Genomic DNA, 288,358 nt, shown 5'->3' with positions numbered 1-288,358 from the left:
ACTTTTTCGAAAATAAAGCTGGAGCAACAGTTACGGTGAATGGATTGCGCTATCAAGAGATGATTAATAATTTTTCATGGCCGAAATTGGATGGTATTGATTTGGACAACGTTTACTTTCAACAAGACGGCGCTACGTGCCACACAACTAACGAAACCATTGATCTTTTACGATTGAATATTAAAATAACACCGCTTATTGGAAAACCCTGTATTATCTTCAATAATTTATTATTTTAAACGATGAACTGATTAATGAATCAAGATAGTTAAAACCAATTAATCTTAACTTAAATATATAAAAAACCAAATGTATGATAATTGGACATAAGAAGCTTGTCTTCTGAAAGTGAAAGAAAAATTGAAATTGATTGGGAAATTATTGAAAATGTTACTGATATGAAATACCTTTTCATTAGATTCAAAACTAACCTTTAACAAGTATGTGGAGAGTACCCATAGACAAATTAATTTTTTTTGTGATGAATTAGTAAAAAAACCTGAATTAATATTTACAATTCCATTACTGCACCACGTTTTAACAACTGCTCAATGATTATTTTCTTATGTGATGACAGAGAACACAATAAGTTACAAATTCTCCAAAATAGAGCAATGAGAGTAATAAATAAGACTAATAGATGCCCACCTTGAACGCGATGATATTTATACATGAAATAATAAACAACCTATTGGCAAAAAAAAAATTCAAAGAAAATTATATACAACAAGGACGTTTACAAACTCAACACAAGAACGTGCAATGAAGTTAGGCTACTAAAAAAGACAAAGCCAATGCATAAAATGGTTTACTATAAACAAAATAGTTTACTATACACAAAATAGTTTACTATACAAAGGAATACAATATCATAATGCACTGCCGGAAAATATGCACCAATTGATAGATAGATTCAAGCTGGATTGTAGAAGCTATATTAATCAAAAGAAAATGCAATGAACAATAATATTTTAATGAGGCATGCATGTAGTTAATAATAAATTAGACTTTGTAAAATTCTATGTAATGGCTGAAAAAAAAGGAATAAAAAAAACATGGTCCTCAAAGTGTAATCAGTATTTTCAAAAAAGCAAATCATTTCTTAGCAATATCTTTCGAACGTGTATTTATAATTGATGTAACTTTAGATGGCTAGCAATCACAGTTCTTTATTTCACAGTTAAATTATATCATCGATGACACGCAAATTAATGAGTAGGCGGGTTTGGTGACCAGATCTGAACGGGCAGTGACTTAACCACCTTCCTCTTACCAATCTCCATCCCATCTCTCTTCCTTCAGCCTAACAATATATCCATACCCCGATAATTTGGGATGCCGTAGTCTCAATGGCTTCGAACGATAGGAAGGACTCACATAAAAATAAAGTAAAACACAAAATATCTTTTTAGATAGCATTTCCTCGGTGACCGGATAAATCATCAAAATGATAATTCATCACATCCTTAAAAAGTTCTAAAAGTCATGGAAAGTGATGAAACAAAACTTTATTAACTGGGTTAAGTAGGTTAGGTTAGATTAGGTTAGATTAAAAAAAAATTTTTCATCGTTTTTAACGACTTTATATCACTTTTTAAAGGTGTGTTGTCACTGTAATATAGTCACTGTGTTCAGTTAGCATGGAACCCATTTCCTCAAGTGCATTCACTTCTAATACAATAAAATCTGTAAGAATTGTAAGTGAGGAGATCTGTCTAGATTATTTTAAGAAAGAATTCAAAATTTTATAAAAAATGCTTAAATACTTTTAAAAGATTATTCGCCAATAGATTGAAATCAACCAATGTTGGGGAAGTGGGGAAACATGATAAAGCTTTCTTGCATGCAGCAGGTTTTAAATTAACTCTCGACATCTACCCTCTACCGTCTACTGTGCCCTTCCCAACCAACCACTGACCAGCTACCCCTAACTGAAACCTCTCTGTAGATTCTCTTTTCAAATCACACATTTATTTTATAAAAGTAATCACAATAAACATCTTGACAGCTTGACTAGCAGTACACGATAGCGTGTTGGTACCTACAAACATATAGGAAAAATCCAGGTATCATAAAATACATCTAAATACATCTATTAAATTTCAGTATCGTAAATACATCTATTTAAATTTCTTTAAACTTTTGTTTTCCTGAATAAATGAATAGGAAGCGGAAATTAACCTACTTCCAATATACGCATTTCTCTGAAATTCGATGACATTACAGCTGTAAATATGCGAAATAAATTTCGGTCCTACCCAATCAGGATTTGGCTTAGTTCTTAGCGCGGTTGCTTCAATACCTGGGGAGGAAGGTTATTCAGTATTAATAAAAATTGATATTTAAAAAATCTTTGTTTTTTACGGGTTTATTTTTTGTGGAGTGTTCTTACGATGAGGAACTAGTTATTTACCCATCGATTAATGGAGGTATGTATATTGAAGTTTATAAACGAAAGCCATTTGTTTCACAAAATTTGAACATATTCTAAGTAAATTTTCAAGTTCTATATTGCTATAAAATCTTTCAACAGTCTAACACTTGAAAATAAAATTGATTAAAACGAAAATAAATTCAGACACAACATTACAAAATGGATTAAAGAACAAAAAAGACAATATTACCAAAATTTCAAAACATAAAATAATAAAACCTACACGTTACACACAAAACCAATATAAAACACACATCACTCACAAACACACAGCATATAATAAATATATATATATATATATATATAACGATTTTTTACTTTATATCATTTAAATTTTATTTTACTTTAATTTTAAATCTATATTTTTAGTTTAAACTTATCTTATGTTTCTTCACCAACATTTTATATATTTTCCTTAAATGTATTATGAATATTTTTTTGTATTTTAAAATGGAGGTCTCAGCACGGGTTAACCACCCAGTGAGGCCAATATTACTAAATTGTACTAAGAAATATAAGATATTATACCAAAATAAAAAAATAAACTCATGTACCTACATTCGTGTGAAAAATGAGGAGTCTCGCAAAGAATAAATCCATAATGGCCATAAGAATCAGAATAAATAGAACAGTATGTGAAATACGATGTATTAATGTAGATGAAGCATGGAGTGTGTGCCAAGACCGAATTGTTTGGCGGTCCATCCTTTCTACCTACCCTTCCGGGGAAACTGCGTGATGGTTAGTTTGTTATATTTAATTTATTTAATAACGAAAATAAATTTTATTTATCTATATATGATACATTAAATCACCACACTAGGCGACTGCCTGTTTCATGGTGACCAATGGAATATTGTTATGTGAGGTGTAGTGTGAACATATGAACTAAATATATAAATGTGTTGAAAATAGGAAGGATTACAGTAGACAATTTATAACTGAAATAGAAAATAAAATAGAAAACAGAAAAACCAAAATAAAAGAAGAATATTTAAGCCAACTGGCTTTTAAAATGGACTGTAATGTAAAAAAATGAAAATTCATTTTATCGGGTTTAAATCACCGCGAAGTACGAGGATATGAACGAGGTATGAAAGATATGGAAGTACGAGGTGTGAGTTCTGTTGATTTTTAGAAAAATCCATCCCATGGTTAACTTACGGTTTATTGGTGTACACCTCATACAATCACAAATAATGTTTAATTTTTCGAAGAAAACTTTTTCTAACTGCTTTTCACTTTGTGATGGCATTATTTATTTTTTATTAAAACACAAATAACATTGTTTACATCACTTTATTTCGATACAAAATCTCAACATGTTTCATGAACCAAGTTCACTTCATCATACTTGTGCTCCTGATGAAGTGAACTTGGTTCATGAAACATGTTGAGATTTTGTATCGAAATAAAGTGATGTAAACAATGTTATTTGTGTTTTAATAAAAAACAAATAATGTTATACAGGGTTTTCCAATAAGAGGTGTTATTTTGAATAGCCCGCCATTTCGGTAGATGTTACTTTTGAAGCTGTCATTTTTTAACTTTTGACAAGTAGAAACTACGCCATTAATACAAATTGAACGACACACACTTCTACAACGCATTGAAATTATTAAAATTCACTTGAGTGAATCAAATGCAAATCACCTAAAGTGATGAGGCCCATTTCCACCTCGGTGGCCTCGTCAACAAGCAAAATTGTCGCATCTGGGGCTCAAGAAACTCAAAAATTATTGTTGAAAAGCCTCTCTATTCTCAACGTTAGACTGTTTGGTACGGTTTATGGTCCGGCGGAGTCATTGGACCTTACTTTTTCAAAAATGAGGCTCGAAAGTTAAAAGTTACGGTAAATGGATTGCGCTATTGAGAGATGATTAATGATTTTTTATAGCAGGAATTCGATGGTATTGATTTGGACAACGTTTACTTTCAACAAAACGGCGCTAAGTGTCACACAAGCAACGAAACCATTGATATTTTACGATTGAATATCAAAATAACACCTCTTATTGGAAAATCCTGTATTTCCACAACACGGATATGTTTAATTTCATCACACGACAATATTGAAGCAGCGAGATAAGATGCACTATCAACCTCGACGATATTCCCAATGAAAACAAATGAATATCACTGGCGTATGTTTTTTTTCTTCCATTCATTTTTATTCCTAGACTTTAAGGAAGGAGAGAAACAAAGGAAATGACAACATTATGACGTGGAATAATCACAAAACTGTTTCTATAATAAATATAGATACTGGTTTGAAATAGTTCATAGAACCTGCTTGCAATCCCCTCTTACCCCGCAGTAGTCATACAATACTGCACACCATCATAAAAATAAAAATCTCTTTAAAACCAATCTACCGTAAGCATTTCTAATAAAATCAACGCAAACCCAAGTTTGATACACAAACTGATTTCTGGCAGACTTAGCGCAAGTACGGCAAACCCGAAATAACGTGAATACATTGCAATATCCATTTCCTCAAGCGTTCTCTCATTCGGGCTACATAAAACATTAAGTAATAATCATAATGGAAGTTGAGTGCACTGCATTTATCCCCACCCCTCTCCCTCCGAACCCCCACTCCTAGGGGACAGGGAGGTTCAGGAAGCCAAGAAGCCTCACTGGAACTTCGGGTAACTTCGGAGGTGTTCGGATATCTTAGGAAATGATGAATTGATCTAGCCTTATAATTTTTGTAATTTAGTGTTATTGGTATGCGCAAGTAAGTTTTATTTAATTAATTTGTGTTGCTTCAAGCGGAATGAATTCAAAAAAAATATAAACCTACCTAGCATATATTAGATGACATAGGCCCTGAGGGAAATTATTTTCTTCAGGGCCTCCTGTGTGGAGTAAATTATAAAAAAATAAAAAATAAATATTGTGGCACGGTCCAAAGTGGAAGATTCTCTCAGTATCGCCCTGGTGAAAAACGACCATTCAGAATTGAAAGTTTGCTTGAAATGGCTTCAGCCATGTTTGGTGATCTGATTTGAGTGGCCAATTACACTCCACACCTTTCTCTTATCATGTTCTTCCCCTCCCACTACCTTAAGCCTCACAAAATACCACAATTGTGGATGCCATAGTCTCGCTGTCTCCAGAAGGTTGGTATCAGTTGGGATTTTTGTGCGGAATTCACATAAAGATAATCGTATTTCTTCTGTCCTTTTTTTATCATAAAAAAGAAATTTAAAATATGAAAAATGCTCCCCGTTAAATAAATTTTGACTTGAATATAACATAATAGAAGATATTGAAACTGACTGCTCTTAGGTATGTCTTAATGTGCATGCTTTCAAATGAATCAATAACTGATTTTGGTTGTCGGTGCGTGAAATGTGGAATTATTCACGTTCAATGAACTCAATTTTTATTTTAAAAAGTTTCATTTTTGAAATTCGAAATATGTTGTATGAGATTTCAAACAGGCGATAAAGTATGTGCCTACCCATAATGTAATATTTATTATTTTAATACAGCGTTTTCGAAATTGGAAATATCCCGTAATTTTTCACTGGTCTGCGCTACTAAAAATAACCACTCTAAATAAAATATTGATTAGAGATGTTTTATAATGCAATGGAAGGAATTATTCCAATATTTTTCAAAGCGATAATTTTTTGTTTTGACAACAAGAAATATTATTTGCTGTCAGCCCTGTAACTTCCGTTTCCGTTGCTTTATGTCGTTTCCGGTTGGATATTACGTAGAGTGCCCTCTGATGGATGTTTTTTGGCACTTTCTTTCTATAAAGCCTTACCGGACACGAGTTCGAAGGAGAATCTGACGGACAATCTAAATCACTTGTTTATTATTGGATGGAATTGGGAAATTGTTTATTGACATTGTAATCTTCGTTTGAAACATATTATGAAAAGAATTATTGGACTGTAGCATTGAATAACTAACAGATTCTAAGAATTAATATGCTTATATAGTTCAGGATTACCATAAAACTAAAATGATATGTTTGTCATTCATTCATCGAATTTCTTGCACTTTCAGAACTGTAGTTAATACATGAAGCGTTATATCAATTGCTAATATTTGTACACATTCTTGATCTTTTAACCATGTTTATTGATTACTAGTAATAAAAACAATATAAGTGTTTTATTATCTTTTTTGTTGTTGTTGTAACAAATATAATATATTCGGCGTTGCTTGAGGACTTATAAATGGTTTGTGGTGAAGTTTTGAGGTAGTGAATTCTAGAGTACCTGACAACTGGGTGCATTTTTATATATTTAAAAAAAACTGTTGTTGTCTCATAAAATATAGGTATAATATGCTCGACCACCTGATCTGCGATTCTCTTTGTTAACATGCGAAACAATATAATATGAAATACTATGTTGACGTATAAAGAACACGGCAAACTATGTGGAAATGTTTTCAATACAAGCGCAATCTGATAAGGAATTTATTGTTGAACATTGAACAGGTAAAGTAGTGAGATCACATCCAGTACAATGGACCACACAGGCTGCAGATATCAGATATCCGTGGAAATATCGATATAATTGCACGGTGGTTACTTATGGGTTATTGCCATATTAAAATCAATTTGATGACCATGGAACAATGGTCATCAAAAATGCAGACAATACTGCACTCAACTCTGAGGATCGGAAGTAAGGCTTGCACACCCAATGGAGTTGAGACCACCCTAATGTATATGGCAGTGGGTATAGAACAAGTATAGAGCAAGGATAAAAATACCAAATACTAAATGCTGCAGATATGAAATGCCTGAAGAGTCAATTCATGTTTGAATTTCAATTAGGGAGGCAGGTATGGATACTGCCGCTCCGTGAACCATTAGTTGAATAATAAGTAATAAGTACTGCTACTGGACACATTGATCCCCAGATTCCTATCAACCCCTCATTTCTTTTTCCTTCCCAGAACTTTCTCTCATTTGTTTCCCCAAAAACACCTTAAACACAACATCCACAAAGATGACATAGGCCTTGAGGGAAGTTTTTTCCTAGGGCCTCCTGTGTGGAGCTAATGTAAAACGAATCACAAAAATGGAGATCTGAAAATAATGACGACTCACGTGAGAGTGATCAAAATCGAGGAAGGAACAATGAAAAAATCATTAAATTGTAAAATCTATAAAAAATCGTCACATAATTAACATCTGTTTAAAAATCATAAAATTGTAAAATCTATGAAAAAATCATCTATAACATCTGTGAAAGAATCATCAAATTGTAAGATCTATGAAAAAATCATGTATAACATCTGTGAACAAAATCATAAAATAATAACATCTGTGTAAAAATCATCAAATCGAAACATCTGTGAAAAATTCAACAAATTTTAAAATCAATGAAAAAATCATCAATAGCGTATGGGAAAGAATCATCAAATAATAATCATCTGTGTAAAAATCATCGAATTGAAATATCGGTGAAAAAATCATCTAATTGTAGAATCTATGAAAAAATCATCTATAACATATGCGAACAAAATCATCATATAAAAATAACATCTGTGAAAAAATCATCAAATCGATACATCTGTGTAAAATTCATCAACTGATAAAAAAACTTCGAAAAAATCATTAATAACTTATGTGAAAGAATCATCAAATAATTACTGTGTAAAATCATAAAATTGAAACATCTGTGAAAAAATCATCAAATTGTAACATCCGCGAAAAAAATCATCGAATGATAAATAGCATCTGTAAAAAATCGTCAAATAGTATCTGTGTAAAAATCATCAAATGGTAACTCTGAAAAAAATCACCAATTTTACAGTCAAAATGAGAGGTTTGGGTCGAACTTTGAAATCCATTTTCCCTAATGCTGCACCAACAATACTTATGAAATCTTGGATTTGCTCAATTACATAGGTCTGAAGAGTGAAAAAGTCACGTTTTTTTAAAAACAAATTCAATTTATGTGTAAGATGGGGTCGAATTTTGAAGGCATTTACTCTAAATCTATAACACCGATTAAATCTAAATCTTGAATTCCTACTAAGAATGATGAACTGAAAATGATTCAATGAAAAAATTCTAAAAAAGCAATATTTGTGAAAACATTCTCATTTTTTTTCTTAAAATTCAGGACTTGGTGAAAGTTTTTATCTATGGCTTTATTGAACTGATCGGACTTAAACCTAGATTTTGGCGAAGATTGCTGATCTGAAGACGATTGGATGAATGAAAAATACTTATAATCTAAAAACATTTATTCGTAAAAAGTCTGGGAGCCGGAAAATTTACGTAGTTTCTGGCTTCTCTCCACGACTAACCGATATCTTTGATATGGTGTAAGATTGTGATGGTCCGAACAGGATTCAATGATAATTTTACAAAGGAATATTTTCGATGAGATAAACGTCAAATTTACGTGAAAAATCAAGGTTCTGGCTCTATTCTACGTATTCTTATTACTATTAAGGCTGATTGTATTATGAAGTCCTCGCTATTTCATTTCGTCGTTATCTTTTGGCCGATGTCTTTAATCTCTGGCAACATTGAAATCAAGTCATTTACTGAGTATTCGCAGTGCCCATTAGGGCAGCAGCCCGTCATATTGCACGCCGGAGCAGAGATAGCGACTAGCAGCTTAACGATATTTCTTCAATACTCGCATTGTCCGAACACTCCCCTGTTGTGCTGATATCCTGGTACTGCTAATGGTCCCGCAATCTTGACTCAAACAGACTAATTATTATTTATGTCTCTCCGCACGTATTAGGTGCTTCTATTTGTAGATCTCAGATGTGAGATATTCTTGGTTCTAGGTTGAAAATTTAATATTTTTTGAAAATCTAAAAAAAAATCATCGCATCGTTATCTGTTTGTGATACAACATCTAAATCTCTGGAATGATTTTTAAGATGCATGGATTCGTGGAAATGAAAACCAAACAAAACTATTCGAATTTCGAAGGTCCTGCAATTTGCCTAAATAAAACTAAAAAACCATAGACAGAGCTATTCGAGAACAATTTGAAGCCGCAGTGTGAGGGGGAAGATGTATGAAAAATGCCAAAACTATATATTTTTTAATGACATCCCATTCCTTGTCTCATAAAATACCCAAAAAAATTCAAAATTGCATTAACAACAAAAAAATCAAGTAGTTCATGCACCACTTCGCTTATAAATTATTTCAAAAGTTTGTCATACAAGACGGCTGCCACAAAATCGCACATTATGGAGTTCCAAAAATAAGCGCCAAAATAATAAATCATAATATGACAAAATCAGATTTTTTAAATGTGTACATACTCATATGTAGTTACAACGTTTTCTTATGTATTGTTGGTAAGGTGACGTAATATTTTATTTTTCGCTTTGCTTGAATGGCGTGTTTACTGACCATTTCACAAAGCTTATACTCTACCCATCTCCTTTATTTCCACACTCATAACATATCCCGATTGGGGATGCCATAGGTCCATTAATTCCGCACAGTCGGGTCGGGAGCACTTAAAACGCTATTTGGATGCATTACAGTACCTAATTAAACGAATATTCTATTAATAGAATTGTGGCCAATTAGTCGGATTAGTATTTTGGTCGTCGTTTATAAATAGGAGCCTTTGAGCTTAGAGTAAATTTAGTTATCTGATTGCCGTGAAGTGTGTCTTGTTAGCGGCTTCTGGGAAAAGTCTAGAAATCACTAATGACCGGAGCTTGCGCTAATTGCGATGTCTTGTCGCCAGCTCAGCTTCCGAATCTTAAGCTGGTGAACACTAACGCAATAACGTTAAAATACGTAATATCGTTGCAAGTGCATGCAGAGGAAATGTACTTATTCAATGAGAATATTGTAAAAGTTTCCAAACAGCTTTAACCTGTCCGAAGCAAGTGGGACTATGGCATACGCATTTGGGGTTGTCGTGAGGCTGAAAGGTTTGAGGGCTTAATATGGGGAAGAGGAAGGTTGCACAATACTTGGCTATTCAAAAATATTAACAAAAAAAGGTTAAAGCCGTCCCACTATCATAAATAACATTTAATCTCAAATAAAGCTGGATACAAAACACAGTAAGATCAGAAATAGAAAACAAGCTGACAACAAATACAGACTGAAACCGAAAACACCCAACTGCACTAAAAACAGCTATGTAATATGTTTATAATTATTTAAATTCTGTGAAAGATTTTTTCAAGTTCTGCTATTATTTCAGTTCTGTCAAACAACTAACCTATAATGATATAATAACAGAACTTGAATAGGACTTTCAAAGAACCCGAAAATGAACGTTGAAATTCTATGAATTGTTCAAATTCTCCGAAACCACCCGTCCTTAATTTTCTTCTTCCCTTACTTGATATATACCTCCTTCAGTACGGATACATCAGCCACGCGTTACTATGTAATATCTCCACATTCATATATGGCTATACTACACATGTGACGTTTTTTGTACTGGAATCAGTTTAATTTTATCCTTTCACAAGTCCATTGCACTCTTTCAATCAAAGTTCTCCATTTTACTTCAACTAAATAGCGTTCTTCGTCAAAAGCGTAATCTGTACATTCTCATAATCAAATCTGCGGGGTTTGTGGGAGTAGTCATTAGTGAACTCGCAAAAGCCGCTATGAAGGACATTACGGCTGTACCGTTACATTCATGATGTCACGCTTTTGTCACGCTTCTATGTAGAAGCGTGACAAAAAAGACAAAGTATCTGTGTGATCTAGTTTCAACAGAGTTCACAGAATTCGCGCTTGTTAGAAGATGCGCTTGTAAATTTGAATTAGTTAGTGGTTGTATATAATTTAAATTGAACGACTTGTTATTTCATTTGAAGTGAAAACGTCATTAAAATCAATGCCGGGTATGGGGAGACAATCTCGTCCAAATTTATGTCGAATTTCGTGTCTAAAAATAGACACGAAACAAAAAGGATGAAAGTTTGTGACAGTACTGATCCGACCTTCGAGGCGGCCTGATGCGTGACGTCGTGAATTGAACCCACGATTTTTGACTTTCCGGATTCGACACGTGTCCATAAACAGGATCATATATCAGATTGACTCGTTGCGACGTATTGTTACCACTTTTTTTTTAATCTACAGTCATGTCTTTTCCATAGATATTAGCCCTTGCCTAAAGCACGTAAATTTTAATCGGGTGTTTGCGAATTAGTTTCCCATGACAAGTGCAAAAAAATATACGATTGCACAATAAGGATTAAAGTAAAATAAGGATCCTAAAGGATTTTAAAATTTGAGCTTTGAATAATATATTTTTACTTGTTAGGTTAGGTTAGGTTCCTACATAGTATTATGGGCACCATCGATTTCACATAGTGGTTGACTTTATTTTTTTTAAATGTGAATAGCACAAGAGTTCCATCTTCTCCCAACCATCTGGAGCAAGTGAGATTAAGGCTTCCTCTGTTGGGGTATGTTGTGATGCTTAACGTAGTGAGAAGGATATGGAGAAGAGGAAGTTGGGAAGCAACTAGCTTTTCAGATCTGTTCACTGAACACGGCTGTACCGGACAGCAGATGGATGTACCTATTAATTAAGAAAATGAATATTCTGACACACATTTTACGATGCCGACTCCTTTAAGGCTTATCTCGCACGATGATAAGATTTTTAATCACCGCACATGTGTCATATCGCCAGTTCAAGGATGAATTACTCGCACGACGAAACTGTGGGACCTTAGTAATGAATTCTCGGCGTTAAGACGCCTTATAATATTTCTGTTTAGATATAAGAATAATTGCTCCAAATTAACACGTATAGAAATTGTTGAATTCGAACCCAATAAATATGCAAACAACTGGCCCAACCAGTCAGTTGTCCGACGACATTCGCGAAGTTGTGTTTCATTGCAAATCCTTACCCAAGGTACCCCCGAGAGGAAACCGGCATTTTACAGTCGATGTCACTGGCGTAGGTGTCCAGTACAACGGCTAAAGCCATTTCAAGCAACCTTTTAATCCTAAATGGTGGTCTTACATTCAGGGCGATACTGAGAGTATCTTCCAGTCTGGAACGCGCGGCAAATATACTAAATTTAATTTTTATTATTTAAAAAAAAAACTTAAATAAAATAAATTAAAATTTAGCTGCGCACGTCGATTTTGAACCCAAGATCTCCAGCTTGCTAGTCGAGAACCTTACCCCTAAATCACGGAGGCCGATTTCTATGGTTCACGGAGGTCTATTTTTATATGTAACATATGTATATTAATACTATTAAAAATATATTATTTTATCGATTCAAGTCATTAAACTCTCCTCTTGTTCACTGGCCCTCGTAACCATTAAAAATAATAAGCAATTAACATATCATTACTGAACACATTTGCTCGGTAATAAACGTAGATAACATCTGATATCCTATCTGGTTACAGCTTCATCCATCATTCATTAGCGAGTAGCGGAGACTACGGACTGAACCTACCTACTACCTACCTACCTAGTGGTTGGGTAAAAAAAAACTGTCCCTTTTTTTCAATTTTTTTTATTTTATTTATTTTTTTAATTTTTTTATTTCATATATATCCCGTTAAACTACAGTTAAGTAGTTTGTCAAACAGGATTTTTATTACAAATTTTACAGATTACAACTTAGACCTTAATTTATACAATAACAATAAATTTACACATTAAATCGCCTAATACAAATTATTTCTACCTAGTAGCCATGTTTTCAGCAAATATCAGACTCTATTTGGAAATTCGCATTTCTTAATATTACCAGGTAGCATATTATATATTTTAGGCACATTATACTCAAGGGTTCGCTGTCCGTATTTATTATTATGTTTAGGTACAAGCATGCCTTCATTCTTTGTGAACCTAGTATTGATTATTAACTATTATTATTGATTATTAATTATTAACCTATTAATCAATATTTTTTTAAAACCAGAAACAAGTCTCTGTTCAAATGTATTGTATTAATTAACTGTACTGTAATTTATATTATTTTTAAAGAAAATGTGTTAAACAAACGACTCCAGAATCCAAATCAATATCTTTTTATGCATGGAGAAAAATAAGTATTGCTAATATATTAAGAATCTCTACGAATTATAGGTAATCTAATTAAAAACGAGATTGAAGGCTTTTAATGACGGATATACTATCGGGATCTCGAAACACGTGTTCCGAATTTGTCTTATTTGAATCAACCTGCAATCTCGTTCTTAACCGAATTACCAATAATCTGAAGAGATTTTTAATAAATTAGCGATTCTCGTTTTTCTCCGTGTGTTGTCCGGAAATTAGTGTACAAGCGGTAAAGGTTTCGTTTTAAATTGAATCGAATCTAAAGTTTGAATTTTTTGGTTAAATTTAAAAAAAGGTCACTACGCGGTTATTATCAGATGATTATTTTTTTAATGCGTAGAAGCGTTTACCCGACTAAAATAGTTTCTTAACCCTCAATTTTGGAAAAAAAAATAGTGTTCAAAAATTATAAAAAAGTTTTTTATATTCTCTATATGATGTAGATTTCCCAGTTTTCAACTTATGCCACTAGTTTTGACGTAACATATACCCGTGGTCGAGTGTTAAGGCTCTCGACTAGAAATCTGGTGGTCATAGGTTCAAATCTGGGCGTGTGCAAGCAAACTTTATGTGACTAAGTTGTGTTATATCATAATTTATTCACTTAAAATTATATATAGTATGTTTGCGGTACGTTCCAGAGTGGAATATCTTCTCAGTATCGCCCTGGTCTAAGAACACTTTTCAGAATTTGCTGTAAATAGCTTTGGCCTTGTTAAGTGACCATATCTAAATAGCCAGGTACATCCCCATCTCCTTCCTCTTCTTACTACCTACAGCCTCACAACAGAATCCAATTGGGTTGCCATAGTCTCACTGGCTCCAAAAGGTTCAGAGCAGTTGGGACTCTTGTGGCGGTACTCACATTAAAAATAAAACTGTAAATGGATTAGATGTATTATGCAATGAATTTCATGAATTTCCTGGAGAGACCATATTAAAAATGAGGAGGTCCTCCAAAGAATCGAAGGAGGAAGGCACCTGCTCAGGACCTTGTCCGAAAGGCGTGCAAGATGGATCGGCCATGTTATACGACAAGAAGGCCTCTTGCATGTCATAATGGAAGGTTTGACCGAGGGGACCAACTCTAGGGGACGCCCACGCCGAGAGTACCTGGAGAACCTGCTGGTGGACGTGCGCTGCTCATCATATGCAGAAGTCAAAAGAGCCGCACAAGACAGGGAAGAATGGAAGAGGAGATTAGATGAAATTGCTGCAAACCAATCCCAGGATTGAAACCAGAGAGAGAGAGTATTATGCATTCACATCAATTATTTTTTTGTTGTCATTTTCATAGATATTTTTTTGTTTGTTTTATCGTAATAATGTTTTATGAAGATACAATAATGATAACGATGCATGCACTGCTGGGAAGAGACTAATATATGCGATGGTTTGCCTCCTGGTTATTGTTACTAAATACTCATCTAGTTAAGGAGAAGATGAAGGGTTTGAGATTTACGAAATGTTGTATGAATATGGTGAAGTGTGAATAATAATACCTAAAACCTGATTTTGTTGCTAAACAAAAAAAAAACGGTGCTATACAAATTAAAAACAAGGCCCCAATCACTTACATTGTTTGGTTGTTAAATTATAAAATTCGTCACCTATGCGAGAGATAAGTTACTAGAGGCTGTGTTTTGTAAATTTTCAAAACCTAACAACACAAATTAATAAATCCCCAACTTTTGCTCCACCCGTTAAACAATTTGCAATACATACTCACACGCACCTACACACACACTTCCTCCACACGGCATACAATATGCATGAGGAGGGGAGAGGGGGCAGAACGGGGTCTCGCTAATTAACTCCGCGGTCGGCGCGGGGACTAAACTAAATAGAGACGGCCCTTAATTGGCCCACCTTCCCCGCAAAGCACCACTACGTGTACTGGCAACCGGCAACTTACTAGGTACCCTTGCCACTGAAGATATAATCCGGTAGAAGTGGGTTGAAATCAGTATGTCCAAAGTAAGCTCATTTTTTCCTCACTTATGGTGATATTAGTCTAAATGTATAAAATTGTATGTACGCAAAGAAGTACATTAAAATAATGTATTATTATGTAAAAACTTACATGATATATTTTAAGAAAACCACAGACAAAAATTAATAAATAAATTATATGCTTAATATTCTGCATCAATACAGGTTCGACTATTATAAATTGTATTAGTATATATTATACTTATACTGTATTAGTATATATTATTTTCTGGCAAGCCTAGGACTAACAAAAAAAAAATAATGTTCTATTTATTTAATTGACATGTATTTAAATATATTAGCCCCGAGCAGCGCCGCATTCTCACTGAGCCCCTGTATTTTGTTTGACGGTTCCTTTAAATTGTATCAACGGAACGGTAGATCGATAAAACCCTATGTTGGCGATATTTGCGAGCACGGTCAGAATATGATTCCGTCAGTCGGTAGGCAAAAGACGCTGCTTTTAGCGTGACCTCCAATGTGTCAGATAAACTGTCAATATGCATAACTTTTTGGATAATTTCGTTCGTTATTCAAAATAACTGCCTGATTAATGAACTATCTATGCTCTTGGAATCACGATCCATAGACTTAAATAATTCACCTACGACGAGATCAATTGATTCCGTTCAGCATCGAGAAACAAAAGTTGTCAGTGATTACCATTACTAAACAGTACACGCAGACTGCCATTGTATATTAAAGTTTATATTTCAATTCGTCATTGTCAATTTATTAGTATTTTTAACTTTTACGTAGCTGTCTTAATTCATAGATAGTAGTTGTACCAGTATCACCAGCGTACGTCTATTTCTTATTTATCGCATTACTGGCTATCAACAGCGCGACCGTGCTTGGGAAATCGGTATAAAATCATGGGTAGTTACGCCTATCGATCCGATATTGTAAAGTAACCATTTTCACAGTGCTCTACCCCCTGGTGACATGATCTCTTTCAAATCGGTATGTTATAAATAATGATATATTATATTAACACTTCTAGGGATTACAAGTGCAGTGGTGTCCGGGCTCCAGTAGGTATACCCGGGTTTCCGCCAGGTGTTGATTACTGCTACTTGACAATTAACATTCACTTTCGGGCCGTGTTTAGTTTAGTGTTTACCTGCTCGTGATTATTTTAATCAAGGAGTAACTTGTCCAACATTTAACATGTTATTATGTGAAACGAAAGGTTTTAATGCAGTTATTTAGAATTAAGATTATATTTGTCGTTTTTTATTTACCTTCTATTAATATGATAAAAAGAGACAGTAGCTGGCGGCGTGGGTATATTTAGACATTGATGAAATTTGATGAGAAAGGTCACTGTCTACGTGATATTTCAGAAAACCACCCCATGACCCTTTCCCACCCCTCAAAGCAGAATTTTGATACTGCTTGATAAAATACACACTAGACGTTTAAAGTAAGAGGAAATTTACTGTCTATCTACAAAATATAAGAAAAAACATTCTTTCATAGATGGCGCTAATTTAACTTTAACATTAGGAAAAAAAAACGCTTTGTGAGTGTTATGATTAATTTTCTTTTCAATTCTTTTATGGAAAGAATACGTAGACTTGGTAATGAATTAAAATCACTTTCGTCTAAAACTTTGACACATACGAAGCCTAATTAGTAAAGGCAGCACTTTTTAGTAAATTTAAATAACGAGTTTTAATAATTTATGCATATAGTCGCAGTATCTTAAACATACTGCTACTATATGCATAAATAACGAGTTATCAAAATTTATGCATATAGTCGCAGATCTTAAACATACTGCGACTATATGAATAAATAACGAGTTATCATAATTTATGCATATAGTCGCAGTATCTTAAACATTTTGAGGGTTAATGTGACGGTAACATAACAAGTATATTGTATTTTATATCTTTTTTATTTATTTGTGTTATACTGTTGTTTTAAATTTAATATATAATCGATAGTAAAAAAAATATTATTTCATTCATTTGGGAGGCGGGTGATATTGATACTGCCGCGCGAAAACCATTTATTGGATAATCAACACCTCTGCCATAGGTTTGGTGACTTAGCAGGGGTGCCCGAGTTCATAAGGTGATGTTTATCTGTATCTTGGCGGCGGATGTCTCTGTCCACCAACTAGATGGCAGGCCGGATCGGGAGAGACTGGTTAAGGGAGACCTTTTGACCTCTCCAACAGGACTCTCTAGGAACATCATCTTGCATCGCAGTGGGAGGAATGGATTCTTACGTCCGTCACTCCTGGACTCACTAACCCCCAGACTCCTACTCTCGTATTTTTTTCCTTCCCAGAACTTCCCATCCTTCCTTTCCTAAAAAGACCCTCCACACAGCATCCCCAAAGATGACATAGGCCCTGAGGGAATTATTTTTCTCAGGACTTCCTGCGGGAAGCCAATGTATAAAAATATATATCAAGATGAATTACAAATCCGATATTGTATTTTTAAAATATTCTTGAAAGAATTTTTGACATTTTATATACATGCGCAGTCAAATCATTCATCTCAATATTTTAAAGCATAATTTAAAAAATATATTTTTTACTAAAATAATAAAATTAGTGCCATCTATGAACGAGCAAAAACATTTGCAAAAAATCTATAGGAAATAAGAAAATTGCCTGATTAAATCTCTACTGCAGCAGCAACCCTGTTTTTCACTCTTATAAATTCAATTCAGATCTTCGGATCTATGTCTTTTCATCATTGTCCCTCTGCCGCCTCTCACACTAAATTGTTTGGAGAGTTGGCCTTTAATGAATTAATTTCTTTTTATTATTATTCAGTCCCGGCGTCATTAGAAACGCTAATGAATTTATTTGCTGTTCCGTAGCCGAGCCGCCATCAACAATGGGCTGGCATTTTCCAAAGCCATTACAATACCGCGCATTCATGTTTTTCCGCACCAAGAAGTTACTCAATAAAGTAATTAATGGTATTAGAAAAATCGCGAGGAAAATAGCACAGAATATAAACACGCTAGCCGAGACGCAAACCTATTCAGGGGCGTGCCGAGGAAGTCAAATAATAAATATCTTGATTATCATTTTCTTCCCACTTCTATAGTCCCGCTTTGACGGCCTCAATGGTCGAAGGATAAGGCTCTCGGCAATTCGTAGGTCGCGGGTTCAAATACTCTAGTATGTTGTCTCTTTCTTTCTTGATTATATGTGTACTTCTGTTTTTGATAGCATTATGTTAAGAACAGTCCTGATGATGGTACGGAGGTACTGAAACCGGTAGACAGTGTAAATATATCAAAAAAGTGACTTAAAACTAAGTATTTTCGTTTAATTTATTGACTAATATTTTATTAGGAAATGGTAATGCACATTGTCACATGTTTAACAGGTTGATGATAAAAAAACGTGCTGATTTTTCTCCCTGTACAACAATGCTTTTCAGAAATCTACAATAAAAATGTGCCATGAAATACTTCTGTAACTTTCCAATATTGAAGACATGGCGAAACCTCCAAAATGGGAGTAATATTTTCGATCTACAATAAAGTAATATTATACCCAGAATATGCGTACACTTAATATATACTTATGTATGCAAGATCCATCTTGGTCAACTTACACCAGAACAATAAATCACTATACAAACCAACACAAACTATTCACAATCGGGTATTGCCAAAAACAAAGAACTTCTTCAAACTCCTTTTGCTAAAACCTCATTCGGACAAAGACATTTTAAAAACATAGCTTGCAAACTATACAATACACTACCAACTATGACAAAATTTAAACACGAAATAAAGAAATGGATTGCAATCACAGGGCGTCCCACTATTGCAAGCATATGTAAACCAAATTGCACATAGACAACAAGTACTATTTACACACGACCAAATTCAAACTTAATTAAAATGATCTATTTATATTTTCCCACATTTGTAATGAACACAATCTTAACAGGATTAACCCAACCGTTCTTTTGATTGTATTGAAATTATTTTGTATTATTTTTATACTTTGTATTTATCCTTATTGATATTCACTTAACTATATTATATACATCGATGTACTCTATGTCTGTCTCGACACAGGTTTATCCTAGTGAGACAGGCGTCGAAAAACCACTTGTAAAAAACTTTATATAGATAAATAAATAAATAAAAAATAAATACTATCTGGCATTAAACAAAAAAAACATTTTTTTTGTTGTAATTGTTCTTCAAAGTACAATCCCAATAAACCGCAATTAAGCAGTTTTTCAACAGAACGTTCACGTTCAATTACAATAAAACATATGTACATAATATCACTACGAATTATTATACAACATATACATAATATTTATCACTAACTACTGCCATAATCCCACTCTGTATTACTAATACACAGTATCTCTGCTTAGTAGCCATGTTTTCAGTTCTATATATTTGGCTCTTGTTATAATACTAATTATCTAAAATTGCATATATATCAGTTATATATTCATAACTGAGTTATGTCTTAGTTAATTTGAAGATTGAATTATATATATTGAATTACATATGTAGTTTATTTGAAGAAAAAATTATGTTTGAAATTTATTTGAAGATTGTATTTTGTTTGTAGTTGATTTGAAGATTGAATAATTTACCTATATTGAATTATGTTTGTAATTAATCTGAAGATCGTATAATGTTTGTAGTTAATTTGAAGATTGAATTATATTAATTTATATGTTGAATTACGTTTGTAATTATTTAATAAAACTTTATATATTATTTACACATCGTTAGTTAGGCATTGTTTTATTTTTGTATATTTATAATATTTATACTTACTCCTCCCCACATAAACACGAGTTCCTGGAGCGCACCTTATAGACTAGTAGAATAGTTAGGAAAAAATTCTACTTATTTTGCATACTGTTTTAATTTGAAATCTTGTATTATTTTGTAATAAATAAAATATAAAGGAAAGTTTTTAAGTCAGTGCATTAAGTGCGCAGGGAAGCCACTGCCTAGCAAGTGGCAGATCAACGCATATGTGTACCAAATGAATTGTAATTTTTTTAATATTCTATGTTTGTAAGCAATTTAATGAGCTTTTCCACGAATGGCTAATTGAGCCGAACGTTCATTATAATGGCGTGCAATATTTTTTCCAATCGTAAATATAATAATTTTGCCAGAGTTAGTTTACTAGCGAATCAGGTTATTATTTTCCATATACGTAAAGCCATTGTTCGGAGTAACAATTAACTCTGCTTCTTGTATTTTACCAATGCATCCAGCTACCAAAGAAGTAACAAAGCTTCAGTTAGTATTAAGCAAATTGTTTGCGAATTTTGGAATCTATTTGAATGATTATGTCTGTAGTTAATTCGAAGATTGAATTATGTATATTGAACTATGTTTGTGGTTAATTTGAAGATTGAATTATGTATACTGAAATATGTTTGTAGTTAAATTGAAGATTGAATTATATAAACTGAACTATGTTTGTAGTTAATTTGAAGATTGAATTATGTGGTTCCATGATAACTCAACACAGTGACAATTCAGCACACTTTTAAAAAGTGATATAAAGTCATTAGAAACGTTGAAAAAAAAATTAACCTAACCTAACCTACTTAACCCAGTTAATAAAGTTTTTGTTTCATCACTTTCCATGACTTTATATAACTTTTTAAAGATGTGATGAATTATCATTGTGATGGTTTTTCCGGTCACCGAATTATGTATACAAAACTACGTTTGTAGTTAATTTGAAGATTAAATTATGTATACTAAACTATGTTTGTAGTTAATTTGTAGATTGAATCATGTATATTGAATTATGTTTAGAAACGTAAAGTAAGAAATTAAGGAAAAATTATGAAATTTAAGTAATTTGGCAGCCACCTCTGGTCTGGAGCCCAAAATACATAGATTCGCCTATTAACAAGCAATTGTAATCTTAAGAACTAGCGTCATTGATCCTTCGGCACCGGTGAATACAGGAAACACGCCTAACGCGCGGCTAACATGTGACACTGTTAACATTTGTCACATGAGAACGGGTTGCTTTTACGACTTCTTCTTGAGTTCAACAGCGGATATGAAATGATTTACCTGCCTCTCTGTTTCCTCCCTCCTACAACACAAAGACCCATGTTCAATATTTCTTTCTTCAAAAACACCCTCCACACAGCATCCCCAGAGATGACATTGACCTGTATTCGTTGGGGGAGAAATTTTTTTAATACATTTTTGTGGTATTTTTTTTCAATTGTGATTCCCTCATCACAGATTTCAAAAGAATTTTTAACTAAATTAATATTCTTCAATCAAAAATGACGAATTTCTAATTAAATTAATTTAATTATTTCAAAGTCGTATTTAGGATATTCAATTTATATTACAATTTAGAAACATTGAAAACATTATTAATTACGTTGGTAAAATTATTCTCGCCTAATTACACATATTTAATGAAGAACTAAATGTATCAACTAATTGGTCATAATAATTCCATGCATCAATGATCTTGGCAAGGAAGAGTACATAACATATTGAATGAAGTTTCATTTAGAACTATTATTACATTTAAACATTTTGTCATTGAAGATAATAATTAAGAACTATCACACAAAAAGCCTGAAACCGATTAAATCGAAAATGGCCCGGGACCTCAGTGTTGCCGGGCTATTGCTCTCACCACTGAGCTAATTCGGCCCTACCAACTTACAGTGAAATAGTCAATGACTCAATTAAAGAAAACTGAAACAACACCTCTATCAGCCAATTTCAAAAATAACAATATTATTGTTTTTGTAATAGGTATATTTGGGAATACATGGAAGGAAATCATATTGGAAATTGTGTAAAATAATACATATTAGCGGTATACATACATATTAGACCGGTCAGTGGCCGAGTGGCATCGCGTTCGGGTTCCAGGGTACGTAGTGTGTTCAATTCCGCGGCAGGCTAAGTACTCCATCACAACACAAGCAACATTTTGTGCTTACTGTGGTGGTGGTAGGAGATTTTATTATTGTTATTCGGAACAATCGGGAACCCGGAAAAAAAATATATATATATATATATATATAAATATATAAAATATAATATATAATATATTTAAATTAAAAAGCTTATTGCATTATATTTTTTAACATTAAGTCCTTACTTAAGGCGATGCACTACATAGTAATGCAAAATCACGTGTTTTTGGTTTGAAAATTTGATCGCCTATAAATTTTTCAGATGCTTTAATTAAATACTGCGAGTAAAATACATCTTGACCTTTGAAATAATCGAGTATTTTTTAGATAAGTCTTTTTATAAGCCCAGAAAAAAATAATGTGTAAGGCCTATGAAAACTGTTTAAAGTTCAAAATCTCCTACTTACGAACCCATTTTCGGTTATAATTTTATTGTATAATGTGGCAAATTAAGTTATTCATAAAATGGTCAAAAAACATTTAAATATTTGTGCCTGAACATCCACAAAATAAAATAAAAGGCACTTTTTGGACATGTTTTTTTCTTGCATAAATCAAAAAAGGTGGATGGTGTTAAGCGGGAATTTAAGCCTTATCACTATCTACATAAGGTGTGTTGTTGATAGCGGCTCGATTCAAAATATTACACGACGTAGTGCATCGCCTAAAGGAAAATTTATCTCAGGGTTTATCTCATTTTTTGGGATGCTTTGTGGAGGGGAGGGTATTATATAAAAAAGGAAGGTGAGGAAGCTTTGGGAAGGTAAAAGTGTGATGGTTGGGTAGGATTCTAGGAATAAGTGTGTCCAGAAGTAACGGACATTTGAACATATCCCCCCACTGCGGCGCAAGGCGATGAGTCGAGAGAGCAGTTAGAAGGGTCAAAGGGTCTCCCCAAACCAGCCTCTCCCGATCTGGCACGCCACACAGCTGATGGGCAGACGCATCCTGAACACACCTCACCCGATGAACCCGGGCACCCCTACTGAATCACCAAATGTAGCGAACCACTTGGGATAACCTATGGCAGAGATGTTGATTTTTTTTATTTTTTTTTTTATAGTGAATACCTCACAAGAGTCCCAACTGCTCCCGTCTGGAGCCAGTGAGACTATGGCATCCCCAATTGGGGGATGTTGTGAGGCTGAAGGTAAGTCGGGAAGGGAAAGAGGAAAGTGGGGAAGTACCTGGCTATTCAGATCTAGTCACTAAACACGGCTAAAGCCATTTGGAGCAACGTATAATGAATAATAATTTATCAGACATTTAATTTAACAAATTATCACACATAATTACAATGTATAAATTCAATTAAATTTGTATTCACTGAATTTTTTGATATAATTATAATACAAAACAATTATTTTACATCCGTATAATTTTGCTTATATTTGTGCGCTAAAGTTTTTGTTTTTAACAAGAAGGTAATCAATTACTGAACTTTTGTAGATGACAGGAACATGAGAAATTATTACATTCGTCTGTCTGGCCATATGTTTTTAATTACGCATATTCGAACAAGCACTTCTTTCATTATGGCATCACATCGTGCAACTGTTAGAAGATACGTTTAAATTCATACTGTCGTATTTAAAAAAATAACTTTTACATTAATTATAAAATACAATTTTTAATAGTAATTTGCATGTTGATGTTACCGGTATAAAAATATGCTCAAATTATTATTCAAGAATAAGTTTGACAAAAACTGGGCCGGTGAAATTAAAGCAACGAATAATACATTCGTTGAGTAAGCAAAATATTTGTGTGTAAAGTGTTATTTTAGTTTATCCTTTCTTGTTTTAATGATAACCCTCACACAACCTTTAAAAAATAAGGGGAAAAATGAAAACTTTAACTAAAAAATAAATCGTGTATTAAAAAAAAATAATGTAAAAAAATCTGGAAAAAACCAAATAAAAAAAAAACTTTTAGGAAAAATTAAAACCAAAAAAAAACAACAAGATACACCCTTTTCCCATACACACCACAAGCGGTTGCATGAAAACTCAACACAGTGACAATTCAACACACCTTTAAAAAGTAACAAAAATTAATTAGAAGCGATGAAAAAAACAAACATATAAACCTTACCTAAACTAAATAACCATCACGCAGTTTCTCCGAAGGGGTAGGCAAAGAGGACGGACCGCCATACAACTCCGTCACACCACACACTTCTTGCCTAATTCACATTCATACATCGTCACATACATAATCTTCTATTATTCTGACATGGCCCGGCTCGAGTATCTGATTCACTTGATCGTGCCATATCTTCTTCGGACGTCCCCGACTTCTGCTAACATTCGCATTCGCATCATATATTCTCCTTACACTCCTTTCTTCGCTCCTTTGGTCTCTATGCCCAAACCATACGTAACCTAATTAATCTAGTTTTTGTTTCATCACTTTTCATGACTTTATATCACTTTTTGAAGGTGTGTTGAACTGTCATTTTGATGAGTTATCCGGTCGTAGAGTTTTATGATTTCCTTCCAAGAAAGTGTAAGACATATTTGTTTAATTAAGTTCGATAATATTTTGGCAATTCGGAGTCCCTCTAATAATTTACTTGATTTTGTTAAAAAAATAAATTTGATGTTTTTAATTATTTCAAATTAAATTGAAGAGAGAGGTAGGTAGTCCCGTCGTAAGATTAATTAAAACCTTTGACAGTTTCATTTTCAACCCAAAAACATTCCAGCGGGTACTTGTTTTGGTCGATTTTGAATTAATTTTCCCCCTACTTAATTAATTTAGCGCTCGGTCATTCGGGGGTTAAACAAAAGCCTCCACAGGCTTTATCTTAGTCCAAAATCGCTGCTAATTAAGGCCATTTCAGGAATTTTATTGCATAATACGAAAGCAAACGCTGGAAGGGTGAGTTTATCTCGGGCCACGCCGGGGCATCGTCAGCTATTCCGCCATTCAAAGCTGATTAAAATAGTTCATTATCTGCGTAATATTAAGTCATTTAATGGTCTGATAATAGCTGAAACTTTCCCCCTTTGAATATTTCGCTTTAATTTGCTTTAATTACTGCTAGATACAAGACACTACACTGGCGGGCAGTGAAACGGGGCACTTAATTAATTTCTTTCATTAATTATATATTAAATATTATTTTGCATTATTTTATAGATGAGATATAATTTTTTTTAAAGACAATCAATCCCTTGGAGTATACTTTTAGGTAGGAATATAATATTACTCGAAAATAAGTACCACATGGACATTAATAAATAAACTCATAAAAATTGATAAAATAAAATAATTTTTTGTTTTAAAACCACGATATTTATTAATTTAAGAACCGACCGGTTTCGCTTTACTTAAGCATCATCAGGGTACAAATTAATACTAAACAAGAAGTACATAATGTGTGTATATATATAACAAAATATAGAGGGAGACAACATGATACAAATATAAGCAACACAAAGACGGTCATAAAATACATTAACATAAGTGCACAAGTAATGGAAAAACCGCTAGATAATTATGTAGACTAATGGGTTATATCAATAAATCGGGAGAAACAAAGCATCAACTGGCATGGTGGTAAGGAAGTAAGGAGAACTGGGATTTTTTTATGGGTTTATTGGAAACAGACCTAATATTGGACTACTTGATATGTCTAATTGATTATTAAGTATCTGACTTTTGGTTTTTACAGCTTTTTTAATTTCTAGTGCCTCTAAGTTGTTTAGTCTGTTACCATGCCCGTTTTTATGTAAGATGTTAGCACCGGTGCTATGACAGAATGTATGATCTTTATCGATCAAATGATTTGCGAATTCGGAAAACCCGTTATTATTGAGGCAACGAAGATGCTCCTTTATCCTAATATTAACATTACGTGATGTCTTACCGATATAGAAAGCCGAACAATTATTGCAATTTAATTTATAAATCCCCGAATGACTTAATTTATCGAATTAGTCGAATGGGACTTATTTGACGACAAAGTGAGATACCTAGTGTCAGTTAAATCTTTTAATAAACTTAATACAGTAAATAAAAAACTCAAGAACTTGTGCCGTATAAATAATCCAGATATTAATATTAGTAACCCGAAGTCGGTCCATACATTTTTTGACCGTGTACAGAACCTGTCTTCTGTACATTTTCTTCCTGAGGAGATATCCCTATTGGCAAAGGGATTAAAATATAACCTTAAATACTCGAATAATAATTTTAATGCGGCAATAGAAGAGGTAGCAGTGGATATAGACACAGCTCTATGTGGTAAACCGAAAAAATTCTGTTACAAAAGTGCTGAAACTTTACAAAAAATAATACCTAAATTTAAACCTAACCCAAATCCTGAGTTGACTATAGTGAAGAATATTCGTGCCAAACTAACAGATGAAGATTTGATCCTCACGAAAGCGGACAAGGGGAATACAGTGATCATACTCCCTCGAAATGAATATAATTCTAAAGTGGCGGACTTCATTGACAGTGACAATTTCGCAATACTTGCGAAAGACCCAACCAATAAGTTCCAAGAAAATGTGAAACAAACACTTCAAGCATGTAAAACTAAAATATTCAAAGATGAATCATATCACAAAGTTAAATTTTTAACTAAAAATCCCAAAACTCCTAAATTATACGGGTTCCTTAAAATACACAAGAATAATTGCCCCGTCAGGCCAGTAGTTTCATGTTGTAACGCCCCAAATTTTAAAATATCATCCGTTATTACTAATGTGTTTCAAAATACCAATGTTTTTTCACCTAAACATACCCTTAAAAACTCTTTTTCATTAGTAGAAGAATTGAAAGATATGATTCTCCCTAGTAATTCTACACTAATTTCTTTTGATGTTGTAAATTTGTTCCCCAATGTTCCCATAGAAGAGAGTAAATGTTTAATTTCTGATTTATTAAATAGTTCCGATCTCTCTATAGATTTTATAAAAGATTTAACTTCCTTGTTTAATATATGCCTGAATCAAAATTATTTTCAATTTAATAATGTTATATATCAGCAACGTGACGGCCTAGCTATGGGGAGCCCTACCAGTCCTCTGATTGCTGATATATTCATGGATAACTTGAAGTGTTTGTTTCACATTTTCTTGGAACTTATTGGTTGGGTCTTTCGCAAGTATTGCGAAATTGTCACTGTCAATGAAGTCCGCCACTTTAGAATTATATTCATTTCGAGGGAGTATGATCACTGTATTCCCCTTGTCCGCTTTCGTGAGGATCAAATCTTCATCTGTTAGTTTGGCACGAATATTCTTCACTATAGTCAACTCAGGATTTGGGTTAGGTTTAAATTTAGGTATTATTTTTTGTAAAGTTTCAGCACTTTTGTAACAGAATTTTTTCGGTTTACCACATAGAGCTGTGTCTATATCCACTGCTACCTCTTCTATTGCCGCATTAAAATTATTATTCGAGTATTTAAGGTTATATTTTAATCCCTTTGCCAATAGGGATATCTCCTCAGGAAGAAAATGTACAGAAGACAGGTTCTGTACACGGTCAAAAAATGTATGGACCGACTTCGGGTTACTAATATTAATATCTGGATTATTTATACGGCACAAGTTCTTGAGTTTTTTATTTACTGTATTAAGTTTATTAAAAGATTTAACTGACACTAGGTATCTCACTTTGTCGTCAAATAAGTCCCATTCGACTAATTCGATAAATTAAGTCATTCGGGGATTTATAAATTAAATTGCAATAATTGTTCGGCTTTCTATATCGGTAAGACATCACGTAATGTTAATATTAGGATAAAGGAGCATCTTCGTTGCCTCAATAATAACGGGTTTTCCGAATTCGCAAATCATTTGATCGATAAAGATCATACATTCTGTCATAGCACCGGTGCTAACATCTTACATAAAAACGGGCATGGTAACAGACTAAACAACTTAGAGGCACTAGAAATTAAAAAAGCTGTAAAAACCAAAAGTCAGATACTTAATAATCAATTAGACATATCAAGTAGTCCAATATTAGGTCTGTTTCCAATAAACCCATAAAAAAATCCCAGTTCTCCTTACTTCCTTACCACCATGCCAGTTGATGCTTTGTTTCTCCCGATTTATTGATATAACCCATTAGTCTACATAATTATCTAGCGGTTTTTCCATTACTTGTGCACTTATGTTAATGTATTTTATGACCGTCTTTGTGTTGCTTATATTTGTATCATGTTGTCTCCCTCTATATTTTGTTATATATATACACACATTATGTACTTCTTGTTTAGTATTAATTTGTACCCTGATGATGCTTAAGTAAAGCGAAACCGGTCGGTTCTTAAATTAATAAATATCGTGGTTTTAAAACAAAAAAGTATTTTATTTTATTAAATATGTCAAACAACAAAGTGATTGCTTTCTACAATAATCATAAAAATTGCTTACCATTTTTGACTTTCCTTGATATTTTGTTACTGCGCTTGATTCTGATTACTATTATGTGCAGTGTGTGCATTCTGTATTATTAAAAAATATTATTATGTACTTATCATGCATAGAATTTAATAAAATATAAAAATTGAAATAGGACCAGAATGTATAAATGATTTACTAGCTCAACAAGCTTCGTCAACTTTGGCGAACAGTTTTCTTAAAAACATGTTTTCTTTTTAAATATTGAATAGGCAACATGACGTCTAGTCTTATTTTTTGTCCGTTAAAAGGTCAATAGTCATATTAGAAATGGTGATGTGAGCTCAAAATAGTTGGGTTATCATTGAGATTCCATACAGAAAAACTGTGTAAACGTCAAAAAGTCAGATCTCACTTTTCGAGATTTTTTGAATTATATAGTATCGTGTATTATCTTTAATCAAAAATACAATTTTTCCGCATTGTTGGATATAATTTAGTGCGTTAAGGCCCCGTAGTAAGAGTTCAAAGATGGTTTGAAACGGAGATATGTAAATACGAATGTTAGAGGGGGTGCGCTTACATTAAAAAACGAAAACAATTAAGCGAAGATGGTGAAAATATTTAATAAAACACGACTCGTTTGAGATAGAGCAAAAACTTCTCGACAAATGCTTAAGTTGCATTTAAAGATACACTGTGAATATTGTCATGCCTATAACATATTAAATAACATAAAAAACGTGTTTTTAATAATTTTCGGAGCTTACTTTGCGATTTATTTCTATGGAAAGAAATTTCAATTAATTAACGTTTCGGCAAATGTATAGATATTATCTTAAAAAATAACATATATTTTTTTTATAAATAAAAACTTAAATATTTATAGATAAACTTGCGTGGGCTTAATCTGTTTTAAAATTACATAATTTTATCGTGCGAGTGCTCACTAGCAGCACTCGCCAGTGTATTATGGTTCGTGTTGGTGTAGAGATGATTATACAGTTTTTAATGATGTTTTCACAGCGATGCTATTCTAGATTAATTGGAATGCCACGGTGTAATTATAAATTGAGCAATTGAGCCTGAAACATCCATATCAGATGATCTTATTCTGAACAAAGCCAATCAACTTCTGCCACCATTAAATAAGCTACAAATGCGCAACTCTATTTTGATTTTGATATCGTGAACTTTTAATTACTAGGTAGGCTATGGTAATAAAGGTATAGTTTTACATTTCGTTCTCCCTTTTATTGTTTTGAGTCGAAAATGTTTTTTGTCCTAGAGCAGTGGTGGCAAACTGAAATGGTGGTGAACAAAAATATATCGTTACAACGAGCAGTTGTTGCAGAGGTAAATATACTTTGGTGATATTATCCTGAGAAACAAGTTATGATTAAAGAATCTTTATAACTATGAGTTAATTTAATTTTTTTACATTAGCTTCATATGGGGATGCTGTGTTGAGAGTCTTTTTAGGGAAATTAAGGAGAGGAAGTTCTGGGAAGGAAAAGGTATGAGGGGTGGGTAGGAATATGAGAGTCAATGTATCCAGGAGTATGATTCCATGTTGCCCTCCTTCCCACTGCGGTGCAATATAGTGGGTCGAGAAAAATACTGGATCCGACCCGTCACACAATAGGTGGACAAATGCATCGAACATCAAAACCTAGACAGAACTCACCCTATGAACTAGGGCACACCTGCTAAGTTGCAAACGATGTTGGTTAGTAACTTTCCTCTTATCGTGCAATAAAGATCGGGTCAAACTGACCACTGGGAAAGGACCCGCAATAATTCACACCCAGCATTATAAGCATACATGAATCCTTTAGAATCACCCACAGCGATAGTTTGAAAGTCCCAAAGTTACCAAATACCCAAAGTCTCAAAGTCCCAGTCATTACGGGCGCCATTTCTCCGTTAATTGGCTCCCATGATCATCCGCCCCGCGGCAGATAAATCTTCACGCACTGAAGAATGTGCAAATTGGACCAGCATCAGCAGCGGAGTATACTCCATTAGATATATTATGCCTATTCTATACTCCACTGTACCCGTCGGGAGCTGAACAGCGAACTACCAAAGGCAGCGACAAATCAACGAAATCTATTGCGGGACACTAGACGGTGCCGCTGCAAATCGCATTAGTGGACCGCGGAGGAATGCCGCTAGAGGTTATAATGCTCTTGGAAATATACTGAGGCGATTACATATTAAACTATTAAACCGAGAAACATTGGTTTATTCATTAAACAAGTGCTGGCTGTACTCATTACGCGTGTTTTAAACTCTTTCGCACCCGAATTAATATAAATGAGAAGAATGTCTCTTATTTAATAAATCGAAACCAAGATTTTTTTTAAACAACACGATTTGTAAGTAGGTACTTAAATACCTACCCACTTAATAACAAAAAACATGACCATTTGTCGATCAACCACATTTGAAAAAAAGAATATTGACTGAACCCAGGGTTCGTAGAATATATATATTTTTCCTAAAGTACAAGAACCATTAAAGTGACCACCTTTTTAAAACCTGAGGGGGGTAATACACATCCCCCAAATGAGAGTTTTGTGCAATATCTAAGCCATGTTTTTAAATCTCGTATAATTTAGGAAATACTAGTAAAATTATCCTGTTAATATTTTTGAAGACATTATAACATTTATCCAATACCGATGAAATTATTCTTACCCATTATTGACAACAAGCCGCGAGTGCGGACAAAAACGTGCAATTTACTGGAAAGGGTTATTATAATATTTATTTGAGTTACGTTCGATTTTGGTGTGTTCGATTTCTTTTACCATTTTGCGCGACTTAATGATTGACTGCTTGAAGAACATAGATGATGTCCGGTTAAAATGGTAAACATAAAAAACAGGAACTAATATTTGAGTGTTACTGGAAAGGGCAAGCAGTGAATTAAGAAACAAGGTCTCTCCATGGTACGCGGGAGACCCTAGTGACCCTCATTCAGGTGATATATGATTATTACCTTCAGGTACGTAAAGGTACCGGAACGTAACAAACAAATTTAAAGAAAACCGAAATGCAAAACGCTCGAGTAGTTCGAGTTAAAGGGAACTTTAATATGAGACGAATTCATTAAATCATGAATAACATTAACTATTGACAGGCCAAGATGCCAAAAAAAACGTCTGTAACCAAGTGGGTCTACCGACGACCCCATGCATTTTGTCGTATGGGCTTTTAAACTATATAAATTCCAATTATTCAGTGAATTATTAATGGTAACTTATGTATTTGCGCAGGAATGCGTAAAATACTAAAATGACATGTCAAATATTTAAGCTAATGCAGAGTTTTCCAATAAGAGGTGTTATTTTGATATTCAATCGTACAAGATCAATGGTTTCGTTTCTTGTGTGGCACGTAGTGCCGTCTTGTTGAAACCAAACGTTGTCCAGATCAATACCATTCAATTCCGGCCTTAAAAAATCAATAATCATCTCTCGATAGCGCAATCCATTCACCGTAACTGTTGCTCCAACCTCATTTTCAAAAAAGTAAGGTCCGATGACTCCGCCGGACCATAAACCGCACCAAACAGTAACACGTTGAGGATAGAGGCTTTTCAACAATAACTCTAGATTTTCGAGCCCCAGATGCGACAATTTTGCTTGTTGACGAAGCCACTGAGGTGGAAATGGGCCTCATCACTCAAGATAATTTGCATTTGATTCACTCAAGTGAATTTTAATAATTTCAATGCGTTGTTGAAGCATGTATCTATCGTTCCATTTTTATTAATGGAGTAGTTTCTAATTGTCAAATGTCAAAAAATAATAGCTTTAAAAGTAATATCTACCGAAATAGTTAGCTATTTAAATAAACACTTCTTATTGGAAAACCCTATATAAGGAGGATAGTAATTTTGGGTACTGTCTACTCCCCCACTTGGCTTCGGGATAGCTAAGATATCAGATCATTCTACAATTATTATTGAAGTGAAACTTCTTTAGGCGCGTAATGAATTTTCGGGGACGGAGTAAAACCGAGTCACGATCGAAACGAAAATGCGGGTACCCCCACCACCGATTAAAGTTCATTTGATCTAGTCAAATTTTTGAAGTAACATATAAATGCTTCTTAGCTCATCCCGACAAATGGCGTTGGTGGTGTAATGGTCAGCATAGTTGCCTTCCAAGCAGTTGATCCGAGTTCGATTCTCGGCCATCGCACATTATTTTTTTGTTTTTAACGCCTTTTTCATTCAATATCTTATTTTTTAGTAGGTCAGAACATTTTTTGAAGTGAAACTTCTTTAGGCGCGTAATGAATTTTCGGGGACGGAGTAAAACCGAGTCACGATCGAAACGAAAATGCGGGTACCCCCACCACCGATTAAAGTTCATTTGATCTAGTCAAATTTTTGAAGTAACATATAAATGCTTCTTAGCTCATCCCGACAAATGGCGTTGGTGGTGTAATGGTCAGCATAGTTGCCTTCCAAGCAGTTGATCCGAGTTCGATTCTCGGCCATCGCACATTATTTTTTTGTTTTTAACGCCTTTTTCATTCAATATCTTATTTTTTAGTAGGTCAGAACATTTTTTAAAAGAAAATAATATTGCAAAATAATAAAAACACTTATCTCACTGTGATAAAACATTACTCCGCTAGAGCGCGCTTTGCGTTATTGTGTTGGATTAAAATTATTATCTAATCTGTATATTATGATAATTGTATTACATTTATTTAATTAATTTATTTATTTTGATAATATGTAATAATTTACAGAAAAAAAAATTAAAACTATCTCCCTCTGATAAAATATCCGTTCGCTAGAGCGCACTACGCGATCTTGTGTGGGATTCTATTTCTGTACATTGTACATTATTTTTAAAAATATATTATATTGAAGTGAAACTTCTTTAGGCGCGTAATTCGGGGACGGAGTAAAACCGAGTCAGGATCGACACGAAAATGCGGGTACCCCCACCACCGCTCACCGTTCACTGTCCCTCTCTCACCATATGCGCTTGTTGAGGTGGGGGAGCCGCTCACGAACGTTCTCTCTCTTCTCTTCTTTCCTCTCTCTCAGACACCAGCGAACTGCGCCACGCCAAGCATCAGCTGCTTGGTTAGTATACTGCGTCGTGAGTGTAATACGAGTGAAATACGTAATTGATTGTGGTTCATACGGTTTAACAAAAGAAGTTTCACTTCTGTCTTGCGTAGGCTTGACACACCCACTTTTTTAAAAGAAAATAATATTGCAAAATAATAAAAACACTTATCTCACTGTGATAAAACATTACTCCGCTAGAGCGCGCTTTGCGTTATTGTGTTGGATTAAAATTATTATCTAATCTGTATATTATGATAATTGTATTACATTTATTTAATTAATTTATTTATTTTGATAATATGTAATAATTTACAGAAAAAAAAATTAAAACTATCTCCCTCTGATAAAATATCCGTTCGCTAGAGCGCACTACGCGATCTTGTGTGGGATTCTATTTCTGTACATTGTACATTATTTTTAAAAATATATTATATTGAAGTGAAACTTCTTTAGGCGCGTAATTCGGGGACGGAGTAAAACCGAGTCAGGATCGACACGAAAATGCGGGTACCCCCACCACCGCTCACCGTTCACTGTCCCTCTCTCACCATATGCGCTTGTTGAGGTGGGGGAGCCGCTCACGAACGTTCTCTCTCTTCTCTTCTTTCCTCTCTCTCAGACACCAGCGAACTGCGCCACGCCAAGCATCAGCTGCTTGGTTAGTATACTGCGTCGTGAGTGTAATACGAGTGAAATACGTAATTGATTGTGGTTCATACGGTTTAACAAAAGAAGTTTCACTTCTGTCTTGCGTAGGCTTGACACACCCACTTTTTTTAAAACAAAAGCTTGCGTACTTGACAACATGTTCTCCAACTGCATATTCATTTGTTTACTTACACATTTAAATATTGTTCGATTTGACGTTAATCAATTAAAATTTTGTCTATTTAGACAACTGTCCCTTTTTTTGTCTGCATTTTTGAGACAAACTCTTGCATTTTTTACATTAGCTCCGTCCTTACTTCCCCTATACCAATTTGGGTATGTTTTTCATCTGATGCGCATGGTGATTACACTCATTACGAATAAAATAAAATAATTTTTTTTTTTTTTAAATAATGAAGATTTGTTTAAAATGTTTAAGAGAAACACAAATCAATCAACAAAACACAGTACAAAAAATAGTTTGTGATTGAAATCCTCGCAGGTTGAGAAAGTGTTAATGTGTGAAGGCATCTACAATAGTGTTTTCGTACATACGACATTTTAATTTATCGTCTCTGATAATAATTGTTGTCCATGAGCTCTGTAGCCGCACTATATATGGTATGTCGCTGCACCATAGATGCTACGTCACTGCACTATATTGTTATATTCACTATATTGTGAAATATATTAATGGAAATTATGCGATTTACCGCTATTGGTGGTATTTTACTTAGTTTAGTATCAAAAAGTAGTAAAAAACGTGATTAGTGAATTAAAACTTTGCTAAAAACGAATTGTGCTCTAAATTTTACAGTTGTAATTTATTTTTTATTTTATTTAGGTAAAACAAAGGTTTTATAATATTTTATAATTTATGGTAAAATATGTGTAATTAGTCAACCAATAAAAGGTTTTCAATGATTCGTTTTAATTTAGTGAATATAAAAGAGAAATGAGTTAAGTTAGCAATAAATAATACCTCAAGGGTGATGTATATATAGTGTGAATGTTATTTGTTGATTTTAGATTTGAAAATGTGGGGTTCTGTGTTAAATTAGTCGAATTCACTGTACGAAGTGTTAGGTTAGGTTAGGTTAGGTTGATATAGGTTGTTAGGTTAGATTAGGTTGATTATAGTGTCCACCTGATGGTGGACACTATAACACTGTCCGAAACGTTTTCTAAAGAAGAAGGAAATTTAACATGGCACGATAACACACAAATTAATCACGAAAATAATTTTAGCCGTGAAAATTTCAAATCATCTATCAGAAACTTACCTACTAAAGAACCTATAAATTAGATTAAGGGATAGGAAAGTTTTTCCTGATCATTTGCATTTTTAGAGGTTTGGCACTTTGTCGAACGTATCCCTTTATTTCTTTAAATTGGTTAAAAGAGACTCATTAGCTGTCAGGAACAAGTCTCAAAAAGCGATGAAGTTTTGTTATGAATATTGCACCACAAAAACCAAAGCTGGCCTGCCAATCACGACACAACGATAATCATTGTTGGCTTGACTTGTACCTGACATCCAAACTACATACTCTATCCATATACGCCACACTTCAAACCTTCATATTCATTAGTGCAATAATAATAATATAATTGCACGAACACGAATAAAAAGGAGTCACATTCCCTCACATAAGAAAGTTGCAACTTGTATAATAAGATTATAAAAATATGATATATTTAGTTTATACCTTTTTGCTCTGAGCTTTAAGTTCACAAGCTCAGAAATATATTGCCTTGTCTTGTATTGTTCAACCTCAGTTAACTTTCGTCTTCAATTAATCAAGTAAAGCTTTTTCTGTTAGTCACTCCACAAAAAGTATAATCGAATAATGTACCAAATATATTGATAGTTATCAGATGGTTTGGTTTTTTGACTCAATGGTATGACTTTGCTTGTAAAGTTATCTGACTTGAAGCTCATAGATTAGTTGTCAAACGTGTATCGTATCTCCATTGGCAGACACGAGAATGCAATTACCAGTACGTTCCAAGTTTTGTGTGGTGGTCAGGGGTGTACTGGGCAGAAAATAATAATTAAAATTCGGGATTTGTCCCGCGACCTCCTGCTTGATAGTCGAGAGCTTTACCCCTCGACAACGAAGGCTTTACTGATGTTACCCAATATCCTCTTTACGCATAACATGGTAAGAATACGATTCTGTTCAGTGATTTAATTATTCTTTTTGTTTTCGCATATTTTGTAAAACGCAGTAAAAATACGAATTTCTCAAATTGTTTAAAATTTTAACGTCTCCGAGTAAGTGCTCCTCTGCACTCACCCCTAAACAGCACTTTTTTTATATCAACCCCAGACAGGAGGACCCGAGGAAAATAATTTCCCTCAGGGCCTATGTCATCTTTGAGGATGCTGTTTGGAGGGTTTTTTTAAGGAGAGGATGTTCTGGGAAGGAAAAAGGGATGAGGGGTGGGTCGGAATCTAGGGATCAGTGAGTCCAGGAGTTACGTATAAATATATCCCTACCACTGCGGGGCAAGAAATGGGTCGAGAAACCAGTTGGAGAGGTCAACGGGTTTCTCCAAACCAGCCTCTCCCGATTTGGCCCGGCAAACATACCTCACCCGATGAACTCGGGCACTCCTGCTAAATCACCACCACTTGAGGTAACCTTTTGCCCCGTTCAGACAGAGTGATTTTAGTTGAACGACTTTTATTGAACGACAAAAATTGAACAAGAATTCGTTCAGACGTTTCAATTTAACTAGAACTGATATTGAATTAAAATTGCGTCAAGTGAAGTTATCGCTGTGTGCGTCCCTATGATTTCGGACATTTTACGGAACGAATTTTAGACTATGAAAAAGCGCAAAAACATCGTACGTGTGGTAGAAAATTGATTATAAGAAGAAACGAATTGGGTGCTTCTAACACTATATTGAGAGAGATGGCGTTAGAAGATACCGAAGGTTATCGCAATCAATTGCGAATTTTGGAAGAACGATTTTATGTACTGCTGTCTAAATATCAGGAAAAAATTCAAAAACAAGACACAGTTATGCGAGCGGCTGTCCGGCAAAAACTAAGTTACAAATTATGCTTAGATACATGGCAACGGGGAATTCTTTTTCAAGTCTGGATTATGTGCAAAGAGTTCCAAAAATACGATATCATTGTTTATAAAATAAGTGTTCGTTGCAATAGTTGATTTTATAAAATTTGTTACGATGGTAAAACATTAACAAATAACTACCAAATTACAATTACATTTCAAAAATAATATTATTAATTACAGTGTCACGGGCGTTCTTATTTTTGTAAACTCTTTGCTTCTGATCCAAAAGACAGGGATGGCTTTGGTATAGATCCATAAATCAGAACATCATATCATTAGACCACTTAAAACAATCTTTCATTTAAGTAGATGCCATGATGGTAGGTACTAGGTAAGCATAAATAAATCGCCCACTAGGAACGTCTTACGTCTACTTTAGACCGCAGGGAACTAAAAATCGCAAGCGGCTTGAAACATATGTTCACACTTTTCAATTCGGCAGGAAAATGGAACGATGACTCATTCTTGAACAACAAAAGTAGACGGGATTTCAACTTTCTTCGCTCTATTAAAAACTTGATCAACTTTGTTGAAAGGCTATTAACACTTGTCGATTAGCTTTCAAGTGTCATTCAACACAGACTTGATCAACTAAAATCGCTCTGTGTGAATGGGGTATATGAGGTTTTGGTTTGTTCAATAAATGTGTCCCAGCACAGCGGTATGTAAAAGGTAAATTGCTTTATATACAGATTCTAGATTTTATTTTGCTTAAATTATTACCACATTCACATTTAAACTCAAGTGTACGGCACATAAAACGAAAATTCGTTACACAACCGCACTCTAGCTATCTTCCAGCATCTACTCCCAATCTTTGTCATTTTACCTGAATCCTATATTCCCCCCAACTCTCCCTACACAACTCAACATATTTACAATAAAAAATATCACTTATATTGTCTCACTTACATTTTTTTTAATCTATTAGCAGTGGAAAGTTTATGTGGACAGTAAAGTTCTTCTTATTTTGAACGTCAAGTGTGTAAAATTAATCGAAAAGTATGAACATTCTGCTTGTTGGGGGTGTTTTGTGATCTTCCTCCTGTTTGAAAGTTGAAAAAAACTATAGATTTGTACGAAAACAAAGCTATGCCGCCCGCCTACCACAGATACTCTTCTTTATATAAATACATGTAGATTTCAATTTGGGAGGCGGATATGAGTACCGCTGCCCCGGAAACCATTTAATAAACAAATAAATAATTTAAAATAAAATAAATAAATAAGCGGAACTAGCTTCTTTGTCGCGGTATTGGGAACTATACTTATTTTCGGTTCTCATTTTAAAATTTAATATTTTATTTACATCTTCTCGTAATTAAATACCTAAATACGTAATTAAAGGCCCAAATAATATTAATCTCAAAGGATTAATATGATTTGGATCCGTGTCCCCGCCCAGAGCGCCACATTCGGTCCTGCCAAAGGAAAGGGGATGAAGTGCATTACTAACCTGTTCGTGTTGGTACAGAAATCTATCCGGAGTGACGGGCCATTGATATGGGAAAGATTCACTACATCCTTGCCTGCAGACTGCTGACTGTACAGTGTAGAACCTTCTCCTAATGGCTTGACTGTTATAAAGTCAGGTTCCTCCGCGGGTCGAAGCCTGTCCTTCTAAATCTATGCATTGATGGTTTAGTTATTACAGTTATTTGTGAAATCTTCATCTTCTTGTAAACTTTAATTTATTGAATTAAGTTCATATATATATATATATATATATATATATATATATATATATTTTTTTTTTAAATTTTTTTTTTATTATAAATTTTTAAAGATACAGGTATATGCAGTCCCACAAAGCTGTCACACATGACGGCTTGATTTATCGTTTTATTATTTTTTCTATGTTCTGTAAAACACCCATTCGTACGTAATAAGTTTGTTAATTACAAATGTGCTATACAAAAAACTGTTCATATTTATTTTAACTATTATGTTAACAAACTAACTTTGACTACGTTATTATATTACCATAATACACTTATAAAACTCTATCGTACAATTTTCGATATGTCTTTACTTTTATCGCTGTATATCGGCGTAATAAAGATTTGCTAAATACAAACATGCTTTACAGCAATCCGTTGAAGTTTATTTTTTATAAATATCGACAAAGTTATTTCACTTTGGTCTGTAACTACATTCATAGTAGGTACTTTAAGTAGGGGAGGGCGGGGTTAGTTTTAACGGAGGTAAGAATTAACAAGCGGATTCCCGCCAAACGTGAAGTGTCAAAAATATGATACTCGGTTTAGAAAAAGTATATACACAGCCGAACGTGTCCTGACTTGTCAGGTGCCAACCGGCCGTCGCTTGTAGTGGTTGTGCGCAGTGACCTCAGATTGACAGGTAAGCGAACTTTTTGTTCTTTACAATAAATTGATTTAAGATTTATTCATTCGCTGAATCAAATTATAGTTTTATCATGAATCGAGAATATTTTATTGACAGTAACACTATATTATTTGTTTGTAATTATTTTAACTAGTTTGTTTTCTGTAAATGATGAAGTAAGAAAAGTGACCTTGGGGCTAAAATTAACAAATTGAGTGGGGTAAGTATTAACGTGTTAATACTTGCCCCGTTCATGAAATTATTAGTAACATGCCTGATATTTACATAAGTATTTCGGAGGTTATTGATCAAATATCACGCGTACCATCAAATGAGCTGGAATTTTCAAACGAATCAAGATCATCTACAAATAACAAGCCCGGACCATCATATGAGCCAGGACCTTCCAACGAGCCAGGACCTTCAAATTTGCCAGGACCATCAAATACAAAGCCTACAGAAAAGTTTAATATTGAAAGCATACGACCGCTTCCAAAAGCATCACCACGTCTTGACTCCAAACGCAAACGTTCAAGAAAATCAACAATCCTCACCGATACTCCAGAAAAGGCCTTAGAGGATGATGCCAAATTAAAGTTAACCAAAAAGATAAAAAATAGTCAGACGGAAGCGAAAAACAAAGTCAAAGGCAAAGGAAAGGGAAAAGGTAAAGGCAAAGAAAACCGGAGAGCAGAAGTGGAAAAGGTAAAGAAACATATTCTGCAGGATGACAGTTACGAAGAAGCCTGCTTCTGCTTAGTTTGCGCTGAGTCTTATAACGAAGACACATCTGGACTTGACTGGATACAATGTATTTTATGCAAAAGATGGGCTCATATCACCTGTGTTAGAGGTGACACCAGAAAATACATATCCCTCAATTGTTTCTCGGATGATGAGGGATCGTATTCCGAATAACTATTGCCTATCATAAAAATATACTATCAAAGTTCCTAACATAGTTCCTATCATAAAAATTACTGTTTCATTTCAAATAAATATATCTTTAATATGAATGACTTTTATTTAATTATTTCATAGAATTTTAGCTTCCGTTAATAATCGCCCCTTGCGTTAATACTTACCCCAGCTCCGTTAATATTTACCCCAGATACGGGGTATGTATTAACAAATGATTTTATTGGTTTTGATGACTCTGTTTCTGAAAGGACTTACCTAACTGATGATTTTTGTTACTAATATCATAGCTGAATAACCAAAGCATGCTATGAATAAAAAAAAACAAAAAAGTTAATTATCATTGAAAATATAAACCATATTACAAAATTTGTTAGTACCAGCCCCGCCCTCCCCTACTTATTTTGCACTCTTGTTATTTTATACAAATAATGAACTCCTTTATACATCAGAACTTTCTATAACAACTTGTATTGTACCTGCTTATATCATTCATACTCAGTTTATTATGTTATGTGCAATACACTTATTATTGTACTCCTGAAAAACTTACCTATAATAATGTATACATGTAATATACGCCTTGAGAACGTAAATAAATCAGTTTCATCGGTCTGGGGCTATTTCATAAACTGTTTGATCTGGGTACCTAGTTACGTCTGTAATTTTTTTTCTGAAATTAGCTTCGTGAAGAAGATACGATTTTCTCAATTTCACCATGGTAAAAGTACAACATTTAAAACCGAATTAATTATTATTCAATGGTTCCGTCTACATGACGCCCGTACAACGCTTCATGAGCCACTCCCAACTAGCAAGTAAGTAAATAAATACACACAATACAATAAATAAAGCGTACCTACATTAATGGTTACAATTACAATTAATTTTACACACTTTTTTTTTACAATTGATTTTATATAATTTATTTTTACAATTGATTTTATATACTTTGTTTTTACAATTGATTTTATATAATTTATTTTTACAATTGATTTTATATACTTTGTTTTTACAATTGATTTTATATAATTTATTTTTACAATTGATTTTATACACTTTATTTTGCCCTTTTGATTGTCTGATTATTTATTTGCAAGTAGCTAGACAGAACCATCGCCGTGATTTACGTAGCAAATATAATCATTTATGTTTTTCTGTTGTTCCTAACCGGACGATCTTGAAAAAAATTTTAATCGATCCTAATAATAACGATTGTGAATTTAGAAAACAATTTTTAATTTAAAACTCCAGCCTCTGTGTTTTATCCATCAAGTGTATCTTCAAGATCCAGGTTCACTTCTTCCTTTACACAAAAAGACCCCCCACACAGCATCCCCAAATATGACATAGGGAAATTACTATCGTCAAGGCCTCCTGTATTGAGTTAATGTAAAAAAAATATAAATATAAGAAGAAGAAGACAATACTAATAATTCCATGAAACAGAACAAGACAAAGAAAAATTAAAAATGAAACAGTTTTAACTGGGAATCGAACCGAGGATCTCTGTCTTACCGGAAAACATCTTGAACCACTCGACCACTGGAACCTAATTAGTATACGTCATTTTTGTCGATTTCATATTTAAAATTCGGAATTAACAATAAATATTATCTTGCAACTAATTTTGCCAGCAATTTTTTTGAATGATAACAATCTCTAAAGAATTGGTTTGAAACCCGGATAGTGTCTCGGATAAAAATCCGATTTTTATTTATATTGAATACTAAGATCTGTGAAGCAGTTTGAAGAACTAAAAAAAATAACAGACAAAAATTTTTGTTAGAAGCAGGAGGAAACATTTGATAAAACCCTTGGAATAAATCATGGTTTCCAAATATTCTAACAACTAAGATATATACTTTGGTATATGTGATTATTTTAAGCCCATTATACCCACCCTCACATTAGCAGTTATATTTCAACAATCGCTTTTGATAGACGCGTTGTAAATTAATAAATTAATTCTTATGTCCCGACGTTGAAAAAATGGCAGTAAAACTGTAGTGCTAATGGTAATAATCTATAACGTGTACAGTGGATTACGTTAAACAGAATACGTGTCATGGGGAGATGTCATTCGGAATGAGCTGGTAAATAAATACTGTTCTTAATTTATGATTAGCCATATGATTAATATGCTCAGGTACTCGAGAATGTCCAGATAAAAAAACATGTGAGTAATTTTTAATGAAACGATAATTCATTATTCTGACCACCTTTGAATGTATCAAGGTATTAAATAACCATAGATAGTTAAACATAATACAGGGTTTTCAAATAAGACGTGTTATTTTGAATAGCCCGCTATTTCGGTAGATGTTACTTTTGAAGCTGTTATTTTTTGACATTTGACAAGTAGAAATTATTAAAATTCACTTAAGTGAAATGCAAATCATCTTGAGTGATGAGGATCATTTCCACCTTGGTGGCTTCGTCAACAAGCAAAATTATCGCATCTGGGGCTCGGAAAACCCAAGAGTTATTGTTGAAAAGCCTCTCTATCCTCAACGTGTGACTGTTTGGTGCAGTTTATGGTCCGGCGGAGTCATTGGGCCTTACTTTTTCGAAAATGAGGCTGGAGCAACAGTTACGGTGAATGGATTGCGCTATCGAGAGATGATTAATGATTTTTTATGGCCGGAATTGGATGGTATTGATCTGGACAACGTTTACTTTCAACAAGACGGCGCTACATGCCACATAAGCAACGAAACCATTGATCTTTTACGATTGAATATCAAAATAACACCTCTTAATGGAAAACCTTTTGGATATATTTTCTCTGAAATCGGATGACACTAAAGCAGTTGGCTCCAGTCTCTTTGAGGGAAGATATAATCATCAGTCAAAACAAAAAAGTTTTTTTTAAGTTTTAAAAGACAATTTAAAATAGATGCATTATGCGACTAAATAAAAATACGACTTTGTTTTTACGGGTTTTCCGTTTTTTCCGCAATGAGCTACAAAGTTTTAAAAACAATTTTATATACTTATATGTGATAAATGTACATGCATTTTTCCTTAGGCTTTTCCTTATATGAAATGTAGACAAATAATGTTTATGTTTTTTTTAAGTTTTAAAAGAATATATTAAAAGTAGATAGTAAAAAAAAACTGTTTTTTACGTGGTTGATTTTTCTTGTTTTACTTAAATTGAAAAATAAGGCATCGCGCGACTTATTTTATTACAGTTAATATTACATTCCAAAGCTCCATAGCTCGCACTGAAAACGACCGTGACCTGAAAATAATTGTGTAAATCTTTGTATCCAAAATAATTGTTGCACCAAATCCGTTTTTCCATATCCAAAATTTAATACTTCATTTGCACAAAATTATTATACCTCCCAAGGAAGAACTTTTTCAATCGACTACCGTAAGAAATTAGAAGCATTGATGGCAAAATCTATAAACACTGAACAAAACAAAACTATGAACACTGTGAAAAAATATTTTCAAAAAAATTTCCACAAGAACTGACCTTTAAAATAAACTAAATCTCATTCATTTCCCATAAGTGACAATTTCTTCTCCAAATATATGTATACATAATGTAATGTCTTTCATACTATTTACATTATTTCAAATACGTTGTAGCTACCTACATTTATATCACATTCAAAAAACATGTAATATATTTGTTTTTTACTTACTATATCTCAAAACACATATACCTACTATATTTTTAATTATTCTTAAATAACCACTACAATATACTGTACACTCCTCTTTCAACCGCAAGCCAACGCTTCCATGGAAGAGTAGTATTAAAATCTTACAATATGTACAAAAAAAATGTAAAAAAGAATTTAATATATAAATTACCATTCTAGTATTCTCTATCTCAGTAAAGCAGGTAAGTTATAAAACTCCAAATAATCCAGAAAAGAGCATGAGACAAAATTTTTAAGTGTAGTAATTATAAACTACGATATAATAAACACTTCCACACACACTATACAAGACAAAAAGAAAAGATCACAGTAAAAAATGACCGCTTGTGGATATAGATATTTTAAAAGTAATAAATAATAAAAATTAAAAATATATATACAGGGTGTTAAGGGGCGTACTTGACTTACTTTAACCGGTGCGGTGATTCGTGACATTATTTGGAGTAAAAAATGCTAGTGAATTTTTGTTCAACCGTGACTTTTTTGTTGATGTTTTTTTAAATTTTTTTTTCATAAACTTATCTTCCACAACTCCTCACATCTGTCCAATACCGTTACAACATAAACGTAACAAATGTCACCGGAGACCAACAGTTTTATTATATTTATACTCTAAATAATGTTAGGGATCACTATCAAGTATAAGTAGTCATATATAATATAAGTCAAGTAGTAATGTATAATACATAATAAGCAATTTTTGTTGGAAAGTTTTCAACAAAGTTTTATTTTAAATCCAATATACACCAAAATTAAATAAGTTTATATTCACAAATTTTCAACAAAGGTTTATATAAAATGCAGTAATAAGAAACAATATAAGTACATTCGTAAAATGGGTATATATTTTTGTATAAAATCCAGAACAAAATCACGTCGGCTTGAAGATGCCATGCTGTCCGACTCGTAGATAAACCACTCGAGGTACCACCGGTTCATATTGATCGGATTTTGGCACGGGGATCTCACACACGGCAGAGCCGCCGAGCCATTGGCACGGGGATCTCACACACGGCAGAGCCGCCGAGCCATTGGCTCGCGGATTTGCCACATACGGCGAGCCGGATTTTAGAAAAAAATCATGGCGGTTTTAACATAACACGGATATGTTTTATGAAACTCTATTTTTGTTAAAAAATATATATTGAAATGTATACTTTAGCTAAAATTTAAAAAAAAGTTTAACGTTTTCTTACAAAATATCTTATTGGTAATTTAAAAACATTAAATGTATATCTCCCTTTTCCCACTTTATTGAATCTATATTTATAAAATGAAAATGAAAAATATTTTTGGCGTCGTAAATTGATCAAAGCATTCGGCCCTGTGTGCGGCACGGGGCCATTTGGCTCATTTACTCCCTCGTGTGTGTCCACTTTTAGAAAAACAGAAAGACAAGGTGAAAATGGAGTTTAATTGGTTCAATTTCGGGTGTTTTTTGGAATTTCTTGACAAGTGTACGTGAGCAAATTAACGGGAGTTATCTCAAAAGAAAAGCTTCAAAAAGAGTTATAAGCAATTATTTCACTGTAGCGTCAGATGTCTGAAATGAGCTTTTAATAAAATAAATTGGAAAAGGCGTATCCTTCAAATTTAATTTCGCGATGTTGCTGTGTTAGAGTCCATTTGAGGCGCGGTTTTCAGAAAGTGTGTGTATGCCCTTAGTCACACATTCGTTGATATTGCAAAGTTATGGAAATTATTAGTTTTTTAGTTCAGAATTAAGAAATTGTATATATGTTGTCGATTGAAGCACTAAAATTGAACTAGAGGGCAGTCGGAAATTGGAACATCCCATTGGGATGTTCCTCCTGGGTTGTAACTGATTATGTAACATTTTTTTTCTCTCCAACTATTCTTGGTCATTTTTGGAGATTCTGTATGGAGGGTACGTACGTGGGTCAGGGAATGACGGACGTGTGAATCCGGTCCACTATGCCGTTAGTGGATAGACGCATTCGTCTCCAAGACCTAACAAACCACTTGGAGTGACTTAATGTGGACGTCTTGGTTATCCAATAAGTAGTCCCCTGTGCGGAAAATCTTTTCTCTCTTAGGATTTTGACGGGATTTCCTGAATAGTCATTCATTATGATGTTTCATTTTCGGTTAGATTATTCATTTATTTATTTTTTTGTTACACCAATTTTGATAATTTTTTTTTTAATTTTTAAAAAATTCTATTAAATTCTTGTCTGTAATAAAAGTACTTGTACGTAATAAATAATTCTCTGGGATGCGTGAGATCTTATAGAGAAAGTAAATACATAATCTCCCCAAACTCTGAAATAAATAAATAAAAACAATAATTATTATGTTGTACAGTTCCATGATATTTTATGGTATAAACACACCTTTAAAAAGTGATATAGAGTCATGAAAAGTGATGAAACAAAAACTAGGTCAAAAAAATAATATGCTATGTAAGCTAGTTTTTGATCACTTTTCATAACTTTATATCACTTTTTGTAGGTGTGTTGAACTGTCATTTTGATGCGATACCCGGTCTCCATAAGATACATACAAAATTCTTATATTTTATGACCAGTTCTGAATAGTCAGGCGCTTTACAACAAACACTTAATTTAACCTCGCAAATCGCGGATTCAATTAGAGAATCGGATTGTTGAAACTCTCGTGAATATATAAAATACTATTTCTTAAAACTAGTAATCTCCAACAACGTATAGCTCTCCGAATTGAGTATACATAAAAATGTAATTACGTTACACCCCCATTTAGAAAATTAATTTGGGAAAATACATTCCAGGAATATAATAAAGCAGGTATTTATTTGAAAGTAATAACAGTAATTTCTTAACCCCTTCCCCTCCCCGTCAAGCCCAACCCCACCCCCTCTCCCGGCCGGAACACTCATTAAGGAAGGAAAATTTTAATTAAAAGCTAAAAAAGATCGCAGTTTTATAGTTTCTTCCGGCGTATTAATTTCAGCTAGTTTAATTAAATCCCGTGCCCCTTGTGAATTCTTTAAAGCGAAGAAAGGGGTTCGACATTATTATTATTGATATGGAATTAATTAAAAATGAGTTGTTCTAGAACAAGCAAAGACCAGATTAATTTGTTTGAAACAAAAAAATAGATGAATTTGAATGTAAACTTTGCCTAAGCAGTGTAATATTTTTCAATCGTAAATATACTTTAAGAGGAAGCTACCAGTCAAAAATGTGTATATTCTTGGTATCCCTTATATTGTCACGAACATAGGTAATAGGCATGGCAAAAGTGGTTTTTATTTATTTTAAATATTTTTTATAAGAAAGAAAAAAAGCTAATCAAGGTAAACTGTCGCAGATAATCTCAGTTATAATATTATATTTTTTTTAAGTTATTCCTTTTTATGCTCACATAAATTTTCTATTGAAAAAATTATGTTTTAGTAGTTTACATTTATATTTTTTCTTGAGTAATTAAATTGTTTATTTGTATTTTACCCAAAGAAAACGATAGGAAAACCTTCAATTTATCTAAAGCATAGTTTTTGGTATTCGTAGTGTAAACCAATTCGCTATAAAGTTCAATCGAAAATAGTGATTTAGCATTAAGTTTCGCCTTAATTGGTAACATGTTGCATGTAACAAACAACATGTAACATGTTAACATGTACAGGCAGACGCACAAATGTATCTATTTAGGAAGACCTAGACATTCACATGTACAACAGGCTTGATAGTGTCTATTTATACTTGGACGCGTTTCTCGCCATATTGAGGACTCCAACTCGGAGAAACTTATAATAACTGGCGAAGTTTTTGGCAGGAGAAGCAGAGGAAGATCACCAAGGCGCTGGAGTGACCAAGTATCACTGGCGTCATGTATATCGGTGTCCTTGGCTCTCCACGCAGCGCAGAACCGAACAAGCCAGCTCGACAAAAGTCATACACGGTATTAACAAATTGATTATATTTGAACCAGTCGAGTGCTCGCGTCAGTAACTTGAATATGAGTTGAGTGATTGGCGTTAGAGTTGGAAATTTCTCACCCTCATCTAAAAAATCAAATTTTTGAATTTTAATACGGATACATATAAACTGATTATAGTGCTATATAGCCATTAATTCACATATATTTTACCGTTAATGGTATATTATGGCGTGCGATCACTCGAGACGTTTTGCAAACTCGGGATAATATGCCGAAACTCACTCGAGTGGTTAAAGGACAGTTGGATATAAAAAAAAATAGTACAACCCAGGTTTTTGACCCATTTCCGACTGCCTTCTAGTTCAATTTTAGTGCTTCAATCGACAACATATATTTATGTGTGCAGTGCTATCGATTGAAATTTTTTTAAAGATATTTTTACAGCGGGTACCTACTCTTTAAATATTTAATTTTATAAGAGAAGGTGGTATTAATATTGATAAATAAATTATATTGATATTGACAAAAAAAAATCTGTATAAAAGAGATATTTTCTATACTTATCTACTTAGATTCCAGCCAAATTTTGTGTTTAAATGAAAGAATATCTTGGTTTTAACTATAATTCATATATATACGGCAAATTGCACCCGACTGCACCCCAGTACAAAATTTTTCAGAAACGAGTTTTGTAAATATTATTTTATTTTTTAAGTATTTAAAATTTTTTTCCACATATTTTATGTTTTAAGCACTTCCAAATAATGTGCAAATGTTACTTCTTATATATTCGTTAATTTTAAGGTTAAGGATATTCCTTATCCTTATGTAGAATTGCAATCACCCGAGCAGCGCAAGTTGGCATAATTCCATATTTGAAATTTTGCTTTATAAAACCGTCCATTATAAAATATCTGATTATTCTAAAGATAAATTAATTAATACTGTAAGATTGGAATTTCCAATATTATTAGTGATACTGATGCCGAATTAATTAAGGCCCCGTTTGACATATTTCGTGATGAATAATTAATTGTCCGGCGCCGGATCGCTGGCGTTGGTTGGGTCGCAGCGCGAAACTTCCCAACTTTAATTATTACCGGTGGGAAAATTGCTTTTTCGATCAATTACATTATTTTCTAATAACCAAAGCGGAGCATTCTTGCCGTTTATTTTTCTCACACAATCTAATCTGACACCGCTCTTTTTCTATTAATCGCCATTATTATTATTTATTCCAGAAGGTAGGTAATGTTATGCATTTACTGTATTTCAATCAATTACGTTATATATATGAGTACCTGTCCCAATTGAATAGAGAACAGGATTTGACGGCCTCCTGGGTTGAGTGGCTACGATACTTAGCTACAATTCCAGATGTCGGGGGATCGTATCCCGGCATGTGGATGTAATTTTTTTTTGATTCACATCTTATTTATTTAAAAAAAAAGTATGTCTGTGGCGGGTCCTAGTGTGGTAGATAAGTTCAGCAGAATTGAAATGTTGCTTGAAATGGCTTTCGCCATGTTTGTTGACCAGGTCTGAGTAGCCTGACAATTCCCCGCTTCCTTTTTCCTATCTCATTCCCCTCAGACTCATAACGTACTCCAGATGTCATAATCTCACTGTCTACAGATGCTTGAGAGCAGTTGAGACTCTTGGCGGGGCAACATAAAAAAGGAAAAACATAAAACAAACAGTAAAAATTTAGTCATATCGGTTTATTAGTTACCGTGGTAACTAGCTTTGCCATTCCTTGGTACATTTTGCCACTGTCGGACTTAAAACCAATGTGCAATTGAATAGCGCTGACGCGGTGATTTCTGTGTGTTACGCGTAATAACTTACGCGCCGTACGTTTGTATTCCCCTTGTTTTGAAGTGTTTAATTTGAATATGTCAAAGCTCCGTAACTCTTGTGGAAATTATGTTACGAACTCATAAAGCTTCGTTTACCTAGAGATGTCATACAGGTAGTACATTTTTAACGCCAGAGCTCACAGATTAAATAGATTCTTCTTTATTATTAGGTTTTATCTTCTGTATTTTTTTAAAGTTACTAGTCCCACCTTACCCTTACGGGATGCGCACTCCCCAGGACGTGTGTGTGTTGGTGTATGTACTATGTATGTGTCGGGTGGGAGGGTGGGGGTTCATGACAGGAAATTAAAAGCAATGGAGAATTCAGGAGAAAGAAATTGAAGTTTTAATACGAAAAGCCTTCCTTATTTCCGCCTACAAGAACTAGACACAATGTATCATGACGTCATTATTATTTATAGATTTTGTGTTTGTTTACAAGAACCCAATTTTAAATTCTTCAATGAAAGCATGGCACTGCATATTATTATTTGTTTAATTAATTATTTAGAATTAACGGCAAAAGTGCTATTTACTTACGTGATTGTTATTGACAGTCATAGTACAATATAGAAACAAATTTAAAAAAAAGAAAACCGATATTGTAAGATTATATAAATAAACAAGACAAAAGAAAACATATAAGTACAAAGCAAAAACAAAAGCCTGTTATGCAGTTAAATAGTTAAAATATGCACTGCTCAAATGTTTAACTAACTAACCGTTATTACGCCGTTTCCTTGCAAGAATAGGCAGAGAGGACGGACCGCCAAACAAACTCGGTCTTGACACACACTTCTTGCCTCATTCACATTCATACATCGTCTCATACATACTCTTATATTATTCTGACTCTTGACATGACCCGACTCGAGTATCTGATTCACTTGATCGTTCCATGTCTTCCTCGGGCGTCCCCGACTTCTGCTACCATTCGCATTCGCATCGTATATTTTGTTTAATTATGTTGTAATTTAATCAGGAATGACGGAAGAATGATCTGTTTGTTTAATTATTAGACCACAAACTAAGAAGAGTTGTCATGTTTAATTGCTACATAAATATGACTATATTTGATAATTTATAGAGAAATGTAGAACTGACCATTAATAACCATCCTTTACAAGTAATAATTGCAAGCGCAGAGGTCGATTCTAGTTAAATCTTCTACTCAATCTATTCTCTCTCTCTCCGTCTTGGGTCCGAGTGACCTTCCCACTTCCACAGTCCATCCCAGTAATTAAATACCGCGGCCCACCCACTCCCCCTCTTCGCAGGGGGGTCCAATGGGGGTCGGGGGCTACCCCCGCCAGCTTTCAGGTGATTTATTAAGGGGAAAGCCGAACGCTGTAATGAAATACTGGAACCAACATTGCTCCGTTTGGGATATATTAAATTTTCTCAGCTTTATTGTTAAAGTTCATCAGAGGCGCGGATATTAAAGGCGTAGTTAAGAATACCTGATTCCAACTTAATTATTGCTTCTACAAACTTTTTTCATTTTAGAATCGTTTTGACGTTAATTTCATCGCGTCGTATTTAGCGTTCATACTGGTATTGTGACATTTCTCATGCGGAAAATGCAGCAATCGCAAATGAAAAGCTGTCGTAGGATATGAGGCTAACCACCTAGAAAAAAAGAATAACACAATAAATAATGTGAACGTGTTTCATGATCCAAAAGTCTGACCATTTTTCGCTTAAAATTCATTTTAGAACCATATAGTAAAGAAGAAGACAAGAAATGCCACGTTGACATGTTTCGTGATCAAAATATTTTGTCCATCAGGACTTAAATTTCGAATACATGCAAAACTGTTTTTCATTAAGATTATAAAATTCAAATGAGATGGGATCTACGATATCAGGCGAGTGTAAGTGAGACAGAGCGTGTAATAAAGGATCTATAACCAAAAGGTACTAAGTCAGTGGCGACATTTGTTTGCATTTCGATTTTGTCTGAAAGGAACTTCTAGTTTTCTTCTTTATTCCATGTGTAGAACCTTGTTTCATCATCATAATTAAATTCAAATGGAATGGCGATATACGATGTCAGGCAAGGTCTAAGTTTGACAGAGCACGTGATAAGTGGGCTAGAACCAAAAGGTACTACTTACCTATACTAGTCCTAGAGAGAAGTCGTATTCACGTCGTCGACGAAAAGACGTGTCTTGTATAATAGACGTGTAATAGACGTGTATAATAGATAATAATATAATAAATAATAGTGTAATAATAGTGTCTTGTATAATAGACGAGTCTTGTTCGAAAACGAAAAAGACAAAAGATACGAGAACGATGACGTCTCGTAGGACCTATCTCTTGGACTACTATAAGTCAGTGGGAATATTGGTTTTCATTCGAATCTATAAGGCAGGCGTTTCTAGTGTTTTTCTTTATTTTAAGGCAAGCAGTTGACCAAAGATAGTCTGTGTAATTTTTGTAGGCTCAGGTGTGAATTGTTATGCATTGAATATTTTACTATCATTTTCCAGTTACCTTAACAAATATACGAAAAAAAAATCATTTTGATGAGATATTTGTCTTTTTTAATTTTTTTTCTCAGGATAAGCATAGCTTTTTAGCCTTTATAGACTGCATGCCACTGAATAACCAATAATTAACTTTGTGTATAGCAGAGAGGTAAATAACTGTCAGGAAAATACTAAAATAGGCTGAATGTTGAAGATATCTACATTAATGGCCTAGCCCTTCTAATTTTGAATAGTTAAATAGTGCATCCGTTTGGGCAGCCCTGGTTGTAAGTTTTTGTAGTATCAACATGAATAGTGTGTCTACTTGGCCAGCCCTCGCAAGTTTGAATAGTGCCAACATGAATAGAGCATCCGATTGGGCATACCTGGCTGTAAGTTTTTTATAATACTAACATGAATAGTTTTCCGATGGCCAGGCCTTGCAAGTTTGAATAGTGGGTCCTTTTTTAGTACCAACGTAGATAATCCGCTTTACCAGTCTTGCATGTGTGAATAGTGCCAACATGAATAATGCGTCCTTGGGCTTCCCTTGCCCTATTTTTTTTTTACCAACATGAATAGTGCGCCCGTTTGGCCATCCCTGTCTGTAAGTTTTTATATCACCCATTTCACACGGAGGGCGTATTAGGTTCCTGAAAATATTTTAAATAATGCAGAATTCAATCACAAATTATTGAGGTTTTATGCCGCGGCCGTAAAGTCCTCCGGGCCGCCGCTAGGAGTACCGTACACTCCATACCTCCACTTGGGAGGGTTGTACAATCAATCAGAGGCAAGTGCCGACTTTATGGACCAATATGTGAGATAACTTTTCTACAGGGCCCTACTAGATTTTGGAAGCTGAGAAATATAAGATTTCATGCCGTAATATCAACAATTTTCCTTCCATTTATTACTATTAACTTGTAATTAGAAACGATTATCATTAATATTTTTTCTGAATGTCACACAAGAGTCCTAATTGCTCAAAGCCAGAACGACTATTTCATCCCTAATTGGGGTCTGTTGTAAGAATTAAGTGAGGAGAAGGAGATGGGAAGTTTAATTTGTAGACCTTCATTGTAATTTTTGATTTTTAAATATATATTCAATAACATTATTACTGAATAAAAAATAAAAACTATGTATTTATCAGCAAGTTCTGCTGTGTTATTATTATTACGCGTGTTCAGATCTGGTCATCAAAGCTAGCTAAAGCCATTTCAAGCTTCCGAATGGCAATCATTCACCAGAGCGATACTGACAGTATCTACCAAGACAATTTACTTGCGTATGTTGGAATTCAAAACCGCGACCTCCGTATTCGTAGCTCAGGATCCAAACTGGTCGGACACGCAGGTACTTAATTTTTAAAAAGTAGTTACATCAAAGAATCGGTTCCATGATAACTCAACACAGTGACAATTCAACACACCTTTAAAAAGTGATATAAAGTCATTAGAAACGATGAAATAATTTTTTTTTAACCTAACCTACATAACACAGTAAATAAATTTTTTGTTTAATCACTTTCCATGACTTTATATAACTTTTTAAAGATTTGATGATTTATCCGGTCACCCAAAGAATCAACAGATATTTTTCCGATCAAATTCAAATACGCCGAAAAAATACGGTGACCGGATAAATCATCAAAATGACAATTTATCACATCTTTAAAAAGTTATATAAAGTCATGAAAAGTGATGAAACAAAAACTTTATTTACTAGGTTAAGTAGGTTAGGTTAGGTTAGGTTTGAATTTTTTTTTTTTCATAATTGCTAATGACTTTATATCACTTTTTAAAGATGTGATAAATGTTGATGATTTATCCGGTCACCGTATTTTTTAGGTGTATTTGAATTTGGTCGGAAAAATGTCTGTTGATTCTTTGGGTGACCGGATAAATCATCAAATCTTTAAAAAGTTATATAAAGTCATGGAAAGTGATGAAACAAAAAAAAATTAACTGGGTTATGTAGGTTAGGTTAGGATAGGTTAGGTTGAAAAAAAAATTATCGTTTCTAATTACTTTATATCACTTTTTAAAGGTGTGTTGAATTGTCGATGTGTTGTTTTATCATGGAACCAAAAAATACAAACAATTTTTTTTCTAAGAAAAAGAGCCGTTGAGTCCAACGGGAATATTTTATTCGTTGGTTTTGTATCTAATTTTGTATGGATCATTAAAACTAATTCTACCAATGCTTTCGCAAGGCGAAACAGCTTAACGTTGAAAAACCAATTTACCTACCTTCGACTGAAACGAAATTAATCAAGCAATCTCTTGAAGACAACCGTGCAAAAAAGTAATATCCCAGGAATTTCAAAGACGATTTGGTATAGATTTAGACTGGCAGCCATAAGTTGCGGCTAGGTTTTTCTAAATAGAACATTAAAAAAGTAATTGGCTTCGGATATTATGTTAACTCACTAGCCGGGGTAAATTAATCAATTGCGGACTGACAGCAAATTAATAATAAACTCATAAATGGACAAACGAGTTTTTAAAAAGTCTCAATAAATATGTACACATTAAATTAATATGGCTGTTAGTAGATAATTTGTAGATAAAAAGAGCGAAAGCTATTTTAGAATGTTAATTCAACAATTAAAAATTATATTTTATTGTTGTCCATGTGTTAAAATATATTATGTAAGTATTTTTTTTGAAGAGTCATTAGTTGTTAGAATTTAATTACACTGTTTACAAATTTAGTAATAAGAGTCATTAGTTGCGGAACATAAATACACATAAGAACCAATTCAAACAACGAACGTTTCGAAAACGGAACGAAACGGTCGAAAAACAACCGCCGCAGTTGATCTCATTAATATCCATCGATCGCCTAATTACAGTTTGTTGGGACGTAATTAAAAATCCGAGTGGCGGGAAAAGCGTAATTATTGCTTGACAGCGGCTTCTGTTCTGGCGGGAACGTCGAGAGAGGGACGGAAAATAAACGCAAGCAAAGGTCGGAGGGAGAGAAAAACAAGAGGGGAAAGCAATCGCTAAGCTTTTGCATTCAGTTGCGGGACGTCTGCCGCGCAGTGCACACGTGTTCTTAGTTACTCCCGGATAAAAAAAATAAAAATTATCAACGTATCTTACGAATTCGTTTACGATCTTGTATCCTGTGTGTTTTCGATCTAAATCTCACGGAATTGTGATATACTGTTTGGAAAAGGCGTAATTGACTCGGAGATATAAATTCACGAGCTCACAGTTTTAACGAAGCTGCCGCAAATTGACTAGCAGTGATTTTTATTGCCCAATTAAGTCGGTTTTGCGTGGTCGCAATTATATTTTATGACACTCGGACACTGCGGCTAAGTTCCCGACTTAATTAAAAAGCCGCCAACGAGATAAGACGACTTTAAATTAAATTTGTTGCGCCGCCATCAATCTCACACGCGAGTTAATTGGAAACAGTGAAGTGACACAATCGTTAAATTTTAATTAAGTTTGCATTGTGATCAGAGACAGAGATATCCGCTTAACTGCAGGATAACTCCTGAATGCAATCGTAGCCAACTCTAGAACAACTCCTAGCATTAATAAGTAACAGATAACAGACAGTTCGTTCAGCAATTCTTCGAACTGACTCTAATTAAATTTAATTGGATCTGTTCAATTAAAATTGTTTAGTTTCTGTAAAGACAATTAGTATTTTGTTGTAACGACTCGGGTGCGGCTGTGTGTGTGCACCCAACCTAACCTGTATTTTTAACGAACTGACAGGAGCGCAGAACAGCTGGGCAGGTTAACAAAACAACACTCAGTGGTGCGGGGCCGGTAGTAACCAGTAACCAACCAGTGTATTGTTCATTGTTGTTTACTTGGGACTGAATTGGATGTAAACAAGTTTGTGAAGTGATTTCATAGTGTCACACGAAGGACTTATTTTTATATTGGAAAGCGAATTTGGTAAGTCTACATATCATAAATATTTATTTTTTGATTTATTAAACACATCTTTACGATAGAAGTAACATTAAATGTTGTATCTTTGTTTTATATAAATTGATTCAGTAAATAAATTATAATCGTTATTTGTCTAGCCAAAACTTTGATAGATTCAAAAAAAGATTTATAATACCATTTTTATTCAACGAAAGTTTGAAATTTACTTTACAAAACAATCCCTTTGCCGCCACGTTAGATTTATTTTTGCATGGAGTGAAACTTGCGTAAGTTTCGTTTATAAATCTAAATCTAAATCTAAAACTCATAAATTACTTAAATGATCCATACCAAGAACCTTATAACCTATTTTTTGCATGTAAATAGTTGTTGAAAAGAAATTTAGAAACTTAAAAATATATTTTTTAATGCATCCTTTACCATCTCCCCCGACATGAATAGTTATATTTTGTAGCAATTTAGTTGAATTGAAATATCATTTCTGAAAAAAAATTGTACTAAGCGTGAAAAAACTGGAAAAAATGAGTTATTAGGTTCTAAGTTTAGGTTTTTATTATAAAACATTGATAATACTAGAATTTTTTAAAAGCTTATCTGCGGAATCTACCATTTTTCTTTAATTTAATAAACATAACACAATATAATCAATTTGTTGGCTTACCAAATACTAAATTTATTTAGCTGTAATGTACCTGTCTTTTTTCTGATTGGAACTGATTTCTATTTCATGTTTCCAATATTCCTTCCCTGAATGATATTTATTAAAATAATTTGTGCATATTTAGAGTGTAACGGAATCATCCGGAAAACGTCACATCATACTATCAAGAAAAATATTTAATGCACGTTTTACGATCTCCTATGGCGTAAATACCTGTTACGTAATATTTAGTGTCAATAATTTGTGCTTTTTGAGATTGAAGCGGATTTCGAAAATTTTACTACTGAAAATAGTGAATTTTTTTTTATTTAGTAATTTGATGATATCATTAACACGTGTAGTATTTATATGTATATTTTACTTTTGCCTCGATTAAAAAAGATGCAACGAAAAAAAACAAATATTTTCCATCTGTGATTTTCGACACTAAAAAAATGCCCTTGAGGTGATTTTTCACAAAAACGGCGCTATACAAATTATCCAATTATTATTATTATTATTATTATTATTATTAAAACTATTGTCATCAGAAATTCATTATAATCTAGCAAAACTGTAACCATTTAAAAAAAATCTGTCATCAAGAAACCAAAAAAATGTCACGAGCGAGGCATAAAAAAACTCATTAGACCGGTAAGCAGCAAGCGAGCAGTGTTCAAAATTTGTCGCCAACAAAAGTAACCTTATTTTAAAAACAATAAAAATACTGTATTTTTTTATACGGTAGATTAAGCATCAACTTAAAGTAGAAGATTTCACATTTTAAGATTCTTAACATTTGTGACGATAGGTATACAAAATGTTTTAAGGTCGTTTAAAATGAAATTAAATATATCTACCATTTTAGAAATTTTATTCAAAAGCACCATTACTCTTTTCATGCTATGCTGTGCTATAACATCTGTGCTGCTGTGTGGTATCTTGAAAAAATCGTGTGTGACAATGACGACTACTATGTAATAATATTAATCATTAAAAAGAATATAATATGAAAAATATAAACGAAACATGAAGCAGAACAAGAAACAGAAAATAAAAAGGTAACGGTTACAACTGGGATTGGAACCCGGGATCTGTCCTACCGGAACAACTTCGGCGTAATTTTTTCAATGTCATTTTTGACGATCTCAAATTTCAGAATTCAGAAATCAGAATTAAAAATATTGTAATTATTATTATTTTATTTAATAAAAAAAAGACCAAATTTCTCCTAGTACGAATAGCCTGATAATATTTGAAAAATTCCTACTACCACCACACTAAGCGGAAAATGTTGCTTGTGTTGTGATGGAGGACTTAGCCAGCCGAGAAATTGAACACACTACGCCTGGGTGGGATTATTTTGACAGGAATTATAAGTTTTTTTAAAGATTTTAGTGACATCCACAATGACAATTATTTTTGAATAAATTAGTTTTTAATTATTGCAGACAATATTAGCGATTCTTAAATGAAAATTTGAAACAGAAAAAGATACTTGAACACTTGAATCTAGAACCCACGCCTTGCCGCTCTACCAACTGAGCTAATGAGACCCTATCTCTTTCGATCATAATTCGAATAAGAAGTACCAACATACCTTCATTTTCTCAACGCACATTATTATTGACTGCTATCTTTATGTATGATCCCAATATTTAACTCACACTAAATGGAATCTAGATAGTGTCTTGGATAAATATATAACATATTTTTATTTTTATACCTTTTGACTTTTCTGCAAGTCTAGCAAGAATATTTATTTATCGGGTTTTACTGATTACTTTATTTCAAAAACTAGATGACGTCTACCTGGTGTTACTCGGAATTATGTTTAAGAGATAGATATATACAGAAGTGGAATTTTCTGTATGCCTTTTTAAAATATACAATTCCGCAGTATATTATGTTGATGTACCTCATAAGGTTTAGCCAGCGTTAGAAATTTTTTTTACTACTTGATTACAAAACATCGACTTCTCTACTTTCTATAAATACACTTTGCATAATTTATATACATAAACCTTCCGTAAGAATTTTTCTAAACGATAATGAAAACCCTATCAAAATCCGTGGTGTAGTTTAGAAGAACTAAGCGCACAAACAGACAAAAGCGGATAACGTTTTGTTTTATACTATTTAGATACTAGAGATAAATACTAGTTATTATTAATTCAAGGTAAAGAAATATGTTTGATTAAAAATATTGCGTGTTGTCTATAATGTGTATAGCATTCATTGTTTTGTGTTCACACAATAATCAAGAACTAATGCGAATTATTGTTTTTCAAACGAGAAAACGATCAGCCGAAACTTGTTCCGGCAACTTTATTGCTTTATCACGAAGTAATCAACGTACGAATGGTAGCTCCGTGTTCAATTAAGAATGGGTTTGCGAAGAACTGGTAATCAAATTGTAACGGAGAAATGATTTAGGATTGCCCTGCTATAAACCAATCAAGTGTGTTTAATTTTGAGAATCAAGCTGACCGTTACGCGTTTTCACCGCAGAAGTAGGTATAAAGGATGAAACGCGGCACAAAAAGTCTTGATACAAATTCCTCGCTTTATTCACCGATTCTTATCAAGTATTTTCTCTTATGAAGGCGAAGCTTAGTGCCAAATCAGTATTTTGATTAATCTTCATAACGAATTGGTGAACATTATGAATACAAAAAATGTGCTTTAGATAAATTGAAGGTTTTCCTATCGCTTCGCTTGAGTAGAATACGAATAAAAAAATAAATTTCTAAAATAAAAATATAAATGTTAGCTACTAAAAAAATATATTTTTCAATAGATAATAGATAATAAGATAATAAGGCATAAAGGAAAAACTTTAAAAATTCAAGATTATCTGTGACAGTTTCACTTGATTAATTTTTTTGCTTTCTTATAAAATTATTTAGAAATAAATCGAACTTTTCTAGACTTCGTTTGTCAAGCGATTTTAATGCCTATTACCTACAATTTAAGGTATACCAAGAATATACACATTTTTGGCTTGTAGCTTCCTCTTAAAGTCTTTCTCTGTCGTGTCCAAATTTCATCTATTTTCTCGCAATATATCCATCGCTGTCCATTCGCTCTGCACTTGGCAAAGTTGTCAGTGAAATCTAATTAAACTTCTTCAATAGTAGTATCATTTATATATAATCTAATTAAACTTATTTTAATTAATCTTTAGTATAAATCTTTAACATTCTTTGGATAAATTGAAACGTTTTCCTAAAGTTTCGCTTGTGTAAAATTGAAATAAAATTATTAATTGCGTTGTAAAAAATAGAAAAGTAAATTACACAATAATTGATTTCGTTAATTATAAACACTATTTTATGGCTAAATTATTGGTGACAGTTTCTCTTGATTAACTTTTTTCTTTGTTATAAAAATTATTCAAAAACTAAAAAAAACACCCTTGCGCTTACATCGACAATTTCTAGACTCTTATATTTATACGCATTACCTACAGGATTGCACAATACTCTTCCAGAAATGTAATACTCACACAAATTTCAAAAAGAACATTATAATTTTGTTAAAAAGTAATAATAATAACCGGTGCCCTCACCCAATTTCGAAACTATTGATGTAACAGAGTTATTTTTTAAAATTTTTTTTTTTTATTAAATTTAATATAATTACATTTAGTACAATATAAGATATGGGTAGTCCCACAAAGCTGTGACAATCAGCTTGTCTGTAGGTTCTACCATTTAATGTTATAACATAATACACATTAGCTTAAGTTTAAATATTAATACCAAATATAATGTTTAGGATAGATAAACGTTTTGTTCATTTATTAACCACTTTTTTGTCAGTTTAGGGCAGGGTTCCTCATTATTTTTCAAGTTAAAGTTTTCGTTAAATTTATTATATTTATACGCATTATATTATGATATAAGTGTAGGTATACTCACTAATATTTAAATGACTATTAAAATGACTGCCTCAACACAGGCTATCCGCTAGCCTAGTGAGGCAGGTTATAAGAATCCTCAACTTTATCTGATTGTTATGTATTCTATATATTTACATGTTTATAGTTGCAAATTTATTAAATAAAGATATATTATTATTATTACTATATTCGTGGTGACGTAAGACACACCGAAATAGATAATTACATCTGCCTTGCATCCTTTTCTGATTTCATTCGTAATACGATCGTACATGACTACTCTTACTACACAACTCTCAGGGAACTTATTAAGTTATTATCAGAGATTTATAGAATAAAGTTTGAAACGAAGACAAGTACTTTTTATAAATAATTTTAAATGTTATAAAGCAAATACTTTGTGAATAAACTTAATTATAATAATTAGAATAAAATTACTTTATTTTTAATATAAATGTATTGTATATATTTTCAATATATACAATATATAGCAATTTCAACTGGAATTAATTTTGAAGGTAACAATAAACCTAATACTAATTATTCTATTATAATTTTTTTCTAGATTATACGTAAACATGTTAACAAGTCACTTTTTACTATACATATTAATATTCTATTTAAATAAAATATTTTTTGTTATTGTAACATTCTATACCTTAATAGAATTTATTTTATATTAATTACTATATATTATCAAAGGACCTAATACTTCAATTTAAGTCAGGTCTTATATAAACCTAGTTTTCATTCAATTATTATCACACTAGAAGATATTCCAATGATTATGTATTGTCTCACTTCACTTCTATTAATAACTGTATCACTTGCAATAATATTTTTGTGTACACATTACTTGTTCTGTAATTTATTACTAATATGTTCCTGTGTACCACTGTATGCTTATAATCCTATGTATCATTCTATTGTAAAAGCCATTTCGTGGCGTTTAAATAAATATATAAAACCAACCAGTTTATAAACCAGGGTTATATAAAAACTATTTAATTTTTATTTAATTTCTTTTAATTCTTATAAAGTTTTATTTGGTTTCCACGATCGCAGTTAAGTTTTTTTTACAACATCGGTCTATTTGAAGTGATCATATATAAGACGTAAGTACGAACTACGAGTTCGTTAGCAACTGTTCATCATTAGAGTAAGGCGAACTAATGAGTGAGGAAGGCATAGAAAATTAGAATTAAGCCAATTTATCTTTTTTGATGGTTTGAAAACCGTAGACAGGAAATAATTAGAATCGAGTTGGAATTAAAAATAATTTCTTGAAATTGTAAAATAATTTCTTGAAATTGTAAAATATTTATAGTTTGTATTTGAAGCACAATATATTCCATTTGATAGAAAAACTTTAATATTTCAGCTTGCATTTGATATAAAAAAACTGTCATTTTTAGAAAAATATTCTTTATATAGCTTGATTTATTTTTGGTTCAATATGCCGTGTTACTCTTCCTCCTTCTTTAGTAAACGTTTCGAACAGCTTCACAGTGTCCATTGTCAAGGCAAAATATTTTATATTATTCATGATTTTTATTTATTATTCCTATCCTTGATCAACGTCAATAATGACCCACCTTCCTAGAATGCCATTTAAAACACCAATAACATCTCCAACTAGAAGATTAGTGAAAAACCAAGGCTTAACGGATTAAACATCATCGTTTAAAAATAGGTTAGTCGAGAGATCAAAAACATCGGATTGCGAATGAACCCAAAGATTGCGAGCTTAATACAAATTGGTTATTTTAAAAATTGGAACTGATTTGTCAAGAATTTAGACTATTCCGTGATTTTTCACGGGTCTGCGCTAGTAATCAACCATACTCATTTTGGATGTCTATGCTGTGCGTAAGGCCTGCGTGTAATGTCGTTCAATTAACTCAAATTTACTTTGAATTTAAGTGTCATTTGAAACTGTTTGTGTGAAGAATTCAGACCTTCGATAAAGTATAGGTATACAGGGTGTATCGGCACGCACCCGACAAACTATGTATTCATATTTTCACCACTGTTTTATCCTTTGTCAAAGTTTGAAAACCCATCTGGCAATATTTTATTCGAATTCCGTTGAATAATGCACGTGTGTACCTATATTGGCGCACTTTTACAATCACAACGAAATGGCACGGCACCATTCGTCTCATTTTTAACTATTATTATTTTGTGTGTGCGAAAGAGCGAAGACGCTTTTCGACATACTTGCTTATAACAGCTGTTGAACACGAAAAGCAATGCCAATGACAGTGATGAAGTGTGGAAATTTTTAATTTTTTTGTTTTTAATTGAAAAAAAATGCTACCGGACAGCAAAGTGCCCATAACATTTTTTACTCCGAATGTGCTAAGAAATAGCTGGTTAAAGTTTGTCGGGTTAGTGCCGATACACCCTGTATACACCTTCAAATAACAGAAAATTATTTTAATTGGATTTATAATATCCCGTAATTTTTAGTATGTTTTAGGTTAAAATTTAATATTAAAAAAATAAATTATAATCAAATCTAAGTTTGTGCAACTCCACATAAATTTGTATTTAAAAGTTAAAAGGTTTAGCCATAAAAAAATCGATATAATTATATTTAAAAAAGCTTAGAGCTTCACAAACGCCCCTAAGTTCATTAGTAAACTTCAATTTGTTCCGAGTCACTCGACGGAGATCCAATCAAGAAAAGGAAAGGGGAGGCTGTCGGTTGGGGGATGCGAGGCCAACTTGCAGTCAGTGTTAGTACTACCTATCTCATGTAAGTTTATTTCGCGGCCTGGAATCTGTTTCGTAGTATATCACTCTCCCCTATGATACACGGTATTCCTACTAAATATTACTAATTTACAAATCTCATTATTCATTTTTCTGTTAAAAATGGGATTGTAGGCAATTAACGAATGAATCGATAGATATCCAAACTTTAAATAAAATACCAATGTTTTGTCACGTTTGCATTTGCATTATACGTCGTTTTTGCGTTTCGTCTTGCTATATTATTAAGACAAACGCAGGTGGATGAACACGTGTTCCGATATTATTACGAATTTACCAATACTTTATCAGGAAGCGGCTTAATAAATAGCGCCCTTGAGGTAATTTTGCACCAAAACGGCGTTATACAAATCATCCAAATATCATTATTATTATTATTATTATAGCCTTAAAAATGAAAAACGTTTTGATTCTAGTAGTTGTGTTTTCTTTTGTTTTAAAGAGCCTTAATATTGGGTTAATAATGAGAAATTTAATATTGGGTTGATAATGAAAACTTCAATATTGGGTTAGTAATGAGAACTTTAATAATGGGTTGATAGTGAGAATTTTAATATTGGGTTAGTAATGAAAAGTTAAATGTTGGGTTACTAATCAGAACTTTAATATTGCGTTAGTAATGAGAACTTCTAATATTGGGTTGATAGTGACAATTTTAATATTGGGTTAGTAATGAGAATTTTAATATTGGGTTGGTAGTGAAAAATTTAATATTGGGTTAATAGTGAGATATTAATATTGGATTATAAATGAAAACTTTATGATTGGGTTAACAAAGAGAATTTTAATATGTTTGCAACGATCCTCAATTTTGATCCGTTTTTTGTGTATACTTTTCATGGTTCCATGATAACTCAACAACAATTGACAATTCAACACACCCTTAAAAAGTGGTAAAAAAGTCATTAGAAACTATGAAAAAAAATTAAAAATAACCCTAACCTAACCTAACCTACTTAACTCAGTTAATAAGGTTTTTGTTTCATCACTTTCCATGACTTTATATAAATTTTTAAAGATGTGATGAATTATCATTGTGATGATTTATCCGGTCACCATTTTTCATATATATGAAATATGTGCTTCTGTAATTCTGACTCTAAACATGAACTGATTCTGGTAATTGAAATATATTTTGTATTCGTCACCAATACTTATTCAAGATACCACACGGCAGAACAAAACCAGCACAGCGTAGCCCGATAAGTGTAATGCTGCTATCGAATGAAATGAAATACATATTTTTTTTTTATATGAATACCGCATGAAAGTCCCAACTGCTCACAACCGTCTAAAGCCAGTGAGACTTTGACATCCTTAATTATTGTATGTTGTGAGGCTGAAGGTAGTGGGGAGGGGAAGGAGACGGGGAAGAGGAACATGGGGAATGTAGGTACAGGGCTATTCAGAAATGGTCACCAAACACGGATAAAGCCATTTCGAGCAACGTTTCAATTCTAAATGGTGGTCTTAGACTAGTACCATACTAGTATCTTCCACTCTGGAACTTGCCGCAAATAAAGGTACTATACTATATTATTTTAAATGAATTATATATTAAATTACACAAAAAAAAATACAATCAAAATTGTGCATGAGCACGCCAAGAACCCGCGACATCCGAATTTCTAGTCGAGACCCTAATTAATCCTTCAACCAAAGAGGATATTTTTATTAATTACCTGAATTCTAAATAACCTTAACACTTTTTTATTTACTCAAATGTTAATATTGTTATAAACAAAAATCTTGTACTAAAAATGTAGCATCAATCTGTTGTACAATAATTGAAATCAATAAATATGATTAGGTTGATTCTGCTAATAGACGTACGTAATATGATTCCGTCACATTTCTGGGACGTCACCTAAATCTTCGTCATCCACGTAAGTAATAATTAAATTATGCGTCCGTTTCTTATCTTGTTTATTACGTTCACATCGATCTTCCACGGTACGATTTTCGGTATTTTCATTTGTAATTCAATTATGCATGGTTTTACCACACATAAGTGTTAAGGATCTCATTTGACTTGTACTGTACTGGTCATGTTAATTTTAGGTTATAAATTAATCGTTTATGCGGACACCAAAACCTATTTAGAAATAATTTAAAAAAATAAAAATAAGTCGAAGGCATAGTATGAACCACATTTAAAATTTATTGTCGTAGAGTCATACAACTGCCACGTGTAAATATGACATAAACGAAGCAAAAATAAATCAAATGAAAAAAACATAAAAAATAATCTATCCCTTGTATCTATACAGTTGGAACATGTGAATTTTCCTGTTTTTAACAAGCGTGTTTGCCCCATTGCCCATTGCGTAAAGCTTTGCATGACCAAAGCAAAGTTCCTACCGCTCCCAATATAAAAAGAAATCACCTCATTATTCACGAGTGAGTAATCAACCTGGATAAAAATTCGTTATTCACCGACTGCTTAACAACCCGAGCGGCCAACTTGACTCCGTCGGTATGCCGCCCTTAGCGAATTACCGACCGGGGTGGCATATACCAGGGGGGGTGTCTGCCTACACAAGGCAGACCACGTGGTTCGGTTTTGCGCGCGTAATCAGCGCGCCACCTGTCAACACAGACTGTCAAGTGGAAGGCCGTAATCCCAGTTGACATCTGTGACAGCGAGCGAATTCAAAATAATAATTATTATTATATCTAACCAATTATCCAGTTTAGTTGTTTGCATTAAATTTCTCGATTGAAAATAATTTGTTTTTGTTGCTTGATAATGAAAAAGCCGAAATAATAATGGAAAATTATATAAAAACGAATTTTTTCTTCATAAATTCATTTTATTGCCTTGTGAAGGCAAGATTATATGAAAATATTAATTTAGCTGTTAGAAACGTGTGGTCAACGAATGCCCGCTCCATTCATTCCCTGGCGGGATTGATAAGGTCCACATGGCGACGCCTGAGGCCCCAGACTGGCTCGCAGACCTAGATGTCCCTCTCTGACCCCCCCACCATACGAAAGAAGAAGAAGCTGTTAGAAATAGAAATTGTATCTGATCAAATCGTCGTGTTCTGGCGTAACGAAATTAGAACATTTTTTTCAGTATAAAAAATCTCTTTATCTCTAGTAATTTCAGCTTATTTCGATTATGACCTAAGGAGCTACAAAATATTCAATCACTTGGCGAAGGCACAATGTTTGTGTTAAAAATTCAATTCTTCAATAAACGAATTGAACTTTCAGTACTTTTTTTAAATGTAAATGAAACGAAAATAAATTATAGATACAAATTTTATTTAACGTAGTTTGTAGTAGTTTTGATGTGCTCCATTTTTTCTTTGATGTCACCCACCCGAAATAAATATTTAAAAGTTGCAAAAGCTTCGGCCTTTTGAATTCGCTTCGTTATGCATTGTTATGGATGGTAGACCTTAGCGTGGAAATTTCACTGAACGACGAGGACCGCAGTAAAAAAAGAGGCGATAAATTTACCAATTATTACTTTTTTGTGTACAACCCAACAGTCCCAACTGCTCCCAACCGTCTGAAGATAGTGAGACTATAGAATCCCCAATTGGGGTATGTTGTGAAGTTGTGAAGGTAGTGAGAAGCTCTTTATAAATTAGTAAAGTATTTTTATTCCGTATGCATTATTCAAAGTTTCGGATTTATATAATTGTTAAACTGAAAAGTTTTTTTTAATAATGCCTCATTGAAAAGGCTGAAGTTCAGATTTAGTAAGACTTCATACGTATTAAAAATTTGTTCATTCTAATTGAATTCGCAATGTCTTATAATGTGTAAATTGAATACAGTATATTACTATACACCTACATTTAATTTTATGCAGTAAGAAACAAAAGTTGTTTTATAATAATCATGGTCCATTGTTTAAAGATGTATGGTGATTGAATACCGCAAAGAACTTGTCCATTTTCATCACCATCCAGTCTACCAATTCAGGTAGGTACTTATTGCATAGTTTACCATAACAAAAAAGTGTGTAATTCAGCATCTTTTACTTATATTTATCTCATGCCTGTACCAGAAAGTCTATTTGAATTTCAATTTTGTTTTCGTGAATGCATGAATTCAAATCTTATAAGCGCAAATTAACCCACTTCCCGACATTCGATCGAGCTGAAACTCTGTGTCGATGACAATGCATTCTATCTAATTTTGGTGACATTCAAAAATACTCAATGCTTATAAATATAAGCATTTCTCTGAAATTGGATCATAACGCAGCAGTTAATATATGAAATAAATTTCGATCCTGCTAAATCGGGTTTTGGCTCAGTTGTTAGCGCTGTTGACTCCAGTCCCTGGGGAGGAAGGTTCAATCCTTAGTCAAACCATTTTTTTCTTAATTACATTTGTGTCATGTACCATTATTTACCTTATGAATTATGTGTATATAATTTAATTTAATACTTAACTGTCCACGTTTCAGCACGGTGACAGTTTCCCTTATGTTAAATTTCCGAAGAACTTGTTTTAAATTTAAAAACTTTCTTCCACGACTTGATTATTATTATATGTATCTCACCCTTTTCGTAATTCTTGAGAAATTGACACAAAAGAACATTTCTAAAATATTGTACAATTTAGGAAGTTTGAATACTCTAATCCGAAGAATTTTAATACTTGAATTCTTCGATCAAATCTCACGAAAACTTTTAATTCCATTGAGATAACAATAACGCAATTCTAAGCAATTTTAATGGCCAGTTTAGGTTTTCCTAATGAATCGTTTGAGCGCAGATTCCCCGAATGGATTCAAATGGGGACCAATTAGAATTGAAGCACGTAGTAGAAGAAGAATAATAAAAAGCACCTCCATGCAATTCTTCAGAGCATCCAATTAGAGAATATTCGCATGTCTCTGAGTCGAACCAATTAGTGGAGATTCACGTGTCTTCAAAACTCGCCAATTAGCGCCAGGTTCAGCTAGCCTCGTGTTGTGTGGACTGTCTTGCCAGTAATGTTGCTTGTCAGTATTGCCAGTAATGTCAGTATTGTCAGTAATGTTGCCAGTAACAACAGCCGGTTATTGTCACTTGTTAAAAGCGGGGCGCAAGGGGTTTATCAATTGAGATATTTTCGTCATGTTGTAGCTAGAGTGAAACAATTAACTCAGTGGAAACTTGTGAACCAATTGAAAATAGAACAAATTTAATATTTAAGTTCTGTAAAATTCCTATTCAAGTTCTGTTACTATCATAATACTGTGAAACAACTGGCCTATGATGAAATAATAAATAAACAATAAATAATAACGGAACTTGAATTTTAAGTTTGAAATTTGATGATTTGTTCATATTCCGTGAAACAACCCGTCCTTGTGTTCTTCAAATAAAAATATAATCAACTTAATCAAATAAAAGTTACTTTAGTCTGGTTAACTGAGATTTTTAGTGTTATGTCGGTGTAATGGTTAACCATTGAAAAAATCATTAATTTTTTAAGGCTACGTACAAACTTACCACAAATAACAAAGAAGCTTATTTATATACTTAAATATTACATAAAAAAGCTTATTTTATAAACTCAGCCGTCGATAGTGTATATACCTTTTATTTATTATTAAATAAAACATCAGGACAACATAAAAATATTTCTTCCAATGCAGTGGAAATACTTATGCCATTTTTGGTCATGATATTTGGATCAAGTCTAATTAGTTTAAATAATACCATAAAGTGAATTAAAAATTATTGAAGAACAGTTTTTAAACCCATTCATCCAGTTTCGTCGGGTTTTAAACCCATCAATTCGTCCTAGAGACAGGGATCTTACCGCTCCTTACGTAGTTCACAAAACGTCCCACATCTTAAATTTCACTCACAAAGGAAGCTCGTAAATTCGCCATTTTTAACTTGTCAGTAATAATGTTTGAATATTTTAATGTCTAATGATTGTTAGAACGGTAGGAAAATGAAGTTAAATAATATGTTTTTTTTGTCAAATTTAATGACTTCTCCCCCTGACAATTAGGGGCGGCGCTTCAAAAGGTTTGGTGAAATTGTGCCAAGCCTCCCCTCTCCCCCTTTGACTCCGGGACAATTCGTTGAATTTGTTTGTTTGAAATGTCCTCATTAAGGAACGCGTTGTCGTTCCGCCCCGCACTCCCCCTTTTCGCTTTGTCCTACTAGCTACTAATGGCGCGGGCCCGAATTACTAGACAAATCTCAAGAGAACTGAGAAAAAATAATATTGAATATGAATAAATTATGCGTATATATTATTAGAATAATACACAAATAACATGGATTACATCCCATTAATATATATAACCTCTACATGTTTCATGAACAATGTTCACCTCATCAGGAGCAAGTATATATTATTCTATTTGAAAATGTAGAATGTTTTAACTACAGTTAATACTCGGTTTCGCCTTAGATTTCAACACTCTTTTATCAGAATCTCCTTTCGTTTGTGAATAGTCGATAAATACGATGATGTCTAATGTTCTTTTTCGACAATCTAAAACTAAAAAGATCCATTAAAAATAGTGGGTCGGGAAAAAGTTGTGCATATTTCATAACGCCTGAACTCACGTCACTCTATCAATCAGATTTCTGGATAGATATATTTGTCTTCTGTACGTTTGTTATACGGGGTGTTCAGGGATAAAGTTCACTAACTTCGGGAGCTGATTCTGCGTGATAGAGGTAAATATCACTTATTAATAAATTCAATTTTTTCCGATTCTTTTTATATAAGTGGTAACTGGTTGAGGGGTCTGGCTCTCTTGAATAGCAATCCAATGCCGGCGTGCGCAAGTAAATTTTAACAATTAAATCATATAAATAATACATGGTGTACTTGCAGCACGTTCGAGAGTGTAAGATACTCTCAGTATCACCATGGTGTAAGACCATCATTCAAAATTGCAACGTTGAAATGGCTTTTGCCATGTTTGGTGGCCAGATCTGAATAGTCAGGTACTACCCCACCTTCCTCTTCCTCAACTCATTCTCTTCCTCCCTACTTTCAGCCTCACAACATACCCAAATTGGGGATGCCATGGTTTTACTGGTTCCGACAGTTAAGAGTATCTGGGACTCTAATAATAATAAAAATTTCTGGGGAAAAAATCTAACTTACTAACTAACCATGACGCCGTTTTCCCGCAGGGGTTGACAGAGAGGAAGGACCGACAAACAACTAGGTCTTGGCACACACTTCTTGCCTCATTCACATTCATACATGGTCTCACACATCATTTATTATTCACATTTATTTTACCTTCACTCATCTATTATTCTGACTCTTAACATGGCCCAACTTGAGTATCTGATTCACTTGATCGTGCCAGGTCTTCCTCGGACGTCCCGACTTCTGTTAACATTCGCATTTGCATCATTTATCCTTCTTACACTCCTTTCTTCGCTCATTCGCTCTACATGCCCAAACCATCTGAGCGTCCCTTTCTTAATCTTACTCATTACGCTTACATCAGCCATGAACCTTTTCGGATATCCACATTTCTCACACGATCATACATGGTTTTACCACACGTACGCCTCATGGATCTCATTTCGACAGTATTCAATCTACTCTAAAAAGTACAAAAATGTTTTTCCAGAGAAAAATACTTTTTTTCATCATCAAAATTTTTTTTTTTACTTGAAAATTACTCGTATCTCAAAACATTGGGATAACAATTTTTTTTTTTTACTTGTTCTATCATGTAGAATCACCTCTAGAAGTTGGTCCACTTTAATCCTCGACAACCTGTATGTGTTTGTTATCTAAATACACGTGGTATTCCCATATTAATAAATGTGTATATATGTATGATATTTGATCTTTACATCCAAAAAAAAAACTTCTGGAGAAATTCTTGAAGTTTTAAATAAATGCTCGTTGTATGTTTAAACAAATATAAATATATTGAGAAATTAAAACAAAAAACTTATTATATAGGGTTTTCCAATAAGAGGTGTTATTTTGAATAGCCCGCTATTTCGGTAGGTGTGACATTTTGACATTTGACAAGAAGAAACTACGCCATTAATAAAAATGGAACGATACACGCTTCAACAACTCATTGAAATTCACTTGAGTGAATCAAATGCAAATCATTTTGAGTGATGAGGCCCATTTCCATGGCTTCGCCAACAAGCAAAATTGTCGCATCTGGGGCTTAAAAAACCCAAGATTTATTGTTGAATAGCCTCTCTATCCTCAACGTGTGACTGTTTGGTGCGGTTTATGGTCCGTTGAAGTCATTGGACCTTTTTCGAAAATGAGGCTGGAGCAACAGTTACGGTGAATGGATTGCGCTACCGAGAGATGATTAATGATTTTTTATGGCCGGAATTGGATGGTATTGATCTGGACCACGTTTACTTTCAACAAGACGGCGCTACGTGCCACACAAGCAACGAATATCAAAATAACACCTCTTTGAACATCAAAATAACACCTCTTATTGGAAAACCCTGTATTTTATAAATCGTTTTGAAAACAGTCACCAAAATGAAATGAAAGCAGTCTGGTAATTCGTCCAATGAGACTAGACCATGTAGACGGGTCCAATTATCAGGCCCGTAATTGTAGCCTTTCTTGGTTTAACGAAAACAAATCTATTAAACAAATGTAAATTCTATGTCTAATGAGGAACGAGCAAGGCCGACCAACAGTCCAACTTAGAGGCCAATTATCTCTAGAATTGTACCGAAGCTAATCCATTCAATTCAAAGAGATAAATGGAGCCTTTTTTATCTATTAATTTGTTCATTTATCTCGGGTCATTAAGTATTTATTTATCTGTAGCGAGAGCACGTCAATGAATAGGTATATACCCTGAACACATTCAATAGGAGTATGATTTATATTGATTTGACAGAATATTTGATAATTTGTTACAGTTGCAGTTACAATTTTTGTGGGGGGAAGCCCAAATATTAAAAAAAAAATTATGTATGTACACATGGAGAAAACTTACTGATCTAAAATATTGCTAATTTATTAAAAATCTCTTCAAATTATTCGAATTCCGGTTAAAAACGGGACTGCGGGGCTCTAACGAATGAATTGACAGTTTTCCTAATAAACTATAAGTATAACACGAATGTATTATAGCGGTGTCTGAATAAGTTTTAAATAAATATTCTAATGTTTTCGAATTTCGTCATTGTGTACTATCAGGATACACGCAGGTGCATCAATTAAGATATATTATGAATGTTCTCAAATTTTACAACTATTTAGGATAGCTTGACAGTTCGAATTGGAAAGCGATTCTGACTTACCCTCGGTCTTCTGATACACGACTTGTTGCGAATCGATATTGCGACCCTGAGGGACACCGCAGATGATAATCACTGCACAAGTTTCGTAATAGATTCGATACTGTGCACACTGTGGAAGCACTCAGCACGTTCATGGCACATGCTTTCTTAACCAACTGGTTCTTACAATTGTTGCGTTGTCACTGATGAAGGTATGTACTCCACAATGTCAGACAGGGACATGTAATTGGATGAAGGAATCTAAAAGTTAGAAGTAGATGCATATGGTTGCGTCAAAAGCCACCCTTCCAAACTCTTGCTATTTTGTTGAAATTTAAGATAAATTTACGAATTGCTTCAATAAAACTTTCTCCATTTTCATAATGAGTTATAGCGTTTCATATTTACTTATAGCAAGTTTGACAGGCTCATAATATTTGAAATTTTTAGAGATGCCAACTTTGTAATTAAAAAAGATGGAATTAATTTTAAATCCGGCGATCTTGTTGAACACCTATTACCAACAAAGTAACGTTCGTCGGCCGATCTACGCATAAAGTAATTCATTTAAAAGTGATTTCGTTATTTGACATTCAAATTATGATCTTTTTTATGTACTCGGATCAGTTTTGAGTATCTTCTTTCTTCTCTAATGACGTCATAGAATAAACTTTCAATCCACAACTTTTAATGAACCTCCCTCCACGCGCTCCAAGTTCTTTCTCGGCTCTGTTCGCTTGATCCAGATACAAAAATTTAAAAAATACCGTCTTGTTATTTAACGAATCTCGTCGTTGTATGTCGTTAGTTTAGTTCGGTAACGAGGCGATAGATGGTGGTCATTAAGGCAGAGAGGAGGGGGGACTAACGAGGCCTCCCTTAAATCTCCCACCGAATATTCCTCCCCATGGATAGTCCCCCCCCTGCCACCACTGGGATATAAACCTCCACCCCCCGGCCTTCATTTGTTTCATTCATAAAGTCATACGGAATCAGTGCGGAATTTGGAGTGGGTATTTTGGAAGGTACGGAATTTTGTGTGGGATATGAGATTAATTGAAATGTGTGAATATTCGGCTATTTATGTACGAAATTCGATAGAATTTTGCTTCGATAGCATTTTTCTGGTTGTCTAAAAGCTCAGGTTTAAAGATCGGACTTGTGCTAAACTTATTCTGGTTGAAAACGCTGAATTAAGGTATATTGCATGGGTTGTCTACACTCAAACAACCAATTGAATTAAATCATGAATAATTTTTGTATTAACACACTGTAGATCGTTTGTGTCATTTTTTGTTTGTTTATTGACATGGTGAGTATTTGTAATATCTCAAACAAACGTGTTTCACTAATAATTCCGAGTAAAGCCGAAGGATCGGCTCACCCCACCAAGAAAATTGCAAGACCAACAACCGGCTCATATTCAACCCATTCACCTGTAGCTCTTTTGCAAATTCCCATCTTATATCAGATCGAATTACCTCGAATAGTAGTGACTGAGAGCGTATCCCATAATTTCCCACGTGTGACGTCCAATTTGATCTCGCAGTTCATCAATCATAGGGCCGGGGTCGATCGGGGCCGGCGGGTCCATCGGAAGACGAAATTGGATTTGATTTTTCGGACCGACACGACACACCCGCGGGAAATCAATGAACTAAATTATCACGACATCGCTTCTGTGCACTATGCAGTGTCCTACAAACTCCAATTATAACTACAAATCATTCAATTCCCTGCAATTTCAGTTACAGATTTTATGATAATTTTAGTAATCATTACACTTCTGTAGTCATCTCTGCGGTTGTTGAGTACCATCGGAACAATCTTTACCTTGCAGCTTACCCTCCAACATCTCTGAGAACTACGCTAGTACTAGTTACGTGGATATCGTCTTTTGATGACATGCGGATGAAAATAGACTAAATGCTGTAGAAATGAGATCTCTGAGACATGTATGGTATAACCGTGTATGCACGTGTGAGAAAAGTAGAGATTTGCAAAGAATGCAAGGTTAACGTAAGCGTAGTGAGTAAGATAAATAAATGTACGCTTAGATTGATATAGCGAATAAACGAAGCGGTGGAAGGTCGAGAATAGCGATCGTTAATAGTAGAAGAAGTCAGGGACAACATGACACGATGATGTGAACCCAAAAACACGAGTCTGGTCAGAAAAACACAAATGTATGCATGAAAAAATAAAAATAAACATTTTTCATAATTTTTTTTTTATAAAAAAAAATTAAAAACTCTTTAATAATATTACAGAAAACGTTGCGGTTGTTTAATTTTTGACAAATATTTTACAGATATTTTTCATTTGCATTATTTGAGCGTAATGTCAAATTCGTCCTTTCATGACAATTTTACATTCCTTCTCACCAAAGAAATACAGATTCTTACAATCAAGTGCGCCATCATTTAAAATTCTTGCATACCAACACTGTATATTTATGCTTACAACAGTATACATTATGTTGTGTGGTATACATTGTACACTTAGTTTTCCTTAAATTATCTCACGAAAATTGCACAAGCCACGTACGGAAGCCAAATTGTTTAGCATTCACGTCTCGTTAATAATGTCTTTTGGATCCCGCTAACGACGCTCATCAGACCTCCCCCTTTCCCCTCGCAATCCCCTCTATGCGAGATAACGAGGGCACAGGTCTTGGGAATATTGCCTGATTCGTCAATGCTTAGCCTGGGCCTGATTTGTCAATGCTAAAAGCAAGCTGATTTGCCTGAGCTAAAAGCAAGCGTGATTTGTGAATGTTGTCAGGGATGTATAAACTTTTGTGGATAGAGAATCGTCACTCAAAAACATTGATCGTCAATTTGTAAATCTTAATTCCAACAAGAACAATTGTCGATCCATATCTTGATATCCAGGGTGTCCGGGGAAAAAATGATGATTCTACATGATTTTAGAAGTAAAAAACAATAATTACTTGCAAATTGAAAATGAGCATACGAATTTCTAAAAAAGTTATTTATCTCTTTTACTTCTACCGTCATGTACAATGACCACCCGAAGTTAGAGCACTTTACCTCCAGACACCCTGTATGTCTGAATCAGGAATAATTTGTTAAAATACGTCATTATGTAGGAAGCAAGACCGACTAAAGTACACAGTAGGAACTGTGTAAAGCCTATATACTTTTGGATACAAGTGAACACATGATTTTTAATAATAAGCACAGTTAATATACTTGCACATTTAAGGGAACATGATTGAATATATTTGTGCCCAACGACAGCATCGAAATCTTTAAAAAAAAGTTAAAACTGGTTACTCGCGGTATCTCTTACTCCACAACTGCCCAAAGGTACTGGGTGCGTAGCGACGTTGACAAAATTTACATTACATTGACATTGAAAAGAATATGACAGTTGAATTAAAAATATTTATCATCAGTACCTACTTAAATAGGCACTTTCTTATTAGAAGTACCGTTTAAATTTATGATGTCTTTGTAATATATATTAGACATTATGTATATTAAGTACAGGGTGCATGGGTTCGCTGCTTTGATGCGCCACAGAATAGACGGGACGAGTCAGCGCTACCAGAGATCGGACAACACTCTTGTCCAGGCCGTTGCCCAGTGGCAGGGAGCGCCTCTACACCAGAGATGGAGAATTTCACTCAAGTCACCATAAAGTCCTAATGTGCTCATCAATGTATTCATTTTTTAATTATTATTTATTTCTTTATTCATTTTCTTTTTATGTATTAACTTAAATGTTAACTTTTATGGCAGGCAGATCATTGCACACACCGCTCTGTCCAGCTGAAATAAACATTATTGTTATTATTATTATTATATATAATTATTGTACTCACTTATTTGCACATCTTCGGATCTACCGGATCTGCCCTGATGATGGACACTGCAACGCTGTCCGAAACGTCGGCTAAAGAAGGAGTGGAAGGAGGAGCGCAACACGGTATAACACCCCAAAAACAAACAACAAAAAAGCATTGTGTCAGTACAGTACCTAAAGTGAGTTGGCCACCCCTGTTCGGTGGAGACAGGCCCGCATCACATACGGAATCAGCCGCTTCGTTAGGACCTATTCATCGGAGTACAGACATCCACGTTAGGCTGATCACTGCGCCGATATCCCAAACAAACTCAATTTATTTTCTTATTTTGATCGTAATTAAAATGTAACATAAAAATTGTGTTAATTATAATTATTATAAAATAATTCATTAAAATTATAACCTCAACATATTGAACTCAATATATCTATTAAGAATTCTAAGGATTATATATAGTTGTGATAATATACTCGTACATAACCCTTTGGTAAAATTTTATGCTGGAGATCAATCCAAGAACATTATATTAGATTTATTTTGGGATCTGCGTTCTGCCTTATATTGTAATCTCTGTGTTTTCTTCGTATTACATACTCCATTTGATTTGCGGATTATTTTATTTTTATTACATTTACTATTTTCCAATAATAAGACAGTACAAAGCATACAACACGAAACGAAATATAGTAGCAATAAACGAAGATAGCAAGGACATTACTATTCCACAAATACACCTGAAAAAAGCAATGATAGATCGCACAAAAACATACTATTCAGTAATATTATGATTTCTGAGCAAGGTTTTGATGAAATAAGTGATTCGTGCAATGTTATAAGTTTTTTTTAGTTTTAGGGTAGTCCAGGCTATATACAGAACTAGTTTATAGTATTAATATTTCTAATTCTTTAATCCAAAACAACAATTTTTGAATATCGTGTAATATTCGTTGCATTTTATTTTATTTTAATTAAATGTGTGCAAGTGTGATTATGTCTTGTCAGGTCGATATTATAATAATAATAATAATAATAATGATTTATTGTCTTCTTTTCTTATTAACACATAGATATAATGATATCCTCACTGGGATCTCCCGTGCTGAGGATGTCATTTACATATTATAATTTAATTATAAGAAATTAATATTACAACAAAGTATAATGTAGTATATATATATTTTTTAAGTAATTTTAAAATAAGTAAGGTACTGTTTTTTGGTATAGTTCAGTTGATTCTGTTTTAGTCTGTGTTTGATTTCAGTAAATTTTCTATTTCAGATCTTCCTATGTTAAGTATCCAACTTTTTATTTCAGATTTAAATGTTAAAGTGTTGAGGTTTTTGAGTGTGAGTGGTATTTTGCTGTAGAGTTTAATACTGTGATATAAGAAGCTTTTTTGCCCAAAAGTTGTATTTGTAATTATTTGTTGGATAAGTTTTTGATCATGAGATCTAGTGTTTCTATTGTACGTGTTTGTTGTTATTTCTTGTGTTTTGTGTTTATGAATGTAAATGAGTATAGTTTTAGAATATAGTTGTTTAATAGACATGATGTTAAGATTGGTGAAGATTTCGTTAGTGCTAGTTCTTACAGGAACTTTCAGTATAATTTTCATTATGGCTTTTTGAGATTTGATAAGTGGATTTAGTATGTTTTTATTTGCACTGCCCCATCCGATAATACCGTATTCTAACAGTGATTGGCAGAGAGCCATGTAGATTTTGATTAAGTCTTTTTTAATGAGCACATTCCTGATAGTTTTGAAAAAATAACTAAGTTTTTTAATTTTATTATCTAAATAGCTAATGTGATTGGTCCATTTTAAATTCCCATCTATTTTTAGACCTAGATACGTTATATGGTCAACATTTTCTAATGAGGGACAATTACAATGCTCATTTAAGTGATGCGGGCTATGAATTTTCAAGTTATGGTTTTCTTCAGAGTTTTTTGTATTTTTTATTTTGAAAGTGATGAATTTGGTTTTATTAGCATTTAGTGTAAGTGAATAGTAGTCTAGCCATTTTTTAATCCTGTTTAGTGTGTCTTCTGCTTTCTTAAATGTTTCTGTCCAATTATTCCCATTTATAAGGAGAACAGTATCATCCGCAAAACTTATGATTTCTCCGTCACATTCTATGTGGCATAGATCATTAATGTATATTAGGAACAGAATCGGACCCAGAATACTTCCTTGAGGCACCCCGCATTTGACATCAATACACTCACTGGTTATGTTGTTAAGTTTCACAGTTTGCTTTCTATTTCCCATGTAGCTTTTAAAGAATATCAGTTCATTATCAGTGATCCCTATGTTAACTAGTTTTTCAAAAAGATGTTGATGATTTATTGTGTCGAAGGCTTTAGAAAGGTCGAGAAATACTCCAATGCATTTTTTATGTGAATCTAGAGAATTTTTAATATATTCAATTACTAAAGCTATGGCGTTGGATGTTCCTAGATTTTTTCTGAAACCAAATTGTTTTGGTGATAATAGTTTATTTGATTCTAGGTAATCGATGAGTTGAGTTTTAACTGTTATTTCTAAGATTTTAGATAATGTGTTCAGGATTGTGATTGGTCTGTAGTTATTGATATCTGTACGATTTCCTGATTTAAAGATTGGTGTAATAGTCCCTATTTTGAGTTGTGATGGAAATCTGCTTTCCGTAATAGATTTGTTTATTAGAAAGAGTATCGGTTCGGTAATTTCATCTTGTATAAATTTTAATGTTTTCATTGTGATTTCATCACTACCAGATGAAGATGTTGGTTTGAATTTAGAAAATATTAGTATTAGTTCTTGTTTAGTGATTTGTTTTAGAACAAATTTAAACCTTTGTGGATTTGGGTGTTTGTTTATTTTTGGGTTATAGTGTTGGGGTTTGGTTATTTTATTCGCTAAGTTCGAGCCTATGTTTGCAAAAAAGTTGTTTGTATAGTTAATTAGTTGATGTACGTTTTTGTTGAGCGAGAGTGTGCCGTTCTCTGTGTTGATTTCTTCCAATGGGTTTGCTTTGTTTTGATTTGTGTAGGTGATTTCTTTAATTATTTGCCAGAGAAGTTTTGGATTATTATTGGATTGATGAATTTTAGATCTGTAGTAATTTTGTTTGGCCGATTTAGTAAGATTGGAGCAGATGTTTCTATAATTTTTGTAAAATAGTTTTAAGGAAAGGTCGTATGGATAGTTTTTTACTTGCTGATGGAGCTTGTCTCTTTTTCTTATACATTTTGGTAGGCCAGGTGTGATCCATGCTTTTTTGATAATTTTATTGTGTGAATATGTGTAAGTTTTTATTGAGGTGTGGTTATGTATTTTTAATTGCAATAGTTTAATAAATAATTTCCAAGCATCTTCAAGGTCTTCAGCTTTATATATTAATTCCCAGGTTTCAGTTTTTAGTGAATTTTTTAGTTCGTTGTAGTCTATAACATGTCTATTCCCCGTTAAATTTTGAGTCGATGGTCGATTTTCCTTTGCATGGATGTTAAAAATTAAAGTGTAGTGATCAGTGATAGTGGATTGATGTATGATTGTGGAATATTTTTTATTTGTTTTTGTCATTATGTGGTCAATGCAGGTTTGCGAGGGGATTGATTTATTAATTTTGTGATCCACTCTTGTTGGTTCCCTTACAGCGGCAGTCATCCCGTGGGAGAGGAGTAGTAATTGGTATTCCTGTGTTTGTGGATGTTGCCTTCCGGTATCCAATATGTTCATGTTGATGTCCCCTATGATGAACAAGTTCCTGATGTTTCGTTCTTGAAGTAGAATGGAGTCTAGTGATTCAAGAAATGGTGACAAATTTGTAGATGAAGGGGATCTGTAGATAGCGAAGATGCATGTGTCTTGATCAAGTTTTACTTTCAAACAGTTTGCGTCTTGTAGTTCGATTTCTTCTATTTTGCATTCCATCTTATTTTTACAATATACAATTACTCCATCGTTTTGATGTTTGTGAAGTTTAGTATTGAAGACTTTGTAGTTGTTGATGTTTTTATGCACATATGTTGAGGAATTTATCCAACATTCTGTAAGGATTAATAAGTCAGGTTCTAAATATAATTCATTTATCAGCACAGTGAAATCTTCGAAGTTTTTGTTAATACTTCGAATGTTTTGATGAATTATGTTCAGGATCGGTAACTCGTCCTGGATTATACGGTTTAACATGCAGGTATTTGTGGTGATTATTGGGTTAGGTATCAGTTTTTCAAGTGTTTCCGTTGTGAAAGAGGCCATTATAAAGATATAGAGTAGATGAAGTGTCTATAGGTTTTTTTTTTTGATTTGTTTAAATCATCTTAGTAGGTATATCGTTAAGATGTTTTATTTCGACAACCTTTGAATCTTTAGTTTTTCTTATAAGTATTTTTCCCGATTTCACCCAAACATATTTATATTCTTTTATTAGGGCTCTTTGTTTGGTGTTCCAAAGTAAATTTTTGTAATACTGGGTTAATGCCGGATTTAGATAGACGTATTGGTCTTCTTTCCCGTTGAATTTTTTTATCGGGTCAGTATGTTTCGCTGCTAACATGATGTGAACTTTTTTGCTGTCTGCAAAATTAATTGTAATTTTTTTTTGGTTATTTGGTTTGGTAGTTGTAATTTTAAATGAATCCTCAGGTGATATGGTGACTCCTGCGAGCTCAGCAATCTGGGTTACAGTATTAGTTCCTAGGTAGGCAATTTGCCTCTTTTAGTGATTTAAAAAAAAAAAATTTATATGTGGCATTTTACATTTATATCTTTCAAAGTGCCCTTTCCCTCAATTTTGAGAATGGGTCGAAAATCTGTTGTATTTTGCCTAATTATTATTATTTTAATTTCTACAATCTCAAGTAGACAGCGTGATGCACGATCCATGCGTTTTCTAATACTAACTGCATTAATAATAATAATATTTGGATTATTTTTTATAGCGCCGTTTTTGTGTAAAATCACCTCAAGTGCGCTGTACAAATATATAATATATTTCTACAATGATCTACGTTAGTAATAAATAACTATAAATGGAGATAATATACATTACAATATTTATCTGGAAGGTCACTTCAGATTAACAATAACTAATTGTTAATTAGCGAAATTTAGATACAGGATTTAGGACATAATTGAAAAATTCGATATAACTATATAAAAAGGTAAGTTTTTAGATTAGACCTGAATTCTGTTGGACTTGTTATGGATCTTAGTCCATGAGGAAGTTTTTTCTAAGCTTTCGGCCCAGATACAACGAAAGCGCGATCACTAAACTTAGTATTTAGCTTGCGCTTAGGTTCCATCAGTCTGCCTACAGCTGATTGCATTACCATGCATTCTTACTAAAACAAGCCAAATCTAACTAAACTTCTTGTTAGTGTTTTTCGCATCATTCAACTAATATTAAAGTTGTTTTACATCACTTGTTCCGTATATGACTTCGTATCTTCCGTATCGTATCTCTTGACTTTCTTAGATAATGTTGATTTAGAAAAATCTATTTTTTCATTTACTTTTGTTGTGTAGTGGCGCACTGGTCTCCAGTGAAGAACCAGAGTGTAATCGTTCGACCCAAGTGTCCTTTGGACAAATGATTATGGAAATCAGCGCGGATTCTCGCCATTTCGAGAACGATTGGTTTCATTTCTTCGCCATTGACATAATGACCCTGCTTTCAACATCACGACAACTTTTTTTATACAGAAATCTTACAAAGATTTAATGAGGTCCATTTTAGGTATAAGCTTTTGATGATCGTTATTTTCTACCTTCTTCAATTATATGGTTGGTAAGACGCTTTTAATGAACTAAAGAGTTTTTGAATAGTTTTGTTTACCACGATAAAACTTCACAAGATTTCTTTCCCTCTATAGAGCAATTTTATAGCAGTCACGTCATTAATAAATAAACAACATTACCATTCAATGTTAGGAAAACAGATTTTAATGTACCCCACAACGTAGAGAATATATGGTCACAATTACTTTCTCAGTAAATCGTTTTAGCCAGTAATAAATCATTTTAGACATTAAAAGAAATTAATTAATAGAGCTGGGGTCTCAACGTGGCCTGACCACAGTTTGAAAATTGCCTTGAACGCTGAAACAGCTCTCAAAAAAATATTCACAGAACTTATTAAATTTAATTAAAATTTAATTAAAAAAAAATGTATATATAGATATTTTTTGTAAGATTGTTAGTAGCTGAGTAAGCAAATGCGCTGGGTTTCCACTTGTACGAAAGCACAATTGTACAAGAAGTGGAAAAGTAAGGTAGTAATAGTGCTTTTGATTAGCTTTCAGTGAACTACCGGTACAACATTCACAGTATTTGACCGGTCGGTGGCTGAGTTGACATCGCGTTTGGGTCCCACCCAGGCGTCGTGGGTTCGATTCCTCCGCCAGCTATGTCCTCGATTATTAGGCAAGCAATATTTTCTGCTTATAATGATGGTAGTAGGAGTTATTTGAATATTGTCACTATTGTATTGGAATATTTGTTTTTGAAAATGAAGTTAAATTTGAATTCTTTCTCGTAATAGTTTACATACGGATGATTGCTTCAACAGCTCAGTCTTTCAGATGAATCCCAATCTCAGAAACATCTCTCTTTCTTGTTTTTTTTTTAATGAGAGTTTTTTCTTCTTCTGTGGATCAACCAGTACAAAGTTACCAAACGATGAAATGTTCCATAATTTGAAAAGTTTCCATGGAAACAATTGAATGTCAGGTTCTTAAAGTTCGGTAAGATGGGTGCCTCTTCGTTTTCCTTATCAATGACTGTCCCTTGTTATTGGGGGGCGGTGTGTGGAGGGGGCGGTACTTGTTACGGTCTTGTTATCGTAATGGTATTGCACCTGAGCTGTACTAGCTCTTGGTACTAAGGACCTTTAGCACGGGGTTAAGTCAGCCGGCGGGTAAGTAGGGACTTAGCTCTATATAATACTACATTATGTGGACTTTTTGGGGTTACTTTATTTAAAAACGGATTTTCTACGATCAAAAATTAAAAATAAGTTAATTTAAAAAAAAATCTTAAAAATGCATTCTGTATACTTTTGGTGGCAATCACGACCACATACGCGAATATATACGTATTTCTCTGAAATCGGATGACATTACAGCAGTAAATATACGAAATAAATGTCAGCACTACATGATTGGCATTTGGTGAAATTTTTGGCGCGTTTATTTTATTTTTTATCTGAAACTGCACAAGAGTCCTAACTTCTCTCAACCGTCTATTGCCAGTGAGATTATGGCATCATATGTTGTGAGTCTGAAGGTAGTGGGAAGGGGTAGGAGATGCGGAATCGGAAGGTGAGGAAGTACCTGGCTATTCCGATCTGGTAACCAAACACGGTCAAAGTCATTTCAAGCAACGTTTCAATTATGAATGGTGATCTTACATCAGGGAGATACTAAGAGAATCTTCCACTCTGGAACGTGTCGCAAATTTATTTGATTAATTTTTGAAATAAGACAAATTAATCAAATAAAATTTACTTGCGCACGCCAGGATTTGAAACCGTGACCTCGGAGCACGGAGGCTGTTGACCCAGTCCCTGGGAAGGAAGGAAAAATCCTCAGTCAAACCACTGTTTTTAAATTTTAAAATAGTTTCAGGGATTATAATAAAGGAAAAATTTGATTTTACGGGATGATGCTTAAACAATTATTTTATAATGTTTCGCTTTTACGTAACCCGCGTAACGAAATAGCGTCATTCATTATTATTAAACCTTGAAAAAACATTTTGTATTGGCGATCATGGCGATTTAGTGTGGTCAATAAACAAACTCCAATCGCGGTAGCGGCAATAAACATAATATTTCCAGTAGCAGTGGGCGAAGCGGCTAACCGGATCACCAGTTCCAGCTTTAGTAAAGATCCGGTTCGGTGAACCGGCTCGATTGAACGGCGGTTCGCGAAAGAGCCAGCCCCTCTCCCCCCGCCATCACCCTCAATTTCATCCTTTTTATATATCATTATTTTTAAGTGGCAGATACTCTCAGTATCGCCCTGGTGTAAGACCACCATTCAGAATTGAAGCGTTGCTTGAAATGGCTTAAGACGTGTTTGGTGACCAGATCTGAATAGCCAGGTACCCCTCCACCATACTCTTCTCCATCTCTTTCCCCTCCCCACCACCTTCAGCCCCACAAAATATCCGATAAATAAATAAATAAATTATGGATAAATCGATAAATTCCCTCCTTTTTGTTCTCTTATATAATGAAAATACAATAGTAGCTCCGTGAACAGTAGACCTTGCATCTAAAAACGTACATTATATACAACAGTACAACATTCAATAATAGAAATAATGGTTGGATTATTTGTATGGCGCCATTTTCGTGATAAAATCACTTCAAGGGCGCATTTTAAATCAAAACCTAAATTTTTTATTATTTTTTTTTTCTGAAAAAAAAGATTTGTGAAGGTAGTTAAATACCTACTTTCTGTGTTCATAAACACGGCGCTACGTGTGCACACATACTATCAGGGCCGGTTCTAGGCGGGCGCAATTGGGGCAGTCCGCTCCGGGCGCCAAATTGCCAAGCCACTAATAATACCTAACACCCAACAGTCTTAACACACCACCCTTGAGATTATTTTTCAGAAAAACAGTGATACACAAAAAAAATCATCTAAATATATTTTGATTACCTGGGGCGATAAACAAGGGGCGCTTACATTTTACTCGCGCCTTTTGGCTCAGGGCCGGCCCTGTAAATATTAACAATCTGGATCAGTAGTGACCCGCGAGCCGTGAGAGCAGTTGAACAATCCACGGATCTCCGTTCATCGGATCACCGGGCCGCGGGTCACCGGCTCACCGGTTCACTCGCTCGCAAAGATCCACGATCCGTGAAGATCGGTCTTTGCGAACTGGATCTTAAGGATTTGTATGGAGATTAATTCATCTTTCCAGTGAGTTTATTTAAACTCATACATTAAGGGTACACTCAATGCATTATAAATCTTCGCCTAAGAAAATAACTCTCAGGTGACTTTTACGATTGATTTAAAATGAGTAAATTTTACTTAATTATGCTACAATTATTGATCGTTTTTTGCACATATGTGTGATATTTTTCTCATTAATACTAAAGCTCACGTCTAATTAACTCACCTGCTCAGTAAAAAAGCCTTATATAAGAGGTATGCAGGTATCAGGTATGCATGCCGTCGTAGCCGATAGAATACCGTAAAGCATTTACTGCCTTAATTGAGGAAGTCGCAAGCTTTTACTTGACTAATGAATATCTCTAATGTCTAATGGATTCAATATATCAAAGTTCCCATTAGCGTGTGAAAAGACGTTTTAAGTGGCAGTTATGTCGCGAATTATAATTGAAAAATGCGACGGTGGTTTTGCTTTTCACAAATATAAAAACTATTCGTATAATAATATTGAAGATTTGTTATTTAAAGAAATATTGAATAATTTGGTGGAGAATTGTTAAGGTGTGCCTAAATAATCTATTTAATATATTAATTTATTATAACAATATTTTTAAATTCAAAACGGTTAGTATTGGTAGAATCATTTTAAGGCCACACAAGACTCTAATAAAGATTTGCACTAGGCTCATATTTTAATTAAATACTCATGGATATAAGTAATTTATAATTAAGATTAATAAAACAGTAATTTACCATACGTAAAACGATTTGACAATTTTAGAAAACGTTTTTCAACTAGTAAATTATCAGTAAGCACAAGATTAAGTACAAGGTTAAATATATGGTGAAAAATTGGCTATCGGAAAAAAAATATTTACTTTAATATGTATGAAAAATTGTATGAAAAAATTGTTGATTCTGTAGATATAAGATGTAAATTATAACTTATAAAAATGTATATGTAACTAAACTTTAAGTACCTGTTGACAAGCCAATTCAATTGGCTTAGCAGGACTTGTTTCTTGATATGTATTAACTATTTATTCAATAAAAAACATAAATAAAAAAATCTGTAGACGATGAATCCAGGTAATCAGTTAGAAACATCTGATTTTATAGTCAAAAGTTTATCAGAATTATTTAAAGTCAACCCCGCAGAGTGATCAATTTTCTATTCCTGCTAGGGCAAATTCGACAGTTGGTCCGTTCAAAACGCCGGGCCGCGCGTTGAATATTTGTCTTCTTCACTTACGTCGTTAATATTCTCAGTTGCTTGTGCAGTGGTGTACTGTATTGTAGGGCTTAGGCTGAGTAAGAACTGTGGGTGGTTATTACAAACTATTTCGAACAAATTTGAACCACTATAGGTGTGCACAAATTGCGCTCTTTACAATATAATTTGCCTGTACCAATTGTTTTAATGCTGATTTATTCTTGTTTCGTAATATTTGCTCTCAAACACTTCACTGATCACAAAGGAATATCATTTAAATATTGTGTTTGCTCTTAAAAAAATACTGAATGACTTATTATCTAAAATCTAAACATTCGGGTTTCTTTAAAACTGGCTGACACGTCAATAGTAAATATTGCAAGATTAGGTATTTTTTTTATCAAAACTTGTTGAATTATTCAAAACGGTTGTTGGTTAACCTGTTTTACCCAGGTAAATTGTAACTCGGATTTGCCTTTGAATTTAAGTGTCAATTTCAAAATTTTAACCGATTGTTGAAGAATTAATAAGTGATAAAGTACCTACCTATACATGACTACATTTTCGAATCTTATTTTCTTCACTCTTCATTTTTTAGCTCCATGCAAGAGACCCTAAGTAAAATAATTTTAGGATTTTAGGATGATGCTTGAAGGATTTTTTTAGAAAATCAAGTAGTGGAAGTTCTGGGAAGGAAAGGAGAATGAGGGGTTTCGCAGGAATCTTGGAGGGTCATTGTGTTTAGGAGTGACAGAAGTATGAATCCATCCCCTTATTCTGATCTGTTCTTTACATTAACTTTCGGCATCAAAAATTCTACATAATATAATATCCCATGATTTTTCACGGATCTGCGTTAGTTATAAATAAAAACTCTTCAAAGTTATTCTTCAAAGAATACAACCAGCAAATTGTGATTGTTCAGCCACAGACTTGACAACCACGCTTCTTCTGCTAGATCCGTCATTGTTTTTCAATAAAATTTTTCAGTATTAATTTACTTTCAGTATTAATTACTTCCCCACCTTCATCTTTCCCTTCCCCACTTACCTTCAGCCTCACAACATCCCCCAATTGGGGATGCCATAGTCTCACTGGCTCCAGACGGGAGCAGTTGGGACTCTTGTGAGGTATTACTATAAAAAAAAAAAAAAATTATTTTATTTATTTTATTTTATTTATTTATTTATTTAAACGCCCATAGGGCTTTTACCTATAATAATGTACATCTTTATTTTTTAGTTATACAGATTACATATAAAAAATTTAAAAAAAATAAAAAAATCAGTGTTAGCAAAATACAGGTTACATAAAAAAATATCAGAGTTGACAAAATATGTTACATAAAATATAAGAATTTTAAAAATATAGGTATGGATAGAGTAAGTGAGACGAAAAATATAAAATCTTCCAAAATCCACAAAATCAACCATAATGATAATAAGAAAGTATAACAATAGTTTACAAATTAGGTAAAAATAGTTCGCACATACTCCGTTTAAAGTTGGCCAAGTTCAAATTATTGTCAAATACATTTATATTATTTAAGTATTTGTTACCAAGACTGTGTAAACGTTGTATTGGAGAGTGAAAACTATAGTTGGAATGAGATGTATGTATGTAAAATGTTGATATTTGCCTAGTTGTTCGTGTAGGTATGTGTAGATTTATTAAATGCAGGAGTTCACAACAATCGAATTTAGAGTTCAATAATTTTAATAAAAAGGTTAGGTCGTTTATTTTTCTTCTGTTTTCTAATGTCGGAATATTTAAATGATTCAATAATGACTGGTAATTTATGTGTTCTAAAGGGATGTTAAGTTTAAAATTGACGAAGCGTAGAAATTTTCTGTGAATTCTTTCAACATTATGAATATTTACATTGTAGAAGGGCGACCAAACTATGGAGTTATGTTCTATCAGGCTTCTAACAAGGGATATGTACAATAGTTTTATGATTTGTAAAGATTCAAAGTTTTTAATTGTTCTTAATATAAAACCTAATGCTTTCATACCCTTATTCACAGTTTGTTGAATGTGGGCCGTAAAGTCTAGTTTCTCATCCATTATTATGCCAAGATCTCGCATTTCCTTTACTCTTTCTAAATTTGTTTTATTTATTGAATAGCCAAAAAATTGTGATGTTTTTTTTCTGGAAAAGGTCAAAATTTTGCATTTTTCTACATTTAAATATAAATTGTTTTGTGAACACCAGTTATTTAGCATGTCTATATTAGATTGAAGAACTTGACAGTCGTTTAAGGAAGTTATTTCTTTATATAATTTAATATCGTCGGCGAATAGCAGTACATTGACATTTTTAAAGCAGTTGACTATGTCATTTATAAAAACAATAAATAAAATTGGGCCAAGATGACTACCTTGCGGTACGCCACTAGTGGCCAAAAATGGTTTAGATAAAAAAGATTTTATTTTAACAAGTAAAGTTCTACCAGATATGTAGCTACTTAACCAGCTTAACATATTTGCTCTGATTCCTATAGCATGAAGTTTTTGGATCAGTACTTTGTGAGACACTTTATCAAAGGCTTTCAAAAAATCAGTATATATACAGTCAACTTGTTTATTTTTAGAAAAAAACTCCAATATATAGTTTTGAAACAGTAATAAATTTGTTGTAGTTGATCTACCTCTAATGAAGCCATGCTGTTTGTCATTTATTAACTTTGTTAGTGTGGGATATATTTCTTCCAAAACTAAAGATTCAAAGATTTTGGGTAATACAGATTGTATGCATATTGGTCGATAGTTTGAAATGTCAGTCTCGTCACCTTTTTTAAATATTGGAATAATATAGCTGGATTTCCAGTAGACGGGAAAATATCCAGAGGATAGTAGGTGGTTAAATAAAATGGTTAGTGGTTTAGACAATACGGAGGAGCACTGTTTTAAAAAAATTGGCGGGATGGAGTCCGGGCCTGCAGACTTGTTTATGTCTAAGGAACTTAATTTTTTTTTGCAAGATTCTTCGGTGATGTAGCAGTCTGTTAAATGTGTGGTTTTTTTGAATGTGTATGAAGGAATATTTTCTTCTAGTGTTTCATCATCATAAACATTTTTAAAGAAATCAGAAAAAAGATTTACAATGTCTTGCGTATTGTTGGCGTATTTGTCGTCCATGTGCATTTCTGGAGGATAGTCTGTGCTGTCGTTGTTTATTTTTTTAATAAATTTCCAGAGATTGTTCGAGTTTAAGGCTGTGTTCTCGATAGAATTTATATATGTTTTATAACAGATTTTAGAGAGATCTTTGCATTTTTTCCTACTTTCACTGAAATTTGTATAGTCGATTTTCTTCAGAGTTTTTTTGAATTTTTTATGAAGTATTTTTTTTTGTTGTAGTGAGGCTATTAGTTCTGATGAGAAGTAAGTTGGATATGTATGTTTTTTAGGAGTAAATAGTGGTACATATGATTTGATAGTGGTGGATAATATTGAATATAGATTTTCTAAGGAATCGTCGGTATTAACGTCAGACAAAAAAGACCAGTCAACATGCGAAAGATGAGAATTTATAGATTCAAAATCTGCTTTTTTGTAGTTGAGAGGTTTTTCAACGGGTTTCGGCTCGACGCCACATATATTTAACTTAATATAAAGAGGGGGGTGATGATTATCAACAGGTAACAGAGGATCATTACATTTCTCAATGAACAATTTAGGATAATTTGATATAGCTAGATCTAGTAAACGATCATTTATGTTGTATATAAAGTTATGTTGTAAAAGATTTAAAAAATTTGTCATATCTAATATCTCACGTGCACGATCATTTTGACTTTCATTAACAATGAAACCACTATCACTTGTTTTCCATTTTAGGTTAGGGAGGTTGTAATCCCCGAGAATAATAATTTTAGAGTTAGGGTATTTGTAGAGTAGATTTTTAACGTCTTCGCTGTGGCTTCGATAGTTTCCGGCATCAGATAGTGGCGGTGTGTATAAAGTTGCAATTATTATCTTTTCTATAGTGTTATCAATTTGTACAAATAGTTGTTCGAGTGTATTATTTTTTGTTTTGAGTTTTCTTGACATCAATTTCTTCTTTATTGCAATTAGTACTCCGCCTCCCCTTGTTTTGGAACTGGATTTAGAGTTTCTATCGCAGCGAAAAATTTTGTAGTTGTTAAGTCCGAGTTCTGTTGATTTTATTTCCGAGTTGAGCCAAGTTTCTGTCAGCACATATACGTCGTAATGGTGTAGCGATATTGTAGAACGTAGTTCATTTAATTTGGTGCGTAGTCCCCGCGCGTTCTGGTAGTATATCTTGAGTTTGCATCGTTTTTTGGCGGTGTTTGCACTATTTTAGGGTTTCCGTTTACATATTTTATAGTAATATCATATTCGCCATTTGACTTTCGTTTTTCCAGTTCTTCTCTTAGATTTTTTAGATTTTTTTGTTGAAAAATTGTAGCATCGGGGTATATCCTTGTGTTGTTTTTTAAAAGATGACGTTTACTTAGTAATGTTCTGGATGTTGTGGAGTTATTGAATTCTATTTTAAGGGACCTTGGTTTTTCAACACTTGGTTTTCCAATGCGGTAAACGCGTAGCATATCACGGTTTGCGGTATCATCGAGAGCAGAGATTAAAACCGTTACCTTGTTTTTGTCATCTATTAATTTGTTGGCCGCAGTCGTTTCAGTGCTTTCGGGTATATTACAAAGAATGATGTTTTTAGCTCTTTCGCTACGCTCATTAATTTCAGATGACTTACCTACCTGATAAGAAGTATTATAGTTACTTGAAATACACTGGATACTCTCTCCATTTCCTGGATTACCAATAACACGCCCATCTTAACAAGTTAATCTCTCTTTAAATCGTTAATTTAAATGTCAGTAAATAAACCTGTCACATTATAAACAACCTTACATCGCCGGCTCTATAATTAAAATAATTAATTAATTGTTGCAGAAATCGCTTCAAAATGGCAAAGACAACTGAACCTGTTATGCGAAATTCATCTCTAGACATCCACTCACACGTTTATAATTTATTGCACAATTTCCAGAAGACTTCATATGCGTTATTTAAAGTGACTGAAAACAACTTTTCAAAACATAAACAACTTTGACTTCAAGGTAGTACTTCCCCGACCAGTACAATCCCACACACAATAAAGCTAAAACATCAAGCAATAAATTAATGCAAGTACTTGATACAATATACACCTTGTTGCAAACACGTGAGATTTACGAGTTATTTTGCATGCTGAAAACACTTGTAATATCATTATGTTCGAGATGCAACTTGTAAATATTCATAAACAATGCTAATCTTATATAATCAAAAGGGTGTTCTTGTCGAAACTTTTGTTTCCTTTACTGAACGTTTGGTAATGACGGTGTTGTGAGGTGTCTTATCTGCCTTTATTTTTGGTCTTATTCAAGCCAGGAGGTTTCTTCTCGAACTGTCATGCGCCGTTATTTCGGGCCGTGTATTAAAATGATTTACAGGACTTGCGGAAGAGATTTAATTAAACGGATCGTATAATATTGCTTAATACAAGTCCGGGACCTCGCCTTTACCCCGTACCTGTCTATTAAAGCAGCGCATGTCAATTTTTTAAAACAAAACTCTATATTTCTTTATCATAATATTAAAAATCTTCCATTCTCATTAACACTGACTTCCATCGACATTGTCCCAGAGGTAGTGAGGGTGACGAGGGTGTTTTCACCCACATATTTTGAAAAAAAATTCTATTAATAATATGCTTAAAAAAATAAGTTAAAGATTATGTAATATAATATTAGTGAAACAAAATTTCTGATTTAAATTTTAGTATGGAATAAATAAAGACATCAACGGAACTTATTTTCAAGCCTATCTGTAGCCTTTGGACAGGAGAATTGATATAGTTTTAAGATGATTTTAGATGAGTGAACAAAGAACAACCCTGGAAGTCTCATGTTAAGATTTGGTACTCTGAACGTTATATATATGCACCTCGATCGTGATTGAAGACACATCCATTATTGCCCTGTTAAATCGGCAATGGAAACATTAAATCGAACAACATTTGTGAAAATATCAATAAATTATCAATAAGTATCCCGGATATTTTAATTTTTGAATGGTAACACTTAAGGCAAAGCCCTTCAAAGTAATGCAAATTTTGTGTTATTATTTCGAAAATTTTGTCGTTAATAAATATATCATATGCTCTAATTAAACACTTCGAGTAGAACACATCTTGGCTTTTGAAATAATGTAGCAGTTTATTGATAAGTATTTTGATAAGCCAACAACAACAAAAAAGCATCAAGCCTACAAAAACTGCTTAAGTTAAAAAATCCTTACTTACGAACCGTTTTTCGGTTAGGGTTTTGTTGTATAATGTTGCAAATTAAGTGCTTTAGAAAATAACGGTAAAAAAATTTAAAATTTTTAAAAATTGATATTTTTCTCTTGCATAAATCAAAACTGGTGTTAAGCGGAAATTTAAACTTTATCGACATCTGCATAAGAAGTGAAGTGTGGCCCGATTCCAAATGTTAAACGAAGTTGTGCATCGCTTTGATGAGTTTTATTAACAAATACTGTGTAATGACAAGTGGTTCAATAAAAGATAAAAGTTTTGAATTGGTAAAAACTCATGTATTTTTTTATGTAAAAGTGGATATGTGATGATTTATATCCAAGCTATACCAAAGTACCTTCGTAAAATTGCAGAACTGCGCTAACGGCTTAAGTGCAATTTATTCTCACGCAGGAAATCAAGGAGAGAGTTGGCTGAAATGCATTTATAATGATAAATGATTATCATAAATCATTATTAAGTAATGTTGATAATGTGCAAGATAATTTTCAGACTTTTCGCGGATGTTCACATCTTCGGGAGATTAAAGAGAAGGGAAAATTGTTAAACATTGAAATAAAATACAAAGTATATATGATGGATGGTAATCCCAATAGAATGATGCCACACTAAAGACATTTAGGGATGGAAACAGAGGAACAGATGATGGTTGAAAAGTACCTGGCTTTTCAAATCTGGTGTGATATTATTATCAATTCAGTATTTGTTGTTAAATGTAGAACTTATTTCTAACAACAGATCGATTCTCAATGATGCTCGAGAGGTTAATGCAGGCGGAGAAGGAAAAGCGTAAGATGAAGCATACATATACACGGAAAAAACTTACTGATAATTTATTAAAATCTAGTCAAATTATTCGTTTTCTTGTTAAAAATGTGACTGCAGGTCTATAACGAATGAATTGAAAGAGTTCCTAACAAAGTATCAGTCAAAATTGAATGTTTTACGAGGGCGGTTGAACACGCGGTCATACAAATAGTTAAATTATTGATAGAGACATACTGATATTGTCACAATTCGCCATGATATCAACTAGAAAAATATCACGTGTTCTCGATATATACTGAATGACTAATATTTTATCAGTGTGTTAGCATGCTGACACTTTTTTAATAGGATAATTTTTCTCCGTGCATAAGAAAGGTCGGTAAATGGTTTTCTGTCGTTTGTTGAACTCTTATCAGGTAGATTTATTAAAAAAAGAGAATTCTTGATTTGAAAAAATCAATTTCAATACAACAATTTTACTAGTTTGAGCCCGCGACCTATAGCTAAACTTACCGCTATATTTTGCCAAAAAGATCAACATGATACAGCGAAAATACCTATATTCGATTAGCCGTGTACACTGTACAGCATGGTGTAAAGTTTTGTTTAGAGGAGTATTGAAGGTTTTATGATATTATTATTTCCTTGATTGCCTCATTCGTTCAATATTCAAAGATCATGCGGTGTCAGCCTTAATGATCCTGTTTATATTCTGAATCAACTTACCCATAAGGAATCGTATTTTATTTATGTTACAGTTTGTTTTACGAATTGTAAGCCAAGAAAGGAGCGTCAGTCGAAGTCGTACTAGAACGAGAATCGTGGCATGTTCAAGTCAATCAAATACCTACTTCAGTTGAGCATTTATGTATAATATTATAATATCATAAAAGGATGTCGTAATATCTACCTTCAAATTAAAAAACATACCGGCTGTGTTTTGGCAAAACCCTTCATGCCATATTTTTGAGAATGTCGCTTTTCAGTGGTTATATTAAGAAAATAAGAATAACGCGGTAATATAATTTTTGCTGATCAAGCGATTTTTTTGGTTATTTCGAGAAAATCGTAGATGAAATTACTTAACTATCAACTTTCTCAAAATTATAAATAGAATTGCAATATTTTACGTCCAAATTTTGAAAAAAAATAACCGCTTTCATACATTTGTTTATGTATTTATTGCATCCCACAATACATAAATCACGTTTTTTCTCATTAAAAAATCAACCTCTCTAGGACTAAGCCTATATCGAGGTTAACAATTTACATTTGAGTGAAGCAAACATAGAGTAATCACAAACATAAGGTAATACTACATACCAACACAAAATATTTCAAAAAGAAAAAAAAGTGTTTGATGAGTTACCAGATGGGTAATTTGAAAGCATATTGTAACAATATTTGAACCATAACTACTTATTAATCATTATTCCCAAGAAGAAACAAGTAGATAATATAGACAGCTAGAGTTACATTCAGTTTTCAGCAAATGGGACTTATATAAAATTTTATTATTTAAGAAAGGACAATGATGAAAAAATATTAAGACAATCGTCTGTCAATACAGACATCTTAATTAACTTTTTAAATTTAACTAAGGAATTGGTGGACTTAATATGATTCGGAAGAATATTAAACATAAGTGGTGCCTGATATAAATAGTTTCTTTGACCAAAAGAAGTTTTAGTATGAACCGCCACAATGTTCAATGTAGAGCCAATTCTAGTTGCACGCGTTTGTTGTGTTCTTTCAGCAAATTTAATATTGATAAAAAATCGTCAAGTATTTGAGTGATATACAGCTGTTTTATACACATAAAATTACATATTTATACTTCAAGATTTTAAACTAGTTTCACGAATCCGTAAATATTCGTTTTTATCGCCTCCAGTAAAGTTGTCATTTTGTGGCTTGAAGGGTTTTACCAAACCACAGCCGATATGTATGACTTATCTTGTTGTTTTTCAATTGTACCATGTCAAAATGTCTTCATTAGAAACCATTAGAGCCCACATCAATTTCATCGTTATTTCTTTATGATCTCATCATCCTACACTTATCTGATGATTCTTTGAATACTAACGAACGCCCTTATAAGTGAATCAGCTTAACAAGAGATTCAATAATAATTATGCCCATTAAGTGGCATCTACACAAATTTCTGTTAGTATTTATTACTTGCAATATTTCGTCTTTAAATCTGCTGCAAAATCTTCAATATTTGAGAGGCGGGTTTGTCTACCGCCACCCAGGAACTATTTGTTGGATAACCAACACCTCTGCCATGGGTCATCCAAGTGGATCGCTACGTTTGGTTACTTAGCAGGAGTGCCCGGGTTCATCGGGTGAGGTGTGTTCAGGATGCGCCTACCCACTAGCTATTCTAACAGAATTCAGGTCTTAACTAAAAACTTACCTTTTTAAGCTGTCATACCCTTAAATTAAATATACCATTCCTGAGAGAAAGTCCACTTATATCCTATTTCCAATTATGTCCTAAATCCTGAATCTTAATTTCGCTAATAAACAATCAGATAGTGTTAATTAAGTGTTAATCTCAAATGACCTACCAGGTAAGTATTGTACTATATATTATCTCCATAAATATTTAAATATTTAATATGTAATAACGTAGATCACTGTGGAAATGTATTATAAATTTGTACAGCGCCCTTGATGTGATTTTGCACAACAATGGCACTAAGCAAGTCATCCAATTATTATTATTATATAGCTTGTCGGATCGGGAGAGGTTGGTTTGAGGAGACCCTTTGACCTATCAAACTGATCTCTTGTGACCCATTGCCTTGCGCTGCAGCTAGAAGGATAGATCATACGTCCGTCACTCCTGAACACACTTATCCATAGATTCTTACACATCCCTCATACCTTTTCTATCCCAAAACTTTCGCCCCTCCCTTCACTTAAAAAAAATCTCCACCCAGCATCACCAAAGGTGACATACGCTCTGGAAGGAAATTATTTTCCTCAGGGCGTCCTGTGTAGGGTTTAAGTAAACTAAAAACTAATTTTCACGATAAATTTTACATTGTTGCTTGTTTGTCTGTCACAAAAGGTAACACAAAAAATACTACATAGTGTTGATGTTATTTATTTTTATTGTTTTAACGGGATGGCCCAAGCACAGACTTCGCATTCATGGGAAAATCGCCTTTAATGTCTTGATAGCTTTGAATTACAATACTAACAACAAGCTAAAACTGATTGCCATTCAGAGAGATCAATTTCATTACGGCCATCAGCCGCTCATTGTATACTAATGTTTTCCGCATAACACATTGTAAAGTATAAACTGGCTTACCAGTGGAATGAAAAACACTAGCTTAATCTGTTGGCATCAGAAATTACTTTTGATCGAACAAGTAATCATGCATACATTAGTGGATTAAACAATAAACATGCCTTGTACATGCACATCGCTATATAAATTTATAAATGAATAATTGTGGAAGGAATGTATGATAGATGTGGTATGTGGAAGGATTGAATGGTAGGAGTCGGTAAAGTCTTAAAAAATGAAGTAAGGAGTGTGTTCCAAGACCGAAATGTTTGGCGGTCCGTCCTCTCTGTCTACCTCTGCTTTGGGTTATTTAAATAGTTTTAGAGACTGTTGAAAGAGCATCAGTCGTTGCTTGAGATGTCATTTGCCAATGTATCTAAATAGCTAGGTACTTCCCAACCCTCCTCTTCCATGTCTCCTTACCTCTCCACCCCTACAGCTCCACAACATATCCCAATTGGCGAAGCTATCGTCTTGCTGGGTCCGGACAGTTGGGGAGCAGAAATTTTGTGCGGAATTGACATTAAAAAAGTTCATATACAATAAAGTGATAATACAACAATGCTTGCCAACACGCTGCGGTCCCAAAACACGTGTTATCTGCCTTTACATAATGTAAATCAATTGTAATATAAGTCCATTAGCAACATCGCGTTCGTAGATCAAATGCATTGTAAATATAGTTTTGTATTAGTGATCGACAAACCGGTAGATGCAATCTGTAAGCCATAAGTATTTGATAGTTTGTCTAGTCTATAGTTAGAAATAAGATAGATGATTGCATGAATATATTACGTATTTGTTCAGCGCCCTTTGATTTTTTTCACAATAACAGCGCTATACAAATCATCCAAAAATTATTATTATAATCAGTCACTACCAGCGAGAGACCATTAACAAATCAACACTATTAAAATTTCTAAATATGTTTGGGCTCAATCGAGTTAGTTTGTTCACTGGAAGTGGGCGCATCTGTTAAATTATAAATCAGCGTTTCCGCCTCACACACTGTAAATTTTAAACTAGCCAACGTTAATCAAATAAATTATATGGCGGCAACAATAATTATATTTAAAAGCAATTTACATATTTAAAACGCTTTTTGAAATGATAAATTAATAAAGGTAATTGAGTGTCGGCTCTTAAAATAATTGGTCGAGTCGCAGAGTTGTGTTCCCCGTAGCTAATGCGAACCCGGCATTAAACTTCTTATTTTGTTAAAGATAAAATTGCGCAACATAACATACGATTTTTAAAAATAGTCACAAACGGTCATGGTTTTTATATATTGGCTTTGGTGGTTAATTTTAGTAGATATGGGAAGATTTGAAAATTTAATTTGTTTGAGAGAAGTCGAAGAAAGGTTTTTTTAGGTATTCTAATCAGAGAGCTACAATTAGAGGTGCTAGCCACTGCGTACTAATTAGCGAAGCGCGCAGACCCGATTTGTTAATTTTAGTTAGAGCCTTGGGAGAATTGGAGGTCAATTGGAGGTAAAAAAGCGAAACCTATTTTTTCGCATCATGTCTCATCTACAGTCGTATATTAAAATCGTTAATTAAGCTCTGAAATTTCTGTTTTTTAATATGTTATAGGAATCACAGTGTATCTTTAAATGCAACATAAGCATTTGTCGAGAGATTTTTGCTCAATTATTATCGGTTTTTACTAATAGCGCTCTTCTTTTAACATTCGTATTTACGGTAACCGGATAAATCATCACATCTTTAAAAAGTTATATAAAGTCATGGAAAGTGATGAAACAAAAACTTTATTAACTGGGTTATGTAGATTAGGTTAGGTTAAAAAAAATGTCATCGTTTCTAACGACTTTATATCACTTTTTAAAAGTGTGTTGAATTGTCACTGTGTTGAGTTATCATGGAACCCGTATTTAAATATCTCTCTTTCAAACCATCTTTGAAAGCTTATTATAAAATACGAAGATCACTGTTGTCTTAGATATAATGAGAACGCTCTTTCGTGCACATTTCCTTGAGAAAAAGTAATGTTTAGGTCAAATACTTATATTATAAATCAATTACAATTATTTTTCATGACATGACTTTTAAACTACATTCCTCTCGCGTTGAAGTTATAATTGACATGTAAGTAAAATTAATCACCGGGGTTATGACTTTTCTCGCCACGCTACTGATTTTACAATTATTATTTTTAATTGACGAAACATGTGTTTAAAAAAGACATTTGATATTTATTTTACACAGCCCTTTATTTCTTGTTCTTGGAACGCCAACATGGGCACACATCACAATATTGACGTTAATTGGGATATTTGAGAGTAGAACGATGAAATAAAAGAAACATAACTTTAAGTTAGTTGGTTTTTAATTAAGTCCGCCTTTTTAGGCGCTTTTGAGTCATGTTGCCATCTGCTTATTATTCTTCCACTTAACTAACACAGTGATTATAATATCTTAATATTTCTGTAATTATACCGTACCCAGTTGTCGGCTACATTTCACAGATGTTCAAAAATTGACTAAGTTTACGAAAGAATGACGCCAGATCGCACAAATGTGGGCGTGCTTTATACTTTTTTTTACCTTGCTCACACAGAAGGTCCAGAAGAAAATATTTTCCCTCGAGGCATATGTTATCTTTAGGGATGCTGTGTGGAGGGTCTTTTTAAGGAGAGGAAGGGTAGGAAGTTCTGGGAAGGAAAAGGAATGAGGGGTGGTTAGGATCTAGACCAGTTGGAGAGGTCTCCACAAACCGGCTTCTTCCGATCCGGCCCGCCACGCAGCTGGTGGGCAGGCGCATCCATCTCCAAGATCTGAACACATTATTCTGTTTCAATTTTTTGTTTGATAGTCGTTTATATTGTCTTCAGTAATTAATCATAAATGATATAAAAAAAAAAACAAATGAAAAAAGTTCTTTGTTAAAATCACTTAATTTGATCGTATTTGATCAGGACCAAAGATAATAGACGATCAGAACCATAAACATTCAACTTGCAGTTAAAAACCCCCGGGCGGCACTTGGTAGGACTTCGCCTAGCTTAAGTGATACTAACAACAGTTACATTTAATAGGTAGATATTAGGTTATTCACAGAGAGAGGGTGAGTATATATTGTAAATAGATTATTACAATATAGTGCCCCTGAGGTGATATCTCACAAAAGCGGCGCTATACAAATTGTCCAATAAATAAATAAATATAATGTTTACATTTTACTGCGTATGATATACAACGGGAATACATAAAATAATGTAATCTTACGAAGTTCACCTCATCAAATATTTTCCCACTCAACTGGTCTTTCCCGTCTTACGATATTGTAATTCCTAATTCTTGTAAACTCCACCCACTCTTACCCCTCCCCCCTCCTTCCACTTATTTTTCCAATTGTAATCTATATTTAATTTTAGACTTCAATGTATACCTACTCCTGATGAGGCGAACTTCGTTCATGAAACATGTATAGGTTGTATGTAATTAAGTGATGTCAACAAAGTTATTTATGTTTTAATAAAATAAATAGTGCCATCACAAAGTGATAAGCTTCCAGAAGAAATCTTCTTATTAAACGCTTGTTAATGGTCATGTAATTTTGCGTATTGTTAGCTGCATATTTAAATATTCTCGCCAGTCATTTGCCTCGTTCTTATAGTGAATTTTGCCTGCAGACCCCCTATTTGGGATTTACCCAAAACATTTGAATTCGACCAATGAGAGGGTTTAGATCGTCCAGAGTCCAGATGCTAGCGTAATAATACTATCAGTTACAGAGAAAGATTATTAGATAAACAAAATCGAAAGAGAATGCATATAAGAGAGAGACAGAGAGCATCAGAGACAGACTGGGAAAGGGAGGGGTTACATAGGGAAAAATGTAAGAATTTTAAAATCAGACTCTCGGTTAATTCTAACTGGTTGTTTAAAATTGGGCATATTTTTGAATTTTGATATTTCTACTGCTTCTAAATTATGAAGTCGTTTTCATATTTTATTTTTATGTATTACTTGGTCTTCTGTATTTTTCCTGTATTATTGGTATCAATAATGATCTAATCTCAAATTGACAACAACAAAACAACACTGGTGTTAAAACCTGCAAATGTTGTTTAATTAATTAAAAGTTGACCTTATGCTTATTTTAATACATTTGCATATCTAACATCGTATCATACCAAATCAAAAAGTGGCTCATTGGATTGATAAAAGTTTAGAATCCGCAATAATTATGAAATCCTGATACTTATTTTGTTTTATGCTCGGCCGGACTTTTCATGGATTATAAGAAAAGAATATATTATCTAGTGAGCTATAGAAAATTATACATAACGTTTTTAGAGCAGGAAATAACGTTAAACTGATAAACTGAACATGAAAAAATATTAGTACAACTTGTAACAGTAACATAAAATAATATAGAAACAACATTATTAATAATATTACAAAAAATACTAAAACTACATTACCAATTTAAAAAAAAAAAAAAAAAAAAAAAACTTACCTACATTACCAACGCTTTGTAAGATTCAATTAATAATAATAATATTTGTATAGCGCCGTTTTTGGCTGTGAAAATATATAATACACTTCTACAATGATCTATGTTATCAAGATAATATAAACCTAGTACCATACTTACAGTAACATTAACTAATTGTATATTAGCGAAATTTAGATACAGGATTTAGGACATAATTGGACTTTCTCTCAGGAATGGTATATTTAATTTAAGGGTATGACAGCTTAAAGTGCTAGTACAGATTACGCTTAGTCCTATAAACGGAGACAGTCAATTTATCAATAGTTCCCCCCAAAACTTGTTGCCCAGATCATGCATCCTATTGGTTATTGAGTGTATCTGATAGTTGGTTGTGTATGTATTGTAGAAGAATGAGTCTAAGAAGAAGAAAGTGTTGCTAATTTATGAAGAATTTCTTCAAATCATTTTAATCCGGTTAAAAAAGGGATTGTAGATCGTTTCCTGATAAACTTTTAGTGAATTCTTAATAAATCGGACCCGCGTTTTTATACACTTGCATTTGCCATAATATTAGGATTTTTACAAAACCTTGATCCGACATTGTGATTAAATATAAGTATTTTTCTAAAATTTTATCAGAAAACGTATTAATTCATCCGTAATAATAATAATGCTTTTTTAACCGGATTACCAATAATTTGAAGAGATTATTAATAATTTAAGCAATAATTCCTTCTTATAATTATTCTTCTGCAATACATACACAACCAACTATCAAACACACTCACTAACCAATAGGATGCATGATCTGGGCAAAAAGTTTGGGGACACAATTGTTATATTTGCTGTCTCCATTTATAAAATTAAGAATCCTACAAATTATAGTAGAGTTAGTCTTGTAGTTTTAGTGATTTGTCTTACTTAGTTACCTAGTATTTGTAGTAATGTTCTAGTTTCTATATTATTTTATGTTTACTTACTTAAGTATGATAAATTGTATATGACTTAGAAATCATTGCTTCGCCTAAATAAATTTGCAAAAAAAAACTAGTAGATATATGTAGCTCAACGTATGAAAAGAAAGCATAGTTCCTTCCACATACTCGCCAAGTCATTATTACAAATACAAACCTGCACGAAAACAAGTATTTTTAATTGATAAGCAAAATTCTTAAGTATTGCATATTCATTGCATGGCGTTCCTTCTAATTAATCTTAATAGCACAAGAGCTCATTAAGCACGTTAGTGGCTTTACATGTTTTAATTACATACCCCAATACAAAGTTGATGTGTTGGTTCGTGCTATTAATGGTGCAGGTTTGGTCTCAGTATTGGTATCGAATCAATCGTACGTGTTCTTTGACCGGAATAAGCTCGCTCTAACTAAAGCGTTTTCTACATGGCATTCAAACAATCATAGCCATAGTTATAATTGGTTATTTACTTAGTCACTTTAGTACAGGTTACGTATTTTTAATTGGATAAACATCAACACACAAACGATCGTGGTGCTAGTTTTAATTGAAGGCACATTTAACTTTGTATAGAGCCTCAACATGAAAGAATTGTAGGCTCTTATCGCTTTGTTTAAATACCAAGCTTACGAAAAAACATAATGAACATTTTAAAAATCATATTACAAGTTACTTGTCGGTAACTATTTTGACAATACAATCTTACTGTCAAACACCCTGTTTGCGCTTACAGTACAAACGATGGCAAGTCCTTTATTCGTGAGAATCCTGGCCAAGTATACCTGGTATGGCAATATTTTTCAACTAAATCCAACACCACTTGTGCACCTTGATTCACTTTACGATCAGCATCTGGAAGTTTGTTTTGTTTTTTTTTTTTTTTTTTTGTAGTGAATACCTCACAAGAGTCCCAACTGCTCCCGTCTGGAGTCAGTGAGAATATGGCATCCCCAATTGGGGGATGTTGTGAGGCTGAAGGTAAGTGGGGAAGGGAAAGAGGAAGGTGGGGAAGTACCTGGCTATTCAGATCTAGTCACTAAACACGGCTAAAGCCATTTGGAGCAACGTTTCAATTCTGAATGGTGGTCTTACACCAGGGCGATACTGGCAGTATCTTCCACTCTGGAACGTGCCGCAAATATACTATATATTATTTTAATTAATTAATTGTGAAATAACACAAATTAATCAAATAAAATTTATTTGCGCACGCCGGGTTCGAACCCGCGACCTTCGGAATGGCAGTCCAATGCGTTACCACTGGACTATGCCGGCTGTCAAACGTCGACCGTCGTGTGTTACAGTCCTTGAAGTTTTTATCTTAATATTTTTTTTCTGCCAAATTAACCCAAACTCATTGAAAATAGCACCACTCGACGCAGCTCGCCGAGTTGTATGGTATATTGATACGACTGGCCAGGCCACATTGCCTGTCGGAGAATTAATTTTTTAAACATCAATTTCACGTAGGAAGCCACGAGGAAAATAATTTTTCTTAAGACCTATGTCAACTTTCGGGATGCGTGAAGGGCAAGAAGGGTGTCAGATTTACGGCATACTCACAGAAATAACCGAATGATTACTATTTTTAAAACTTAAAAGAAAATAATGGCCACATTTGTATTATCGCTATCGAAAAAAATCAAATATCTAAGTTACAGAAGTACAGTATGTTTAATATATGCTTGCATCTTTTAGTTACTTTGGTAAATTTAAATTATATTTTATAGTTTTGTGCACGTTTAAGGAAATAATTTAAAAAAATACATTGTTTTGAAAATAGCCAATATTACTTCTTACAGTAGCAGTAAAAATAACGGTGGAAAAACACAAAACAAGAAAAGATACTATGAACAATATTTTGTTTGCTGAAATATTTCCTTGTGTCATTGTGCAGCTGAAAATAAAACTGAAGGTGTTTACCATAGACATGCAAATTGATAGACTTGTTTTAACATTAAATCTCCATATCATTTCGACGAGCTTGAGACAAACCACATGACCATATTTTTGGCACCAGGGGGGGTTCGAGAATGATTTGAATAAACTACGACATCAGTCGTACATTGACCAGCGAAGAGGAAGCACATTGAAATAACCAGACCCTGCCCAGAAAACCAGAGTTCGCTAAAATACCAGCCGAACTATCTCGACCCATCGTCTTGCACCGCAATGGGAGGGATGGTTTCATACGACCGTCACTCCTGGACACATTGAATCCAAGATTCACTCCTTTTATATCTACATATCTCATACCATTTCCTTCTTTTAACTTCCTCTCTTTCCTTTCCCTAAAAAGACCCTCCACACAGCACCCCCAAAGATAGGTTTGTATATTTTTTTCCTCAGGGCCTCCTGTGTGGAGCTAATGTTTAAAAAAGCAAGGCAAATGTTTGCAGCGCAGTAAGCTTTTCTACTTTAGTAATGTTCGTTTTTAAACGAACCGCTTGGCGTAGCAACGCTAATATGAGAGGTGGGAAAATTATAACAAAAAACATCTTACTAAATATTTTAACCAAATATTCAATTTTGGAAACAAGCCCCTACTTTCGTCTACCTGAATTGATATTTAATTACGTTTTTTACACAGCCAGCAATTTCCGCGCCATTGTAAGAAATGCTAGTAAATTCGGGGTGTAAATAGTAGCATTACAATACGAGTTGCCTGTATACTGTCAGATTCATTTATTAAAAAATCACAGAAACCGAGACTGATTGGTTTATCTACCAATTTGAATGTCTACGGTATTTACAAAATTAATTCTTACTCGACTACGACAAAGCTAAAATATGTTGTGTTAAAATATTAGGTACCTCAATCTGTAATTCTTTTTTGTAAAGCTCGTCTAACGGAGATACGTTGCTTCGTAATTCTAAAAACATATTTATTAAGTTTTTTAAATTTCTTTATAAATATCATGTGTGCCAGCCATGAAGTTGAAACCAATAATGTAGTGGAAAATGCAGTCCATAATAAATTGCTGGAACTATGCCACATAGTAATTAAAGGAGAACGCAATCATCAATAACTTTAATACAAGGCACGCAGCAGTGCCGTGTTGCAATACTTAATTGCATTATTATCGTAACCCGGTCGGGCGGCAGCGGGGAGGTGGTACAAGTAGGTATTACCTGAGAGCCTGTACCGACTGTTTACTGCTGAGGGCTGGCTAATGCAAACTACGAAATATTTAATCGTGTATGATTTTTAACATTAGCTCCACATAGGAGGCCGTGAGGATGATGTGTGGAGAATATTTTTAAGGAAAGGAAAGAGTGGAAGATCAGGGAAGGAAAAAGGTATGAGGGGTGGGTAGAAATCTGGAGGATGAGTCGAGAGAGTCCTGCTGAAGAGGAGAAAAGGTCTCCCTCAACCGACCTCTTCCGATCCGGTCGAACACGCACTAGTTGACCGCACTAGAAAGCAGAGATTTTCACCGCCAATAGTACCCAAAACGCATCGAGCACGCCTAATTATTGAGGCAATTAAATCCACTAAAAGTCTATTTTTTTAAATAGAGACTACGCGACGGTGCTATGTTTAATAGTGCTTCGTTTCCGGTACTTGACGGCTTCACCAAAACTAAACGCCGAAAACCACAATAATTAAATTCATTATTATACTGAAATTTATATAAATTATAAGTATTATTTCAACAGGGTACATACTTCAGACACTTCCAGCTAATTTGTAATTAAAATTACACTATTCTCATAATTATTAGTTATGGGAAAATGATTACTTATACGATAAACAAGCTGTTCATTAAATTGCTAGATTTATCAATAACGTATGTACATGTTTTATTCTGAATCGAAGATTAATTAAATTTATTTTTAATCACGATTCCATCATTATAATTAAATGTTTACCGCATAATTGTTTCGTTAAACAATTTTAAAACCAATTAATAATTTCCTACGTTAGTGTGCGAATTTATATGGTAGTGTTTTTTTCACTGCCCTAAGGAATTAAAATCCTCTGATAGATTTATATTTCGATTATTATTTTTCAGATGTAAGATGGATAACTTCTCATATTATCTATTGGATATCAGTTAAATACATACGTAAAAATGAATGTTTCTTTGTTTGTCTTGTACGCGTTACTATACCAGTTTATAATAAATTAAATATGATAACATTGATTTTCCACGTGAATTGAATAACCACAAGTTGTTCTACCGGTATTATAATGGAAGATGCTCCGATGAACTACCGTCATTGATACGTTCAGAACCGGTGCATAATCGGGAAACACGACAAACGCGTGCAAAACATATGTCCACGGTTGATATTTGTCACGTGAGAACGGGTCGTTTTTATGACCTGTTCTTGAATTCAACAGCTCGACTATGGAACGATATTCCGGCCTCTGTGTTTCCTACCTCTTACTTTAGGAAGATAACCTAATAAAGTTCCTCCACACAGCATCCCCAAAGATGACATAATCTTTGAGGGAAAGGGTCTCCTGTGTGGAGTTAATGTAAAATAACTTTTGACCGGTCGGTGGCCGAGTTGACATCGAATTTGGGTCCCACCCGGTCGTAGTGTGTTCAATTCTTCGGCTGGCTAAGTCCTCCATCACAACACAAGCAACATTTTCAGCTTACTGTGGTGGTAGTAGGAGATTTTCAAATATTGTCAGGTTATTCGTAACCCGGGAATGTTTGTCTTTCTTTAAAAAAAAAATAAACAAAGTATGTATAACAACGGAAATTGCGAAAATGGAATGGAATACAATTCAAAATGTGGGTTTGTTTTGTTTTAGTTGTATTATAATAATTTAACACTAGAAAGACCGAAGCGGTCATTTTGACCGTTTCTTGATGTAATTTGACGATATTTTGCTTAAAATTTATGGTAATGATCTGATTTTTTTTTACTTTTCATGATTCATGATTTAACGACCATTGTGAAAAAAACAGGTACGTACCTTATTTATTTATCGAAATATAATGATTTATACCTACAAAGACCGCCGCGGTCAATGTGACCGTTAGGGCCATTTTAAGCTGGGTTTGTTTAGGATCTTCTTTATCCAAGTTACGCTCGCGGGGCTTATAATGCTAGCCACCTGTATATTGACTTATTATGGTTGACATTATGGGGACCCCTCATATTCAAAGAAACTATGAGTAAGAACAGGTTCAAAGAAATTGTGAAATATTTGCGTTTTGATTTGCGAACTACGAGATCTTCACGACTGGCAACTGATAAATTTGCACTAGCATCGGCAATTTGGAACAAGTTCTTAGAAAACTGTAATCTGTGTTACGTTCCTGGTGAAACTTTGATGGTCGATGAACAGCTTTTTCCTAGCAAAACTCGTTTTCCGTTTACTCAGTATATAGCAAATAAGCCTGACAAATTTGGAATAAAGTATTGGCTTCTAGTGGACGTAGATACTAAATACCTATGTAATAGATTTCCATATTTAGGTAAAACTGTTGAACGTTCAAATGAGTCACTACCAGAATATGTAATAATGAAACAACCGTTTCTCAAAAAGGGCCGAAATATCACAACTGACAATTTTTTACTTCGATGAAGCTGGCAGAGAAATTATGAACTGAACAAACAAGTATTGTCGGACGATGAGAAGGGCCTGGAGAGAAATACCAGCAGTTTGCAAAACCGTTTGTACTCCACGTTATGAATAATTTATTTTGAAGGCTAAAAATGGTACTACACTAAGGACGGGTTGTTTCGGAGAAGTTGAACAATTCATCAAATTTCAACGTTCATTTTCAAGTTCTGTGAAAGATTTTTTAAAGTTCTGTTTTAATTTCAGTTTTCTCAAGCACCTAGCCTATGATGATATAATAACAGAACTTGAATAGGACTTTCACAGAACCCGGAAATGAACGTTGAAATTCGATGAATTGTTCAAATTCTCCGAAACAACCCGTCCTAACTGTTTATCTAGGAAAACCGAAGAAAAATGTAATGATATTGAGTACAGTACATCCAAATTTTCAATTTGGCGACAGAACAAAGAAAATTCCCGAAACGATTGAATTTTACAATTCTACAAAATATTGTGTCAATATAAATATTACGTAAGAGCTGGAAGTAGAAGGTGGCCTGTGCACGTTTTCTACAATATACTTGATCTAACCGCTATAAATGCATGGATAATTTATAAAAAAATATATCTCGTCACAATTTTATTCTATAGCTTGTTGGAGAACTAAGTACAGCATATACAAATAGCAGAGCTGGTCCAGTTGTATTTGCTCCTGAAAAATTGACAGAAAGGGAACCGGAAAATAAAACTTCTAAAAGACAACAGTGCCAAATTTATAAAAAATGTAAGCAAAATAAAACAACCGACACATATGATAATTGTAAGAAATCTGTTTGCGGAAAGTGCCTCGGATATTATAAAAAAAAAACAGTTTGTACTAAATGTGCACCTAATTAATTAAAGTTAATCATTTTAATATATAATTATTGTTTAATTTATTTAATATTATGCCAAATATTACAAATATTACACAACTACAATATTAATAAACTCGCATGTTATCAGCGGTCAAAATGACCGCTGTGGTCTTTATAGGTATGGAGCAGTACCCGGTCTTTCTAGTGTTAACTTGTATTATAATAATAACTGATTCACTGCACTTAAAAAATATATAATTTGTTTATTACATTACTTTGGTGATGTTCTATGTTCGTCTCACTAGGAAATCCTGTGTATAGAGCAGGCGCATTTTATAACATAAACAGTTTACAATAAAATAACAACACACTATTACATTCAAATAACAGATAATCAGCATCGTTCCATTGCAAATACATACTTATAAACAGGTTTTAATAAAATGGTTGATTTTTGGTCTGTCTTGGCTGATGATCCAAGACTTGATTGATGGTTTATATATATAATAATATCTGTTCTGTCTAATGGTCCGTGGAAGTTCATTTTTTAGCTTTGTTGCAGAGAATTTCTTTGGCCAAAAGTTATTTTATGGAAAGAGATGTGTAAGAGATTATGGCCTTTAGTTCTGGTATCACAACTATTGGGACATTGAAACAGTTCTGTGCTTGAAGAGATTGCTAGTACACAGAATCTCCTAAAGAACTGCTTATGATCAATAGATTTAGAATAATCTTCATAGTTAGTTTCTGATCTTTAAAGATTCTCTGTATCTATTTATATTCCAAGCTATTAGACAAAATTAGGTACAGTACAAAAGAAGGTACCTTACTTCTAGCTGTGATTTTCAGTGCTAGAAAACATTCGTTTAAAGAACACTTTTATTTTTATTTTGGTACAATATTTTACATTTTTAAGTACAATTTAGTAATGTTGGCCTTACTGGATGTTTTACCCGTGCTGAGGCCTCCATTTTATAATACAAAACATATTCATAATACTTTTAAAAAAATATATATATAATGTTGGTGAAGAAAAAAAAACAATAAGATTAAGATAAGTTTAAACTAAAAATATCGATTTAAAATTAAAGTAAAATAAAATTTAAATAAAATCAAATAAATTAAAAAATCGGTATATTTATATTATATTATCTTATACTTTGACACACGACATTAATTTATTTTATAGTAAATGAAAATTTGATTTAACCATAGAACAATGCAGCAAGATGAGCTATTGCATACTAATAACTTGTCGAAATGTGTTCCGATAATCGATGGACGTAGATCGGATTTGTAGTTTCCGATCGTTAGGCGTTAGAGCTTTGGAAGCCAAATCAGACCAATTGGACGTACTAAAGATGAGCCTGTTTTTTCGCTTCATGTATTATCTAAATAAATATGATACGTCAATGGGTTTATCATTATTTCACGTGAAATCCTTAAATTATCTGTGTGTAAAACCAAAGAATTCTGTCCGTATTTACCATACAAAGGTTGTCCTTAACAATTCATAACAAGGACTTCACCAACAACACAATCAATAATAATTATAGTGACAGCCCACAATACAAAATCATTTATTTATCTGATGCTTATAAGGAGCTAATTATGGAAACAAGAATGGTACAGCATTCCGAGTTGAAAAATAAGTAGTTAATCATTGTATTTTCCTTTATCACGGATTGCTGGCCAGGTACTGGGAAATACTAATGACCAATTAGTCATTATAAGCCACATTATGTGAATGTAATGGTCATACTTTTTATTCCGATATTAAAGTTCGTTAAGGACTTCATGTATTGTTTGTTTGTTTATGTTGTTGCCTTAATTGTTTTAACCTTCAGAAAACGGACTAAATTACAAAAAAATCCGCACATATATTAATAATAATAATAATAATTGTATGACTTGTATAGCGCCGTTTTTGTGCAAAATCACCTCAAGGGCGCTGTACAAACTTATAATACATTTCTACAGTGATCTATGTTATTACTTAACTATTTATGGAGAAAATATACAGTACAATACTTGCCTGGTAGGTCAGTTTAGATTAACACTTAATTAACATTATCTAACTGTTTATTGGCGAAATTTAGATATAGGATGAATAAAACTAAACTTTCTCCTAGGAATGGTATATTTTATCTAAGGGTACGACAGCTTAAAAAGGTAAGTTTTTAGTTTAGACCTGAATTCTGTTGGACTTGTTATGGATCTTAGTTCCGGAGGGAGTTTATTCCAAGCTTTCGGCCCAGAAACACCGAAAGCGCGATCACCAAACTTAGTATTTGGCTTGCGCTTAGGTTCTATCAGTCTGCCTACAGCTGTTATTAGTTTATAACTAAAATCTATTGGTGCGCATGATTTAATTATATTCTTCGCAATAAAGATACAGGCAAAAAACAAAATTTATAAGAGGCGTAATCGATAAGCGGATAGTCCATACTGCTTACCGACTATAAGAAACGCCTAGAGCATTTCAAATTAGAAACATTTAATGAATTTCGTGACAAAATGACATTAAATTTATTTTCAAAATTATAAATAACATCTTCCCTCTTGGCTATAATCAAATCAATATCAGTCACCCTCTACTAATAAATTTGAAAGGAAGGAGAGGAAATTCTGGGAAAGAAGAAGGTACGAAGGATAGGAATCTAGGGATCAGTGTGTCCAGGAGTGACAGTCGTACGAATATATCACAAAGGTCAATGGTTCTCCCCAAAACAGCCTCTCCCGATCTGGCACGCCGCGCAGTTGGTGGACAGGCGCGTCCTGAACACACCTCACCCGATAAACCCAGGCCCCCTGCTAAAACACCTAACGCAGCAAACCACCTTTGGTTGGTTGTGCAATAAATGGTTCCAGGGCGGCGGTATCTAAACCCGCCTCCCAAATTGCATCGAATATATTAAAAAAATAATATAACATCCAATCTAGAGGCAGGTTTCCGGAATTAAAATTAATTTCTCGAATCTTTTATTTCAACTTCATTTGACTCAAATTTCCTGTCTTTTAATTTTTATTATTGTTGTTTCACATTCCTACTTATCTTTTTATTATTTATACCGTTATTGGACGGTTGGTATTCATTCTATATATGTTTTTAATGTTGACCCTCTTTCTGTTATAAATAAATATTATTTAATATAACTGAATAGATTTTTTAATATAAATGAATTTTTTTTTTAATATTGTAAGGTTCTTTATTATTCCATTAATTAAAATTCCAAAACAGGACAAATAGCTTATATGTGTTCAGCCCAGTGTTCTATTATACAGGGTTTTCCAATGAGAGGTGTTATTTTGAATAGCCCGCTATTTCGGTAGATGTTACTTTTGAAGCTGTCATTTTTTGGCATTTGACAAGTAGAAACTACGCCATTAATGAAAATGGAACGATACACGCTTCAACAACGCATTGAAATTATTAAAATTCACTTGAGTGAATCAAATGCAAATCATCTTGAGTGATGAGGCCCATTTCGTCAACAAGCGAAATTGTCGCATCTGGGTCTCGGAAATCCCAAGAGTTATTGTTGAAAAGCCTCTCTATCCTCAACGTGTGACTGTTTGGTGCGGTTTATGGTCCGGCGGAGTCATTGAAACTTACTTTTTCGAAAATGAGGCTGGAGCAACAGTTACGGTGAATGGATTGCGCTATCGAGAGATGATTAATGATTTTTTATGGCTGGAATTGGATGGTATTGATCTGAGCAACGTTTAATTTCAACAAGACGGCGCTACGTGCCACACAAGCAACAAAACCATTGATCTTTTACGATTGAATATTAAAATAACACCTCTTATTGGAAAACCAAATTACAAATTTCCGCTCATAATGGTAGGACAAATTTTAACATTATTAGGCTCAACTAGGGAATTTTTTTCTTTCTTTAAATATAACATTTTCTTATCGACACTTAAAGGTTTGATAACGTTGCTGTATAAACCGTAGATATTTTATACGCAATCGACATACGATGTTTGCAATGGCTTATTAACGAGTTCTTCAACAAAACCAAAATTGATTTCAATGAAGTCATTATAACAACTTCCGACGTTCATCGTGAGAACAAGCAAACCAATTTAGTGGGTTTATTATAAATAATAGCTATCATTAATGTTGCATGAAAATACCATTTGTGGTGAACATTTTTTTCTAAAATTATAAGCATTTAAAAATCTATCAAGAAAAACAACTTTACGTAGCTGGAATGTAAACCAGGATTTTTTCTAATTAAAATAACGGTCCATGGAGTTATATCGTGTTGCATTACGCAAAAATAATAACTAAACGACCAATATTTAGCCATGCACGTACAGCCAAATAATTTTACAGAAAATACGTTTCTTAATATATTTGTACACACCGATAGCATCGAAAGTTTCAATAAAGTTTTTCCGAAAACTTTGTAACACCCTCCCACAGTTTCCTTTTACCCCACACATTGCCAAAGATACTGGGTGTGTTAATAATTCAGTATAAATATAGATTTGCGATTGAAAGCACAATTTTGTTTTCATTTTTAGTTTCATTCTTCAGCTTCCCAACAGCAAAAATAATTATTAAATTAAATTATTTTTCATCCATCCAGTACACTGCCACACCAGGCAAGGGTACTTGTACCTTACCCTGTGATTGGGCAATCAGCGGATACGTAAAGCCTTGAGCACATCACAACTTTCAAACAGAATATTTAATTGCTTGTAAATGTTTATTGAAAATTCTATTATCATATTGTAATACACATGCAATTATTGACATATTCTTAAAATACATCCATTGTTTATTGTGGTATTTTAAGTAGGTACATAGTTATCTATGACCTAATACAATCCTTATATACATATACATATAATTATAGTAACACATTTAAAATGAATCAATCACATATTTACGTAATTTAATTTTAAATGTTTTTATGTTTTCTTCTGATTTTATTTCTTCTGGTAGCTCTCTAAATATCTTCAACGCTCCGTACATCAATGACTTTTGACTCTATGTTTTTTCCTGAAGGGGAGTCTCAATTCATTTCTTTTCCTCGTCTCATGTGTGTGTTTGTTCTGTAGTTTATCAATTTTTCTTAGGAATTCACTAGACGTATGGTCATTGATTATCTTGTAGATTAAAAATATGGTATTAAAGTAAATAATTTGTTTAAATGACAAGATATTTAACTCCTTCAACATGTTCTTAATTTTTGTGTATCTATTTTTCTTCAATATGGTTCTCATTGCTCTATTTTGTAGAATTGACATTTAACAATAATATAATTTCGAACCACTCGCCTAAAAGACTCTGAAACATTCAAGGCCAATGATATTATATATCACTAGCGTTGCTTATAGTTATCCTTATGAGATAAACATATTCCATCGCGTACTTTTATGTAGGCTTTTTTAAGATATACAATTCAGTAGTACAATATTTTGATGCATCTGATAAGGTTTAGCCAGTGTTAGCAATGGAAGCGCTCGAAAATAATTCTATAATTATATAAATCTTCCGGAAGAAATTCTATAAATGATCGTGAAAATTATATCAAAATCCGTTGTTTAATTCGAAGAACTAAGTAGCGAATTTGTTTTATACTATTTAGAGATTTAGCAGTACCAGACATGTCAAGCCATGCTGCACCAGCACGACCGTTCTGCCATGTGGAATAAATACTTAGCAGATCGTGGTGTCGGCCTGGTTGTAGTTGTTCAGCTCGAACAATTTATAGCATTCTAGGAGATATCAGTTGCCCCTGAAATAGTTTATTATTTTAAATGATGTTGCTGAAAGGGCCCCATTCCTCCTGGATTGAAGACTTTCGTAGTGCAACTGAGAGAGCAAATCCATGGGATGCATGATTCACGGGTACTAACCATGCATTCTCAAAGAAACTTATTAGTTCTTTGTTTTGCTGGTGTTGGGCCAAATAAGCAAAAGCGCATTTTATTTATTTATTTATTCACCCCCTAAAACCTAATGAAAAACTTCATAGGGTGTTTTTTTAAATTTTATTTAAATTTAAGTATTTAATCCAGCAAGACTAGGAGGTTAGTACATTCCCAGTCTGCCATATAACATGATGTATATACATGCACAAGAGAAATAAGATCAATGACATATAAAAATAAAAACATAATGGGTAGGTACCTAATGATAACATAAAAAAGCACTATATGAATAGGATAAATTAAAGTTAAATTGAATCTTTATCCATCAGGGAGGTTGGCGAATCGTCTGCATCAATTGCTCATTAAGTGGAGAGCTGAGGCCTCAGAAGCAGCCATGATGATGACGTTTGTTGATGTTCGTGTCCTGTCCCAGAAGTTGGCTAGTCGGTGGCGAAGTAAGGCAGGGAATGAATGCACCGTTCCTTCTGTGAACATCGTGAAGGCACTCCAGAACCTTGGTAGTTGCATAGGTTACCTGTATGCGTTGTTGTAGCACACTCTCAGTCTGTCCCATTGGGATGCATATTGTATACACAGTTTTGATGTGTATAGGGCAGTGCAGTACGTCTTAAAGAGCAATTTTCTAACATCTTCGCTACAGTAGTAGAACCGCCTTGAAAGCATTCCGGCCCTTATAATGATTGCTCTCCTTTTCCGCTCCATATCTTCTATATCCTTCATGTCATCTGTAAGGACATGTCTCAGATATGTAACCTGTGAGGCCCCAAGCCTTTGAATTATTTATATATCCCCTATTTGGGCTTTTACTGTTTATTACATTACAATCGGAGTATAATAACAGCAGTTTTTGTCACAGATTTCTTGAATGTTTCACGTTTCTTAATTCGCTTTCTTTTCAATAATAGTCTGACGAAGATTGAGGAGAATTGCAGCAGGAAATGAAAGATCGCTAATCACGTAAGTACCTAGTGTTCTTAGTAAGAAGCTTGCGTGGAAGTATGACAATTACAGCCACGCTATGCGCCACTAATCTAAAAATGGCATGCAAAGGAATTAATTGAACAATGCAAAAAGTCTTCCCAGATTGTTCTTTCTTGCAAAGAATAGTCGTAACAGATTAAAATGCCTTTAAGATTTCAAACAAACGGTGACTTTTGCCTAGGTTAGTAGAAAGTAGTTATTTTTTACTTACTGCAATAATTATATGTACCGTACCGTACTGCGAAAAATTGGGTAAGTTACGAGGCTGTGTGAGTCTGGAGTGGAAGGAGATGGGTAGAGGATGTTGTAGAGGATCGGATATTCGATGTTGTCACCGGAAATGGTGTGATACAGCGTTCCAAGCAGCGTTTAGCTTCTGAATGTTTATCTGTCACAAGGGCGATAGTAAGAGTCCACTCTACGAATCGAACTAATCAAAATGTCACACAGGATTACCTATCTTGTAAGGGCATTGCCGCTTGAATGGGAAGTGAGAAGTGATACAAGGCAAAGGGAAAAGCTAGGGACTAGAGGGGAAGGAAATGACGGATAATTAATTGAAAAAAAATATCATATTCAACACTTGTTTTTAGTGCTAATAGAATCACCCTCCGATTTGCGGTCACAGTATGCACCGCCGAGCTGAAATTAAATTCTTAATTAATAATGCAAATGTATTTACTATCCACGGGCCGCACACTGGCGCAACCAATAATTACAAGATAAGGCTCTGATAGCGCCGCCTGAACGGTTTAAGTGGTAATTAGGTGGTTTCAGGTTTCATCGTCACACATGCATACATTGCTCACACACACCCACAACATCACATGATAGTACATATATTAAACATCCACAGACCTACACTCACCCTGTTTGATAAGGAACCCAGCGAAGAATTTCAAATTCAACGTGGTGTACCATAAGGCTGCGTATTAAAGCTTCCTTTATTCAACCCATACCAAAATGCTATATTTAACGAAGCCCTTCACGATGAACCTGCTAGAATGATAGATAGTGAAAGTCTGATAAATTATATAAGATTTGCAGATGATACTGTATTACTTACAGAATATATCAATGATCTGGATAGTATTGTATAAAAGGGTAACGAAATTAAAATAAAATAAAGATTACTTCCCAAACGAAGTATCGAGTACACTAGAAAGGTCATGTGCTCACGGCTAAAGTTTTAAATGTGAACCAGAAAAATGCTTCGAGTTGAATAGGAAGATTGGGAAGTATCGGGCAATTAGAGTAAGGTTAGATTAGCTGTTGGTAATATCCCTAACTTGATAGCTGGATACTGTTGATTGGATCCCAAATTGTGATGAATTGTAAAAATATTGTGCTGTTTTAGTTATAGTTAAAAAATTATTATACATGACTAGCCCTGTTTTGAACCCTTAACATCTGTGTCTGGAACGGAACGAAATGATTATTGATTCCAGAAGCAATTTCATCTTACTCACAAGGGTTTTTTTTCTTTTATTTCACAAAAAGTGTTAAATATTTGCGTAAGACTTGCTGATCTAACAATGTTTCTCTTGGGACCATTGGATGTTGTTGCGATTGCATAAAAATATTACTGACTGTATATTTATTTTAATTTCTCAACGGACTGAGATGTTGTTTGTTGTGAAGTGAAAATGCAGAACAGAATGACAATGGCGTTACAAGGCGTTTTATTAATCTCAGCCTGTTGGAGGGAAAAAAAACGACAACCTGCCATCTGTCCTCAAAAGTCCAAACTATCTGAACCATAACCAAACTCGAGTTCAACTTCTGGTTTGGATCTTTACTTCATTTTAACACTGACTTTATTTGAAAGAATAACACGCATATTGGATTGGCCATCAAATGCACTAAAAAACATTATTATTTCTGTCTAACACGCTCACAATTTCCACAAATGCCCGCATAGTGTTATCGCTGACACCTGGCTGGGATAATTCTGCTAATTAACTTCATTACTGAAACACCGTAGCTCCCGTCAAGTGTTTATACCGTAAATCTCCAATGCTGCCTTTAAATTTACAACCTAATCTGGCCGCTGAATTTTGGTACGTATTAAAGCCATAAATGAAGCGATTTCATAACTAATTATTTCATCTATGCCCGGTTTTCGAGGCCATTTTTTTGCTGTAAATAATAATGTATTGTATTACAATGTTTTTCAGTGCTTCGTTATTTTATTTTGATGTAAAAGGCGTGAACGACGAATCGGGTTTTATGTTTTTCTCAAGGAATTATAATATTATTATCGTTTTTTTTATGTTCTCGCTCGGTAACATGACTACCTAATGATTTTTTTCGTGGTAATAAATAATTTTTAAATGTAATCTTTTTTTATGATGTGTTAGTAAATTAGAAATCTGTTTTATGCAGCAACAGGATTTTTGGAGCAGTGAACTCTGGCTTCATGAAATTTGCATTTCTAGGTCAACGCTTATATTTTGAGTGTCCGAGTTATTTGCGTCTTGTGGTATGTAGCTTTGGAAATAAATAACACGATACTTAAGAATTAAGACGAACTTTCTTTCAAAGCAGTTTTATGTTTTTTTATAGGTTTTTTAATTTATAACATTTTGTCAGTAAACTCTTTGTATTTTAAGTACAAAATAAAAATAATAAAATTTAAGGATAAAGAAATCAAGTGATTTTTTTTTTAATAATTAAAAATGCTAAAATCAGCTGTCGGTGCATGCGTTAAGCGATGTAAATTTTTTTCTGCGTAATTCATAAAATTATTCAGAACAATGAACTTATAATTTTCAAAATTAGAACCTATATTTATAAACTATATCAGACAAGCGATAAAGTATGAAAATTATTTTATTTATTAAAAAAACGAAGTGTGTATTTCTTTTGTTTCAATGTTTGACACATGTCGCTATTTTTCAAATTCAATTACATTCAAAAGGTAAATTTAGAAGTCATTGATCCTAAAACATTTTTTTATACTTATATATACTTTCAGCTTCACAAAATCCTACAATTATGATAATATTCCGTGATTTTTCACGGGTCTATATTAGTACTTAACGACATATTATTTAATTTTTGCTTCCTATGCAACGACGGCAGTAAATTATTAAATGATGACATCGTTACAATGTAAACTCTATAATATATATATTGTGTTATTTCTAAAACAAAGTGCTTGGGATTCCCCAAATTGCAAATCAACACCAACAACTTTATACTGATGAGTTGATTTCGCAAAAATGTCGTGACAACAAATTTTTTTGCAGGTTGTTTTAATAACATGTTTCATTGTAATCCATTAACAAAATCGAATTGTTCTGAAATAAAGCGGCAGGTATTCGTAGTGATAATTCATTAGTATTCGTTGTGGTATTTTTTCATTAGATAAATACATATTTTATGAACAGATCATCACGACGATCAAGCATTTCTACGAAACTAAGAATTTAATACATTGTCGATTGAAAAAAAAAACAAAACAACTCGTGAAAATGATATTGTTGTTTGAGTTGTATAATTAATCAAAGTGAATTCAATTAACCCCTCAGACCTTCGACATATAAGTCAGAAGGTCAGAATATTTCCGCTTTGTAGTAAAATCTAAATAAAGGGAATATTTATGAATGTATACGATAACTAAAAACTATTTTTGAAAGGAGATGAATTACGCTTTTAAATTTTAGTTTCAGAAAAATGTATAATTTATGAAATAATCAAATTTTGAATGCAAACATGAAAAAAAAAGTTTTGTTAAAAATAGAAAACACATTTTATTAAACAAATGTATTACAAACATTATCGTTACTTCAGTTTTTTGTAATTGCAAATAAAAATTATTATTAAAAAATTCATGAAATTTCAAAAATTTTTGGTTTCATGGAAGTGCACTTTTCAATTCTTCTGTGGTTAACTTGTAGTCTTGAAAATAAAGCTTAGTGTTTTCTTTTCCTGACACCATTTAAATCATTTATCTCACCATAATGTGGTTGATATATTTAGTAATACAATTTCATTATATAAACATACCTTATTTAAGTTTTTTTCATCAAGTAGGGGAATATTTTGATAAAGCAATTTAAATTGACAGTTTTACAGTATTTTGAACGTTTACAGTATTTTGTCAGCTGAAAGAAAAAAAATATTTTGTATTTTTATATTTTTTACCTACATACTACGTCGATCAAATTCGATAGTATTTTTATGTATATATGTGTTTTAAACAGTCATTTCCTGCACTATTTACGAGTATAATTTCTTAAATATTGTTATATATGTATGTAAAAGCCTTAATAGGCGTAAAATAAATAAATAAATAACAATAAATAAGGAAGACATAACGATTACTATTACTACTGTGTGACCTATACGAGATGTTACCAAGAGCGAACAAATTATCCTGCGACAGTCAAGCAAATTTACACAGTTTTCTCTAATTTGGCTACATTTGCCCCAGTATTATATCTTTCGATCATGACAAGCGCAAAATATCCATTCTCTTCATATATGCTTCTATTTGAATCGCAATAATATATTTTAATGAATATATTCTTACACATAATTAATAATAGTCGGTCTTGCCATCAAAGAAGTATGACGTATTAATTAATACCTACTTCTGTATCCGTAATTTATTTTAATGAAATTATTTAATTGATACACAAAACCTAGATAATATATCATTCTAACATTATTGACAGACTTACATCATTCAATATGTAACACACAAATACTCAATATGTATACTTCTATATTAAGATTTTTAACTACTGAAAAATGTTGTGTGTATATTGGAATGCAATTCCTTATATGAAATACTGTAATTAAAATATTCCGAAAGGAAAAATTTTAATATTAATGAATTCAATTAATATTGCCATTTGAGTGGAGTTTATTAGGTTCATTAAATTTACATTTTATGGGTTTAAACTCTACTGAGAAAAATTAATTTTAAAGGAATATGTACCTTACGCAACCATAATGCATGGAGTATAATTATATGAAATTAAATACGGGTGTTTTTTTTGGTTAATGTTCCCATAGGTACATAGCAATTAAATGCGTTATGAAGTAACTGTACTAAATGTAAAAACTGCGAGCGCAAACTGTTTGCATGGAAAATTATTATTCCGTTATCCGTACAATTTTTTTCTCTTCTGTATACTATTAAAGAGAAGCTTAATGCTGAATCATCATTTTGATTAATCTTTATAATTAATTGGTGTACTTTATGAATTCCAAAAAATATGCTTTAGATAAATTGAAGGTTTTCCTATCGTTTCGTTTGAGTAGAATACAAATAAAAAAATAAATTACTCAATAAAAAATATAAATGTAAACTACTAAAAAAAATATATTTTTTCAATAGAAATGTATGAACGCATAAAGGAAACAACTTTTAAAAAATACAGTATTATAGTTAAGATTATCTATGACAGTTTCACTTGATTAACTTTTTTGCTTTCTTATAAATTTACTTACAAAATAAATTAAAACCAGTTTTGTGCTCGAAATCGAACGTTTCTAGACTCCGTTTGTCAAGCGATTTTAATGCCTATTACCTACAATATAAGGTATATCAAGAATATACACATTTTTGGCTTGTAGCTTCCTCTTAATAATAATAATAATGTTTGTTTAACTTGGCTCACAGAGCGATGAGTGCAATATTGTCAGCCATATTAAAGCGTACATGTTGAAGATAAAATAAAATACTGTGACTTAAAATATTAGCGGGCGATTGTATTTCATGGGAATACTGCACAAGATATCCAACTGCCCGGACAGTCCGGAAGCAGTGGTTCTATGGCGTCCTCAGTCGGGGGATGTTGTTTAAGGCTTAAGGGAGGTGGAAGATATGGTAACTATGTCCAGATGTGGTCACTAAACACGGCTAAAATCATTTAACACAACGTTTCGATTCTGAGTGGTTTCCTTTAAATATAGCAAAACTGAGAGTATCTACCATTCTGAAACATTTTTATTTATTTTATTAATATTTCCAACGCCCTGATGGGTTTTTCCATGATTTTTACACTTTACCGTGATTTAGTGCATGATACAGAGAAGATTTTAAATAGGAGACAACTCTAACATGAACTTAAAATATAGTACATACATATATACCTGCTCAGGACCTTGTCCGAAAGGCGTGCAAGATGGATCGGCCATGTTATACGACAAGAAGGCCTCTTGCATGTCATAATGGAGGGTATGACCGAGGGGACCAACTCTAGGGGACGCCCACGCCGAGAGTACCTGGAGGACCTGCTGGTGGACGTGCGCTGCTCATCATATGCAGAAGTCAAAAGAGCCGCACAAGACGGGGAAGAATGGAAGAGGAGATTAGATGAAATTGCTGCAAACCAATCCCAGGATTGAAACCAGAGAGAGAGATATTCACTTATAATGTAATATAGTATAGAATAAACAAAAATTCTAAAAGGAAATAAATTAAGAGATATGGATACATAAAGAAGATGCAAAACTTATAAGTAGACTTAGGTTAAATTGATTGAAAATATAACATAATAGTATAGCTTTCTTGTACCTACATTCGATCCACTACATCTGGGTAGTTATTATGTCTAATATATCAATACTCGACGAGAATTTGTTTCCAAGTGTACGTAGGCTAAAAAAAGGTGAATGTATGTGGTAGTTAGTCCCGGAATAATTGTTGCAGAACGGATACATATACGGTTTCGATACGGTTGAAACAATTTCATTAGATTACTTACAAGTAAAGGGCGTATTTATTGGTCGTGAAACTAGTAGAACAAGGACCACAATTTAATGCTAATGTAATCAACTTTACATTTCGATCATTAACCAATCAATAAAAACAAATTGAAATGTAATCTAATCATTTCCAGAGCAAAAAGAAAGTTTATGTTAATTATGGGTCTAACGTGATTATCATTATCGACAGGATGTTGTCTTTGTAATGGGGATTTCAATTAAAAACTTTTTGAATAACTAGTATTTTTATTTGTTTATTTAACGCCCAGAGGGCTTTTACATGGTCGGTAGTATAATTTTAATCTGACAGATACTTTGAAACATAAAAAATAAGAATAAAATTACATTTGATAAAAGCTATGCAAAAAGTCATACAAACACAAGAAACAAAAACAGAAAATTACAGCTATTTGTAGGTTTACATGATGTGTTTAGGAGTATTGTTGAAATAAATGTTTTAAATGATCCACAAAACTTGCCAAGTTGGTATTGAATATGTGAACATCACCCAAGTAATGATTTCCCATGGTGTGAAGTCGTTGTATCAGAGAGTGGGCAATGTAGTTACGCTTATGTGTGCTGCTGTAGAATATTGTATTTTGTCGTGTTGTTACTGTGGGTGTATGTATGTTTATAAGTTGCAGGAGTTCATTTTCGTATGATTGTATTTAGTTATAAAAAATTACATTTTTGTATCTAGTATAAACATTTTTAACAACTTATTTCTATGACATTAAGGACCCTTTACAACACATCTAAAACTTAATCTTTTTAGTATTTAGGCATAACCCACGAAAAGCAGCTAGACTTTTAGCTTCTTCAACATCTGTCGGTAATTCATTAAAAATCTTAACTCTTTTAAAATAGATATTATTTTGGGTTCTAAAATAATGGGAAGTCTAAAATCTCCACAGTTTCTAGCATTGTATTGCGAACTTAACATGTAAATTCTTAAACATGTATTTCGGGAGCATCTTATTTTTTAGCTGTAAATTATTCGGTGTCTCACACCGAAAGTTACTAGTTTTTTCTGCATAATAATTAAATTAGAATACTTACTACAATTCAATACTCCTTATCTGTTTATTTAACAATTTATTTATCTGTGTTTGATTGCACAAAAGGACACTAAAACAGTAATTTAAATGAGATGCTACTATACGAATATAAACTAATTTACCTGTATTTAAATCTCACATATTCCTTTCGTGAAAACGTGTTCCGACATCGTGATAAAAAGTTAATCACGGAATCCGGATTAACATTAGCAATATTCATTTTAAGGGAGTTGTCAGGGCAAGGAGATGGGGAGAAGATGGAGAGGAGAGAGATTGGGAATAAAAGTTTCTTTTGAAATACGGTCGAAGCGGGTAAAAGTAAATAATTTACTTTGCGGATAAATATTATGTTTGTTGTTCGATCGACTTTCCGCACCGACACTTTTGGTATCATCGGTTTAAAGCGTGTCGTGTGTAAAGCGTGCATTGTCCCCCCAGTGGCGCGTTATATCGTGTACGAAATTGGGTTCAAAGTGCACATTCTGGCATATTATCAATAAATAATTTTTATGACGTCATTATGCCGTAGGCAGCCCATTTTATGGCTCGGCGCCACACAAAATCTTCCAAAATTGTCATTACAGCACATTGGTTTCAGATTTTAATCAATATCGGGTGACGTCACACATCGCGGGGCCTATATACAGAAAATCTACACTGTGGCTTGGCAGAGACAATATGCTCGTGATTTAAACGGAAATATTTTGGAGAGTCAGCTTTTCTATGAAAATGGTGTTTTTAATCAAATAGTCATTTAAATTACGTCCAAAGCGGTTTGTGGAAGATAGTATTATTTCATGATTGTGTTCACGGGCTGTTTCGTTTTTGAAATATTCAAATTTTGAATGCAAACATAAAAAAAAATCAATTATGTTACTTTACATTTTTGTAACCAAAACAATTTTAATTAAGAACACATGAGCAGCAGATAAATTAATATCAACAAAAAATTCAGACAAAGGTATTTAAAGGGACAGAAAAAAAAATAATAATTGTGTTAAACGGAATAATGGGATTGGGTGCAAACTGTCTTAGGAAGGGTTGTTACAGAGAATTTGAACAATTCTTCAAATTACATAGTTATTATTCGATATTATCCAAATACATACCGTGAAATAACCGAGTCATGATGAAATAACAACAGAACTTGAGCAGAATTTGTTTTGAGTTTTAACTTTGATGTTTGATGAAATGTTCAAATTCTGTGAAAAGAAAAAAAATCGTGGTTCGGAAGACAGTATTTTGGCAATTCTGTCTGTCACATTGTGAATATAATGCAAGATAGCTCAGCTTTTTAGCTCTTGTTTAATTCTGTCTTGGTTTGGGAAAGATTTTTCACAACGAATTACACAATGTTCAAACAAAGGAAGATGTTGTTTTTTAATTATTGTCAAATTGCTTTCGATTTTCTACTAAAGTTCTGCATATATCAAATAATATGTCGCAATATCTAAGAGTTTGATTTTGAAATATTTTGCACATTCTTCCAATTGGATTCCTGACACTATATGTATTTAATAAGTTGTTGTTACTAGTTGCTCTGGGTTGGATTTTAAAATTTATTGGTTCCGAATTTTAAAAATGTGTTTTTCAACCATTACACATTTTCTTCCACTTCAAAAAATTCTTAAACCGGGGGTGCGATGATTCTACTCCATATTATTTAAAAAATGACATTTGAATGTATTTCAGATTAGCGATTTAGTTTTGTTACACATGACAATATTTTTTAAATATTCAATTAACTTTTATACCTCAAAGGAGAGGTAGTTATGTTGGTAGAGAGGATAAAGAGTCAAATCGGTAAAACTATCTACCATCCCATTTCACTCACAGATAAATAAACCTTCCAACGAAGCCTCTTCTTGAACCAAATTGAACTTCACCCGAAGACAACCAAATTCACTTTCCAAATCCGCTGTCACCATTGAGTTTGGTTTATCGTTTATTTACTCTTCAAACGATCCTATCTATAGCAGCCATTGGCATAGAAACACACGCCTGGTCTGACTAAAAATGCAACCATTATTAAATTGTTTAGTTTCGCGCTTAAATTAGCTTACAGCTTACAGCTTACCATAAAATGTTTCATCTTCAGCATTTAATGGATGTAATATGACATACCATAAACGTTTTGGACACCGTTTACCAATCCTTGATACAAGTGATAAAAATACTTCATTTACATGGAAAATGGGTTAATGCAGGTATCAAAATTAATTATGGACTAAGTGCTGTTACTTCTAACAACATCGACCAACTTCGACGAAACCTTAATACTGACAAGAAACTGTTTATGGAAGCCAGGCTAGTAGCAGTAAAGCTGATGCTAAACATTTAATTTATATTTCACGAGAAGCTGTCAAGATTTAAGTCTTTTATTTATTTATTATTTAGGAACATTTACAGACTATTTAAATGAAAAAAAATCATTAGAAAAAGGCTGCAAAAAACGTATATGTCAACAGTCCACTTAAAAATATTCACATCATGCACAGTTTATGTGTCATTATACACTATGCATTAACAAAAAAAAATATAAACAGCAAAACGTGAGCAAAGGCAAAAAAAAGAGATATCAAAAACAAAACGTACAGATAAATATATGATCCAAAAAACAAAAGAAACAAAAATAACACAGAAAACAAATAGAGTAAATAAAAAAAAACAAACAAACATTCACAATATATTGCTAATTTGCTTTTTAAAATAAGCGAGACTATTTGCATATATATCTATGTAGTTACACTCAATAGAATTGTACAGACGACAGATTCTAGACAATGGATTTAAGTATGCAATATTGTTCTTAAATAATTCTACATGGAATATATTCTGATTCCTTAGATTACGTCTATTAGGAACTTTAATAAGAATATTGCTCACACAATGAGTTGCTTCAAGCTTGTCATGAATAATTTTGTGTAGACATATTAAGTCAGCAAATTGTCTTCTTTTATCCAGGGTCGTAAAAGTATTGGAGTCGTTCCTCATAAGACTGCAGTACGGAACTTAGTCCAAGTTTAAATGATAACAATCTTGCAAATATAATATTCCGAAAACAATTTTGTCGGGAACTCAAAATAATTGATTGATTCAAGATATTCAATGAACTGCCGTCGGATGTTAAAGAAGCTAAAAGACTTGCAGCTTTTTGTGGGTTATGCCTAAATGCTATAAAAAATAAGTTTTAGATGTAGTGTAAAGTGTGTAAATAAGTTATTTGTTGTTAATAATTGTAAAGGTTTATACTAGATATGAATATGTTATTTTTTGTAACTAAATAAAAACTTACAAAAATGGAGGTGTAGAATTCAGTAGAAATGAGATCCTTGGTTTCTTATTTCTATTTAGTTATATCTGTTAATATATATATTTCGAATACCTTAAAATTTTTATTTATTTATTTTATTTGTATTTGCCTACTTTTATTGCCATGAACTGGTATCAAAACCACATTGTGGACTGTTAACCCCAATTTATCTTCATGTATATCATTTCTGCCCTTATTCAGAAAATTATTTAATTGATTTTGATATTTGGAATGAGTATTTCTTTTGTTTAAATTTTTCAAGTTTACTAACGGTATTAAATTTCTGACGTCTCTCTAATTTTTCAACAACAATATATAATTGTTTCATAAATTATAAAGAAAATTGTTTTTGAAAGTTAATGTTATTGTGTGCCTATGTTTAGTAAATACTTGCCTTACAAATCCTACAATAAATTCTAGTAAATAAGATTTATTTTGTACATGATTGTACGTGTGTATATCGATTTTAAATGTAACATGAATTTGAATCACATGGAAACAAAGTACAGTGTCTAACTTATCGACGGAAAGGTATTCTAGGCTGTTTTATATCAACGGAGGTTTCGTTTCCTTTGGTTCCCCTTCGTTCCTGTTCCACCCACCCCGCCCACAGTTTCGTCTCCCGAGGGATCCGTCAGATTATTCCCACTGAAAACTGATATTTATTGCATTCTTTCAGGCGGTAAAGGGTGTTCTTTATCTTTCCTCGTTTTCGCTTTTCAATCACGCTGTCTTTTTTCCAATGTAGGAATATCTATTGTTAGCGCAAATAAGTTACGCAGTGCGGAGTTGAGGAAAAAGGCGTTTAACATATTTTTAAAATTCATTGAAAAATTGTTTCCCTTTCAAAATCAATTTCTACTATTATTTGGCCAGATATGACCCAGAAAACTCATCTCGTAGTTTTTGAATCATTTGCCGAATTCTCCATTAATATCAGTTTTTATGAGTTCAATGATATCTCTTCAAATTTGAGATGTAAAACACACTGTTTTATTTTTAAAATTTATAACTACACAAGAGATCCAATGGATTACAATAAATTACAGAGGAAGTTTCTTACACAGCTTAGATATTTAATTATTTCGATAATTAGATAATACTGAGAACTGTTTACCTGTTTCAGCCCCTGGGCTAAGTGCATATATATGTAATGCACTTTTACAATCTAACATATTTATTAAAGATTCGCAAATACCCGCCCGCTGCAGCCCAGGTATAGCTATACGAGGTAGATTGCCGTATGGTGTATACTGCTCGTGTTAAAATCATTACTTATGATAATATTCATGTGCGATTTTTTTGGACTGGCTTTAACTTTGTTCCATACCTCAAAAACACATTCATTTTCGCGTTTTGCATTTTGTTGCTAACTTCTCGTGTCTTCAGATGACATTTGTTTTGCAATATCACTGACCCGGTATCATTTTATTTGCTTCGAACTCCGGCCAATTCGAATATGCGTCCCGTGTTTGCTTCGGTAAATCGATAATTCGATTTAAAATATCCCCCCTATAGTGCTGCAAATGCGTATTACTGCTTTTTACATTTTCACTACGCGACAGGTCGATGTTTGTTAAACTTCGCGAAAAAACGTCAACGAATTCGGGCATTACTATATAATACTAATACAGCCATTATGAGTACCGATTACGATACCAATACCGACCGCCCATATAATATTTATACGGCGACTATGAGTAAGACTTCTTCGATTTGCCAATGATCGTAAATCCTGGACCTTGTTTTGATGATTGCTTGTAAGCGAATATAATTGACGCGGATGAGTTAGTAATAATCATATTCGCTTACAAACAATCATCACCACAAGGTCCAGGATAAATTAAAAATATGATTTTTCGATGATAAAAACAACCTAGCGAGGCGTGACTCTATTTAAAAAAGGAAGAACAATAACATTAATAACGCTATTTATACAGTTGACATAATTCGAAACTTTGAATGATTTGACTTGCATTATTTAAGTTAATTGTCTACGTACAGTTGCTTTTAACACTGAGTAAATTATACTGCAAAAGTGCAATCACATGCTCAATTAAACTAAATAGATTGAAACAGAGAATAAGATTGAAATAAAAACTTATTTTGAAAATAATTATAAAATTAACTTGCAATTAAACGAAACCAATAAAAACATTATCACTTTGCATCTTTTGATCACCTAATCCATATACAGAGGGCTAAACAATTTTCTACCTCTTATTATTAATTTAATGTTAGAGTTTTGATTCAATTGGGATAAACCACAGGTACAATAAATTAATTTTCAAAGTTATCTTGATAGCGGTGTATTATGAGTGCACGATGAAAGTGCATGATCCTAATTACTTTTAAAATCGCATGAAATGAATACTACGTAGAACTTTCACGTTCAAATAATCCACACTAAAACTAACTAGTTTTAGGGTCCATTGAAAGACAGCACGCTGGTTAAATTGACTGCTTTTAAACGTGAGGAAACTCGCCATTTCAATTGAAACAATACTCGTTTGAATTACAACTTACTGACAAATTGAATCCAGCCATTCTCATCCCCTCCCCACACTGGGGTTAGGTAGGAGGTAACTCCGGGGTGGGTTCGAGTTGGGTGATAGGGGTGGCGAGTGGACTAGGGTGGTTTTGGTGCGCATTAGTTGCAGTGGAGACTCTAGTTTTCTCTATCCCACCCTGGATTTAGATTAAATCAGGTGAGCCATACTTTATTTTTAGGGAATCGAATGGAATACATAACTATCTCGCAGCCAAGTGGGGGAGTAGTTAGTATCCAAAATTACTATCCTCCTCACATTAGCTTAAATACTTGACATATCATTTTAGTATTTTACGTATTACTGCGCATTACATATACGAAAATACATAAGTTACCACGTTATATACATTAATAAATGACCGAATAATTGGGATTTCTATAGTTTAAAAGCCTATAAGCCAGAAGAAAGCGTCATGGGGTCGTCGGAAGACCCACTTGGTTACAGACGTTTTGTTGGGCATCTAAGCCTGTCAATTGAGTGCTTAGGTTAGTCATTTAGTTAAATAGAAACATTTATGAGAAGTTTTTATAGTGGTCTTTTTGGGATATTATGCCGTGTTGCGCTACCTCCTTCTTAAACCAACGTTTCTGACACTTTAATGCTGTCCGGACTCTAAACTCACTTCAATACTCTTGGCCTTGAAAATCTCAAATCATATCTCTATAAGAAGATGTTTGAATGTGAATGATGCGAAAAGCGTGCTTCGTAAACAGAGTTGTGCTGCGTTCCATCATATCTGTTTATTTGTGCATGTAAGTAAATTGCTCTAAAATATTATGTTGATAGGCTTATATATTTTTGGGACATTCAATTCCGTGGTTATTGGGAAGTGGAGAGTTTTCCTTTAAGAATCATGAAAATATTAGGGTAGTTCTTTATGTGCCTGTTTTTTTTTTAAATTTATTTAAAGTTAATCAAATTAACTTATGTAATATCTGTGTTTTTAAGTTCTGCGTGTAAGTTTTTTTGTGACATCTGTTTCAGATTTATCAAAATATGGTTATGTCACACAATTAGTGGAGTAGTATGAATTAAGAATAAAAGAAAAAATAAAATACTCTACCTTTAGGTTTCTTTCTTTCTAAAACATTTATCTCTTCTGGAATTTGATTCTCTACATAAATTCCCTCCATACTGTACACAGATATGACATTGTTAAATAGGTTTAATTGTTACATTTTTTCATGATTTTTTGGGTGCCACTGAGGTTTTAATCCCAGAATCATATAGATAAAGCTCTTAATAACACATTATTGAATTGAGGTAATTTTACTAACTGCAATCTCCAATCTCATGTAATCTAAATCAGTGCAATGCCTCTCGATATGGGTTTCCATTATTCGATCAGATTTTAGCTATCGCCATTGTGAAAACTTTCATCTCGCTGAAAAAGCTTCAGCTCTTTGAAACGTAATTGATACGGCCAATCTAACGAATGCTGCTGTTATTTGGATCCCTTTGCAGAAGCGAAATTAAATTCCGCTGCAACCAACTCAAATGAATGAATACCTTCGTTTTTCGAAGAATAGTTTTTCTATAATAAAGTTTTTACTTTGTGATGACATTATTAACGAATTAAAGTCAAATTACTTAGTTTCACACCACTTTATTAGTACGAAAACTGTATGTTTCAAGAACAATGTTTTCTTCATCAGGATGAGTCGTATACTAAAATTAAATATTACCTATGTTATATCTATCTAAATGTTGGTATCCTTCCAATCAGAGTCCTTCCCAAACATGAAATCAAGACCACCATCATACAAATTATCCAACAATCAACGCACACTAACATCAAGTCACTTTACAATCAAGACATCCACAACCACAATACTCGTAATAACAATAAAATTTGCATTCATCTAACACACGCTATAAAATATGGGATAAAATCTCTTAAGGCGATGCACTACATCGTGTAATATTTTGAATCGAGCCGCCATCAATAACACTCCTTACGTAGATGGCGATAAGGTTTAAATTCCCGCTTAACATGACCGAGCTGTTTTGATTTATGCAAAAAAAAAATCGTGGCCAAAATGTGCATTTTATTTTATTTTGTGGATGTTCAGGCATAAATATTTAAATGTTTTCGTATCATTTTATAAATAACTTAATTTGCCAAATTATACAATAACACTATAACCGAAAATGGGTTCGTAAGTAGGAAATTTTGAACTTAAAAGCAGTTTACATAAGCCTTATAATTTTTTTTTCTGGGCTTATAAAAAGACTTAAAAAATACTCGATTATTTCAAACGCCAAGATGTATTATACTCGCGGTATTTATTTAAATTTCTAGGCGACCAAATTTTTAAACCAAAAACACAAGATTTTGCATTAATTTTTTATTATTGTATGTATACATCTATGCAAAAAACTAAAATAAATAATTTGTATTCTTCTATTTTCCATATTGTAATTTCTCGTTATTGATTAAATTTTTGTTTAATTAACCTGCTTACAAAACTGTTCTGGCAGTAATTAATAATAACAAATAAAAACACACGTAACATTAAGAGAGCCGTGAGAGGGCTGTATAATAATGACCACGAACTGCCACTGGTTGGTTTCGACCAATTTACAGGTATGGTAGCAACGGTTCCATGATAGCTCAACACAGTGAAAATTCAACACACTTTTAAAAAGTGATATAAAATCATTAGTAACGGTGAAAAAATTTTTTTTTAACCTAACCTACATATCCCAGTTAGTAAAATTTTTGTTTCATCACTTTCCATGACTTTATATAACTTTTTAAATATGTAATGAATTATCATTGTGATGATTTATCCGGTCACCGATAGCAACTACCTCCAGCAAAGCAAAATGATTTTTAGCTCCTCGTTTGTCTTATTCAGTGTGTTATCTTGATACTTTTCTTCATATAAATAATAATGTTGACACGCAGTTTGACATCCCCTGCATTGCGGCGGGGCACTACGGGCAGCCACCGACAGGTTGTACTAATCAATCCGCCGACCATTTGGTTAACTGTACAATGCGGCGTGCACTGCGCGAGGTACACGTAACCCTTTAAGGTTTCCAGGGGTAACTGACCTTCTCAAACGTTGGCTATGGTTTTATTATTTCAATAAACGAAACATGACTTTACTTTTAAAATAACTGTGACTCATTCCTCGAACAAATAATAAACCATCAACAGTATTATTAAAGTTTTTCTATTGCCTAACTTTGTTTTCATTACAGTATTTGCATTTGCATTTGCATTTCAGTATTGACTGAGCGTAGCGAAGTCCTGCTTTCACTCGACCGTTTTGCATTTCGTCTTTCAATTTGTTTGTGTGTTCCGTTTCCGTTTTATCAAATCTGCTGCATCCACTATATTATTCAAGAAAGCCTTTAAAGATTTGAAATGTGAAATCGTTGTGGTTAATTAGACTTTCTTATTCGCATTTTTTCAATATTTTTCGACATTTTTTAAAAGTTTCATAAAAGTTTTTGATTCATTTGTTCGCACCATATCTCCCATAGACGTCCCCGACTTCTCCGTAAAAGTTGCTCTCGATTAGAAATCTGCAGGTCGCGGGCTCAAATCCCAGCGAGTGCAAGTAAATTTTATCAGAATACTTTTTGTTATTTCATAGTCATTTAAAATAATATATAGTATATTTGCGGTACGTTCCAGAGTGGAAGATACTCTCCACCATCACGACCACCATTTGAAATGGGTTTGGCTGTGTTTAGATACCAGATCTGAATAGCAAGATACTTCCCCGCCTTTCTCTTTCCGATCTCCTACCCTTCCTTGGTACCTTCAGCCCCACAACATACCCAATTGGGGATGCTATAGTCTCACTGGCTTCAGACGGTGAGGAGCAGTTTGGACTTATGCGGTTATACATAAAAAGTAAAAACGTACTGATTTTAGTTCTTTAAATCAATTTTTCGTGCAAGAATCGATTTAAAAATGTAACGTTATAAAAAATATTCCTTATCAAAATCAATTCACCGCAACACTCCTCTTTATTAAGAAAAATGTAAAACAGCCAACTTCTGAATGAAATCAATCAGCCTATTCAATTTAATCTTTTCAATTTTGGCGTTCCTACTAATCCCCTCAACCAAACTCCTTCCACATAATTCTTGCATCAACCCCGACTATTTCCCTCCACTTCACTCTTCTCCCCCCACTTCCCGCCACTCTGCTTCACCCCTCCATAGTCTATGACTTTATCCAAATTGGATCTTGAATAATAAAGAATACCAGTGATTGAATTTTATTCGTTAAATTCAATTAGTCCCCTCCGTTGTCCCGCTCTGGCCGGCTTTCTTCTCGCACGAGGGAGCAAGACGGAGATGCCCCTTGTTGCTCTAGTCGGGTTTTCGATTGGAAAGGTCGGGTATAAAATGGCTTTATCGAATTTTCTATCGCGAAGTTGTTTCCGTATTTATTTTTAAGGTATTAACAGATTCATTTAATCTGAAGTGCGCAGTGGAGTGGAAAAAGAAAGCAAATGGCCAAACACCTAAGATAATAATATAATATAATTTAGAAAAACATTATTTTAATATAGTATATTTTTGTAGCAATATAATTTATTATCTCGCGTTTTTCCCCTTTTAGAAAATAGGCCTGTTTTTATTTTTTAATGATAAAGTAATGTTTATAAGATTCTATGCATAAAACCTTGTCTTATAAACATTAGTTTATCATTAAAAAATAATAATATTTGACAAGTTCAAAATATTTCACCAATAAATGAAGATATTATGTCTCGACGCCATCTAGTGAGAAATTTAGCACTAACAAAGCCTTTCCTACAAAAAGTTGGTTGTTTACAGGTGGAAAAATTATAATAAGCAGTAATTGTTGATTGAGGTACTAGTACATATTGAATCATTTGGCGGGTTGGAAATAAGCCGACATAGCTCAGTGGTTTCAGAGCACATGACCGGACATCAGAAGGCACGGGTTCAATTCCCGTTGGCGGCATTTATTTTTACTCGGGAGATATTTTCAATTTGTATCTATATTTCAGGCGACTAATTATTGCTTATAATTATTTGTTAGAATAAAATAATAAAAACTTTGTTTATAATCACAAATTTATTTAATTTATTACTAGCGAAATGTTTCGCTTAATGCAAGCATCATCGGGGTATAAATTAAACTAATCATAATACATTTACGAGTATGTGCTCATAATACAGGGTGTTAAGGGACGTACTTGACTTATTTTAATCAGTGATTCCTGACATTATTTAGGGAAATTTTTTTTTACAAAATTGTGGACTTTTTTGCCTTTTTTTTTAGCTTTAAACATGAAAAAATAAAAAGGTTTTGGACAGTCGGTCACTAGGTGAAGTGTCCAGTGATGACATGTGGCATTTTTTTGTTTTGTTTTTTAAAAGTAATTACGAAAAAAAAAACATCAAAAAAGTTACCGAGTTACAAAATTTCGTTTGCATTTTTTACTTTAAATAATGTCAGGAATCATTGGTTAAAGTACGTCCCTTAACACCTTGTATACATACTTATTTAGGGAGAAAAAATATTATATATATAATAAGGAAAAGATACAATGCTCTATCTTATTCCTAACTATTGACTAGACAAACTATTATCAAATTACGTCTAACAGATTGAATCCACCGGATGATCGATCCATAATACAAAACTATATGTGTGATGCATTCGACCAATGTATGCGGTGCTGCGTTAGAATGCACATATTATGCTATTATTTATTTATATTCTGTATAAGCAGATAATCCTAGTGATAGATCTATTATACATGTCTTAGTTCCACGTTCAACAATTATTAAAATGATTTAATACGTTTTTAACGGACCATTAAATTATGTTTTGACCTTATCCTCTGACTGACTAACAGAGAAAAATACGTTTTTTCTCACTTAATAGAGGCCACCATTGAAAATCGATAATTTTGTTTAGTAACTAGATCTGAGAAGTAAGGTTCCTCCCACATTACTTCTTATCTATTATTTTGTCTCAGATCATTCTCAATTTTGAAGTACCATCAAGAATCAAGACTGTTTAGTAATACAACCAAAAAAATATTCTAATGAGATTAAATCTTCCATAAACATTTCGACTCGAACTGAAAGTATTAAAGATGATAGGTATTGAAACCGCAAATGAACACACCTGACTGAATTTGGTCTCTGGTAATTAAATATGTGCAAATGTTGTTTTTAACACGTCACACAATTGAGATTTATTGTGACACCGTGAAAATAATGTGTGTGTAATTTAATTCGTTTTATGCTAATACAAAATATTACATTAGAATTATTTTTCTCTATCCCCGACCATAATCCTGCTTACCTTGCATAATAATGACCACAATAATACATTCATTTGTTCGGGCTTAAATTTTTATCACGTGTTTGAATAGTTAGACATGTTAACTGTATCTTATTTAATTTCTATTATTTAATTTGGGCGGTTGATATTTGAAACAAGAATAGTTCATTTATCAACATAAAGTTTTTATAATTAATCGTACTTTTGAATATTGCTAGCAAATTTTAAAGTGACTATATAACAATTTAATTTTAAAGTGACTACCTATATAACAATTTAATTTTAAAGTGACTAAATAAAAAAATAATTTTAAAGTGACTAGATAACAATTTAATTTTAAAGTGACTATATAACAATTTAATTTTAAAGTAACTATATAACAATTAAATCATTGATGTTGCGATTGTTGGGGGCAGTTTGGGATATCGCCTAGGGAGGGGGGGGTCTTGGATTCGAAAGAGCACGGGTAATATTGAAATAGGATTGTATTTTTATATGCATTCGTTTCAAATAAATAATATTTTAAATCGATACACGCTGCACTTATATTGTGAAAAAATCGTAAAAAATTAAAATCATTGACAAAAAATGCTTCGTAAAGAATTCGAAATTATTACTGAAATTATTATTAAAAAAAAAATAAGACAGAATTTCTGGAAAATTGAAATTATTATCCAATCATAGAACTGTTTTTTTTACCACGTGTTAAAGTGAGATAGATTCCTTCTAGTAGCAGACAATTTGAACACATGCTTTGATTTTTATTTGCGACTTATTTTATTTGAAATAAATACTTTTCTTACATGCAGTAAAATTTGCACACGAGCAATTTTCTTTAAGCAATTCACGTCGGCGGCATTTATTTTTTCTCGGAAGATATTTTAATTTATATTTGTGCTTCAGGCTATTTATTAATGCTTATAATAATTTCTTATCCTTTGTGATTTGCATAAAAAAGCTTGCCTTATAAACATAAATTAACCTTTAATAAAAAATAATAAAAACATGTTAAATGTTATAGTGTCAGGTAATAAATTGAATATGTTCAGTATGTTGTATTCAAACGTTCTCTGTCCGTATTTATTATTAAATTTCGGAACTATTAACCCGTCATTGCGCGTGAATCTAGTACTGTATTTATGTTCTAATTTTTCTTTATGCTGCGGGGTAAATATAAACTAAATTATGATTTTAATATTGAAATAATTAATAATATTGAAAGTAAAATTGAAATATATTTTTTTTGAAAGTTACTGAAGTTCTCAAACATTATTCAGAAATTAAAAATCAAAATATGGAAATTTGTAGTTGTGGCACTAAAAAACTAACCAAAAGTGTAATTTTCTCTAAATTCTTAAAAATGCGAATATCCCGAAAACTGGCATCTTTTTACTGAGGTCATATTTAGATATTCTGATTATTCGTGAGCTCTGGCTTATTACTCATTAAAAGGTTGGCATCGAATTTTGGGACTCGTTGTTTACATTTTTTAGTATTATATCACCCGTAATGGTAGGAATGTCCCCATTCTTTCAATAGTATTGGTTCACAGTTTTCACAAAATCAATTGACTATTATTTAAATGCTGCATATAATTCCTAGTTTTAACTAGGAATTATATGCAGCATTACAACTTGCTATGGGGCCGCGAGTTTATCGCAGCGCCACTGAAAATACTGTGAATTATTTTGCACCCGTTTGAAAATGTTGTGTATTTATGAAAAGTAGATAAAAAAAATTTCAACATAATTAATGTAGTAAAAGTAATTAATAGTTACTTACACGTTTAAGGTACAAATGATCCCTCTTAATTGGATTTTCTTGAACATGCACAGATACGATTTCCACCGCAATCAGTTGTGAGCGTGATACATAATTCAAGTAATATTCATGGCATGGAAAATCTATGCAATGTTTGTCGTAATTTAAACGCGTTTAACATACATATTGTAAACTGTAAACCACTGAAGAAAGAATTGTTTTGTGGGCGTGGTCGTAGACTAAACTAATTTAAATTTTTCCAATTTTCTGATAATTTTTTTATACATTTTTAATGTAATAGGGGCATTGGAGTCAGAAGGTCTTATGTGTATACTACTAATGCAAAAAATATCGCTTTTATATATACGAACACGATATGCACTAATAATGTGCCAAAACAATCGTCTGAATTATGTGATAAATCACATGAATATATGTCTTTTGGAACCGGTGCTTTACTTAAATTCATCGATAAGGGAGGGGACATACACATATTTTGTGAAGGTGTGAGGGTGTGTTTGTGTGTGTGTGTATTATCAATTCAATGATAATACACCCTCTATCGTAAATTAACGAAGTGTTTTAAGTATTTGCAATATGTATAGAATTCATTTCTAGACATTATCTGTTCAGTGTTATAAACCAATTTGAAACTGTTAAATTATTCATTAGCAATTAATTAAAATCCGGAAAATTTATGTGGGAGGAGGCCGGAAGTCCTGTCTGGTGCATATCAATCAAACGGCTTTGTTTGTCCCAACACTGTTTAGTGTTCAGTGTTCAGTGTTCAATGTTCAGGCAGTTGGTACCATTATTCCTTATCCGTATTCTTTATAATCTTAATAAGATTCAATATTAAACGGCCGCGCCGGAAATTAAGTTTCACTGCGAGTTTAATTAAGTTAGCGCTCTGTCACGCGACCTTAGCCGCCCTGCAGCTACCGGCTACCGACTACCCTGCCTACCCCTATTCTCTGTTCTACTGTCTACCCCTAGACCTAGGGGCGCTGAACCTTTCCCTTCAATTGTAAATTTAAGTCTTATGATTTAAAAAAAAAAATAATCATATAAGAAAAGTGAGCTTAAAGGATGATATTGAATTTTAACTAAATATTATTACCTCCATATGTTTAATTTTTTTTTTTTAATATTATGTGACCTATACGATAATATATTTATATAGAATATAAATGGGTTTTTATTCTAAAGATATTAAAATTACTTTCGTCGTTATATGAACCGGCCATAAATCAGTAAAATAAATTTAAATAATAAGTGAGTTTAATTTAAAAATTAATTAAGATATAATACTTTGTGTGTTACAGTTAATTGTTCTATTTTTTCCTGTTTAATAACATCATGCTAATCCTTGCTACTATGCCTCTGCATTACGAATTTCTACCGATCTGTAACATATTTCTTTTGAGCACTTTAAGTATAGTATAAGTTAGAAAATATATGTTAGTGTCGAAGATAATAATTTGTAGACTCAAAACGGTAATTGCATGAAATCAGTTCCATAGAAAAATCGCTAGGTATGCTTCGAAAATTATTAAAAACACATTTCGTTCTCTTAATAACCGTGTTACAGGTATGAAAAAAATCAGTGTATCTTTAAATGTAACTTAAACGAGATGTATGCTCTATTTTAAACGGATCTTGTTGCATTTAATATTTTCACAAATTTTCTCTGAATTTCGTATTCATATATCTCCCTTTTAAACCATCTTCTTTTTGAACGCTTTCCTCGGAGCCTTAAATGAAATCTAATGCTTTTGGTATTAAAACATGATTTCGTAATCTGTTAACTGACGATACCTACTTTCTTGTACTTACTACAAGCCGGCCTGATTTCCTTGCCTATATTAGCTGAACCTCCCCAACAGACCCACCCTCCCCGAGCAAGGGTTACTTCACACACACACCCTCGCGCCCACCCCACATCTCCCACTATCTGCCTCTACCCACTCTCCTTGCATTGTTTCCCTGTCCAATTGGAAATTAACACTTGCTACCTTTCAGGTTGGAACTTGTTAGAGATGCATTTTGATTTATTGTAAAAATATGGGTTTGCCTTAAACTCATTCTAATTTTATATTCTCCAAAAGGACTTTCTTTTTAATTGCAACCATATTTCACAAAAAACCAACTGTATATACTACGTGATAAAAATAAAATCTATGTGGAAATTACTTCGTATTGTCAAAAATCTATGGTTTAAAGTAAATCTGTGTGTCTCTTTGTCTGTTCTTGTTTCCATTTAAATTCTGTAACTGTCATAACCGGTAGATTTGTGAAAATTGGACATCGCATAAAATAAAGTGGACCTCGCATCCGAAAAAAGTGGACCTTGCATCCAAAAAAATGGACCTCACATCAATAAAAGTGGACGTCAAATCCACAAAAACATGTTTCTAATTTTTATTTTTTCCTAAATCTATACCAAAATTTCTTTTAAAATCGTAAGATATGTAAGTAGGTACTTAAATACATACCTACCTAATTATAAATCATACATGTTACTTTTTTTAAGTAAGGAATTACACAATTTCTCCACAGAAACGTCACTGTCTCAATTTCAATTCTTTTTTCAAACTTCTTCCCAAATCTTCATTCCATATTCAGTCTATAAATTTTATTTGATTAATTTGTGTTATTTCACAATTAATTAATTAAAATAATATATAGTATATTTGCGGCACGTTCCAGAGTGGAAGATACTACCAGTATCGCCCTGGTGTAAGAATTCAGAATTGAAACGTTGCTCCAAATGGCTTTAGCCGTGTTTAGTGACTAGATCTGAATAGCCAGGTACTTCCCCACCTTCCTCTTTCCCTTCCCCACTTACCTTCAGCCTCACAACATTCCCCAATTGGGGATGCCATAGTCTCACTGGCTCCAGACGGGAGCAGTTGGGGACTCTTGTGAGGTATTCACTATAAAAAAGTCTAAATAAACACAACAAATTCACATTTATATACTAATCCATCAAAGTTCGTAAAAGAGTATTTCTGTGATATTTCACGAATGTGTAACTTTTTTGTTCTTTATATTTATAACATATCATATCACCTGAAGTGTACCCAGCTTTGTGGGGGGTTATCCTTAGAAGGTAGACATATACCATCGGAGATTTTTCTTTAGTTTTTAATTCCATTTTACATTATTTTGATGTATCTCGTAAGGTTTAGCCAGCGTTAGCAATGAAAGCGCCCGAAAAAAAAATTTTTTCTACAAAACATCGACTTTTCTCCACTTTATGTAAATGTAATATGCATGTATTATATATGTAAATATTCCGAAAAAAAATTTAATGATAGTGAAAACCTTATCAATATTCGTTGTGTAGTTCAGACGTGAATAGCAACTTTATTTTATACTGTTTAAAGGTTAGAGATTCTGTTATGAATTGAATTTGTTTTAGAAACATCCTACCTTCTTATGGTTACCAATAAATGAAAAAAAAAACAAACTGTTTTTTATACACATTTGTGTACATTGAAAATACAAATGTTATTCTAAATTATTATTATCATGATTGTTATTGTTTCGTGTAATTCCGTATTAAATTTATTTAATGTCACATCTTGTCTTATATTTATAAAATATGAAATTATATCTTAATATGACAATTTCAATTACGCCAGAATAATCTCATAATTGTTTTTCCTTAATGGTCAAAGCTAATTTTGTTTTTTTTTTTTTAATTTAAAAATTATTATTATTTTTTATTCTTCAATATAAACCTCCGCTAAACTGCAAAAGCAGTTTTTCAGGAGCATTATGTTGTCTTATTAGAGGCACAGTCACAAGGAGGAAATCCACAATTGGTTTTATATTGGTTATACTATACGTGTACAAACTGATAAAATCTAGAATGTTGATTTCCATAATATAAACAAATAAATAAGGCAGATAATTAAGAATTATCTTTGGTGTTATTAAATTGTTATCGATTATACAGGCATGATTTTAAGGCCAATGTTTTATTAGTTTAACTATCACAAGTCTAGTTATTTTTTAAAAGTTAAATTACATTCCTTTAGTTATTAGTGTCTGGAAATTTTGCAGTTAATTTACCGGATATAGACTGTCATAAAACATGTAACCGGATATTCATTTTAGTGCTCCGTTTTACAAGTACCCCGCAAAGAGGTAATAATCGAGGTTTCTAAATCATAACTATGTTATTTATCACAGCTACCTAAATATAGCGGTTATTATCGAATCAATCACTAACATATATTGACAATCTTTAATCTGGTTAATCGATAGGGAGAACCTCTGTTATCAATAAATCACCATGTTTTTTCAACACTTCTACATTTGCATATTTAATTTAATTGTGTCCGTTTATTTAATATTTAAAATAACACATTTTCATTGTATGTTGCCGTTGCTTGACATTTAATATTGCTTTTCTGATATATTGACATTTGAAACTAAGTAAGCGGTGAATAAAAACACAAATATAATGCATAATGTATTTATTAACCTACAGTGCCAATAATACTATTTTTATTTTTTAATTAGGTTTCTAAATGCCATACTTAAGTGCTATGAGGAAATTAATACATTAAGTTGGATTGAAGTATTTCCTATTCATTTGTTAATCAGTTGAATAAAAAAAAATATAATTGAAGAGAAACTACCTTATTTCTATTGATAGACATTTTGAATTGTATTGTGGTTTATAAATCAATACCTGAACTTATTAATAATTATAATGTTCTGCAGTGATGTCATAAATTTTCTCATTTTTAATTGCCATATACATAAATGAAATTAGCATTTTATTTGAATGAGATAATTTTTTTGACTGATATCGAGATGGCTTATAATTAATTCTTTTATTTATTGTGTGAAAAAATAATGTTCTGTTTACAGAATTATATATTATTATTATAAATATTTGGGAACATAGGAATGAATTTTTTTTTAGATTATCGTGATTTATTTATGAGATTTTACAACATGTGGTATTTCTTGCTTCTTAATTGTGATTAAGAATATATAATGTTTAGAAATTTTATTCAAGGATAGAACCTCTTGGTGTTAGAATATTTGTTCTGTCGTGTGGTATCTTGAACAAGTCTTGGTGACGACTACGTAATTTAACAAAGCGATATTAAGTGAAAATTATAAATAACATTCATTTAAATGTTAGGTACCTTGAGACAAGAATATTCAGCATTTTTCCAGAAAGCATAAACTAGCTGACATGTACCGGGCGTTACTCGGGGTTGTGAAAGATTTGGAGTAAATGTTTGAGGTTGTGAATTCTTGGAAAAACATCGACTTTTGTATATTTTATGTAAATGTAATATGCTATGCATGTATTATTTATATAAATAAGCCTTACGAAAAAAATCTAAATGATACTGAAAACCCTATTAAAATCCGTTTCGTAGTTTAGAAGAACTAAGCACAGAGACAGACGCTAATAGCGACATTACGTAGCGTATTATCCAAGGTTGATATTTTCAGTTGCGAACTTACCAAATACAAGAGGTGCATAAAAGATTTCTCTGATGGTTTGTGAATAATGTTTATGTCTCTATTGTTTATATCTCTATTCTGATTTGATTTCTATCTCCAACCTCTCTCCATGGCTATAAATGTATTGTTTTGTAAATTTTTCGATATATATAATTTTTTGTTTTGTATAAATTTTTTAATTCAAATTCCTTTCTCACAAATTTATATAACTGATTCCATATTATGCTGTCTCAGTTAAAGTCATAAGGAGGAAATCCATAATTGGTTTTATTTTACTATATAATACTTATGTACAAACTGATTAAATGTAAACTGCCGATTTACCGAAAATGAATAAATAAATAAATTACTTTATACTACTTAGAGATAGTCAGATAGCGTACATACGTAATATATTAACGAAAAAAAAATCAAAGATGATAGTCTAGTGAGGCAGGTTATGAGAAACTTCAACTGATAACTATGCATTTCTTTTCCTTTAATAATATTTCCTACCGTTTATGTATTATTTTCTATTGTTAATTTTATGTATACATTGTTATGTACATTAATTTATTATCCAATGCATTTATCATGTATTTTTAGTTATAGTTGCTTATTTTTTACAATAAAGATTCATTATTTTTATTACAAATTTTTTGGATTTTAATTCATATCAAGTAGATAAAATTAATGCACTAATTTTACTCCGGAAATACATAATACTTAGCAATTTTATGAATGTACGGAACTTGAATGAATCTTACTAATTTTGTTCTCATTATTTCCAGTATAATAAATACACACAGCAAAAGTTCTTAGTATTTGATCGACACCGTGAAATTTAATAAAATTTAATTGCATTTAAATTCCTAGGATTTGGCTGTAATAATTAAACAAGAGTCTGAAGTAGCCAGATTTAGCAATTAGGTGTTGTTTGTCGCTATGTGCTGCAACTTCTCTATTTTCGCCAATTAACTCTCGGGAAAACTAGAGATATTGAGTTGTAGGTTTTGGTCTCTCTCGCGGGTACGGAACCTTTTTTATTATTAGGTTACAAACGTAAGAAAAAAATAAAGATGTAATTTAGATTTCTACTAGTACTAACAATATTCATTTGTTTTATTAAAAAGAAAAAATAATGCCTTTGACGAAAAAAACTAAGGACGAATTTTTTCAAGATTTTGAAGAATTCATCAATTTTAAAAATTAATATTCAAGTTCTGTGAAACTCTTGTTAAAGTTCTGATATTATTCAAGCACTGTTAAATAACTGACCCATTATGAAATTTAAAAAAAATTCACATAGTTGAGTTTTAACTTTGAAATGCGATGAATTTTTAGAATTCTGTGAAATATCTGTAGTGTCATAAAAAAATATGATGAAGAAATTCGGTAAGTAAACACGGCTGAAGCCCTTATAAAAATAAAAACAAAATAAAAAACTAACTACATGTCTCCGGCGTTGCCCGGGCTTCAAATAGAGTATGACAATTATACAATTTTAAAAATCGTAAATAATCTTAAGAACATATTAATTAAACAACTCTATTCTAAAATCAATAAACCTTTATATTAATGATATAATTTGTTTTAAGAACATTCAGAAATGTCAAGTAAGTGATGATATTAAATTAATACCAGTGTCACAAATTCGTGACTTGGGTGTAATTTTCGATGAAAACTTGACATTCATTAACTTGACATTCATTGCGCACATTAACGAAGTAACCAATAAGGCTTTAAAGATGCTTGCCTTCCTTTGTAGAAAATTAACTGATTTTAAGTCCTTAGATTATCTGAGAACCCTCTATATTTCATTAGTTAGAATTCAAGCGATTCCAATGATTTTATCTCACAACAATATTACAACATTTAAATCCTATAAAAGAAATGCACCCAAAACATGATATCGATGGCCTAGCGCACAGATGTGCTATCTGAAAATTTAGTTTATAGGAACACTTGAGGTAAACGATAAGATATAAGCAACAAATTAATTTGATTATCCGTTTTTTTATCAATTTTAGATGAAGTAAGTAATCTAAATCTCCCACGAAACATCCATTTACAAAGTAAGCTCAATAAATGGTTTTCAAAACACGTTATTGTTTTTACTCAAAACTGCTCATGTGTGCGCTAGGCCAATGATATACTGACACCAAAATACAAACTGCATCCGAAACTACTCAACTGCAATAAAAAACACCATTTAACATGTTTATAATTATTTACAAAAAAACACTAGAAATCCTTGGCAGGGGAGATTCCAGTGAGGATATGATTATCTCTATTTGTTACATATATAAAAGACTAGCTGACGTGTACCCGGTGTTGCTGGGGGTTATCCTTAGAAGATAGACATACATCATTAAGGATTTTTCTGTAGGCCTTTTTAAGTTATACAATTCGGTAGTACATTATTTTGATGTATCTCATAAGGTTTTGCCAGCATTAGCAATGTAAGCTCATAAAAATATTTTTACAATTCCATTACAAAACATCGACTTTTCTCTACTTTCTATAAATACAATATGCATGTATTATATATGTAAACCTTTCGGAAAAAATTCTCTAAATGATAATGAAAACCCTATTAATATCCATTGCGTAGTTGAAGAACTAAGCGCACAAACAGACAGACGCGAATAGCGACTTTATTTTATATTATTTACAGATGTATTATTGTTATATTGCATCTTTGGTTGTAACTGTAATTTATTTATTTATTTATTACACACCCTAATGGGCTTTTACACACTACAAAGTTTAATAGTAGAGTATCACGGTTATTATAAAGTCTACAAAATTAAAACAATAAACGAAACATAATACAACGAAAAAAGAATAAATATTAAATGTTACAACAAAAGCATATAATAAAATAATTTAAATTAGTAAAAATGATAAGAAGTCTCACATAAATAGATATTCAAAATAAAAATAAAAATATATATATTGCGGAAATTATAGATGTCTATTTGTGTCTCGATATATAAAAGAATTGAAATAAACGATATTCATATTGATTATTTTTAAGATGAAATATATCTCCCAGATCAGAGTATTTATTTCCGAGACTGTGAAGTCTTGGAATCGGGGAATTTTGATAAGACAGTGTCCTGGTGTTGTAAAAATAAAAGTGTAGTAAATTTCGGCAAGATCTTTTGGGTATGTGGATGCTGATTAATTGGAGGGACAGTCAATTTTGTAATGAAGTATTTTATGTAGATAATAATATTAAATCTGTGTTTATTCTTCTTTCAGAAAGTTTTAATAGGGACAATTTATCTAGTAAGTAGTTATAATCAATGTTTTCTACAGGAATATGCAATTAATAGTTTATATATTTCAGGGACTTATGTTGAATCTTTTCAATGTTATCGGAATGCTGTAGGTTGGCTACCAATGTAATGATTGCTTTTGAAACTGATAATTTTTGCTCTTACATCAAACTAGCATAACGCAATTAACACGCAACGCTACATTTTATATAAAATATGCACAAAGAATAATAATCTCTCTATAATTTAATTAGTTTCCATTGTTTTGATTCGGGAAACTTGTTGAATTATCTCATTATGGAGTTATTTTGAAACTCAATCTCATAGATATGCGAGATAAGATCGGGAATTCGCCATTACGGGTAATTACGAAGATTTTAATTATGTCTGAGGATTTTCTATTCGGTCTTAACACGAAGACTTCGGTAAGTAAGAATCGAGCAATTACGTGTTCGCCCGTTTTGCCAGGTTTTACCTGTTCCAACCAATTCACACCATAGTGTTCATGAACTAACAAAAAAAAATACTCAATTTTGTTGGAATAACTTTTAAGGTTATACTCATCAATTTATAAATGAATAGTTTTTCATTGAAGAAGAATATAACACTAAAAATCAAAATGAAACAGAACAAGAAGCAGAAAAATAAAAAGAAAACGGTCTCAACTAGGAATCGAACTCAAGATCTCTGTCTTACCGGGATAACATCACTAACCACTCATTCATTGTGACCTAATTACTTATTTTATTGTCAATTCTGAATTTGAAATATGAGATCGATAAAAATCTCTTAAAATAGTCAGGTCCCAATTTTTAATTTTCTATGTCTTGTTCTTTTTCATATTTCGTTTAAATTTATTAGTAATATATAAAACACATTTCTTGATAATAATTTTATCTTCTTTTGTTTTCAGAAGGTAAGCCCTCGCCAGTCTTTAAGATTTTCTTCCTGCAGTAATCATTATTTGGTAAATAAACTATTTGAATTATTTATATTAAATATCTACAGTTTTTTTTTTAAAAATAACTTTTTATAACAACTTTCTCTTCTTCTATTATAACATCATATAACATTGATTTTTTATGGGTCTAATTGTTTTATTTATTAGATTACTATACAGAGTGGAAGGTTCTTTCAGTGTCACCCTGGAATAAGACCACCATTCGGAATTTTTTATTATTAATTTCTATACATACATTAAAGTGTCTTCCAATTATTTACATTTGTATATAATACATAAATTGAGAACTGTTAATATGGTGTTTTTTTATGCTGGGTGTGAGGTAGGTTTGAGTAGGTGACTCTGTTGTGGGTAATGTTATATGTTTCGTGAACACCTCACCGGGAGAACCTGTGCTGAGGTGTTTACGTGATTATGATTAAATGGTACATGTATTTATGTGTATTGGTTAAATTTCTTATATAAATGTAAGTTGGGATTTTAAATTTTTTTTAATGGTTATTGTACATTGTTATTTAAAGATAAGAATTTTTTTTTATATGCACATATATATATACATACATAAATACACATATATGCATGCATACACACGTATAAATAAACACATGTATATATACATACACACATACACATTCATCCATGATTATGTTTGGTTTGGTGTTATAATGTTTTGTATAAAGTGGATATCTTGTTTTTTGATCCAGGCTGTGATCAGTTTTTTGTGAATGTTTGTGTATGTATTTCCCGTTAGTAGTAGTTTCAGAGTTGTGGGCATACAAAGTTAAAACGTTGATTGAAATGGTTTTAGCTGTGTTTGATGACCAGATCTGAAAGAAGAAAATAAAAATGTTTACATATAACATACACTTTTTTTAGTGTGAAATTATAAGAGCAATTAACAAATAACTCTCTCGTAACGCCGATTTTTCATATCAAATATCCTTTGATAAGAATAAGTGCATGTTTGCTTTTCCATTACCCTTTATATTTAGTTGCAAACCTCAATTGCGAACCCCCCTGCCTGCCCCGACCAGCTGGAGCCTCGGAGGTGTCGGCCGCGGTCTTAAAGGCAATATCCGGCCGCCATATCCGGCTGGCGGGAAATGAAACCGGAAGCGCCTCCATATTAGGCGGAAGCTAGCCCGGACGGCCAAACAGTTCACGCGGGAATTGTTATTACAGCCTTCTTTTAATAATATAACACACAAGACACGCGACAATGCCCGCAATGGAGCCTCAAAATAATTCGGCGATAACATGAGATTTTTTGTCCGTGAAAACATGTGTTCTCATCTTTGACATTAAACACACAAGGTTGGTCTTCGTTGAGCCAAAATAAAATCATATATTGACTATACAGAGTGTTAAGGGAAAAAATTGCAAGTCGAAACGTATCCGTAAACGGGATCATATCTATAGACTAAATATATTATATAATTTTGACATTTCGAACTTCCAATTTATTGTGTTTCTGAAAAAATCCAAAGTATAACAGGCTTTTAATTAATAAATATATATGCATTCGACATATTCTCATCCTAAACAATTATGTTACAATACATCTAGACTCGTATTGTCTCACAAACTCAAGATGGCATAAGGCAAGTAAGAAACACCCTTATGTTTCCAATAAATTCTTAATTTACATAACGAAATAAACAAAAGCTGGCGCAGTTTTCGTGTTTGCATCGAATACTACGTTCTACATCACAGGTGTAACAGTGGTAATAAGATACGCTTACTCGCTTACACTATAAAACAAACACGGAATACTGTATGAGACCTATTGTTATTAGATTGTCCTCCTTATACTCATGTGTTACTAGGTTCACTATCTCACGTTCTCTGATGGCGCTAATAATTAAATAATTTTGTGTTTGTACGAATCAAATCTTATTTCTTGGTTTTTACTAGTGCTTTCCGAATAATGAAAACATTTTCTCATCACACGCGAGGGCATTTTGGCACTGTTTTAGTGCAATTGCAGTACCGAACTTAGGCAACGCATGGCAATTTAGTTCTAAAACTACGAAATCGAAAGCAATACTTACTTCTCAGACTTACTATTGGCTTGCCATTTTCAGATATCTACAGCGCGTCTATACAGGGAGCCCGGCTGTAAAGTGCACTAACTTCGGGAGATGATTCTATTTGATAGTATAAGTAAAACAAATCAATTACTTTTTTCGAAATTCAAACTTTTTAGGGTACTATTCAGGTAAAAAAAATAAAATTGGTCCGCCGTGTGGGACTAGCATTATTATTTTGCATTGTTGCTACATCCAAACGCTGCCGTTCCGTTAGTCTATTTACTGCCGCTGATAATTTAATGTATCCTGTAGATTTAACTTTGAAAACTTGATTGTTTTAATTAAAACTTGTTAATGTTGTATGTCTTTATTTTGTATGGATTTATTAAAACTTACTTAAAAGAACATCTTTATTCAGTGTGTGTTTTCTCCAAAGACTTACTTTTAACATTGTGTTTATTTGTGTGTAATTACTGTGACAATGCCTGGCTTGACCCACGATGGTCAGATATTCATTAAGTTTAAGGGCTACATGATGTTAATATATATGGAAAGTGGAAATTTTGAAAGTTATTTCAACAAGTCAAAAGCAATGACATTAGTGAAGTAAATAAAAAAGGAAATAATTTTATCATTCAAAGTGTAAAAAAAAAATTGTTAATTTAAGTACATTTCTCTTTTTGAATTTGGTTAAAAACATACGATATCGTAGCATAATTGTAAACGCAAAACTCTAGGCCTAATGTTTACGTGGCCTATTGTTTACATACGGTTTCAATGGATGCGGGCCAATTACAACGTTGCCACTTCACCAGCAAATTTATCGGGTAAGTTTGTACCTCACACTAAGAATTTTTAGTAGGTTTGTCTTTTGTATATGAAAATGTTGGAATTTCGGAGAAAGTTAATTATCTTGTTTACTCCTACCGTCACGTAGAATCACCTCCCGAAGTTAATGCACTTTACCCCCGGACAGAACGTAATTTGCCTATCTACGTTTTTTTTTTTAAATTTTACAAATTTCTTGGATTATTTCTTATTAGATATGTCAAAGCACGAAGTGATTGCTTTCTGCGAACATTTAATATTATTCCCCCATTCACAGCCGTATAGGGTGGGTAAACTGAAGCATATTTATGCAGCTTGATATGAGAAGGAGCTGATCCCAACGGCATATGGCACACACGGTACACATATAGTACAGTCTACCCACTGAGTACATACGGTATAACACAACATGTTTTCCGTTTTCAATCAACGGCTTGTCAGCAGCCTGTGCACCGTAGACCAAATTGCTTTCACACCTACTGACTGTAGGGTACAGTCTGCCTAACCTAACACCGCCCCCGATATCTCATACATTTTCCTCATACGTAATGCTGCATATCGATTTACTTTCCTCATGGTTTGACATCGATATGTTTATATAAGACGTAACGAAACTAACTAGGTATGTTTTCTCTCATTTTTTGTCAGTCTGTGTTAAAATTTTAACTGCAATAAACCAAAATAACTCACATTTTGAATAGATTTTCAAAGATATATTATAAATGATCGTGTTCCATATTTAAACTCAGTAAACCAGAGTACGGATCATTATGCTTAGATTTATTGTCAATTTACGAATGTCTGTATTCCATTTTTAAATCGCTAAACCAAAACAACGAACATTGAATGCAATTTGTTCAATTTTTAAATAGACTGTCGGAATATCAGAACATTGTATATATATTTACTTATCAAACATACAAATTTCGACTGTGTGTACATTAGTTCTGCATGGAATTCGGTTTAATGAACTTAAATTTACTATGAATAAGTGACATTTTCAAAATTTCAACTGATTGTGTGAAGAATTCAGACAAGCGATAAAGTAGGTACCTACCTATAATATAAATAACTTAACAACTTTTCAAAATAAGAAGTGATTTGTCAAGGTGTTGTGTTAGTTAATAATATTAAATCTAATAATGCGTGGTTACTTTTTAAGTACAATTTCGCACATTTAACCCAAACAGCCAAACATTTATGACGGGTTGTTTCAGAGAGTTTTAACAATTCATAAAATATCAAAGTTCATTTTCAAGTATTGTGGAGGTTTTATTCAAGTTCTGTTATTATTTCAGTTTTGTGAAACAATTTGCCAATAATAATATACTCGTGATACCAGAACTCGAATTGAACCTTCATAGAACTTGGAATCAACTTTGAAATTTGATGAGTGGTTCAAATTCTGTGAAACTATCTATACTAAGGACGGGCTGTTTCAGTGAATTTTAATAATTTTTCTAATTTCTACGTTCATTTGCGAGTTCTGTGAAAGTCGTATTCAAGTTCTGTTATCACTTCAGTAGTGTCAAGTAACTGGCCTATAACGTTGAAATTTGATGAATTGTTCAAATTCTATTAAACAACTCATCCTAAGTTTCTATCACCAATAGTAAACAAAAATACCGACACGAAATAATAAAAGCGGAAAGAAACAGAATTTTCACCCCCTTTGTATGAAAAAGTGCATTAGTTATTTCTCGGTTTCTCATATCTCATCTTATTGGTGAATTCTCTAGCGATATGACTTATTGCCTCCGACCCCCCTCCCCCCAACCTCCCGCAAATCCAATATTAATGCTGGATCACATAATTGCTAGCACAACATATTTCCATGCGAGTATGTACGGAACATTTAATATCGGCCGTCACTCCGACGAATAAATAAAACCCGGGGTTGAATTTCTTGCCCACCCCCTAGACAGGACTTAGCAACCTTTTATTAAAATGAAAAAGATTTTTGAGACTGGTTTACGCATGTAAATCAGTTTCTGTGGGCAAAACTAACCGAATAAAAAGCTTGCCCATCCCAAAGGGCATGATTTATCAACCTTTTATTTGAAGAAAAAATTTTGGGAACTGGTTTATGTCGGTAAGTAAATCTGTTTACCTGAATATATTTTATGATTACCCATTTGCTAGGCATGACGAAACGACCTTTAATAATAAAAAGAAAATACGTTGTTCAACCTGTTAAAGTAGGTAATCTTGCAGGTTTGAGGTTACCACAAAAAAGTAGCTTACATCGTTGTATTTTTTCAACATACATATAAAACTAATAAGTTTTTCGACATTATGTTGTTGTGGGATATTTTATAATAAATATCAATACATCAGGCAGTATTTACGAGCTTTTGTTTCCGACAGCCGGTAGACAAAAGCTGCCTAATTAAGCGTCGCGTTTTAGCCAATACTTCAGTAATCTGTAATAAACACTAATTTTTGAGTAATTTCATTGGCTTTTTAATAAATGGAGGCAAACTACCGAAGCTCTTGGAATTGAAAGACGTCATATACGGTAGATCTCAGAAAAACGAAATTCAGAAAGTTGTTAGTTGTTAGAATATCACGAGCTCTGGCTAAATATCTTAGAGGTGATTTTGCACCAAAAGGGCGCTGTACAAATCATCCAAATATTATTATTATCAAATAATTATCATTCAGTGTCAAAAAGTATATTTAGACGCCATTGTATGTTATTATGAGTATTTTATTTCGAAATTGTCAATTTATTTGTATTTTGACCATTGACGTTTAAGAATATCGATGCATACACAATACCTACCAGTGTTGCCATCATAATGCGATTTTTTTATTTATTTCATTCTTAAAATCAGCTTGGCTATTGACACGCCTAATGAGCGCAATCGTGCTCGAGAAATCGATATAAAATCGTCGACAGTAAAGCCTATCGATTCGATGTTGTTAAGTTATCGATTATTACAGTACTAGACCCCCAGATAAAAAGATTACCTTCTCTTTATATTCGTGAAAATAGCTACACAACTTGATGAATAAAAAACTGGATGCACTGTGATATGGACCCTGTTAAAACACGTGTGATTTAACATTACTTTCAGGGAGAAATGTTAAATTTAATAAGTTAGTAATAATTTAAGCAATCATTTTGAAATCACAGCTCCCTGACCAACGGTACGAGGCATCTGATCGGGGTGAATGGTGGAAAAATCCAATTCGGCGTTGTGTGATTCGACCGCCCGCGCGCGAAGTAGGTACCCAACAAGGGTGGGTAAGAAAAAAACACTTTGTATGAACTGCAATTAAGAGCCGGGAATTCACAACAAATGATTTGATTGATTGTTGTAACTTTCCTCAAAGGTTTCCACTGATTGGAGTATTTGAGTTAATATTCTACTTTCTGCGAACGACTGAAATGCCTCAAAGCTAGAATGAATTTTTCGCCTTTTAGACAAAACTGTTAAAAAATGACACTTTTATACTTTTATTTTTAATTCTTTACATTTTAGTATGAAATAATCATTATTTTACATTTTGGTTCCAACTTCATCCTGAGAGTTTCTCATCTACCTGAATCTATGATTGTTCTCCAAACAAATTTAATTTTAATTTCCACTAAAAATTCATCTAATTGGAGCCTGTCAACTAACATAATATTTACATAAGTATTGCTGATTTATTAAAAGCCGTTTAAAAACTGAATTGCAGGCCGTTTCCTATCAAACTTTTAGTACATTCCTCATATATCGGAACACGTGTTCATGTACCTGCATTTGACCTGATAATATACAATGACGAAATGCGAAAATATTAGAATTTTTATGAACACAAATTTGGACATCACTATAACACATTTGTGTTTTATAGAAAGTTTATAAGAAAACCTTTCAATTCATCCATAAAAGGCTTGCAATTCCGCATTTAACCGGATTACAAATAATTTGAGGAGATTTTTTAATAAAATAGAAATATTATATATCGGTAAGTTTTCGCCGTAAATACATGAAACGAAATGAAAAAGGTCACATCTTCTCTAACTAAATAGTATAAAATAGAGTCGCTATCCGCGTCTGCATGTTTGTGCGCTTAGTTCTTCTAAACTACACAACGAATATTGATAGGATTTTCACCCACAAAATTCTTCACTTTTTTCGGAAAGTTTATGTATAAAATCCATGCATATTATATTTATAGAAAGTATGGAAATGTAATTTTTTTGTAATCAAGTCGTATAAAAATATTTTCGAGCGCTTACATCGCTAACTCTTGCTAAACTTTATGAGATATCTCAAAATAATGTACCAAGAAATTGTATATCTAAAAAAAATCTATAGAAAAATCTGCAATTGAATGTGTCTCCTAAGGTTAACAGTGCACGAAAGTTAGTTTGATATAATTTGACCTTTCATGGATGTCACTCTCCCTTCTCTTATATGTACTGTATAATATCCCATGTCATAAAAGAGAGTGATAAACAAAAGATTCCAAAATACGTAGCATCTCATACATCTATGTGAGATTCCTCAACGAGCATTTCATCTCCACAGCATCAATTTAATCATGAAGGCATTCAATACTAACGTCAATTACTCCGTACACAACAATATGTTCAGTACATTCCTGAAGCCAATATCAAATAAGTATTTGGTAATAGAATTGTTCTAGTCACCATTATAACACATGCTGACATTTTTTATTTGCGAATTACGGACTGAAGAAGAAAAAGAGAGAAAATCCAACCCGATGATTTCACCACCCTTCTCAGAAAGTTCCTTTCGCATGGTATGGAAGGGAAATGAAATAGAACATACTACATTGCCCTTTTTATGAAATTTTGTACACGTTGGTGGGCAAAAAAGCAGATAGCTGTGTAATAGAGATTGTATTTGCAGGACATAATATTATTTATTTGTATAATATTTGTGTAATAGCGTCTTTCGGCATTAAAGTAGTATAACTTATAGTCTAAGACATTAACTATAACATGAGAAATTAAAGTTTCGTAAGTAATAAAGAGCCCCTATGAGCGTGTAAAACAACAAAGTGTGGAAAATAGATATTTTATTTTGATTTTTTTTTTAAGTCAACTCCACACAGAATTGAATTTTTTTCTTAGGGCCTATATCATTTCTGGGGATGCCGTATGGAGAGTCTTTTTGAAGAGAAAAGGAGTGAACATTGGTCCTGAAGATACCCATGCTGTAGGATGGAAGTTAATAATATGTGTAAATACCAAATCACATATAATAGTAAATAACAGAATAATGGTAAGTACATTATTGAAGGTGTATAATCTTTACCCCAACCTTTTTAGAAAAGGCTTTCTACTCCAATTTAAATTTTGAATGCCTTTTTCTTTCGTATTTAGGCAATTCAATTCATCAACAAGATTATTATTTATAGATATTTGCCAGGTACTGCCCACCTTCCTCTTCCCCATCTCATTCCCTTCCCCACTACCTCACTCAAGCGGGTTGGTTACGAGCAATTAGGACCTTTGCACGGAATGTATAATTTAAAAAAATTGGAACTGATTATGTGAAGAATTCAGACGAGCATCAGTAAACTACGTATAATATAATATTTTGACACAAAATTATTATATTTGTCTTTTTAAAAATCTTAAATGATTTTCCAATAATTCAGACTGTCCCGTGATTTTTTAAAGGTCTGCGCCAATGATGATATTAAATGATAGTCTAGTTAGAAAAATACCAGACTTTTCATTTTTATTTGAACCAATCTAATAAAATCCACAGCGAGTATCGTAGTAGAGATATCGAATAATTCCGAACATGTTCGTAATAAATGAGACCTATTGGAATGTTTAATAAAGCAATTGAGTGTGGATGGTAGAGGGTTGAGGGGTGGTGGTGGGTTAAAGGGGTTGTTGGGTTGGGAAGGGGGACGGGTGGCAGAGCGTAAAAGGTTCCAAATTAATGCCATTGAAAGGGTGAAATCATATTTTTGCAAGTGAATAAATCTGATTCGTTGTAATAATACCAACTAAAATTGCAAGTCAGCATTTTATTAGTAATACTAATACGTAATCAAATTAAGTGGTTTTTCCACTGCATTCGGAAAGTTGAAACTTGTGCGGTTTTATATTTTAAGTACATCTATTATTTTAATCAATAGGTGTACTTAAAAATACACTTTTTTTGGTTTGACAGAGGATTGAACTTTCCTCCCCAGGGACCGAAGTCGACCGCGCTAACAACTGACCAAATCGCAATTGGATAGGACCAATATTATGTGTCGTGTAAATATATATATTTTATTTATTAAACGAAAAGTACGTATAAGTAATAAAGTTTACAATTACAATGACAATATTTAATACTACTCTTCCAGTAAAGCATTAGCTTGTGGTTTGAAGAGGAGTGTACATTATATTATTGTAGATATTACATTATGTATTTTACGCAGAATCAAGAGAAATAGGAAAAAAGATATTGTAAGTAAAATATACTACTAGTAGCAATAATATTTTTACAAGTATATATATAAGTAGAATAATTTTCTCTGTTAATCCGCGTAATGTAGCCCTTAAAAGAACTTTTAATTCCTGACGTTTCGGATTGCTTTCACTGTCCATCTTCAGAGGCCTTATGTCTTGAATTTTGTCTCAAACTGAACGCTTTCGCGTGTCTGTTCGGTCCAGAAGTCAAGATACAAGATGTCACTTATGTATATATAAAGACCAGTATTATTATTCGTATTAATTATTATTATTATAATTTTTTTAAAATTTTTATTCCAGATCTCGGGGAGGGTGGTGCAATCCCACGAGCTCCATATTATACATAGAATATACATAAAGTAAATATAAAAAATATTTTAAGATAATACATACTCAATAAACGAAAACAAAAGATCATAATAATAATACAAAAAAACATAATGAGATCAAAGTTTTTTTTTTTTTTAGAAAAAATATTTAAAAAAAATATATATATATATATATATATAAATATATATGAATATATATTATACATATATATTTTTTTATCTATGACATAAGAATTTGACTCCATCGCTTGTAAATAGGTCCCTGCCAGAAGTGCAGTGCTGCCATCACAAGACCGTTTTAATTAATATGTATATTTGGAGATATATAGACCGTATATTAACTACCATCCAATTTCAGAGAAATGCGTATTGCCACTATTGAGAGAATGCACTTTTATCGACAACAAGTCTATCTGCCGAGTTACAGCTCGATCGGAAGTAGGAAAGTGATTTAATTTCTAATTCCAAGATTTGAATCCATTCATACAAGAAAACAAAATCAAAATTCTAAAAGCGATGTATTTTAACATTTTCTATGATGTGAATTCGAACAAATCAATACACCATTGATATAAGTTACAATGCGACACTAATTTCCCATTTGCAAATAGAATGGGTCTTTTTAAAGGTTGTGTGGGAAATTTCCCCTTAAACTCCCTATAATGTGTTTCAATTCCCGAACCGTCAGTCCGTTTCCATACGCGAGAAGTATAGCTACTTACCCCTCATATTACATTACGTTACAATTCCTTGTACAATTTATTTTTCCAATTTGAAAATCTCCCGCATAAGTTTATTTAGCGGGCCTTGTATTACCGGGGTGACAATTTAAACTTATTTAAGGGATGCAAACTAATTTTAGAAAATATACATTTTTTAAATGAATTCATAAAAGTTGCGTTTATTTATATAGTGAATCAAAACTTTGCGAGGTATTAATGGAAACCGTTGTCTCAGAAATTATTTATTGGTTAACCACACCTCTACATAGGTGACCCCGATTGGCTCGCTAAATTTGTTGACTTACCAGGATTAGAGCTTATTAATAACATTAAAAAATATATTAACAAATAAATTAAAATAAATAACAGTAAATAAAAAATAAAAAAACAAATGTATTTAATTCATGTAAGGTTTCAAAAATTCATTTATTGTGTAGTGACATTTGTTTAAAAGACATGTTTTTAGTGTTGATTTAAATTTAAGTATGTCGGTTATTTGTTTGATGCTACGTGGAAGGTTGTTATATACTTTAATGGCCATGTAGTGTGGTCCTTTTTGAAAAATAGTTTTGTTTGCTTTTGGGATTAATAGGTTTTCTGTGAACCTTGTAGCGTGTTTATGTGTTGAGTTTTTTTGTGAGAACTTTTCTGGAGATGATCGTACTAACAGGCATAACTCCATTATATATATGTCCGTCACTGTCAGTCAAGTTTAAGATTTTTAAAAATTGGTCTACATGCATCCTGGTGATCAGAGTTTGTAATTTTTCGTAGGCACCTCTTTTGGATGATAAAAACATCTTTGGCGTTTACTGAGTTTCCCCAAAAAACTATTCCGTATTTTATCATTGAGTATACGTATCCATAGTATGCGGTGATTACTGACTGGATGTTTAAGATATTTTTAAGGTTGCCTAGAACAAAAGAAAAGCTACTGATTTTTGCAACAACTTTAGATATATGTTCTTTCCAGTTTATATTTGCATCTCGTATGGTTAAGCCAGCGTTATCAACGTAAGCACCCGATAATATTATTTTACGACTTGATTACAAAACATCGAATTTTCTCTACTTTATCTAAATATACCATGCATGTATTATATATATAAACCTTCCGGAAGAAATTTTATAAATGATAGTGAAAACCTTATCAAAATTCATTCTTTGCTTAGTTAAGGCGATGCACTACGTCGTGTAATATTTTAAATTGAGCCGCTATCAATAACAACTCTTGCGTAGATGGCGATAAGGTTTAAATTCCCGCTTAACACCATCCGCCTGTTTTGATTTATGCAAGAAAAAAACATGGCCAGAAAGTGCCTTTTACTTTATTTTGTGGATGTTCAGGCATAAATATTATTTTTTTTTCGATCATTTTATAAATAACTTAATTTTCCACATTATACAATGAAATCATAACCAAAAATGGGTTCGTAAGTAGGAGATTTGAACTTTAAAGCAGTTTTCATAGGCCTTTACATTATTTTTTCTGGGCTTATAAAAATATTTATCTAAAAAATACTCGATTATTTTTAAGGCCAAGATGTATTCTACTCGCAGTATTTAATTAAAGCATCTGAAACATTTCTAGGCGACCAAATTTTCAAACCAAAAACACATGATTTTGCATTACTACGTATGGCATCGCCTTAAGAAGAACTAAGAGCACAAACAAACAGACGCGGATAGCGACTTTATTTTATACTATTTAGAGATTAGAGATTTGACACCTATTTTGTTCGCTAACTTTCGTAAAAATACGCGGTTATAAAGCTTGTTTCTCAAACTTTATTTCCGATTCCATCTTTAAGTAACACTCGTTCAAAAGTACCCCTCCTCTAAAGCAGTGGCGCAGCCCTGCAGCTAGTTATGTATGTAGTTAAGTCGTTCCACTTACGAGCGCAAATTGCATACGACCTAACACAGCTGTGTCGCCGCAATATTATGTACATATTACACATATATAACACCAACTCTAGCACAGACACAGCCAGTCAGACACTACTTCGGTTTACTGTGTTGCATTGTACTTTAGAGGTGGGAACCGAGTACCGAGAACGCCACTGGGTGTGAACCTGAACATTCAATATCGATGGAGAAATGATTCAGCTTTTAAGGGTTCAATGGAAGTCACAAAGGTACAACATGTAAGCATTTTTTTAAATTATGATTTTTTTTATGTGACTAATGTTAATTGAGTATTTTTGAAGCATTTTAGTAACTTCCATGCTAAGAGACATTTGGCATGTTGACTGGGTTATAGATATCTTCATATTCTCTCAGCGAGGGTTTAAAAGATGTAATTTTACCTAAAATCTACAATGCGATTACTAGTTAACCAGTTCAGTGCCAATCACTCCTATAGGCGGACAATCATACGTAATTTTAATGGTTACAAAAGCTCCTGGCAGCAAATGTGTTAAATTTTAAGCTAGAATTAATTCGACGGTGAGGTAGTCTAGACTCTAGACAGTTTGTGTATTTTAGCGGCTTGGAGTAAAAACAACAGTATTTATTAAAAAAAATATATTTATGTAATTTATTTATCTGTTTTTCTATGAACTGATAGCTATTTTGGAAGAAAGGAGAAAAGCAGGATAATCCATGAATGGAGGACTGAACGCGGTTTACACTAGCGAATAATGTTCAAATGAGCGAAGATAGCAGTCCACAATGGAGTGCTGGTACCTAATATTTTGTATGTCAGTGAGGTATGAATCTGACAGAGGAAGGATGAAAATAGACTGAATGCTGTAGAAATGAAATACTTGAGGCGTACGTATTGAAAAACCATATACGATCGTGTGAGAAATGTGAAGATTCGCAAAGAATGCAAGGCTGATATCAGCGTAATGAGTAAGATTAAGAAAGGAACGATTAGATGGTTTGGGCATGTAGAGCGAATGAAAGAAGCAACGAGTGTAAGGATGAGGTGAATATATAACGCGAATCTGAATGGTAGAAGAAGTAGGGGACGCCCGAGTAAGACATGGCACGATCAAGTGAACCAGATACTTGAGTCAGACCATGTTAAGAGTCAGAATAACGAGATTAAGAATGAGACGATGAAAGAATGCGAATGAGGCCAGGCGTGTGTTCCAAGACCGAGTTGTTTGTCGGTCCATCCTCTCTGGTCATCGTTACGGGGAAACGGTGTTATGGTTAGTTGTTGGTTATCTCTGCACAAATTCCCACATGCTCAGAGCCAGTGGGACTATGGCATCACCTACATTGTGAGGCTGAAATGAGCTGGAAGTTGGAGGAGGTGAGGAAGTGAGAAAGAGGAAAGTTGTGAAATCTTTAGTGTATTTTAATATGCACTGAAGGTAATGAAATGGTTTCTCATTTGTGTTTAAATATAATTTGATTTCAAAATGTCTTCAATATAAAAATTTAAAAAAAAATGTTTTAAAATGTTTAACAAAGTTGTCAAACTCGCCGGTAACGTGCATTTAGATTTAGAATAATATATTTTTAGTGTAATTTTAAAATTTCGTTTTATTAAAAAATTTAGTAAATCACATTTAGTGATTTTTCTCAACTACCACACTAGATTCATTTCTATGTTAAGGTAGTCTTAGATACATTATTTAAATTATAATGATAAAAAAATAAATATTACATTTTGTAGAAGCAAATGACAAAACTCAAAAATGTAGAGAAAGAAAAAAATAATAAAATACATTTATAAACTATAATGGAAATAAAAATCCGCTACCAGGAGTTTCTGTTACCATTAAAATTACATAAATGTCATTGGTCCGCCCATCGGAGTGATTATCACTGAAACGGTTAAAGAAAATATAAATAACATCGTCTGGTTTTATTCGTCGCATTTCAATTTCTTACGATGAACTATTCTTCCAACATAAATCAACAACTTTTTATTCAAACTTTTTTCAGTAGGTCGTTATGTAAATTACGTCTTATTTGTTCTTGTGATATTCTCAAATTCCGATTGTAAAAATAAAATATTTATTAGAAGAGTATCACATGTGCGACGGTTCTTGCAGATTTATTCGCTTATCGTTTCATTTCCAATATCGGGGCTCCTGCCAAACACGAGGTCGTCGTAAAGTGTGAATTTCCTTGGGCGGAATTCCCGCCCCCGGATTGCAGCGCATGTGGTATTCCTACTCCTTAAACCAATATTAAATTGGTTTTCACTTACCTAAACACAAAACACCTTACGCCCGTCTGCCGGGTGAATATTACGGGTCCAATTTCCATATTTATACACTTTTTTCGGGAATCGTCCACCCTAATTTTCAGTATTTTCCCTTAGGGCGGAATACTTTTCATATTTGAAGTAAAGTGGTGTCAAACGTTTTTAATAAACTCATTATGTTGTTACATGTTTATGAGAGATGGAAATGCAAAAGTAAGAGGATGTGCGATGTTTTTTTAATAAACTCATTATGTTGTTACATGTTTATAAGAGATGGAAATGCAAAAGTAAGAGGACGTGCGATGTTTTTTTTAATAAACTCATTATGTTATTACATGTTTATGAGAGACGGACATGCATTAGTAAGAGAACGTGCGATGTTTTCAATAAACTCATTATGTTGTTACATGTTTATGAGACACGGAAATGCATTAGTAAGAGGACGTGCGCTGTTTTTATTAAACTCATGATGTTTTTATATGTTTATGAGACATTTGAGAATTTACAAATTATACATCTGCCCTGATTATGGACACTGCAATGTTGTCCGAAACGTTGGCTAAAGAAGGAAGTAGCGAAATACGGCATAATACCCCCCATAAAATTACTGTAATACTTTTGGCCGTGAAAATCTCAAATTAAACTTCGGACTTGATATATACGAAAACGTAAGCTCAAATAAAAAAAATGTACAACAAAATCGACTCAAAATCTGACATAGATTCACCACTTTTCTGCTCATACTACGAGTTTCTGGACACCTCGCTCGAATTATTTGAACGATTTATTTTTACTTCAACTATTTTTGTATTCATATTATAATATAACAAGAATCATTATTGAAACAGATTATTGATCTGTAATCTATTATTATTCATCATCTATTTTCTATTATATTATAACAAGAATCATCATTAAAACAGATTATTGATCTGCTATTTTTTATACACTTTAACAATAATCATCTTTTACATAGATTATTGATCAGTTATCTATTATCTTTTATAATATAATAAGAATCATCATTGAAACAGATTATTGATATGTTATCTATTATTATTCATCATCAATTTTCTATTATAAAATAATAAGAATCATCATTGAAACAGATTATTGATCTGTTATCTATTTTCTATTACAAAATGAATAATGTTACATCTGACCTGATGTAACTTAACAGTTTTAATTTTATATTTTTCAATCATGTCTTTTGAGTTGTAATTCAGTAAACACGGATTTTTTTATTTTTTCAATTTTATTTTCTAATCTTCTACAAAGATAATATATGTATTTGAGTAAATTTTTAACTGTTAATAAACACAAGTATACCCACAAACTGGCGATGCCTATGTGGAATTTTTTGGTTAATCTGCTAAATGGATTATTCTTTACTTTTTAACTGTTTATATAATAAAAAAAGTGTTTCCTTTATTGTAAAATTATGCCCATGTACGTACCAGAAAAATTATTAATACAAATAAAAATATACATATAACAAGAATCATCATTGAAATAGATTATTGATATGTTATCTATTATTATTCATCATCTATTTTCTATTATAAAATAATAAGAATCATCATTAAAACAGATTATTGATCTGTTATCTATTTTCTATTACAATATAACAAGAATCATCATTGAAATAGATTACTGATCTGTTATCTATTTTCTTTCATAATATAATAAGAATCATCATTGAAACAGATTATTGATATGATATCTATTATTATTCATCATCTATTTTCTATTATAATATAACAAGAATCATCATTAAAACAGATTATTGATCTGTTGTCTGTTATTATCCATTATCAATTTTCCTCGTTCCGTGGTGAAAGTATCCAATTAAGCTTCACAACTTCTAACCTCTCTCCGTCTTCCATCCCCTCTGACCTTTTTCCATCTTCTCACCTCTCTTCCCGGTCATAGTTCACTGCAGTCTCCATTTATCTTTTAACTTCTATCTCCTGTGGTTTCTAAATGCCGAATCCTATTCATTAGCTTGGTGCAATGCTTATAAATCTTGTCCGATGTTTCAGATTTATCGCCAGTTTAATTAACGCTAAAGAATTAAACCTGATATATTACAGTTTTTGCTCAAAGTGGAATCTCAAGTTCAAAAATCCGTTATTCAAAAAAAATTGTGAATGCTTTTTAAAATTTTGTTATCCCCGAAACTAGTTAATTATTTCGATGTCTTATACATCTTATAGTGATTGCCTTTAATTACTTTCATCTTATTTCAACTTCCATTAACAAAACATATGTAACTTTTACATTACCAACGTACAAAACACCTACCAACTATTATCCGGCCATCGAGCTCGTTACATTACCAACGTACATAACACCTACCAACCATTATCCGGCCATCGAGCTCATTACATTACCAACGTACACAACACCTATCAACTATTGTCCGGCCATCGAGCTCATTACATTACCAACGTACATAACACCTATCAACCATTATTCGGCCATCGAGCTCATTACATTACCAACGTACATAACACCTACCAACTATTATCCGGCCATCAAGCTCATTACATTACCAACGTACATAACACCTACCAACTATTATCCGGCCATCAAGCTCATTACATTACCAACGTACATAACACCTACCAACTATTATCCGGCCATCGAGCTCGTTAAAGTTTTAAAATTAAAAAATTTTTATACCGTTTTATTATCTCCATGATGGTGTAATAATTTCTCTCAGGACCTCCTGTGGATTTGTATATATTTTTAATTCTGCATTTATTCATAATATTTAACATATTATGTGTTATATGTCACATTAGAACGGGTGATTAAAACGACACATTCTTCTCTTACATTATGGGTATATTCTAGATCTAGGTACACAAAAAGATCTTCCAAACAGCATCACCAAATATGACGTACAGATACATGTGTCTTTACTTATAAGATATTCTTAATGTGCAATAATCTCTCTTCATTATCAAGTAGTTTTAGAAAAACGCAACCCTTTAAATGTCAGGAGACCAAATTTGTCCCCAAACATCATACGAATTTGGGTTCCTGATATTTGAAGGGTTAATTAACTAAAAAAGGAACTTATGAAGTGCAAATACGTGTAAAGTGATTTATATGCCCCTATAACACTCAAGAATTCTTATTACATGAATATTGTAAGGACATTCTAACGTTTACTTAAAAAAAATAGTTTTCATTAATTGATTGCACAAAATGTAATAGTTAGCTCTCATTAGTACTGATTAGTAATGATTTAATCAGCTCTATTTCATGCCTCCAATACACGATAGACAAACATTTGACTAATCCAGCCAGTGCAGCGGACCGAGCCTACTGATCACAAGCAGGCTCCTCTCATTAGCAGAGGAGGCTGCGCGGGGTCATTAGCGCATGCGCGCCTCCTTCACCTGTTGATCATATCCCACCACCCCCTCCCACCACTCCAACTCTCACAGCTACCCGCTGATTCCAGTTCACACGACTCTAGCGCGTCAACAATCACCATCTGTGTCGCTTAATGATCTCCCGTACCTACAGGGTGTCGCTAAATTAACTAATTATACTTTTAAATTAATTTTAAGCCTTATTCTCGTTAGTCTGGGTTTATTAATGCATGAATTTGGCCAATGAATTTTATAAAATGATAATGTAACACTTCCAACAGTTTTTTTTATAATTATGTCTGTTTTTGTTTTCACAGTTTAATTTTGATATTTAAAAATATATTTTTTTTACTGTACTCCTTTTTTTAATAAAAATTTGATCTCCCGTGCTCAGGATTTAATTTACATATTATAAAAATTTAATAGTATTGATAATATAAAGCAATTATAAATATATAAAATGGTGTTTTTTAGTGCAGTGGTGTTGGTTTCAGTCTTTGATATTACTATATTTTCTATTTCCGATCTCCATTTGTTTTGTATCCAGCTTTTTATTTGAGATTTAAATGTTTTAATATTGTTGTAAGTTTGGAAAAAGGGTGAAATTTTTCTGTAGAGTTTAATACCAGGAAGCTTTTTACCAAATGGTGTTTGTAATTGCTTGTTGTGTATGTTTTTGACCCCGAGATCCAGTGTTTCTAATATACTTGTAAGTTTCTTGTGTTTTGTATTTATAAATATAAAGAATCTTTATCTTAGAATATGGTTGTTTAATTGACATGATGTTAAGATTATTGAAGATTTCGTCAGTGCTAGTTCGTACAAGGACTTTCTTTTTGGGTTTTAATTAGTGATTTTAGGAAATGTTCATTTGCAGTGCCCCGTCCGATGATACCCTAGGTATCTAGGAGTGACCAACCAATAGTAAGGCTATGCAATTTTCAAGAAATCACATAATTTATGTATTGTTAGGTTTCAATAATGACTGATTGGATTTGATTTAAGCTACGCAATTGTCAATTCTACACAAACCTAAAACATTAATTTGCTAACTTGTAACATATTTTTTTTAAATTCGAGACCGGTTTCAGCACGTCTGCGTCTGTTAATTTGATATTGTCAGGTGGAGGAGGGAATACCTTTGAATGGAGAGTCAACACAAAAAACGTAGTTAGTAAAGGTGACTAACAGGGCGCTATTATTTTGAAACTTTTGTAAAATTTAAAACATTTTTTTAATTTTAAATCAAAAGGCTTTGGCTGTCAGAGTTGCCGACAGTGTTCGGTAATCACATTAGGTGACTAGTTATCGTAAGTAAAAAAGTTTTTTCTATGTACCATAAATCTTAGTATTAAAGATTATTTTTTTAAAAACATTTCATCCATTGCAAAATCGAAACAATTCAAAACAAATTATCAATCATAGTCAATTATAGTATGTAATAATCATGCAGAAGCAGATTTATACTTTTAAATTGATTCAATGAGTGTATGTAATGCATTGATTGGTTAACAATAATATTCAATGACCAAAGTTGTTACAGAAGATTCAATTTAATGTACCTGCTCGCTCCACACGCTCTTCTGTCCAAAGTAGATCAATGCAAAACAAACTATTAGATAAAATTTTTACATTAACAGATTATGTTATCATTACAATAACGTCGTATCAAATGTGGATAGTTTAAATTCCGAACTTAACAAATATAAAAATTCTATAAGAGATTTTTAGTATTTGTTTTATGTACATCCTATAGACAAATGGATTTATGTAATTCTTTATTGAATTTAATTAATGATATGTATTGTTTTATATTTATTATAACATAATATCTTGTCTTAATACGACATCGTTAATTACACTAGAATAAGCTCTATAAAATAATTTTTTTTCTTACTTTTCGCAAGCAATATTTTTTTTCATATATTTGTTGTACAAATTTGTATTTTTTTATTATGCTATCATATTAGAGGTACAGTAATACGAAGGAAAAACACAATTAATTTTATTTCGGCCATACTACACATTTACAAGCTGATATAATTATTGTCGATTTCCCATGATAAATTGTTGTTAACCAGAAATATTCACACTTTGTCTTGGAATAAAAATGTTTATTACAAAAAAATATTTTGTACTTAATTTTAAATATTAGAAAAATGTTTATGCAATGCAATGTTTATGCATATTTCTAAGGCATCCTGTATGCATTACCCTATCGGAATCTTAATAGGGAATGGATACACATCTCGCAACACATTAATTAGAAGAAAATATCATTGTATGTCTATGACATGATTCCTATCAAGACGGTAGTGTCATTAGGTTAATAATACATGGGCACTGAAAATAGTATGGTTTGTCGTATTCTCACGAAAACCTTATTAAACTACCGTAGATACACGTAAAATCACAACCAACCCACTTAGCCAATTATAATTGACATTACCAATATTACATCAGTAATGTCTATTGAATATGATCCAAATTACTAACTTAAAATTAAGATCTACGTCAGTACCTACCTTTTTTTAATGTGACACGTCCCAAAGCGCGTCCCTGTCTGTACAGTATAAAGGCAGGAGAGCTATGTCGTCACCCGGTTGGGCAGCTTTGTGAATTGGGTTAAGGTAGGGGCTGTAGGATTAAGAGGAAGCTACAAGCCAAAAATGTGTATATTCTTGGTATACCTTATATTGTATGTAATAGGCATTAAAATCGCTTGACAAACGGAGACTAGAAACGTTCAATTTAAAGCAAAAAGTGGTTTTTATTTATTTTGTAAATAATTTTACAAGAAAGCAAAAAAGTCAATCAAGTGAAACTGTCACAGATAATCTTAGCTATAATACTATTTTTTTTAAATTGTTTCCTTTACGCGTTCATACATTTCTATTGAAAAAATTGATTTTTTAGTAGTTTATGTTTATATTTTTTATTGATGTTTATGTTTATATTTTTTATTGAGTAATTTATTTTTTTATTTGTATTCTACTCAAGCGAAGCGATAGTATAACCTTCAATTTATCAAAATCATATTTTTTGGTATTCATAATGTACACCAATTCGTTATAAAGATTAATCAAAATAGTGATTTAACATTAAGCTTCGCCTTAAAAATCAGAACGCGTTTCACCACTAAACCAGACTTTCTAGTTATCATTTTACGATACGACTCAAATAAGCACAACGAAAAGTTCACACAAATAACACTCTCGAGGAATATACTTACTATTAAAACGCCTCTAAAATAAATAACAAATTCGCGGAGCTTTGAATCCTGTTCATATTCTGTATTATTTAACGGCCTGTTCACACGAGCTCCTTGTTATGTTCAGAATTTAGTCGCACGATGTCGCCATCAGTCTAGATTTGTGGACGCTAATGCACTCCGCGCACATAATCGGAATATTTCCACCAGCGGGATATTTGTGGACAGCGCGTGACATCTGTGGAACCAGTGACAAAGTAACTGGAGAAACACCCGGTGAATTGTAAATCTGAATACATTATTCTTTGGATTTTATGGCCTTTGCGGTGCTTTTAAATGAATTCAAGGCATAGAACAGAAGTGGCCAAAGTTACTTCCATAAAGAAAAATGAGCTATTAAACGTATTTCATTAATTTTTTAAATTTTTTTTTATATATATATAAATTACAAACAATACAAAACAAAATGAACCTTTGTCTGTCCAACTGGGAAGGATTCCCGTTTTAGGAGCCAAATTGTGTATTTAGTACATAATATTCTTACAATGGAATAACGATGCTGTCAAAACAAATTTTGAGAACATTGTTGATTGTATTCGAAGTGACAGCATGGTTTCTTTATCCTTGAAAGTATCGCAAATATGTAATTTATTATCAGAGTCAATTTGGATAACATTAGTAATTGCATTCAGAACAGATGAATGCTTTCTTTCGAGACATCACAAGTCTGAGATTCTTTCCAGGGCATTTTGGAGTATTATGCCAATATTTTCATATAAATTGTAAATACCGCACAAGAGTCCCAATGTCTCCCAACCGTGTGGAGCCAGTGAGACTCCGGCATCCCCGATTCGGGTATAAAGTGAGGCTAAAGGTTGGGGGGGGGGGGTGAGGAGATAGGGAAGGGGAAAGTGGGAAAGTACCTGCCTATTCAGATCTGGTTACTAGATGGTTTTCTGTGATAGTAATTCTGTGTAATATTTTATACCGAATTTTTGTGAAATATTAATCAAAGTGCGCTGTACGAAACCATAACAGGTACAGAGTGTTAAGGGGCGTACTTGACTTACTTAAACCACTGATTCCTTACATTATTTTGAGTAAAAAATACGTATAAAATTTTGGTCTAAAAATAAAGAAAATCAGCCTGTATTGGACAGTTAGGGATGATGGGATTGGGCGGTTAATCAACTGAGTGACCATTGACGACATGTGAAAGAAATTTAAAAAAAACATCGAAAAAGTTCACAGGAATCAAAATTTAACTAACATTTTTGGTCCAAATAATGTCAGGAATCACTGGTTAAAGTGAGTCAAGTACGTACCCTAATACCCTGTATTTAAAGATATACAAATAAATTACATTTAAAAATCTTTAAAGGTAATCTCCAGAGATATAAAAAATGGAGAAATAAAATGATAATATCCGAGCAGGTGAAACCGTTCCTTTTCTAAACATAAATAAATGGAACAAAGCTGTAAAATTTTTATTTCGTGGACATGCATTTTTTTTGAGGGTGGTATATTTCCTACCCACAGAATATAAGAAGAAACTTCAGAAAGTCCTCACCTGCTAGATGACCGATTATCTTAAGAGAAAAATTATTTGCTTGATTCTTCTAAATTTTGAATACGTGAGGCCTCCGTACTTCTCCCCTTCCTCTTCCCTATCTTCTGCACTTCCCCACTAACTTCAGCGTGATAAGCAACCCAACATGGGGATGTCATAATCTCACTGGCTCTAGACTGTTGGGAAGACTTGGGACTCTTGTGTGTAAAATAAAGTATCGTTCGCGAAGAATTAAAAAAAATATTCGGTTTTGTCAAACTTTAAGTAATCCTTGGGTCTTCTTTTGTCTTGTCGTCTTGTACTCTAACGGTTTAAGGGCCAAAGACATAAATAACGCGGCTTCTCAGACGTATTATTACGCTTTTTACGAGTATTACGGCTACGTGACGTACGCGATTCACGGCGGCCTCGACTCCTGCTCCTAAACCATGCTCGTGCTTTTTATGCGTGTTATTTATAAGTTAAACACCAACATATTGCTTCTAAGGTTGTAGGAAACATGTATGTTATATGTCATGTCAACTTTGTAGTATATGTGCCTATGGACACCGATGCGTTGCCGGGAGACAAGACAAATGCGTTTCCAACTTTGTATGTCCTTCTTTCTTCAACTTGGCTCACTGAAGGAAAACTTCAAGGCTACTGTACTGGACACCTACGCCAGTGACATCGACTGTAAAATGCCGGTTTCCTCTCGGGGGTACCTTGGGTAAGGATTTGCAATGAAACACAACTTCGCGAATGTCGTCAGACAAATGACTGGTTGGGCCAGTTGTTTTCGTATTTATTGGGTTAAAATACAGTTTCTACACGTGTTAATGTATGGCAATTATTCTAATATCAAAACAGAAATATTACAAAGCGTCATAGCGCCGCGAAATAATTACTAAGGTCCCACAGTTTTGTCAGTAATTCATCCTTGAATCGGCGATATGACACGTGCAAGGTGATTTAAAATCTTATCAATATGACTCATCGTGCGAGATAAGCCTCAAAGGATTCGGCATCGTAAAATGTGTGATATCAGAATATTAATTTTCTTAATTATTAGATACATCCATCTGCTGTCCGGTACAGCTACCCTTGTGGAGATTAAATATTTAAAAAATATAATATGTCACTCACGAGTGTCTCTCAATTGTTCATTAAACTTACATTTCCTTTGAAGAGAGCATATCTTCTGTCTCTAAAAGTAAATTCGAAACTCAATAAAAAATCTAGCAGTGCATATAAGTAACGAACTGACTTTAAAACTAGATATTTTTTTATAAATTTCACAAAAGGCTAACTACTTCGCGGGAATTTTGGCTATTTGTTTAATTTAATTTATTAGTTGAACGTTCGTAGGGCTTTTACAAACATAACATGCAAGTAGGTACATTAGTTAGATAAATATTTAAAAAAATAATAGTTGAAACTTAGAATAAAAGAAATACTTACTAATCAGATACATTAAGAGTTAATTATTTTGCTTTGGTGCAGGAGTATTTCGAAAAGGTCTGTAAAGGTGTATAAATTGGCAATTTGGTAAAAATGTGACAGTGGTGAGTTATATTAATAGTTTTTTTAGTGAGTGCCTACGATTAAACGCAGCGGTTTTGGAATAGCTGAAAACCCAAAACCACCGTAGAAACACGCACTGCGGCTGACGTTTTTACAATTCCATTTCATGGTTGTACTGAAATTGAGTGTTTGTACGAGGTTTGGCGTTTACAGCTATTCCAAAATTTCTGCATTTAATCGTAGTGCAGCTTAATCTTTGTTACAGTAGAAAAGATGGTGGAATCGAGTAGATTTAACAAGTACAATGATTTTAATAGCACGGTACATTTGAGGCAATGCTTTTGTGTTACTGATAGTTTGATTTTTTATTATACTACTTACAGAGAAGGGAAGCAAGTAAACTGAACAGAGAATGAGCGAAGAAGTGGAAGGAGAATATATGATGCAAATGTGAATGGTAGCAGAAGTTGGGGACGCCCGAGGAAGACATGGCACGACCAAGTGAATCAGATACTTGAGTCGGGCCATGTCAAGAGTCAGAATAATATAAGAGTGTGTATGAATGTGAATAAGGCAAGGAGTGTGTGCCAAGATCGAGTTGTTTGGCAGTCCGTCCTATCTAACTACCGCTGCGAGGAAACGGCATGATGTTAGTTAGTTATTAACTACTATACAAACATTACAATTACATGAATAGTATTCGGTGTTTACAATAGGTGGCAAAACACAGCTGTAGGCTGTCTGTAGGCTCTATTAGAAAACATATTTATTTAATTTTTCGTACAGTCAAACTTGTCACCCTAACACTATGTTCCCCCCTACCTCTCAGACCCCCCTCGCGGATCTTCTACTCCCTCCCCCTTTGCAACCCCCGCCGCTAATGGTAGGTTTACTCTCGTAATGCCGGCACTACCGTGGGCTTACTTTACATCTGCGATGTTTGTCTACAATCTCCACTTTCTATTCTACACTCTACACTCTCCATTAGACACCCCACTCTCTTCACTACTTCAATCTTTCTTTTATATTTAGAATCTCTTCAATCTTTTTCTTCATTCTATGGTATCTTCAAGCGGCGCTCAGTGACTTTTTACAAGTTTCGCGATTCTGTCGTAGTACAATGTTAAAGATTGATGTTTTAAACACAAACATGCAATTTTTCATACCAACTATTCCAAGGAATCAATTTGAAAAACACGACTATACAACCAAAAAACATGTCTATTGAATTTTAATTTTCAATTACTAATTATTTTAGTTACTGTATCAATACCGTGAAAAGTATAACTTTTTTCTATGGCATAAAAAAATTAATCCCATGAAAGAAATTATTAAATTTTCACAAGTTTGCAAATCACATTCTGGATAAAAATAATTTTAATTAGAATTAAATAACTTTGTATACCATAGTATGAACCAACCGGTTTCGATTGGAGCTGAGCCTTCTTCACGGTTCAAACAGTAGGCACAATTTTTAGTATGTTATGAAATACTTCTAATGTATATTTTTACTGAAGGTAATCAATGATTTTATTTTTAAAGAAAGTTTTGGTTTGTGTGTTTCTAATGTCAATAGGTAGAGAATTGAATAGCTTAATATCATTGTAATTAAAGCTTTTTTGTCAATAGGAGGTTTGACAAACTGGGATGTTAAAAGATTTTACATGTGAATGTCTCAAGGCTCTAGTGCTTATTCGTTATTCATTTATATGGGTATTTTTAAATTGATGAAGCAGGATATTTTTTGAATATAATTTTATCAGGTTTGGAACATTTAGTGTCTAAAAAATAAAATCAGTATTCGTTCTTAATGGGACTTTTCGAATAACCATCATTTTAGTATTTTACGTATTTCTGCGCAAAAACATAGGTTACCATTAATAATTGGGATTTATATACATAGTTTAAAAGCCCATAATACTGAAAAATGCGTGGGGTCGTCGGAAGACCCGCTTGGTTACAGACGTTTGGTTTGTCATCTTGGCCCGTCAAGAGTTAAAGACATATTAAATTAATTCCGGGAAGAAATTATATTTATTGCTAGGAAAAATTCCATCTGCCTTATTGTACGTAAATAACGCATCCCTTAAAAAAGTCCTTGCTGCGATTCTGTTTTTATTTGCCAAACTTCAGTTCAATAATCACTTCTTTACTTTGCATTAGGAAAAGCCCAAAAGCAAATAATATGAAGGATCTATTCTAACTAGGAAAGCCTCTTGGTTGTGTGGGGTGTGGGTGTAGGGTGTAGATGGGAAGGGGAGGGGGTAGGTACCCTTTTAACTGTCATTTTATTTCCCGCCACTTAAGGTTTCGCGCGCTTTGCTCTTTTCCAGTTAAACATCCCCACCCCTCCGTACCAACTCTAGAAAACTGTGGTTCGCTGAGATTTCCAAAGGTTTCCAAGTTTAACAACCGCTAACATATTATAACAATCTGCTTTAGTTATCTAATTAAGTACATGAATGTCATATTTATCTTATTACATTTTCTTGTTAAGGCACGCGTTTCGATTATTACTTAGTTATTTTTTTACCGGGAACTACGATAGCCATGATATATTTTATGTTATTTATATAGAGGAGGATTAAAAAAAACCTTTATATTATTAAAAAAATGTGTTCATAAAACCATAAATTAATTACACAATATACCACCAACCTCAAAACACAAAAAAAAGAAAATAATACAATATTATAGTAAGTACTGTTGTAAATTATTATTTACTACGACAGAAATATGCTTTAATAGTCAAAATTATTTTCATAAAATAATGTTTTGAATAGGTGAATTGTTTTTAGTCCTAAAAAACAATGTTTCTTTCTAACTCATCACGAGTTCATATTGTAACGTATGTTAACTCTACATACTCAATAATAACAATGCTTGTATTATAATATTTATTTGTAAGAAGACTATCACGGTTCTGGACTGAGAGGCTCATTCCCGCTCATACGATCTCTTATATACGTCTCGTACTCGCTGTCTCGCTCTCATGCTGTCCCCCTTACACACATACACCACACCCCCACACTTAAATCATAATTACATCTTTTTATTTTTACAAATTTATATAAGCCAAATATATTTAATTATTTCCATTATGTATTTAATTTCCAATTTATATGTAATTATGTATGTTCTTGACTCTTCATTCGGTGTAGCATGGGCGTTGTCCTCGAGGGCGTAACCTCCCCTCCCATGGTGTAGGTGACCTGCAAAAATCAGAGGAATTAGGAAACTTGGTCATGTCCACGTCCGAGAGTGGACCCAGGTCCAGCAAATCATCAGACCTGTCACTCTCCCCCCACCTAACCTTCCTCTCTGAAATTTGATCATGGTGGCGTTTCCACACTTGTCCTGTAGACATAATTTTTACTAAATAAACCCTATTCCCCAATCTTTTATAAATTTCTCCTAATATCCATTTGTTTTTATCACTTCTCAAATCCCTGGTTAAAACTTTAGATCCAACATCAAAGTACTTTTTAATTTTTTTTCCTCTATAATACTTTTTTTGTTTTTGCTGACTCAATAACATCTTATCTTTAATCGTGTTATCAATCCCTTTAAAACCTTGACCTTCAACATTATCTAATATTGGAATGATTGTATTAAAAATTGATCTAATTTTCCTTCCCAAAATTAATTTACTAGGTTCAATCCCCGTAGACATAGAAGGCGTATTCCTAATATCAACCAAAAATGTTAAAAGTTTATCCTCAAAATCAGCAGGCAATTTATTATTTATCATAATTTTTTTAAAAAAATTCTTTACCGTTCTAACCCCATTTTCGGCAAGTCCGTTAGAAGCTGGATGGTTGACAGGAGATGTCAACGATTTAATATTAAAATTATGACAAAATTCCTTAAAAACTGTTGAAGTGAACGCTGTACCATTGTCACTTACTATCTGCTCCGGAATTCCGAAATTAGAAAATAATCTTTTCAAAACTTTTATTGTACAAAACGAATCTACTTTATTTACGATGTGACAGTCTATCCATTTTGTAGTTGCATCAACGATTATCAAAAAATTGTAACCACCAAAAGGTCCCATGAAATCAATATGCAATCTATTCCATATTAATCCACTGATTGGCCACGGCTGTAACTCAACTTTACATGGAGTGGGTAAACACTCCAAGCATCGAACGCACTGCTTCACAGTTGCTTCTACCTCTGAGTTCATCCCTAACCAAAAAAAATAATTTCGAGCAAGATTTTTAGATTTAACAATACCTAAATGCGATTGATGTATGAAATTCAATATGATTTCCCTTAATTCCCTCGGAACCACAAATTTATTATTATAAAATAAACACGAGTCATAAGTCGATAATTTATTTCTAAAATACCAGAATTTTAACAAGTCATCCTTTAAAAACTTTTTATCCGGCCAACCATTGATTACGAACCCAATAATGGTTGCTATGTTTACATCTTTAATCGAAAACTGCTTCATCGTTTCTTTTGAAATTGTCGTTTCCGCCTCAATTATATTTAAAAAATCCGATTCAATCTTATCAACGTTCAGACTACCAATATAATTTAAGAAATATTCGCTACCGTCGACCTCGTCGATACAATCACTTAAATTATTATTACTATTGACCGGCAACCTAGATAAGAAATCCGCTTTGTTCTCACCCGACTTGACATATTCTATATTATAGTCAAATGTTTGTAAAATCAGCGCATAGCGCTGTAGCCTATTTGCCGCTAGTATTGGCACTTGTTTTTCAGTGTTCAAAATATGTACCAAAGCTTTATTATCACAAGTTAGAACGAATTTATTACCATATAAATATTGAAAGAATTTTTTTAATCCAAATATTATTGCACACGCTTCCTTATCTAGAATGGAATACCTCAATTCCGTTTTTGACAATAAACGGCTAGCGAATGCAATCGGTCTTTCCATGCCATTCTCATATACGTGACATATAATAGCAGATATACCTATATCACTCGCGTCTGTAATTAGCTTGATAGGTAATTGTGGGTCAAAATGCACCAAAATATTGTCTGACGTCAGCAGTTTCTTAACTTGCTCAAACGCAATATTGCATTCCTGAGACCATACAAATTTTATCCCTTTTTTCAACAATTGGTATAAAGGAGACAAAATACCTGACACATTCTGTATAAAAGACCTATAGTAGGAAATAACTCCCAGCAAACTTCTAAGTTCCGAAACATTTTTCGGTACACTCATTTGGGTAATAGCATATATTTTATTTTCTAAAGGCATAACTCCTTTCTGCGAAATTCTATAACCTAAATATTCTATCTCTGTTTCTAGAAAAGAACACTTATTTTCATTAATAGTTAATCCGCAATCACTTAGCTTGCTAAGTACTGCTTCACAAATAGAAAATAATTCCTCTTTAGAATTCCCAAATAAAAGTAGATCATCTAAAAATACACGAACGTTCCTAAGTCCACCAACTATCGCCGTAATGACTTGCATAAAGATGGCCGGACTCGTGCTTAAGCCAAAAGGCAATACTTTATAAGCAAATAAACCTATATGCGTACTAATCACACATAATTTTCTAGACTTTTCGTTCAATGAAATTTGTCCAAATGCATTTCGTAAGTCTATCTTAGCAAAATATTTTGCACCATTCAGAGATGAAATTAAATCGTCAATACGAGGTAGTGGGTATTTCAACTTCGCTAACATAGGATTCAATGTTGTTTTGAAATCAGTACAAATCCTAATTGAAGCGTCTTTCTTTTTTACAACAACAATCGGGCTTGCAATATCGCTTATTTCTACCTTTTCAATAATGTCTTCATGCAACATTCTCTGTAACTCTATCTCTACTTTCTCACGTAAACTAAAAGGTAATGGCCTCGGATTTACAAACTTTGGCCTAAAGTCCGAATTAACTTCAATGTTTGCCTCATAATTTTTAAGCCTACCCGATTTTTCTGAAAAAACATGAGCATATTTCTTCTTTAAACTTTCACGAAAAACAAGATGATTATCACAATTAATCTCACTGAATTTTACAGAATTTATTCCACTTAATCCGATACCGAAAACTTGTAAAAAATCTCTACCAACTATTGTAGAATTACCATTTTTAATTATTACGAACTGTATTTTCGCACTTTTACCTAAAAATGACACCTCTAAATTCACTTTACCTAAAACATTTAACTGCGTTCCGTCATACCCTGACAAATGAACATTATACTTTTCTAAATCGTAAGAAACAAAATATCTTAAATACACTTCATATGGTATCGCGTTAATCGCAGCCCCCGTATCTACCAACGCCGGCAATATTATGTTACCAATTAACAAATCTATATATGTGGGTTCCGGCCCCACATTATTATTAACCACGAACACCGAATTCAACCGTTTATTTTTAGTACCTACATAATTTTTATTGTATTTACACAAATTACTAGGATGACCCGATTTGTTACAATGATTACACAAAATTTTTTTCCAGCAATCTCTTTGCAAATGATTTTTTTTTCCACACAAAAAACAAGTTTTTAACGTACCATTAACCGGTGATTTACTCCGCATTGAATTTTTATTCCTGGAAGGACTATCTTTCCTGGATTTATGGAAATACTCGCTTTCCTTATGAACAACATTTAAATTCGGATTTACCTTTTTAAAAGCCACAACATGTTCCCACGTCGCCGCTAGATTAATGCAATCCGTAAAAGAAGTATCGATTGCCTCTACGAATAGCTTGTGTTTCAATTTTTCATTAGAAATCCCAATAACGAATATGTCCTTTAAACATGGTTCCAATCTCAGCTCAAAATTACAAGATAAACTTAACCCTCTCAATCTAGCCGCGTAATCTTTAACGGATTCGCTAGGAAACTGTTTACATTTATAAAATAATTCACGAGACTCAAAAATATTTTTAACTGGTTTGCAATGTGAATCAAATAATTTACATAAATCTTCAAAAGAACAAACAGAAACCTTTTTTGGAAAACATAAATCACATAATAGAGAGAAAGTTTCTTCCGTGAGGCAACTCAGCAAAAATGCTCTTTTGCGTTCTGGTGACAACAACTTATCATCATTTAAAATGAGGGCCTGATCCAATCGTTCCCTGAACAATGACCAGTCTCCCGTTCTGTAACAGAACGTCCCCAAATTCTTACAAATCGCCTCCATTGGGAGAAGAACTGAAACAAGTTGAATAAAATATACGTATCTCAGCCCTTCCAGAGGTTATGCTCCGAGCCCCTGCCCTGAGCCTGTGAATCACCAACGTCTCAGCACCCTTTTCTGGCTCCGTCTCCCTTCAGCTGCGGACACGATCACCTTCCAAGGTCTTCCTTCCCGCTGTAGCGACAGAACCCCGGTCCCGGATTCCGGCCAATTCACCCTTGATGCCGATCTTGATCCTGGATCTTCTGCGTACCCCGTGTAACGGTGTACTCTCGACAAAATGTTGCAATGTCGGCTCCCACACACGTGTAAAATTGCGTTTTTACCGCGCAATTTGCCCGGCCCGATCTGCGTGCTCGCCTCGGCTGCGTGTGAATTCTCCAATTTGATAGCCTTTTATTATTCTTCTTCTTCCTTCAAAATTTAGCGATCCAACGCCCAAAATACTAAAGCGCCAGACTATACTGTGATCACCAAAAATTCGAATAATCTTCTTGAATCATCTGATTCTCCGTAAACTTTTAATAATTTACGAACTACCGGCTGCGCCACTGTAACGTATGTTAACTCTACATACTCAATAATAACAATGCTTGTATTATAATATTTATTTGTAAGAAGACTATCACGGTTCTGGACTGAGAGGCTCATTCCCGCTCATACGATCTCTTATATACGTCTCGTACTCGCTGTCTCGCTCTCATGCTGTCCCCCTTACACACATACACCACACATATCATCTCCGAATTTCAACATTAAAAATAACTGAATTATTTTTAATTTAACTTCGACTTACTCCTAGTTTGAAAGGCTGTGCTTTCCCGTCTCCGTTAAACTACCCTTAATGCCATCCTAGCGACCAAACAACCCGGCGCTTCTGTGTCATCACACTCTCTTATTATTCTCTTCTTCCTTCTTCTGCTTCCACTTTTACTTCCTGGAGTCCCTTGTCCCCAGCCTCCAACCCAACCTCTATTCTCTACCTCTTGTCTCCACTTCTAGTCCCCACACACAGATCGCATCTCACGAAGCAGATGTTCTCCGGGTAGTTTTAAATGGACGTTATGTAAAATCTAGATTTAAGTAGAGATACGATTTTCGTATTTCAGATCTTTTATTAGGATTTGAATGCGTCGTTTTAAATGAAAAATTATGAGTAAATGATCGTTTAAAATAACCGTATATAATGATATTTTCCTTGTGATTTGAACGACAGTCAATTAAAACACAATTGAGTTTCTCTGTAATGAAAGAAGAGGTTTATTTTGTTAATCTCACAAGATTTACATAAAGAAAAGCATTCAGTAACAAAACATTACCTGTAATGAAAGAAACGACATTTAATGTTATTAATTTTATGTCAATTCCTTAATCACAATCACGATAGCAATTACAAATTATTTCCATCAATCTGCCATGTCACAACCCATAGATTATTTTTACTATGTCACCATAGATTACGAAATATCGAGTCGACTGTGTAGGTACTGTGGCGCACATCCAACCAGTCCACGACACACACAGCCACAATGACGAGACAAGCTCGGCATTGCCTTGAATTAAAGAAAATTATATTTTTCTTTACAATAAGAAATCTTTATAATAAGAAACTTGATGGTCTTAAGAATGGCTTAAAACATATATTCATATAGATCAACAAACGCTGATTCCAAATAAATAATTTTAATCATGTAGAATTAATAAATCGTCAATGATTAAAACATATAAGAAACATAAACGCCTTGTGATTGGTCGGCGGGTTCTGAGAGAACTTACGCGGCTACCTCAAGGGTCGGTCGACCGCCTGCATTAAAATGAGGAAAATTGTGAGCGAAGTTGCACTGCTTAGACTCGCCCACGGACAAATGATTTCAAAAGAATTTATGTTTTTTTGGAAATCTTGTTAAATATTTAAATGGAGATTTGTTCTGACAAAGCCGAGGTACTTATGACGTCAGAGGCTTTGAAAAATTAAAACTATGAATTTGATATTTGTAAAGAAATTAAAAATACTGATATTTATGTTAGAAGGTTACAATTCTTGCTTTTTTTGGATCACTGGATTTAAATCAAATACCCGGATTAGATTTTATTTGTAAAAGGAGCAATCTGTATTCTACAATAACTAGACACAGATTGATCGAATTTTTGTTAATTATTGAATACAATATTAGCGATTCTGAAACGAAAATTTAACACAGAAAAAGTCACATCTAGCACTAAACCCAGGACCCTCGTCTTGCCGGGACACCGCTCTACCAACTGAGCTAATGGGACCCTATCTCCTTCGATCATATTTAAATATATCACACTTCGAATAACAACTGCCAACATTATCTTCATTTTCTCATCGCAAATTTTTATTGGCTGCTATCTTTGTGTATGAGCTATCTTTATTATGCTTCTATATCAGTTGGTAGAGCGGCGTTCCGGCAAGACGAGGGTCCTGGGTTCAAGTCTTAGATGTGACCGTATCTTTTTCTTTGTGAAGTATTCGTTTACGAATCGCTTATATTGTCTTCAATAATTAAATATTACAATTTGAGGTTTTACTCATAAAGTTCTTCCAAAAATAAATATTTTAGTTTGTCTCGCTTATGGAACATTGCTGATAAACTGTGTGTGTTAATTCAATCGAGATAATGAACATGAATATTGAGTACGATTAAATATGTCTGAAACAATGTTTTTGGATTATTACGTAGAAATAAGAAAAACTTCTAATCCCTACAAATTAATTTATGCTTTTAATGAAGAAGTCAAAATATTTAAATACCATACAGAAGATTTTTTTTTTCAACCATTTGGAGCCATATATATCTGAACACTTGTTCACGAAGGTGACCTTGTCCGAATAAATATAATGGACGAGATGCAAAAATATTATTATTTGTAACAACACGTGTTACGACTATCTCATAGCATATTCGTGCTTTACTTATAGTTTGTTATGAAATTTGTCAATTCGTCATTTGTTATTGGCCTCCAGTCCCGTTTTTAACAGGAAAACGAATAATATTACCAGATTTTTAATGAATTAACAATATTTAATATCAGTATGTTTTTTCTGTGCATGACATCACTAATTGGGGTATGTTTTGAAAATGAATGGTATGTAGTGCGGAGAGCATAGAGATGTGGTATAGAGAAAGACAGGGGGAGTACCTGGCTATTCATATCTGATCACCGAAAACCGATAAATCCATTTCAAGCAACGTTTCAATTTGGATGATTGTCTTACACCAGGGCTATACTGAAATTATCTTTCACTCTGGAACGTGCCGCAAATATAATTTTTTAAATGAATTAATTGTAAAACAACACAAATCAATTAAATGAAATGTACTTACAAACGCCGTGATTTGAACCAGCGACCTCCGCAGTCGTAGTCGAGAACCTTACACCGAAACCACGGAGGCCAATTATTGCAAACGCCAAATGCTTCAACCATAATACTCGTATAAGCTTCCTTGCTTAAATAAATCACTCTGTTACAAAAGCAACGCTTGAAGAAATGCATATTAATTCAATTTCTAAATCAATCCGTTAAAAAAGCTCACCTTGACAGTAAATCCGCCAGTTGATATATTTATTATAATGTATGTATCTAAAAGCGTCCATTAGCATTGTATCCACGGTAAAAGCTTTGGATTAGAAAAAGCTTTCTGACGTCTGTCCGCCATTTTGTATTTTTACTTAGCGTCGAGCAACGCCATCTGTTATCGTGAACTAGAACAACAGACTGCTTTTAGGAAATTAAATGTCGTAAACAATCGCAACTATCCTTACACGCTTTCACACTTACCGTTCTTTTTGCCCTTTTCTATGGCGACATTTTAAACCGAAGATGTGGCACGCTAAACCCAAAGGACAAATTTATATAAAGCAAGTTGTTTTTCTACACGTATCGTACGTCGTGGAATATTTCCTTGACACTTTGCTTATATCATGAAGTGAACCAACTTGAGTTATTTTTCTTTTACAATTAGTTTTAAGTAGCCTGTCAGTAATGACACGGGAAATAAGAATTTTACAAGGTTATAAAAGAAAAATTAGTACTTTTTTACATTTCAAATCATTTTGCACACCTATTAGTTTCACTATTTTCATCTTCTGATACATAATCTTAATTTCTTGTCTTTCAATTTGAATGAATTTGTGAATAATGATAATGAATCTGTACCTAAAAATATGAAATTATTTAACAAGGTCAATGTTTTAAAAAAATTTACAGTCCCAATTTTTTTTCACAAAATACGATAGGTATTGCAAATATATATGCAAAAATTGGGACAAACTTACAACGGGAAAAATTTCATTAAAAAGAGATTGAAAAACCTAATATTAATATATCTAAACAAAACATGAAACAGAACAAGACACAGAAAAATTAAAAGTTAACGGCATCAACCGGGAATCGAACCCAAAATCTCTGTCTTACCGGGACAACGCCTCTAACCACTCAGCCATTGGAACCTAATTAATATATTTATCCAAGACACTATCTATATTACAGACATTTTTTTTAGAACTCATTCAAAAAGATAGCAACCAAATATACGGGAAAAATAGTATTAATAATACTGAAAATTAAAAATGAGATCGACCAAAGTGACCCAAAATAATAAGGTCCCAATTGCCGAGTGGTTAGTAGTACCGGTAAGACATAAATCATGAGTTCGATTCCCAGTTGAGACCATTATTTTTTTTAAAATTATTTTTTGTGTCTTTTTCTGCTTAGATTTATTAAAATTAACTTCTGCTCCGAACATTGGTTGGTGTAACCCTTAAAAGTTATTGCAATAAAATTGAAATTAATAATATTTGCAGGAATCAATCTCGAAACATTCTTGTCTAAAATTAAGTGTATATCACCAAGTCATGAATGTAATTTAAAGTTCACCAAATTCATCATTAAAAGAAATACGAAAAAACGTTTTTCAGGACTCTACACTTCTTTGTCCGATTCTTTTCTCCCTTTCGATAAAATAATCGTATTCCCCAATATTGCCTTCGTTATTCGTGTTTGAGTTATGTCGGCGGCTGTAAACGCGATTGCAAAAAATATATTATGTGAAGGGTTCGGAGGACGAACGATTATGGTTCACTTTCTTGAAAAATGTTTTTTACGAATATTGTTTTTCATAGATTGATAATGAGATTATTTCATCTCTTCATTAATGCGAACTTTAGGGCGGTCTTGTATTCTATTGGTTCCTATTTCATCAATTTATTATTCCACGCCGTACGCCTTTGAAATGTTTAAATCAAATATGTCAGGTGGAAGTATATGCATCTCTCTTTAACATATGTTCCTGCATTCCTCCACCCAAAAACCTATCCCTGTCTGACAATTTGGAGTATATAACTACGTTAGTGATATTGCTATTATATTGCTATTATATTGCTATTATATATTGATATTAAAAATTTATGGTATATACCAGTCTATTAAGAAAGCCTGTACCGTGAACTTCCTTAGTGCCAAGTGTGTATAATATCGAATCAATTACCGAAATCGTCCAGTGATTACAACTAGCAGTGAATCTTAAAGCAATAATATCGATTCGCAATAAGACGCGTATCAGAAAAACAGAGGTAAATTCAAAATCCCTTCCCAATTCTAACTGTTAACCAGCTATCCAAATAGTTGTGACAATTTGGAAAGTTTATATTTTCTAATGATTACAGCCCACTTTATGAATAGAACCACAAATTGATTGGCAGACATCTTTCCAGTAAAGGCACCGGCAACCTGGGCACGTTTTCTATTTTCTCCAATATATTTTCAGTCTCATGGGCATTGTGATCGCAAGAGGCGAATCAAGAGTGGACTGTAAAATATTATTTGTGAACTTTGAAGTTGACACAACTATGGTTGGAGATGGTGAACATGGAGAAAGGAAGGAATCCGACTTACCCCTTTGATGTTCTTCAAAGATGATGATGGTTGGCCTCACTCACATGAGATATGATTTATCTCACGCACAAGCTTCCATAACATCCAGGTTTTGGATACGAAAGACACTGATGGACCGAATATGTTCACTGCACAGGTCTTCTAACCTGAGTTGATATTAATAGCAGCACTCATCACAAATAGATGTTCATCAAACAGGCTCTATCAATAAACTGGTTTGACAGTCGCTTTTATTATTGTAAAACGTCAAACACACACGTGGATATAGTCAGATAATGACAGGTAATTGTAGGTAAAATAGGATGGGAAAAATTGTAAGGACAATGTTAAAGGAAGATTAAAAGTTAAGTCAACAGGCATTCTCAACATTAATTTCTATGTTTCGCAGCAAAATTATAAATGTTATGTAGTATGCATTTTATACAACTATTGTTTAATACCATAATACCAATTAAGTTACTAAAACACTCCATATAAGCATTGCGATGCATTCAATATCATTATAAAAAAAAAAATTACGACAGATTAATTATCAATTTTTTATTTTTTTTATTTTTCAAAAAGAAAGACAAACATTCCCGGGTTACGAATAACCCAACAATGTTTGAAAATCTCCTAATACCACCACAGAAAGCCGAAAATGTTGCTTGTGTTGTGATGGAGGACTTAGCCAGCCGAGGAATCGAACACGCGACGCTCGGGTGAGACCCAAGCGCTATGCCCACTCAACCACTGACCGATTTACTGTACAAGGTTTGTTACCAGAGACACTGCTGAAAACCAACTGCATTCCTGGTCGTGAATGTACATCTGAACGTAACCTTTTTGCCAATGTCGTAAATCCAAGCATGTTATACGAATGTAAAATGTGTAATATATATATTGACAAATAAACGTTTTTTTAATTTCATTTTAATATTTTAACATTTGGGAAGATAAAAAACGTTTAAATAGTATTTTAAAGAGTAATTAAATTTATATATTGTTTTATAAATTTAATTTATTAGCACTATTCCGCTTGTCATGCTATACTGTGCTAGAATATCTATTCTGCCATGTGGTATCTTTAACAAGCCGTGGTGACTACCATACCATCGACAAATGTAATTTGGGGCTCAAGATCAATGTGTTATTGTTTTAAGGCGAAGCATTAAAAACTCGTGTGTTTTTGGTAAGAAAAAATGATCGCTTCAAAATATTTTATAGTAAAATACATCTTTACCTTTGAAATAATCGTGTGTTTTTTCATATCTATAAGCTCTGAAAAAAATAGTATAAGGCCTATAAAAACTGCTTTCAAGTTCAAAATCTCTTACGTACGAACCTTTTTTCGGTTATGGTTTTATCGAATAATATGGAAAAATAAGTTTTTTAGGAAATAATGGTTAAATATTTGAATATTTGTGCCTGAACTTCACGAAGTAAAATAAAACACCCTTTTTGGCGATGTTTTGTACTTACATAAATCGAAACCGGCGGCTGGGGTTGAACTTGAATTAAAACCTTACCAAAATCTACACAAAGGGTGTTATTGCAATCGGGCCCATTCCAAATGTCTCACGACGTTGTGCATCGCCTTGATCAATCTCGGTAGGTGCCCACTGAGTTAGTTAAACATCTTTCTAGAAGAAAGCAAGTAGTTTCCTTCTGATATATCTATCGTTAACGGCAATATTAGTTTAATTTAACATTTCCAATTGCGTGGCGTAAAAATGTGCTTTCCTGAACATCTAACAAATTTTGACTACCCCCTTTGTTCCTATGAACCCTTCATTTGCTTTGCAGCCTAACATATTGAAAATGGCTCACGGAGTGGAATAGTGGCGGTGGAAGGTTCGCGCGCGAATATGGTTTGGCGCCAAATCTCATTTTAAAACATTTTTACGTTTCTTTTCACACGTTCCAATTTCAAACAGGGGTGGAAAAATGAATAGCAATAAACATTTGAGTATTTTTATGCCAAACTCCAGATGTTTTCAGCAAAAGTACGCCATAGTAAATAATTTATTATTTCTTGTTCATTCACTGAAAAAACATTTAAATTTACAGTTTTTAAATGCAATATTACAACTTCATCTAATTACGTCTAAAAGTGATCTAAATGAAAATTTTGTCTCCTTCAACGGAAGCAATCTTACCACCATATATATACCATATATGATATAGCTTAGCTACTTACTACAGGGTTTTCCAATAAGAGGTGTTATTTTGAATAGCCCGCTATTTCGGTAGTTGTTACTTTTGAAGCTGTCATTTTTTGACATTTGACAAGTAGAAACTACGTCATTAATACAAATGGAACGATACATGCTTCAACAACGACTTGAGTGAATCAAATTATATATAAAAAATATAGATAAGTGATGAGGCCCATTTCCACCTCGGTGGCTTCGTCAACAAGCAAAATTGTCGCATCTGGGGCTTAGAAAACCCAAAAATTATTGTTGAAAAGCCTCTTTATCCTCAAAGTGTGACTGTTTGGTGCGGTTTATGGTCCGGCAGAGTCATTGGACCTTACTAAAATACCTTACGAAAATGAGGCTGGAGAAACAGTAACGGTGATTGGATTGGGCTATCGAGAGATGATTAATGATTTTTTATGGCTGGAATTGATGGTATTGATCTGGACAACGTTTACTTTCAACAAAACGGCGCTACGTGCCAAACAAGCAACGAAACCATTGATCTCTTACGATTGAATGTCAAAATAACACCTCTTATTGGAAAGCCCTGTATATATGACCCGCAGATACTGCTTTTAATACACAACTGCTGACACTACTAAAATTCTTGAAAAAAAAACCTTTGACTCGTGGTCCAAAACTGACGGTCCGTTTGTTAGATTGATTGCAATCTTTAGACCATAGGCCTCAGGTGAAAATATTGCCCTCTTTTTACCGATATTTCAATGGAAATCCGTGAAACTAGCGTAATTGATTCCCTTGGCACCAGTGCATAGTCGGGAAATACGCCAAACTAGTATACGGTTGAAATTTATCACACGAGAACGGGTCGTTTCTAAGGCTCATTCTCATTCAACAGCTGAGCTGTTGAATGATTTTCCGGACTTTGTATTCCTCCCCCCTACAACAGACGAAGAAAAAATATGCCCTGAGGGAAATTACTGAATAATTAATAATTAATTTATGAATGAATAATAATAATATTTTGAATTGTTACCATGCTACTTGCTTGTGCATTTTGAATTGCAATAATTTGAATTGTCATAATTTGAATTTAATAATTTGAATTTAATAATTTGAATTGTAATTATTTTAATTGTAATCATTTAGATGAACGAATTAAAATATATTTTTAATTTTAATAATTTGAATTGTAATAATTTGAATCGTGATAATTTGAATTGTGATAATTTGAATTTATTACAATGATGAGATGTAATCATTTGAATTTTAATCATTTCAATTGTAATCAATGACTTCATAGTAGTTACCACAAAGATTAAAAGATATTTAAATCATCCTCATCCATAGGCAAGCAAATTATTTTAAAAATGCCATTGAGACACAGAGTAAGGAGCTGAATGATAAAAATTACTTCGATTGTCAATACATTAATTGTATTTTTATTTTTTTACCTTTTACTAAAATAGCGAAATTAAAATTTACCTTTAAAAAATCGGTACAATATCGAAGCGATGTGATATCGATTCTCGCAAAGCAAACATAAATGTCAAACATCGATTCAAAGAGGTGACACTGCGTAAAACATATATTTTCAATATTATTAATATGAAAAATTATTTATTCATTCACAAAACCAACGAGTCGTTCCACACCTTTTATAAATTTCTAGTCATCATGTAACAATAATCCATTTGGATTTTTTAAACTCAAAGTTACAAAAAAGTATTTAATCAGCTGATTCCGCATACCGCCGAGTCATGTGCATAATAATTTTGATTTTCACGGTCGCCCCCTACCAGGGTGACAGAACGCGGAGAAGCCTACCCAACACGGGCGGGGGCGATCAAAGGGGAGCAGAAGAGATTGGGGGAAATAGGGAAAGTTGGCGGAGGAGTGGGGTGAAGGGAGGGGGCGTAGGCTAATGGAAAACTGGCGACAGGTAGCGTATTGCTTTCTGAATTCATTACACCTACTCCGGGAATCCTTCTTTCCCTTACAGCAGTTACTTAACACCTTTGTGAGAAGAGGCGCGGGATAAATGGAATTAAGATGGTTGAGGGGTTGCTTATTTTCAGAATGGATTATTATTTTTATCAAATCACTTTTGAAAGATTTTAAGTACATAGTCGGAAGAACAAATGTTCTAGAACAGCATAGCATGACAAGAGGAATGGTGCTATTGAATTTAATTTCTAAAACAATAGATAGACAACCTCAATCTTCTCAAATATTTAGAGTGATGAATAAAGAAATCTTGTACTGTTTATGGATATTGAAACTGTCGTATAGTAATTTAAAAAATATATATATTTCCGTTGCTTAGCAAACAAAACAAATCAGCATCATCAAAAATAACAATGAAAATTTTATGTCAATCACAGATTTATTTAATTTTTTCGTAATTTTTTATTATTTAAAGACTTACTTTGGAACACTTTTAAATGATAGGTAACTGAGAGAGTTTTTCTTTAAAAAATAAGCTGTCAACGTTTTGGGGGTATGTTTTGAATGACTTCGCCGGGCGTGAAATACCGTGTACCAACTAGCAAGGGTAGGTATATAAAAATTGCAATTTCCCACAGTGATGCACAGTGCTAACTTTATTTTACTGAAAAGATAACAGAGAAAACCGAGAATAACATTGAATGACTATCTCTTAATATCATAGCCTCCTCTACATTATTATTCTGTAGAGTTTGCAGTTGTACTAAAGTAGAGTGTCTATGACGAGCGGTTCGGTTTTGTTTTTATTCAAATTTACAGTTTTATTTCAAGATTGATGAGATACCTACACCTAACCTTCAAAATAAAATGAAGATCATTGTTCACATAAGGTTTCGAAAAAATTCCCACCCCTTAAAGCAGAATCCCAAAATATTTTTATGAATTTTTGAGGAATGTTATATTTGATGACCGGATGAATATAACAATGATAATTCATCACATCTTTAAAAAGTTATATAAAGTCATGGAAAGTGATGAAACGAAAACTTTACTAACCGGGTTAAGTAGGTTATATCATATTTTAAAAGTGTGTTGAATTGTCACTGTGTTGAGTTATCATGAAACCGTTATATTTATGTGTTATGTTTTAGAAAACTTAAGTCCGGGCAACGCCAGTATCTTCAAGTTAGTTCTCAGGTTAAAAATTCAATCGTTTTATTTTTGTTATTTTTAATTTTTTGTTCGCGGATTTTTTTTCTTTATTCATAATATGTGTTTTTTATGTAGTTTTTTTACACGCTTTTCGACCACCACAATTTTCACAACTGTTTTTGTACCGAATCATTATATCAACGTTACTACTAGAAGTATTCATATACTGACCCCCTTGCTAATAAACGTGTTTTAAGCTTTTCCCAACTAATGAATTACCATTAACGATAACTTAATGGTTGTTTAACCGTTCTATTAAATTTAAAACACGTTTATTAGTAAGGCCCCTAGTCGTTAAAAAAATGTTTTCTTTTACGTAATGTTCAAATGATATTTTTTTTTCTCCAAAACATAGTGTTGAAACTTGGTTAAAAACGGCTAAAAACTACTGTTTTCCTTATGACATGCATGTTAAAACATACAAGTTCATATTTTGTTATTTTTGAGGTCTTTCAAACAAGCCGAAGTCAAGTGGATAATATTATGCCATTACCAAAGTCTTCCCGCGCCACCCTTTTGAATACGAATACAGGACATTAGGCTGCACCGGACGCGTAGGCCAAATCGTAGACAGCTGTGGAGGTGGAGAGTAGAGCCTCCGAAAGCATCCCCCGTGAAAGCCTTGGCGAAAAGCCCCGCAGAACCTTTATTCGTGAGTAAGCTTGTTTTAGAAAGCCTCTTTCTCCTCTGAGATGGCCCTGAGTGCGTCGGTCCATATCTTAAGAGCTTTCATAACACTTTCAATTCCAGGCGCTTACTTACTAATCTAAAATAATCATTGTAGACTACTTATAACTTATATCTTAATCTACAATACTTACTTAATAATCCTTTCACTTTTATTTATTATATGTATTATCTATCCATATATAAAAATGATTGTTTCTTTGTTTGTCCCGTACGCGTTCCATTCATCCGATTTCTTTGAAAATTTCGAAGTTTGTTTTTATTAGTGCTAGGAATGTTAAGAGAGTGGTTTGAATGGTAGAAAAAATCGAGTACGCTCAAGAAAGGCTTATCCCATTATCTCTGCACTGGAATACGATAATAGATAGTCGAATTAAATGGCAGAAAAAGTCAGGAATGCCCGAGGTAGACGTTAATTAAATAATTATTTCTTGTAAAATGAGACGTAAGTTATGAACGAAGAAAAATTTGTACAGAGAATGTATGACTTGGGAAAAAATGGTACACGATTTCGAAGATCCCTAAGAAAGACATGGCATGATCAATAGAACCAAAAACTTTAATTACAATACAGTCCTATTATTTTCACTTTAAAAACCAAGTACACAATTTTCAGGTACACTAGAATTCACACTTAAAACTTTACTCCAAACAATTCAACATCCCTGAGCAATGCCGGGTATACTTCTATTAATTATGGGAAGAATATATTCGTGTAAAAAATATTTCCGGGTGTCAAAGTGTTAAAGCTTTTCGCTAGAAGGTAAATGCAAAGTTTGACGCGTTGCATTAAACATGTAGATTCCGGAGCCAAATCCTCCCAAAGACATCATGTGAATGAAAACTAACTTCCATTGTGACGAAAGCTTTTATCTGGGGATGTGAGTGCTCAACAAAAGTCCCAAAAGCGGCACAAATAAGCTTTAAAGTCAATTTCATTCATTCTCTCGTGACTAATACGCTTGGAATATTATGTAGGTCAATTTAATTCAAATAAAATGTTTCAATGCATTAAATGATTACTTTTTTAAATGGATTGCTGCGTTTACCCATGAAACTTCATTTATCAATTCTAAGTTAATTTATGAACATTTCGTGTATTTTTTCTTCTTGGTTTCAATGAAAATATTTTTAATTAATTACGCACGATTTTAAAACTCATCAGTACTTCCAACACTGTTGTTCAGTTTTCAATGTTTTCTGTGTATTTCAAATGCCTCTTATTTTTGAAATGCGCTATATACATGTGGATCTATATACGTTTCTCTAAAAGATGAAATAATACTATGAAATAAATATCGGTCCTATTAGATCAGCATTTCGCGAGGTTAGTAGAGTTGTCGTCACCAGTTCCAAAACATTTTTGTAAGCTTTAAAATACATTTTAAAATAGATGTACTGTAATAAAATAATGTTTTTTATGGTGTGATTTTTTATGCAATCAATTAATTTTCACTTAATAACATTTGTATTTAAAGTGTGAGACTGTTCGATAAAAGTTTATCGCGGTCGTCTTAGATCTTTGGGCAAGTTTGAAAACATTATTTTTTTAATATTATCATTGATATAATAACAGCACGAATCTTTTTTTTTATTAAAACGATTTTTTTAACAAAATAAAAGTCTTCAAATTTTTTGTTACGAAAATAATTTTCAACAAGGTTTGCTTTAAAAAATGCCACTGATCACGTGATCATGTAATCCAAAAGCCGACACTACCACTTCTGGTGTATCCATTACATTCCGTTTCTTTTATGGCCAACGCTCAGCATAATATCTCCTTTCACCGCAGTCAGTATTCAGTAGCCCAATCCTTCCACCGCGATTATTCTCTCGGCAAACGGAGAATTTGAGAATGATTTGGGAGAGAGCTTGCAGAGAGCACGTCTGCGGGATAACCTCGGCGTCTAAACGACCGCCTGTCTTACAGCATCTGAGTAGATTTGCAGAGCAAGTACAAGATCCCGTGACAAACCGAGATCAAGAGGATTGGCCGATGTTAGAGATGTTCTAAATAAGTTTCTGAGATATATCAAAGTGAGTCTGATTTTTTCTTCGATCAAAATGAAAACTTTTTTTCTATTTTATTTTACGCAATTTTGTGGGTTTCTACCTACAACATACATATAAAGTAAATTTTTAGACCTTCTTTGAATCGTGCATTTAAAGAGTTCTATCGTTTATGAGCTGTCCTATCAATAGTGACAGGTAAAAGTAAGAATTTATAGAAACGAAAATCACTCTAAAATTTTAATATATTTTTTAATTTCCATACAAATTAGACACTGATTTTAAATTATAAAGAAAACATAATAAAATTAAAGGTAAAATATTTTAACGAAAGAATACGAATTAAAAATGCAATTCAATGAAGAGTATACATAGATTTTAAAACAGGTTAGAGAGATTTGAAGAATATTTTATAAATACATCAAGCAAAATATACAGAAGTTAGAGATTTCCAGAGAAAGATTCTGTCACTGGTTAATAAAGCTGCTGAAAAAATATCCCTTAAGAGGAAGCTACAAGCCGAAAATGTGTATATTCTTGGTATACCTTATATTGTAGGTAGTAGGCATTAAAATCGCTTGACAAACGTAATCTAGAAACTTTCGATTTCAAGCAAAAAACTGTTTTTTATTTATTTTCTAAATAATTTCATATGAAAGCAAAAAAGTTAATCAAGTGAAACCATCACAAAAAAACTTAGCTAAAGTACTGATTTTTTTTAAAGTTGTTTCTATTATGCGTTTATACATTTCTATTGAAAAAAATATTTTTAGTACTTTTCATTTACATTTATTAGTGAGTAATTTATTTTTTATTCGTATTCTACTCAAGCGAAACGATTGGAGAACCTTCAACTTATATAAAGCATATTTTTTTTATTCATAATGTACACCAATTCGTTATAAAGATTAATCAAAATAGTGATTTAGCATTAAGCTTTGCCTTAAGAGTTTATGTTTTTTGTATATTACAGGAAGTTTTAAGGTAATGCGTTGTATTGCGTAAATAAGACGTCTTATAATACTATTGTATAACAGTTATGTACATCGTTATTTTCGAAATGATTTTTTTTTTATTTGTGTGATTTTGCTAATATTTTATCTATCTATAAAAAAGACACTCACTCCATCAGTAAACGAAACAAATAGATTTGAATTAAATTTGTTTTTTTTTAATACGATTATGTTTGAGAATCTACAAAACCACTCACGAGACAAATCTTCGGAGACTAATATTATAAACGATACACCACCGGAGTGGGCTCACAGGAAAGGGGGCAAAGCGGACGTAACTCCAGCAGGACGAGGCAAGACTAGAAGGAGTTGGATAAGCCAAATGGATTCCATCAACCCGAATGCCTCCTTACGCGGAGCGGGTCGCAATGGTACATCTATATTTAAGTTATGTACATGCATAAAAGATTAAAGAATACGTAACGACATTGGAAATTTCATATGGGATTTACAAATTTACTACAATCGTGACACTAGGTTCGGTTGTTATTACTTTGTTATCTATGTCAAACAGTTTTAAATACCCACGATAAATTTTGTTCATTGCAAACTTGAAACAGTGAGTACGGACGACCTTTGTAGGATCAAAGTCTAAATATTTGACTTTGAGTCTGGTAGTTACATGTTCGTCACCCACACAATTCGAAGATTAGTTAATATTTAAAATATATTTAAATAAGTAAGAAACAAAATGTCTTAAAAGTATTTTTTGCTGTTAAAGGGTTCTAGAAGAAGGAAACGTAGTTCGATGATATTATGCGCAAACATATATATTTTAAAATATTGTACAATAGATTAAGTGAAGCTGGCAATTACTTTGGAATTGTCCTGGGAAGACGCAAAACGCATAGAGCACGCCTAATTACGGAGGAAATTGAAAATCACAAAAATCTCATTTATATATTTATAAAAACTACGGGAGTAATCTAAATTGCTTTTGGTTTTCGGTAATTGACCGCTACCTACGTCAAAACTAAACACAGAAAACATTTTTTTTATATTGAACCGTAATACCAGATTTTCGAGGATTAGAGCTGGTAAAACGGTTTCGCATCTACTTACATAAGCACACACTTCACCTCAATCTTCGATTACACATCTGCCCTGATGACGGATACTGTAATGCTATCCGAAACGTTGGTTAAAGAGGGAGCCATAATGCCTCAAAAATAAATCATTAAAAGACGGATTAATCATCCATTTACATTACAAGATTATAAAGAGTGATTCAATATATGGTCAACTGTTTTAGAAACTTTTATCAATAGCATCATTCCTGTTATCATACTTTACTGTGCTAGACCATCTGTTCTGCCGTGCGATATCTTAAACAAGTCGTGGTGAAGAAACTTTTCAGATGCCAGAGGTTATCATTCGAGGCTTTTTGCTCCTTCAGACGTAGTTAAGATATAACCAATATAACGTAGACAATATATTATATAAAATGTAGAAACAAACAACAATAATACAAAGCGCCACTTTAGCTAGCTACGAGTATCACCAGCGCTCAGATTTAGTTTGCAATCCGATCCTGCCGGGAGAGGAGGAGAGCGTGTTGGGGGTTAGAGGGGAGAGTGGGATAGGCGGTCACCAGAAAGGGGATATTGAATAAGATTGCTTCTAACTTGGGAATGGATCACGTAGCGGATGAGATGTCGCAGTGTTTTAGGGCAGAGGGGTGGGCCGTTCCGCCCGACACCCACTAACTCCTAACTCCCCTACAACTCGGCATGAATATCGTCAACCTATCGGTTTTGAACGCAGCATAATCCGTTTCTATTTAAAAATAGACTTAAAATTTCAAAAATCAAAAAAAAAAAATACAGTGTGTGGCAAGCCTACGCACGACGGAAGTGAAACTTTTAGTATTCTTCTCTCTCTCTTTTCATTTCATGTTATTATTATTCAGAATGCTGTACATTATAGTTTTAAAAAGCATAAATTTATTTATAGGCGTGTTGTTAACAAATGAACGTTTAACTAGATTCCTAATATTGACATATTTATAAGTAGCATGTAATAAAAAAAATTAAAAGTTATAAAAATATGGGATTCGAACCCGGGTCCTGCATAACGAGTGTCGAACGCTCTGCCTCTAGACCGCGAGGAGAGGTATCTCGCGCGACGAGAACCGCGTATACAAAGTGTACTCCTATCACATAACGTCTTGTTAACGCTTTATATAGGGTCGAATCGAAGATATATCGGCAGTGTGAAGTCATATCTGTCGTTTTTCAAAATATTTGCGTATATTTGTCCGTTTTGGAAAAGATCTATCGTGTTTTAACAGTCTCATACCCGTATGGAGTCTGAATTTGTAAAAAATTTCTAAATTTTGAAAAACTCACTTACGGCTGTGTTTTTTACTAAAAAAACTTGTCACGGACGTCTGCGAGGGTAATTAGTCGCGTTATCGGCCTTGATTAGTAATTTTAATGATTTAAAATAAAAATAATTGATAAAAATACCGAGTGACTCTACCGGCTCGATTTGTAAGCTATATTTCGACCAAAATATCATATAGTCAAAACATCTAAAAGTCGCAGCACGAGAGCATTTTATCACTTCTCCTCGTATTAAAAAAATCACAAAAAGAAAAAAAAAATAGTTAAAGCGGCGATCGAACCTCGGTTCTTCACGACGAGAGTCGGGCGCTCTGCCCCTAGACCGCGAAGCTGAGTTTGGAGAGTGACCTAAACTAGGTATATAATATTAGCTAGGCTCCTATAGCGAAATGATCACGGTTTTTCGTGACGGTCATGAGTCGGTTTTACTCCGGTCCTCGAAAATGCATAACGCGCGTAAAGAAGTTTCACTTTAAAAAACACGATTAGTTAAATGCTAAAGAAATTATCCAACTAATTTTTTAAGAGAGGCAACAGTTTTTCTAATGAAGACAATCTGGAGAATAGGGCACATGTGACCTCAAAATTGGAGAATAGGGCTCATGTGACCTCAAAATTGGAGAATAGGGTACATGTGACCTCAAAACTGGAGAATAGGGCTCATATGACCTCAAAATTGGAGAAAGGGCACATGTTACCTCAAAACTCATCTCTTGTGTCACCTTTTTCGTAATGTTGGTACCGATAGTATTCTCTCAGTGAATGGGAGAAATATTTTTTGTGACCAAGCCTTGAAATTCCGTATATTTTAGATTTCTAATTTTAGGTCAATATGAAATTTTTTTACAAAAAAAGTATTAAATCATAATTACTACTCATTTCGGTCGTGTATCTCTATGTAACTCCAGTTCAATCACGTCTAGTTTTGAGTATTGCTTTGAATTTCAAAATTGGAACTAATTGAGCTGGAAACGCTTCAGAGAAGCGATACAGTCCGGAATAAAATTATTTTATAATAATTGTAATTCCATACTTGTAGTGTGAATTTCTTTTGTTTAAATTTTTGACATGTTGTAATTTTTTAAACTTACAAGTTAAAAAATTTCTCATCGTCTTTTAAAGCGCATTAATTACTTTCATTTTCGTAAATCCTACAATTATAACTGTATATTTATTTTCGTTTCTTCTCAACGGACTGAGATGTTGTTTTTTATGAAGTGAAAATGCAGAAGAGAATGACAATGGCGTTTTATTAATCTCAGCCTGTTGGAGGGAAAAAACGACAACCTGCCATCTGTCCTTAAAAGTCCAAACTATCTGAACCATAACCAAACTCAGGTTCAACTTCTGGTTTGGATCTTTACTTAATTTCAACAATAATATTTCGTGATTTTTAAGTGGTGTGTGCAAATACTGGAATAATATAAGAGACAATACTATATATTATTTCATTCAAATGATCTTGATTTAAAATAACAACCAGGTTTTTTCTATAATAATTTGTGTGGAAAACTGTAACGCAACATGCAATGCTACAAATCATTATATCTGTAATATTAGCTTGCGGTGATGGCAACGTTCTAAATCTAAAAGATTGGCGTCCGCTCGCACCCCCTCCTCTGCTGGGGGTAGGAGGCAAGTAGGGGTGGGAAGGGAATGGGACGGGGATGGCACTACTGACATGTCGTCCTGTGAAAGCCTAATGGAAGTGTGTAGCGGAATTGAAAGGCGCGGGAGTCCATACAAATGGATGGGATTGTAAAAAAGGCACTTATTTTAAACCGATTTCAGAAGGCTATTAAATTAAATTCATTTTTAATTTGAGCACTTTTTTCTTTCTGAAACTCTGAATGTTGCCTACTTTTTGATTAACATTAATTTTTAGTTCAAATTATAAGTTAATGTGACGATTTTCAGTGATGACTAAGAATTTTCCGGATCATTATCCAGCTAAACCTCTCAGGGGTTATATTTCTGAAATATGCAGTCAGAAAGTCAAAAATTTGTGAGCATATCCGCTTCGCAATTAATTCCAAATAAATGGGAACGTATCCGAAAACTGAAAACTGATTTTGAAAGGTCATTTATCATTAGAAATAAAGATTGAATTTTTGAAATATTTAGATTTTGACATCTTACGTGTAACACTGAATAAAAAATACTGATTACAAAAAAAAACACACACTTATTATTAGACGAATAAACATTACAGACAAATATTTTTTTTTGTTGTTTCATGTAAAAATAATTAGTAAAAAAATTCATTGATCTTTCACAAATATCTGTTTAGGTTTCTTTTTACTTCTTCTGTGATTAATTTCAAGATTTGAATATAAAGCCTGATATTTTATCTATCTAACACTGTTTAGATCATATCTCTAACCATGACAGTAAGGGAGACACGACGATTTTTATAAGATCATATGAGCTTTTCCCAAAAGCGAACAAATCAACTCCTCGGGTAAAAACTGCTTGTTCGCGAAACCGAACAAATTATGCTGAGAGGTTAACAGACTTGAAAAAATACACCTATTGGTTCATTCCGTGTCTAATTCTTTGTGAAATTTCACCTCAAGGAGTTTTTAAAAAGCATGGCATATATATATATTTTTAAATTATAATTATGTCCTACCTTCTGATAAATTCTGGTTATAGGTCGGGAGGATAAAATTTACAATACGCAAGTGGGAAGTAATGCAATTTTATGTATAAAAAAATTGTTATGAAAAATAGACACTCTTTTTTTGTATAGGTACCTACACTTGAGTTGTTGTATTACAATTAGGGTCTGTCGGTAAACATGTTGAGTTTGAATGTAGGTCAGATTGTAAATTATGAAAAACGTTTGTCAGTAAAGCGCAGTTAAATAAAAACCGCATGCAGAATTATTTTTTACAATACTTTATTCTGTATTATATTCCAGTTATTTTCTCATGTTTCAATTTGCAGAAAAGTGCCACTGTAAACAATATTTACAAGAAGATCGCAAATATAATAGCCCTTTCTTTTGTTAAAATGTGACAGTTTTTGTAAGACTTTATTATAACGAGTTTTCGTTCTCAGAAACTTCATTAAACTGAGTATACTCTATTGTGTATTATATAACTATATAAATAGCACGTGCTAGCTAGAATTAATTTCGCCTACACAACAATTGTTATGGTAAACTGAAATATTTTCAGGAATTAAATAAATTAAAACAATAAATCTTGCTCACAAGAAATACATAGTCCCAAATAGACACAATTAGGAACTGCAGGAAAAATATTATGGCATAAAAATGTATTCATTTAGATCAACAAACGTCGATTTTTAACAGGTACACAAGATTTATTTTAGATAATTATTACACGCTGAATTAATTCATTGTTATTCAAAAATATATAAAATATCATCAATCCAAAACGCCCTGTTTTGTTGAGTATTCGCTAGTAAATCAGTCTGGTTTTGTGTTGAGATTTTTAGAAGTCCATTTTGTTTGGATATTAAATATGTATCTTGAAACTTAATTTAAAATTATAATATTAATAATTAATCAGGGACAACTCGACAACAAACTACCGAAATAGTGTATTTTAAAAATTATTTATTTTTCTATTAGTTTCTAAGATTATAGGTCGTAATTATTTGAATAAAACACTTACTGTTTTGTACATAACCAACCAATTTATTTCTTTTATTGCGCCCGATTGGTTTCGCTAAACACAAAAATTATCAGACAACAAAATTAAACTACTAAAAAAATACATAGTTAGTGCATAAACTTTAGTTACAATTTACTGTGAATATAATGTAAAATTATGTACTGTAAAGTTAATTTTTTTCTGGTATTTGAAAGCATAACCTAAAAACGCGGATCGGGACATTCAGAAAACGGAAAAAATTGAATGGATTGCGTTAATAGTTGAACACGTTGGTAAATTATACAACAATAGTGGCGAGGTGCTGACATTTGAACATTAAGGGGGTATTTCACTATCTCTGATTATGTTCTGACCAAGCACTAATCCGCGGATTAGTCATTTTTTCGTTTTCACTATATCTGTTTTCACGTTAGGCGCTATTCCTCGAATCAAAGATGGCGTCAAAACATTCCGAGTTTGACAGCTGAGAAGTGAGTCGAATTTTGTTGAATAAATTTGAATGCTTGTATGATCCATCCTGAATTATTTGATTGTGTTCAAAATAAGAAACAATGTATTAATTCGACACGAATATATCTAGAATGACCTGATAATCAACATAACATAACCAAAAAAATGCACACTTCGCGGTGTGCGGACTGTGACGCATGACAGCCGTGGCAGTAGATGGAGTAACTGCAAACATTTTGCGATGTTGCCAGACTATTTCGAGTGTTATCTATCCGGAAGCTCGAAACAATGGTGAAACGGTCGCCGTTGAATAACGAAGTTATTCTGATCTTTAAATCCAGCCGACGGATAGCTAGTCAGATATTTAGCCTGACATAGTGAAATACCCCCTAAGATTTTCTTTAAAAATTTCTGGAATTTGGCATTCATAATCCAGTACCGAGTAGATTTTTAATCATTGTATAATCTAGAGCTTAAGAAGGTCAATATTATTTTTTTAGATGAACCGGAGTTTTCTTATTATAATTTTCTGTTTTCTTTTAAATTGTGATAACTTTTTTGTAGAAGTCATAGACACCTAAGGAAATATTATTGTGATCTTCGATATTAATTTGATTCTTAGAACCATACAGCAGTAAAAGCTTGGCGATGTCGCATGCTTACTGCCTGGCGACATGTGTGTATTACGCAGCACAGATCCTGATAGCCAGCATTCACGCCATTGAGAAAGAAAAGTAAGTCCCCCCTCAGGTGCAGTATAGGAAACCAATTGGCAATTGCTTTGAAGGAACTTATCGGATAATGCAGTGCAGACGGATATGATCCAATCGGCGGGTGGGGACGACTGGGCAATCGGACTGCAAGAGCAAACATCGGTAAAATAGCCCCTACCTACTAATACGTTGATAAATACAACAAAACTCGTTCGTTTTCAAATGATGCTTTAACCTCTTGAACGCCAGCGTATCCTAAAGGCAACGTTTAAAAAAATCTCTTAGTATAACTAGATATTCTGTAGATTATATACTATTGTTTTATAAATATTCATGACGTTAAGGGACGTACTTTATTAACCAGTGATTCCTGGCGTTATTTAATGTAAAAAATATACGTGAAATTGAAAAAATTATATGAAATATATTGGCTTCCTCATATTTTGTAAGAATAATGTTGCATACATAAAACTGATTATCTTCGTTTTAATTCGTTGTATCCAGCCGCCAGTCAGTCGAGCATCCTACCAACCAGACAACCACCCCAAAATTCCTTATTAACACAATAATGATTATGTTGATTTTTACCTTTTCCGAGTTCTAATCGGAACTTTCAGAATTATGTTAAATACTTTTTTTGGGCTACGTTATGCCTGATTTTTGTTAAATCTACTAATCTAATCCTTACACTTTTCTCTTATTTTTACATTGACTGTTGTAGACAATGTAGACCATAGATATATTACTCACATAGACCGGTTGTGATGAAACTGCACGTTCAGTCGTACCAATCAAACGGTATGTTTTAATGGGATGGTATTTTTTTTAAATGACGATTGTTTATTGATATACATGAATATGTATATTTTTAAGCCATAATATTTTTCACTGCAGCTTCTTACTAAGACTTGTTTTATGCAAAAGCCAAAACGTCATAAATTAAAAAAAATACATAATAATTTGATAGTGCAGTGTTAACACTTAACCCCATGGAAGTAAAATGAATGTACAGATTGTCACAAGCGTTTGTCCAGTCCAAAGGGTATTTTTTTTTAATATTCACACTTAACATTTCGCATTCTTGCCCATTGTAACTCTCGTGTTTCAACCTGCTTGAATTATTTACATATTCAGCTGAGATACTCATTTATCTGATGTGCGTACTTCCACAAATTATTAAAGCCTCCATTTCTTTCTTATTTACTATCTGTGTTCGGTGATGTCTCTAACCTAGATGGTATGTATTTAAGTTCAAAATGACATTTTTTGATACGGCACGTTTTCTCTCTCATTTCGTCACATGTGCACATTTAAACTTTTAATATGGCAGAATTGAGTCGGCCCCGTGCCCCGCGTGCCCGCGTACCCGCGTGCCCGTGCCCGACCTCCCGAAGTAGTTAACCGCCCGCTGTATCGCACTCGCGGGACGCGTTTTGATTGGCCCAAGGAACAAGCGATGCTTTTGGGGAGTCGGGGCAGCCGGAACGGGGCAAACGGAATTGACAATTTTCCGGGCGGTTTGTTCCCGGACACCGTCGTGCCCCCCTCTCCCTTTCTCCCCTTCTTTCTCCCCAACCTCTTTCCCGTTATTACCCCACCTCCCCCCAGCTGCTATGACACTATACACCAGGGATGGGAAACCTATAAACCGAAAAATAAATTTGTAAGCGAAGTAGAAACTTTATTACAGAATGTGGTATAAAAATAATGGTGTGTACGATTTTGAATGTCCCGTCGATTCTACGGTCAGAAGTCAATAATACTTGATCAAGACAGAGTAAACTTAAAAAAAGAGTCGGCGTTGTATTTAAGACGGGTTGTTTTTACAAAGTTTTAATAATTAAGTCCTATGAAAGTTCTATTAAAGTTCTGTTAATATTTCAAAACGGGCCGGTTTTTTCACAGCACTTGGATAGTAACAACTTGTATGGGACTATCACAGAACTTGAATATTAACTTTGTTAATTGATGAATTATTAAAATTCTGTAAATCAACTCGTCGTTATTATGTTTGCTTTTTACATTTCATGCAGTGAAATACATAGGTTATCAAGAAGACTTTTTTTTAGCGTAGAATCTACATTCTTCGCTGGTACTAGATTCTAGACACTTCTGTCCAGAAAGCAGACATACTAGACTTCCCTTTAAAGTAAGGGAATTAAACGTTGTTCACTACCGTTTATATTCCGTTCTGTAGATACTTCAATATAAAACATAGAGTAAGTGTAAATCTAAATGAAAAATGAAATTGTCACTTTGCCTTTTCACCGGTGGTGTCATTCATACAACAAAAATCTATGGATTTAAAAATGTTGTATTTTATTTATTTATTTGTATCATAAACGCCTTCCGGTTTTTAAATAATATATCTTACAGTAAAAGACATACACTGTAACTTAAGAAATTAGAATTGCGTAAGTAACACAGAGCCCGTATGAGCATGTGAAACAGCCTCTCTCGATCTGGCACATCACGCAGCTAGTGGACAGGCGAATCTTGAACACGCCTCATCCCATGAACCCGGGCACCCCTGCTAAATCACCAAACTTGGCGAACTACTTGAGAAGACCTGTGTGAGAGGTGTGGGTTATTCAGTAAATACGTTATTTTCTATTATTGTAGAAAGCAATCACTTTGTGGTTTGACATATTTAATAAAATACTTTTTGTTTTAAAACCACGAGTTTTTAATAATATTTAGAACCGATTGATTTTGCTTTACTCAAGCATCTTCAGTGTACAAATTATTACTAGATTACATACACAGACATATGAATATATGGACTAGAAATTAAAGATGAGGGGTAAAATCAACTGTGAAGAACGAAGGGGGTAAAGCTGACTGTGATTCATTAATAAATCAATCTGACAGTATATAGGCATCTTGCATTATAATATCACCATTTAGTTCTTAAAAGTAAAATCTGCTTTTGAATGAATAGACATTTTTACATGGGAGCGCAAATTACTCGCCACGTTATGAACAAATTTGCGAAGTCCAAATTCGGCAAAATAAATTTCTTCTATTTTCAGAGTCGAATATTTCGTTTACGTATTTAGTTAAGACACTTTTATAAATGTTCATAATTTACTTCCCAGCAACCAACCAGCTTTGTGTTTCGCGTCCAGGTGTGATAGTATATGTTTCTACAACTGATCCATATTATACGATGTGAATATGCTTAAAATAAAGTAAAATAATGCTTATATATGGAATGTAATACGAAAATTGGGTTTATTCTCTTTTTCACATCTATTTTTACAAGTTTTCATACCACAAGCCACCATTTTGCCGTGTTATTTCGTAAAATGAACCGATGATGCCTCGACCATAGTTCGCACAAGAATGATGACGTCACGTTTTCTAAATTCACTTGAGGCCATACGCGAGCCCAGCCGGCTCCAATGGAACCGATATGGGGAGTGGGGAATAATACGCTTTTAATCACTTAGGGCAGGTCTACTAATATTCATATATCTATGATTACATACATATTATATTATATTACAAATAACTACTAAATATAGTGTAAACCTCTTAGTTGTCTTGGAATTTAATGATTTAAAATATAATTTGTTTTATTAATTTGCCTAAAAGGTTTGCCATCGCCGCACTTCACTATACGAAGCATTACACGATTGTTGACAACTATTTCGAAGTGGATTGAAATGAAGTTTAATCTCGAAATTGATTCTGATTTCATATGCGATGGGGTTTAAAAATGCGATTTCAACATTGGTGAGAGATATACATGATACCGTTAAGTCTAAAATCAATTGAACTTCTAAGTTTTTTATTTTTTTTAATCAGCCTTCTGACGTCTAGCTTTAACGTCTTAACGTGGTCTGCTCATATCATCTGTGGGTGACCTCTGTTTTTCTTCTCCAACTCATTGCATTATATCTCATTGTATTATTATTTAAATAATAATATTTAAAAAACTAAATTATTTCTTCAAAACCATCAGGAATGTTCTCAGTAAAAAGATCTGCATGGCTCTTTGCCAATCGCTCTTAGAATACGGTATTATCGAATGGGACAGTGCAAATGACAATATCCTAAAATCACTGGCAAAATAACTGGCCTATTAACAAATGGAAGTCAGTTAACGAAGCTGTTAGAATTGAAAGAAATCGTATACGCGATCCATAGACTTGATTCGTTCCACCTTGGAGAAACGAAAATTGTCCAAATATCATTAATTTTGGCTAACGACGTCATTAACTAATTGACTACTATTATAGTGTCAAAAAGTACACGCGGACTGCCAGTGTATTTTGAAGTTAATACTTCAATTCGACATTATCAATTTATTGTTATTTTTAATATTTACTTATCTGTTTGCCGTTTAGAAATGTCAATTCATAAACATATCCGTGTTGCCATAATATAACGATTTCTTATTTATTTTGTGTCAATATCGGTTTGGCTATCAATAGCGCAACCATACAAGGGAAATTAATATAGACCTAAAACTGAGAATACTCCTCATCAAGACCTATGTATGGAGTATCTTGATGTACGGCTGCGAAACATGGTGCCTATCCGAAAGAGATAAACGGAGACTAGAGGCTTTTGAGATGTGGTCCTATAGAAGACTATTAGGAATTTCCTGGAGAGACCATATTACAAATGAGGAGGTTCTCCAAAGAATCGAAGGAGGAAGGCACCTGCTCAGGACCTTGTCCGAAAGGCGTGCAAGATAGATCGGCCATGTTATACGACAAGAAAGCCTCTTGCATGTCATAATGGAGGGTATGACCGAGGGGACCAACTCTAGGGGACGCCCACGCCGAGAGTACCTGGAGGACCTGCTGGTGGACGTGCGCTGCTCATCATATGCAAAAGTCAAAAGAGCCGCACAAGACAGGGAAGAATCGAAGAGGAGATTAAATGAAATTGGTGCAAACCAATCCCAGGATTGAAACCAGAGAGAGACTAGGGAAGATGAAATTGTTTATCTAATCAATTTTGAACTTGCTAGACCCCCAGGACTCTGCTAGGATTATGGCGTCAACCATCACGATGCATTCCTAAGTGTCCTGACAAGCACTTTTTAAGCATATCGCAACATTCGCAACACTTTGTAGTGCGAAAGTTACAGATCATGTTATATTATAGCTGTTTTGGAAAAGTATTCTCGAAGACAATCTTGGTGTTCCGAGTAAAATGTTTATAAATTAATGCAACGCGTTGAATATAATTTTTCAACATTGCAATTTTTTTTACTACGCAATATTCTGCTCGTAATATCATCCCCCAGTAGGGGGGTGTATCGGGCCAGTGCTACCAGGCTGGCGTATAATTCAAAAGGAGATGGACCCGCGCTATCTCAGATTTATATCCGATTCTGGCAGCACGGAATACTTTCGGGGGATGACCGGATTAGATGGAGATTGGACTCCGGTTAGGGCTGGTTCACAACATACATTAAAAAAATGATTAAAACAATGGAATATTTAATTACTTCAAGTGGTAAGATTTTTGCGTGAAAACTATACATAAATTTACAATCATCACAAAAAACTCGTATTCAGCCAAATTAGGTTATACATTTTTTAATTTTTTTTTTGGTTCTAGCAAAATTAACAATACCAACTTATTTGCAATAAATTCTAAGGGTACATTTTCACGATTCACATCCATAGTTATCTTAAGGCGACGCACTACGTCGTGTAATATTTTAAATTGAGCCGCTATCAATAACAACCCTTACGTAGATGGCGATAAGGTTTAAATTCCCGCTTAACACCATCCGCCTGTTTTGATTTATGCAAGAAAAAAACATGGCCAAAAGTGCCTTTTATTTTATTTTGTGGATGTTCAGGCATAAATATTGAATTTTTTTCGATCATTTTATAAATAACTTAATTCGCCACATTATACAATAAAATCATAACCGAAAATGGGTTCGTAAGTAGGAGATTTTGAACTTTAAAGCAATTTTCATGGGCCTTATACATTATTTTTTTCTGGGCTTATAAAAAGATTTATCTAAAAAGAACTCGATTATTTCAAAGGCCATGATGTATTCTACTCGCAGTATTTAATTAAAGCATCTGAAAAATTTCTAGGCGACCAAATTTTCACACCAAAAAAACATGATTTTGCATTACTACGTATGGCATCGCCTTAATATGTATAAATTCAGCCTGCATATTCGAAAAGTAGTAAACCGATATCGCTGAAAATTTCATCGTTTGTTCTTATTAGTGCCAGGAGTGTTAAGAGAGTTTTTTGAATGGTAGAAGAAATCAAGGACGCCCGAGGAATACTTAATGCAATATCTCTGCACTAGAATGAGATACGTAGTCGCATTGAAGTTGATGTAATGAATTTTTTTAACAGTAACATTGCTAAATACAGTTGTAAATGGTGGAAAAAAATCGTAGACGCCCGAAAAAGGCATTGCGGGGTTCACTAATGAAAGATAAAATAAACAGAATATATTTATTATTATACTCTCTGCGTAGAATTGTAGATATCTATTCAAAATATATTTTTACCGATAGTTTAAAGTGAAATTCGTTTAAAAATTATCGCATTTTAGTGATACCAAAATTCTGCGCAAAACAATTTATTTAATACTGCGTATATAAAAGGAATGAAAATTCATTGTTCTCGCGGTGTGGATGGGCCATAATCGGGATAGGGGTGGCTTCAGGATGAGTTTAGCGAATGCAGAGTGGGAGGGGTGGGGGTGGTGGGGGGTGGAAAGTGGCGGGGGTGGCGGAGGGGGTGGTCAGTCAAAAGCAATCGGGAAACAGGATTGTTTTGTTTTATGGCGAAGAATAATACCCCACTCAATGACGTCATCAAATTATAGTTACGGAATTGGTTCCTTCATTCGTTAAGTACTTTTATACGTAATAAAAATAAAATATCAAATTTAGGGTCAAATTCAATTAAATCTTTTTATAACTTGGGTCTGAGAAGTTAGAATCGAAGTTGGAGTGCCCATTATCGATATCTGATGATGAACACTAGAAGGCTGTCCGAAACATTGGCCCTGAAGTAAATCAACATAATAGTTTAGGCTGTAATGTTCCTAAAACATATCCAACGCTAATAAGTCTGCACTCAGACTGATATAAATTTAAAATTTAATAACATAAGTTTTAAACATTTTGTATAAAATATATCATCATTTTTGATGGCATAAAATGAAGTATGTTACATAAAATATTATATTAAGATATCTCATTCAGCAGTATGCTTGAAATAATGATTGATTGTAAAAATATCCAATTTATAGAGAACACTTTGAAAAAGCAATACATTTTTTTATGTTCTTCAGAAAATGGTTCCGAATATTTTGACGAAATTGTTACAGAACATATACAAAACCCAACACGTCACTCAAACTCGTATCTGCCCGAAAAAAGTTTCGGCCAGCGAGTAGCCAGTACGGTAAGACTACATACGGTTTATTAATATTTACATATGATCATCATATTCTTCCGAAATTCATCGCGCAGCGGACCCAATTCTTATTCCATCTTCCTGAAAGTTCCTTAAGGGTGGGCACTCTGAAAAGCAATTTCACCGGCTATCTTAACTGCCCCGGCCCCAAGCAGCCCCATACCAGAGTTTCCCCACCCGCCGGTCTCGCCCCACCGTCCCCCATGGCCCCGGCTCATACGCCGTCCGATCTGCCCCCCGCTACCCTACCTTGATCCGCCCGTCCAAACGTGTTCATATTTTATTGAAGCCAATAAAGTGGATTCGCCGGCAGATGTATGGGCGGCAAATCAACCCCCTTTTCCTCATCTTGCCCCATATCCCCCTACCTCCAAAATCCTATTTCATTCCTTCCACCTCCTCTTAAACCTTATCCCCTATTCTGAAACTACCCTCGAAAGAAAATTCATTTTCTAGTTAAAGGGTTAGCTTCTTTTGCATGAATAGTAGCAAATTTTCGAATACCATTAGCCTTGTATAGTTTTGAGTTTGATCATAATATTTTTTTTTATTAAAAACGCAACCTTTTTCCTTTTACATACCTATTTTAACATCTTTCTTAACAAAGAACCAATTGATTTCACGATGGCTTTTATACGCATAAAGCTTTAGACTAACATATACCAGCACGTAATATCCCCACAGGGGTAAGGAGAGAAGATAAAAAGCCACACAATTCTTTCTTGACACACCCCTTAATTCATCCATCCTCATACCTTCTGTGTTATTATTCCGACCCTTGACATGACCCCACTCAAGTGTTATTTGATTCACCTGATCGTGCTATTTCTTCGTGAGACTTCTCCAACTCCTATCATCTACTTGTACACATTCTCCTGAACCATATACATACGTCCATCCTCTCTTTGTGTTCCAACTAAGAGGTCCTTTCCAACTTATTCATTACACTTACATCGCGGTGCCTTTTTCATGTATCTTCATGAACAACAGAACACTTAATCTATATAACAATGTCATGTAACATGCAATTTCAAACATATTAATCTACCACGTTGTATAATAATATAATTTATATTTTATTGATTGACCGCATGATTGTCGCAATTTGTTCATACTTTAAAATAATGTATAAGCCATTATAAAATTGCATATTCGTGTTCAATAATGAGTGTGTTCAACACGATCGTTTTTTTAATTTCCTTGACTACAGTTTTTGTGTAGGATTTTATTATCTTTTTTAAATTTATTATTAAGGTTGTTTTTTCAGCTAAAAGAATGCTATAAAAGTGACCATTATATAATATTGTTTATATGCTTATAATACACACAAACAATTAAGATTAAGACTTAACTGTTATTTTAGAGTTGTGAAAACTAATTTCAAATAAGAAGATCATTTTAACAGTGAGAGAAAGGGGTTGTCTTCAGATAAAAAATATTAAATCTTAATTTTACTCGTAGTTCCAATTACAATATAGTATTTATTAGTACAGCGATTCCGCTACGCTTCAGGCTGACGGCATATATACGACATTCGGTAGTATTCGGCTATCTCCGTAAACCGAACCTGCACCATCTATCGGAATGCTCCAGCACTACAATACTTTAATATATTACGATCTATGAATGTGTAAGACAATACTTTGCGATGAGGCAGGAACAACATACCTTGGTACCTGCTACCTTAATAATAGAATTTGTTGGTGCAAACATCCTTAAAATATTTCTATTGGCAAATCAGGACTGATCGAAAGTGAAAGGTCCCGCCTTTAAATCCCATTCGCTGCAATAACCATCATTCTCATTGATTCCTTTTACGTAATAATACACAGCATAGTTTATTTTTAATTGTCTTTAGCATATTTGAAGATCTGCTTTAATTCAAAATCTTCAAAGATCAATGCTAATAAAGTTTTATTCAAACAAGTAAAGTAAGAAAGCGGATATGTAAGGGATCACGGACAATTATTGGAATATCGTAAAACGTTTAACGACGTTCATAACGACCGCCCTCAGAGGTTCCTGGGCGACTTCCCTTTAATGAGATCCGGTCACCCTTACTGCCTTTTCCGTTCTACATTACAATATTCTATTTTATATCCAGATCTTCCTTTATCCTTATTGTGATATGATTATCCGATAAAGCTAAAGCAGTTACCCAACTCCTTGTACTTTTTTTATTAATTTTTTTATGGTGCCTAACAATATCAGAATTTTTCGGTGGATTTTATAATCTTTAATCCCTAGGAGCCGAAGCCATGCATTTGCAGTTTTGCAGAATTGTGCCCACGCACGTCACGAAGCACTGCAATTGCAGTGTCGACGTTATATATTCATTTTGCCTTTGGATATTACTTCTACTGGGTTTGTTAACCACAAATGTCAGATCAAATTAAAAATTCATATCAAAGTACGGTGTGAGGGGTGGATAGAAATCTAGGGATCAGTGTCTCTAGGAGTGACGGACGAAAGATCAAGATGGGTCAAAAGAGACCAGTTGGAGAGGTCAAAGGGTCTCCTCTCCCGATTATTTTTACGGTCTAAAAGGAAAAATAGAAAAGACTTGTTTACATATACTGATCCTACATGTTTCTGATTTCTCAGCGTAGTAATCTATCACTGGGTCTCATTATACTCTTACCAGTGCAGGTGGCTAAACGAAGAACTAACGAACCACTTGCTTTGTTCGTGTAACTACAATATTTACTTTAGCAATATCGCCGTCTATAAATATATGTATTATGTGCCTAATAATACATGTAGTCAGAACTCAGAGCATCTTTGTACGTTCGAGTTAAGGGTGCAGGGTGCAGGGGTGGTGATTTAAAGTTTTCCGCCTTGTTGCAAAAGGCGCGAGGTGCTAGGCCCCAACTCCTAGTTAGCGATCCCTGATTCCGTCGACTCGGCCAAAGCAAAGGAGTGTTATGTTCCATACACCAGTCATCCCTATCGTATTTCCAGTGTACTGCAGTTCTAAGCGCAGATGAGGTATATCTACTCGTATATATCACGTGCTTAGAATAAGCGTGAGAAAACAGAGTACAGTGTTTTTTTCGTTTACTGCTCCTCATAATTTGATACTTCCAACCAATCGTACATGTTAACCTTATTGGTAAGGTCCAGATTTCGAGTAAACACATTAGGTACTCTCACCCACTAAAAAAACAGGAGTTTATATTTCTAGGTACTGTCATTTTGCGACAAATGGGCGCTATAAAAAACTTGTAATGAGTTAGTTCTGATTATAGGATTACTTTCATCACTGAAAAAAATAATTTTCTAAAATAATAATCGAATTATTTTTGTAGGGCTGTTTTTAAGAGTTAATCACCTTAAAAACACTTTACAACTAAATTAATTTGATCTATAACTTTTCAATTACACCTATAATTTATAACTTGTTGCTTTAATGTATTGCTAGTGACTAACAACTAAGATTTATAACTAGTGACTTACAAGCAAGATTTATTTAAGGCGATGCCATACGTAGTAATGCAAAATCGTGTGTTTTTGGTTTGAAAATTTGGTCGCCTAAAAATGTTTCAGATGCTTTAATTAAATACTGCGAGTAGAATACATCTTGGCCTTTGAAATAATGGAGTATTTTTTACATTATTCTTTTTATAAGCCCAAAAAAAAAATAATGTAAAGGCCTATGAAAACTGCTTTTAAGCTCAAAATCTCTTACTTACGAACCCATTTTCGGTTATGATTTTATTGTATAATGTGGAAAATTAAGTTATTTATAAAATGATCGAAAAAAATTAAATATTTATGCCTGAACATCCACAAAATAAAATAAAAGACACTTTTTGGCCATGTTTTTTTCTTGCATAAATCAAAACAGGCGGATGGTGTTAAGCGGGAATTTAAACCTTATCGCCATCTACGTAAGGGTTGTTATTGATAGCGGCTCAATTTAAAATATTACACGACGTAGTGCATCGCCTTAAGATAACTATGGATGTGAATCATGAAAATGTACCCTTATAATTTATTGCAAATAAGTTGGTATTGTTAATTTTGCTACTTCGAAGAACTTCCTTTTATTAAAAAGTCCTCCACGCAGTATCCCCAAAGATGAGCCCCGAGGGAGCTTCTTTGTGTATTTACCACAACAAAATACTTTTCCCAGTAAAAATATATAATGTATCATTTATTTTTTATTTTAACTTCACCTACCCCTTATTCCCTTACCACGACAATAGATTTGAGCGCCTTACAGGTAAGGGTAGGTGGTATGTGGAGTAAGGTAGAGTTCACCCTAATGGCGCCTCGTTACCTGCTACCAGGCAGGCTCAGCCATTACTTGCCTCAAATTGACAGCCTGCTAACTTAACAAATCCCCGCAGACAACCTTTATTTTATTGTTTAAATGCTCAATTTTTCTGTAGCGATTAGTCCTAATTAAAAAAAAAACATTTAATTTTTTTTCTAATACTTGAGAATCTTCCACTCTGGAACGTGCCGCAAGTATACAACATTTTATTTAAAATTAATAAATAGTATGGCACATGAAATAAAACATTTTCAATAAAATTTACTTGCACCCGCCGGGATTTGAACCCGCGACTTTCAGATTGCTAGTCGAGAGTGTCACCCTTCGACCACAAAGGTGCTTATTCATAATATATTTTAATTTTAACAATAATATTAGGACTGATCCTAGATTGCACCGACTGGCAATATTCTCGCAGAAATATTAGATGTGTTTTCAACTGCACGGATTACAGTTACAAGAAGGCTATAATCGCATACCCCTTAAATAATCACTTATGTAAACATTACACATTTAAAAAAATAAAACATTAACTTAGTAAACACAACTTTTATTTATTATAGTTTATGCCGACTAGGTTTCCCTACAACCGTAGCTTCTTCAGGGTAGTATAATACTTTACAGTAAAGTACTTTACGGAAAAGTATCGTACTGCCCTGAAGAAGCTACCATTGTAGGGAAACCCAGTAGGATTTACTAAGTTATTGTTTTATTTTAAATTATATGGCTGTTTCATATGAACAAACATAGTATATTGAATTACCAAATTAATTTATCGTTTAGTCCCATTCTAGATATTTCCAGTAAACCGCTCTGTTATTGCTGGAATTCCCGCAATTACCCATCCTCCTTTGTTAACCTCCCACTCAAACACCTAAATTATATTTTTTGTGTATTTCTCTGTCAATATTTTGTATCATAGGTTAGTTTTAATATTCTCCTGACGAAGGAAGGGTGCTTCCGAAACCAGTAGAGTAAACCGAAACGAGTATAATTAAAATTAAAGTGGTCTAAAACAAATTTATATCTTTTATTGTATAATATTATTCTTCCGTATCACTATGTATATTTGTACAGCGCTTTAAGGTGATTTTTCACGAAAACGGCGCTAAATAAATGACCCAAATATTATTATTATTATTATTAATGGAATCTACATATTTGCAATAGCTGAATTTACTCAAAGATTACTGTTGTACTATGTTATGTAAAATGTATACAGGGTGTATAATTTTATAATAATTTTTTTACCACCTGGCCTGGCTGCAATAATCTACCATCTCCAGTCCAGTACAAGTTCTTCATCATTGGCCAAATAAGGAAAATTTATGATTTATTGACGAATATTTAAAATGTACACAACTCATAGCATCTAAGCTGTAAATATATAACGGTTGATCCAGGTACATAAAGTGATAAATATAATTTTTTTAATGTTTATAAGACAAGGTTTTTATGCCTAGCACAAAGGATAGCAAATTATTATAAGCAATAATAATTATTAGACTGGAAAAATTAAAACAAATATAAAAAATCTTCAGAATTTTTTTTTTATTTAAGAAACAATTTTTTGCTTTTACAGTCAATAGTTTGATATCACTTTTAACATTTTCGATAAGAATTATTGGAGTCTGAAGTAACGGCTTAAGGATCCAATTGTATATTGGGAATCAAATCAAGAGAAGATGAAATTCAGTCAAATAAATCCGAGACGTCAGTTTTCAATCGCATTCCCGTCCCCACGGACCCCCTCCCACCGCCCCCCGCCACCCTCCAAACCAACCACCCTTCTGACTGTCGCTCATATCAACGCGATGTATTCATAGAAAAAATCTTTTTTTATGTGACACCTGCGAGAGCGTCCCTGTCTGCACAGTGTGAAGGAAAGGGGAGCTGTATCGCCACCCGGTTGTGCAACGTTGCGAGGCGGGCTAAAGTAAGGGCTGTAGGAAAGGATTTGTTAACACGGGTCTTGAGACCCGTATTATATAAAAGAGGAAAAACAAATGCCGGTAGTTCGTTCCAAGAGCGGGCCATCTTACGCAAAAAACGAGTCGAAGAAGCGGCCAGTTCTCATCAACTGTGGGATCACTAGGGATTTCAGATTTCAATAGGGGATCAATGCTGCCAGCTTCTTAGAGCAGTCTCCGTTAAAATACTGGTAGAATAGACTTGGCTTGCCCATATTGCGTCTCTGCATTAGATATGGCATTCGGTCTGTTGACAGTGGATTTTTAATCAGACGGACCGCCCTCCTTTGCACAGAATCAAGTAGGTTTATCAAATATTGTGGGCTCCAGCCCCTAGGTAGCTCTTAATTTCCATTGTTGGACGTACTTTATATTTTTATAGGGTTAGAAGCTGGTAACTAGCGAAAATCGAAAAGGTGAAAAGTTACTAGCGAAGCTGCAAGCGCTGTACAAGACGTCCAGTTTCTTGGAAGTCAGATTTACCCGGGTTTCTATACAGGGTGTATCGGCACGTACCCGACAAACTTTAACCAGCTATTCCTTAGCATATTTGGAGTAAAAAATCTTATTTGCACTTTGCTGTCCGGTAACGTTTTTTTTAATAAAAAAATTATTATTCATATTTTCACCACATGTCACCACTGTTTTATCCTTTGTCAAAGTTTGAAAATCCATCTGGCAATATTTTATTAGAATCCCGTTGAATAATGCACGTGTGTACCTATATTGGCGCACTTTTACAATCACAACGAAATGGCACGGCACCATTCGTCTCATTTTTAACTATTATTATTTAGTGTGTGCGAAAGAGCGAAGACGCTTTTCGACATACTTGCTTATAACAGCTGTTGAACACAAAAAGCAATGCCAATGACAGTGATGTAGTTTGAAATTTTTTAATTTTTTTGTTTTTAATTGAAAAAAAAATACTACCGGACAGCAAAAGGCCCATAACATTTTTTACTCCAAATGTGCTAAGGAATAGCTGGTTAAAGTTTTTTGGGTTAGTGCCGATACACCCTGTATAACCTCAATACTTGAGCTGGTTTGATATACTAATATGGTTCCATGATAACTCAACACAGTGACAATCCAACACACTTTTAAAAAGTGATATAAAGTCATTTAGACCTAACCTAACCTACTTAATCCAGTAAATAAAGTGTTTCATCGCTTTCCATGACTTTATAAAACTTTTTAAAAATGTGATGAATTATCATTTTGATGAGTTATCCGGTCACCAATAATATATCATTAAATCTTCGTTAACCTGACGGCTTTTGATATAAAATATAAACTATAAAAAAGTTGTCACTAATCTAATAGAAACGTCCCCTTCAGTATTATATTCAACTATCTGACACAATGGCCCCGGGGACCATTAATTGGATAACCAACACCTCTCGCACCAAGTGATTTGCTACGTTTGGTTAATTAGCAGGGGTGCCCTGGTCCATAGGGTAAGGTTTGACCAGGTCACGGATGCATCTGCGCAGTACTCTACTCAACGATAGCGGATTAATTTGAACAATTCGTCAAGTCAAAGTTATATTCGAGTTCCGTTATATTTCATCACGGGGCGGTTGCTTCGCAGTACTTGAATAGAACATTCACAGAATTTAAATTTGAACTTTGAAGTTTGATGAACTGTTAAAAATTCGTGAAACAACCCGTTCTTCGTTGTTTAACAACGTCAGACAGGTAAATGTTGAAAGGTCACCTATTATTTGTAACTTGAACTATCAATAAAAAAACAACGAAAGTTAGAATCAAATTATCGCTTGTAAGGATGAGTTTCGAATCAAAATGAAAAAGACATTTTATATAATGTTCAATATGGTACTAAAGTTAAATGTTTTTGTAAATTTCTTATTTGTTTAATTTTTTGTTTCAGATATAGTCCCCAGCTGGGTATGCAGCACTCCCAGGTTTCGATATGATCCGTGACCCACCTGCCATGCACAAACCCGACAATGTTACGGGTAAGCCAACGATTTTTTTACAATTACTTCCCACCAACAGGAACCAATTTAAAAATATGTATTTCAGGTTCCTATAAACTTTGCCACGTACACGTTCGTTGGTCGACCTGATGTTTGAATACACAATATCATAATATACCTACCCCTGTACTGAAGGGACTACCTGCATTGATTCCTCCCACTTAGATGCACCTGTGAGTAACTCGACTGCCAAGGCCGAAAGTAGTAGTTAATAAGTAAGTAAGTAAGTAAGTAAGTAAGTAGTTAATCTGTACAGTTGAAGAAAGCGCACAAAATTCTTCAAACTATTGATAATTCGGTTAGAAACTGAATTGCTTTAATGTATGAATTAACTGGCTTCCTGATAAACTTTTAGTAAATTTCGAATACGTTATCACGATGTAGGAACATGTGATCGAACACGTTTTCGGACATCCTTTCTAATATGTTTAAACACGTCTTCCGACATCGTGATTCATTTGTCAAGGGACTGCAATCGTTTCAGCTTTTAACGGGATTATCAATAGTTTGAAGAAATTCATAGTAGATTATCAATACTCATTTTACTCCATGCAGTGTTATAGCTAATATCTGCTGTGACCGACTATTTTGTAAATTGGCGGACAGTTTTAACAGTATAATATATATATTGCTAATTTATAATAAAGTATCTTTAAATTGTTCGTTAACTGTTAAAAACGGGATTGAAGGCCCTTAACGAATGATTTTTTTTTTTGAGAAAACACAGATACAGACAACAATAAACATAAATTGGTGAACTCACCTGCCTCCTTACTATTTCTCATAGATTAACAATTGATAGGTTTCCTGGTAAACTATTAATAAAATACGAATGATGTCGGAATACGTGCTCATAAAAATCCTAATATTTTCGCCTTTCATCGTGATATATAATATTACCAAGGCAAATGCAGGTGTATGCACACGTGTTCGGATATAATAAGTATTCACTAAAAAATTTTCAAGGAACTGCTTGCTATCCTGTTTTTAACCGGATAACCGATAATTTGAAGAAATTCTTAAAAAATTTGCAATATTAATTTTTTCCGTGTACCATGATTATTTGGCCATTCCCCAACCCGCCTCACAATGCTTCCCAACCGAGTCAGCTTAGAAATCTCAAATGTGAAAAAAAGGAATTCTACAATCATACGTGCCTTGAAAAATGTATTACAGAAGAAAGTGATCCCAATTAATGCTCTACGGCCAAACAAAAGCACCAATTCCGAGAATATGCCCAATTTAGTACCTGCAATAAAGCTCTCCGGCAGAGAGCTTTTGAGTTAGCCTCTCGGCCTGAGATTGTGTGTAAGATTACGTTATTAAGTAACCCAGCAAAAGTACGGAAAATTTCCCCTTATAAATTGTACTTAGTAGTAGATCGATTACCTCCTCACACAATACACAAAGCTTGGGCGGACGAAAGCTACATGAATTTCTTAGGATATTCCTTGCAAAGCTCCCGGCACTCCAGAAACCTTTTAAGCCTTAATAATGCCGTAAGGAAGTGAAATAAGCTCAGTGAATAATTGTCTGAATAGAGTCCGTCCGAAAGTATGGAAACAGAATTATGGAGGTGTTGAAAGTGCTACACGGAGAAAACTTCCTGATTTATATAAAATAGGTACTGTTAGTTTATTAAAGATCTGGTCAAATTATTGGTTTTCCTGTAAAAACAGGACTGCAAGCCTTGAACGAATGAATTGACAGAGTTTTCTAACAAAGTATCAGTTAAAAGCTTATGTATTAAGAGAACGGCGGAACACGTGTTCATGCAAATATTGATATTGACATACTGATGTCACATTCCATCATGATATTTATCAGGAAAAGAACACGTGTTCTTGCTATATTTTGAATGACTAAAATTTTGTCAGGAAATTGGCATGATATAGTTTTTTTAACAAGATCATTTTTCTCCGTGCATTACTTCCTTGATTTACACAATTAATATGTTTTATGTTGTAGAGTATTTATTTTAAAAGCACTTTGCATTTTGTGTATTTTGCGTAGTATTATCATTACATTACATCGACTTTTATTCAGTATCTCATTCCAGTACAAAGATAATGCTTTACGTCTTCATTGGGCGTCCCCAACTTGTTCTACCATTAAAAACACTCTCTAAACACTCCTAACACTAATAAGAACAAACTTTGAAATTTTCAGCAAAATCCGTGTAGTAGTTTTTGAGCCTATAGGGGACAAACAAAGAACCATCCATTTACATATACCCGGTTGAGTCAAATTTAAACGGCCTTTTTACTATTGGAACAGATTGAAAATATGAACAAAATACACAGCTTCTAGTCTTGCATTGGCTTGGAAAATATAAGCAAATTCTATGTGCTTAGTTTCATTTAAAAGGTTTTGTTGTTTCATATAAAGTTTAAGTGAACCATACCGTTGAATGGAGGCAAGATCCTTGACTCTGGATACAAGCCTACTGGTTTATTTTAGTAACTATATTCGAATAACCATGTACTTTCCAACCTCTCTCTTACTCCTGTTTTTCATTCCCTTTTTTCTGACTCCTATGCTGTTCATTCCCTTCCCAAAAAATATCTCTGCTAAAACCAGCACAACACGAAAACATTAAATTCAATATCATTTTTAATTCATTAAGCTGCATAAATAAAGCACTCAAGGAATTATTTCCCCACTTGAAATAATAAAATTACTTTAGAACATTAGTTCTCCCCACCCGCCGCCCCTGGACTCGTGCCCCATAGTGCCTGCACAGTGTATATCATTGGGTCTGCTCTAATCAGCGTAATGGATATTCAATACACTACCTACATTTCCCGTGGCACAGTGGCGGCGGAGATACCCCTACCTAGAGGGAGGGAATTCACAATCTTTGGTGACTGATCAGTTTCTGTCTGGTGTAATTTGATAGGAGCACCCTCCCAAATAGACTCAGACTCAAGTATCGGGGCACCATAAAAACTAGAATAATGTATGGTTTAGGTAAATCTGGCTTCCAAGACACTGGGCGTCCTTTATATACCTACGACTAATAGATTCTTCAATAGTTACCAATCCTGTACAAATTTTAAGTGAATTTTTTGCCCACCTCTGAGCTATATGAGCTTTAAATAATTGTTTCGTTGACGTAGAAATTCCAGATTTAAATATCACTACAAATTCCATGATAGAAGAGGTCACCGTTCAAGAATTAAGAGGAAGCTACAAGCCAAAAATGTGTATATTCTTGGTATACCTTATATTGTAGGTAATAGGCGTTAAAATCGCTTGACAAACGGAGTCTAGAAACGTTCGATTTCAAGCACAAAACTGTTTTTTTTAAATTTATTTTGTAAATAATTTTACAAGAAAGCAAAAAGTGAAACTGTCACAGATAGCTATAATAATGTGTTTTTAAAAAGTTGTTTCTTTATTGAAAAATATTTTGCATAGTAGTTTAGATTTATACATAGTAGTTTACATTTATATTTTTTATTGAGTAATTTATTATTTTATTTGTGTTCTGCTCAAGCGAAACAATAGAAAAATCGTCAATTTATCTAAAGCATATTTTTCGGTATGCATAATGTACACCAATTCGTTATAAAGATGAATCGAAATAGTGATTTAGCATTAAGCTTAGCCTTAACGGCTTATTCACCTTAGAATTAAGATTTACAATATTTACCACTTTATTATTACCTATGTAGGTCCAATATTTAGTAGTTTTTCTCAAGAAAATAACTAACTAACCATCACGCCGTTTCCCGCCAAAAAACTCGGTCTTTTCACACACTCCTTGCCTCATTCACATCCATGCATCGTATTATTCATATTCTTCTATTATTATGACTTTTGGCATGGCCCGACTCGAGTATCTGATTTACTCGATTGTGCCATGTTTTCCTCGGGCGTCCCCGATTTATTCTACCATTTACATTTGGGTCATATATTCTCCTTACACTCCTTTCTTCTTTCATTCGCTCTACTTGCCCAAACCATCTGAGCGTCCCTTTCTTCATCATATTATCACGCAAACCCCTATATCTCATTTCTACATAATTCAGTTTACTTTCATTCTTCGTCTGCCAGTTTCGTAGTAGGTATATTAGTAGGTATCAGCACTACATTATGGCCTGCTAGTTTCGCTTCCTTGGACAGTTTTTAGACAACGCCAACCGCGTTCAGTCCTCCATTAAAAGCGTTATAATGCATTTGCCCTTCTTTCAATATCTATATGTCAGCCTTCCCATCTCTCCCTTGTTAGACCTTTGCTTAAACTGTTGAACAATGGTCGATAGCAAAGAATTTCATCTCTATGCGTAGGGATGTGTTATGAAAATACATAATATGGGAATAAAAATATTTTTATTTCGCATATACTCTAGACTCGACTGTTATAATTGGGTTCGCAGACTGCGAGTTAGCGATCGCTTATTTAGGTTAGAGCTTTTAAATCTAAGATGTATTCCTCTCCACCCCTCCTCCATCTCCTCCCCATCTATGCCCCACCTCTGCCCCACCAGCCCACAGGCCCCGAGGTGTCGTTTTCAATATGCAATAAAATGCCAAGTAAACGAGTTCCTGAATTTTTTATATTTTTTATACAACGCAGCCACAACACATATTCATACATCATGCGAATATTTCATTTGAAACGCCATGCAGTGAATCAAAAAAGTACTAAAAAAACAAATCTGGAGAATGGATAAACCGCGCAGAACGTAAAAAATCCTAGAAAGGTTATAAATTATATATTTACCAACTTTTTAACTTTAAAAGTTTTTTACCTTCTTTCAGCATTTAATATGAAATGTTCAATTTTAGACCGAATTAAAAAAAAATAATGGTAAGAACGCTTTTCTGTGAGATTTCATCTTACTTTACAAAAAAGTACAGGTTACTGGAAAAATCTGTCAAGAATTATTATTTATTAAATGCTTTATAATTTTTTTTTTCATTGTAATAATAAATTGTAATAATAAAAAATCATTTGAACTCGGTTACTAAAAGTACAAATGCGAAAACATTTGTTTTTTTTGTATTCTTCTTTGCAAACACCCGCTTAAGTTGCCAAAGCAGTTTGACAGTAGATAAATTTAAAATATTTTTAATGACTCTATACCCTCCAATATCCCTGCGTACGCGGTTATCAAGCAGTATTTTTACGAATTAAGTTAATTTTTCCCTGGATACCCTTTAATTAGAGGCGCTACTGCGTACTAAATTATCTCGTCGAAACTTGTTCTACTATTAGAATGCGTTAAGCAGTGCACGTAGACCTGAATCGGTATTTTTATTTAGAGCGTAGGGAGAGTTGGATGTCAGTTGGAGGTCAAAAAGCGGAACCTATTTTTTCGCTTCATCTCTTATCTAAATATAATACGTCAAAAGTCACGGGTAGTCACACGTTACGCTTGTTTTTTGATAATGTTACAAACTTATTAGGTATTAGGTTTTTTTTAGGATCATAAGTTAACTATTATTACTTTTATTCTTTAAAAAAATAGATATCTGTGATATGTTCATTAAAAGCCCAATGGGCGTTAAAATAAATGAAACAAATCAATTAATATAATTTCTTTTGTTTCATCCTGTATATACGGAGAAAACTTACTGATATTAAGTATTGCTAATTTATTAAGAATCTTTTCAAATTATTCGTAATCCGATTAAAAACGGGACTGCAGGCCTATAAAATATGAATAAAATTTTCATAATAAACTATTAGTAAAACACGAATGAGTTATGGTGATGTCGGAGAAGGTGTTCATAAAAATTCTAATATTTTCGCATTTCGTCATTTTATACTATCAGGACAAACGCAGGTGCATGAATACATGTACCGATATATTATGAATGTACTAAAAATTTTTTAGGAAATGTCACGAATGAACTGCCGGCCTCTGTGTTTCCTCCCTCCTACAACATGGGACTCTTCAAGACCCATGTTCACTCCTTCCTCTCCACAAAAAGACCCTCCACACAGCATCCCCAAAGATGACATAGGCCCTGAGGGAAATTATTTTCTTCATGGCCTCCTGTGTGGAGTTAATATAAAAAAAATTACATAATTTAAAGTGATTTTAATAAATCACCAAAACTCATTGTTCTCCGTGTTCATTTAATATCAGATATCTCCGTAAGGTGGCGGTCAATTTCTCCCGCTACACCACTCGTGACCTATCTTTTGATGCATCAGAAAATTGCATTGTACCCCTTTACATGCCAACGTCCATTTGCTTCCGTCCATTTTCGCCCCACTGTCCACTTTTACCCCCGCCGTCCCTGGTGGACCATTTCCTTCGGGAGGAAATTGGCGCGGGAACTGTATTCGGTTTTTTGTCACCACGAGCCACCATTTGCATTCATCCCCTCTCCTGTCTACACAACTCACACCTCCCAGACCACGCAAGATTGGATTGCGAGACGTCGGAATTATTATTTGAGCTTCATGTGGCTCTGGCAGACCGCCGGTTCCCGCGGTCAAATCTTACACGTGGCCACACTTATTCAATGTGCAAAAAACATCTGTTTTATGATGCAAACCCAATTGTGCCTAGTTAATCAAAGCTTCAGCAATACTACGTTGTAATGAGTATTTCCTGACGACCTCCGTAGTGGAGGGGTTAAGGCTCTCGACTAGGAAGCTGGAGGTCGTGGGTTCAACTTAGATAAGGAAGATATTCTCAGTACCGCCCTGGTGGAAGAACGCCATTCAAAATTAAAACGTTACTTATAAAGGCCTTGGCCGTGTTTAGTATCCAGATCTGAATAGCCAGGTACTTCTCCTCTTCCCTATTTCCTTCCTATCCTCAATACTTCAACCTCATAACTCACCACATACCCCAATTGGGAATTATTATTATGTTTATTGATAAATAAATTAATATTTTATGATTTTTTTTTAAATAAAATTAAAAAAAAATTAAAATTTGTCAAATGAGCCCAGACAATTTGGTGAGAAAAGCGAATTTTCATTTTCGCTGAAAGTAACGGGTTTTTCAATAAGAGTTGTTATTTTGATATTCAATCGTAAAAATTCAATGGTTTCGTTGCTTGTTTGGCACGTAGCGCCGTCTTGTTGAAAGTAAAAGTTGTCCAGATCAATACCATCCGATTCCGGCCATAAAAAATCATTAATCATCCCTCGATAGCGCAATACATTCACCGTAACTGTTGCTCCAGTCTCATTTTCGAAAAAGTAAGGTCCAATGACTCCGCCGGACCATAAACCGCAACAAACAGTCACACGTTGAGGATAGAGAGGCTTTTCAACAATAACTTCTGGGTTTTCCGAGCCCCAGATGCGACAATTTTGCTTGTTGACGAAGCCACCGAAGTGGAAATGGGCCTCATCACTCAAAATGATTTGCATTTGATTCACTCAAGTGAATTTTAATAATTGAAAAGTGTATCGTTCCATTTTTATTAATGGCGTAGTTTCTACTTGTCAAATGTTAAAAAATGACATCTTCATAATTATAATCTACCGAAATAGCGGGCTATTCAAAATAACACCTATTATTGGAAAACCCTTTATTTTAGCTTTAGTGTGTGGACATTTTCGATTTTAATGTGCGCTTCAATCGCGAAATCTTTTATCTTGGTCAAACGGCTTTCAAATCGCTCGAAAAAAAGTTGCTGCATGACTTGAACATAAAGCTTTTAGGGAGTTAGGAGAGAAAACGTTTGGTATGATTCATAATTTTCTAAAATTTCTCAAAGATTGACGCTTGGGTATTAAGCTTAGCGAGGAGCATACTATCGTTTTGCAAAAGATTTCAGTAGATTGTCGCATATCCACATCCAGTTGGTTTCTTTTTGTTTACAAACATTAAACAGTTTTAAACCGTTCTCTTATAAAAGATGTCTAGCAATCCTAAAAGCATGGATGAGTCAGACGATGACCGTGGCTTCATACTTTCTGAAGAATTATGCTACATTAGCCGACTGGTTACCGCTTCAATTTTTCTGAGGAGTGGAGACATGACAACATGTTGATTATTGATTACGTAGCTTGTAGTTATGGACTGAATAAAATCAACTGTTCAACTACTGTATAATATATTATTATAGTAAAAATCCCCCCGAGCCAGTGATGAGTTTTGTCTCCAACGCCTGTTTTTGAACTCCAATATTGTATCGGAGAATCTAGTCCAAACTCCGCCACCCTTTGTTAAAATCGATCACTTCTTCAGCGATCATGGCAAGTTCCTTCATCCTGGTGATAGGCATATCATAAACGTTACGGTATAAGTACATTTTATTACAAAATTAAACATTTGTTACAAAAAAATAAAACGAAACAATTATTCAGTTCAAACATACTAATATGGTAAGTAAATTTTAGAAGCAGGCTGTAGGAAACAAAATGCAAACTAATAAATATATTTAAAAATATGTGAAATGTTTTTTTGTATGTTTTTTCGGTGCTATCTATCTATATAAATAAAAATGTAAATTTTTGTTTGTTCAAAATCTTAAATCTCCGAAAGTTCTTCAACGATTGCTTTGAAATTTTGTCACAACGTTGCATTCGAAAATATATACCTTTATTATATAGATGTAACATGTAAAAACATGTTTTTTTAAAGAATGCCATCTGTTGGACGTACAAGCAACACATACTATTGTTTCTCTATCACAGACAGACTGACTGAAACACAGCAACGCATGGCGGGGTACAGCTAATTAAAAATATCTAGTTACCTAAAATGTGTATGAGTGGTATAAGGGAGTTCAATAACGAATTTGTATTCACATTATTGTTGCAGTAAAAGATATTTATAGTTCGGGTGACTATATCAGGAACATGAAATCAAATCAATTCCAATAATGCAGAGCTGTTAGTAAGGATGTTAATAATTTTAAAAATTACCATGACATCTGTTGGGAAGTAAGAGCTTCATAGATGCACGCACAGATGGCAGTGCATAGAGCTTGCGTGGAAGTCCGCAAGATGGAGCCAGTGGCCAGTAGTCGCCAGGGCCAGTGGGTAGGCTTTCAGAGAAACTTACTGTTTGAGATTCCAATTAGCAAGCTTCTAGTTAGGTCGACTATCGAGTTACCATTATAATACGTGGAGTATTAATTTAAAAGAACCATTTAATTATAAACTTCTTCCAAGACGAGTTGGAGACCTGTTTGTACGAACACAACAACATCAAATACCAATCTTCTGCCGGATAACTGTATTAATTTTATCAAACATTGGTGGACACTGGAGTTCGATGAATTCGGTACAATTCATAAATGTAGCAATAGTGCGTGTGTACTGATACGCGTTTAGTGACCTAAATACTTAAGCAAATAAACTAACAGAATTATCCAACCTACTTGCCGACTTTTGAAATGATTCTGGTACGCTTTGAAATACAGAATTCTCCGAAAAACTGTTTGGTCATCGCCGACAAAAATTGAAATATCAATACACTCAAGTAGCCTCGCGCACACATTCCTATAAATCTACGGATCCTCTTGGAATTTATTTCCTCCGAAAATCCTTACGTCACTGGCAATCCAATCATATAAGAGGGACTCCAGCGTAACCCCTGCCCACCCCGTCCCCCAGCTCTTCCCCACGCAATATTGTTTTAAGAGTGGGGGTGCACATAAATTTCATTTCGCCTCCTCTCACTCCCAGGGTTTCCTCCTTAAATCTAGAAAATAATACACTAATACCCTTTTTGTTTGGCATGGAAGAAGCCTGGGACCTTAATCTATACAAAATATGTTTTAGGTTATGTCAAGACGAGTTCTTATTATTTCTGTGTAACGTTTTTGTATTCAAAATTAGAATTAATTGAAACTCAATTACAACGTTTTATATTCAATTTTTTACAATTATTTTTCCTCTCGAATTGCTGATAGATTCCACCATTTTTTCGTTCTGTTACGTATAGTTAGTTTAATGATAATGCGTATAGTACTGCTGAATCACATATCTTGATATCTTCTACACAAACCTTAAAGATTTCTAGAGACGTGCAAATAATATAATATTTTCTGGATTAATGTCATTCTGGTTAACCTTAATATTGATATTAGCTTACGTGTGATGACGTATTAATGGTTAGGGATAAAGTTTTTTTAGTATTTATTTCACTGATCGTGCCATGTCTTTCTCGGGCTTCCTCGACTTCCTCAACCATTCACTTCCAAGTCACACTCCTCTTTACACATTATCTTTCTTCGTTTATCACGTACACCTCATTTTACCACAAATAATTATTTGATTCACGTGTCTATAAGGCGTCCCCTACTTTTTCTACCATTTACTTCACGTAGTGTCATGAAATCCACATTATTACTGTTTAAAAAACTACATTAGTCTACGTTAATTCGACGCTTTATCTCATTCCAGTGCAGTTTTACATTATTTGAGGTTCTACCGTCCACTATTGTATACCATATAGTTACTGTTAAAAAAATAAATATACACTCGCTAATTCTAATATAAAATTATTTTTTTTATCAGCAAATGAACACAGTCCGTAAACAGTGAAAATCTGTTAAATAACCTAATAAAAAAAATTAAAAATATTATCAGTCACAACACGTTTAAGACGATGGTCTTGATAGTATTATATTTATCGACTTTCGGTTCAAAGTTTTCGAATATTTTTTTCCACTGAATGTCAGAAAATTGTGGTGTTTTGTGCCAACAAATTTATTTTGACTATCTTTTGGTTTGAATTAAAAATGTCCGTGGTGGACGAGTGGACACCAGGCGGACGGCGTGGATCTGTTTTTGAATAAATCTACAGTTTTATTCCAGCACTGATGAAATTTTGTACACTTAACCATAAAAACAAGAGAAATATCACTGTTTATATTTTATTTCGAAAATTTCGTAACAACCGGACAACTTCGGGGACTTCAGCTATTATAATATTAAACTGACAAATTCGGCAACTCCATCCCTCTTTCCATGGTAAATCCAAGGTTTTGCCGAATATTTTCTCAAAGTTGATGAAGTTTGATCAATTGATGAATGGTAACTGGATTTGTGTACAAAATGACCACGTGGTTACCTCCATTACTTATTGCCCCTTCTTCCCATTAACATCACACGTGTCAATTCAAATTACGAGCACTCGTTCTATTACATCACTTGAGTGCCTTCCTATGCCTTCTGTATTCATTTCCCCAGCCGCCCTTCTCCTTCTTCGTCTCCAATAGCCACCTTCACTATCGGGTAGAGTGGTCCATTGTAATCATCCCTACAAGACAATCCCATTACAGGAGGTTCTGCCCCTCTCCTTTCTCTTCCTGTTCTCCTTCTCCCACCCCCTCCATCGCAGGCCCTTTCAGCTGTCACTCCAGGGGAGGGGGGAGGGAGGGGGGGTAATGCGATACCAGAGTCCGAACTTTTCCACAAGTAACAAAAGGTGTTTTCGTTAATAAAGAACGCCAATGCGACGGGCTTTTTTCGATTCAAATATTATATACTTGTGAAGGTCTCGCTGCGTAGCTTCCCTCCAATGTTTACTGAAGTAGGTAAGTATTTTTATAACAACTGACTTCTTGTGGAGGTCCTTACAGAGTTGAAACGAGGCATTTTGACGCCTGGTTTTCATTCCGAAACGGGCTTTTCAATAAAATGACAAGGTTAAAATCTACACTAGCGTTGGCATCTAAAAACATTTTATAATATAACCAAGCTAAGGGCATCTCTTTTAACATCTCCATATAATGCAGGCCTTAAACCACGGGCCTCAAGACCACGTTAATAAATCGCTTCCTACAGCTTCTGGATTGTGACCAAGTTTCCCTGTCTTTACACTGTACAGATAGGGGCGCTCTCGTAAGGTTTCTCATACAAAATTTAATCATAAAAAAACGTGCAGCAACCAAGCCGGGATTTGAACCAGTGACCTTTGGATTCATAGTCAAGAATCTTAATCCTCTAATCTAAAATCCTAATTATTATAATAAAATATTATCCATGTCCTGCCCTATGTGTCTGTTCGTGAAATTTGTCGGTGGCTTACTAATAATTTGAACGTTTTCACAAAAACGAATTAAAAACAACTTTTTCACTAAGGCCTCTAATCCCCGTGGAAAAGTTAATACTTTTCTAAAATGTAATATGCCGTCCATCAAGCCCGGCCTTGCCACCCCCTTCCCCTCCCCGCTCCTCGGCGCCGTCACGAGAAACGTATTAAGAAGTTTCGGAGCCAAGGGGTTAAAGGCGACGTAATACCCAATATCAATATCAGGACCTTAACTGTGATGTATAGGGGTGTAAGTAGACAGTGACAACATAATGGGATTGCAGAGCCGTGGATTCCTTGCTTGAGGAGTGACCGTGGAATTTTATCTCTCAGATGTGTTCCGAATCCTTTTGGGAGGAAACTATAAATGTTTGTGTTTGTTGTGCGGCAATTCTCATATATACAAAGACACTTGTAAAATGAGTAACTACTTTAGTATGGTTTTGTATTAAAATCATCCATAGAATTTTAAAACTTTCAAAACAGCATTTTTGTAGCAGTGGCGGTCCGTTACTTTTCCGTGAGCTAGATTGAAAAAATACGACATAAATAATGCTGAAAAAAAATTTAAATAAAAAAAAAAATTCAGCTCCAACAACATCAATAATGTCGTATTTTCAATCATACCACTCTAGCTTACCGAACTTCACGGACCGCTACAGTTGTATAGGAATATATTGGTTTTAAAACGTTCATATTAAAAAATATATCGCTTTTTTACCGCGTGGTGTGAATGCAACGCATATACAATATTTACATCCATTTATTATGTCAACAAAACAGTGGGTTTACTAAAAAAATGTGATTTAATAAAGCAAGCGATGTACAGGTGTAGCATTTGATGATAGGTGTCGGTTTAAATTGTCTTTTAAAAACGTCTTACATGAAAGGTCAATAACTGAAGGAACTCACGGAAAAAAGTTAAATTATTAGCACAGTTCTATATTTCGATTCCAAAGAATCCTAACCTTTTCCACAATTTAAAGAAAATAACGATAAATTAACATAAAAAGGTGGTAACGATAATTAATTAGACAAGTAAGTGGAAAATTGTAAGAAAATAGTTTGTTTACTGACTCTTTCTGTATAGTGCCTCCCTAGCGTAGTAAACTCACCCTTCACTCCTCTCTCCCCGCCCTCCCCGACGTCGCGAACAAAACTTTTTTAATATTGTAAATCAAAATTTAATTTAACGGCCCGGTCATTACGCTGGCGCGTGTTGACAGCATATATCGCTTCGAGTTTTATATCAATTTCGTAATTTTTAATTAAAAAAGTCGCGCGTCCCGCTTTGCCCCGTTTTCCCCCTACCACCCCTTCCCCACGGCTGGACTTTTTTAATAATGGAAGTGTCCGCGGGGGAGGGGGGTAGTTTCACTAACAGGAAGTGGATAGAAAAAGGAAGTCGGAAATGGTCTTTTGTGTTAGAAATTTAATAAATCTCGCATCAATGGGCGTACATTAAACCATCCATGGCGGATCTATGGGCTAATTAATTTAAAGTTTTGATGTATTAAAACTTTTTGTTTCTTTTAACCCTTCAGGCTTCTCGTATATTGACCATTGTATTTCTTAAACATGCTCTCAGAAAGTCGGAGATTTTGTGGGTATTTCCCTTTCTCAATTAAATCCAAATAAATGGGATATTTCATAACATATCCAAAAATTTAAATCTGTTTTTAAAAGGTGATTTAAATGTGTTTCTAAATTTTACTATTAAAAATAAGCAAATAATTTTGGATTTATTAAAATTTTAAAATCAAACATAATATTTTTTCTAAACAGATCACTTTTTCGTTTAAACCCTGAACTGAAAATTGCCGATAAGAAAAAAACACCTTTTATTACACAAATGTATTAAATTCATTATTACCATCTATTTTTTTGTCATTTAATATTAAAAAAATAATTGGTTATAAATTCACGAAGTTTCATAAATTTTTCTCAATTATATTCATATTGTTTTTTATTCCTAACACCGTTTAGTTCATATTTCTAACTATGACCGTAAGAGAGACACAACGATTTATGTGAGAACTGTTCCGGAAAGCGAACAAATTGATTCAACGGGTAATATCTGTTTGTTCGAAAAACCGAGCAAATTAGTCTGAGCAGTTAGATGATTAGAGAATGTTTGTTTCAAATTCTGTTCATCTTCATCATCATCATAAACATCCAAGGTCTCCCGCTGTCTCCCTCCATTTTTTTATGAACTACTAAACGGTGTTAGTCTCTTCGTACTATTCAACCATCTATGTAGGTGCCTTAAGAAGCCTTTTTGGTGGTTGGTTCTCGTCCATCCTTGCTACATGTCCTGCCCAACAATGTCGTGCCAGCTTATTTTAGTTTAGTTATAAAGCTTCGTATTTAATCTTACTGCAAAGAAAATATTCTATCTATGGCATTGCACCTCAGCCTATAACATTTGGAATCGGATGAATCCAGACACTCCTTACGCAGATGGCGGTAAGTTTGAAATTCCCGCTTAAGGCGACAGAAGACGGCGTTTTGCTCGAGGCTCACATTTTATTTAATTCTGACGAATTTGTATCTACAATTATCTATGAATGTCAGTTTTAGATAGTTACAATTAAAATATTTTTTATAAAACGTTTTGAAAATTTTATGAAACGTTTCCAACCATAAAATGATTAATTAGTAACTTTCCGAGGTATTTGTATAGAAACATATGAGCTTTTAGTAATACGTTCATCAGAAATACTGGAAAGATCAATTTTCCATGCCTGCTAGGGCAGATTCAACCATAGGACGCCGTGCCGCACGCCTAATATTATTTTACACGACTTCATCACTTATGTCGTTATGATTCCCACTTTGTTTCAGAGATTTGCTATAGTAAATTCAATCATAGGTATGTCGAATACAGGGCCGGGCGTCACATATATTTGTGCACGACTTTTTCACTTACGTCGTTAAGACTCCGACTTTATCTTAACACCAGCCACCTATTTTGATGTATGCAAAAAACATCACCGAAATGAATATTTTATTAAATTTATTGAAATTCAAGAACAATATTTAAAAAAAAATCGTTCACAATCTATAGAATATAATTAGCCACACTATTACAAAAACCCTACACAAAAGGGTGTTCGCGAGTGGCAGATTTTACACTTATTTTTTTTTTTTATATAAGCCTTTTACTTATTTTTTCTAGGCTTTTAAAAAATGCTCGATTGTAGCAAAAAGGATGTGCTCTACTTGCAGTATTCGAATAAAGCTTCTATAATATTTATAATTAATTATATTTTACAATAACACATGATTATGCGTTAAGTCATATCAGTATATTGCCTTGTATTATATAGTTTTCAATCCCCGAGGTTTAGATAAAAAAATATTATTTAATGTTATAGATTTTTTTTAGTGTCATTAAACAATCAACACAACATATTCTAACATACTTTTATCGAAAGATCTTTCGTAATACTTCTCCAATAAACAAACAAAACCAACCACAATAAAACCACTAAGATCATAAACAAAAAGCATGTTTCTTTGCATTTAATTAACTTCCTGATTAAGCTAATGTAAACACGCACAAGTATCGAAAAAGTCCTTAATGAAAAACTAGTGCGAAAGTTTTGCAAGCGTTCCGGACTTTTTAATTTCCTGCGCGCGCCCACCGGAAGTCGCTTTCCATTCTCTCCCATCAGCTCCACCCACTTTACCACCCTCCCGCCCCCTTCTTACACCGATCTCCTCTCAACCCTTCCCACTCTGCGCGGGGGGGTGGCGTTCCTCCCACCCGTGCACCCACCCCCCTAAACGCACCCTTTCACTTATTCAATCACTATTATTCTAGGACGGGATTTGATTGAACCTTTATGATGATGAAATCTATGACCCGGGGACTTTTGAGTGAAAGACTATAATGCTGGTGGACGCCTTTGATCTAATGTTTGAGGAAAAAATATATTTTAACCATCGGAGAGTGGCATAATATGGCTTTGCTTATCAAGATAATATGAAATCAATTTACCAAGATTATTTTGAAAAGTGTATCAACTAAATTAGTAGTACTGGACCTGCATACTGTTTGCACTGCCCTTTTAAAACTACTGACTGATTTTTTACAATCAATGGAGATAAATTGGAATGATGCATCACCGTATCTGGAAAGTTGATGGCTGATTAAAATTGTTTAAAGGAAGAAAAAGGGTTAGAAGTGGTTCTGGTAGTAACGGGCTATTCAGATCTGGTCATCAAATATAACTTTAGCCATTTATTTTTATTTTATTTATTTATTTTATATATATATATAAATTACAAACAATACAAAACAAAATGAACCTTTGTCTGTCCAACTGGGAAGGATTCCCGTTTCAGGACAGCCAAATTATGTACTTAGTACTTAATATTCTTACAATGGAATGGCGATTCTAAAAACAAAATTTGAGAACATTGTTGATTGCATTCAAAGTGAAAGGATGGTTTCTTTATCCTTGAAATAATCGCTAAGATGTAATTTATTACCAGGGTTAATTTGGATAACATTAGTAATTGCATTCAGAACAGATGAGTGGTTTCTTTCGGGAAATCACAAGTCTGAGATTCTTTCTAGGGCATTTTGGAGAACATTTACAATTGTATAGTTAGAATTTCCACATTTATAAATCAGTATAAGACATATGAATCCGGATTCATATAACTTGTAAATGCGTCTTAAAATCTTATCAAAACTATTCGAATATTTTTTCCTTAATAATTTCAAAAGCACAAGTTCTTAAAGCGTTTATGATCTCATGATTCGATAATAAATCACAACACTTGAAAATCCACACATTGTATTCCAATAGTAAAATTGGAAAAATTTAATATGAATCTTACATCGAAGCTGTTTCGTTCTGTCAGCTACTTTGAATTATAGCAAAGTACCTTCTCTCCGTTTCCTTCCCACCCCCGCCGACGGCATTGATTAAAGAGGGACGCAGCTACCCTGACTGCTCGCGAGCCGGAGCTGCCTTCAAATATATTTGATTTATGGCCAGCCAATATTGCAAGATATTGAAGATCTGTGCTACTCAACTTATCAGATGGGGGTGATATTACTACCCCGGCATACGCAAATAGTTAGCCATTGTAATACCCAGTAGTAGTGCTTCGTGGTGCGCGGAGAAGCATATCATTTAGCGGTTAGGGTTGCTATTATTATTGTTTTGGACTTTGTTTGAAGTCTGGTGATTGAAAATGCTATAATATTTATTATGATAATAATACCAAACAAAGGAAAAAATACATATAAAACGACTGTGTACGTGAAAACCTTACAAATATTTATACATTTATTTATTTTCGGGAAATCGACAGCTTACAATTTGTCATTGATATTTTGCCGGAAACACACGTACATGCGTAATTCTGCCAAAATGCAATGTTGCAAGTCTTTTTGCAGCTTAGTTAGAGAAATGTTTTGTTAGTAATTATTCAAAATAGAAATTGAACAGTCTTTGTACAATTTATATAACAAAAACGCCGTTCAACGTTTTTAAAGTGAGTTCTATCATTTTTTTTTTTTTTTTTTTTTGTATTAGGCAATTCACCCTAAAGAGAGTGCTATGTGGAGTTCTATCATTAGTAAAGCTGTTAATGTTCCGTAAGTTTTATATTTTTTAATGTTTTTTTATAGGTTAATGATTTTAAACATGCAAGTCGTGATCTAATTCTGAAATTTCCTAAATAAATTACGCAGCACGGAAAATCGTACTTCGGTAAGATAAAATTTTGAAATTAGATACCAAAGATGTATAGTAAGGCTACGAGCAAATACTTAACTTTTTAATATTTTTAATCTTAGTTTCTAAAACCCGCTAAACTGCCAGATTTGTCAGCAGGTTAATCTTGGCTAATTTTGGTTGTCTGTGATGATGTGCATGACGTGGAATATTTCTTCGTAATGTAATGCAATGCATAAGATTATTCACGTTTATTAAACTTTTCAAAATTAAAAGTGGGAACCAAGCAATAATATTATTTATTTATTTATTTTGTAAGAAACAAACAGCTTTTATATAATATGCAGTGATAGATATAAATATACAAGTTAATTGAAGTCAAGCCACAGAAGTTTCTTATGTTAAAGTGCATTAGAAATAAAGTTTTAGTTTCTTAAAATTAATTTGGTGTTAAAGGAAGGGGAGAGGAAGAGGAAAATAGGAAGAGGATAGGAAGAGGAAAATAGGAAAAGGATAGGAGATGCTGCCGATACATTCCATACTCTCATATTAATAATCGATCGTACGCATTACTTCATATCGATATTTCTTTAGGTTATTACCATTATGAAGCGATATAATTCTATTTTTTATGTGTATGTTTTTTTAAATCAATAAATTTTTTACATTTTTGACAATTTAATTTTAATAATAATTTTTAAAGTTTACGAACAGTGTTCATTAGAAATGTAATTTTTTTTTGTGGGCAATGATCCTGAGGCAAATATTTTTAGCTTCACAAATCCTCCAATTATAATGTACCGTGATTTTTGACGGGTCTGCGCTAGCTTAAAAATAATAACTGGTGTCGCGAAGCTGCGACTCCACTATATATTTTTAGAGGTGGTGCAGCGCAAAGCCCTGCCACACGCCCAAAGGACCAGTCCCAAACTACACCGAAATGTTAGGTTATGGGACGATTTATGCATCCGACGAACCCGATGGACAGTGCAATAATCAAAAAGGTATAAATCTGGGCTTCTGGAGCACAAGATAAGCCCAGATTTGAATGCAGGAAAGATGGACTCACCCGTTGATGAGTATCACACGTCTCCAGGAGTATTGGTTGATTTCACTTCACAAAATATATGTATAATCGCCCTGTCTGATATTAATTATCACTCCGAACTCTGATAAACAACTGACACCACTTGTCTGATTTTACATGTGTCGCAACAATATTTTTACTATGGTGACATTTTTGGGATGGGTAAAAGGGTAGGTAGGACATTTGCAGGATTTTGTATTGATATTACACTTGTCCATTAAGCCTGTGGATGCATACCTAACAATCCCCTATATATTGCGCGAACAATAACTATTAATATAACGAAATATTACAGTACAGAAAATAGAGATAAAATATTAATAATATGTAATTACAATACAAGTATATATATTAACATACAAAAACAGGTAGATAACATAGGTAACATACTCATATGACATAGGTCTATACATGCTCAAAAATACTCACATGCATACACAAATACATATTGAAATAAATCGAGATCAATATAAAGATATAACATATTATATTCAGGTTGGATGATTATGGTTCTTTCATAAAATGCTATGCCCAAAAAGGGTGGAATAATTTATAAATACCGCTCGGCTATTAGATTACGGCGCATTATCCTGGCCACGCCCACGCGAATAATATATTATCTCACTCGTGTGACATATCTGTATGGGATTAAATGGCGAGCGATACGTTGAGGCTACGCCCAAATAACGCTTTGAGAGTATAGCGCCATGTGTCAATAGCATTATACATAGTATCCTATAAAAGAATTTTGAAAAAAAAAGAAAACTGTAATATATGCAATAATGTACAACCGATTTAAGAATAAAAGCACTGCTAAAAAACAGTTGCTTCCAGCGTTCTGAATATACAGCTGAGCGTTGACCTTTTTGTTGATGTTGTAAGGTCAAGCATGATGTTAGAATTTGTAATGTATAATTTTGTTGCCAAATAAATGTTTTTCACATTATTATCAATATGAAAACACTTCTGTTTGGCCGAGAGTCCGTGTTTTATTAATCTTGAGAGTGAGTAGTCGAAGCGCGTCGTTACGTAGTCGCAATAAAATCATAAAATAAATAAAAAATGTATTTATTTATTAACGCCCTATTGGGTTCTTACATAATGATTATAAATTAAATTAAAAACAACCGGTGAAACATAATTTAAAAACATTTAAAAAATGTAGCCAAAAAATATATTTATTATTATTATTGTCACAGTAACTTAAAAAAATCTTAGATATTTATTTAAGAGTAATAAAAAATAAAATTTAAATATATTGTGAAGATAATGGCGTATGCCTAAATTATGATAACTCGTTTTGTACATTAACTAAAACGTGCAGAAGTAATTCGATGAATGTGTCAAAAATTAAATCGAAAATATCATTAGTTCATTGTCAAGTCTATGTACTCTCTCCATAACAGAATTGAACACAAAATTGTTGTTGTGAAATAATATATATCATCCAGTATGATTCGGAGGTGCATGGAAAGACTGCATTTTTTTTAGAGTCAGGACAGTCAAATCTTGAATTAACAATTTTATACAAAAAAAGAAGATCAAATATTTTTCGCCCTTTTACCAATTTAATAAAGCGTATTTAATATTTAATTTCCCCAGTACAGCCCTGTGGTCATATTAACAGGTCACAATAATGGATGCCATGAACATTGAACATCTTGCCGACCATAATAATCTTGAAATCGGGAAGGAGCATTTTTCTCTTTTTTAATAATTTCTGTATTCGGTGGCACGCTCAGTCGTTCCATCAAATATTCAATATTCCATATCCCATCGCCGCGTGGCAAGCGGGAACCGGGAACCACTGGCCGTGGCCACCCTCTATCATATGAAAATCTAATACTAAAACAGCTAAACATTTTTCAAATTTAAGCTGATATTTCACTTTAATACGACGAGATCTCTTTTCTGACCATCTCGCGTGGAAAATGTTCGCAATAAAAAAAGAGATTGAAAATTCCGATCGATTATTTTGCAAAAATAACGTGTTATGTAGTTTCACGGAAACAGTAGGAATCGAGTACCCGAGAACTGAAAGGTTTTTAAAATACGTAAAGCCTACAAGATTTTTACTCTCGTGAACAGATTTCTATGTGTCACGAAAGGAAGACGTGTAGTAACTGTGAGAGATCACTCGTTCAAACGATAATTTTCCTCTAGCGTGCTCTATGCTCCTTTTTATTAAATACATAAATTTGAATTTCACTAATAAATGTACGAATTTAGTGGAATCTTGGAAGTAGTAATTGGCCCACTTAAAACTTGGCATATAAACTTGTTTTCGATGACAATGTATTCAATGTGGTGGCAATCACACACGCACATATAAGTATTTCTCTGAAGTTGGATAACATTACAGCTATACGAAATAATTGTTGGGATTTGGTTCAGTTGTAAGCGCAGTTGACTGAGGAAAATGGTTCAATCCTCAGTAAAATCATTTTTTTTAGGTTGGAAAAAGTATTTTAGAAGTTCATAGAAATTAAGAGCCCGTCCCTAGGGAGAATGGTTCAATCCTCAGTCAAATCAAAAAATATATATTATATAATATACAGATATATTATAGTAAAACACTTTAGTGTGTTGCCTGTTCAGTGGCGCAATACAAATTTAATGTTTTTATCAGAAGTACTTGTAAGATTCTTTTTGAAGTAGTATATAAGATTTGAGAGACAGAAGAGCCTTTTAGAAATGTTGTAAATTTCGTCCTAGTTCAAAAAACACGCGTTTTAATATTTAATAAGTTCAGAGAAAAGATTCTCTTCCGATAAACCGGATACGAATCTACTATACAGTGCATGAAGTTTTAATATATTATTAGGGGATCCTCCACCCTTCCGAGAAGTATTCAATCTACCCTCAAGACTCATATATTGCTTCCACCCCACCACCCCCGAGCGGGGGGTACATCTCGGAGTGGGTGGGTCGTATGACCATATTGAAAATTAATAATTCACACAGAGCAATTCACAATTTCATTTACATACATAACATTGTTAATTTATGCAATTGGCTGTTAATACAATCTACGTAATATTAAAGCAACAATGTATTGTTTGACATTTTGTCAAAAAAAAACTTAATTTTATATATATCCGTAATTTTACAGTTTTTCATCAATTATAATATTTACTTTATTTAATTATTATAACCCAGACATGTTCTTCTCCGCGTCCTGCAAAAATTTCCTCTAAATCGGTCAGATATCTTTGGCCCTAATGGGATTTGGGAAATAGGAAACTCTATTTAATGTTACATTAAAATTTAGCAAATTATAATAATGCGTTATCCGGCTGGATTCTGTGGAAATGATATCCCTGAGGCATATGTGTGGTAAAATCATGTATGATCGTGTGAGAAATGTGAAAATTTACAAAAAAATGCACGGCTGATTTAAGAAATGAGTAAGATTAAAAAAGAAACGCTTAGATGGCTGGCTCATTTAGAGTAAATGCACGAAGAAAAGAGTGTAAGAAGAATATATGACGCGAATGTTAGTGATAGAAGTCGGGGACGCCCGAGTAAGACCATTTGAACCAAATACTTTTGAGTCGGGCCCAGAGTCAGAATAACAGAAGAGTATGTATAAGACCAAGTTGTTTAGCGGTCTTTCCTCTGCCTACCCCTGCGGTAACGGCGTGATGGTTAGTTTCATTGCGCTTTCACACAGAAGAAGTATCGAAGCCTCCGTTAGTCTAAAAGCAGATTCCGTACAGGTCATTCTATCATATTATGTATAGTACTATATTTATATATATGATTTAAAAACTTAATATTTTTTCTGCTAAACTTGACAAATGAATTATGATATTTATTTTTTAAAATACATCGGGCCTTCGTAATTTTAGTGTTTTAAATATTACACAAGTGAAAAACAAATACAAATGTAGTGTGTACGGGTGTGTATGTAATGGGTTTATATTTGTATGTCTTTAACGCTCTACTTCGAAAAGTATACGAGTATTTTTACTAAAAATGATCCGTTTTATATCATCGCTCCAAATGAAATGGCGCCCTTGTGCAAATAACGTTTTGATGATAAAGCACTTTCACAAATTGTGTACCAGCACAGTTCCTTATTGTTATTTTTACAACATGTTTGCATTACAAAAAATATTATTTCTTTTTTAAATTAAGGGGTAATAAACCATCCTCTTAATAGCTTATCTATAAGATAACATATATCAATAAATAAACATATAAATTCTTGCAAACTTAATCAATATATAGCAATGATGTTCATAAATAATTAAATCGTAAATCTAAATTGAAAATGTAATCGATAAGCTATTTATAGAATAATGAAATACCCCCTTATTGTGATTTTATACATTTGGCTCCACAGATAAAATTTCATTTTTAACGAAGAGTAAAAAATACAATTAAACTGCATTCATATCTCAGAACCCCCAAAATCATTGAAATTTTCTCCTTCGCTCTGATATTAAGTTCGATTATTTCCCGGCAGGTTTGCAAGCGAAGGAGGCTGTTGATTGGGACGGAAGTGATTTCAAAGGCAGTGGCGTGCGGGATGGGGGCGGGATGAGGGCAGGCGAGGGGAAGGCGCACAATTAAAAACAAATTCAATTATGGCAGATAAAACTTTAATGAGCTGAAAGCGAATAATTGGATGAAACGCTGCGCAGATTCTGGGGGCGTTCAGATGGACAAATTGTGTTTAACTTCGCCATTTCAAGTTGCGTAGTATCTGCAGTAGGTATCTACTTACCCGGGTGGGTTTGTATTTTGTACGAGTCGTTGCACGTCCTTTGTTTTGTTGGTCTTTTATTAAAAGATAATAATACAGTGCATCGTTTTAACCATATGAACATTTTTTTTATTTCTTTTTAGGTTTTAATTTGGATCGTCCAATTATTTTAAAAAAAAAACTGTATTTGAGGTAATTAGAAAAGTGTTATTGTCAAGTTTTTTAAGGGCGCCTTAAAACCTACAATTTGTATGGTTTCACAATAAAAGAGTATAATTTTACGTATACTTTTTGTTTTATATTTTGTAAGGGGCGCCAGTGTGAGGGGGCCGCAATATTCCCCACGGGGCCCGTCATAAAAAGGGTGCCTTGGAACAAATCGGCGTTAGCTCAGGTGGTAGAGATTGAGTTCCGTGACATCAGGGGTTAGGTCAGCCAATTGGGCTTTTACACGAGGGACTGAAGGCCAAACAACCACTCCATATTCGTCAAAGGAAACGCAATGAATGGGATATGAAAGTATATTCACAAAGCACATTTACATAACAGATACACACATGAAAAGAGTAATAAACATCCTAACATTTCTAGCTTTTCGTTGGGTCAATCTCTATCGGTATTTTAGGTTCTGGCTGGCAAGCCTTGTAGGTGAGCATGATTCAACATAAAAGGCACATAAAGGGGAATTATAGTTATCAGCTTACATGGGTTTTGCAGGATGAATCTCGTACTTGTTGAACCACAATTAGCGGTCATCGGCTGTACTGTACGCGCTATTGCGCGCACGGTTCTTCATCGTGAATTGGCACAGAATTGATATAGGTTTTATAAAGTACTTGTGCGAAAAAACAGTCGTTAATTTAGGCGCGCTTATGGTTGCGTCTCTGTTGGCGGTAACGCTCACATGTTATCAAGGCCGAGGCCAGATTGCGAGTGGGCGGCCGTTGGTGATTGTGCCCGCGTGTGTGGAGCGTTGTGCAGTTTACCAATCTCACGGTGCACGCATGCGCACAGCGAACAATGGTTACAACTGATAGGTACTAATTTGAATTCGCGGGAGTTTTGAACGTGTCAATTCGTTACGTGACAATTTTCAAGCATGTGAATTATGTTGAGTGATCGATTAAAATGTATCAATAATTGTTTGGAATTTTTTTATTATATACGTAAACATAGGGTAAATCTGATAAAAAACAATGTATTTCATGCATATGTTTGTATGTTATTTTAACACGAATGATACAAGTTACCTTGAAGGTTAGTTCGAGAAATACATTATTTAAGTCAATAATAATATACGTGAATGAAAAATAGAAACGTCCAAACTGATTTAAAATAACCCTCTGAAATAATTGAATACTAAATATGATTTCCAAATATTTGAATCACCTTGTACATTTGTACTTGTAAATTTCTATTTGGCAGGCCGATATGGGTACCGTATCCTTAGTAATTTACAACATTTCGTGACTTAGCAAGGGTACCGGATTCATGGGATAAGGCTTGTCCAGGTCTTGACGACGTGTCTTTCTGCTCACCAACTGCATGGCAGGCCGGATAGGTTGCTCAGGCTGGTTGAAAAAGACATTTTGACCTCTCCAGCAGGACTCTCACAGAATTGGGACGTTCGTCACTCCTGGACATACTGACCTCATACCTCTATCCTTCCTAGAACTTTCTCGCCTTCCTTTCATAAAAAGACCCTCCACACAGCATCCCCAAAGATGACATAGGCCCTGAGGGGAATTATTTTCCTCAGGGCCTCCTTTGTAATATTCATAAAATACTACTGAAAATACCTATCAGAACTTGCTCGATAAACATTGTATTTTTACTTTATTATAAAATTGATGTGTATTTTTATATTCGAGAGAGCACCCTTTCAAACACATCGCCTGTAAAGGTGCTCCGCTCTGCTCAACGCTCGCTTGTCGCAATCTGCTCGACCGAAATTCAATTTGGTGATTGTTTGTTTGAAAGCACTTACATTTAAATATTTTATTGAGCGTTTTGTCACAACATGTTGTTGAACAGTTGAACACTCCGCCACTGTGCGGCCGCTGCTACAGGGTGCTCGCAATATAATGATCGTAGTATTCACCGCTTTAAAAACGAGCATTTATTTTTTATTTTTGTTTGTTTATTCACACTTTTTTAGGAACTTTTACATAAGAACAGTAAAAAAATATACATATAAAACTGCCTCAATCAATAATCTTTTGTTACTGAGGCAGTGTAGTTTAGTGATAATTTGTAGATGACCACTGATTTGGTAAAATTATTTCCCTCCATAAGTACTTTGGGCAATGAGGAATACATATGGTAGTTAGTCCCAGAATTTCTGCACTGAAATAAATTCCTACTTATTATTCCTATTATTTGTGGAATCCGAAAGTTTATCAATGCAAGCAATTCTGGAAAATCAAATGCATCATTTAGAATTTTATATAAAAATACCAGGTAAGTGAAAATTCTTGTGTCCGACATTTTTTTTTCTTTGCTATGGCGACAAAACTCATATCAAAGAAATATATACAATAGTATATATATAAGGAACTGCAATAAAAAGCTTGTTTCAAATGAATCTTGGATTTATAAATGTTTATAATTGCATAGTGTCCGATTGTTGTTTTCCGCGTACCAATATTTTCAGATATTTATAATATATTTTATTTTTGTAAAGTTTTTGTGTCATAACGTAAATACATACCTCCTTAGGTAGTTAATTTTATTGTTTTAAATATTCAGTAGTACATAACTGATTTCTGTAGACTCTGACAGTGGAAAAAAAATCTCCTGTGTTTTTCAAAAATACTTTCCATTATATATTCACACCTGTATTGCATCCTATCTCCGACGCAAGCATTCTTATCCTATAATTTTAATTCTTATCTTACAATATTATACCATCAACTACGACAAATGCATATATCCTTGTTTACATGTTTTTCTTGTATCAAATGTATCCGAAATATTAGAGGTAAGTGAATGTAGTTATTTAAGGCTAAAAGAAAATGACGTACGTATCAAAAAATTTCCGTACGCCAGGACTTAGTTGGACACGTGCAATGTTTGTGATCTAGGTACATCTTTAAGAATCATCTCCTTGTCACGGACAATAATGACTTTTTTATATCACTTGTATATATAACATGAGCTTACACTAAGAAAGAATATATTGCATATAATTATAAATGGAAAAGAAATTAATATACTACACGTAAAATTTAAAAAAAACCCCTACATCACAGCATCTTGGGAACATATACCACCTATCATATCCAAATCAGTGTTGGTACCATGATACATTTATGCATCAGAATCAATTAACTCAAATATAATTCTACTCTGTCGTCCACCATAGACTGTTGCGAAGAATTTCACTCTGAAGAGTTTCACTGTGATTTATTGTTTAAAAGCTTTTCCCGGTTCCTTTTAGTGCGTGGCCCAGAACTAGCAACCCCACCACCCTCCCCCACAGCTGTTGGGGTAGAAGAAAAGGTTAGGGGATGGGGAGTGGGTCTATCCATTATCCCCTCCTCACGGCAACTAAGTGGGAGAGTTCGAAAAACAATATCGAACCTGACTCACTTCATTATTTTGCAATCCCAGAAACATGTTTTGTTGATGTGGAAAGGGCAACCCTAAGTTCTGATAATATACTTGATGCATTCATAAATTATAATAATTATTATAAACCCTCCGAGGACATTAGCTAAATGAAGGCATTATGTTTTTAGTAATAACTTGTCGGCTTAAGGGGGCCTGTAAGCAGCAACTTCTGATGGCTGTATGTTATGTTCTATGTTCTGTATCAGTAATGTCCATCTAGGATTAACTAGAAGATCATTCAAACATTATTTTTTTAAATATGTTTAATAGAACATTCACGAGTAAATGATGTAATTTTTGTAATAAATAAATGTAATTTTTGTCATAAATAAATGTAATTGTTCGAACCTCTGTCCTTCTTCGAACACCTCTGACTTATGACTTATGAAATATTGGCATACAGAGCTCCGGGCCAAAAAGGCCCCTTTCTCTTTCATCATGATTTTAAATATTGGTTGTAGGAAAAATTTTAATTAAAACCTCTGTTCTACACACTTATGTTAGAGTATGTATGTATAGTATGTATAAACATATGTTACGTTTACAAGGGTAAACGTAACATATGTTTTTTCTTTTTTTTTACTTAACGCCCAGAGGGTTTTTACATGTAGGTGGTACAATTTTGATGACATACAATTTTGAAACATGAGAAAGAAATAATAAGAATAAAATTACATTCAAAAATAATATATGCAAGAAACAAAAATAAAAACAACATAAATTAAAAAATACAGCGACTTGACTGGCTTACAAAAATACAACTTCCATTTAGGAATAGTGTTGAAATAAATCTTTTACGTGATCCACAAAATTCGCAAAGTTAATATTAAATATATCGACCTCACCTAAGTATTGGTTTCCCATAGTGTGAAACCGTTGTATTGGGGAGTTCGCAATGTAATTGCGCTTATGTGCGTTGCAGTGGAATAGTGTATTTTGTCGTGTTGTTATTGTAGGTATTCGTAAGTTTATGAGTTGCAGAAGTTCGCAACTACAGTTGAATTTAAAGTTCGAGAGAAAGTTAAGTCGTTTATTTTACGCCTGTGCTCCAAAGTATGTATTTTTAGAGTATTTTATAAGAAATGGTGTTTTAATATATGCATTCGTAGATAGCATAAATTTAATTATGTTATGAAAACACACTTTTTGCAAGTTATGCTTCACAATAATTGCGAAAGTTTGCACCCTTAAATACGCAATATGAATATGAATAAATAGTTTTGTTTTAATTAAAACTCAATTTTTTCAAAAAAGGCATACAAATAGAGTATTGTTATGAATCATCGGTACAATATTAGTTTTTATTTCTTGAAAGAATTAAGTTTTTTTAAAGGATAAACTATTTATTCATATTCTCATTGCGTATGTACAGGCACAAAAAAATAACTAGTATTTTAAAGCATAACTTGTAACATTTTAATAAAATAATTAAATTAACTAGATCTATGAAAGCGTAGATTATAACGTACGTTGCGTTTACCCTAGTTGCAAACAGTAAGCTCTGACATCGACATTTTTTTTAAGATTCTTTATGTGTGGAGATAATATAAAAAAAATAAAGATTTTAAATTGTTAAATATGTTAACAGTGCTAAACATATGTTAACAATACATACCGTTTCATTTATATATACCACCTCTTCTCACGCCTACAAACACACGGCATATATATTCACACTTATACACTACACACGTCACACAGTAATTTCTCAATGTACCAAACCAACCACAAATAAGACTACGAGGAAACGTGTCGTAGTTATCAGTATGAAATGTTAAGTATTTATAAAATGTTTTATCGCTGTAACCAACGGGCTATTGTTATGATATTAAAAAAAAATAAATTGAATAATTTTTGCGTAAGCACACATTATCTAAAAATGACTCACCGTTCAAAGGTGGTCACGGGTTTAAATCCCGACGTGCGCAAATAATTTTTGGTGTGATTAATTTGTGTTGTTTAATCAAATCACAATTTGATCATTTAAAACAATACAATGAATATTTGCGGAGCTTTCGGTATCGCCAAAATTTACGACCGCCGTTCATAATTAAAACGTTGCGTTAAATGGCTTTAGCCGTGTTTGGTGAACACTTTGAACAGCCAGGTACGTTCCTACATTCCTCTTTTTCATTTCCTTCCCTTCCTAACTACCTTCAACCTCACCTACATCTCACCCCAAGTGAGGATGCCATAGTCTCACTGTCTCCAGACGTTTTGCAGCAGTTGAGCGTCTTGTGCATTATGCACAAATGTATTTAAAAAGTCTTTTTGTACGTGTTAAATGTAAAAAAAAACTAACGAAAACTAATGAATTTAACACTACGTTTTTTAGGAAAGGAATTTTGTTCCATACAATAACCATTTTGTTAAGTTCGTGTTCATAAAATTTAGTTCCCATTTTGGTCAGCTTCTTAATATAGTATTGTTGGTATCGCTTTTAATATTAACATCACTAAAAGCTCTGCGACAATATATTCGACAACACTACAGCAGTAAAACTGAGCTTCCCAAGCTGGCGCTTTGTCCTGGCAAAGTCATTATTCCCGGCGTTGCAAGGTATGTCTGCTTCAACCCATTAGGTTGGATTGTGCAGCTCGTAAATAAGTGAAATGTATGAATACAGCCTTAGGAGTATGCGTACAACAAAGGTCCTTTTGTACGTTATATCTAGGAATGAACTTTACCATGTAACGTACCAAAATAAGCCTTTTAATTGCGATGTATAAAATAATGCCGTCTTCAATCGTATTAATTTTTTTCCAGAGCTTAACAATTTTTTTTAAATTAACCCCACTTAGAAGACCCTGAGGATAATAATTTCCCTCAGGAACTGTAGTATCTTTGGGTATGCTGTGTTGAGGGTCTTTTTAAGGAAAGGAAGGAGAGGAAGTTCTGGAAAGAAAAAGGATGTGAGTGGTGAATGGGAATCTAGGGATCGGTGTCTCTAGGAGAGACGGACGAATGTATATATCCTTCCAACTGCGGTGCAAGGCAATGGATCGAGAAACCAGTTGGAGAGGTAAAAGGGTCTCCCCAAACTAGCCTCTACCGATCTGGCACGCTACGCAAGCTTGTTGGTAGGTGTATCCTGAATACATCTCACCCGATGAACCCGTGCACCCCTGCTTAGTCACCAAACGCAGCGAAACGCTTGGGGTGACCTATGGCAGAAGGTGTTGATTATCCAATAAACAGTTCCCGGGGAGGTGGTACACAAACCTGCATCGCAAATTGCGAATCTAACATAATACGATGCTCTTGTGAAGTATATAACATAAATAAAAAAATCTTATAAAAAGAAATTAAAAACCTTAAGATCAGAGGCGAAATCGCAACAAAATCCAGATTTACAGCTATTACCTCAATGTTTTAATTACCCCAAAAAAATCACAATATTTCGCATGTTGGCAAAGTCATTGTGAACGCACCGCAATCCACATACTTCGACATAACCATGGTTGGCATTTATAAAAATCGCATCTCGATCGCGGCAAGTTAAGTAGCACTTAACGTTTTTATCCAAATTGCAGTCCTTGCTGTCAGGACACATTAAAGCCGTGCCTAAGCTTAAATAACACTCAGGGAACACTTAATTTATACTTAAGCTGCACTTAGCACTGAACGGTATCTGCACTATCAGACGGGAGAATGCGGTTCCGAATATCTCCTAACAATTACTTATGGGATGAATTTCTCATTCCTGGAACAGGTTTTGGCTCTGTGCAGAGCACTCGCTGAAGGAGAAACAACAATATTTGGAGTTTAATGGTTTTTGAAATCGAAACAGGAAAACTTTTTGGATAGTATTTTTATTACATACGCTTAAGAATTGCCGTAGGATAAACGACCTATGCTTCTTTTTCAAAATTGTAAATTCAAAGCTCGTCAGATGCAAACTTCTGAGTCTGGTCAAATTGGAGTTCTACTCAACAAATTGAATTGCTAATTATGATCTGTATATATTTTAGGCATCCTGTATAATGCTTTCTAACCTGTAAGTAAGGAAATTGAAGGCCTAGCAGCGTTATATGAAAATAAATGTAGCTTTCTTCATTCATAAATGTTAGGAAGTAAGAGCTTCACAGATGCACTCACAGAGGGCAGTGCATAGAGCTTTCGTGGAAGTCCGCAAGATGGCAGCTAGTAGCCAGTAGTCGCCAGGGCCAGTGAGAATGCTCCCAGACAAACTTACTGTTCTCAGATCACAATTAGCCAGCTTCTAGTTAGGTCGACTATCGACTCACCATTGTAATACGCGAAGTATTAACAAATCCCTGATTTATCAAAAAGAACCATTTATTTATAATCTCCTTCCACGAAGAGTTGGAGAACTGTTTAAAACATACAAAAACATTATGTCTAGATGTTAATTAAGATAATTTCAGTTTATAATTGTAATTATTTCAATGTACCCTATGTAAAAGCCCCACGGGCAATTAAAAATACTAAATAAAAAATATATTTCATATTCATAAAACAATTTTTATTGGCAGTTCTTCAAGATGATCAATTTTATTGAAGTTTATCTAAAATAATACATTATAATTTTTAAAACAAAAAACGCAGAAATAATACTGATTATGCGTACCGTACCGCGTTAAATAAATAAAAGCAGATTGTGACCCAAAACAAAATAGTATGGAAATCTATTACGGCGATCCACTTTGTAGGGTAACATTTGGAACCGGGCAAAATCATGCACACCTTTCGCAGTTGCGATTTTCGGAAATTCCCCAACACCGGCCGCATGTTTTGATATACCTACCTAAGCAAAAATAACGGCGCTTTATTTTACTACATGAAATTAATTCGCATTTTATGTTACTATATGAAATTAATTCGCAAATATTTTTTTTCAGAATATAATCTAAAGAACTTAGTTTGCCATATCGTTAAATAAAAATAAAAGTTTTCTAAGTTTGGTGATTTTACACTTCAAATATTTTTTTATAGGCCTGATACTTTTTTCTCTATGCTTATAAAACGACTTATCAAAAGAATGGTTAGGAATAAGAAACTGAGGTAAAAAGCTGATGAAATGATCTGCGGACCGAAATTTGGAAATTGGGGTCCTATGACTAAAACTAGACCTTGGAAGGCTTATTAAGAAGATGGAAATCTGTTAACAATTCACTTATTTTCTAATATGGAGTTTATTTTAATAATACGTTAAACCACTCTAAAAGCCCGGGTGTTAAATTTTTAACGGGGTGTATATATGTTCAAAAAACGATTCTATTAAAAGCACTTTCGAGTTTAGTGAAGCTCCCGTGTTTTGGTAATTGATCCGTAACCTAATTATTTCAAAGTGTTTTAGCGTAAATGTCTGTAAGATTGAAGGCTGGAGATTTATCCCGTAAGCCGCGGCCGTTGGGAAGTGGGAGGCTGTAAAAAGGACCTACAGGGTCAGCACTCCGTTTAAGTGAAATGAGAAGTTTCTGGACCCTATGTTACATAATATATATTAAACTTTGAATAAGTGCCTACGTAAACTGTAATTTAACTTCGCAGAAATTTCGCTTGCTAATAAAATTTTATCTCACAGTTTAACGTGTAACTTTTAATATTGTCATTTTATCAAATTAAAACTTTAGAACTCCAATATTTTATATACTTACAGATATTTTAATTTGTGAACCAACCGGAAAACTAACTAAATGTTTTTTTTCCTATTTTAAAACAGGTTTATATGTCTTGTGTCATTGGTTTCCATAAACATAATATATATCTTGTTTCATTGGTTTCCATAAACTATGATAAATTATGATAAATTAAACATAATATATATCTTGTTTTATTGGTTTACATTCACATAATATATATCTTGTTTCATTGGTTTCCATAAACATAATATACCTACATCTAGATTCGTCGGTTTCCATAAACATAATAAATATCTTGTTTCATTGGTTTCCATAAACATAATATACATCTTGTTTCTTTCGTTTCCATAAACACAATACATACCTTAGTTCATTGGTTTCCATAAACATAATATATTTATCTTGTTTCATTGGTTTCCATAAACATTATATATATCTGAGCCCGCAATGGAAATTTAATTAATCAAATTATAATAATATTAATTTGTCGTTTCTCCGGGGTCTTTTCACAAACTATGTTTAAATAAAACTCCGGCCCAGCAAAACACTTGGACTCGCATACAATAAGCTCAGATGGCTTCTTGACAGGCTGTAGGAATAATCTGGATCGACCGTGAGGTCGTAATAATATGTGTAAACCCAAAGGACCTCCATTATAGACAGCTATATCCATCGGCCCCTTCAACTATTATCTAGTGCCATCTATGAGTATCATCTCTAACTACTCTATAGAATATCTCAATATTGAATCGAGCAGTGCTTGAAAGCATTATTATTTATTTTACTCAATCAATTTCAAATAAAAGATCTTTTTGCGACTCTTGTAGGTTCAGAAATAATTCGGAAATACGACAGAACCAATTAACATTTCATGCCCAAAAACAAGTTCTGTTATTAACCATAATTCAGATGAAACCATTTCAAGATTTTAACTGGACACAAATAATAACAAATACGAAAGTGCTCTTAAAAAGGGGGGCGTCCCTTTGTAAAAGCTTTTTACCAGAGCCGCACTCTCTTATAAATTTATTCAATATTCTTATTTAATTTCTATAAGACTTCAACATTGACGTTTTTTTGGACTCACCGACTAAATTAAAAAAGAGCATCAAGGCAATGATTTAAAATATGTTTTAACTTCTATATGCAACCACTTCTTACCCCTAAATTTATTATTCAGTTTGGTTGAGTATTTTGATCTCAAATCCATAATTATAATTGATATATTTGCGATTTGTACCGAAAAAACGATGCAAGGAGTGATTAGAGATTTTCACGTAATTTTTTGGGGTATTAAGCCGTGTTTCGCTTACCCTTCGGACAGGGTTAAAGTGTTCATTATCACGGCAGATATGGCAGATGTTGGCTAAAGAAGTAGGTTGCGCAACACGGCATAATATCCCAAAAATAAAACTTGATGATGCAAGAAATGTTTGTCAGGAATGTGTGTCACAATGAAATTAAAGTGAATATTGTAAAGTTACACGTTAATTACTTAGAACAGGCCTGGCCAACCCAAATTGCACCAAGGGCCGTATTTATGACCTAAAATTTTCCAAGGGCCGCCGCACAGGTTAAATACTTACTAATTTTTTGTTCATATCTATAGTCACAACTGGGGAATGAGTTTTTTTATATTCTTTTACTGGCAAAACATAAATCACAAACACGAGAATGGTTCTTCTCTACTGTGAGGCAGTGTGTGACTTTTTAAATTAGACTTCTGTGAATAATAATAACAATAATATTTGGATGATTTGTATGGCGCAGCTTTTGTGCAAAATCACCTCAAGGGCGCTGTACAAATATATAATACATTTCTACAAATGTACTTGTGTTATTATTCCTATATATTTATATTTTGTACAGGCAGATAATATACATTATCATACTTACATGGTAGGTCACTTGAGATTAACACTGTTTATTGTTTATTATAGAAATTTAGATACCGTTCGCATGCATAGGACATAATTGGACTTTCCGGTATTTATTTTAATAATATGTATTTATGTTCTTTAATGAGCGTGTTTAGGAAAGGAAAGGCAAAGTTTATGCTGAGCGGTACTACAGTACAAGGTTTTGATAAGAATTCATCTTCCAAAACGTGATTCGTACCTCGGTATAAGCCAGATTTCGAATAATGTAAATCCAAGAAGAAATTTCTGATTATGATGATAATCAGGTAGGTATATTTAATTTAATAGCTTAAAGAGGTAAGTTTTTAGTTAAGACCTGAATTCTGTTGGACTTGTTATGGATCTTAGTTCCGGGGGAAGTTTATTCCAAGCATTCGGCCCAGATGCTCCAAAAGCGCGATCACCAAACTTAGTATTTGGCTTTTAACCTGAATAATTACACTTGGAACAGGATAATGTTTTTCTCCACTGTAAGTCAGCGTATGCTTCGTTAAACTGCACTTTGAATATGAATAGCTACAGTAAAGACCCGTGCATTTTTTTTCCACTATGAGTATATAAGAACATACGTAGTTACAGTTTGAACAAGAGAATGGAAATTCAAGATAAATAAATAATTTAGAATATTCCTGATCCTTGCCTGCCTCACTGGTGACTACCCACTACCCACTACTACCTGTGTGATATGCCCCGCGGCTCGGTGGGATAGGGGAAAATGACAGACCATTATCCGCAATTTGCGGTGATCAAATCCCGGCGTAGCCCGGGAGCCAACACGCGATCCTCCGTCCCTACAACAATGTTTATTAAAATGGCCAATTTCGCAAATTGTACATGCGTGAAAGTGTGCATTTGAATACACTTAACCTGCCCCCTACCCGGCTACAAGTAGACGTAGTAGTGTATCATTATGCGTTTTCCTCGCAAGATTAAATATTACAAGTGCAAATAGTTCCTCGGAACGGTTATTAGTGAGTTGTTTTTGTTGTTGCTTTGCTATTCTTTAAAGGGAAATGCATATTGTGTAGATTGAACGGTTTGATAACTTCGATGAAGATTTACCTCACGCTAATTAAATGTTAGTTCTAGGTGTACTGGAACAAATCATTATATCGTCGGTGATTTTCGAAAAACAGTAGAGTTAACTTTTTCATTTCAGATTCTTCCCACAAATAAAACTTACAATTCTAAATTACAAAATATTTTATTTCCTATTATTATACAAAAATCACAAAATCATCGTGTGATCTACAGCAACGCATACAGGCAACTCACTCAACTACCAGGGTTCTGCAGTGACTCCAAGATGTTCACAGAATGGAGGGTGCACTCATTCCCATCCTTACTTCCTTACCGACTAGCCAGCTTCTGGGGCAGGACATTGTCATTTTTCTTATATTTAACATGTAATATGGCAGACTGTGATTAAAAACTTAAATAAATAACCTGATTTATCCAACACCATAGACATTTGAATATTAGTAGACCTGCCCTAAGTGATTAAAAGCGTATTATTCCCCACTCCCCATACCGGTTCCTTTGGAGCCGGCTGGGCTCGCGTATGGCTTCCCGTGAATCTAGAATATGTGACGTCATCATTCTTGTGCGAACTAGCGTCAGATATGGTCGAGGCATTTTACGAAATAACACGGCAAAATGGTGGCTTGTGCTATGAAAACTTGTAAAAATAGATGTGAAAAAGAGAATAAACCCAATTGTCGTATTACATTCCATATGTAAGCATTATTTTACTTTATTTTAAGGTTATTCACATCGTATAATATGGATCAGTTGTAGAAACATATACTATCACATCTTGATACATCTGGAAGCAAAACACAAAGCCATTTGCATAAGAATCAAGGATGTGCCTTCGCCTTTTGCGTTTTGATAAAATACATATAATACATAATCATATCATTGTATTTTTTTATCTGTTATATCTTGCTGGAACTCCGTCGTATTAATAAAGGATAATAAACCAATCATTTTTAAATTTATTCCACTTTAATAGCGTTATTACTAAACGAGTTTTGAATTTTACACAACTAATAAACAACACTTAATATAGGATAAATGGTTGGTTATCAATTGTGAAAAATTGGTATGTTTGGAAGTAAAATGTAGATACAGTGAGCATGTTTGGAATGAAAAATGTATGGGTCATTTTGCTCTCCGATGATATTTTTTTATCTATTAATATTAAAAATATTATATTTTTCTATCGCACGTCGTCACCGATCATATATTATCTTTGGATCATACTATTACACGTCGCAACGGACCACGTGTTAGGTACGCGCTTGTTTCGTATGTACGGTACTGCTGGAACGAGAAGGAGTGCATATCATGTAATGGGCTAGGTTATACCGAGTGGCGATGTGTGGTTTTTTGTTTTTAATTGAAAAAGTGTCATCGGACGGCAAAATGATGTCCAAATTTTTACTCCAAATACTCTTTGGAATCGCTGGTAAAAGCTGTGTGTATATAATTTCATTTGTTTTTTTAGTTGTTTTCCTTTTCTATTATCTTCTTAAAAGTGAAATGTTATATATTTTCTTAAAAGATTTCATTATTTTATTATTAATAGGAATAGAGCGGTTGTGACAACCCTCCAACATTAGTCGAATGTAGCGATTCTCAAGTGAGCTAATCTTTGTTTACTGGGAAGTAAATTATGAAACATTTATAAAAGTGTCTTAACTAAATACGACAGAAAAATATTCGACTCTGAAAATAGAAGAAATTTACTTTGGCGAATTTGGACTTCGCAAATTTGTTCATAACGTGGCGAGTAATTTGCGCTCCCATGTAAAAATGTCTATTCATTCAAAAGCAGTTTTTACTTATAAGAACTAAATGGTGATATTATAATGCGAGATGCCTATATACTGTCAGATTGATTTATTGACGAATCACAGTGAGCTTTTCCCTCCGCGTTCTGCAACAGTTGATTTTACCCCTCACCTTTAGGTTCTAGTCTATTAATATTCATATGTATGTCTGTGTCCAACACTCTTTTTTAAGTTGTTCTCAAACCTTCAAATTTCGAATTAACTTTTTTCAATTGCATTTGTCGAATATAGAGAATTCCTGGTCGTGGAAATCGCAGTAAAGCAAATGCTACGTGGTGACAAGTTTTTTTACCTACTTGAGTGTAGAGTAATATCTTGGATAATCCTATGAGATAAAGAGAAAAAATATTTTTTAAATTTGTTATACTTTCGCTCATTGCTTGATTTTATCTATGAAATATCAATAAACATATTTCAGTTAACGAAAATCTTTCAAACAAAACAAATTAATTGTCTAAATAAATAATCTAATCGAAACCACTTTTTTATTTATTTTCTATATTCTTATTTGCCATGAAGTGGTGAATCATTTAAATTTACTGAATTTAAAATAAATTTTCTTTGTACAAATGATAATTTATAACTCATATGGGTGTTTAAAAGGTTACCTGGCTATTATAGACTTACAGGCGTTGTATTTTCTCGGAAGTGAAAAATTTGTTACCTAAAAACCCTACTAAAATTGCATGTTCTTCATCCTCCATTGCGTTAGTTCACTAGCCTGGCCAATATATTACTACATGTTTATTAGTCTATTTGTGTTGTCTTGGTTTATCACCACTTTTAGGGGCCAGCACTCAAAATGGCCCAAAACATCACTTTGTTATCTGCCAACTTTTTTTTACAATAACCCTACACAGGAGTCCCTGAGGAAAATAATTTCTCAATGTCATCTTTTGGGATGCTTTGTGAAGATTCTTTACTAAAGAGAGGAAGTTCTGGGAAAGTAAAAGGTATGAGGGTTGGGTATGAATCTTGGGATCGGTGTTTTCAGGAGGGACAGACATATGAATATAGTCTCGCCAAACCAGTCTCTACCAATCTGGCACGATCTGGGCAGGTACATCCTGAACACACCTCACCCATCGAACTCGGGCACCCCTGTTAAATTATCAAACGTAGCGAACCACTTAGGGTGACCTATGATCTATATGTTGGTTCTCAAATAAATTGTTCTCAGGGCGGCAGTACCTAAACCCGCCTCCCTAACTGATCAAACTCAGTTAAATTATAAATTATTTACAAGCAATAATTACTAGCCTGAAACACTCATCCACATTGAAAAATCTCCTGATAAAAGATACATGAAGCCAACGGAACTTGAACCCGTGTCCTTTCGATTTCCGGTCGACAACTCTGATCACTGAGCTATGGCGGCTTATCTCTTATCCGCGAAATAATTCAATATATACTAGTGTTTCATTCAACAATTACTGCTTATTACATTTTTTCACCTGAAACAACCAACTTTATTTTATATGAGAAAGGCATTGTAAGTGCTAACTCTCTCACTAGATGGCGTCGAGACAAATTATCTACATTTTTTTGGTGAAAAATACTAAAACTTGTCAAATATTAATTATTATTTGGCTAATAATTATTGCTTATAAAATAATTGTTACCCTTTGTGCTATGCATAAAAAATCTTGTCTTAAACATTAGTTTACCAAAAAAAATATTATTATTTATCAGTCAATTCTGTACAGGTAGTAAGAAAAATGTCTAAGGTTCACTGAAAAGTTATACCTTGAGGGAATGAGATTTGACGACAAGCTGCCAAATTACGCAGGTATGTCTCTAATGAACGGTTTTTGCAACCGGATATTATAACGACACCGGATGTCATCGTTCATAAAGCTGGAGGAAGTGCCCGGTGCTCTGTCGACGACTGATAAAAGCTTAGATCTCCTCTACTCTGTAATTATGAATACTTAACGGTTGACGGTCCATTACAATAATTTCACACATATTAAAATGCAGTAATAACGGTCGCCAAGAAATTGAACGCTGAAGCAATTATTGTGGGGTTATGAAATATGCAAAAATGTTCAATTAATTTGAATATTGCATTAATTTAAAGACTAATAAAAACGCAAGATGCGATCTGGACTTGTTTCTTGATCCAAAAGTCTGACAATTACACGGAGAAAAAAAAAACCTGCTAAAAAAGTGGCCGCATGCAAACTTCTTGATAAACTATTAGTCATTCAGAATATATCGAGAACACTGTTCTTTTCCTAATATATATCATCACGGAAAGCTACAATATAAGTATTTCAGAATCAATATCAGTATTTATACGAACACGTGTTTCGCCTTCTTCACAAAATATTCGCTTTTTTTATTTTTTATTGTTGATACATTATTTTACAATATTTCATATTCTAATTCAGTAATGTTGGCCTCACTGGGTTATTTACCCGTGCTGAGGCCCCCATTTTATAATATAAGAATTTATACATTTAAAAAAAAGAAAAACAACATTAATATAAAGATAAATTTAAACTAAAAATAAAGATCAAAAATTAAAATATAATTATCACACTAAAAGAAAAATATTAAAAGAGAATGTAAATCGGCATTTATAATGATTTATGTGTTTGTGCGTGTTGCGTGTTTTATATATTTTTTTGTGTTGCATGTATATGTTTTATTCTTTTATGTTATAGAATTTTGGTAATATTGTCTTTTTGATCTTTAATCCATTTTTTTATTTTGTGTTTGAATTTATTTTTATTTTCCTCAATTTTCGTTTCAAGTGGAAGACTGTTGAATGCTTTAATAGCGTGGTATTTATGGTGTCTTTGTCCAAAGGTAGTGTTTACCGTCGGAGTTTTTATGTTTTATGAATTTTATTTTTATTTTTTTCATTTTTTTATTGCTTTTGACTGATACTTTGTTTAATGAATAACTTTGTTAATTGAACTCTTTCAATTAATTTTTTATTCGCCCGCAGTCCCATTTTCAACAGGAAAACGAACAATTTGATCAGATTTTTATTAAGTTTATAGTTTATTTTTTCCGTGTACAAAACGGTGTTTCATTATCATTATTAAATTCAGATGGGATTGCGATATACCAAGTATGCGCGTGCTGTGGGCTAGAACCAAAAAATATTAGGTCACTGGCGATATTAGTGTCATTTAGAAGACCAGACCCTTTTTGAGGGAAATACAAAATGGTATTAAAAATGAACTCAAAGTGTTTCAAATGCAAGCAATTCGGTTAAAAAATATATACGATTTCTCATGGCATACAGGTTTAAATCGCATATGAAAAAAATCCAGCATCTGCGAAATTCCAATGCCAGCAGCGCATGAACGGTTTGTCGGCGGGAAAAAATTCTTGTCACTCTTGCACAAACGGTTTTCCAGAGGTCAACATCTACATATGAGTATTTAGGGTATTTCTGGTGTTACTATTAAGTGTTTTATGCAATTGTTTTCAGATTAATTGCAATTTTTCGTAGATCACGACAGTTGAATTTTGAAAGCGACGTTTCTTCCCGTCGCCCGGCTTAGCATATTCCGGACACGGTCCCGGACCTGTGCCGATATCAGTGTGCCACTTGCCACTTTGCGTAGATATAGGTATATTACCATACAAATTAGCGGCCGGCCGACGGCCGGCTAATTGACGGCCGGCATAGTCCAGTGGTAACGCATTGGACTGCCATTCCGAAGGTCGCGGGTTCGAACCCGGCGTGCGCAAATAAATTTTATTTGATTAATTTGTGTTATTTCACAATCAATTAATTAAAATAATATATAGTATATTTGCGGCACGTTCCAGAGTGGAAGATACTACCAGTATCGCCCTGGTGTAAGACCACCATTCAGAATTGAAACGTTGCTCCAAATGGCTTTAGCCGTGTTTAGTGACTAGATCTGAATAGCCAGGTACTTCCCCACCTTCCTCTTTCTCTTCCCCACTTACCTTCAGCCTCACAACATCCCCCAATTGGGGATGCCATAGTCTCACTGGCTCCAGACGGGAGCAGTTGGGACTCTTGTGAGGTATTCACTATAAAAAAAAAGCACCGGCCAGAGAAAACTGGCGTGTCTGTCACCGTGCTTAGTCTGGACATTATTTTTAAAAGTTTTTGAACACGGAACTTCTTTCTTCACCGGATAGGTGTTAGGAGTCCAAAGTTCTTATGTAAGCTGGTGACGTCAGTCTTTTTTCAAATCGGTATAGATAAATCTCTTAACTAATTTGTATAGAAGTAAAAAATCGATATTTATTAATTTTTTATCATTTTTACTAACAGGTATACTCTCCATGACTCCATTGTGAGCATTAGTTGTCACTCTGGTCTGCGTGAGTGCTTGTACAGGGCAGTGTTCACTGTACTGCCCATGTACCCCTCCACACCCTGCGGGCTGATTATATCCGGTGTCACGGCGCATTATCCGCCATTAATGCCTCTATCAGTATCGCCATCAGCAACACCACTCAGACAAACGCGATTTCATTTAATTACAGGACAAATTACGCAGGAAATACGCGAACTAGGCGGTAAGATTTTCTGCGGATGTGAGAAGGGATGTGGATTCCTTTGTTCATGCGTTATTGGCATATTCCTTCGGCTAAGTTTGTATACATATATATTTTTTAAATGTATACGCTCATTGGGATTTAAACACATACATTTACAAAAAATATATATATATGGAACATGTAGAGACATACTAAGTAATGATCATCTTATACAGGATTTTCCAATAAGAGCAGTTATTTTGAATAGCCCGCTATTTCGATAGATATTACTTTTGAAGCTGTCATTTTTTGACATTTGATAAGTAAAAACTACGCCATTAATAAAAATGGAATGATGCACGCTTCAACAAGGCATTAAAATTATTAAAATTCACTTGAGTGAATCAAATGCAAATCATCTTGAGGGATGAGACCCATTTCCACCTCGGTGGTTTCGTCAACAAGCAAAATTGTCGCATCTGGGGCTCAGAAAACCCAAGAGTTATTGTTGAAAAGCCTCTCTATCCTCAACGTGTGATTGTTTGGTGCGGTTTATGGTCCGGCGGAGTCATTGGACCTTACTTTTTCAATTTTTTTTTTAAATGAGACTGGAGCAACAGTTACGGTGAATGGATTGCGCTATCGAGAGATGATTAATGATTTTTTAGGACCAAAATCGGATGGTAGTAATCTGGACAACGTTTACTTTCAATAAGACGGAGCTACGTGCTACGAAACCAACGAAACCATTGATATTTTACCATTGATTATCAAAATAACACCTCTTATTGGAAAACCTGTAGTTTATTTTATATTATAGAAACAGACTGTGCGTTGGATACAGTGATGAAACAATTTACAGATATTATATGGCGTTAGTATTGTAAAAACCGATATGATAATAAATAAGGTGAGAACCTCAAGGTCGAGATCCAGATTTTTCCCACCCGCTTGCTAAGCCCATTGTCAATCTATCACATTAAAAGTCCAATTGTTTTATTGATGCCGGAGTTTTATTTAATAAAAGAGTTTGTGAGAAACTTTGGTGTGAAGATAGGGGACCAGGACAAATCTTGGGCCCCGTATGGAGTTTGTTCAGGGTGTGTTGAAGGAATGTGGTCAAAAGGTAAAGTTAAATTGTTTCGTGTTGGTGTTCCCATGATTTGGAGAGAGCCTCGAAACCACAGCGATGATATAACAAACAATATTTTTGCTTTCAAGTGTGGGTGAAAAGAAATATAAAAATTAAATAAATATTTTTTTCTCGTAATAAATTTAAATCCTTGGATGTTTTTTAGGCTTGATAATATTATGCAAAACAGCATTGAATTAGAAAAATTGAGATGGAGTTTAAAAGCTACTACGAATGAAGTAACTCGTACCTATTAATAATACACTTTAGTAATTAAAGCTGAGCTTAAAATATCAGTAATTATCAAATAAACTCTCGATAAAAGCACAAAGCAAAGTGCTTCAAAAGTTTTTCATCGATTAAGCCTGGAATTATGTCAATAAATTATCAATTTAGTACCCAATTTAAAAACGAAAATTTGAAATTAGTTCTGCCGAAGCTTTTGATGTATTGTTTCAATTTTCTTGAAATTTAATAATTGAGTGTAATTAACGATTATTTTTAGCCATAAAATTTCGATTTGAAAATTGGTTAGCAAGGTAAAGTAAAAATACGACATTATGAAAAAATATCAATAAAAAAACTGGGAGGATGGATACGTATTATTATTATACCTATCCTTAAATAAATTCTTAATCACATTGCTAAGAGTCTGTTTTCGTGTTAATTAAGATTTGACGTCATGAAACCCACACAGCTTAACGTTTAATTTCTAGAACAATACAACCATTTTACCTCGCAACATCATTTTTATCATGAGCTTTGAAATATCCATCTATAAAGCTTAAAACGGGTTTTTTCTCTCGAATTTTGCACAGCTTTCTGTGTAGAATTTCCTGTTCAATACATCTTACCATTTTCACTTCGCAACGACGTCCTTTCCGTCATGAGCTAAGTAGCTTTTAAATTCTCATTTACATGTCAAAAAATAAATTTATGACTAAGGAATATTTATGTTTCGTTCCCTTGAAACAACAATGTTCTATCTGTCATTGGCGTGAAACTGAGATATTGAAGTTCAAAGTTTGAATCCCGAACAAGGTTTTATTTATCATTGGCGTGAAACTGAGATATTGAAGTTCAAAGTTTGAATGCCGAACAAGGTTCTATTTGTCATTGGCGTGAAACTGAAATATTGAGGTTCAAAGTTTGAATCCCGAACAAGGTTCTATTCGTCATTGGCGTGAAACTGAGATATTGAGGTTCAAAGTTTGAATCCAGAATAAAATACCGATACTTGAAATTTATGGCAAAGTGAATATGTAGAACATAATTTGATTATTATTATCAATTTGATTATTTTAATTTTTTTCTGCTCAACGCCATATTGTTTACATATAATGTTATTAAACCTAAAGATAATTCAATTACAATACGTTCTGCATTTACACTATTTCATAAATGTAATTTTTATTTTTTTTCAGTTTTAAGCAAATGGCAGACGGAACTTTGTTGTCACAAGCAAATGAGCTCAAACACAATTTAAATCGAAACATATTATAATGCTCCAAAAATATTTCTGTACCCAAGAAGCGTATGGATACAAGTCCAAACATACAAAACATTCTGGAGAACTGAACAAATATGTTATTTTAGCAAATATCTCGTAATTTCTACACATATTAAGATACGTAGATAATTGGAGAAAAAAATCTTTTTTTATTTCAATTATCTGTCAATTCATTTGTTTAGATAACGAGAAATTTTCTAAAGAATTGCATAGTGTTTCGGTTCTCATTAACATATCATGTTTTAGAGTTGCATACGGATGAAATAATGTATTTTAAATCGAACTTTAATCTTAGAACTTACATAATACTTCAAATTTTAGATAGCGATTAAGATTAGGGTTAAAGCGATGCTCAATGCTAAATCACTAATCTTTATAACGAATTAGTGTAGATTATGAATACCAAAAAATATGCTTTCGATAGATTGAAGGTTTTCCTATCGTTTCGCTTGAGTAAAATACAATACTCAATAAAAAATATAAATGTACACTATTAAAAAATATATTTTTTCAATAGAAATATATGAACGCGTAAAGGTTACAACTTTTTTAAAAATACAGTATTATAGCTAAGATTATCTTTGACAGTTTCACTTCAATAACTTTTTTGCTTTAGTATAAAATTATTTACAAAATAAATAAAAAAACAGTTTTGTCTTAGAAATCGCACGTTTCCAAACTACGTTAGTCAAGCGATTTTAATGCCTATTACCTACAATATTAGGTAATAGCAGTTAAAAACACGCTCCGCGGGTTCTCTTGCTGCTAGGCCCTGCTGGCGGCAATTGATTGGGCTTCGCCCAGTTTGAGTCATACCAACAACAGTTACATTTAGTAGGTAGATATTAGGTCATTCACAGAGAGAGGGTGAGTATATATTGTTAAAACACGGAACAGGAAGGAGTTTAGGCATAATAAAGATGATAGTTGTTCGGGTAAAACTTTACCTTTCCCGAATAATTGCCTAAATGGGTAAAGGTAAATTGATATAGGTTAATATTCGGAATCGCTGGATACGGAAAATACGAAATATTTTTAAATAAAACCTTCTGATTTCCCTTAATTACTAAGAAAGGAATCGAACAGCATTTAGTATGAAATTGGGTCTTAATTTTCAAGTTAGCGGAATTTACCCGAAACACACGATTTGAATTCGACCAATCAGATCGTCCAGACGCTAGGGTAATAATATTATAGATACCAAGAATATACACATTTTTGGCTGGTAGCTTCCTCTTATGAGAAAAAATTTAAGAAACCTTATGTATACAATAAAGTGAGTTTTGGCAAAAATCGAAACGATTTTTTTTTCGCCTGAATGGCACGATTTAGTTAACGATAGCATAAAACTACTTTAAGATTAAACCTTCAATCTGTCCAATTCAATCAGCGAAAACATTTAATTTATTATTCGTCTACGGGCAAGCGTGCCACTAAAAGCAGAAACTGGCTAATCTATTGTTCCGCTCAATCAATTAATTATTACATATATTAGAGAAACCAGTTGCATAAAGCTTTTAACTGTGATTAAATTTGACAAGTCAGGCACACGGCTCCAAGGCTCGGTTATTCAAAAAGTTGTTCAAATATAATATTGTTTTTATTTTAAACTCTTACCCATTAATCCTATTAGTACATCGATAAGTAGAATATGTGTCTAGTAACAGATATTATACAGGGTGTACATAAACTCATAGTGAAAGCGGAAAACTGATGAATCTACATCACATAGAGAAAAGAAATAAAAAAGATTATTAACGTCTGGTGCCTGGTCTAGGCTTTGACGTATTTTTAAATATATTAAATAGTTATTATTAACCCATAAGCGCCCTTTTTTGATATAAATAATTTGAACTACTCACTAGATTTACAATTTTTTTTATTATTTTCAAAAAAATCATAAAAGGTATGACCCAAAATAGTATCCAAATGTGACGAAGATTTACCAGTTTCCCGCTTGCACTTAGAGTTTCCGGACACACTGTATACCGGTGCAGACTTGTGAAAAATCATGGGATATTATAATTCGAATTCGAAAAATAGTTTTCTGTTTAAATATTTTACTTCTAGCTAAAACTTGTTGCTTTTCTGAATTTTATTATTCCTAAGGTAAGAAGTTCAAATTTTTTAAATGACACTTAAATTCACAGCAAATTTGAGTTCATTGAACGTGAAAAACTTCACTCGAGAATAACTCACTTCGCATACAACCGAAAATAGTTTTTCTGATCATTTACTGATTACCAGTCGACAGTAATATCTTTTTGCAAATAAACTAACAATTTGACAATTTAACCCGAGCTCGCATGTATACAAGACATCGATTTAACAGTATAAGGTGGTATATAGAGCCAAGAAAAGCGTCCTTTTTACTTGTGGGCTGCAAGACAAAATCTTCTGCTAAGCATGTTGTTCACTATAACTTTAATATTATGTTCCTGTGTTATTTATGCAGGCTTTTAATCCGTTGATTTTCGTTTTTTTATATAAATACCTATTAGAGTGTCAACTCTTATTGGCTTCCAAATGTTGAGAGGTGGTGTAGGTTGTAAAACCATTTCAAGCAACTTTTCTGTTCTAACAGCCTTACTAATAATAAAATCACGTAACAAACCTTTTTTAACAAGTTTTTTCAATGCCTTCTATAGTAATAATAGTATTTGGCTAATTTACATAGCGCCGTTTTCGTGAAAAATCACCTCACAAATATATTTATTCAATAATAAATACATCAGGCGTACAACAAGGATTCATAATAACTAGTGACTTACATTTAAGACTTATTTTAAGTGACTTACGACAAAGGTTCATAACTATTGACGTAAAATAGTGACTTACATAATTTACTCATAATTCGTGTTTTTGTTCATAAAATGGTAAATTTACTGTTTATTACGTAAAATTCAATATATTTACAACTTTTTGTATTTTTCGTTAGTTTTAGTCAAATAATGACATGTTGTAAATTGTACTTTCATCACAAAAGTGGGGTTAAACGGCTATACCAATATTCAAATAAAATTTTATGGTCATATTTTACAAGAAATTTTTTAAAGTGATGTTGTTTTATAATATAAATGCCTAATACACGTGTTCGTAGATACGTATCGAAGAAATAAACGTTTGAAATGTGCAAGCAATGCGTTAAAATTTTCAGTTTTTTGTTTGTTTTTTTTTTTACCAGGGCCATACTGAGAGTATCTCCCACACTATTAAATAAGTGATAGGGTTACCCAGGATTAAGGCGATGCACAACGTCGTGTAATATTTTTAATTGAGCCGCTATCAATAACAACCCTTACGTAGATGAAATTCCCGCTTCACACCATCGCCTGTTTTGATTTATGCAAGAAAAAAAACATGTCCAAAAAGTGCCTTTTATTTTATTTTGTGGATGTTCAGCCATTAATATTTATTTTTTTCGATAATTTTATAAATAACTTAATTTGCCACATTATACAATAAAATCATAACCCAAAATGTGTTCGCAAGTAGGAGATTTTGAACTTTAAAGCAGTTTTCATAGGCCTTTATATTATTTTTTTTCTGGGCTTATAAAAAGACTTATCTAAAAAATACTCGATCATTTCAAAGGCCAAGACGTATTCTACTCGCAGTATTTAATTAAAGCATCTGAAACATTTCTAGGCGACCAAATTTTCAGACCAAAAACACATGATTTTGCATTACTACGTATGGCATCGCCTTAAGCGTCGGTGAAACAACCTGGCCTAAGTGCCGATATTATAATGCGCAGTCCAAGCGTCAAGTCGGCTGTCCACTTGTCCGGTGTCAGTGGCGCGAGGGAAAAGCGGTGATTTAAGCCCCAAACATTTATCGGTCTGAAAGGCGCTGGTAAATTAAGCACTCCATTAACGTTCGTGTCGGCATTAAAATGCTCGAACAAATCTGACAGTTTTATCGCCTAAAAGCATTTGGCGCATACTTATTAACGGCCGCTACTAATCCGTTAAAAATTGCACTTGACCGTCCATTAAAAGTGAGCGCACACACACACACACACACCCACACAAACACATTACATGAATATCAATACATTACGAAAAAATGTTATTCATTTCGTGCTTATCTAATGTGCCACTTTTCATTAGGCCCTAATTTATTGGAATTTTTATTCAATAATTTTACTAAGGAAATCAACAGTTTATAATTTATTTATTATTTATTAACGCCCTATTGGGCTTTTATATAGTAAGTTGACAGTATATGTATATAAGTGTAACATGTACATGGATTAAATAGCTAAATATAATTTACTCATAAGGTAATTAGAAAATAATATGGTAAAGTAAATCAAAGTATGAAGGCTAGACCTTTTTTTTAAAGCTAATAAATATTACAAGTTAATACTTAGCAAAAAGGTCTAAAATTAGTTGCCTTTTGAAACTCTCAAAGTTATTAACACCAAATATGTCGATAAGTTTATGTGGTGGTTTATTCATATGCAACCAATTATGTCTCGTTGTACTCAGTGGCGGCTCGTGACTTTTGGGTGTACTAGAGTGCCAATATTAAAAAATATGGCATTATTGATGTTGTTGTAATTGAAAACTTTTTTTTTTTTTTTAAAGTTCCATGTTTGTATGAAGTTTTTCAGGAAACCCGTGCGGCCAAACTGAAATTTCCTGAAAATCTTCATGCAAAAAATCATTTTAGAAAAAAATAATTATTTTTTTTCAGCTACAACAACATCAATAATGCCATATTTTGTAATATTAGCTCTCTAGTATACCCAAAAGTCACGAGCCGCCACCGGTTGTACTAATACATATAAAATAATACAACAGTATAGGAATTCCATATACAGTGTGTTACGGTACGTTTTTTTATATGAATACCGCACAAAATTTCCAATCGTTCGAAACCATCTGGAGACAGTGAAGCTGTGGCATCCCCAATTGGGGTATTGTTGGGAGGCTGAATGTAGCTGGAAAGGGAAGGAGATGAATGAGATGAATGTGGGGAATTATCTGACTATTCAGATCTGATCACCAAACACCGCTAAAGCCATTTCAAGCAACGTTTCAATTCTGAATCGTGGTCTTACACCAGGGCGATATTGAAAGTGTTTTCCACTATTGTGTACCAATTTATTATTTTTTTATTATTTACTTTGAGGCACGAATTAACTATAACATTAACATTCATCGTGTTAACATTTGTTATAGTGTTGTCATATTGTTTTCTTGGAATGACGGGGTTGCACTAAATGAAAACAAATTGCTAATATTAGCAGGAACAAGTTGTTTAATATCTAAATTACTCCTGGTGGGATACACTGTGCTAAATTAAATATGAAGATAATCAAACGCTCTTTTTAGTATCTAAAGATATATTTGCATCTATGTGACGTACGAGTAGGTATATCCTTGTTGGTTGTATATATAAGAAAAAAAATGGTCTGTTAAAAAACACATAATGAAACACATTTTAAACCACTTATTTTTAATTAGAATTATTTACAACGTCTAGTAAATAATTAACGGGAGTGAACAGAGCTCATATTAATTCAACCAAAAAATTAAGATAAAAATACTGCAGGGCGAACATAAATTGCAATATTTTATGGAATTTATTATTAAAATAAATATTTTTGATATTTTATAATTGAAACAGGCGTTACTTTCTAACTGTCCAAGTAAAATTTAAAAGTTTTAAGGTCAGCTGAGGTTTTGGAACTAAATTTTCTTAAAAATTAACGTTCTATTATGAAACAGTGATATAACCTCTCACGGTAGTTAATTCCAAGCAGAAAACATTGTTTAAATTAATATATAAAATAGTAATCGTTTAAATGAAATGCCAAATCAATAAATATCAATGTATTTCAACTTAAAAATGTTGCGTAAATGGAACACTACAATATAAAAGTTTACTTTGTATTAAAGCACGATAGAAAGATAATATTTTTCGTGAACTCGCTCGTAACGCATGTCGTCATGTTTGCACTACGTTACAATTGTTGTATTGTCTTATTATCCTGCCCTGTGCGGTCAAGGCTGTTCACAGAGCTGGGACAAAACACTACTGTACCGTCTTCTGTATTGTCCTTGTGTGATCCCGGCATCACAGTCAATCACAGACTGATCAACAACTGAAATTAGCATGTTTGATGATTGCAATAACAATCTAATTGAAATAATTTGTATCGATGAATTTGAATCGCTCACAGCACTGAATTGTTAATGCCAAGTTGCGATGCCTACTCAGCTATTCCAAGTACAATTAATTTTGTGGGTAACAATAAACTCACTACTGACTATTATCAAAGACACCTCAAACTTTCACTTATGACAGGTCTTATACAAACCTAGTAAAAATTAGTTCAACTATTGTTACACATGTATATATTTCTTTTGAAGTATGCATTGTTTTACAGCACTTATATTAATAACTGCATCACTTGCAATAGTGTTTTTGTTTTAAAATTAATTGTTCTTTAATTTGTTGCAATTATTATCCATTTTATCATTGTACGCTTGTAATTCGATTATCGCTGTATTGTAAAAGCCATTATATGGCGTTTGAATAAATAAATGTATCTAAATTCATTAAATTATACGTGTATTAATTATCTCTTTATTATAACACCAAAACAATAATACTAAATTAGTGGTGTGTGTGTGTGTTTTAGACTAATGTTTTAGTGAAGGCCCCGCCCGATGGTGGCCCGACGTTGGCCCGGTGCGGCCCATCTCATTTGAAACCTTTGTAGACATTTAATTAATGTAATGCGATATCGCTAGCTGATTAGTTTGTTGCCATAATTGGTTTTTTGCGCCACTCGCCCGGCTTACTGCCACAACTCACATTTATTACAGATATTGCGCTCGCCGAACAACGGAGCCACACTCATTTTATGTGTTTTAGCTAATTAAATAAAATACACAACAGCTAACATGGCCGGGGATGTGGGAAGGATGGTGGATTGTTAATAGGAAACTCATTCATAATTTGAGCTAAAATTCCACATAGTTCAGAAACATTTATAAGCTTGTCCTCTATTATTTGCAGTTCTAAGTATCAGTACCGGTTTTGTTATCAAGCATACTATTATCAGTTGTGGGTCTGTCTGTGAGTGATTTTAACTCTGGTTCAACGAACTCTGATTTGTTTTTAACATTTGTCTGTCATTTCAAGCGATAAAGTACCTACTTACCTATAATATAATATTTTAAGATAACAGTATTATAATTGGCATTTTCAAATTTGGAACTGATGTTTAAAGAATAGTGCAAACGATGTTTAAAGAAGAATGCAAGTGATAAAGTACCTACCTGCCTATACTATAATATTTTAACAGAATAGTACTTTAATTGGCATTTTCAAATTTGGAACTGATGTTTCAAGAATAGTGCAAACGATGTTTAAAGAAGAATGCAAGTGATAAAGTACCTACCTGCCTATACTATAATATTTTAACAGAACAGTACTTTAATTGGCATTTTCAAATTTGGAACTGATGTTTCAAGAATAGTGCAAGCGATGTTTCAAGAAGAATGCAAGTAATACAGTACCTGCCCACCTATAATATAATATTTAAAAAATATATATTTTTTAATTGGCATTTTCAAATTTGGAACTAATGTTTCAAGAACAGTACAAGCGATGTTTCAAGAAGAATGCAAGTAATAAAGTACCTGCCCACCTATAATATAATAGTTTAATTGGCATTTTCAAATTTGAAACTAATTTTTCAAGAACAGTGCAAGCGATGTTTCAAGAAGAATGCAAGTAATAAAGTAGGGGAGACCGAGGGGTTTTGAAACAAAGGTGAGTTGAAACAGTACCGATTTTTCGAAACTTAAAACCGTTGGCGAATTGGCAACGTCGCTTTTCAACCGTTTACCTCCGCCTGCTGGCTCGTCAGTTCGCTTCCGTGCCGATAGTCGAGCGGTTGTGGTGTTGTGCGTGCCGTGTCTCAAAAATCGTCAAAAGTAAGTTTTTAACGTTTTTTTACGATGCCTATATTTTGATAATGGTTTTTTATTTTGGTTTAAATTATATGTGTTTCGAAAGCTCATTAACTAACGATTTATTACATATGTTTGGTACAGTTGATTTTTGTGTATTTGCTTCTTGATTGTGGATTAAATAAAAAATGGGAGGTTTTTTGGTACTGAGGAGATTTGAAACAGACTGTTTCAACTCTCCTCGTTTTCAATTTATTTGTTTATTATTTTACGGGCACAAAATAAAATGTTTTTTTGTTGATTTAATTTGTTTCAGAATACCTACTTTTTATAAAAGAAAGACTGACAGAGGTATGACAAGTCTTGAAATATATGATCTCGCAGCAGAAGAAATAACTTTGCGACAGAAATGTCTAATGAACGATACCTCCCTCTACAGGTATATTTAAAAAAAACTGCTTATGAAGCTAAGGAAATGGAGACTGCTCCAACGGTTGGATATCCCGAAAAGACCGTTTTTTAAATCTTCAATTTACCGGCTACTCTTCCTCAAATCAGCTACGAAACAGAAGACGTACCCAAGTTTGCAGAAAACTCTGATAAGAATTCACCTGATCTGGCGAAATCTGAAGTAATGCTTAATACTATCACGATGCCTTCAACCACTGAAGATATAATACCTGTAGCATCTACATCACGAGATACTTCAGTTACTGTGACAGCAATTCCATTCTCACCTGAAACTATTAGACCCTTGCGAAAAGCTCCACCAAGGAAAGGAAATCAAACAAACAGACGCAAAGTGAAATCCGCTGTCTTAACCGAAACTCCCGTAAAATATGAACTAGCTGCAATCGAAGCAGCTAGAACGGCTAAGAAAAAGGTGAAAAAACCTAGCTTTAAAGAAACAAAAACAACAAAAAGATCAAAACCAGGCACTCAAATTAAAAAGGTCAAGGTTGTCAAGAAAAGAAGAGGAAACGAAGACAGTGCAGAAGAAGAAGAATCCCTTTGCTTATGTTGTTTAGAGCCATATTCAAATAGCAGAGCCAAAGAAAAGTGGGTGCAATGTCTGGAATGCAGCAACTGGGCTCATGAAGCTTTCACTAGTGGGGAACTTTCTTATGTTTGCCACAACTGCTTTTCAGACTGACGTTTTTTATTTTCATTATATTTTTATTTCTGTTAGTTTGTTTTGTACTTGAATAGTTTAATTTTTATTAGTAGGAATGAGGAACTTTATTATGTTTGCCACAACTGCTTTTCAGATTGACGTTTTTTATTTTCATAATATTTTTATTTTTCTCAGTTTATTTTGTACTTACTTGAAAAGTTTAATTTTAATAAATACCTTTAAATTATATCATCATTTTTATTTTACAGCCCTTAATACTTCTCAAAAATCATATGTTTCAACTCTCCTCGACCCCTGTTTCATCTTACCTCGGTATGAGGGGAGTTGAAACAAGTTGACTTGTTACGGTTAAGTCGATTTTTAACCACAATTTTTAACGCTTACAATTTCTTTATGTTAGTCATCCGCAAGTGTAAAGAATGACCTATCGATTGGTACTAATATCATACGATTTCTGTCTATAGAATTTGGTGTATGAAACAAAATGTGAAAATTGTTTCAACTCCCCTCGGTCTCCCCTACCTGCCCACCTATTATATAATATTAAAAAAATATATATTTTAATTGGCATTTTCAAACTGATGTGTCAAGAAGTAAGCGATAAAGTACCTATCTATTATTAATTATTTATTTTTATCAGAGTATTATTTAAATTTTAACTATTAAAATGTGTATTTCTTTTGTTTAAATTTCTCAGGGGTTATCTTGACAAGTAAAGGTTTTTCCTGAGTTCACTTTGAAAGCTCATAACGTAATTATTTTTGAAATACCGAAAACTAATTATACTGTCGTTATTCAATCTTTAAATATTATACATTTTTTATCAAAATAAATATAAAAAAGGATACATCCTCCTTGTATCAGTTAGGAGAGGGAGACTATAATAACCGACATCTTTTTTTAGAAATACAATGTATTCGTGATCTTGCAATCAGTGGCGACTAAAAAACGCGAATCTAAAAATAATAATAACTAACCAATATATTTTATACCATCAAATACCAAAAAGAGCAAAATACAGTTATAAAAATTATACTGTAAATAATATATTAAGTTAAATTTAACCGGCTCGAATTTTCAATCTTTGTATCACGTGTTGCAGGCGGATTTTATATCACTCACCGATTAGTTCGTCTGGCAACATTAATTATCTATACGTGAATCATTGTACTAAAATTTCTCCAACACATGAGCGGCGCATATCAATACCTCGGAAATCTTCCGTGAGGCAGAAATACTCGAAAACACCATAAATTTATTTATCGCGCCGAGATGGCACCACTTCCGTAGGTTCGGCATGTTGGCACAGGCTTCAACATTGCTAGTATTCTAGTACAAGCCGCCACTGCTTGCAATCTTGTACCGCTCTCCGCGTATTCGTACCTCCGCGATGGCAACAGATAGCTGAGAGCTGCCTCCGTAAGTTTAGATTAATTTCATAACTTATTATTACGTACAGGCTACAGCTACAGGCGGCAAGTATTCATTGCCGGTATTTAATTAAAATTTTATCTGCTCCGGGGTCGTTTAATTAAAGACGCATACATTACATTAATGTGTATTTACCAAGTATTAATTCCGTACAATCATCATTACACATATTTCAAGACAACTATAAACTCTTGGGATTGTTGGTAATTAATTAATTGGATTTACGATCCTACCGCAAGGTCGGAGATCTCAAAAACCGAAGAAGAATATTTTCATGTACAAGTTATCTTTCTGTCATCTATTGGCATTAATTAAAGTGTTTGATCTTTGAAGGGCGAAACAGTAATTAGTGAAGTTTCATTACACTTGGATCATATTAGTTAAAGCAGGGGTTCCCTATCTATGATCCATATTTTAGGTGGGTCGCCAAGAGTTTATTCCAGTAGATTAACATTTTTAACGTATTTCATTAGGGCGAATCACTACGTAGTAATTCAAAATCATGTGTTTTGATAGCTTAGAATTATTTTAAATGTTTTAATTAAATACTGCGTGTAGAACACGTCGTGGGCTTTGAAATAATGGAGCACTTTTTACATAAGTCATTTTATAAGCTCAGAAAAAAATAAAGTGTCAGGTCTATAAAAACTGCATAAAAATTAAAAATATCCAACTTACGAACCCACTGTCGTAAAGCATTTAAATATTTATGCCTGTACTTCGCTAAATAAAATAAAAACACACTTTTTAGCGATGTTTTTAAATTTCATAAATAAATAAAAACAAGCGGCTGGTATTAGGCGGGAATTTATACCTTACATAATGAGTATTATTGTTAGAGACCTGATTCCAAATGTTACACGATATAGTTCATCGCCTTAAAGTACCCAATTGTTTACAACGGTTGAAAGTTTCACCATTTATCTCTTGTATTCTTCAAATAACGATAATAACAATTGACCTTAAATTTTATTTTATTTTTTTATTTATTGTCTCTTTACATTGTAACTTTTTCAAGGTTAGAATTTTTAACCTCACTAGGTTAAAAAAATTTTTAAAATCCTTCTTTTCAACATTAATTATCCTTAATAATTGGCCATAAATCTTACACGTTTTCCCTTTTCTTAGTTCAAAACGACAAAGAATATTGTGATTTCGTTTATGAATAGTTATTATCTGTGATAATAATCAAACTTACTTTTACGCGTTGTCCTCTTTTGCAGTTGGAGTCTACATCAATAGGTCACATTAATACCTCCAGGAAAATTACCTCAAAAATATAAGAATTAAGACAACATCAAAATATCTTGTAAATTCATTAATAAATAATTATTATACAATCCTCATCCTGGGGTAGAAAAGACACCAACGTGTCACTTTAACGAATCCAGCAAATTTTAATTATCTATAATAATAATTTTCCTTAAAACTTATTAGTTGGCCTTTTCCCTAGCCTAGATGACGGCGACAACAAAATATCAAGGTTTACAAATCATGTGTCAAGTTTAATACCAATAATGATGAAAAATGAATTATCTGTTATAATTTACTTTAACTCTTTAGGGCTTATTTGTTCGCTTTTGGGAATACGATACTACTATTACTACGATACTCATACGATCTCACAGGAATCGTTGTGTCCATTGATGTATTATACTGGATTAGCCCCGTCTAGCTAAATTCATTTTTAAAATGACCCCACATAGCGTACGTCACAAATATGGAGATGAACTTAACAACTCAACTCTTTTTAAACTCCTTGTACAAGCGTTCGTAAAGCGTTCAAACTCGTAAACGAAACCACGGAGAATTTGACGACTTAATTAAACGACTTTACATTAAATATAATGTAAGATTAACATAAAGAGAGAGATAAATTATAAAATATTGCGTGTTCACAAGCGAGCTGAACCACGACTTATGGGAAAGGAACGAAGCAACCTAATATGTCTTCGTTCCTTACCCATAATTCGTAGTTCGGCTCGCGTTCCGGTTCGCAAATGAATAAGAAACAATGATGAGGACAGAGCTTCAGAGAGCGTATGGGTATGGGGTAAGGGGTATGATTACAATATATACTTATTTATTTATTTACGCCCTTTAAATAGGATTTTAAGTATTATTTACGGCATTCACGCTCATCGGTTGTTGCAATTCTGAAAGAGGAACAACCGGCTTTTCGATTACAAAAGAAGTTTCAGCAGGATCGAGAACCAGTCCTGTTCGAGAAGAAACAATGACTGTATCTCTATTCGCAGGATCTGTGGCCATGGTGGACAGCGACTGTCCGATATCAGCCTGAAAACAACGACATTATCAATTAAAACCTGATCAATCCATAATAAACTTTCTTAAGTTTTCAGACAAAAATCAAACAAAATAATTACCGGAAAAACAGGCAAAGCTTTGCAGTCTACATGTCAGAGGCCGCTTGCAGTTAAATATTATGTTTGAAATGTTTGAAAATTATAAGAGGAAACGCGGTTTCCTGCTGATGGTACCCAGTTATTGTCACATGTTATGTACCAGGCCGTTCAACTCTATAACAAAATCCCGAAGGAAATTGCTGTGATAGAAAATATTAATAAGTTCAAAAATGAATTAAGAAAATATGTCTATCTCAATTATTAATGTTTCTTTTTTTTGTGACTTTATTGAAATATTTAAAGAAAGATTATGTTTGCCAAACAATGAACATGTTTATATGTTTATAAAACTATTAGCACACACGAAGATGTGAGCTAACTTAAGATTAATAAATAAATAAATAAAATAATTGAATCCGGATTGTTTCTAACCATTTCTCCATTTTTTCCGGTTTGTGGGGAAACCTAAGCGAAAATACACATAAAATAAATGAATTCATTAAATGACGTAAATTTATTTCTATCAATTCTTCTGCAAAAAATCGAAAAGGCAAAGCAGATATTACCCGAAAGGCAATAACGACTTAATACAACCCTGATTGGCAAAATGCACGGACCAAATAATTCACACACACTTGAGTTGTCGCGCGTGTCAACGCTAGACAACTAATACATCAATAAATATCACGCATTGGTTGCGTGATATTTGTATGCTCCCCATGTGATAATAATTAACATGGATCACCCTATTGGTGGATTCTTTGTGGGTGTGTTATTCATGTGACGTCAGGAATTTTACCAGCAAAAATAGCTGACAAGCAAAATAGCTTAACTCTAGACCAACAAAAGGTAACCCAATGCACAGTGCCCATTTCGCATTGCGACACAATGCATGCGCCTTTTCATAAATGTGCACGTGAACCAAACCAAAATTGTGTTTGGGTTATTTTTCAATGGTTATGCCGTGTCTAGTCTTATTTAGTCTATGGTTGTGTCTCTCTTACTGTCGTGGTGAGAAATATGATCTAAACGGTGTTGGAAAGAAAAAATACCACGCTTTATATTCAAAAGAAGTTAACCACAGTAGAATTAAAATATGGCCGTTATGAATCCAAAAATTTCAACCACAATTTGAAAAAAACTTGAAAATAGTGAGGTGGCTTTAACGTTTGCAACACATTTGTCTGATAAAACAAGTATGTTTTTTATGATTTTTTCTTTATCAGTTATTTTAGTTACAAAGCATAAAGCCATTCATTATTTTTTGTTATTAAAAAAAATAGAATCAGTGGAGGGTGTGGAATATCAGGGTGGAATATCAGGCTGCCAGGCTAATGTATCCTGGAATTTAAATTATCCTTAATAATTGACCTCAAACTTACGAGTTGTCCTCTTCCCCAGGAGGAGGTAATATCAGTGTTTCAGGTTAATATATCAAAGAATTTAAAGTATTCAATAATTGACCTCAAACTAACAAGTTGTCTTCTTCCCCAGGAAGAGGTAATATCAGTGTGACAGGTTAATGTATCCAAGAATTTAAATTATCCAATAATTCACCTCAAACTTGCGAGTTGTCCTCTTGCCTAGGAAGAGGTAATATCAGTGCTCCAGGTTAATGTATCCAAATATTTAAATTATTCAATAATTGACCTCAAACTTACAAGGTGTCTTCTTCCCCAGGAAGAGGTAATATCAGTGTGACAGGTTAATGTATCCAAGAATTTAAATTATTCAATAATTGACCAGAACTTACAAGGTGTCTTCTTCCCCAGGAAGAGGTAATATCAGTTGGACAGGTTAATGTATCCAAGAATTTAAATTATTCAATAATTGACCTCAAACTTACAAGGTGTCTTCTTCCCCAGGAAGAGGTAATATCAGTGTGACAGGTTAATGTATCCAAGAATTTAAATTATTCAATAATTCACCTCAAACTTACGAGTTGTCCTCTTGCCCAGGAAGAGGTAATATCAGTGCTCCAGGTTAATGTATCCAAAAATTTAAATTATTCAATAATTGACCTCAAACTTACACGGTGTCTTCTTCCCCAGGAAGAGGTAATATTAGTGTGACAGGTTAATGTATCCAAGAATTTAAATTATTCAATAATTGACCTCAAACTTACAAGGTGTCTTCTTCCCCAGGAAGAGGTAATATCAGTGTGACAGGTTAATGTATCCAAGAATTTAAATTATCCAATAATTGACCTCAAACTTACGACTTATCCTCTTCCCCAGGTCAAGGCGACATCAAGCTGGCGCTGAGCGGGCGCGGAGGGGGCGGGACTGGTCCCCTCCGCGAGTGCGCCTCCTGCGGGAAGGTCATCACCGAGAGGTTCCTGCTGAAGGCACTGGACGTGTACTGGCACGAGGACTGCCTCAAGTGCGGCTGTTGTGATGCCCGCCTCGGCGAGGTGGGCTCCACGCTCTATACCAAGGCAGACCTCATCCTCTGCAAGAGAGATTACCTTAGGTGAGAGACGCCAATTCTTCGCTGTAATACTAAAGTTTGAATTCTAAATACTATGAGAGAGTTCAACCACCGCGTTAGTAATATTCACTGCGCGTAGCACACTATTCATTTATGCATAACTATGATAGACAATACGTCTATGAGCTCAATTCCTCGACTGACTGAATCCTCCATCACGATACAAGCAACATTTCTGCTGAGTGTGATGGTAGTACGAGATTTCCAAATATATTGTCCCATAATTCCTAACCCGGGAATGTTTGTATTTCTATAATTTAAAAAATATGTTAAATAAAATAAAATAAACCACCTTGCCAATTTTATCACAGAATTTGAATAATTCGTCAAATTCAAGTTCCATCCAATGTTCCATTCAAGTTCTGTCATTATTCAAGTTCTGTGAAACAACTGAAAGATAATAATGATGTAACAGAACTTTCACAAAACCTCAAAATTTACCTTGACCCTTACTCCATAACGCTGTGTACTTAACGTATTACTTCCGCATCCCCCCAGTTTAAAAAAATTAAACGTTCAATATCTTACGTCTCTTGTTCGTTTCAGATTATTTGGCGTAACAGGAAACTGCGTAGCATGCAACAAAGTAATCCCCGCATTCGAGATGGTAATGAGAGCGAAAAGCTTCGTATACCACTTGGAATGCTTTGCCTGCCAACAATGTAACCATAGGTGAGACATCTTACATTTTTACAATCTTTTGATAATCTGAACGCCAAATAATAATTTCATGAATTGTCCTGGACATGATTGATTGTCAAAACTCTCAACTGCTTAATTATATCCCTTGTTGACTTTGATTGTTGCATAAAAGGTTTGGGAAGTATGTTAACGAGAGATGGAAAGGCTAATAGAGATATTGAAAGAAAGATAAATGCAGGAAACTCTATTAGTGGAGGACTGAACGTGGTTGTCGCTCTCAAAAAAATGTCCAAAAAAGCGTAGCTAGCAGTCCACAATGGAGTGCTGGTGCGTTCCCTGATGGCAGTGAGGCATGTAACTGGTAAAGGAAGGACGAGAAAACACTAAATGCTCTAAATGACATCCCTGAGCCGCAATCGTGTGAAAAATACTCGATTCTCACCATTAGAGTCAGAATAACAGAAACGTATTTATGATACGTTGTATGAATGTCAATGAGGAAAGGAGTGTGTACCAAGACTGAGTTGTTTGGCTGTCTATCTTCTCTGCCTGCCCCTGAGGTGAAACGGCGTAATTGTTTGTTAGTTAGTAAGTTGATTTAAATTAGCTTTTAGTCTGTGTTTACATTTTCTCTTAGGTTCGCTACATTTTGTCGGTGTTTGTCCCCAGGTTCTGCGTGGGCGACAGGTTCTACCTATGTGACAACAAGATCCTGTGCGAGTACGACTACGAGGAACGGCTGGTGTTCGCCAACATGGCGCACAACCCTTCCAGCCTGGCGCACGTCAGGAGGCAGGTCAGCGCTTTGCAGGTGAATATCACCTCAACCAAACCTTTATCATAGCTCTGGTCATCTCATCATGTGATCGTCTAACAGTTTATCGTTTCTGTTACTAACTCCGTTTTATTTTAATTTCTTACTCTTAAATTGGTTTTCAGTCTCATTTTTTATAGAATTGATTAATATGAGCTAATCTTCTTTTTTGGTTTTAACTTAATCTTTCTTTCACAGTCCCCTAACGACACCTCCCGGCTTGGCGGACCCGGCCCCGTGGGCGGTCCCATGGGCATGGGCCCGATGGGTGCCATGGGTCCCATGGGCTCCAACAACGGCAACATGGGCCCAATGGGCGCAAACGGCTCCATGGGTCCTAACAACGGGCAGATGGGTCCCAACGGAGCCATGGGTGGAGTAAACGGATCCTTGGGGCCTAACGGTGCGATGGGCGGGTACCCTACTTTGGGTCCGGACAAGGACATGCTGATGGGCGGCGGCGGGGCCGATGATGCGTCCAGCGGGTACGGGAGCCCTGACGCGGACACGTGTGACGCGGCGCGATGACCCGCCCACATGAGGAGCGCCAGCCCCAAGCAAGCCGCCCAAGGCAAAGGCAAGAGGGGGAGGGCGGCTAGAAGTGATTTACAGGTAAATTAAATATGTTGTGTTATGCATTCTTCTTCAAAAGGCTTTTGGCTTCCAACTTTGGACATAAGCGTCCATCAATGTCATAATTTATTCTGATCCTTGGCCATTTGCTGATGTCAGGTCTTCAGCAAATCACATCCGTAATTCTGCTCCTTATTCTCATTTTTACATCCGCTAATATAATATCAACAGTCGTCCGTTAGTCGTGGAACGCATCGTTAGTTCACAGGACCATTTATGATTTTAGTATTTTCTGCAACTTTCATTTTGTGTCCTTGTCCACTCATTCCGATTTCAATCGTGCTTAGCCATCTATCTTTCCAACTAGGCTGTTTTCAATATCACCTCACGTTGTAGTGACCATTTCTATTCAAACGTTCGCACTCCAAGGGATATTACTGCTAATATTCATGTTTGAATATTAAATATACGAAGATGTAGAGGTAACTACTAACAATCTAGTATATGCCTATTTGCTTCAGAGTAAAAAATACTTTTAATCACTTTCATATTGGATCGTACCCGCTCAATGGAGTTTAATTCTAATTCCTAATAACAGTTAAAAGGTGAAACGTTTCTGTGAGCTTGTGGTAAACGAAATTATTATTATTGTTAACTCGTATTTTGTATAGTTGTTAAGGTTTATTTGGTATCTGTGATTATTGTGCAGTGGGTCTCCTCAGATTTAAAAAGGTTACATATATTCTCCAAGTTTTCTCACAAACTCTCTTATTAAATAAAACTCCGGCTCAACAAAACACTTGCACATTGATGAGATAGATTGACAATCGGCTCTGATATTTTGATTCGCAGGCGGTTAGAACAAAGTGGCGGGATACACTTGAGGATCCCACCTTATTTATTGTGCACTCGGTCTCTAAAATATTTGATAGCTAACTGGCATCTATATTATTATTATAAATGTAACCTAACTGTCTAATATCTAGTGCCATCTATGGGTGAGCTCTTACAATATATATCAAGGAAATTACATACTCTATTCTGAGTAAGGTCATGTTGTTGAAAGCGTTCTGTATAAATTAATTAGTCTGCGGAGAGAAACATGAAAATAATACAATTTTATAATCCTAATTAAATAATCTTGTAAAACTAATATAAGTTATATCCAAACAGTACAAAACTCCATTACAAAATTGTTAATCCACAAATATACCAATGCACACAGAAGCGACACTAAATTAATATCCAAGTCTCTGAATGTTTTACGTGTCAGAGGATTATTGTTTTATAATATTGTAGGTAAACATCTTATATTGTCTGATTCCTTCTACAGGGAAAAAGTTTTCCATAAACATAATACAAGATTCACCCAAAATGAAGGACTGGTGGTCCCGAAATGTACCAATAAATACGGTGAAAGAACCCTAAACTTTATTGTACCCACAATATTTAATAAACTACCAATGACAATTAAAAATATAAACGTTTTTACAGCCAAAGTCAAATATAATCTAAGGAAATGGCTATTAGATAATGTGGATTTATATTGATGCACTACTGAAGAACTTTTTTTTCCTAATTGGAATTCACATTCAAATGGAAAATCGTTATAAATTTGTATTACCTTATGTATATTAAAACCATAGAAGTACTTGTTGATTATATTAATTTATTCATATTAAATTCATTTGTGCTTGCGTTGTTATACGAGGTTTATACTGCTTCTTACATATTTATATTTATACAATTCTGTAATTTAACCAACTTATCATTTATTGTTAATTTATCATCAACATTATACATACCTACATACTGTTTACCATTGTACCATGTTATTACAAAAATGTTGTCATTATGTACCTGCTGACAAACTACATAAGTAGTTTAGCAGGTTTAAATGTTAATAAATAATAAAAAAATTATAAACCCGATTTTTCTTTGTAATGGATTTCAATTGTAAAAATAATTTTTTTAAATTTTTAGTTTCATCTTTAAAGTTCTAATAATGTATTTTCTTTCAGATAAATCCACACTAAAGAAACGACACAACGATTCCTCGTAGATATAACTTCTCATCCCTCAAGTCTCCTCATCTGAATGGATCTGCGTTCAACTCTCTGCATCGCCTTCTTATGAAGATATTCTGTCCCTACTGCTTTGATGTTATTTATAACGGCAATAATACGTACTATTATTATTGACTTTTACTTCAATAGGTACCTGGCAAGTACCAAAATGTTGTTATAACTTATTGATAAATGCAAACGTTTAATTAAACCTTTGATTTCCAATTATGATAAATGCCCGTTAATCACTGTCCAAAAACCTTGATAACAATATGCTTGAGAAACATTCTGAGCATTTGCTGTCAATATTTTTGCCAGCGCTCTTAAAGAGTTAAATAAAAACCGCTCGTCCACTTTTCAATGCACTTCAAATCATGCTTTCCAGATTGTTAGTGTCGCACGGATTAATAGTGTTTTAGTACAGTCGTATTTTATTTTTAATCGTGGCTGGTACACGAAGTGTTATTTTGTATTGAAATTTCTGTCTAACCCATTGAACGCAACTGGCAAAATTTTTGCCATTTTATTTGTCTGATTGACAGAAAAATAAACTGTGTTTAAAATATTGATTCGCTTTCAAATTTGAATTTTATAAAATTTTATATTGATCACAAGTTTTAAAGAAATGCACAGCGGTTTTGTATTATGTTTGTATTTAAAACAAACACAAATTTTAAGCTATGATTATAAAAATCTCACTTCCCTCTAACTCGCAAAACATTGTAGGTATAAAAAAAAACTCGAAAATATGTATACGACAAAAAGATTGTAATTTGTATATAATAAATATATTATGAAATGTAATACTTAAGGTTGTAATTTTATGAAACCAAAGTAATCGAAGATATTTGTAAAGAAAGCTATTTGCAAATACAAAAGAAATGTTTGCTTCGCATTTGAAAATAAGTGCTTCGTTATATTTATCCATATTATTATTATAAATGTACCTTATAAAAGTTTAATTATCTAAGTCGTTCTACTGTTTTAAGCCAAAGTTATGGCAGTTTATATTATTTTGTTTTAATTTTAAAGCTCCGTCTGCTGTGAAATTTTAACGAATGTGTTTATATTATATGTTTTATGTTAATATATATTTAAGTTTTATAATAAAAAGATGCATTTATGTTCAATGATTTTTGTAAATAAATGATTATTTATTTAAAAAATTGTTATCATCATTTCTGAAACTCTTTCCAAAAACATGAATAAAATATAACCTACGTTTTACGTCAAAAACTGTTTAAGAATATTGAATTAAAAATTTTAATCTCGATTCTTTCAACCTTCTAACTCAACTCTTGGCCACAAAAATATCTAACATTTTTCATTGCTCATCAGGGCTCTGAAAAAAAAACTTTACTCTTTCTTTTCAATTATTAAAAGCCACAAAATGGCTTCCTTTCCAAGAATGGATATTTGAAGTTTTTTAATATTTCTTCTGGGCATAGAGAAAGTGTCACGCCACTCGCAAATTTAATTAATTATAAAGTTTTGAAGTGTGAATTTCTTAACAGCTCCCCAGATGACCCACCCCCTCACCCCCCACTCAACTGTCAATTCATTTCCCTGCCGCGGTTTTTTTATAACAAAAAAATGCGTTAAAAGTTAGCGCGGACGATGAGGTAACTTTTAAGGTAGGTGGCTTGTTGAAAAGAATACTCGTAGTTAATCACCTTAAAGTAGGTATTATAGTGGTTTATTTTTGGGGTACTAAACCGTGTTTTTCCAACGTTTCGTACAGCATCACGGTGTCAATCATTATGGCAGATTTTTAAACAAAGATTGTTGTGTTGTAGTGTGTGCTTTACATCACATTTGCTACATTATGTTATGGTTTAGTTTGGTAGTAAATTGTAAATAGGAGTTGCGATGAATAATTATTGTACCCATTTTTACATCAATCTGTCCGATCTCAATAAAGCAACTTCGGGAACATAATCGCAAGTTCAAGTTTTCACTTTGAAGAGATAATATCATCCTTAATGATTATGATTACTTTTAACATAACATGTTTATGAACCTACAAATATTAGGCAACGATCCATGGTAAAAATCGGTGATCAGGAGGTTTGACTGCCGTGACGGGTACCTACCGAATTACTCAAAACATTCAAAATTAGTGAAAAGGTTTGTTTCATTAATTGTTTTCAAGGTTTGCACAATCTGCTGGTTCGCCATCTAAATAATAAATATATAATGTCGTCCATTCTTTTGTTTGTTCTACTGTAAAACTGATGTCATGAAGTTTACACAGGTTTTCATTTTTTGTGTGAAGCCGCACAAGAGTTCCAACTGCTCCCAACTGTCTGGAGCCAGTTAAGATATGTTGTGAGGCTGAAAGTAGTGAGGACAGGAATGAGACGGGGAGCAGAAAAGTTGGAAAGTATCTGGCCATTCAGATCTGGTCACCAAACACGGCCAAAACCATTTTAAGCAATGTTTCAATTTTGAATAGTGGTATTATACCAAGCCGATACTGAGAGTAGCTTCCACCCTGGAATTTACCGCAACTGTACTAAATATTGTTTTGAATGAGTAACTTGTGAAATAATAAATTAATCAAATAAAATTTACTTGCGCACGCCGGGTTTTGAAACCGCGACCTACAACTTGCTAATCGAGAGCCTTTACCCTCGACTACGGAGGCCTGTCTTGTATTACAGGATAATTTCCACTAGCTTTAATAATAATAACAAGCTTTTTTCTAGGATATTGGGAGTTTGGTGCAATCCCTCATATCCCATATAGTTATCCATATTAATGCTGCTGTACGGTGTAAAATAAAAAAACAAAAAAAAAACATAAGAGAGACAAATTAAATATAGAATAAAATAAAATAAACAGTTTGTCGAACGTGGTCATGAGTGGCGCTTATTACTTGAAGGCTCCGGTTACCACCATGTTTTGGAGGCCATTAGCCGCATCCTGGCTCCAGTGACCTGGTGTCTCATCACGCCAGCAAATCCATTTAGTCCTAATTCCGTGAACATTGTGGATGTGCTGATTATCTCCTAAATACGAAAAAAATTCTGCAGGTTGTTATTGTATTGGATTCGTAATCGTTCCATCGAGCTGTTTCTGCAGTGACACCGTATCCCACGAGTATATATAAGCTCGTACAAAATGCAATGAATAATGTTTTTTTTACCTTTGTAGAATCTGTGGGCAATCATATCGGACACTGCGCTGACAACTACGCTGGAACCCGATAGTACTTAGACTGTCGAAGTTGGGAATCAAAAATTTAAATCATTTACAGCCTTACTAAAAAGCGTAGTGTTAACATTACGCGGCAAGTAAGGTCAGAACAGTGAAAACTTGACTTATTACCCCGGCGTTTGTTTGGTTAAAGTGATCTTAACCAGGCTAAAGGCCAGCTTTACCACGCCAACGTAAAATGGTCGTGAACAAATCTAGTTAGTAAGATGGTTAATATCGAGTCGATAAGATATACAGAAGAGTACCTACCCATGTATTCTACGTATGAATAATGAATGAAGCAAGGAGCTAACACGAAGATGTTAGGTAGTCCATTATCTCTGCCCACGATGGTGCGGAAAATGTCTTTATTGTTATTGAGTAGATATTATATTAAACTTTTAAACGTGTGTATTTTATACATTCATATAATCTGTAGGTAGTAAGTACAAAAAAATAATTATTCCTTCAATATTTGAACAGCTCGCCAAAACTCCGTTGGCTGTATGTAAGTCCCAGCATCATTACGGTACTTGTTACTCGTTACCCTGCGAGTATATCGGAGACAATTAGAGGTTAACAAGGCCTTTTATCCTCTCGAAGCGATGGCTGCCTCCGGCCGGGACGAGGGCTCATTAGGGCGGGAAATAATAATGTTACAGGCAACTCCACTCGGCCACGGCTGGCGGCCATCTTGGGACTTACGTCAAAAAGCCCGCGTTTTCGACTGAGTAAGAACCCTGCCGGTATTGCCACTAATAAGAAAGACGTGGGATGTTTCTTCTGACAGTAAGTAGACATGAGTATGTTAATAATATATTGTGGGGTAAGTACTTTTGTAGGAACGTGTTTTTGCAAGCGATCGGCATGATCAATATAGGTGTCCATTTAAAGCTTTAGTTTTTTTGGAAAAAGCAAAAATGTTATTTGTGAACTTAACTCAAAATACTTTGTTTACATCTATTATTTATAAGATACAAAAACTACAGGTTTCGAGAATAATGTTCTCCTTTAAAGAATGAGTCACACACCAAAGTTAAATATAGATTAACAACGGGGGAGGTGAAGAATTGATGAAAAAATGGAAGCGGAATTTAATTAAATAATTACAACATCAACAAAAAAACTTGCTTTTAAAAGAAGCTGTTTCAGAAGCGTTGAGAAACAAATTACGCAAATATAGACTTTTTCCAAAAAAAAAAACAATTACCTGAACATAAAAACAACTTTTCACTTTTCCAGAGAAATTATATTGTATATTTATTCCCAAAAGTTGGAGTTCTTTTACGGTATATCGGAGTAAAGCTCTTTCTACAGAACTTGACTAGAGATTTTTTTTAATTGCCGGCAACCCGGGCTTTTATTGCAATAACATAATCAAAATTACAAACACGAAAGTAACCAGCCTTACTAGAAGATTTCTGTTCTTAGGCGGGTACATCAAAGATCGTTAACCACTCTAGAGATTCTTGGCATATTATGGCAAGTTTGCAAAAATGTTTTGAGCGTTTGCTTCTCATAATGTGCCAAATTTGTAGAACCTAAAAATGGATTAATTGACTTTAAGCTCCAGTAAGCAGTTCGTATGTTTCCATTTAAGTATTTTGAGGAACGATATTAATTAAATAATATGGTAAATGTATATAACCAATCGCTCGAGTGGTTAATACGTGAATAGGTCATTACTGCAGTTCCAGTTACCGGAGACAACGTTCTTTATCCAACTACTGTTGGAACCGGTTACTCAAGGGGAAAAAAACGTGAGGACTAGTTTATTAGTAGGAGTACTAATTTTTTACATCCCCCAGTGAGGTGGGGGGGTTGATAAAGAAATTCTGAAAATCCGATTGCTCAAAATGATGAAAATATTTTTTCTTGTGTTCACTTTTTTCATTTTTGATCAATATTCCAATAGGAACCGGTTCCACGGGTAAGCGGTTCCTTTGAGAAGTTTAATTTACGGTTCCAGTGATAGCAAAGGAACCGTTTCCAAGTAACAGGAAATATCAACCGTCTCAAAACGTGACAACTGATGAAAATATATTGAGATTTATTATGGAATGTTGAAATATTTTTACAGCTAACTAATAGTATCATCTTTATAAAAAACAGGCAAGCGGTCATAATCAATGATGTAATATATTGGTTGCGGTGGCGTTAGCTATTTGCATATAAATTATCAGATCTGATTAGCCAGATTCTACCCATTATTCCCCTTTCGTTCTCATCCCCACTTCCATCAGCCTCACACCACAACATAGTTATAATATAAGGTAAGTATTGTGAACAAAATATTCCTCAATAATAAAACAATGATTTAGTCGTACTGACCTAGGCGAATGATGATCCCCTCTTTCCCCAATCGCTCTCCGATCGAGTGTCGAGTCATATTGTCGACTTTATTGGCTCACGTGCTGACCATCCCGCACCTCCCCATCTCCCCCTACCGCTGCTCTCCATTCCGTCAGTACCACCACGGCATTATCAATTAGAGCGGGGAGAGAGGGACTACCACCTCCTGGGCAGGGTCGGTGTGGATATATCGGACAATCTGAACTGTTCGTTATTTGTCTAAAAACTTTTTTTTTAAATAAAATTGTCTGAAACGTTCGCTTTTATATTGCATTTTATACTGTATCTGCCTTGACAAAGATCTGTTGAATTAAACATATTTAAAGATATATTAAAAGTTATTATATAATTAATATTAGAAATACGCAATATGTAAATTCGAAATTAAAAACTAAAATTTTAATGGCAACATAAATAAATTTTTTAATAATTGACCAAATTGACAATTGTAATCAGGAGCAATCGGAGCAGTCCGCTCCGGGCGCCGAATTTCCAAGGCGCCGATAATATCTAACCTAACACATCGCCCTTGAGATTATTTTCGTAAAAACCGCGCAGCACAAATTATCCAAATATTATTGATAATGTTCTACCTAGGGCCTATGCGTCTACTGGTATTGACTACGGCCGGCCCTGATAATAATCTTAAAAAAAACCATACATGTTTTTATTTCTTTATTTATTAACCGTATTACGTCCAATTTACGCAACTAGAAGATTTTTTTATTTTTGTGTAAGAAAGGTGTTGTGAAAAGTTGCAGATATTGTAATTTATAGAAACCGTCCGCCCTGAACTTGTGTGGGTGTGAAATAGGAATACAGTGAATAGAGCGGGTGGGATGAGAAAGGAGTGAGGCAAGCCGGTTACCCCTCGGGCCTCACTATAATGAATCTGCGGGTCTGCTAATGAAAGTTATACGAATTTTCTTTATTTTTCCGCTTTCTGTTTCATGAAATGGACGTTACTCTATTTAGTGTGAAAATGCAATATTATACAACATATGAATAGTAATACGTGCCAAAAATCACCTTTAACCCTTTTTAATTTTTTTTTTTCATAATTTTGTATTTCGGTCAACAATTTTTTATTTTATTTTATCGTGGCTTCATTATAGTAACACGTGCCAAAAATCAGCTTTAACCCTTTTTTTATTTTTTTTGAGCCGCTATCAATAAAAACCCTTACGTAGATGGCGATAACGTTTAAATTTCCGCTTAACACTATCCACCTGTTTTGATTTATGCAAGAAAAAAACATGGCCAAAAAGTGCCTTCTAATTTATTTTGTGGATATTCAGGCATATTTTATAAATAACTTAATTTTCCACATTATACAATAAAATCATAATCGAAAATGGGTTCGTAAGTAGGAGATTTTGAACTTTAAAGCCGTTTTCATAGGCCTTATATATTATTTTTTCTGGGCTTATAAAAAGACTTATCCAAAAAATATTCGATTATTTCAAAGGCCAAGATGTATTCTACTCGCAGTATTTAATTAAAACATCTGGAAAATTTCTAGGCGACCAAATTTTCAAACCAAAAACACATGATTTTGCATTACTACGTATGGCATCGCCTTAATAATAAATAATAACATAATATCGGGTAGTTCGAAAGCTTCTGCGGTCGATGGATAAGGTTCTCGACTGAGAATCCGGAGGTCACGGGTTAAAATAACAGTACTGGCTGCGTCAATAACAGTACAATGTAAAGCGTGCGGAAGTAAATGTAATTGAATTAATTTGTGTTCTTATTAGTATATAATGATATATTTGCCACACGTTACCCAGTATAAGATACTATGTGTTACTCTCATAGCCCGATTAGGTATGATGTCTTAGTCTCACCAGCTCAAGGCGGTTGGGGGCAGTTAAGACTGTTGTGCGGTATTGAAAATTAAAAAAGAAGGTTATAATAACCAAGTATGATTTGAGATT

General features: G+C 33.5%; 1 protein-coding gene across 1 annotated transcript; it reads left to right on the top strand.

Annotated features, from left to right (window-relative positions):
- The first annotated feature begins 55,809 nt into the window (after positions 1–55,809).
- On the top strand, positions 55,810–281,715 carry LOC149423906 (uncharacterized). The gene is made up of 7 exons (XM_089632181.1): positions 55,810–56,694; positions 216,736–216,823; positions 276,521–276,755; positions 277,320–277,445; positions 278,085–278,226; positions 278,428–278,841; positions 280,824–281,715. Exons 2-6 carry the CDS (start codon positions 216,778–216,780, stop codon positions 278,755–278,757), a joined length of 879 nt encoding a protein of 292 aa, XP_089488307.1. The 5' UTR covers positions 55,810–56,694; positions 216,736–216,777; the 3' UTR covers positions 278,758–278,841; positions 280,824–281,715.
- The last annotated feature ends 6,643 nt before the right edge of the window (positions 281,716–288,358 follow it).

This window comes from Hesperophylax consimilis, chromosome 5, assembly GCF_061612785.1.
Source record: "Hesperophylax consimilis isolate HC1 chromosome 5, BYU_Hcon_1.0, whole genome shotgun sequence".
NCBI classification, from domain to species: domain Eukaryota; kingdom Metazoa; phylum Arthropoda; class Insecta; order Trichoptera; family Limnephilidae; genus Hesperophylax; species Hesperophylax consimilis.
This window is presented reverse-complemented; position numbering and strand designations above follow the sequence as displayed.

What these genes read in the sequence shown, in the direction of transcription:
- LOC149423906 (XM_089632181.1), top strand. Translation starts at nt 216,778, where the DNA reads ATGATCCGTGACCCACCTGCCATGCACAAACCCGACAATGTTACGG. An exon ending in CAAACCCGACAATGTTACGG is followed by an intron (nt 216,824 to 276,520) that starts GTAAGCCAACGA and finishes CCTCTTCCCCAG; the next exon opens with GTCAAGGCGACATCAAGCTG. An exon ending in TGCAAGAGAGATTACCTTAG is followed by an intron (nt 276,756 to 277,319) that starts GTGAGAGACGCC and finishes TGTTCGTTTCAG; the next exon opens with ATTATTTGGCGTAACAGGAA.